Source organism: Aspergillus bombycis (genome assembly GCF_001792695.1).
Source record: "Aspergillus bombycis strain NRRL26010 chromosome Unknown contig00034, whole genome shotgun sequence".
Taxonomy (NCBI): Eukaryota; Fungi; Ascomycota; class Eurotiomycetes; order Eurotiales; family Aspergillaceae; genus Aspergillus; species Aspergillus bombycis.
In genome coordinates, this window is record NW_019170036.1 from 1,323 (window position 1) to 269,847 (window position 268,525).

The following is a 268,525-nucleotide window of genomic DNA, read 5'->3' on the forward strand; positions in this document are numbered from 1 at the left end:
GTGGGGACTTCTTCCGCGGGAGGCCACACGGTTCAGAGACAATGGAGGACAGTGTGTTTATTGTGACGCTGTTGAAGGAGCCCGCAGATATGGCGGTATGCTCCGGGTCGAGCACACGGACGTTCCAAGCACCGGCAGGTGCGCACGCGTGGTCGGTACCAATGGGCGTGGGTGTACAGTCATTCGAAGTTCGCCGAGAGGGAAACCTTATCGAAGCGCTCTCTGGAGTTAGTCTACGAGATGTGTCTGACCAATGTCCGTACGGCATTTATAATTTCAATGCCTACGTTGGCACACTACCTGCCGACTCGGAGATTGACAAGCTGCAGCCGGATGGGATGGCTCTGTTATCCCAGGGATTACGGACATCTTGTCAGTCTAATCCTTTGGGTAATGAAGGGTGTGGAAAACCCATAACTCCACCATCGAGGACATCCTCACCTGTACCAGACTCAGCCAGTTGCTGTACCATTCTGTAGTTATTTAGGGAGGACCATTATACAATCATACATAGTACTATCTGATAATGTAGATCTAAACTCGGCGTGGAAGAACTCAAACAAAATAAAGATCTGACTCTCGTACAATGTGGCCTAAACAATCTGGATACTGGGCGTAGGTAGGCAGGCGACAATCTGCCTCCGGAGTGAAGGAGAGCCAGGACCATCCGCCGGAGCTTAGGTGATCGTATGCGTTTAGTTATTTATAAGGGAATTCCGCCATTGTATTGTGGACAAGCCGTTTGCCCTGTAGGATCAGCACTTGCATCCCATGATAATTTGACAACATTCGGCCTAGCCGAGTGGATGGCAAGATGAAAGACTCTGACAAAACAGTCATAGTCGCATTCCATGGTGCAGATGCAGAGTCCTGTTGTAAGCATATGGACTGTGCAGAGTAGATACGTCAAGCTTCCAAAACGAAATGAGAACAGACAACACAAAGCAGAGAGAGCCTTCCACCCAAACTAGCACGTCACCGAAAGGTAACATGAGCTAAGAACACGCAGCTGGATTCCAACTCACAAACACCACTTTGCCTAATTCTTAAGGAGAGCTGCCCGGGGACTAGTATATCGAGAGCATAATGGATATAATCATTAGTGGCTCTCCATGGCACATTGATGTGTCACTTTGGATATCTAGAAGGACAGCAGCAGCGATTTCAGACCTGTCAGTCATATATTGATCATGACGATTCCCTGGCATAGGAAGAGCCGTTTCAAACTATTCTGTTTCAGTAAGTACACTATCACTGCTATTATAGGGCTATTGAAACGGTATAATGCAACCTACAACCTGATATAAATTCCAGTGCTGTAGCACCTTCACCAAACACATATAATCTAAAGAACTGTCCTACATGCGCCATGGCTAGGCCCGGTATCGAGGCCATGGTAGTGCGCTGGAGCCGTTGTGGTCATGCATGTCAGATTGAGCAGTATGGCTCGGCATCAGTGGCATAGTCTCCACTAGAGCTGTAAAGAATAATAATAATATGAACACCTAGCGGCCCTGCTTTCCACGAAGAATGCCAATGGAACCATGGGATTACAATATGCATCTGGCGTTCGATATCAATTGAAATGATACTGTCACGAATTTCAGAGGCAGGTCGGCTAACTGGATAGACTATATGCCTCCTTCCTGGAGCCGGTTTGTGACTATCTTACTTTTTGCATCGATGGGTCTAGACTCTCCTCCAGCCAAGCCCGAGGAATGCTGATCTAATGCGGCAACCGCTGACTCCTGGATGAAACTACAACTATGAAATTTGCAGACTACGTATATTGCTGCATATCGTGCATGGTCGGATTCAAAATTGCGTATGCCGAGAATGGTACATATATTCCTTGGCTAGACGAGAAGTCCGTCTCCGATTCTTGGATCTTCGAAGTTTCGTGAACGGGACCATACTTGAGGCTGTTTTCCGCTTGAGAGGCCGTTGTGGGAGACATTACGCTATTGGATACTTTGTCATTGCAATATGATCAGGTCACCAATCTCTCTGAAGGTTGCTTCGACATCAATATTCGCTTTTCTCATTATGATGCCTTCACTGCAGTAAGCTACAATAAGTGATGGTGGCGTCACGCTCGGACATACGTGTCTTGGTATGATGCCTCGAAGCAAACTACAAGCTCTATGCCGCACGATAGTGGTCATGAGTTGCCATACACGCCGTCGGTTTGCAAGGGTACCCTCTGACGACGTTGAATTCTGCAGGAGATCAACACACCGCATCATCACCTTGATAACTGCCCTGAAGTTCGCCGAACGAAGCGCCAAGTGTGGAGGAAATGTAAAAGATAACAAGGCTTCCACAGTTATAGGGTCCACTGCGGATGTTGCAGAATAGGGGTCCAGGCCGGGGCGGGCTGACAGCCCTGCTATATCCTTATTGATCCGTCGGTGATCACCGGACGAACACTGCCCGTAACTCCGAAAACTGAAGGTGATCGGCATTCCGAAGTGTCCTCTGTCCGCTGGTTGAGCCTGGGCCTCGCTGAATTTAATCTATTTTAGCGAACAAGGCTCCAGTAACGATAGGATCTCGACGGTGACACCCTTGCTTGTGGTGTTTGCCAAGGATAGTAGCGCGGACATCCTACAACTTGGCTGGTGTGTTGAAAGGTAGGGCAGGTGGAGAGGCGTGGGTCCTCCTGGATCAATGAGGTCTCTTCCATCCACTCCGCGGAGTCGTACAACGCCAAGAAATAAAGCTCTTGAGTTATGCATATCCAAGCTGGGTATATTATCCTGTATAACGACAGGCGGAGAGGATGCCAAGAACCGCCCTACCAGTGAGGTAGGTTGTGTGCAGTACGCCTAGCGGAGAGGATACGTTGATTTTGATCTGGCCTGAGGAGCTCTTGGCAGAGGCGACGAATGGCCCATTGTGTGATGTGAAGAATGTAAAGTGAGAGTGTCCTACATACAGGAGTTAATGGCGCTGCATTGAGCCAAGGCCGTTTGCAATGGCACTGCCTTGGTCCAATCCTGGGCACCTAGCACACCATCGGAACGGCCCGTTAACTTCAACTAAGGCAGTAAGTATATCGAATGTACAGCCCTAACTCGCGTTAGGCATGCCGATCATGCACCTAGTGCGTAGGAAGAGTGTTGGGAGCACTAGGTTCACACAGCTTGGTGCTGGATGACGGATATGTCCCTAATCACACGCGCTGGAGAATGATGATCACTTAGCACTAACTAATTAGAGCATTCCAAGCTTACGCCCGGTGGTGCCAAGGCCCTACCTTTCCTATGTGCCAAGAGCCTGGGATACGCCTAGTCAATGGCCAAGGTCCGTACTTTAAAACAAAACAGCTTAGATTAATATACCTGCTTGAATCATGTGCTACTTTTAGGTGCCGAGCAGTACAGATTCACACACAATCTTGTTTGCTCTGCGTTTATTTTCTGTCGTTTTATGTATTTGTGTATTCTTTTTTTCCTCCGACCTATTGCGCGATTCCGGTATGTTGCCGCCAAGATATGATGCCATGGCAGGGAATCAATTCCATAATCATCTCGACACATCCTCATTGTCACAGTCACATCTCGGTAGCCAAGGTACGAAGAGAGCAAGTCAAGCTTGGTCTACCAAGGGCTCATAAAAGTGCCGGGTAAGTCCCACGGCTGAATTGCGCTCCCTGTGTTTAAGGATTTATGATAGCGGAGAGTGATACAAAAGCAAATAAAGACTGGAAGATAGGCATCAGTACCGCTGCTTCCTGGACCGCAGTGTCCCTGAGAATCTACAATAGATCACGTGGTGGAGACGCGCAATACTATAAGCTTAAGCACATGGATAATGTACATGAACTAGGATTAGAGTATTAATATTACTAAGAGAAATTGGAAGGTATGGGGATCTCATATACCAAAACGGAATGTTCTTCGAATGCTCATGCCCACTAACGCCCGCCGCAGACAACACCGACGATTATCCGTAGGCACCAATATATATTGTTTCACAGAGCGATGCACCAATATAGGGACTTACAGAGACAAGGGTATTACCCTAGAATTGAGAGGCAGTGTAGAATTGTGCGTCACAAGGTAAAGGTGCTGACCGAATGTATAGTAAGAGTATACGAATCACGCTACACATTGACCACTGAAAGACGTTCACCATGGTTTCCATTACTAAATCGTTTCTTTCTCGTCCTCCTGGGCAGTTTTGTGTGAAATATTGCGGAATACAGGGCCAATATCCAAGAAGGAGCTTCTGTTGCCTTCGGCTATAAATTCGACATGTCGCATCTGTCTAAGAAGAGCTTTCAGAGGCCAGATCAAGAAGATAAACCTTTATCAAGAGGTTCAGATTGTCTTGATAGTTATTTTACTCAAAGCCCCAATCTCAAAGGTCTGCCTTGTTAGCATCATGCAGTCAACTCAAGTATGCGAGTTCCAGACAATCATCCAGAAAAACCCGGTACTTGCCTCAACGGGCTGCACTCCGCAGTTCTGCCAGGCCGGAAGGTTGATTCACTCAGATGAGCCAAGGGTGGGAGAGACTCGTCCTCTTGAAGTGGTGAAGCAGGAAGCCTTGGGTTTCTTGTGGCAACTATGGCAAGAGGGAGTTTACACAGAATCGCAGTACATGGTGAGACACGTCGAGATTCTCCAGTCCCTTGAAGAATCAGAGGTCATTGAGCCAATGCTGGTGGATGGTGTAAAGACTCTTGGAAAAACAGCGACGTGGACTCAGACTGCAGAGGAGCTCTTACATGGAATCCGACTTGCATGGAAAAACTCGCGGAAATGTATCATGAGGTCACATTATAAGGAGCTAGAGTACGTCATTGTTCAAGCATTTCTCTGGTCTGCCCTCTAACCGGTGTTCAACTAGCCTATGCGATCTTCGGCATGTTACGACAAGTGTTGGGATGGTCAAGGCCGTCATTGAGGAGGCAACTAAAGCATTTAACAAGGGACAGATTAGGCCAACAGGCGTGTTAGCATTCTTCCTATTCAATATACGCTTACTGACATACTTTAGTCTTCGCCTTTCCTCCACGCTCAACTAGCGGCACAGGCCCAATGTTCCTGAGCAAACAATTGCTCAACTTCGCTGGTGTACGCATCTATATAGATAACTTTCATAAACGTTGATCAGCTGATGCATAATACAGTACCTACAAGATGATGGTTCCATTCTGGGTGACCCTAGTAATGTGGAGCTAACACAAGACATCATCGAGCTTGGGTGGGCACCACCAGAGCCAAGAAGCCATTGGGACATTCTACCCATAGTTGCTATGGCAGATAATGACGCGCCTGCATGGGCGGATGTTCCAGATGAACTCCGTGATTTAGTAGACATCTGTCATCCTAGATTCGAGAATTTCCAGAAGCTTGGTCTAAAGTGGTATCAATTTCCTGCCCTCAGCAGGCTGGGATTTGATATTGGCGGAGTACAGTATACTGCGACACCGTTCATTGGTTGGTACGTTGCACACTTATGGGCGTGATCTGTATAGATCCTCTAACCTGCGGTCCAGGTATATGGATGCGGAGATTGGTGTCCGTAATCTTGCCGATTCATTTCGCTACAATGCTTTACCTGGCGTTGCCAAAGCCCTTGGCTTTGATATCGAGAATTATAAGAAGAATCCCGAATATGCCGAGATCGAGGCAATGGAAGACCTACCGGACTATGAACAGTTGGTTTGGATGGTACGGACCAACCTACTTCCTAGCCATTTCACATATAGATGCCATGCTAATTAACCACAGTCACGGGCACAGGCAGAGCTAAACTATGCCGTGCGATGGTCCTTTCTGCAGAAAGGGGTTTCCTGCATTGGGACTTTGGCTGCCTCCTCAGATTGGACACGATTTGACGACGAGCATGCTTCGAAGCACGGGTACAGGCTTAATTCTGACCCATATTGGATAGCACCTCCTCAAGGCTCCATAGTCCCAGTGTGGCACCGTGGTGGCGCTCCAAACTACCAGCCAAAACCGCTGATAGCGAGGCATCGATTCGATCCTGTAAAATCCTGGCGCCGCCGACGCGATGTTGTCAAGGCTCCTGTAACCCGACTTGTGAAAGTTGAGGGAGATTGGGTGCGTGGATTTCCACTCTTTTGCTGAAGGTCCACTTTGCTTACGAATCATATGTAGGTGGCTGAACCTGTCACGCCAGTACAACGCGCACTGTCTATCGCAAACGGCACCAACGGCCTTCGAAATGGGGTACCAGCCATCCCGAAGAGAATGGTGCATATTTATTACAGTAGCACAGGAACCAGTGCGCTAAAGCTAGCTGAAAAGCTTCAAAAACGGGTGAAGGAGCTTCCCGGTGGCTTCCAAGTGCACTTTGACATTCTCAATCTGTTGGACCTTCGCAAAATTCAACCCTCCGACCCCCTTCTAATGGTGGTCTCAACCACCGGTGACGGACGGTTCCCTGCGAATGGCGCTGAGTTTGAAGCTGCAATGAACGACAGGGCCCAAGAGTATAATGGCGCACTCGCAATCAAGTACTCTATTTTGGGAGTTGGAGACAGCGCCTACCCTACATTTAATGCAGCCTCTGTCAAACTCCACGAGTTCATGAAAGTGGTTGGCGGCATTCCGATCGCGAATGGGCTTACAAAAGGCAATACAGCGGTAGAAGCACTGCCCATGAAAGCTTTTAACCGGTGGTGGGCCTTGGTCAAGGATTCATTAACTGGGGAAGGCGGCAATCAAATTACAAATGAATCGACTGAGGATGAGTGTTTGGAACACTACAGGATGCTAGAAACATTCAAACCGGGTAGGCTGCTGAGTAAAGCCCCTGCTGAGTCAGGAGATGGAGGAATAGTCATGATAACCATGGATCTGGGCGATATGGACTACATCGAGATGAGCCACCTGAGACTTTTGCCCTACAATACGCCGAACCAAGTTGGCAGGGTGCTGACGGCTTTGGGAGTCAGCAACGCCAATCACCCCGTACCATTTGCCGATCCCACGATGCCGGTTTTGAGCTACGCAGACCTTTTCCGGAATTATGTGGACCTCGAAGGACAGTTTAAAGATCTTGCGTGGCTGTCTGAAGCCTTTCCCTCAGGTGACAGATGGGATACGGATGGGACAGTCCTTGAGGTCTTGGAGCGTCTTCCAGCCCTACAGCAGGTCCCAGATACACTCCGCATGAAGGTCTGCCTTGACATGCCGCTACTTCGTCCGCGCTCATTCTCCGTTGCCTCCTCTGCGAAGTATCTCGGGAAAGGCCTAGTAGAAATCATGATCAGGCTCCACAAGGGTGGGCGCTTCAGCGACAAATTCCTGTCTGCGATTACCCCGGGCGATTTGGTCGGGTACTCTCCGGTTCGTATCATCCCAGGAGAGGATCTCATTTCCTCCGAGAGACACCTTATCGCAATTTGCACCGGAACCGGGTTTGCTCCAATTCGAAGTTTACTACAACAGAAGATACACGTTCGTAAAGAGGCAGAATCACGTGGCATGGAGTTCCTGTTTCAATCGCCCCCTATTAGCATTTTTGTTGGTTTCAAGGCTCACGACGAAGCCTTGTTCGAAGAAACACTTTCTACTGCCCAGCAGTATGGTCTGATTGATATGCTCTTTCGGGTACCTAGCAATAGGCAGAAGAGACGAGTGCAACACTATGTCCAGGACAATAAAGAAGGCATTCTAGCCAAGATCAGGGAGGGTTCAATCTATGTTTGTGGAGCAAAGGCAATGGTTAATGATACGGCGGCGAAGTTGAGTGATATGATCGGTGGAGATGTGAGGCAGAATCTCGGCCGTCGTTATGTGGAGGAGATTTTTTAAACCATCTAGTTAGACAATCAGAAGCCATTTCTTTCGGCTTACCGTGTGCCTTTCAACTTCATTTACACTTGCAATGCTGGTATGTTATAATCGTGACTGATGGGTGGGTTAAGATATATAATGGTGGTGGAAATTGACGAAAACAATAACCTCACATGTATTCCCCTCCACGAGACGCAAAACAAAATCAAAACCAAAGTATTACTCCAATCTGATAAATCAATATATTGACCTTCACTCTATCATGGCGCTCTCGAATACAGAGCGGAACTCCGATTCCGGCTTTTCCATATCGACTTTGGCTGCTTGGTTCCGCAGCCGTTGCGATCTGCTTATTATCTCACCGCGCAATGACTGCCAATCGACACCAACAAGATGGCCGTCTTGTTTAACGATTCTTCCATTGACAATGACGGTGTCGATATTCTTCGATGATGCATGGAAGACCACAGTCCCGATAGGGTCCATAACAGGCACCGTGTCAATATCGTCACAACGGAAGATCACCAGGTCAGCCTTTTTACCGGGAACGATAGAACCGATTAAAGACTCCATCTGCATAACCTCTGCACCTCCCAGGGTCGCCATGCGTAATACATCCGCTGTTTTTCTGTCGACCTCTCTGTGTACTGTATGCGCATATTCACGAGCCCTTTGTGTCTGAAGCGCCAGCCTCATCTGTGCCATGAAATCATTACCTTGATTCGAGGTAATGTCAAGTCCAAGGCACGTCCGACAACCTAAATCACTCGCCTTCCAGACCACAGGATATCCCATGCCCATCTGCAGCTCTGTGTCGGGCGTCCCAACAATGCCAGCCCCAGAACTTCGCACCGCAGCTAGCTCGCTATCGGTCATCCAACCTCCGTGACTAAACACGAGGTCTGGCCCCATCAAATTTGCATCCGCAAATTGCTCAATGACTTCAGCCTTTGGTCCTCCAGGCGATAGTACCGAAGTATGCACAGTGCTAAGCCTAGCACCCAGCTCCCTCGCGATCTCCAACCCCCCGATATTCTGCTCTCGAGACTGCATCGGCGCCTCATCCAAAGCAATCCCAAAAGTGAGCAGCGAGCTATTCGGATCATTATTTGGGAAATGTTCCTGGCGTACACGGAGAGCATCTTGGAGTCGAGCGGCTTTGTCAAATGCGTCCGTTGCCATACTGGCGAGATCGCCAGGTACTGTAGGGTTCTGGTAGAACCCATAGCAAAATGTACCTCGGATGGCAGCATCTTTGAGGCCTCTCACAGCTGCGTCAGCATGTTCGGGGGAGTTCATTATGTGGGAGTGGTCAAGGACAGTTGTGACGCCGTTGTTTAGCAGGCTCAATGCAGCGGCATAATTAGCGCAGTAAACATCATCTGGTTCGTACAAACTCCCGTAAACAGCCCGTAAGTGACAGCAATAACCGAAAAGTGACCAGTCCACGGTGATCCCCCGCAGGAGATGCTGCCACATGTGATGGTGGCCGTCGACGAACCCTGGAGTAATGATGCAGTTTTCCGCGTCGATAGTGATGGCGTTCTCTTCTGTTGGTAGAGAAATGTCACGGCCGACAGCCTTAATCCACTCGTCTTCAAGGAGGACATCGCAGTTGTCTAGGACTTCTCTGCCGGATGCCTCCATAGAGATCACCGTTGCTCCTTTGATGAGGATATATGAGTCCGGCATATTGGATTATGATGGGCGAGAGGCAGAGCAGAGATCAAGAGGGACCGTTGGAATGGAAACACTCGCTAGGGATATTTCTTCGGAAGGTAGATCAAGGCAGCGGCGCCAGTAAATTTTAGGTGGTGCAAAAGATAGCACAACCTGTCTACGTAATTCCCCTCTTCTGGAACTTCGCCTTTTGCCAACCAGACGATATGATTCCAGGCTGTCAGCAAAGGAAGAGGAGTAAGGCGCATTTTCAGCACGAACATTGGTCCATTGGGAATACATGCAGACATTTAGGCCTCCCATCCGCCTGCAAGAGAAACCCTATCGGCTACGTCATCCTCGCGATTCCTGTACGGTCACGTGGCTTCAGCCTTGGGCACCGAAGACCGTTTGGCCATATGACGCGTAGGATTGATATTGATGATTTAAAGCCGTGGAATCCTCTGCACGTACCTATCAGGTATGGCCACACCGGTACTAGTGTCAATGGATATGGCCATCAAGATCCCTTGTTAGTGGGTAGGCCACTAGCACAATATTATTCGATGTTAATCAACGAAAGGGCTTTTGAATGCTGTTTTACGCCTTTCATGTTTTCTTGATTCGTGTACCAAAGGCATGGGTGAGTAAATGTAAGCTCTTCTTCCCCTACGGAAATGGTAGCACTATCTGGTATGACGAATAGCCCTCCACAAACATAAATGAGTGTAACTTAGTTGCGTCTACGATGCTGAGCGAAATAAGTATGAGTTTGAATTGATACCAATAGAACCAGTTATATGTCTAACGAACACGTCTCTTTGACTGAGACTCAGCCAGTGGTACTCGAGCAAGAAAGCAGACTGCTACTCATGTATCAACCCTTCTTCTCCGCCACGTAGCTCCTTAGAAATTCCTCCAGGTTTTCCTGCCCCAAGCCTAGCTTCTCATTCCATAATCCCTTGGTCACTGAGTATTGTGCCAACCTCCCCTTTCCATAGATGGCTCCGGCAAGCATAGATATCACTCCTAGCGGTTGCCCATCCTTCCACTTCGCTGCCCCTTCCTGCCATAACTTTTCAACATCTCCTTTGAACATGCTGAACTTCTCCCCCTTCACTTTTTCGAGGGCATGTAAAGTCTCATTTTGGGTGATGGTAAAGCTGTTCACATAGACATACTGGTTCTTTGTGAGCTCCGGCTTTTGCAAGCACTTTGCAATAGCCCTGCCCACCTGATCTAGAGTTGTGGCTTCGTAGCGGATATCACCACCATCATAGATCGTAACGGTGCACGTAGGCACGTTCCAGCCCCCGAAGCCCGGAATATTCAAGCCCCAGTCGAACATTGAACCGGAGCAAATTGCGGTCCAAGATATCTGGTCCTCCTTGGACTTGAGGTAGTCCAGTGTCTGGAGTTTATCCGCAAGGAAAGGGATTAACTCTGGCGCGGAGCGGTTTGAGGTGTCTACGCCGTATTCAGATGGCAGAAACACCTTAACTCCGGCTGCGATCGCTGCATCGACAAAGCTCTTCTGTATGGCCAGGGCATTTCCGGGGACAATGCTTGAAACTGTGCTAACAATTGCGTCGTGGCCTCTGAAAATTTCTTGCAGGGAGGCTTCCGAGTAATCGGTTTTGACGTGCTTCACGTCAGCTGGGAGGGTCGCCTTTGATGACTCTCGAGTGAGCCCAGTTACCTGAAAGCCCTCTGCCAGCAGTGCTTTTACAGTGGACTTGCCAACGTTGCCACTAGCCCCGATGACTAGCACGCTATTGATGGGTGATGAGGTCATGGTTGATTGGAGGTAATGCGCAGGTATGTTGCTTAGGGAAAACGAGAATGTTCTAATACATCTGTGATGAGAGGCTGCTGTTGGTCAGGTCGGCGTCCAAGTATGGACTTTATATAGTGTTAATCTCGGTCTTGATACCGATCCAGATGGTTCCTTATGGTATATGTCAGCAGCGAAATGTTTAGTAAAGAATGATTATTCACTATTGCGGGACAGAGTGAAGTGGCACTTCGAATGTAACTTGCATTGAGAGCCACGAAAGTCAAGTGTCTATTCCTGGCATTCTACTGGTGCCTATGACGGTACAGGTTGCAAGGGAACCACGCGAAGGGTGTAGCACACCACGGAAACTACCACTGCTTGATGTGGCCAGCTTTGTAATAGTAACCGTATCGGTGCCCAGCCCTAATCATCAGTAATCTGTTGCCGAGTCCTCGGTGAGTGGGCCGAAAACTCCATTACTGATCGGCCCCACAGGCGATCACCCTTTGTATACGGCCGGGATAACCACCTGTAGTAGTGAATCTATTTTCTAATCATCCATAATCATTCTATTTCAACCTCTTCACTGTGTCCACATTGGTCAATTTTGCCTGACGCTCAGCGATAGCTTTAGGACGTTACAGGTTAGTGTAAGGCAATACGACAAAGAAATACGTCAATAGCTAGCTGAGTTGTTCCAGGAAAAGGATCAGGATTCATCAGGCACATAGATGTCATCTGGGATATCAGTAATCATGATTCGTTACGGCGTATCTCTTCTCGCTTGTACATATATAAGTATGCCAAGAGTGAGTCCTCCTGAGGCAATGGTTGTATTCCTGTATCGAGAAACTTGCCAGCTACCTACCTGTCTCTCCCGCATTTGAATACATCGACTTACCATGCCTGCTACACTTCAAGTCGACGTGTACGTCGCACCAGCCATACCAATAGCCAACGGCCATCCCGACCCATCTAAAAGGTTGTTCTCTCCAATTTCTTGTACGCTTATTCAAGGCCCAACGTCAGCAGTCCTCATCGATACACCCGCAACGATCGACTTAGCCCAGGACCTCGCTAAGTGGGTCAAAGAAACTGCACCGGGAAAAACGCTTCGCTTCATCTACACGACCCATGCTCATGGAGACCACTTCCTGGGCAATCCTGTGCTCGTTCAACACTTTCCTGAGGCCCAATGTGTGGCGACGTCGACTGTTGTTAACGATATCGAGAAGCAATGGCCAGAGAGCCTAGCTATGTGGGGCAAGATGTTCCCCAACGGCCAGATTGCGGACGGCCAAGTCATTCCGAAACCCCTAAACGCCGATGGGGAGTTCGTAATTGATGGATATGCCTTTCGTGGTATCGACGTGACGCACTCAGACACCGAGGCTTCCTCGTTCTTGTATGTCCCGGCTCTCAAGCTGGTTGTTTGTGGAGATATTGTTTACGGTGACTGTTATCAGTTCTTCGGTGAAGCAAGTACTCAGGAGAAGAGAAAGCAATGGTTGGATGCATTGGATCAGATTGCCGCTTTAAAACCCGACATTGTTGTACCTGGCCATAAGAGGGAGTCACAGGCAAACGGACCATATCTCATTGAGGCCACGAAGGAATATATCTTGACGTTTGAAGAGGAGCTAAGCAAGGCTGAGAATGCAGAAGCCCTCGAGAAGGCTATAGTATCACGATATCCCCAGAGGATGAATCGCTTCTTGCTCGAGTGGAGCTGCAAGGGCTCTTTCGAAGAATATTCGAGGGCCAAGGGAATCGGTAGGTAAGGGTTGAAATACCTCTTGATCCTCGGAGTCGTCACATGTAAATATACATTCAGTTAGTTATTTCATTGGTTTGATGTGCTATGGCTGTGTCTAGTAGCTTGTAGTTATTCGCCATAGGTGCATGTCCCATGTACAACCAGGCTCACGCTTTTTAGGAATGCCCATGTAGATGGCCGTGGTAGCTAAAGGCACATCAGCCACAGGCCACCTCGCCATTGTAGCACATCAGCTATCCTACGTTGTATAGCTCATTCCGTTTGACGGTGTCTACAGTGTACGCCCGGGTAAACATCCATCTAACTTTCAAAGCCATGTTTCCGTAGGATTCACGCGAACATTACTTCACTGCATAAATCAATTTCAAAGTCTTCATGCTTCCATATGATTTTAACAGGGAGTAGGTCCATCGTTTGGAGGGTGTTCCATTTCCCAGTCTAGCCTCGGGCCGGGAATATCGTTAGCATTATGTCTGTGGGTATGAAGGGCACCGTCAGAGTCCGCCACAGTGTACCACTGTCTGACGCAAGGCCTTTGTCACAAGCAACGAGTGCAGTAAATAATTAAGCACATATTAGGGTCTTCCGAGGGGCCGTCCAAAGCACACATATATGCTGTTGCCTTCCTAGACTATATCAAACATGGCGGCGAACCAGGTTGTGTCTGTTGAATACATAACAAAGGTTGCCACAGTCACCCTTGACAAAGCACAGAAGCTCAATGCCCTAAGCCACGATGACTATTACCGCCTCGCCCTAGTGTTGAGAGAGATCGCCCAAAAGGATGAGCTCTTAGCCACACTCCTCATTGGAACGGGCCGCTTTTTCTCAACGTAAGTCGAGCTTGTCTCTATCTCCAGGAGCTAATCCATTTTATATACATGACAATAGGCTGACAGCATGATCGAGCAGAGGAGCTGATGTACGAGGCCAGTCTCCGGATGCCTAGCGGTGCCGATATCCCCCGACACTGCCTCCCAGCTCTTGTGGTCAACAACATCAATCTGGAATCTGGCAGATGCCTTCCACTCGCATCTAAGATCTTAGTGGCTGCGCTCAATGGGCCCGTCATCGGCCTCTCCGCAGCCCTGATCGCGCATCCCCACTTGATATTCGCTACACCTGAGACATACCTTCTTACCCCATTTTCGTCGCTGGGTATCGTTACAGAGGGCAGATCCAGCATTGCCTTTGCCAGTAGTATGGGGCTGAGCAAGGCCAAGGAGGCGCTGTTATTCAGCCGCTGGATCAGCATCGAGGAGTTGAAACAAACAGGCTTTGTCAATCAGGTGTTTGATACTCCAGGGGAGGGTGAAATAGCGGGTTCTGGAAGAGATCCACCATGATCTTGGTGACCATCTGAACATCTCGAGCGTGTTGGAGATAAAGAAGCTGCTCCGTGAGCCAGGCAATTGCGAGTGCAATGACCTAGTTCTAAGGGAATTCTTTGGGGGGTTGAGGCGATTTATAGAGGGTATTCCGCAGGTGGGAGTTTGAGAAATCTGCCTCTGGTGCGAAGAAGCACAATTTGTAGCCTCCGTTTGAGTTCAGTACTCATTTGGTTCGGCCTATTGTTCTTCCTATAGCCAAGAGGGTCGCGTCCGTCTCTTCTATTGCATTATTCCTGGCGTTGAACGTACGAAAGTTTTGCACACTCTAGCTATCTTAACTGAAATGTTGACTAGGTTAAGGTGGCTGAAATGCCGTAGGGTAGTACTTTGCTGTAATACTTGGGCTCTATTATACATTGGTTCTATGTCTTGCTACAGTTGCTCCCGGCGGTTTCGAACATTTCCTTGTAGATATGCTTTTTAATTAACTCCCTCAGTTATATACTTTGCCTCGAAGTAGCAATGAGTAGTCTCCCTACCCAAAGGAAATTGATCGCCAAGTAGAGAGACGCGTAATTCGCCCGCAAGACCTCTGCATCATAATCCATGCTGCAGGCTAGTGCACCTCATTCAAGGGGGGAGAGAACTATGTACATACGTACTGCAGTCTGCCCAGCGGTTAGGGCACGGATCCTCGGGATGATCAGTCATGATCAGTAAACCAATTCTTCCGCTTCCGATTGGACACATCCTGTAACCCGCCTTATAGTCTCTGGCCACGAGATTTTCTCTCAGTGAGTGGGCCCCTATGTAGTCATCGCTTAGAGTCACTTAACTAACTTGCTCATTAAAGGCTATGATCGTATATCTATGTTCTAACACGGTATACTTAGGCTAGCCTGGCCGTTTAATAACGGCACCAGGTATTCTGCGAATCCTACCGAGGCCTCGAACTTAATTATCTCTATAACCGAGGGATTGCGCCAGCATAGGCTCCCGCTTGGTGGTAGCTATATGGTACCTCGCCAGGGAGACATGGCCGAGCATGGTTGAGAATAAGGCGAATGGTAGGTCAACGAACTGCACTTTACACACTTGATATTAACCATGCCTTAATCCCTGCCAGGAAAACTAAGTACCGAAGCTTTGCGTGTGCTCTCTGATATTCGAACATAATGGCAACTACATTGGCGGAACATGTTTCCGTGGAAAAAGCCGGCGATAACTATGTCTCGACGTACCTGCCACAGCGAATGGGAAACTCAGCACCTATAGGGTATGGAGGGTACGCTATTTCCCTCGCAATTCACGCCGCATACAAAACCGCACCTGAGGGATTTCATGTGCACTCCGCATTCGGGCATTTCCTTCGAGCAACCAGTACAGAAGCGCACATCATTTGTACGCCAGTTCAACTCCGGAAAACAAAGAGTTTTGCCACATACCGCGTCGCAGTTGAGCAACGGATTGAGTCAACCGGTGAATCACGCCTATGTATGCAGCTTTTGGTAGATTTTCACAAAGACGAACCGGCCCTCCTCAGCTATTCAGCACCCTCAACTCAAGCATACACTCACTGGCAGCATTGCGTACCGTGGGACCAGATGTTGGTAAACGATCTGGCGACGGGAAAGATCACGACAGAGCAATCCAACATGTTCAACAAAATGTTTGGACTGTCCAGAAATCTTTACGAAGGTCGACCGTGTCCTGAAGGCATTACCTCCCAGAATCTGATGGGCTTGCTCAAGTCCGTCAAAAGTCATCAGGATGACCTACCTGTTACGGAGAAAACATCGGCGGATTGGCTTCGTGTGAAACATCCTCTCCGGACTGAGGGGGAACAGGTGGCGAGCTTGGGATTCATGATGGATGGACTATTGTCCTTTCTACCATTGGTGCATAACCACCTTTTCTTCGAGGACGTCGACGCCTGCTCTAGCCTTGACTTCGCACTGAGAATCTTCTCTCCATGTATCAAAATGGACCATTGGCACTTAAGGGAGACGATTAGCAGCCGGGCTGGACATGGTCGCACGTATAGTGAGAGCAGGCTATGGAATGAAGAGGGAAACTTGGTTGCTTGTATGAGTCAACAGTCAATTTTAAGAGTCCCCTCAACGAAAGCAAAGATATGAATTAGAGACTTGGGGCACTTTGAGTGTAACCGAGACAGATAGTTTTATAGAATTCTTGCCGGTTTATTGTTGCATAGAACACAATGCCTATCCAGCTGTCGGCGTATCATCGTTCGTCATAGGCAGCTCGCCACGCCCAGTCATATAGTTGTTCTTAACACACCCGCAGTCCTTTAAAAATAGCTTATTTCCAATATCCTTACCTCTTAAGAAGCTGCGAATCTCTTCACATTTTAGATACTAGGTAAATTAAATGTACTTAGAGGTGTTTCTGTCCCTAGCGAATTCATTAAGCGAACCGCCCCAAAGGGATAAACATGACCACCTCGCACCCTACTACATTATACACATTGCAATGCATCGTTACGTAGATTTCGAGATCAGTAATACAATATTGACCTTGAAGTACCGAGGGAGGTAATACCATGCCCGTCGGTGGGGTATATATTACAGGTTCAGGATCGCTTCAAATTCTCACAAATTCCTTTGCCACAGAATTCCCCTTTTCAATACCATCACGTATCTGTGACTATCAACTGCAAGAGCCGATATGCATAGCACTTTACAAGTGGACGTCTACGTGGCACCTGCAGTACCTGCTAGCACGGGGTCTCACGACCCATCTAAAACCTGGTGGTCACCAATATCCTGCACTCTTATCCATGGGCCAAGATCGGCAGTCCTGGTCGACACCCCTGTTACAGTATCTCAGGCAGAGGATCTGGGAAACTGGATCAGGAAGACGGCACCAGGAAAGAAGCTTAAATACATCTACACCACCCACGCACACGGCGACCATTTCTTGGGCAATCCAATCATTTTAAGGCACTTCCCCGGAGCAACTTGCATTACAACGAGGTCTGTAGCCGATGGGGTGAAACAGACATTGAATACAGCAGTGTCCAGATGGCAAGGGTGGTTTCCTGATGGCCAGATCCTAGCAGAGGGACAAGTTATACCACACATGTTACCCGAAACCGGTAAATTTGACCTTGACGGCCACAGCCTTTACGGGATCGATGTTGCCCATTCTGACACCCACGCGTCATCCTTCTTGCACGTACCGGATCTGCGCCTTGTGGTGGCGGGAGATATTGTCTACGGTGAATGTCACCAGTTCTTGGCAGAGGCTAGCACGGCAGAGAAGAGGAGGGACTGGCTCAATGCTCTTGAACAGATTTCTAGCTTGCAGCCGAGCATTGTGGTACCCGGGCATAAACGAGCTTCTCAGTTGGATGGCCCGTACTTGCTTGATTTGACCAAGGAATACATTTTAGCGTTCGAGGAAGAATTGGAACGCTTGACGGACGCGGGAACAGTGGAAGAGGCTATGAAAATTAGGTATCCGCAACGTTGGAATAACTTTCTTTTGGAGAGGAGCTGTGGAAGTTCTGTTTCTGCTTTGTGACTGATTCGATATTTGTGCAATGGCTATTCAATCGACGTCTAGTCTCTACCGCTGTCATAGCGATTTATAGCACTGGTGTCCTTATTACTAATTATTCCCCCCTACTCGATGACATCTTGCCTCGGGCATTTTTGTGTGTGTAGGAACCCACCTGATTAGATCCCAATTTAAACAGTGTGTGCAGCTACGGATCTGAAGGTGCGCGTCGATCCGATCCATGTAATACGGAGAAGCTGGCCTATATGTCCCTGTAGATGAGGCACGGGATGGAATACTAAAATTGACTTTTGTATCCTACTGCGAACAACAGTGAACGAAATATATATGTACTTCTCATTGTGGATCGAAGTCTTTCGATGAATACTGGCGATAGAGGCCAAACTTGACTCACCAACCCTGCTATACAATCAAACAGTGCTCCCCCGCACTGGATGTTTAAATTATGCGACATTATACTGTGCGCATAGGAAATATAGCATCAAGTGCTAGCCCTCTCATTGTACCGGGAGCGAAGGCAAGCTGGCTGTCGTCAATGGAGTATTTACTCTCTCTGCCAGGTTTCCCTAGAGATGGAATATTAAGCAGGAATTATTGCACAACAGAACCATTATTGACCTTCCGACAGCAGTTCATAACCTACGTGGGGTCGTAATCGGAATACGGGAAATACTTGATAAAAGGCCAATATGTGGATTCTACTCATTAAAAACCAGATTAAGTATTAGGATTACTGAGTTCTCCTAATCTATACCACATGATTGACATTTCGGCTCCATAGAGTATCCCGAAATAACTTTCCCATCGGTAATCATCAAGATTCGTATGCGCGGTAAAGCTTTGTCCGCGATAGTAGGTATACGTGGTGATCAAAGAAAATGGATTATTGATCAGTACCGAGGAATGAATATGCAGCAAAATGTGAAAACGGTCGGACAAAGCAGGGGTATTATCCAGTTCTATGGGAAGGGCCACGATATTTCTTGGGCCATGAGCACTATATATAAACAATGAATTTCCCTAGGGAAGCTAGGGAGTCTTCCCCACCATATTGTCTGCTTCAGAACAACTCTCTGACGAGGGTTCATGAAGTAGGTGCTGTGGTCTCAGCTTGGCTTTTGGGTCTTTATTCAACCTATCTTTGAATATTTTCCACGGCGGGGGTTACCTATGTCGGTATGAGCATAGCTATTTGCCTTGAAATCTCCGATGGCATGGGTGGAACAGCATCATGGAGATGTGTCAATGTGCCATGAACTGAGGCCAGTGAGGGGAGAAGTGTACCAGTGTCTACTGTGCAGCTTTCCCAAGCATGGATTCCTGGAATCTGTATTTGTAGTGTAAGTCCAAAAAGTCCAGCCTATATGCCCTGAACCAACCAAAGCCCCAGAAAATAGATTATTCATCGTAAGCGAGGTCCGATATCTTAGCCAGCAGCTAAAATTAACCAATAAGGTACGTATATGACCCACAAGTCTGCCGCAGCTGGATCCAATGGAATGCAGTAGAAGTGGCGCCGTTGGTGATAGCGGATAGAATCAGCCAAGGAATATGGCGATTAGAGCTTACCTACTCAAAGCCTTCCTTACTAATTAACGCCAGGGTCACTAACAGCTTATCCGCCCATGTCCTGTGAGCTTCCGCACCCGCCATCTTCCCTTTCGCGTCTTCGGTTTCATCGGATTATCTCTTTGTAACAGGTTGAACATGAGTCAATCAGAGGGATCAATGCCGCCTTCCTCAGGCATGGACAGTGACAATTCGCCACAAGGCTCCGGCCCTATCGACGATCTCGCCACATTGCTTTCAGCGTCTTCATATCGTATCCCTGAACAATTAACTTCATATACACCTGAGCACGACAGGCAACCAGCCTTGTACGGCGGCTATGGTGGATTCCTAGCGGGGGCTGTTCCAGGCTTCCAGTTGAGTGATGAATTGGCCATACCTGAGTTATCCAGGCCGACTGCTCAGAGAGCCGTGCAACGTGGGCGCCGAGAGTCGGTGACGACAGTGGTACTATCCCCCAGAAAGCGTGGTAGACCACGAAAGACGGAGATTCGTCCAACGGACGACGATCGGGAACAGGTTCGTATGTGGTTTAGGTTGAACTAACAACTCCTTTTGCATCCGTTCACTGATTGTGGTCTAACCACAGCGGCGCCGATTGCAAATCAGACAAGCGCAACGAGCCTATCGGTCACGAAAGGAAGAGGCGCTGTCAAATTCTGAAGCTCGGATCGCCCAGCTGGAGGGAGTTTTACAGAAGATGAGCTCATCGATTCTTTCATTTAGCGAACATGTAGCGCACACAGGGGCGCTCATATCCAACCGCGATCTTCAATCCCATTTGAAGGCCACTGTAGAGGTATGCAGATCTTGTACCGCGGTGCTCGATCAGACTGGTGATGAAGGGGCACCGTCTGGTATCTCCCCGCCAAGCGGAGATCAGTCGTTATTTGCGCTATCGAAAACAACCCATGGAGAGCAATCTTCACCGGCAACACTGAAGCCAGGAGCATATTCATCAGTGAGCATCTCTCTAGACCCGGGAGGAAGTCTCAGAGGATTCCCAATGCCCCTGAGCCCAGGTTCTCCGCTTCTATTTGACACGGCAACTGTCACAATCGTAGATATAACACAGTTCATCCAGCAGCTCCGGTTAGCTTGTGCATATCATGCGTACTATTCGCTGCGCGATACCTCCGTGAAGCTTCGCGATCTCCAAAGGAAGTTCCACTTCCTTCTTAGCATTTTAAATCGGGAGCGCCTCACTTCTTACTTTGAGGCCGCCGTGAGAGCTCCTGTCCATCCAGCGCAGCTGACGGAGTGGCAAGACATCCCATTCTTCAGCGTAGGCGGTGCCGGAACTCATTATCCACGAGCTTTGTCGCCGACTTCAATCGTCGGCCACCCTTCTCCAAGATTTGAAGGTCAGAGTCCAGTGCGACAGGACCCGTTGGCCGTATTCTCGTCCGATATCCAGCAAGAGATGACGGGCGTTTGGTTCAACATCCATGACCTTCAAGGATTTCTCCAGGAAAAGGAAGTGCATTTACTCACAGCCCCACCACCAGGTCCTCGACAGAGTCTGTCGAAACAGGCAGCCATTAAGGCATCGAGTCTAATCAGGAGTAAGACCATCCCCTTCGCTCATTTGCACCGAACTGACCTTCTTGTAGTACTGGTTAGCACTTGTATTTGTCTCGGTCGTTCACCTGGATGGCGAAGACTTGATGTTGAGAAGGCGCTTGGCATGGCAGCGTGGACGTAAAGAAGGACTGCCCTTTACGGATTTACACGGATTCACAAATAAGCTACCACAGAGACCACGAAATTGATAATGATTTCTTTCTTCTATATACTCTGAGACTCGGGACGTTGTTTCTACCGACCATAAGGAATTCCATCCGCACATACAGTGCTATACCTACTACCATAATTACCATCTTAAAAATTCTTAACAATATCAGCTGTGACGTCGCCCGCTACATACTGTAAACCGAAGGTTCGCATATAAATCCAACAGTAGGGCTATTAGTTGAGTCAGGTTTACACCAACTCTTCAAACGACCCCGTCGAACCCTAACGATGAATGTAAATTTCAAAAGAGCGACTTTTCAGTGGATGGGAGAGATGGACTGAGATATCTATGTGTTCTTAAATATATTGCCGTCCGAGGTTAGACTAACTGTCAACTTTGCGATTTGTTGAGTGGGTGCAGTGCCCAACTGCCTCAAGGGTTGTACTTAGTAGGCCTGTTCCACGGGTAATCTCGAATAGGAACATATATGGAAGGATGGCCAATTCTGTAATACTCAGACGTCACATTATGGCACATTTCAGTGCCGTCTCAGTCCGTTGTAAATTTATACATCATGCTTGTTGTCATCAATGCTCCTATACATCACTACCGCTTGATGGCGGCTTGCGCTCCCCCAACAAGTCCACAACGGATTGCTTCCCATCCTAATCACAGACGAAAATCATCTTGTCCCACACTCTCCACTCGTCCCCTGCCTTGGAAAGTAAGCACGTATTGGGCTTCAGTTGCTGCATCCCGGATTGGCCATCTCCACACCCATAACCGGCAAAGCACAAAAATACCGAACACCCAGGGTTCAGCCAATTCAAGACAGCTCCGCCTGATCCCGAGATTGTGAATACGTGGCGATTGGCACTCAGATCAAAGTCGAGTGCTTGGCCATTGGAGTCACATTGGTAACCGGGAAACACCACCGCCTCTCCAATGGTGAGGGCGCTAACTGTGCAGGAGTTGAAAGCAAGGCCTGCGAGGGTGGCAATCTTGGCGAGAGAGGGGAGCTTCATGTTGGCCTAATTGTGTTAATGAGCTGGATGAGTTCACGCCTCGAGTATCGCATTGGACATGAGAACTTACTGGGCGTACTGGAATTATCAAATGAAGTCAAGGTGGGGAAGGGCTAGAAATGTGATTGAAGTACAAAAATGTTGGGAGTAGAGCCTTCCTAGACATCTATATATATATATATAGTCAGAAGAAAGCTGCAGTGAGAGTCCAGAACACTATGCCATCTTGAATGACAACCTATGACAACTGAATTCTCTGGTCGGGTATCCAAACACCTTGTGGAATAGGCTACCTAACGAAACCTGTCTACCAAATAGGGAAGCCCTTCTATACTGAATATACTCTAGTGTGCTCTACTTTCGGTTAGGAAATACATGCCAAGTTATTTAGCGTCATGACACTACACTTCCCTAAGCTTGTATAAATCATTATCAATCTTTGGTAAGCCTTATGAAATGGAATTCTAAACGCTGACGGACTCTTGTGCAATTGCCTAATGCATAAAGGCGATTATTCCGCACCAACTTGTCGACAGTTCTTCCAAACAATTGCAATAGATGTGTGATATACAACAACCCTGGCTAAAATGGTCGACGCCGCTTGTTAGGCTCATTGCCGTTTGTAATCTTTCACAACAGCCCGTTCCATAAATCGACTAGTGGCTCTTGAGCACAAATGTAGTTTCGATTAACCGAGATAAACGACGAACCTGCGGAGGCGAAGTCTCTGTCATGCAGACTATATATTTACTGGTAACGAACTTGCATATGCGGGTCTTGTACTTGGCATATACTATTGAAGGCACTAGCTGCCCGCCTTCCAGCGCAAAATTAACAGTTATTAGATAACTTCAATAAACAGTACATTACATTCATCGTTCAATCGGCTTCCTAGCTTCTTTCGTCGCTTTCAGATATACCCTCCTGGATTCTATTTTTCTCATTGGCATTGCCCAGACGATTGTCATAAGGTCTCTGATAGCATGGATCGATACTGACTCTGGACCCTTGCGACTACCGAACTGAAGGGCCAGTAGGGGTATGGATATCACTCCTATTGTAGAGGAGACAAGGCGCCAACTAGCAGCTCGACACACGTAGTGGTTCCACCACATTCGTAAACATTTTCTAGAACCCTAAACCCAGATGTAGGTTGTTATTACTATATCGAAAATCCACTAAGTGACAAGATAGCATTATTTGTTTACGTTTAACATCGCAACAATAACACACAGACAATGGTTAATTGGCCCGATGGTCGCATGTAGTCTACACTAGAGCCATGGACTATTACTGAAGGCAGATGGCCTCAGACAATAAGATCGAACCCCATACTTAATTCATACCGAATGGCCGACCCTATCCGCTCCTTGAGCCCGGTCCATGCAGTACCCCCAATCATTAAGATCAAGCATAAGTTTCCTCCCTGACTACAGTTATTCCTTCTGCAGTAACATCCAGCCAGACCTGCCTGTCCACCGTCTGGGTGCTCCCATCTGCAAGGGTGAAATTGAGATGGCCCTCATTCTCGATCATCACATCCCGTTTCACTGCATGGGAACAACTTTTGCTTGTATCGGCCCAGAACCATCCGCCAGCATAGATATTGCCATATGTCCAACTTCCACCGTTGTAGCTCGTGGATGCATAATCATACCACATGCACTGGTTAATGATTTGCTCGGTAATGTCCTATTTAAGATTGTGAGCACAACTGAATTTAACATTCTCCACAGCAGAAGCAGAGTTACATACCCAGCATTGTTGCTCGGATTGCATCCCAGAGATCGTCCAGGATCCCCAGTAGGCATTGATGATGCCGCCACCCGCATCGCACCAACCGCCATCTGGTCCGGCGGTGATGGACTGCGACCACGCATTGGGGCACAGCCACGCCCGGATTGACCACATCATTTGGACTGCGGCATCGCTAAACCACTGTTGGTTTGGCGCCGTGCAGTCCGCGGCATTTGCCGTTAGCAGGAGGGTGGCAAGAGAGAGATATCTTGTTAACCTCATGACGGATGAATGTTTCACGGGGAGATAACGCGGTGATTTCTGGCAGATGTTACTCTGCTGGATCGTAATACGTTGGGAGGAAAGGGCATATGTCTCCATTTATATTCCGTCGAATGTATTCCATATAAATATGGTCTAGCCGCAACCAGCACGGCGGAGTATATTATGGAGTGCATGATTTATATGTCAGCATTGGCTAATATGCGCTGGGAACTTACTGCATAATTTACACATTAGTGCCTTCCAATTAGGAGACACCACAGGCGGAAATACGGTGTAGTATAAATCAGCTCCTAGGGTAAAGCTTCACGCGGACCATCTGGACGAGGCCTCGACCGAGATCCATCTAACTAATGTGAAGGGCTCTGTTCATGTGTGACCAAAAGTCTGATTGCAGTGCGGGGCATTGATTGTTGTCCATCTCTGGAGAGCCTATACCAATTCCCAAACGGGGCTTGGCTTCTTCCCCTAGTCGCCTTTAGCTCCCTCTAGTCTCAGCCTAAGATAAAAATTTCTTGTTCTTCATACCGGATCGGTTCTTGGCGCATTCTGCCAAATCTTTACCTAATGTCGCATAATCATTATCTTATGTTGATTATTGCGGTGTAATCACGACCCGTATTCCTCCACCTATCTCGACCTGTCCAGGAGTGATATTCAACTATGCCACCGATGTCACCTAGTCAACAAAGTATAGGCAGTCGTTCTATCGAGAATCCAAAACATTCACTAATATAGCAGACACGCTCGTAGACCAAAGGATATCCTATCAATAGGAAACCATAACCCTTTGACCTCTTCAACAGCGTCTTCTCAGTCACCTGGAAACGGCAATCGGTTGCCCCACAGACTTTTCTACATGGAAATGCTTCCTCAGCTGGGCTTATTGAGACATGTTATGTTCAACTCGCTATCCATAATCATGCCCTTGCTTACGTCAGGGTATAGCCGAGGCCATGTGCTGATGGCCTTCTAACCAAGACAGGCACAGGGTCCATGAGTACATAAAATGGCTACTCAAGTCTATTCTAGTCCGGCTTCTTGGCTTCTCTCGCGTGTTGTGTATATTGCTTGGAGTAGTGGCATGAAGAGCCCCAAGCAGTACCGACCATGCAGCCTGGCCGGCGGGCTGAGGTAGAGACAGGCGACTGACACCTATTGTTATTCGGCTACAGAACCCATGACAGATATTTGCAATGATTAAAGGGCCAACAGGTGGTTGCTTAATGACAAGACCCGTTACATATACAGGCCACTCACTCGACTTGTCTGAATGTCGGACGTCGCGTAATGAAAGGAAAAGGTCCGCCCGGTCAATAATGGTGCCAAATTATGTAAAGATAGAACCTACTCCAACGAGGGCTGCAGTCAATGAAAGCGACGTAGCAACGGCTGATGAAACATCGATTTGGGGAATCATGATGGCTAGCTAATACTACACCCAAGAGGAGAGTATACATTAAATACAATGGACCGGGCGGCCAATAAAGGAGAGGGAAAGTTGCGCCAGACCAAACGTAAGCCACAGGAATAGAGCTGCCTCCAAGCATACGTCCTCACTTAGTCATTATGTCGTGGACCTGTTATCGTAACCATGGAACCTGCCAAATAACTGTCCTCAGCTCAGCTTGCCTCACTTCAACTGCACGAATACTACTCAGTCATGTCTCACATCACTATTTCTCCTCGATCGCGATATTACTTCACGTAGTCACACCTGTCTATCCGTCTTACTCCCTATCTTAGACACTACCACCACCACCACAATTACCATCATGTCTCCATCAGAAGAGCCTCCTATCTCCTCCAAGTTTCTGCTCCGAAACAGAACTAACGAGTCTCCCTCACCCACATCTGCGCAAAAGCTGTTCAATTCCTTAAAAAAGGAGATAGTCGAAACAAACGGACCTTCCTACCTTGAACGGGAAGGTATTCCCCCTGATATTGGCTATATACTGGCTTTGAGCCTGTCTCAAGACGGCGAAGTCGAAAGCAAAAGTGTCATAATCTCGTACAATCCAACTACTGAGACATTGAACGTGAAGATGCCCTCACACACTCACGCCTCCATAATGCCATGGGCCGTAAATGAATTCACCATAGCCTCGATCTCCGGCTTTTGGTCAATTACAGAGCTTGACGAGGTGTCACTCACAGGAAGCCCCGGTAAGAAAATTGATATTCTCTATAACTGACCGATATTCATAAATAGTAAATAGGCATGCATAACTTCCCAGCACCGTGGCAAAACGTATACCTGGAGCCAGATTTGGTATTTGTGTACTCGGCGTCCGGTGCGCGCGACCTACCCACCGTTGTATTTGAAGTAGGCTACTGGCAATCCTGGCCAAGTCAAATACAAAATAAGAATCTGTGGCTGGAGGCGGCATCTAGCGTCAATGTTGTCGTCTTGATAAAGTGGAACCAGTGCAACAATAGTAGGGTAGCCGGATATCTGGAGCTTTTTCGCCGTGGCAGCCCCCCGACTCACATAGTGAGTATTAGTCAATACTAATCCCCTGGCTTGACTGTTGAGAAATCGGCTAATGGGTGCTGGATATTCTAGCAAATCTTTCCAACCCCTGCGCCTGGAACCGCCCCCCAGACGCTCCCATTCTATCGCCAAGACTTCTACCCTCCTGGTGCAGTGCTGCCCGCCGGCCGAAATGCCACTGACGTTTGGCACTGGAACATGGATAATTTCCGCATGAGGGCAACTAGCTCAATGGTAACTGAGGGCTTGCTGCCAGCGTAGTAGCAGTCGTTTTGTGTCTCCCCTCCTCTATTTGCTCCCTCAAGCCAAAGCCACCAATCTGCATTCACTCATTTTCTTCTATTCTCCAATACTTTTCCTGGCAGAATGGTTTACACGACCGTGTCTACGTACTTCAGCTCGCTCGCCGTGCTTAATCTACTTAGTCTACTTAATCTGCTGAAGTTTCCTAAATTTCTCGCTTGATCTGCCTAATATGCCTGGTCTGCTTATGGTAGCATGTCCCGCAGCTCCTTCTTCTTCCTCTCCTCCTCCTAAACAAAAACGCAGGCTCGAACTGGCCCACATTCACGAGCCACCACGATCGGTTACCCCGGTTTATCAAACCCAAACCCAGCCTAAATTGTCAAACCTGACGCTTCAGACCACCATCCTGAGAATCTGTCTACCATTTCCCCGATGATAAAAGTTTCTAAAGAATGTACCAATGTCTTTCTCGCATTCCGAAAGGCGACGACCGTTCCACCAACTATCATTCATTCTCCCTTCACAACGCCATCTTCCATAACATATGCACTGGCTCCTCACAAGCTTGCATTCATCGTACCCTAATAAACTGATCTTTAGGCTGCTTCAAAACACATACGGTCATACGGGTATTAACAAGTCGTACACCTTTCTCTGCCAGGACGTTTCGATGCTACACGCAAGGAAGGATCTGCACAGGTACGTCTTTCAACGCCTGGGATGTGGCGAAAGGTTATCTATAACACATAAAAGCCTACAGTCAACTACATTCAATCGAGACTCTGCTTACCCCTTTCACAACACTAGCATGCGCCTTATTACTAGCCTCTCCTAGAGTAATAGTTCTAATGCCCTCCCGATCTCACTGACGAAAGTTACTCGCACCGGCCGGCTTATCTCTGGTCGCAAGGACTGAGATACGCCCACTTGGGCTGCTGCGATATGGGATGCTTTTGTCTCTGAGTGGGGCCTGCTAGCCACAATCAATTCTGATCGTGATGGTAGATTTCCAAGCCATTTTTTCTGCTTCCTTTGTAGACTATAGATGGGGGGAACGAAGACGTTAATAACCTAGGTTCCTCCGCCTACAACGGTTATGGTGAGAGAGCTTAGTAAGATATCTATATTTCTACCAGCGGTTAGGATTAGATTTAAGAAGTAATCTGCGTTTAACCTATAAGACCAAGACCAAAGCAAGTCTATGTAACGGCGAACTAGGGCTAATCTGCCGACAGTATGAATTGGAACCCTACTTAAACCACTTACCTAGATAGGTTTAGTTGGTCGCTTATAGGTTAGCTGCGGTTATTGCGGCCAAAGCTTTATTAAACCTCAGTATCAAACCCAAACATCCCCCACCCGCTGCAGTTAAGTCAACCTTTCCCCATAACATCCCCTCTACAATACTGGTGATAGTGGGGGGGTAATGCGAGGCGGTTAAGTAAATCTATTCATCTGCTTAGCAGGAGAGAAGGGGCATGAGCAGCCCACCTGCTTAGAGGGGCTCATCTAGACTTGAATAAAACTGCAAGTCGAAATATGGACAACCATGTCGCGGCAAACGTATTCGGTACATTGGGAGCTGTGCTATGGTCACTTCAGGTCAAATACAATCCCGCGTTATGGATTGAGCCGGTGACTAATCTGTAAACTAGCTGCTGCCCCAAATCTGGAAGAATTGGCGACGGCATGACAGTGAGTCCTTGTCCGCGGCTTTCTTCCTGTCCTGGGCCATGGCCGGAGTTCCCCTCGGCGTCTACAATATTGCAGATAATTTCAATATTGCTCTCCAAGTTCAGCCAAATATTCTCATCTTCCTAAGTCTCTTCACTTGGTCTCAATGCAAGTACTACGGAGACAACTGGAGCCTAAAGAAAGCAGTGCCTGTTGCTATAGCCATTGGTGCAGTTCTTGGCGGTACTGAGGCCGGTCTCGTCTTTGCACTCCGCGTGGCCTACAAACGAGGTGAAAGGTGGCCATCAACATTGATGGCAATCCTTTCCGCCGTCCTTCTTGCGGCGGGAGTACTACGGCATTACGTCGATATGTTTAGAACGCGGTCAGATGCAGGCTTGTCTCTGAAATTTGCCCTCCTCGATGCGAGCGGAGATGTGGCCTCGATTTTGTCCGTGATCTTTCAGCCTTCTCCGAGTATTCTGGGACTAGTTATCTACGGTACGGAGTTCGTGATATGGCTGGGGCTGATGATCATTTTGTTATATTTTCGGGCTGCACAGCGAAGGAAAGCAAGAGACATTCGAGCGGATGGGCCATCCGATGGTGTGAGTAGCTAATCATTGATCACCGTATCATATCTGTATGTATAGCTCGCCAGAACAATGAGGATATAGACATTCATCCATTTCCCCTCTCATGTCTCCATGCATACCGACCCTCGTTCCCTCCCGAAGCTTCGTCTCGCAAGAGTATCAATATCTCAGGGTAATCGCTCAATCAACATTACCGGCATAGAAGGGGAGTATAGCAACTGTGGTAATGCCTTGATGAAAGGTTAATTCACCAACGCCAGGCATTCCAGGACGACCGATGTGTCCTCCATGTCAGGACGGAATACGTAATATGAAGAGACTCGGTGCTACTAGATTCTTCGGCAAATAATTGTTCTATGCAAGCTGAACCTGACATACTCGATGTTACGGAACCCCTTACAGGGTCCATTTTTAGAGTTTCGTGTATTGATAACACAATGAACATTGATAGTGAGGTTTTCAGGGGTTTCAATCTAAACAGACTGTTATTTACGAAGGTCCTCCTACACTAGTCTTGCCCTTGCCTTCGATGTCTGTATTGTAAATAACGCCTGTGAGAAGCTTTCGGAACAAGGCTAGACCCGTCAGCTGCGCCATGTCCTCTTCTTCATTCCGGAATGCGCGAGGGAGAAGAAAGCAAGAATGCGGGGCCCTATCGTCACTCTGGAATTCTCTCCAAGTAAATCTCCAGGCTCGATCCTCAACTAAGATCTTGTCAAAGTGATCTAAACAGATCGACAGAGATATGTCTATCTTTGTCCAAATATTGTAAGACGACGATGCACACCCTTTGCATTCCACTATCACAACTATGGCTCGCTAGTACCCTGGTAGAGCAAAGGACTATGTTATGAGAAGAAATCTATAAATTACATCAAGCTCTCTATAATACGCATTGCTCCCTTTGCTTCGTCTATCTTTGTCAATTAGAGAAGAAACCCGCCTATTTACCTCTTTGCAACTTGTTAACCGGACACCAATACTATTCTTCTTTAACCTCTTGAATCCACCGCTATGCAGCTCTCCTTCTCTTTCGCCGCTCTCATGGCCCTAGGCGGCCAAGCACTCGCCCAATCCGCAACTGGAAACTATCTCATCGAAGAAAGCGGCTATGCCCTGACGATAAATGAGACCCAGGCGATCTTTGCCTTAATCACCGGCGCAGATAATCAGATCTGGGGCTTCAACAGCGTCGGCCCCAGTACTGTCGTTATCCAAAATCAGGAGTCGGGAGATTACCTTAACTGTGATGAAAGCGGATCTCCCTGCAGCACTTCCGGCAGCCCTCAGGTTTTTGAGCCAATCAAGCGGGGCCAGGACTTATACCAGATTGCAGATGAGTCGGGTGACTTCTTTCTTGCTGAGTCGTCTGATAGGACGGTTCATTTGGTTGAGGAAGTGCAGCCTGATGAGAAGACCCTATTCACGCTGACACGGCCTCCTACTGAGTGTGAGTTATAGCCTATTCCTTTCGTATTTTATAGTCAGATTCTAATTCAATCAACCAGAATTTTGTCGTTTTGTCATCTCAAGGACCGCAGTCTGCCAGATAGGTGGTACGTCTGGTAATGAGACCTGAGGACAGCGTTAGTCAAGCCTGCCATTCTGTGCATATAGCCAACTTTCCTATTTAGATTAGTTATACCTGGACCTTGGTTAGACTGATAGAGGAACTTCGTACCCGTATATCTTCTTCTATCTTATCTACTTACCTTTATCGCCATTTTATTTTTATATCCTTAAGAAAAGGCGGCCTTTAGCGTAGGAGAAGGCCGAGGTCGAATCTCTTACTAATATCCCTAAGGGAAATTGAGGAGCGAATTAAATAGTAAAGCGGACAGATCTCATTTTGTCGGCTAGTCTATATCAGTATTAGCTCTGAACTATCTTTATGTCATGTATACACTAAGCTATACTCGGTAAGGGATGTACCACTTTAGGCAGGTTGCTAGCCCAGTTAGGAAGGTTGGCTGTACACAGATCAACCCCCTCATTTTTTCGCTCAAGTTGGCAACCGGCGCGAGAAAATTGTAATAACGAGTTAGCCGGTATGCCTCTTAGCTCGGTTATTGTGAGAACCGTGAGACACCTCTAAGCTTCCCCTTTAGGATAAGATAGAATAAATAATGCAAGATCTGCGGTCCTTTGGCAGTTCTTGGCAGTAGAAATATATTTATTGATCTACGAAGCAGATGAACCGGCTAATACATGAACCTGTTGAGCTTACAATTCTGGTATTTTGAGCGAGGGCAATATAGATAGTCGGTGGTAGAGAAACTTACATATAAACATGTTCGGAAGAACTAGACACTGTGACTTTCATGTTTAAGATTCTGAATATAGATATATCGTCTTCGAAGGCTAAGAGATTGTTACCAGGGGAGAAAGACTCACGCAGATCCCCCACCCCCAACAGCCCATTATTGGGAAGAAACAACGGGCCCATGAAATATTGTTCTGTACAACCGGTACATTTGACAGATTTTTCGGACTATAGCTAGTTAAGTTGGACCTCTTCTCACAAAACACCCCGGGCATCCATAGTTCGGCACCGACTGAACAACGTCAAGCAGAAATGTGATACCACACGCATTCCGATACCTATAGAGTTGGATACATAAAGTTCCTCGGTCAAGGACCTCCTGTGATTTGCCAGAGGTGGACCAAAATCTACCGTCTGGCAACCTCTGGGGCGGACTCAAATACTCTCTCGTGGTATCATGGGCCAACACCGAAGTACATCCGGCTGTTGTGTCAACTCCGGGCGGATGCCTACATGTCTTCACCACACGTTTGTCTAACTCACGATTAGACCTGGATATCAATATCAAATGCTATTCAATTAATTGACCCACTGCTTAACTGTCCTCGCTCTCGCGATTACCATCAGAGCCTCCACAAACATATGCTATTCGGAATAAAGTGTTCTCGGTTGCCATGGTTGGATGACTATCCTGCTGATGGAGCGGGGAGCTCTCAGATACGGATGGAAATTGCCTCTGGCCTTCAATATTCACGTGCAGATGACAGCAGACACGGCAGCATTGTCAGACAGATAATCTACTAAGCTGGGCTTGCACAGGACCAGAGGCAGTAGCACCCCTATCATGGTTAGTAGGTACCATGTCGTCTTTCTCGCCTGTACCTGCACGTCGGTCTCTAGTCCCAAGGCTAAGCCTCCTTGTACAACTTACTTTATCACTTAGATCATTGTCTCCATAGCTTGAGGCTTTCTCGCCCTAGGAGTCTCCAGCGGTCCTTTCTGTGACCCTTAGAGTATTCCATTTCTTAAAGAGTGTATCAAATGCAGGAGGCTGTGGACCAATTGCTCCGGAGTATTCTGCATTCATTTCCAAAATTTGTCACCTGTAAGGCCTTACCGAGAATGTCTGATGCACTGGCTTTGTATTGTGACTCAAAGGGCTATGGATAGTGTGACATACGGTTCCGAATGACCTCTGCTGCAGGTAAGTGGTGAATATAGTGCCAACTCCAGATGTCCCATTGCACCAATGACAAGCTGCGTGAAGTGAACAAGTGAATGAAATATAACAATATCTAAGGCCCTGAAAAGTTCAGTAGCGATAAATATCTGGAACTTCCACACCTCCCCTCTTTATGTCTCTTCTTCTCCCAGCCCCCCCTCACTTGTCAATCCTTTCCCTTGCCTTTTCCCCTCATATCTCTCGTTGTCAACATGCATATCCTCTCCTTCGTCGGGGCTCTGGCTCTTTCAGTTTGTGCTTTTAGTCATCCTACTGAGCACCAACTTCTATCTCCTCGTCGCGCCGGTTTTGACCTGGAAAAGTTTCGGTTGGCGCCCAACGCACAATATGTCGATTCCAATCAGCAGATCCCCGTCTCTACCACAAATGTCGGCCTAATCGAGCAAAGTTACGTCGAAAGCGCCATCCAGCTGGTCAGGGAAACATTCCCCAACACAACCTTCCGCCTCCGAGAGGATCACTATGTTGGGGACAATGGTGTGGCACACGTTCACTTTCGTCAGACAGTCCACGACCTAGATGTCGACAATGCGGATTTTAATGTTAATGTATGTGTCGATATCCTCGCCGTCAGTAGCCCTTTTATCAAGCTAACCAGGCGTAGGTCGGTAAAGATGGCAAGGTCTTCTCCTATGGAAACTCCTTCTATACCGGCCCAATTGCCAACATCACGCAGTTGACAAAACGTGACTTCACCGATCCCGTGGCTGCGTTGAGATTCGCATTGACCCATCTTCAACTCCCCATCAAGGCAGATGGTGTGTCTGCGGAAGCCACGAAGCATCCTCATAAGTATACCTTCCGAGGCACGGCTGGGGCCATCTCAGACCCGAAGGCACTTCTTGTCTACCTTGTGAAGCCTGACGGGACTCTGAACTTGGCATGGAGAGTAGAGACGGATGTAGAAGATAATTGGCTTTTGTCCTATGTGGATGCAAAAACCGCTGAGGAAATTCATGGTGTGGTTGACTATGTTTCCGAGGCCACCCTCCAAGTCTAGTGAGTATTGTGTGGTTTACAGCTATTGAGAACACTCCGAGCACTGACCCCAAGGACTCATCATAGTGGTTGGGGATTTAACGACCCTAGCGAGACAGACGGCCGTGTCAGTGTTGCTGACCCGTGGGTTCTGACGGCGTCGCCGTTGACTTGGTTCGGCGATGGACAGAAAAACTGGACTTCAACACGGGGGAATAATGGCATTGCCCAAGAGAACTTCGATGGTGGGCCGCCTTACATTGATAATTTGCGTCCCGACAGCGCTACCCTCAATTTCACTTATGCGTACCCGACAGGTGAATCTCCCAAGGACTATATTAATGCTTCAGTTACCCAGCTTTTTTACACAGCCAACGCATACCATGATCTCCTATACATCCTGGGCTTCACAGAAAAGGCAGGTAATTTCCAATGGGCCAACAGAGGCTTGGGAGGCAAGGAGAGGGACTATGTCATTCTGAACGCGCAGGATGGAGCGAGCAAGAACAATGCCGATTTTGCTACTCCACCGGACGGATACCCAGCCCGCATGCGTATGTATATGTTCACACACACCACACCACCTCGGGATGCAGTGTTTGAGTCTGGGATTGCTATTCATGAGTATACCCATGGCTGTAAGTCCACCCACTTATTCCCTCGCTTCCTAGAAGGTGTTCGCGTTAACCTGTGTACCACCCAGTGTCGATGCGACTTACCGGAGGCCCCGATAATTCTCGGTGCTTAAGCGCTTTCGAGTCATCCAGCATGGGGGAAGGCTGGGGTGATTTCATGGCGACTGCGATCCGTCTCAGGCCTAATGACACACGCGCGACGAATTATGGAATGGGGATGTGGGTTTACGATAATCCACAAGGTATCCGACAGTATCTTTATTCGACTTCGATGGAAACAAACCCACTCAACTATACGTCATTGAATCGAATGTATCAGGTCCATGCAGGTGGAACCGTCTGGGCCTCGATGCTGTACGAAGTGTTATGGAATTTGATTGATAAGCTCGGAAAGGACGACAGCCCGCGGCCAACATTTGACGAACGGGGTGTGCCCAAGGATGGTAAATACTTGACGATGAAGCTAGTAATCGATGGCATGGCTTTGTGAGTACATTCCCTCCGAAGCGAGATGGCATCACTGACCGTAGTCTGTTAGACAACCCTGCAACCCCAACTTTATTCAGGCCCGCGATGCCATCCTCGACGCGGACCAGGCTCTGACAGGGGGCCAAAATAAATGTGAGATATGGACTGGGTTCGCCAAGCGTGGTCTGGGGCAGAAAGCCGTGTATCAAAGTGGTAGGCGCGTGGCCAGCTATGAGATTCCCGGAGATGTGTGCAAGAAGATCTAGGTGCCTGATTTCCTTTAACCTGTTTCCTTCAACACCGTGAGAAGCATAGTTACATTTCAACTTTACATGCAGATGGGGTAGCATAATATTACTCACTATTGTGTTTTATACACTCTGCCCTACAGTGTTTGGGATTCATAGACATATCCAGCACTCGCCAGAACCTTTCAATTATAGGTGTCAAGCGACGCTATCCCCCATATACAAGTTACTTACCCCCATCCTTCTTCACAAAGATCAGCCCAACACGATCAACGTCCAGCCCTGAAGCCCCATCAAAGCCGACCAAAACCCCGTCCCCAATATCTTGCTTATGCTCCTCACCGCCATCGCCACCTGCTTTGAATTTCTCGCCATCCTCGGTAACAATAACAATTGAATCAACCCTCTTCCCTGAACTAACAGAACTCTCCTTCACCTTCCCTCCGGGCGGCACAACGAGTACCTGATGATCTCCTTTATCAGCACCATGAAGCTGACTCTGACTTCCGTCATCCCACGTCCACCGCAGCCCCCGCACAACAGTCTCATCCTCCACCTCTCCACTCCATGTCTCTATGACCCTAACGGGAATATACTTGAATTCTTCAAAGGGGGTCCCACCCTTCCCTCCAACGGGGGTATTCTTGATTACGCCTGGCGGGGGAGCGGCGTCAAGCTGTTCGAGAATCCATTGTTGGTTCTTAGTCCCGTGGTCCGAGTAGGCAAGGATCGGTGTTCCGTTCTTCGAATCCGAGTAGGAGAGGTCTAGGACTCGGGAGGTATCAGCTACGGAGCGGATTCTATAGTCCCGTTAGCTTGCTGATTTGAACTAGTTCACCATCTGGAAAGGATATACGTGTAGGCATGTTTCGTCTCCGCAGACTCAATCGTCCACCTCGCCCGCTTGTTGGTCGGCGATACGAGACTCCCAGTCGTGAGAACTACGCCTCCTGTTGGCTGCTCATCTAGAACCTTGTTTTAGTATGTGAGTATAAGATAAAAGCTGAGGACATACCGGCAGTAAGGTACGTTCCCGTTGCGTCGTTGAGAATGAAGAATTGATTATGGCCCGCAGAGGCAATTTGCCATTTTTGGTGCTTTGCATCATGGAAGTGCCTGATGTAGTCAGCTCAGGGTTGTCTACTGATGAACATTATTCAGGTTGGAGAGAGATATACATACCAGCCGACAGCTGGGGTACCGTCTTGTCGATGAGCACCTGAGAGGTCGACTACTGTGTCTGTCGCAACGTTGCGGATGATATAGAGACCTGAGGGGAATGTTATATCTGCGATAGTGGACTGAGGCTTGGATGGAGGGGCCTGTGAAGAACTAGAGCCCCAGAGGTACTTAAGCAGAGAGGTCATCTTAGTGATAGGAATACGGGGAAACTGGATAGACGGTTCAGAGAAGAAAAAGATTTGAAGGGTAGAATGTTGGAATCTTTTATCGAAATCGTAAACTCTGTCCGTGGGGTGTCATATTTATACTAGCCAGACATTATGTTTTCAGGCATGACGAAAGCACACCAACTTCTGTTACACAAGCACACCATTCAGCTGCTTTATTGCACCGCATCTAGCTAGGTTTATCTGCTCTCGTCTCGTTGCTTCGGCGGCCGAGGAATGGTTGTGAAATGCCGTCATGGACAAGCATCTGACACTCCGCTTCATTCCGGACGACTATCCCGAATGCACTTACGTCAAGTAACTTGGCCACCTGCTCATAAGGTTTCTTTATGTCGTGAGTATACCATATCCTTCATATCTAATGGGAAATATAGCATATCTGAAGTGAACTCGATTGGTATCTATGTTGGATAGGAGAATGAATATTTATTCGAATTGGCTTCATACAAGCCACCTGGTAGGATCTGACAGCAGAGTAAATCCTGCTATGACAGGACGTAGTTATCATCCCTTTGTTAAATGTGATTTCGTCGCTTTTCAAACGCAATGATCAACGTTACATCCGACGGCAGTTGTTGACGTTTGCGGCCCGGGAACCACATGTGCATGCCCTAAGTGTGGAGTCTGGGTGGAGTAGCATCAAGGCTAGACCACTGCTGTCATAATGATCGGTGCATTGCTTTCTAAATAAAGCCTGGTGGTGTAAAGGCATCCGCTGCATACTAATATCGTTTGGTTGAATGCTGCTGCCTCCAGGTTCCAGTACTCTGTGACTGGGGGCATTGGGCTTGAGATTAATATCCGACTTTGGACGAAGGATATACCCCTAGATGAGCCTCCTGTCCACTCTGGGACTGTGACGACTGGTCGGCCCTGGCGAAGGAATCGCACCATTGCACACAGCCGAGGGACCTTTTGGTACACCAGGTGATCGTTGTTATCATTGAAGTTTGACACCGTATGGCGCCGATGGTGCGGCCTTGCACGGCCCGACAGCAGTGTTGTTGTGAACAGGATTGTAAGTAATATACCAATGGTAGGTTACTTTGTTATTCATACCCAATACTTTACTGATATTAGAGTTGGTTATATAGCTTGGTATATTCTATGGTCGGATCCCGCGGGCTCCGCATGTAACGCTGGTTCTCTTGAGACTTTAGGTTACAGCCAGAGGCCTGGGATGCGATGATCAGGTATGAGTAACCACGCCTATCTTGCATTGATCTCTCGTCGCCGTGGGGCCCACAGACTATGTACTAAGAGACTTGCGGTGAGCTCAATATTTTATAGCCAGAGGATATGGCCGAAAGTATCTATAGCAGGGGGCACACCGAATCCGTTCTGCCCTGGCGAACCCATTCTGGATACGTATAATTGAAGCCCTATGCTGGAGAGGTATTGTGGCAGCTATGGAAAGGCAGGAAACGCTCATTGCTGACAATGCGTTATTTCAGGAGAAAGGTCTTGAAAGTCTCTCCATGAACTCCCGGTCGCATCATAGAACTTTCATAGGCAAATTTAAACTAACCTCGCTTGTTCGGTCTAACCATAGCACGAAAAAGGGAAAAGTCAAAAAGAGCCTGGCGCCTTGTGCAGCGCTTCCACGAACCGTGCCAAAAGCGTCTCACATCATACATCCTGGGAAGAGCAGTACTTGAGTATTACCCTGGCGAACCAGCCATATGAGACACGTAAGATTTCTCTCACGTACACCAAAGAGTATGACAGCCTTAGCTGTTTGCGAGAGCAATCTTAATGTCTGGTTCCCACATCACGATTGGATCTTCGGGCGTTACCGGTATCGCAAAACGCCATTGTGCTCATGCGAAAGCTTGCGACGATCTTGAAGCCATACGGTGGTAGGCGTATGGGGACATTGCGCCGTTTTCAATCGTCCTGATTGGCTGCTTCCACCTCTCAGATGTAGGTTCTCACTATTTGTTGATTGTGGATGCTCACCAAACAACCTTCCGTATAGAGTGCAAGCAAACGTCCACCTCAGCTACGCCATGCCACTACCTTTAAACAGTAAGCCGCCACCGAATAAACATCTACGTGTTTCTAGGCTTTCTGCAAACGTAAAAATAAAGTGTCTGGGGAGTTAAGCTAGCTGTCATTACGGTACATCCACGATCGACAGGTTTACTTACACCAGGCCGAATGGATAGCAATGCATGTTCTAGAAGATGCGAACCGTCATATCAGACATGTTTTCATTATCAGCATAAAGGACACTCTATCAAAGCTTGGCCCGACTTCAATCCCTCCCGAGTGACCTCCTGTTAAGCACAAGCAGCGAACAAACAACATTGTAACAATGCTAAAACACCATGCAGGACACTCAACACTATATAACCATGTTGATTAAGTACAGTATAATTTTAATATGGGCTTAATGAATGAGCAACAAACAACATAGATGATGCCAGCGAGTGTGATATATAGAATACAACGAGTGTATAAATAATGCGATATCCGAACCTGACCTCACCGTTCGCCAAGCCGTTTCTGCAGCGACCGGAGCTCAGCCTGAAGACCGATGATGTGTTCATATGCATGTTGCAGAATCAACGCTTTGCGACCGGGTCTTAGGCCCTTCGCCATCTTAGTATCGGTCGTTGTGGTCGTGGAGTCTTGTTTGGTGACGTCTTCTAGTTGTTTGAACCCTGCGTTCAGGTTGGCGCGATAACGCTTTTCCACCTGATTATGTGCCTTCTTTCGCAGCATGCAGATATTCGGATCGTCATCCTTGTTCTCGGAAGATGTAGACCGCCGGCGCTGTGATGTGTTGCTGTCTTGCGATGACCGCCGTTTTGGCATTGGCTTGGGTCTGATAGGTGTCGCCATGGAGGGCGACGGATGCGACTTGGGGCTGAGGGTTTCCCGCTTCAGCTTTCGGATCGGTCGCTGTGGAGTGTCCGAGCCCGGGTGTTGGTACGGAGTAGAAGTTGTTGGATCGTGGACACCGGTCTGTTCATGGTCTTGGTATACGGTGGCTTGGGGGTTGCTGAATGGCGCAGGTGTGTGATACCCAGTAGTACCCATGGCCTGCAGGTTGATTAGCACCATCGCACAATTCAGGGTGGCAAACCGCTCAGTCTCACGTTTGGGTAGCTTGAGGGACACCAGAAGTCTTTCGTCATGTCCAGGCCGTACGTCTCGGTCGATGAGACATCTGCAAACTGCAGCTGAGCGTTCTGGGGTGGTGGGACGGGGTCAGAGCTGGTGAAGCCCACCCCCAGCATAGACCAGCCAAGAAGGCGATCATATTCAGAGGGTGGCAACGATGAGAAATTCATTGGCCACTGCTCGCCCTGCTCTGGAGAGAGGTTGCGGTTGGCATAGTACACAGTCATGGTGAGATATTGCTCGATCTCCCCGGTGGTAACTTGCAAGTATATAAGAGGTATTAAATAGAGGTAGCGCGAAAATAATGATAATATTTCCGGTGCGTCTCGACTACTCAGATGGTGGCATGAGGCGGTCTAGTCGTGGTCGATTAAAAAGGTCGCTTTCTTCCGCCGCAGTATAATTAGCCCTGGGGGCGTCAGTGGCTGGAATGAACGTACTAGCGTTCAAAGAGCCAAGACAAAGTTCTAGTCCCTCGCTTGAAGCTCTCAGACGGAACTCAATTTGCGTCCCATGAGAATGAGAAAGTCTGGAGAGGGCTCGGGGTTTGGTTCTTGGCCCGGTTTAGCTTTGCGCCTGGAGGTCAGTTCCAGCCCCGGCCAAAGTCAAGCTGGTCGCCACTTCATGCTGACAAGATCACTGCCCCACTGATCGGTTATCATGTCCTGTGTGACTCAGGGGAGTTGAACATGACGTGGAGCTCCTCCCTTGGCTCGGTAGCTGGTGCCAGTCGACATATTGCTGCGAACCTCGCAGTCCCCTCCGCATCACGGGCAGCAAGCCATCCATCCTAAGGAAATCAGGATTCCAAGCGCTCATGAGCGTGGTATTGCATTGTAGTTGAACTTATGAAAGCCAATCCTGATGGTAGCTCATTACCCAAGCTAGAGAATCTATTGCCCGTTATGGACAGTCGTTATACAAAGTTACGGGCGACCTTGCCGATCATCAGGTGTTGATTTTGTTCGCAGGAAATACAAACTTTCCAGGCTTCCTACTCAGACACTTAACATATGAAGCAGTTCAGCCTAAGAAAGGGAAGAGGGATGTATAATCCAGAGACCGGGCTACTACTGCGAGCAGGTAGTTACACGATGACTATGCTAAGGATACACTGTCACTCTATCGTCTGTAGCATGTCTTTACGCATGCAGTGGAAGGAAAGGAAAAGCAGCTTCATCCCACGTAGTATGAGTACTGGTTTAAGATGTTTTCCCCAAAGTCATGAACCACCTGTATCCAACTTTTGAGTCCTCTTTGCTATTTTACGTAACCTTCGGTCTATATGTTCAAACAACAAAGGCATGCTTCTTACTAGTTAGAAGTATAACGCTAGAATGAAAAGAGTTTTATATATTATCCAAGCTCCTATCATGACATGTATACTGAGTAATTGGCTTCCTAGGCGGTTATTTTGTCCACCCACTGATCTCTCCATATCGAACGCTGTATACATTAGTGGCCATTCAAGACAGTTGCCCGGAATTGAAATCCTAGCCTCTGCCGTCAATGTTCCAGATAGCCCCATACACCAAAGCACCACTTTGGATTGCTGAACCTTGTCTGATGGTGACCTACATATCGGCCGGATCCGAAACTCAGGTAAAGGGTCTGTGATCTTATCCACCTCTCGTTAAACTTTGTATCACGAACCAACAGTGGAGAACATGGTATCCCATCGAAAAACGGGAGAGATCAAAGAGAGAGGCCCGCAGTTCGACCTAGCCATGTACTATATACCTTGGCAGTTTGTTCACAAAGCTGCAATACTGCTACCCCAGGGCAATGGCATCAAGTATTTTGATATATCCGGCGGAGTACATTGATCGCTAACGTTGCCAAGGCTCGAGCCCATCATTGTGAGGCCGTTCCCTACTTGTAAAGGTAAAGTCCTATGGCCATCCGACAATCAATATGTAGTGGTGTATTGGGGTACTGTTCCGTTTTACCTCTGCTACAGTGCATGTGAAAATTCACCGTTGAATGATGCACGACAGGGGAAGCTGGACATATCTCCTGTGCATGGAATATATAGTGACACTTTCAGTAACTAACACAGATTGAAAATTGAATATACCATAGGCATTCACTTTCGATGTACGCTTATGCCTAGCCATTGTACTTCTAAGGAATATAAAGGGGGATTAAGGGGGATTATGCTGTAGATGACAACTGCAGCTTAACCAATTAGTGCTGTAGATTTCGAGATTAGCTCCGAGTTGATGTACTACAACTACATAGTTGTCTACAACTGTGAAGTCAGTACATACGACCACAGGGTGTGGAGAACAGGGCTTCCCGTCCGCTCAGCCGTACTTAAGCCACACGCCGGGAGGTTAGTAGTTGGGTGGGTGACCACCAGCGAATCCCTCCTGTTGTATGTTTTCAGTTTTTTCATTTTGTAAAATTTACTTTCGCTGCTTGATGCTGTACATCCGTGGGTGTAGTAGCTCCAGGACTCAATCCATGGGTCTGTTATCCAAGCCTCGCCCATTCCGGGGGTCGCCCACCATTCCACTCAACCACCAAACTCACGTTTGCCATTCGTTTCTTTTGGTCTGTGTCACTGCAGGAATTTTCTTGACAACTGTTCACCTTCCTCCTCTACCTGTAACTTGTCGCAAGCGACACGGAATTTGCCATGGCGAAAATTTCCCTCTGGTTCGTTTGGGGAGCCAGTCAAATCCCGAACGCTCGTCAGTAGGATGACCTATATGTTCTGGGGCGCACAATACCTTCTGTTACGCGATTCTCGCAAGGCCTATGGAAACGTAATTGTCAAGAAGATACAATGGCTTTCTACCCTCCGGAGAGCCGGCGGGATATCGGACGAGAGACAACAGATTAAGGTGTTCACTCGGCGATGGACTCGAGTCATCGCTGCATTAACGTGACCCGGAGTCTAGCCCCGGGCCTATCGGGGTCTAGGTTCCAGTCGAACCTGCAGCTTACCCCAAGTTTATATGACAGGCCCATGGTGCCAAGTAGGGAGTACCAACATCCCACAGGGCTGGCATTTGGTTCCGAGCGCCGCCTCTGCGGGGTCACATGCCGTGGGGGAACCTAATACAGTATAGCCCGTGCCTGTGAAGTCATGCACCCTGCAAGTGTTTCAAGGCAATCAAGCAGGCAATTCGCCTGCTCTGACTCTAGTACATTGAATGACCTCAGTGCATGTCTCACTGTATTTTGGTACTCCATCGTCATTGCGTATTGCCTAGGGATTCATCCTTAAGATCCTAGATCTTGCGGCGCCCTTAGCGACCTTCAGAATATCTAAGATCTGCTTTGAGACCCAAGCAGTCCTCACGATTGTCCCATGTTCCAAATCTTAGGTTATTGAACCCGGGGGGTGCCAGAGGCCAATGCTGTACTGCCACACCTGCACTCACATCGACCCTTGGTCGTGTCTTGTCAGCTCGTCTCAAATAGAAACTGGCGTAAGATCTGAATTGGGTTTTGTAGAAGAGACATGAACAATGTAAGTGTGAGCCAAGAATTAATTCCAATAATAGCTGAAGCCAGATCACATTTTACACTGAGGAGGAGTGTGTGTAGACTTTCCTAGGTGCGACATTACCCAGGTGAAGAGATGTGTATTGCAGATACGCCATGACGATGTAGAATCTGACTGTACCACTCCTAGGACTAAGGATAAGCTACAAGGCTGACTATGCTCTTGTGTGGCAGACAGCCTGACCCACGTTAACAATTCAGCCTTAAAACTCAACCGATACAAAATGCAGATGGTACATGTGATTAATTCATATCTCTATTTTCAGGACGCTGAGATGATGCGCTCAGCGCCTGTGCTTGCTGCTTTATGTGTACCTTGGGTCTGGTTGTTGCTGAGACCTTCGGGGAAGAAATAAAAATATCTTTCCTGTTATACTTTCTCGCATAATTAACGTTGTTGTATAGTCAGTGGAGTTTTACACATACTCTTAATTCTTGGTATGTACGCCCGCTATTGGAGGCTAAAGCATGGCCCAACCGATGCATATTTTAAATATATGACTCAGCATCGTCCATGGGAAATACCAGTGGTCAGGCACGTAGATATGAACGTGAGATTTGAGGATCCCAATTTTCCCGATGGCAACAGACAATCTACTCCTTAAGCACGACACAACATATTGAAAATGGGTGCATCTGGAATCCAGGCTGTGTGGATATCCAGAAGACCAACATGAGGGAAATGGAAGAGCTTCAACCTGATCGGAGTACTATTGAAGCACTCCAGAGGCCAGGAGCTCCGAAGAGCCTGTATGCGTCCGTCCCGCTTGCTCCAATCATCTGCCATGTGATGCACTTGGGGAGTGGTTGACTTGCTTTGTATTATTCTCGCATTGACAAGGCCCCAAGCCAAGTAGAAAGATAAGTGAATAGCGAAACTTCAAGTCTGTTTCTTGCATCATTGACGATCTTAGCCAATTGAAGCCAGGAAAGGCCAGAATACGAGATTGCCAAGAGGCACTGGTGGAGCCCTGGCGGTCCCAGTACCGCCTTGCGAGGTTGTTTCCTAACTGATGGACTACTACTTGGCGAGATTTGCTTTAGACACAAATGATATATGCATTAGATTTGGAGTCGGGTATCAGTCAGCTACTTTCGTCCCCCCTGGTGCCAGTCCTCAGGGCTGCCACCTGGAACGGACGGGCCCGTGCCCAAACCATCATCCCGCCCCGGATAAGCAGGCGGGGGAACATCAGGAGTATCGATGGTAGAATAATTCCCCAACGGAGTTGTTGGCACCCTAGCCTTTTGTTGTTTCCTGCCGGAGCAGCAGCAGAAGTATATACCGATCGCGAATCCAATAACGGCAGCCGAAACTCCAATACCGATACCCACCTTCTCGCGCTTGTACAGATATCCCCTCGGAAGCCGTAAGGACGCAGTCGGGATTGGTACAACCGTCGATTCGGCAGCTCTAAAGCGGATTTGGATCGGGGTTGCCGTGATGGCGTATGCGGTTCGAGTGGTGGTATGTGTGGCGCCGCTCATGGTAAGAGGAATTCTTGTGTTCAGCGGGCGAGTACAGTGGCCTTGGCCGTTACAGGCGAAATTGCTATGGTATATGAGTACTGTGCAGGTGGGTTAAACGGATCCCATTTTGCAACTTACTCCGGGCAGCACATGGCTGTTGTCTCAATGCGTTGTTTGGATGTTGGCAATGTGCAAGTCTGGTATCCTGCCGGGCACATCCCAGGGCTGTAATAAACATCATCTCGCCAATTTGGGGGGCAACATTCGTTGCCTCCGGGTCCTTCACAGCCCATTTCGAGCCTGGGGTAGAGATCATAGAATGTCCTTGTGCGAACATCAGAACAGGAAGCTGGGGGAGTAAACCGTGTAGTGAGCGGGCCGACGTTTGTCGCCGTCGTATCCAGCCTTGTGGCATATTTGGATGCCGCTACGGGACCTGCTAACAGCGTAGACAATAGGAGAAGATTTTTTTTAAGTATCACCATGATGGGCACATTCAGCAAAGCACTGGAACAATGCCTTTGATAGACTTCGCCGGCATCGTCTCTGTCTTATATTATTTCACCCCCGTACACAAGCGGGGAGTACGCCGTGCCCGATTTCTCGGCTCCTCGTATTCAACCCGATGTGATGGGCCACTCGCGGCTCAACGAACAAGTAGCGGGTACTGATCTGCGCTGGGCAAATAACGATCGGAGGCATATATTGCGAAATATCGAGCATGATGGATTGTAGAATCTTGGCTTTGGGGCGCACAGTCATCGCCCCCTTGTAAATATTGTTACTGCGCCACATCAGCTTCGCCACGTCAGTAATCACCAGATAATATTATGAAGAGTCGTTGTTATGATCTCGTCTCTGGGAGCAGATCAGGTGGTGCCCTCGCAGGATCTTGACTCAACCGTAATTCGTTCGCTCTCTCCTATGAAACGACGAGGGTTCACCCAAGTACGCCCTAAAGGAACATGGTTCTACGCTCCCCAAGATGCCAGAGCACATCCGTTGGACAAATAAAAGTGATTTCACCCCTTCTTCCAAGATCACTGGGTAGTCATCTAGTACTCTACCGAGGAGAATCCGTGAGCTGGACGGAATCTGGTTTTATATCGAAAAGATGTCACATGACCCCGGCCCCCATGCATTTGGCCCACCCAACGACGATGAGTAATAGAATGACATGACAATCAATCCTCTGACGTGAGAAATGATATCTTGTCCTCGGTCATAATAGAGACACCCTTAACCCCGCTCTAAAACCGCTATTCTCCGATGTTGGCAGGGCCTTCCGGCTGGAGGCTCCTAATTGGCCTGGCATTCGGTTCTTTTGGCCGTAGCTCAGTTGGATAGCAGCTGCGATAACTTAGATCAATGAACTCATGAAGATGCACGACATTGGACCCACTAGGATCCGTTATCTCCGAATCTCTACCTTATTTAAAGGATCCTTATTCCCGTATATTTGTACCATCACCAACGCCCAACATTATATACTGATATTCTCCAACAAAAACCACATCCTCCCAGCAATGGCACCACTAGTCTGGTTCATCACCGGAGCCTCGTCAGGCTTTGGCCTATCCCTTTCGCTGTACGCATTAGCCGCCGGCCATCATGTCGTTGGAACCGTTCGCAACGCATCGAAGTCCGCAGCTGCCGTCCAGGCCTTTCAAGATAAAGGTGGAAAGATCGTGGAATTAGACGTCACCAAAGCCGATGCCATTCCTGGGGCAGTCAAGCAAGCCGAGGGCTTTTACGGCAGAATCGATGTATTAGTAAACAATGCGGGGTACTCGTTATTAGGCGCCGTGGAGGACCTGAAGTAAGTTGATATTCCGCTCGTTACAAGCCAACGCTGACTGATACTGCCCTACAGCGACAGAGAGAGCGCCCTCCAGATGGAGACTAACTTCTTCGGACCTCTCCGAGTAATCCGAGCCGTGCTGCCCGGTATGCGCAGCAACCGGAGTGGAACGATCGTAAACATTAGCAGCATCGCTGGTCAAGATGCTTTACCTTCTTGTGGATTGTATTCTGCCAGCAAGTTTGCGCTGGAAGGTCTATCGGAATCGTTGAGTCGTGAACTTGCGCCCTTCAATATCTCAGTTCTTGTGGTTGAACCCGGCGCTTTCCGTACCAATTTCCTGTCGGCGGTTCAACGGAACGAGAGCGGACTAAGCGAGCCCTATAAAGGGGGACCGGTGGATACTACGCTAGGCATTTTCGAGTCAGCACAAGGTAAACAAAAGGGAGATCCGGAGAAGGCGGTCGCTAGGATCTTTGAAGTCGTCACTGGAGAGGGGGCCGCTGGTGGGCTGAAGGGGAAGGTTCTGAGATTGCCACTGGGTCCGGATTGCGTGCAACGAATGCAGGCGAAACTGGACAAGGCCTCTGCTGACCTCAATGCTGCGCGGGAATTCGCACTGAATACCAATTATGATTAGACATCGGCATTGAAGCCTAGAGATGGGGAATAATAATAGAGTCCTGATAAACACCGCAGCATATATAAACACGACTTTTACAAGAATACGATGTCCGATGACAGAGGCATTTTCAGGGGTATGATCGCATTGGTGCACCTGACTGAGAGAGACAAGAAAATGTACCCTAAAGCAATCCTTAGGTATGTCAACCGAGCAAGAGCTGCCGATGCCACCGCCGTAATGACCATTCAAGCTCTGACAATAGCTGTATGCGTAATAGGCTCCAAGGTTTGGTATTGTCATTGGCCTACAAGAACCAACAGCAACTGGAGCCCAAAACCTACCTCTCATGTCATGCGTATATGCCCAGCCGCGATGTATACGAGTTGACAGTCTCAAGACTCAACGTATGCGGGCGTCAAATCAGACTACGTCTCTCAAAGCAGTGACCAACCTGTATAGCCAGCGCAGGATGAGTTAGCGGTACCTCCAGAGATTGTCTACAGTCACCTTCCTGGAATGTCAGATGCCTAAAGCGCCACTCGTCGCACTGATTATACCCCATCATGTTGACTATTCTCCTTTTTGTCCCAGGTCGGGAATGAACCATTTCCTTACCCACTTAGAGTCTAGGACATGCTCTATTGACAGACGAGCATTAAGTAAATACGTACAAAATACGAACTTGTGTTGTGGCATCATTCCGGAATAGAGAACTGCATGTCTTGTTGACGGGGAAATTACTCTAGCAGGCCCACCTTGCTGTGTGAGTTACAACTTGACATTATTCTAGTAGTAGAGGGTTTATATTCATACTAAAATTCCGACTAGCTAGCCTCATACTGTTGCAAGGTTGGCGTGGACTGGACTCAAGGTGTCCATTGAAGCAATTCCACCTGATAGCCGCCTATTCGAGGGACAAGTTAACTAGCAGTTATGTCGTACGAATGATCCGACCGGCTCTAGGAAGAGAGGACATAAGGAACAGGAAGCCTCACTATTGTTTCTTCATGGGAATGTACATGTAAATGCAGCATGAATCGTCTAGGATCACAATTTTTCCGTCGGTGTCTTCTAGACCGAGCAGACGGCAAAGCGGGGTTTCGCATACTAAAGCAACTCAACGCCGCGGTTAAGAGTCTTAAGACTGGATGAACAAGTGATACGTATATTGTGAAGCTCTGCACACACCCGCTCGGATTTTAAGAACTACACCTGTCGACCAAGCGGTATCACATTTCTCTATGCGCGTTTTAGACATTGCATATATAGGGCTAGCTGCCCTTCACCTCGTCCGCGCCTGTGAGACGGATGAAGATTGCAGTCTCAATGGTGTCTGTATTAACGGCGGCCATAGTCCCGAGAACAATGATCGACGGGGGGTCCTAGGTAAGACATGCAAATGTGACCCCGGCTGGTTCGGTGAAGACTGCGGCAGGCTGGATCTTGCTCCGGCTACCAGGTATACAGGTTACAACTACACCAATGTTACCGACCCGAGTTACTACGGCAAGTATGGCAACTCTTCCTGGGGAGGGCAGATTTTGCAGGATCCAATCGATCCTACCCTGTTCCATCTTTTTGCTTCTCAGTTCAGCTACGGCTGTGGACTCAGCGGCTGGAGACCACACTCTTTTATAATGAGGGCGGAGTCGCGCAATGGACCGCAGGGCCCATACCATTTCGCCGACACCGTGGCTCCGGCTTTTCGCCATAACCCTTATGTCTTCTTCAGTCCAGCGGATAATAAGTATCTCTTGTATACCATCGGTGTTGACGCCCCGAAGCCGGAGAAATGCCAAAGCATCTCTTACACAAAGTGGCCGAACAACATCTCCGTTTCCAGTTCCGATAGCATTCGAGGGCCTTGGGCGCCGTTTGAGATTATTCTTAACTCTGAAGAGCCACAGTCGACCAACCCTGCTCCGTGGCCACTTTGGTCACCTAAAGACCCAACCAGCCAGGTTATGATGGGAGTGGAGGGAAATGCAATTTTCGTCGCTGACAAATGGGACGGCGAATACCAGTTGCTGTACACGCAGAAATGGAACACGACCAGATATAGCCCTACATGGACTGAAGACCCGTTCTTCTGGCGCGACAAGCGGGGGAACTGGCATACCTTGACGCATTGGATGATCGACATTGTTGAACACGATGGGCAGAAATGGCCTCGTGTTGGTGCTCACATGTACGCGCGCAACCTGACTGGGCCTTGGTACTTTAAGTTGCAGGAGGCTTTCAACTCCACTGTCACGTATACCGATGGGTCAGTTGAGATTCTAAAGCGCCGTGAGAGACCAAAGATCTTTTTCAGTGACGACGGCGAGATGACACCGCTTTATTTGATCAACGGGGTCCAAAGCATGAATGAGAGCTCGCGCAGTTACACCTTGATTCAGCCCATTGGGACGAAGTGGAGGCAGTATGAGAGAGACCTAGCCTGCTATAGTGATTGTTAACATTAGTGTCTGAGGGAGAAATGTGATAATGGCCGGGTGCGCAACCATTCAGAGATGAGGTATATACACGGACGACAAAATGTTATAGGCACCAGGGTACCAATTAGAAGATGTACATGTTCACACTGAGAAACCTAACTTGTATGGTATTATTGGGGAGCTATTTACATATGATTGGTAAGGAGTGATAGCCTCGACAGGGCACATAAGTGCTCAATACCCCTCTCAATCCGACATAGAAGGCACTCGATAACCAGCAGATCGGAGATGTAATGAGGATATATAGATACAAAGCTAAATAAACACGTATCTCGACCATTCCAGTAGTTCTGCCGATGTAAATACGATGTCGTGTTCCACGGAGGGAATTGGGGACCGACCAAGGACTTTGCCGAACTTGAGTCGCAGAGGAGCGCCCAGAACCGTTGGAGGATTCGCCTGCTGATCAATCTTGGTGGTCCACACTTTGTGCGCCTGGTATACCGGGCCAGGCTGCACCCGAGTCCGCGGGATCTGCATGGGCACGTATTTTTCGATTTCTACCTTCTTCGGGTTCCTCGAGACCTCGATGATCAATACAGTCTGGACCTCACCCTTCGAGTTCGAGATCCACCATGACGCGTCGCACCGAAGGCGGGGCATCGATTCAGACACGCCCGCTTCAACGACCAGCAATGGCCAACCGCCGGGTCTTACCAAGTCGTTGATCCAAGTCGAGTCGCTCTCCTTCCTGCTGGCAGTTGGCCCGGTGTACATGGTAGCCCCCAGCGCTTGGAATTCAAGACCCCCTACCCCCATTTTAGCCACTTTGCGTGTAAGGCGGCTGCCTATAGTCCTGTGGGCTTTTTCTTGTTCCTTCGAGGGAACCTTCACAATCAGCGTTTCGATGTCAGGAAAGTAAGTGAATCGAACCGTGCTTCCGATATTATGACGGTTTTGCTCTATCAATCCAAATTCCCGCTGGACAACATGTTTTAGACAGATGTGTTGGCTCACGTCCCGCCGTGACAGGGCATCGGATGTCGACATAACGCGTGCTTTCAGGTCTCAGAAGTTACCGTAGGCACGGGAGGATAAACGCCGGTCATAGCAAGTTGAGACGACGAGGCTGCCATGATGTTCATCTGTTCTCTAGTGTTGTTGGCCGAAGCACGCGGAGGGGTTTCGTCACCGGTAAAGAGAGAGGGCATTGCGAATTCTCTTCATCATGACGTCAAAATGAGAACCAAAGTTTCTGAGATCCTGAGGTTTATCTTGAGGTTCACCTTTTGCTCGCCTACTCTTTCAAAGACTGGAGGAACCACTCTTAGCCAATGCGGGAGAGTGGTGAGAAAACTGCGATGGAGAGGCTGTCTGAGAGGACAGCAGAAGCGAGCTGTAAGGAACAGAAAGCAATATCTGCGGGTAGTGAATTGCACTTTGTATATATTCACATCACAATCATATTAACAAATTGGTTCTCATTCCTTGAATCTATTTATATTCTAACAGCCATTCCCGCCATACCTGCTCCTTCTCCGAATCTCTGATCCGTATCTGTAGAAAACATACGGAATGGGCACGAGAACAGCACTAATACAACCCAGGATAGTAAGAGTGTATGGTACCCCCAAGTTCTGATAAAACGGAACCGACACCTCAATCATGGCCCCAGAAACCAAATACCGCATCAACGTCAAACTCGACAATGCACTGGCCGCGTAGCCCTCATACGTGTCTATCAGATACTGATAGCAGGTGATAAAAATACATAGCATGCCAAATCCGGTCAGCACTGACGCTGCGAGCGGTGACCAGAACGGTACATCCGGTCGTGCGGTCCAAGCCATCCAGAACATTGAGATGGGAAGGGCTGGGGCCCCAATCATCGCCCAGTACAAACGGCTTTCGGGAGATGCTTTCCGCGCGGGGTTCATCTCTTTGCTGCGTGTGATATCCCGCGAACGTAATCTTGCGCTGAGTGGGATTAGGGGGACACAGAAGAGAAGGCCGATCGCTAGACCCAGGAAGCAGAGCGCTGTTTCGCCTTGCGTTAGGCCGTAGATACCCTTGTAGATGAATTCGTAGCCGGTGAAGAAGGTGAAGATGATGATGTATGCCACGGTCAGGTATAAGGAAAACAGGAGGATTGTGGGCTCTCGGATGAGCATTATCACTGGTCGATACATGGCTAACATCAACCTTGCGGCTAGGGATTCCTGCCTGAGCTCGATCTCTGCTCGGTATCGGTCATCTCCAGTCACGCAGCGAAGGTGTATAGCTTTCCACTTTAACAGGACCGGCGCGTAGGTTTCGGGCTGAAGTAAGATCACGGTAATAAGAATGATCCCTGCTCCGATTAAAGTCACCCATTCGGTCCATCGCCAGCTGAGGTTGGACTGTCCGATCCAGCCCCCGACCACGGGTCCTAGCACGGGGCCGGAGAAAGAGATGATGGCGTATATTGGAAACGCAAAGACTTGTTCCTCAGGTGTCCAGACATCGGCAATCGTACCGCCAGCGCAAGCGAGTGGTGTCGCAGCGAAGATCCCAGCCAACGTTCGACATACCAGCTGTCCAGCGAGGCTTTGAGCCGAGCCAGCTCCTACCAGAAGGAGCATGAACACAACCAAGGTAATGATATAGATGGGATTTCTGCCAACGGTTTCGGAGAATGGGCCGCTCATCACTGCCCCCGTTCCAAACCCGACCAGGAACAGTCCTAATAATCGCTTGTCAGTTTCGAACACAAGATAGGGGAACGTTGAAACTCACCGGTAGGCAAAGATGCCACCACCTCGCTTACACCAAACTCCTCTGCGTACTGTGGTATTATGCCCGAATCGATGGATGAAGACCACCCCACAATGACACCCATGAATGAAACCACGATAGTGACCATGAGTCGCTTACCGAAGCTCCAATCGCGTGGATTCATAGGATCGTGTTTCGGTTCGAACCCAACAATAATCGTTTTGGAAACCTCGGACAGATCATCTCCAGCTGCCTGGGTTGTAACACTCCCATTCAAGCGACCTGCGGCTGGGTCTATCGAGGCTTTTTCGTCGTCATTTGTTTCCTTGGGCTGGTCGGCGTGTTGTAGTATATCTCCAGTTGACCCCACGAATGTTTCATCGCCCGATAAGGAAGTCTTTGAATCGGTGCCATTTCTTGAGATGCGTCCTGCGCTTCTGAATGTCGGTTGTTGCTGTGATCCAAGACCCTTCTCGAGGTCAATTGCATGATTTTGTTCGGCCAGATTCGCAAATCGCCGATATTGAAGTATGGACTGCATCGTTCCAGTTTGGATATATAATAATTGAGAAGTCAGCCCTGTCCAGTCCACAATTCTGTTGCAGTGGAGGTCTTGTAATGTGAAGAAAGTCTTGTCAGTCTCCATCACCGCAGGTCCAACGCCATATAAATAAGAAATGCTGGGTATAGATTATCGGGCTGAAACAACCCGGTCGCTGCCATCCCGCCCTAGACAATGAATCTATACCATTGGTCGGCTGGCTCAACATCGGAACGTCTTTTGCCGGAAGGATTCGATGAGAGTATCGGATAGTCATATTCCGGAGCTTACCCAAAAGGGAATGGGATATGAAATATAGGATAAGATAAGAGGCCTTCAAGTTACATATGTGACAACGTGCTGGCTTACTCTTCGATCCAACCACCCCATCTCCCCACACATTTATATTGATGATGCTCGGCAGTTCCCCCTCAACAGTGGGGAAGCAGAAACGGCGAGCCGCAATTGCCTGTGAATATTGTCGCCAGAAGAAGGTCAGCATACTCGTGTCAAGGTTCTTGTGCTGAAGTAGCTGACGAGGATTATCCCGAAGCTGAGATGCAGTACCGGTCGCCCGAAATGTCAGCATTGTGATGCGCGCGGAAAGGAGTGTACATATATCGAGCAAGTGAAGCTGCCACGGTACAGTTGTGCGACACCCCATGCAATAGAAAAACTATCTGATTTATGATCTAGGCCATCCAAAGCCCGCATCACGCGTTTGGAAGAGGAGAACCGGCGACTTACTGATGCTATAGCGGGCCTGAAGCAACGGATTGATTTACAATATGGAGACAAACTACCATCGACCACTGCAGCTTGTCAGTCACAACACCGAGATCCGATATATCCCTCAACAGTAAGGACCGATGCAAGTGCCGGCCATGGGGCGGTCTGCTCGCCGACGGATAATTCGGGTTTGCGGATCAGGCAATGGGCTGCTACTTCTGACACTGTTGAGCGATCACATGGACCAACAAGCGCTGTCGCCGATGAGATAACATCGAATCACGCTATGAGAAAGCGAGGAGGGTCTCAGCCGCAAGAAGAACAGGATACTATCCAAAATCAATTAGTGGCGAACGCTGCCCGGTTGCGTACGTGATGGTATTCGTACAATGACGCAAATAGACTGATTTTGCAACACTAGGTCAGCTCGAAAAGTTCAACTTCAACACTAACAGCTACGACTTTGACGGTCTCAATCCCGAGTTAGCCATGCACCTGCTATCATTGTACTGGGATCGACAATTAGACGTAGGTGCAGTGGTGTATCGACCAGTGTTCATGCAGGATATGGCATGCAGTGGACCATACTTTTCGAAACTCCTTTTGAATGCAATATACTTTACAGCTTCGAAATATTCGCCCCGCCTAGAGGTGCGAGATGACAGGAGTGACCCACTGTCTGTTGGGCGCATGTTTCGACGAAGGATCACGCACTTGCTTAGCGACCATATTACTCGGAGCGAGATCACCACCATACAAGCATTGCTTCTACTGGCGTCTTCGTTGTTCAGTTGGTGTGACGAAAAGAGCCTGGCTTGGCTCTACTCAGGCATGGCTATCAATATGATAACGGACTTGGGCATCCAAATAGATAATCGAATTTACCGGAAGGGTCACAGCTTATCCCCTGAAGAGGCTGAAGTTCGGAGAAGAGTCTTTTGGGGTGCTTACGGTAGGCGCTCCCGATCTTGGGTCGCAGACTAAACGCTGACGAGGATAGTTCTTGACAAGTGTCAGTCGCTCTACCAAGGAAGGCCGATCCGGTTGCGAGAGGCGGATTCAGCAATTCCTTTAGGCTGCCTAGATGAATACGAGGAGTATGACCTATTCGATTCCGCATCGTACGGGAGCTCTATAGCATTGCCCCCTGCTCCAGCACATACTGTTTCGATTTTGAAAAGATATTGTTCTTTGTCTAGCATCATGTCCCGCATCTTGGACACGCTATATACGGAGTGCAGTACTTCCAGAGATCCAGTCATCCTCTTCGAATGTTCAACGTCTCTGAACCACAGATTACAGTCATGGTATGAGGAGCTGCCTTCAGGCCTCACTGTTGGGACGATGGGTTCTTCCACTACCACCACCGCATCCCCGCACATTCTTACGTTGACGTAAGTATTGAAGCATCTGTCTGTTATTTGCATGTATGGCGTTCCCTCACAGTTCATAGTGCATTATACCATACGTTGAAAATCCTGCTCCATCGTCCATTCGTGTCCGACGGCCATCTACGAAGCGCATCACCGTCAGTTGCAGGCATAGCCTTCGAGGCCTGTGCAACTGCTGCTAACGCGATACATGAAACACTGGGCATCTATGGGAGGTCGTTTTCGATACAACTAGCCCCGTACAGTATATCCTACGCTACGTACGTAAGCGCCACGATTCATGCTCGCATGGCTGCACATAGCCCTGCAGATTCTCATGCCCACAACTGTCTTCAAAATTGCCTCTCAATCTTGAGAGAGCATCAAAGGCTATATTTAGGACCAAAGCGTGCCTTAGGGGTTATATTAAACCTAATCAAAGTGATGAACATCGTTATCGATGATTCAACTGCCCCAGTCTCGAGTCCGAATGAAACAATTGCGCCTGTAACCTACCAAGGGGACGACATGCGACACGCAAGACATCATGCTGGCCACCACGCAAGACTCTTTCAGACCCAAAACCAGTCACTCAGCCTGGATCATGACGTACAAAATGCATTCCCAGCCTATGACATTGACTGGATCATTCAAAGTTTCGACGTTCCCCAGCCGGTCAACCTGCGACACCTCGAGGGGGAGCCGACGCAGAACGATCATTCTCGGCACGCTCCCTCTGCGGATTATCTAGATTTCTCCGTACCACTGGATCCACTGTTCGGTCTGGATAATTTTGATGAAGTTGTCTGACATCTGGGGGGAAAAAGAACTCGTGGTCGGTCCGCCAGCTCTTACGATTGTAGGGTGAGGATCTTCGTGCCGCTGTTGGTGTCAACGCCGGTGTTGTGGTGTAGTTAATTGAGCGGGTTTAGGTTAAGAAATATACAACGCTGACCGATCATACTCTCACACAGCGGGATATTCTCGTCCAATGATGATACATCTCTCGATGTGGTCACTCATGTAAAATCCCCAAGTTTACCCAATCGCGACCGTCGGCAGGGAACCTGAGCTTCTCGGTATACCGATCGCGCGTTCCCGATGGCTGTGCGTATTTGTATTTAATGTTTGCTTAACTGCAGCGAAGAGAAAGCAACAACCTCCAATACTGGACTTCCCTCCAAGCCCCATTTTCAACTCACAATGGTTGAGTCTAATATATTCACGCAGACTGGCTACATACACCTAGTCTAGACCGGTTTGTTGTGGCTAATTGAACTTCATTGCCCCACATGATTTTCCATCGGTCTACCTCCGGAGTACTAGGTGGGCCTGAGGTCGGTCGATCCCCCACAAAGTACAGCCCAAGATGGAGCAATCGTATAGGACATAAGATAAGATATCAGTTAAGGATTCGTGTTCTCAGTATGGAATATGGAGACTCGTTAGGGGTGTTAGTATACATTCCTGCAACTTGAAATGTTGCTCTCTCTACATCTCCACATGCATCTTCTGGTTATATATATCTCAGCGCATGGCAAAGGGGACACTTAGAATACGATAGAAACATCAACCAAAATGACTGGAATTCAAATCAGGTCCTTGTGAATTAATTACTTGTCTAAGGATACAAAGAGGGTTTTGTATAGACAAACCCATACAAAATCTGCCGACGTTCCACGATGGCTTCGCGAAACAAACGCTCTGGAAGGTAAAGAAACGGCTCAACATGTTACAGCATTACAAATAGGTGAATGTGTCCGGCACCCTAAAATTAGTAACAGAGAAAAGTCATTATTCGTACACAGTCATGGCCCTTGACTTGCTAAATATTCACGCCGTGCCGCCCTACCCAGAAGCAAAATATTATCCATGCCATCATAACCCGACCCAACAACGCCAGGACCCATACAGAAAGGTGAATTGAAGAAAAAAAGCGGAATCATGTCTTGACCGTATCGCCGATCGGGGGTCCCAGATAATACTCTGCGAAATCTTTCAAGCCCTGAACATTCTTGTAGCGAAGATCAAAGATCTTGGTCGAGCGTAAATTAAGATTGGAACCGTCGAAAGTGGCTTCGATTATGCGCGCATGTTGCGGTCCGACGATGGAGAAAAGAAGAACCTGATCGAGTCGCGCGATGAATTAGTTGTCAGTCGATGGGCGCGGAGGGAATAACGAACTTACCGGTGCAACCATATGTCTGATGAAACGGCGTTTTCTGAGTTGTCCAATCATCAAGCGTAGGATTAACAGCAATTCCCCTCGCAGGATTGCCTGATCAGTCGTATTCACGTTGTTGTATACGATTGCCTTTGTGTGGGGGTGATCCGGGCCGCTAAGGTCGGTCATATACAGCGCTCCAAACGCAGGTTCGTGGTACTGAAAGAGACTCTTGTAAGTGGTATAATCGCCAACACTGTGCACCTCAGTTAGCTGCAAGAGACCCAGACATCAAATGCCGGACAGTGGTGTACCATTTTGAAGACCATGGACCTGGCATTCTGCCACACGTTTCGTCCAACATCCAAGATGTCAGGTAGTCGCAGAAGCCCATCGCGCGATAGTAGGGGATCAGGAAAGGTTCGAGCTCTTCGTACGATGGATCGGCCTCATGGGGATAAGTCGGGTACTCCTTCTCAAGTAGCTCATCGTCGGGTTCATCAAGTAACCGAGACCGGGTGAAAAAGGACGGCCGTGAATCCGAGTTTCCAGTAAGTGTCATCGGTTGGACAGCAATGCTGAACTGGCGCAATTCAGAGAGATCGATTTGTTGAACTTGGAGTTGTTCAATGGTGCGTTCTAACTGCAACAATATTTTACGCCGTTCAAGGCGCACGGGATGTTCGGTCTCCATGTCTGTGGCTGGTCTGGAGTCCAAGTTCGACGACGGGAGTGAAGGAAGGAAGGCCGTTGTCGTTCTTAAGGTAATATTTGGTTGATCCGTTGCTGGGCGACGGCCAATTAAAAGGCCGGGCGGTTCGCGTGACACGCGCGGCCACAACGCTCAGGCATTCATCGCACGCCGTCCCGATTCCGAGCCCTAGGTGAAACAATGGTTTCTCGTCGCCCTGGCGGTCGCGTTGGCGCTTATACCTAGTGACTGGCTATGGCTCACTGAGTGTTAGCTGTAACCGCCAGCTCACGTAGCAGTAGTAGACCGTGCGTCCCGTGCGTCGAACGGCCCGCCGAAGCCCTTGTGTGATTGCTGGACTTCGCATACATGCATGGTCATGGCGCTCTTGGAGTGAATACTATGCTATTTTTAAAGTCATTCCTTCAAGGCAGACAGTTTGGTTTCTAAAATATTCCCATGAAAGATCGGAAAGTATCATTTCAGCGTCAAAGGTGAATGTGGTAACTGGCTTTAGCCGCAGACTGGCGCATGATATAAATCTTCGCATGCTGCACAGCGAAATTTTTCGTTCCCCTTAAAAAAGGGTTCCTCAACCTCTGTCATGGACGAGCTCAAGTTGCCCACGACTAACCGGGAGTGGCAGAATGCTGTAGGTCTACGCAATCTCACGGACAAGACAGTCCATGGAGCGGAGCTTGCTTCGGCCTCGCAAATGGGGTATGAGCAGTTCTTGCTTCTACGAGTCTTATGGAAGATGTATGAAACCAATCAACTGCAAATAAAATCGATGTTTGGAATGGCCGACTGGATTAGCCGTGCGGATGAGATGCTGGCTGGGCATCGCTCCTGGAGGACCTTCTGCGACGACTTCGCGCCAGCTGTGATACCAGAAGGTGACTTTTCCATCGCTCGACTGTACCAGCTCGAGGTGGAGAAGACCAAAAACCTAGCTACTGCTGAACAGTTGTCCACGCCGATAGTTCACCGCACTCGCACACGTCAATTAGAAACGCAGCTAGCCAATATCTACTTAGCGACGCCTTCGAAGAGGCCCAAGACCTTGTACGATACACCTGTCGTTCAAGGGACTCATGATGATGATGATGATGATCTAGCCCTCGAAGATGAGCTGACCCCTTTGGAATCTACCCCATTTGAGCAAATAAGTCCTGCCCCCAAGGAACTGGCGAATGTTCTGTATCCTCCTAGCAAGGATGAACAAATTGTGAATACCGCCCTAGTGGTTTTTCTGAATGCGCTCACAATGCGCTTCAACCTCTCATCGAGCTGGACGATGCATCGGATAGCCCTAACTGCGGGTTTCAAAGACGCTCAGTTCGAGGCAAGAACAGACGGGTATCTCGATGATTCGCATGGAAAGCCCAGCGTTCTGATTGAGGTAAAGCCTGTGTCACGATCCACCAAGCAAGCCGCTATTCAAATTCAAGAGTCTGCACAGATGGTCGCTTGGATCAAGAGCGATGATCACTGGGCTGAGAGACGGAAACTGTGGGTTTTGTTCACCCCGTGGATTGTGGTGGTGCTGATGCTGCAATAGTCGCTTTCATGTGTCCCAAGATAGACACGAGATTTATGTCACGGTTGCTGAATACAGCGACGAGTATCTGGCATACCTGAATAGCTCGCAGCCTGCGCCTAACGAATCTACCGACCAAGAATTAAGCGGAGAAGAGCTTCCCAAGCCACCCCTATCATTCCTAACAATGCACCAGTTCGGTCCTTTCGATACGTTGCTTGCTTCTCATATCCGTGAGATAGGGCCTATCCTTCTGGCCATTACTCTTCGAGCCGAAGCAGAAAGCTCACAGGCAGTGTGACAGTGTGATGTATGTATTGGGTGCAGTGATGTGGTCATATGTTGTTATAGCGTGTCATTGTTTGTGCCATTGGTCCTCGCCTTCTTTTATGTTCGTCCTGTGCGTTAATCATATTTTTATAGCCGTGATATTATGGGGTGCGATTAGTGTTTCAACTGGTAGACAGCGACCAGCCCCAATATCATGTTCAAAGGATACCCTTTAAAGCGGCATGTCTTGTAGGACTTGAAAAAAAGATGATCAAAGAGATAAAAAACACATTCCACGCAATTGTTTGGAACCGTTGTAGAAACTAACCATAGAGGGTTAGCGGAGTAAGCAACTTGCATTAGTGTTGAAGGCCGTTGAATGGTTGTCCAATGTTAGGTCCAGCCGAATACAAGAGAGTTTTAGGGTGGGACCATTCACAAAGTGGCGTCTCCATCCACTTGTTATTAGTATGCGACATTATTCGGGACGGTCAGCAACTTGCATTAATCACTTGATTTCCCTTACCAATCCACCTCGCGCATAGGTCAGCAGGAGTACCTTGACAATGAACAACCTTCCAGAAGCCAAAGGGGCTACAAAGTCCTCTATTATCCAACTAGAACATATGCCCCAGCAAGCCTGGGTGTGGGCCGACGGAGACGATTGGACGGGGATCATAGATCGCAAGGAACGGCGTCGACTGCAAAATCGACATAATCAGAGGGCATACCGTAAGCATTCGAGTTGTTTAGGACCACAGGGGAGAGAGGTATGATCATTAACCTGCATACTAGGTTTAAGGAGGAAGGGGAGAGTGATCGAACTACCAGAAGACACATCTTCTACGTCCTCCTCAACGGCAAGTTCAGACAGTGTACTACGAAGCCCATCCGATGGATCCCATGTGGAAACTACAGAGGAGCTCACATGTTCCCACGCCCCACCATATGCCCTGCAGTTCCGACAATGGTTCGAAGCTACAGCCCGGGACAGCTATCTCCGGGGGTCGCCCCAAACAGAGCACTTGATCAGTCTCAGTCGTCTGAACGTTCATAGAGCCATCATTCAGAATATATGTGCCATAGGGATGACCAACGACTGGACCAAGAGTGATGACTCCATCTCCATCTTCAATCTTGTTCAACCTGGGTTCCAAGAGGATAATATCCCGCCGAGTTTGCGCCCAACGCCGATTCAACGAAGTGTACCGCACCATCCCTGGCTGGACTTCTTCCCCTTCCCCCACATGCGAGATAACCTTATCACCGCTGGGGATATGCTAGATGACGACGACCTGTGTCACGATCTGATGGCGTTCTGGGATACTCGGAATACGGGCGCCACACTACTCGTGTGGGGAGAACCCTCGGACCCCAAGAACTGGGAGGTTACGGAGGGCTTTGCGAGAAAGTGGGGCTGGCTGCTCCGGGGGTGTTCGGAGCTGTTGGTTTCTAGCAATCTTTGGAGAACGAGGCGAGGCGAAAAGCCTCTTGTTTGGAGACAGGTCCTTCAGGTACAATAGAAGAACTACATTTGATATACGTCTCGAACGAATTAAGGAGTTCCAATAGGTTTGACATTGCATCGTAATCTAACATTTGCCAATCGTTCTTCTTGGATTCAGAGATTGGATCATTCATGCATACCGATAGTTTGGGGGTGCTATAGACCTGGTAGGGCTGGTAGGAGAATATGGCGGTGGCACACGAGGGACTTGACCTGTAACGGGAGGTGCTGGTGGAATGGCCTTCGTTGGAGCTTCTTACGACGGCAGCAACAGCAAAAGATTATGCTCAAAAGTACCGCAAGGACCAAGGCCCCGCCGATTCCAGCAGACAGTCCAATGATCAGAGAGCGATGGCGATCCACCCATGAGCTGGTATTCTCGCTATCAGACCGACACCGGCCGCTGCGACAAAACCCGCCCGAGCAGGGGGTACCATCTTGCACCTGCCGGTTCATGCCCATGCAAGTCCCAGAGCCATACCAATCAACTGAGCAACTGAGGGTGCACGAGTCGGTATTGCAGGCGGACACGCCCGTGCCATTGGTGTTCAGCAACTGCTGACATTGCATATCCCGGTTCGTACATTCTCCACTGGCGCAAAAGAGATCGGATGAGTTGCCGCACGTTTGCCCATCGGGTGCAAACCTGTCGGTAGGGCAAGCGCTGGAATTTCCAGTGCAGGTCTCCTGGATGTCGCAGCTTCCAGTACTGTCACGACACACCGTGGTGGATGATGCAAACTGGCAGTTGGTACAGCATGGTCCGGCTGCATCATCGCAGACGGCACCATCGCGGAACCGACATGTTGATCCGTCGCAACAGCTGTTATCGTCACAATTGTCACCGCAGTCGCAGTCCTCCCCATCCTCCACAATTCCATTTCCGCACTCCCCAGCCGTAAGGTCGGTATGTTGCTCGTATCGCTTAGAAGACAGCTTGTTCTCATGTATCGTGACCCGAGTAGCGAGCAGACATTCCCGACGGTACAGGGGGAAAACTCGGTCTGTGAGGACTGTGAATATGGATTCATGATGTACTGAGCGTCTGCGTCGCACGTGGACGAGGATAATGGGCAGCACTGGGTACTGGAAGAACAGGCGCTTGAATCGCAGTCGTGGACTGCGCCAAATGTATGGCCCGATTCGTGACTATAGAAAGCGTCAGTTATCATGGAAAAGGTTAATCTGGAACATATACATACGCGAATACCTGCCACTGGTTGGACGTCCGCGCTACAACGTTGGTATTTGACTGTGAGCTGCATAGTTGGCCTATCCATGAGATACCAACTTCTGATCCCGACGGACAGCCGGTCATGAGCGTCCAATAGGCGTTTTCTGTCTCGCTCAGTGAAGACCGCCAGGAAGAAAATTGTTGTAAGCGCCAATTCATGTCTCCCTCGGAGCATCCAACATTCCACGGTGCAGAATCCGAAGCACTCTCTGGACAATTTGCATCGCTGATCGTCAAGTTATGAAGAGCAAGTGAGATGTTGAAAGTACTTTCAAACAGTTCTGATGCGGTATTGACCATGTTGATAAGGCTTCGACGCAGACTTTCTGTGGATTCGAACGCTGCTGTATACGTACAGTCCGTTGCGATCCCGACTAATGCGACTCTTCTGCTGGTAGGACAGCCAGCGTGATTGCCGATACTATCGACCAGATCATCTCTACTGAGAGTTGACTGACGCCTTTCCAAACGAGAGGAGGTATCAGGGAACAGCCCTTCGGAGACATCGTCAACCGATATCATCCGAGGGGCCAAAGAATGGGGCATCAGCTGGTCAGCTGCGCAATGGGACGGCTCAGCTGAATCTTCTATATCACGGCGCAGGTCCGTCCTTGAAGAGTGATATGCCACCATGTACCCATCTTGAGCAGATGCACCAGTGTCCTCAACCGTGTCACCTAATACCCTTACGTCGTAGTATTGGGAAAAGGCACTAAATGTACCTTCAAACAGAGGATCATCCCCATCACGAACGATGTATATCCGCGCCCAACCAACCTTTTCCCAACGCCGACCTGTGATTTGAATCCACACCCCTCCTCTGAATACCCTTTGGTCTTCTTCAATAAATGGCTCAGTCCGTTTGACGACTCCTTCCGTGTCAAGATATTGAATTTGAGGGCGATGTGCGAGCAGGTAAGGGTTTCGCTCCAGCTTCAGCCTGATTTCATGATCCTGCTCTCGGATCCTGAATGTGAGATCGAACTCGGACTCGGTTTTGATTTGTTTTGACGACGTATGTATGACAACTGACTCCAGACGGGTCGCCTTTTGTGATGGCGAAGAACGTATCGAGTGACCTGGTCGTATCAGTATACTGGCTGGTAGAAGCCCTGCGCTTGGATGCTAATCACCTTGAACATGCGAGAAGAGGACCAATAGGGGTGCAAACAGCAGCAAGACTGGATATATTCTCATGATTAGGTATAGTGAGATGGAGTTGTGCTAGTGAACACAACTACGGTATACAACCTGTATATATTGATATATATACCTCACCGCGACCTGTTGCTCATAATGGATTTATAATCGGTATTCCATGAGATTGGGCCGATAGCGATACCAAGCTTCTACCGAGCACCACAGAATTGTAAATCAACCGTTCAGTAAGTCCATACTCGACCCACATAGTCCAGGCATCAGTATAAAGCCCTATGGGCATCTGCCATATGCCGAGCGAAATACATTATGCAAGCCAAGACAGACTCGTCATCCCCAGACCCGCTGTGCTGACAGCACCACCCCGACCCTTTCTCTTGTGCCCTAAAAAGCAGAACCGTGGAGAGCACAGCCTCGCCCCCGACTTGGCACCGCATCCTGCAGTGGCTACGGATCTCTCGGAGCGGGGAGAGCGTGCCAAGCGAGTGGAAGTGCTTTCCGAATGGTCCGTTGGTATTGGCTGATCTCATCGATATGGTGTTGCCTAATGATGGATTGAGAGTCCCGGTGGCTATGCCTGGCTTATCAAGTTTCATAGCTTTAAGGTTCATTATATGATGGGTTAGTGCTAACTTCTAAGATTTGTGGCTCCACATGAGCAGCGATAGAACCTTCGACACTGCGGAGAACAGCCGTGACATGTTGGTTTCCTTTTGATCCACGACGATTGATCACATTTGATCCTGGTTACTGATTACTGATTCTATGTAATCTTTCTTCTAAAGTGATTGCTCAAACTGCGCTGGGCATCGTAGCAGTCCCGCAACTGTGTGGAGAAGTTACGGTTATGGGCTCGATCCCTTACCCAACGTGGAAGGAATATGGAACGTACCAAGAACCGCAAAGCCACTGGACATCGGCTCGAGCCATATCCTATAGTCTTTGAGTACCGCAGATCTGCCGAGAGTTGGATGACTCGAGTGGCGGATTTATCCCATTATCTCCGAGTGACAGAACTTGGGTCGCTTAGGGCTTTTAGCTCCCGGCACTAATGCAACCTGATTACCATCTTGGCGTGGCTGTGTTGCTGCAGACTTTGGGTGGCCACTGGCTAGCCCTGGTTTGGCTTCATTTTTCATGTATCATGGTTATGGTAGAGGCTTCATTGACGTGGGTCTGCCCGTCGGTATTTTTAGACTTACCTACGACGTCGAATGTCTCGCATCGGGGAATATCTGAGGCATCAGGAACCGAACAGAGAACAAAGCTCTGCACCGGTGAGTGCCCAATGATCAACATTGAAACGATAGACTGATTCTCCCTTTTCATGGTCAGCTTCTTTTCTTAATTCGCCCTCCTGTTGGTTTCTATTCATACTCCCTTCCCCTCCGTTCCTTCGATTTTTCTCTTGCTATCCTTCTTTGTGCCTTTCCCTTCTTGCTTCAGAATCAAGAATGGACAATGAGTTGTTAACCGCAGAAAAATGAAACCTGCCCATGTTGGAATGTTATTAATCTAGTCTTGCAAGATGAGTACCGGCCTAATCTCCAATACGAGCTCACAACTGCGGCCCTCACAAAAACAATCCCAGCGACGGCGGTGCGGATTTCATTTGATCCTCCTGAATGTCCTGGATAAGCGCACTGCCCGCATAATCCTCTAAATCCAAATCCATATAGCCCTGAGCAGCCCATTTTCTTCCCGAGACGAAGATAGAGTGTCCATTGATACCCGTGTCGCTAAGAATCCGGAGGAGACACTCTCCTGCATCTTCCACCGTGGCCAATACTACCCCCAGACTGGAAACATGGGCAAATGTTTCCTCGGACAGAATATTTGTTTTCACATACCTACACATAGGTCAGTGGTCGAGACACACAAGTTCTACTAATGGCACCACTTACCATGGGGAGATGATATTGACCCGACTTCCATAATAGAATGCCGTCCTCCTGAGAGAATGCATGATACCCCGCATAGCCCATTTACTGGCACAGTACTGAGGCGCGCGAGGGCAGTCGAGGAAGGCTGCGCCAGACCCAATTAAAACCAAGCATGTATCCTCTTGATCTGCCGAGGGGGTCTGTCCGTTTTGCTTGATGAAGTAGTGAGACGCTAACTTGGCTGTGTATAATGTGCCTTGGATGTTGACATCGATGGTGCTCAGATCCGGCTTTTGTGGTTCTTGATCGTCGCCGGAGTAGAGGAAGACTTCATCTGGGCGATGGATACCCGCGTTGGCGACGACATAGTGGATCTTGCCTGTTGGCGAAAAGGAGACGGCTTCGCGGAAGAGACGCGCTTGGTCATCCCAACTGGAGGTGTTGCATTGGATGAATTTAGTGCTTTGGGGTGGTCAGCAGGTGCGCTCATGACAGTAACAATCCCTGGACAGGTCCTGACCCCTTTAGCTCTGCTTCTAATTTCTTTCCCTTGTCTTGATTCAGATCCGCGATACAGACGTTGACCCTAGGTAGTCGGTTAGACACTTGTTGTGATTAGGGTTTGAATCGCATACCCTTTAGCAACAAGGGCGCGAACATAACCTTCGCCGAGACCATTGGCACCTGTTTACGTTAATGATTTAGTACAGCTTGGCACACTAGGCTAATGGGACCATACCTCCAGTGACAATTGCCGTCTTTCCCTGCAGATTGTTGGTGTCGAAAGGCAAGCTGCAGTCGACAGGTCCGTTATGCGTATAGCCCTCCGGTTGAGACATAGTTCTTACTGCGAGCGGGAGGAAAGTAATGAAAATGGATTCTACTCCTGAGTGGCAAGGGGGAGGCCTCGAATTCTTATAGTTCACACGTTCTAGTGTGATTTATAGAAGCTGTGGTTTGTAGTACCGGGCATGATCTCATATCGGGCACTAAAACGGCCCTAATGCAAGTTGCTTATCTGAACCAACAATTCTAGTTTTCAATTAGACCAAGATCTTCGGCGTTCTCCACCCTACGATCCACCATACACCCAATGCAAAGTTCTCCCCGCAAGAAAGTGTGCACGCCACCTTGACAAGACAAATAAAATGCAAGATCCACATACAGGCAAGATATATATAACAGCCGGGATTGCCTGATGCTTACATTCTCAGCCCCCGGAGGGTCTGGCATTGGTGAAGCGGTCCGGCCGACGGAAGTAAATCAGTGTGGCGAATCAATTTGTGAAGCAAAGTATTGTTGGGACGTAAGGGAACACCAGCGAGGACAACACACAACACAAGTCTCTAAACAAATGGCAATAGGAGGCGAATTGATCTGAGCTGTTTGTCCAAGCCTCAGGACCTGGACAGACGGCATGCCAATACTTCATTCTATGATGTTTTGCATTAAGGCTATCCAGAGCGACTGGCTAAGAATACCCATTCGATAACTGAACAGGTGTTAATATGGACGCTACATGTGCATGTCTTCCCTTATCACTCTTTTGGACCGGCTATCCCTTCTTTTGTGCAGCACATCCCTAGCTCTGTTGCTCCTCCACTTATTGTACGCATCGTAGCTTGGGTATTCAACATCCTGCGCGGGCCAGTGAGCTTAGGTGTAATACGGATTCATACTCTAGAATCTTAATCACGCAGCCCGAAATGCTTCGCGGCATGGATCTCTGCCACCTAGAAGGAAGCTAATGCATAGTATGAGGAGTAAGTCTAATCCCCTACCACCCGATCGCACAGATAGACTATAAAGTACTCTCCGATGTAGTTCAGCCAGCATGTGAGGAATACCATGGACTGAGCACGCTGATGGCTGGCTTCGTGATGTCTCAGTCAGATCTTTGAGCGCCTCTGTCCCAGACCTATCATTGGTAGATTCTCCATCATCCCTAGTGAGATGTATTTCAGCATGCCAGCCATATTTACTATCCCTAGTAACAATACAATTGTTTACTACGCAGCTGTGACATGTATCTGGGGTATCAATGGATGGCTTATGATTTATCAAGAACTGTGGGGGCTATACAATGGCTGTGGAGCCAATGTTCACTGCCTGACTGGAGCTTGGTCATGTTCGCTCGCAGGCAGCGCTAGAAATCAGCTACCGCTAGTGGATAACCAATTTAGCACAAAGTACCTCTGCATGTCACTAGAAGTGTGCCCACGCTGATAATGACGTTCTATAAGCGGAACTGTAAGCGCATTCTGCTGGCCAAGTACACTTACACGAAGGTCAGTCTGATAACCACCAAGAATCTTGCAGCATATCTTTGAACTCTGGTGTTCTATGCCACCGGGCACCCAGTATATGCAAGCATGCACCACGGCTAGGCTATTGGAGGCTTCAGTATACACTTTGCTTATGGATAGCAAATGGCTTGCGGTGCTGCAAGAGCAATAACAAATGCAGGAAGCTTCATGTTTCCATGTTGATCGTGTCGTTATCCAGATCTGAAAGGGATAGTATAGACTGTACTTCTGGATCAAGAAGGATATTCTGGGGATGTGTGTACAATGTTTCACGTGTGAAAGACACAGCTCTTGATACCTTTGCCTACGCCTGTCTTGAAACGCAGTTAGCTGCTATTAGAAGCTGTTGTCCGAATCCATGGCAGGTATGCTGACTTCATAGATTGGGTGAAGCCAAGCGTAATAAGGTCATTCCTAAACTCATTGGGTGCCGAGCAATGGCACTGCTGGGCGTAGCTGAGCATCGTTATGGTCCGGCGGAGATGGGAGTAGGTGAGTCAGTAGTTAGTGAGATATTCCACTTGACTCAATCCTACAGACCACATACACGTGCCATAATGCTCATAGAAGATATCTGCTCTATAAATTGCAGCAGGCTATGTTCGATATTCATCATATCGGCCTTGCAGCGTCGGCAGCCCGAACTGCCAATGCCTGCCAGAGCTGATGTACAGATGCGTAGAGGTTGCTTAGATGCATTGAAGTCACAGGACTTCAGAGCACGACTACCCCAATGGTATCCTCGAATGCTATAAGTGGTTATTCAGACTATGTGTGCCCAATGTCTGCCGCTGCCATCTTACGCGTCCATCCTGTCCTCCCTTACATATTTCTACCTTCCCATGCGCTAAAGCTAAGGATAGATTGACCGAGACACTGCATCTGAGAGATAGATAGACCTTTTGTAGCGTGTATACTTTTGATGGTATAGGATGCGTTTCTATATAGTCCATACTGTACTGACCACCACATTGCCTATTATAATCTAGTCCACCACTGTACTAGCTATATTCATACCGAAGAATGCGTAGAACGTCGCACGGTGGCTCATCATTACTGCATCGGGCGCCCCTTACCGTCGAATTGCGATTATTGACCAGTCGCCTGATTAAGGATCAATGAGACGATCGCCAGTCCTTGCATTTCCCTAGGAAAGATGCCGCGATGAGGATAGTCGACATCGTGAATAGAGGGTCAGCGGAAATCGAGCTTAGACGGATCGCCACGACCGCGCAAAGCCAGCAGGCCCATGCTGAATTAATCAGGGCAATACGGTAGGGTACTATCATGGCGATCTTGATAATAGTGTCGACGCAACACATATGTAAGACAAGTCCTGTTGTAAGCGCTTAGCAGGTCTGTTATGGGAGTAGGGATAGTCCAGATGGTCGTCTCAACTGCAGAAGGATGCTGCACGCTCTGGAAGAAGAAGTCCAATACTGCTCGATAGCGTTGAACACACCCTAGATTATGAACCTGTTAACACAGATACGTGTGAAAGCAATATACATGACGAGCGAGTCGCGAAATCAAGATAGGCTTGTTGCGATGCTCTTGGAAGCTCTGCCAGAATATAAAGACACCTAAAGTATCCGACAGCGTATAGAATATTGTGCTTGGAGCCTCGTGCGCTTTCTTAATGTCATCTGTAATGAGTTTACTGAAAGAACTTTGGACGGGTTGCAATGCCATAGGGGCCAGAGGTAGGGACGGACGACAAAGCATACGAATGCAGGCCAGGGAAGGACTAAGATCAACTGCATCTGCCCAATCAATACTAAACACCTACATATGCGAGGAAACGGCGCTTACTAGACGTCGGGAAATCTGTCACCAGACTAGGAAGCTAGGAAGAAGGCAAACGTACCAGCGATCGCCGCACTGTACAAGCCCCGTCGCCATCCAGCACTGTCTGCAATACCTCCGCACAAAGTCGCAACTCGAAACTCAACTGCTTAGATTCCCCACTTAACCAGAAGAGTAAGATTGCGTGGCTTACGTGCAGGAAAGTGCTCAATAACCAACCTCATGGCAGAATAAAGACAAAGCGAGGCTTGTTCGGCCACTGACAACACACAAGAACCAGCTGAGATCCTGTCGCCGAGAAGCCACCAGCCATGCACTAAATGCTGTGGGGCAACCATCCGACTAGAAATATATCGGGGACAGTGGGAGAGCCGTAGAGACGCGTTAAGGGGGTCTGGACGAGAGACCCAGGAAAGAAGGAAACGGTAGGATTCCTAAATGGCATGAAGGAATAGAAAAACCTAACCCCCAGCACGACAGTTCACACCAGCATACAGCTCAACAAAAGGACAAACTAGGCGGCATCCATCTCGATTCCCACTAGTCTTCCACAGGCAAATCCTTCATTCAACCATCCACCCCTACGATCTCTCCCGAATATAAAACATGAAGCTGAAAGTCTCATAGGTTAACTTGAACCGCCTGACCAGCCCAAGCTAGACCAAGCTGCCCATCCAGATTATTGCAGAGAGACCTCTTAGTACTGCCATGAGGCTGCACATATCGTTGTTGCCCCTTTGTCTTTCATTTTCCCTTGTTGGTTGAGCGATGTCCTTTGTGATTCTCATGGCCCCATTATTCATCCCCTAGTATAGTTCTGTAATGGCTTAAAGGATAATATCTTATGCAAATGTTTATTGTCCTGAAACTCCCTTGACTCTCCAGAAAGATGACATACGTTTAGCTACAGATTTCGACCAACTTTCTGACCCCTTCGAAACAACTCAAAGAGGCTCTTGAAATTCCCAACACGATACCCCTCGAATTTATGTATACCAAGTTCACCAACTGCATGTCATTGGATATGAGTCAATTAAATGTATCCGCTACGAAGTGCATTCCACTTAATTATCTACCAATGATGATAATTGAAGTGCTCGGAATGTCGACTAGTTGCATGGCCTCGTTGCCGACTGGTTGACTGACCCACTGATTAGACTGCCGCTCAGGTCCGAGCCTCCGTAACATTCCATTCTAGCCAGCCACCAACTCAATTGATGTAGTAGATACAGACCCAAAATATGAGGATTGGATGCACAGGCACCTTAGAATACTCGTATCCTCTGCTGGTGCTAGTTCACAATCGTTATGTGCAGCGTCGAAGGCCATGAAGACCCTAAGCTTAACATGAGCAATGTGTTTTTAAGTTAACAATTTTGTCTGTCTCCCAATGGTTGAGTATCCGACAAGAGTACAGAGATATACAATCTAAGAGCATTGCTTGAAGGCATTGTCAGAATACACTGAGTTAGTGCAAGCCAAACTGACTGGCATAGTTGGCCTTCCATGCCATTCATCAGATATTTTCTCTGTATGAGAGTGGCTTTAGTGCAGTTGACCTGGCCTTGCTCATCCATTCAGAAGGCACAACGCTAGTACTACAGGCATACGAGCAAACTCTATGCACGGCAATTCACAAATGTAATTAGGGGGAAGGCAGATTATGCCGTCTAAGGCGAGGAGTCACATCTTTGCATTCAGCTGTAGGTGGCATTCTTTTGACAATCCCATCAGCTTGCAGCCCCGCCATGTGGGGCAGGCAACGTGTTGAGGTGGAATAGGCGAGAGGATCTCTCTTAGTGGCTGCGGGCCTACAGCTGAGGATGTTCTGAAAGAACGATGCCTCGAGCTCGCAACATAACTGCTCAATATCTGTGGAGCCCCAATGCTGATCGTGATGAAACTTTACCGCTATTTGCGTCGTGTTATGGGTGGTAAAGACAGTATGAAATTATCAAGCTGATAGTCGGCTGAGATGTTCACACTCATTGCATATATAAGTCTCCCAACATCAATCTTCCCCAACCAGAAAACCTTTCAATCAATCGATCTTCTATCCATATACAAAGGTAATATTAAACCACAGAATAGTTACTCTTAACCTTGAACATGGCAAGCCCCTTTACAAAGGAAGGGGTGGAAATTCTCCCGCCTCTTCCAGGTAATCTGTCTGCAGTCGATAATGGACAGTATGCTGTCAAATGCGAAGAGTTCAAAGAGGTAGAAGCGGAAGATGGCAACATCAAAGCCGCGATATGGTTTCGACTACCGGTAAGCTCTGCATATCTGACCATCTACATAGATCGATTCCCGGCTAACCTATTAACAGCCTATCACCGCTTCCATCCTTCGCCGTATTCAATTTCTCCAACTATTTGCGGAATCCGGAGATCAGGGAGTCGTCAGTGACAGAGATGCGGGAACCTGGACATGGTTCGAATTAGCTATTCTTGAGAATGAAAAGACGGCCGAGCCAATGGTCAAGAACAACGTGCAGTATGTTTGGAAAAGTCACCTCAATCCGATGGAGACGTGGACCTGCAAATGGGTACGTATTAAAAAGTTGAATATCATGAAGTCCTGTGCTAAAATGATACTCTTCTGTTTAGAATCGTGGTATGGTCTTCAACGAAACGCATAACCTACTGCGTTCACTCGAGGTTTGGACGCCCTGTTTCCTTGTAAATCTCTGCCTGATAATTGATCATTAGGTCGGAAATGTCATTGCCATCCGTATTTGCGCACGCTTTCGAAGATGGGCAATTCGAGCCCAAAGGGGATACTTGGCTCTTCAAATTAGCAAAGAACCAGGTTAGGACTCCAGAGGTACCATTTTTGCCGTTTCTTAGAGTCTTTTCTAATGGAACCAACTGGTGGATATAGCCATCTATGAGCCCCCTAAATTCGGGCAGTTTAAATATTTCCAAAATGCACTCCAGGAGCTGAACGACAAGAGCGACACTGATTATCCTCTTCCAACCCCTTCCATGCGTGCCGATGGTTTCGATGCTGCTAACCAGAAACCGCTACGTGTCCTATGCCTTGGTCAGTAGATTTCCTTCTCATGTTAATTATCTCTGGCATACTGACATATCAGAAAAGACGGAGGAGGCGTACGTGGATTATCGTCCCTACATATCTTGCGCAACGTGATGCAGCAGCTCGGAACTAAGGGAAAGCCAGCAAAACCATGTGAGGTATTTGATATGATTGCTGGCACCAGTACAGGGGGGTAAGTACATGTAGATATGTATTTCGAAGGTTTAATACTAATATATTGGGCCAGGCTATGTGCCATCATGCTAGGTCGACTAGGGATGTCAGTCGACGAGTGTATTGATGCATATAAGGATTTCATGAAGGAGGTATTCACAAACAGTTGGTGGGAAAAAGCGAAGAATTTGACCGACGCAACAAAGTACAATACTTCCAAATTGGAAAATGTTCTCAAAGGTGTTATCGAAAAGCGTACACAGAATGGCGACGAGCCACTACTAGACGAGGGCAACTTGTGTAAAGTGTATTACTCTGCGCTCTTACTGCTCCCTGAACTGAACGACATTGCTAACGCCTGTATTTAGCTTCGTCCTGTCCATTGACGAGAGGGCTGTCAACAATAAAAGCCCCGTATTTCTCCGCTCCTACACCAACACTCAACAGCCATCTCTGTTGCCAAATATCAAAATATGGCAAGCTGCTCGGGCAACATCTGCTGCACCGACGTACTTTCGACCCATGGAGGTTGGGGGACAAAAGCTGATCGATGGTGGTCTTGGCGCAAACAACCCAGTAGGATGGTGAGTTCGCCTGTCTTCCTATGACATTAAGCTCTCCAATGCTGATATACATTTGATCAGGCTATGGAATGAAGTCCAAAGTGTGTATGGCGCCGGTCGACCGATCTCGTGTTTTCTCAGTATTGGAACGGGCATTCCTAAAAACAGGGCCTTGGGTGGCATCTTTAAAATGCCAACCTCTTTGGCTGCAAACGCAACCAACTCTGAGATTATGCACATTCTCTTCCGGACTCTTCTTGATGCATATGCACCGGAAACCATGCGCACCAAATACTGGCGGCTCAATGTCGGCCATGAAATACTTGGTTGGCCAGATGATGCCAAAGGGACTAAACGCGAGGATCTGCCAGCACTAGACGACATTGAAGGTATCTATGGTTTTTTGAAGAAAACGGAAGAATATATCAAAGAGCAGGCAGACCTTATTCACAGGTGTGTGGAGAAATTGAAAGAGAGTCGAGGAGATATGCCATCGAGACCGAGGTGGCCTCCATCCGGAAGTACAGACTGATTAAAAGTCCAACATCATGGTTAGCGATCACGAAGCTCTCATTCTTTCCTCGCGTCAGTGGTCTTTGGGTTGAATACCTGTCTGAATGATATTTTATCTGCTATTAGCTGTGGACTCTCAATTTAGTGATACGCTATAGGTTCCCTTTTAGGTGGAGAAATAGTAGAAACTAGTAACAATCAAGGGTTGTTTTTTCAACGAGGACAACTTCTGCAATCAATCACGAGATGTATATTCATTACAGATAGACTATACATTTTGTATAGATCAGCAGCCGCACCAGGTACTTGTATAGAAAGTGAAGAATAATCTATAGGTTTGTCGAGCGCAGGGAGTAGTAGTTTTGTTAGTCGAGAACGCAATTCTTAGCATTAACCAAGACTCAAATAACCCATGTTCAAAACCGGCTCTAGGAACACGGACACTGCGAATACTCTGCCTCAAAAATTACTGCATTGAAGCAAGATATACTACATAGGATCTTAAACCGCATTCAAGGTGAGTATCACTCAACGTACATAGGCAATTAGGACTTAAATTTTGCATGGGAACAGCCTTCTGGTCGGCTCCTCTTCATACCTCTCATGATTCCTTTCTCGGTGTTTGTTAATGCAGATTTGAGCGACGTTATTCAGTAGGCTCTTACCAACAATGGATCTGGACGTCGACATTCTTTCCTTCCACCTAGTATTATATCTCCCGTCGCATGGTGATTACAGGGGAAAATCGCCGCCGAGTAATGACTTACAAATGACAGCTATGCCATTTTTTGTCGTTCTAGCACATGGCTCGACTATTATTGCTAATCCATCAGCTCCGAGAAACTATGTCCTTTCTCGAGCCTATACCTGATTAAGCTGGCCCTCTCCATCCGTATAAAACTTGCAACGGATCCTTCGGTCTCATGCTCCGAGAGCATTGTTAGATAATTAAGACTATATAGAACTATGGGGCGTGGTAGCCGTAGCTTAATAATTGCAAGTCGACCGCAAGCTAAATTTAGTCCGCCGTAGCCCCCCACCAAGCCCCTCAGAAATTTCACTTCTTGCTCATTCAGTATCTTCGAAACAGAGTAGCATCATGGACTGTCAGATGTTGCCTTTAGAGGTTTTCGAGACCATCCTCACATATCTGGATCTTGACTCCGTCAAAGCCCTTCGTCTAACAAACCGAGGGCTCGCGGGAAAGTGCATCGGACCCCGGTTCTTAGCCACCATTCAACAACCGATTTTCGAAGTATCGCTAGAGAATCTTCGTTCATTTCATGCCTTGGCCTGTAGCCCTTCTCTCAGCAAGAGGATCCATTCGCTGACCCTTCTGGCAACAAGCTTAGACTCTTCCGAGTTAGAGAAGAACGTGAAGTGTGGACAATACGCTGCGCGGAGTCTCAATGGGCCCTTTTTTGAATCTTCTACCATCGATTATTCCCCCGAAGAACTGTCAAAGGCCATCTCTGACCTTGGCTGGTTAAGAGAGCAGCAACAAGCAAGGGCCAATGAGTCATCAAGCGAGATGGTTAAGCTTCTTCAACTTGCGCTCGAGGGATTTAGCAAGTTGGATTCGATTCACTTAGATGCTGCGTTCATGCTCGGACGTACGAACAGAGAATCGGCCGATTATGGGGAGTGGCATCCACTCTGGATGCGAGCGTCGCACGTATTCTCCGTGCTTTTGACGGCAATAGTTCACAGTGGGGTTTCAGTCAAGAAACTCGACATATATCGCGATACTCCCAGATGCTGTATTCCATCCGGTCGCATCACCACCTATGCATCAACCTTCAGCCCGGGCCAGCTAGGGATACTAGGCAAGGGTCTAGAATCTCTAAAACTTAGCATGTCTGGGGAGATACATGACACTTTGGACATCGCCGGATCAGAAGACGAGGACGGCTGGGGGGGACTTTTATCCCGCGATGATCCTCGTGCAGTGCTAGCTGATGGCACCCCGGGAATTGTATCCCTACTCAAACCCGCGTCGGCTCTTCGAGAGCTGGACCTATCTTTCCGTAATACCCTAATAGATGGGAAGCTGGAAAGCTACGACCGGATCATAGCAAGTATTTCTCAGGAAACCCAGTTCCCGAGCCTTGAAACATGTGCACTTTCTGGTTTCATGGCAAAAGGCGAGTCGATTCTGCTATTACTCCAGAAACATGCCGATCTCCACTCTCTCACGTTGCATGAGTGTACTCTGACGACTGGGTCATGGACACCAATTATTTCGCATATCGACCAATCTATGCCAAGCCTACAGAGCCTCAGCCTCTCGAACCTGTATGGAAAGCATACGCAGAATCTGAAGTATGCACAAAATGCCGATTCCGTTGATTCAAACGGTAGAGATCAACAAGAAGAGGAGGGCGAGCAGGAGGTCGATGGAATTATGAATCTTCATCCCGTCTGGGACACCGATCAACAACCCCGTTCGAGGTACCTGCAGGAGCCTGGAGGGAAATGCGTGCACACCAGGAGCTTTACCCGTGAAGAATTGAAGAAAGGGCTTGTTTTTCGGCCGCTAAGAAGGGGATGGGGACGGGTTAAAGGCTCTTTTGAGCTTATGCAGTGGAGAAAGTCTCGGAGAGCACTTTATGGACCTCCGTAGTGCTCCAATCTTTTGTCATCAAGTATACTCAAGGCCGGCTGTTGTAGCCTCTGCATGTAGGAAAGGTACTCACTGACGGGAATTTGAGTTGTTAGGTCACACCTATAGGAAAGGCTCGGCCTACCCTGGTCACTATAGACGAAACGTGCAGAATATACAGGCCTATAATGTCAGACTAGCGATATTGCGATGTTGCAAGAGTCGAATACGGCAGAAAGGTGACCCCACGGCAACGAGACAATTGTAGCATAATACACTTCGCTTGAATACGATATGGAAAGCCATTTGCCTCAGGCTTTTGTCTAGATCTGATATGGTGTGTATCAGCATGGCAAGGGCCAGAACCAACACACGTAAGCCGAGACGCCACAAACTGGGCAGCGCAGTTATCACGCACAGCACTATGCCTTGACAAGTTAGACTAGTTCGAAGAGGCTGGCATCACCTCAGGCTATCCTCTCAGGCCCCGCCAAGAGGAATGTCCCGCATTATCATTACCAGTCCTTGTCTGACAGGGGTTGCTATCACCAAGATCCATCTCTGCCTAACAACAGCGAAATACGATAGGAAGAAGGATGCATGAGATCATACCCAGCTATGCCTATTCTCGCATCGAGCCCGATGAGTTTCGCGTCCTTAAGATTGTCGAGGTAGATCCTCAGATTAAGTTCAGTCTGCAGACATTCTCTATTTATGAGGCACCCGGGTATGAAGCACTGTCGTACGCATGGGGTACCTCGCCAGAGACGGAGGATGGTGTTTGTAACGGTGCGCGCTTCCGCATCTCTCGCACCCTAGGCCAGGCTCTACGCGGAATACACGCCTATTCTGGCGGGGGGTGGATATGGGTGGACGCCATCTGCATCAATCAAACCGACTCGGTGGAGAAGGCGCACCAGGTCGCAGGGATGGGAGAGCTTTACTCCTGCGCAGACCAAGTCTTAATCTGGCTAGGAGATGCTGCTGACGAAAGCGATCTGGCGTGTTCGCTATTGCCCGAACTTACGGAGAAGATCTGGGCACTGAAAGAGAGCGAAGGAGGATGGAGACCGCGAACCACGGACGACATTGTAGCGCAAGGACTTCCGCATCCTGATGATAAGCTCTGGCGCGCTGCACTGTTGCTCTACAGTCGACCCTGGTTTCAGCGACTCTGGATTGTTCAGGAGGTCGTTTTGGCGCCCCAATGTGTGTTTCTATGCGGTACGCAGCAGCTCGAATGGCATGTTGTAGTGAATTTTGCCATCGCCACGTCCAAATCCTTTTTCGTCAGCAATATCGCCGGCTTGCACGTTGACGCGATGGGCGAGGATCAGGTCGGCCGGTCGGCCAACGGGATCAAACTCATCCGGAGTTCACGCCGTTTGAAAGAGGGGTTGGAGGAGGCCGACAAGGAGACTGACGGGCTGCAAGCAACAATGGACATTATGCAAAGCCAGGGCGCCTCCGTGAAGGTAGACTATGTCTATGGAGTTCGCGACATGCTGCCGGACGCCCTGCGTGAGAAGGTGGTCGTAGATTACTCCGATGAGGCTAAGCAGAATTACGGCCTCGTTCACGCCAGGTTTTTCCGACAATGCTTAGAGCGGGTCAGGGATTGGCCTTCATTGCGCTTTCCTCCAACTACGACCCATGCAGATATTCCTTCATGGTGCCCGCCTTGGGGCAGCGGCTGGAATTACGGATATCTGCCCGTCGTGGGTTGTAAAGCCGGAAGACCGCCTGCGACATCTCTCCCATCGTCCTCTAATAGCCTATCCCTTACAGCCAACAACGGTGGTGAAGAGGTCCTCTGTATTGATGGCTTGTGTGTGGATACGGTCAAAGAGGTTGTTCCTCTCAGCACAGTCTTTGACGAGGGCTCCAACGTGTTTCATGGACGTCGAGTCTTGACGGCTCTGAAGGACTGTTCTGCTTACATTCCCGACGACACAGACACCCACCAACGCCTCCTTGGGGTTCTAATCGGTGAGTGTGGCTGGCTCGAGTCACCCCAGTTCTCTGGGCGCCAGAGGGCGATGTCTTAAACAGTTTCGTCGCATTCCTGGAGCTTGCTGCAAACGAAAAGCATGAAGGTGTGGCTAATCCAACCCCTCTCAATCTAAACACGGCGGAATACTTTCTCGACCAGCATCGGTTTTGGCGGGGCTATCTCAATCTCATAATGATTCGATGGCCAGGGAGAAGTTTCGTGCTTACCACAAACGGCCATATGGCGATGGTGCCATGTCACACTGAAGCCAAAGACACGGTGTGTGTCTTTCTGGGAGCGACTCTGCCGCAAGTTGTTTCTCGGCACGAGGATGGAGTGCACTGGAGATATATTGGGCCCAGTGTTGTCGATGGCATTATGCAAGGAGAGGTCTTTGACGCCACGGGGGAGTGGGTGAATAAGAAGGACACGATTTGTTTGAAATAGGATCCAACAATCGTCCAGTCCCGGTGACAGCTTTCACATTGTGGAATGCGCTCAGTTACGAAACCCTTCAGATTATTTATGCAAATTGCCCATTCCTTGGTAAAAGAAGAAGATTCAAGCAATGATCGCACCCTACCGATCCATATACCTTGCTTTCCACGGTCTATCAATGTCGCACGGATCTTTGTAAATAACAGACTTTGAGACGAGCGAAGAGGAACCATCCTTTTTTAGTTAGTCAATTTAGCTCGCCTCCTTTTTTACACGTGCCTTCGTGAATCTTCAATCTGGTGGGAGTAACCAATGATATATAATTGAGAAAACACGGCTTCGAAGCTTGTACGCAAATCCACAGAGACTATTAAGCTGCCTCTCACAATAGGTAAATTCGTTTCGTTTTCTGTTTTACTTTGCTTCTATAGAGCTTATTCACCTCTCAGTCAGTACGTGCGACTTACCTCAAATCATGCCCTCGTCCCATTCACCAAGGTTGATGCCAAATCTATTTTTATATACTGATCACGTGCATTTGTGCACACCAGGATGAGTCAGCGAGTGTGACGTTGTGCAACCTAATGCTAAGGCTCTCACCGTAGATGCCTTGCCTTCTTGTTTATTTAAAGCCCTCCTTTCCCCAGTAGTTAGGTTGGTGTTCCTCGGACAGCACCTGGACGACTTTCCTTACTTTTGTCGCACTGTTCTTCATCCTTTGTGACCCTATCCATGCCCACGTTTGCCTTGCCTCCCAACCATGACTGATCTGCATCAATCGGAGATCCAAATCTCCAACCTCCCGACCAGATCAGTCGTCCTCACTCCCCAGAGGGCAACGATCACTCGTGAGATCCGCACTACTATTCATGTAAGCTTTGGACCTTATATATATCCTCTCGCGATATACTAAGATATGTACCAGCCAGGCCAAAATGTCATCAAAATCCAAGGCCTAGACCCCAACGTGGACCTGGACTCTGTCCAAATTGACGGCTCCGGTCCTGCTACCATAACAGACATGCAAACAGATGTTGTGCCACGGCGGGAGGAATTCAACGACGTCTATCCTGACCTCACAGTCGACGAGGAAAGTGATATCGACCAGGATATGACGACCGACGAAGAGGGTATCGATATCGATGACTCAGAACTGCAGTCTATCCTTAAAGAAGAGCAGACCTTAAATACCTCTCTTGCCAAGGCACAGGATGATAAGTCTGCGTCGCTGTTTGTGCTGCAGTTCCTTGTGGGCTATGGGAAGAGTATTGACTCGACTAATTCTGATCCCGCTAAGCTGAATGATTTTCTGCAGATGTATCTTCAGCAGAGGAAGACCGAGGGGGAGCGCGCGAGGGACACGGAAGTTAAGATTGCCGATGGGGAGAAGGTTCTTGAGAGGGTTAAGCGAAAGAGGGAGCGGTTGGAATCAACCCATACTAAGGCCAAGGAGGCTGCGTTGAAGGAAGTTCGGCAAGCTCGCGAGAAGCGCGTAAGGGAGCGACATGAACGAAGGGCTAAACAGAGGCGGGATATCAATGAGAAACGGCAGTTCTGGACAGAACGTGTCGGTCAGGTCAAGGTCTACCTTGACGGGCATGTCTCTGCCACACCGGGGTCCAGTCGCCGGAGCTCGGTCACTGAGAATGTTACGTATGGTGGCCAGCCGATTGAAGTGACCATGAACTTGACGTATATCGTTCCTGGTCCGAACTGGGTGCCTCGGTACAACTTGAAGATCAATACCCCGGCTTCCACCGCATCGTTGATCTACAACGCGGACTTCCAGAACAACAGTTCAGAGACTTGGAAAGACGCTAAGATCACTCTTTCAACCTCTCATGCAGCCTTTTCAGGTCTTGATGAACCAATTCCCATTCTCCAACCCTGGCATGTCACAACCTGCTCGACTTCGGATGATAAATCAATCTCTTGGCAGGATGTTTTGCGAAGCCCAGCTGAGATAAACCACAACGTCATGGCAACCAAGATGAATTGGTCTTCCGGAGCTCTTGATGCCCAAGTACGCGCACGTGCGCAGATTATGGCCAACGCACGAAGTGTGCAAGAATCCGGGATGGCCCAGAACCAGCAGCAACAGCAACAGCAACAGCAACAGCAACAGCAAGCTCTGATGCAGCAGGCTATTGCACAGCAAGCCCCAATAGCCCGGGGGCATGGGGCACGCAGGGCATCGCATATCACACCGCGCGATTCTCTCCACTCATGGGTCCCCTCAGCCCGGAGAGCACTGGGATGGGGCACTAGCGAGGATAATGGGGATAATGGGGAAGCTGATGACAGAGACAGCGACACAGAAACCAACGCATCACCTAGTCTGGAGCGACAAGATTCGGTTGCACAAAACTATGGTCTGACCACAACCTATGAACTCTCTGGCCTCCGCACCCTTGCTCCCTCCACTAGTCATCGGCGCCATCTTATTGCTCAGTCGACCCTGCAGGCTTTGACCCTCACGCATGTGATTGTTCCCAAGATACGTGCCGCTGCATTTCTGCGTGCCAGAGTTAAAAATACCTCGTCGGTCAATATCCTGCGCGGGAAGACTGGTATATCCGTTGATGGGACCTTCTTGGGGTCATCCACCCTGCCGAGTTGTGCGCCGAATGATTTCTTCAATATTTCCCTGGGAGTTGACCCGAATGTTCTGGTGACATACGCCAAGCCGACTGTTCGAAAGCTTTCTTCCGGGTATATCAGTAAAGAAAAAGCTGCAGTATTTCATCGCAGTTGCTGGGTGAAGAATACAAAGAGTACAGCGATTGACATGATCGTTTCCGATCAGATTCCGCTCAAGGACAATGAACAGATGCGCATCCAGGTACTAGAGCCGAAAGGCTTGGAGAAAGAAGGCAGTGAGGTGGATATGGCGCTGGAAAGGGATAGGGGTAGAGGGAAGGCAGTGATGATGCGAAATGGTGAAGTCAAGTGGTTTGTTAGATTGGAACCTGGCAAGGATGTTAGGATGGTGTTAGAATATCACGCTAAGGTGCCCGATGGAAGTGCAGCGATTACGGCTACTTGAATTTGGCCTTTCTGGCTGATTGGCGGAAGATGCGGCGAAATTGTCTGTTGCTGTCGGATATGTATCTTACTAGCTCTAGTCTCATTACTTTGACTTGTATCAGATCATGTTAGATCTTAAGAGTGTTCAGTACACACCTACCTAAATCAGTCCATACGTACAAAGAGCAGGAACCGCCTGTGATATTGACAAATTGCATGATACCAAGCAGCCTTAATCCACTCCACCCAGATTCATTGCTGCACTAATACAAGCCAGATGGCTGAATGCCTGCGGAGTGTTACCGATCTGCTCTCCAGAGATGGCCACCTCTTCCGAGAACATGCCCAGGTGGTTCGCGAACGAGAGCATATTGTCAAAATTAGTGATCGCCAACTTTCGCAGCTGTCGGTAAAACGGGTCTTCGACGTTGTAAGACATTGCTTTAGAGGCCTAGTCTCGTTAGCCACTTCCACAAGCTGCAGGCCAGGGGTACTGACACGCATCATGGCTTCGACTAGCCAGAAGGTGACCATTACGAAAGCGCCCTCGCGCCCTCCGACACCTGACATCCCTCGCTTAGCAGTGCTGTTCATAAATATGAGTGAATTAGAACGAACATACCATCATCAACCTTGGTGTGATCGTAGCGAGAGACCATGTTGGCTATCGATAGTCCTCCCTTGGCCTGGGGTAACATGACCCTTTTCAGTGTGTTCAGGAACCTAGGGTCATTAGGCGCAATGAAGAAGACAAGCGGGGCAATCAGAACGGCTGCATCCAGTATATCTGGACTTTCGTAACTCATGCAGAAATATTTGTCTTTGAAGTTGTACCCCTTCGTCATGATCTCATCGTAGAGATCATCCCGGGCTCGTAGCCACTCGATCCGATCCGGACAGGGTAAATTCGAGCGCTTCTCTGCCAGTCGCAGAGCCCGGTCCAATGCAACCCAGAGCATTATCTTCGAATATACGAAGTTCTGCGGCTGCCCTCGTACCTCCCAGATTGATCTGTCTGTCTCATGGAGCACGTCCATCACGTGACTGGTCATCCGTCTTACCGCGAGCCATTGGTCATAGGAAATGGGACGCCCATGCTTATGGTACAGGTAGACGCTGTCCATGAGCTCTCCAAATATGTCTAGCTGGGTGTGGTTGGCAGCTCCATTCCCGATCCGTACCGGTTTACTACCCATGTATCCCTCCAGATGACCCAGCTCAGACTCGGGGATCTCATGCTCTCCGTGGATTGTAACCATGATCGGGAGAAATGCTCTGTTGGTCTGGCTTTCGGCATTTGCCGGTGGAAAGACCCGGTCAAAGATGAAATTGATATACGACTCTGCCTCCTTCGGGTATCCATTCTTGAGGAAAACATAGACGACAAACGCAGCATCACGCACCCAAGAGTACCGGTAGTCCCAGTTCCGTGCTCCGCCGATGCTCTCTGGGAGGGAAAAGGTCGGGGATGCAACAATAGCACCAGTTGGCTTGTATGTTAGCAGTTTTAGGATCAACAGGCTTCGTTCCACCTGCTCGCGATAGCGCCCTCGGAAGGTACACTGGTTGATCCACATAGCCCAAAACTCGGCAGTATCGTGCTCCAGCGTGTACAAGTAGGATTCCAGAAAGTTCGCGTCCGGAAGAGTCTTCTCTCTGTCGTGTAACACGAACGTCGCGGTCTGCCCTTCCATCACAGTCATCTTCATAAACACGCCCGGTCCTTTCATCCCCGGTCTGTCCTGTATCTCGAATACAATCTCGGGGGTCTTATCTGAGCCCCCATTAGATGGATCGGTGCTAGTGAGAATACTGAGCTGTAGGCTCTGCGTAGCACTCTCGAATAGATATTCATTAAGCTGACTGCCGGGATCACCACGAGTTACCCATCGACCGGTATGCTGCTCAAGCGCATAATTGAACGCGGGGAAGATTTCAACAGCCATATCCATCTGGCCACGAACGCATTCGACCTTCCTGACCACTCCAGAGCGACATTTCGCCCCCTCAGTACCACTGGCAGCCGTCTCACAGGAGCACCAGGTTGACGCGGAACCCCCCGGACGAGATGGCTTTTTGCTTGATACGGGAAAGTAATCTGATAGCGTGATCACGCCATCTTCGTGAATCCATCGCGTCTCTAAGACGTTTGTACAAGCTCTATATCGTTGTTTGCTCATGGGTTTGATATCTCCTGACGGGCGGATCGTGAAATGGCCACCCTTGTTGTTGTCTAAGACGCGACAGAAGACGGATGGGGAGTCGAACGCTGGCCAGCACATAAAGTCAAGACCACCATTCTTGCTCACGAGGGCACATGTGTGCATATCCCCGATGATGCCATAATCTTCAATGCTGCAGTAGTTTGGCGATGTGGCGGCCATTTCCGTGGTCGGGGATAGATCCAAAAATATATAATTGGTGAAAGATGTATGTAGCCTTGCCGATGTACGTAGTTCAGGTAGCCACAGCGGTTTTCTATACAAAGAAAGTATAGAGATTTCCGAATGTACATGTTTCAATTTCGGCCTCTCTTCCTGTTGAAGGTTATCATGTATGACATCATGCGGGCAGTCCATACGAGACTGTCCCGTGACTCTGAAGACATCACATAATCTGGCACGTGTTCTTATAATTATCGTACTAGTCAATTGAGGTGGACGAACGAAGCATGATGTTTCTTAGTATTTGTGCTTTTTGGTTTTGCTATGTCTTTGTTCAAAGGAGAGTGGCCCAGCTTTTAGATATGTATAGATTGTGCAGAGCTACCGCAATGAAAGTTGGCCAGCAAGTCATGGACACCACAGGATCCGATTGTATGTACGTAAAGTAAATTGTTGCGAAAAGGTTCAATATCAGGGTTCGAAAAGTCGCTCATCTCAATAAGAATCCACCTGTTAAGTAGCGCCCGGCAATACTACGTAGAACGGCGACCAATTACCAGCCCGCGATGCTCTGCAGCTACACAGTACTAGTAATGCATTAGATTCCGACAGGCCCGCTGCTGTGTTCTTCAGGCTTACACAGTACGCAGTACACAGGACTGGATCCACGTACAGAGATCATCAGTGGGTCTGCATATAGTAGGCCAATGAACGATTAAGTCGTGCGCTGAAGGGCGGGGTTCAAGTTCAGGTCCAGGGCAAGATCTCGAGGGTGGCAGCACTGTGTATATGGTCATCACTGGGCAGTATTATCATAATAGAGCATCTCGATCATCTCTTGGCGATCAATATGTTTTCTCTTATGCATGTACCTTAGTGTGCCCAACGTCCATTAGTGAAACGTACTAAGAGCATCGTCCACCTTCACGCCACTATGAGGACTAGCTAGAATATGGCATTCTGATCCCCAGGTCCCATATACCCAACAGAACTCCCGTATGTGATTTCCGACGGTGGTCACTCCATGATAATACAATAATCATCCCGAAAGGCACTGCTCAGTCCCCACAGAAGCAAAGTGAAAGCATGAGCCAGGACGTGAATCAGAAAATGGTCTCCTTAACGTATATCTAGATACCAAGTCCATTGCCTATAAACTACGCCTAAGTAGCATGGTAGGTTTAGACGGAATATCAGTTACTAGTGCCTATATAGAGGTTTTATTAAAGCTAGTGAATTGGGGCCACCTACTCTTCCTTAAACAAAGTTTTAACTACAAGCATTATAAGTCCGACATGGGAAAGAGTCTCGTGGTCATAACGAAGTATTATATATCCCAGATCTCTCGACTTCCATTATTAAATACCCGGGCTACATTCACATCAATCTTGGCAGTGACCTCTAATGATCTCAAGGTGTGCTATGCACCGAGGCTGTCAAATGCAAACTTGGACACAACAACGAAGACATGCTGCTAATTACACGCCAATACAAATTTATCACAGCCTTCGCTCCAGTATAGAAATTTTTGGTATTCCGCCTACTGAGAGCTCGTCTTCTCGGCCTCTCGGCGCCGATATGAGGGTGTTGAATAGTATCAAAATTCGGCCCATCGGTGCCGAACAGCCATGAAGATTTGCCCCAACCGAAGCCTCTTTGGTTTCCGCAGCTCAACGGCTCAGTTTCATGGGTATCCTTTATTATACGGTATTTAGTCAAAATCAACCTTCGAATAAACTTCAAGTGTACAGCTTTAGTTGTGGAAAATCTGACAAACTACCAATACCAAGACTTGCTCTACTCACCTCGACGATTGGCAATTGCCTCAGTATCAGAATGAACAATATCGCCCACAGTGCGCACCATAGTCCTGAGCCAGAGGTCACTGTAAGGGCCGAGAATGAGTTTCGTACTACATCCCGACACCCAACAGACTCCGAAACAATCCAAGTTGACCCTCAGCCGATCCCCGAAGGAGGATATGGTTGGGTGTGCGTGGTATGCACGTTTCTAATGAATGCTCACACGTGGGGAATCAACAGTGTGAGAAACATTACAGACAGTGAGGGTGGGACGTAAAGCTAAATACTAGTTCTAGGCATATGGAGTATTTCTATCCTACTATCTTTCTTCTGATATATTTCCCGGCACAACAGCACTCGAGTATGCGTTCATCGGTGGCCTCAGCATTTCCTGCGCTATGTTTATCGCTCCTCTCGCTGCGTACCTAGATAGAAGAATCTCCACCCAGTTCGTCCTCAACATCGGAACGGTTTTCGAAACCGCTTCCTTGGTTACAACGTCTTTTGTGGGAAAGAACTGGCAGCTCTTTCTCTCACAAGGTGTTTGCTTTGGAGTAGGAATGGGGTTTTGTTTCTGTGGGTCCGTGGGAATTGTCTCCCACTGGTTCAAGAAACAACGCAGTCTAGTAAATGGGATCACAGCAGCTGGGTCGGGGACCGGAGGCCTGATCTACTCACTTGCCGTTGGTCGTATGATACCAACGTTTGGCTTTCCATGGGCGATGCGGATCCTCGGTATCGTCTCTTTCGTTGTCAATCTGACATGCTCAAACCTCCTCCGGGTGCCTTCCTCTTCACGATCCAACGTACGACATAGCCCGATCTTCAACATGACGCTGCTTCGACAACAAGGCTATCTTGTATTTTTACTCTGGGCCTTCCTAAGTGCGCTAGGATACATAGCCCTGTTATTCAGCTTGTCAAGCTATTCGGTCGCGGCTGGCTTCACACAAAAGCAAGCTAGTCTCGCCAGTGCATTGCTCAATCTGGGTCAGGCAATAGGGCGTCCCTGTATCGGTCTTCTAAGCGACTATCTCGACCGTATTAGTGTCGCTTTCGGCGCTTCCACCCTGGCAGGTATACTATGCCTAGTTGTCTGGGTGTTTGTGGAATCTCTCGGGCTGCTATACTTCTTCGCCATTGCTATTGGACTATTCGCAGGTACATTATGGGCCGCTGCCGCGCCATTAGCCGCCGAGATCGTGGAGACTCAAGATCTTTCTACGGCCCTTAGCATTCTATGGTTTGTTCTTTGCCCTCCAACAGCGGTGGCGGAGGCAATTGCTGTGCAACTTCGCGACAGCGAGACCGTTGCTAGACCCTACCTTAGAGTCCAGTTATTCACTGGCATCATGTATTTAGGAGCAGGGGGTTGCCTGTTATTTTTGAGAGTCCTATTCTCCAAGTCCAAATACCGCGGTGGCACTGAGAAATGAGCGCGCCAGTCTGGGGTTCTCGTGTTGGGCCGAAATGAGTGGGATGGTAGCTAGAAGGGGCGCTGTGCAGCCCCGCGAGGGATACATAGGTCAAGGGAGAAATATTTAAGTGGCATTCTAAGCGCTTATCAACTGTTCAGTAGAAGCTACTCACAGCAACCTCTCATATGCTATTTACATGATGTTGTATGAACGACTTGGCTACGATATAGGCACGGCTCCACGGCGGACATTTTCGGCACCGAAAGTCCGAGATGGCAAATCAAAACTTCATTAGATCTATCTTCGGACTTCCCCCCTCAATATGCTTTGCGTATATTACTATTCGCCAGTGGCTTTCTCCTCTCTATGTCGCGTATATCATCTCGCAATTTGAAGCAATTGACAGGCTTTACGAAGTATGCCAAAAGTGCAGAAAAGCCGTTCCCCCCACCAGGATGCTCGATGGTCCAGCCCACGGCGCCTAACTTCAAGATCGTGTCTGTGTTGCTACCGGCGCAAGGTCCGATGTGATAGAGGCGTACCATGTACCAATTGTGCCAGGGCGGGCTGGACATGTGTCTACCCTAGCAGAGACACCGTTGACGGATCTCGCAGGGTGACGAGCCTGCAAGGCATTACGGACCGATTAGACCGACTGGAAGAAATGCTCCTAGACATACGCCAGGGTCAGGGCTGCCGACAAGATGCCCCAGACGACAATCGTCCGCGACCACCGGAGCCTCAGGCCAGAACCCCGACTGCACTCGACCCACAACCCTCCAAACCCTGGGAGCTGTTGCTAAGCGATGGCCAGCGTGTGCACTATGTGAACAATTCTAACCTTAAAGACCTTTTGCATGAGGAGGAACATATGAGGCCTCCTGCCACCGGTCATGCTACAGGCTCACTAGCTGAGCACGGAGTATCAGGCAACGCTGCCCATCGACTGGCAAATTCTCCGCTCGAGGCTTCATCGAGTCTCCCCCTTCTTCACCCAGAGCCACGCGACGCATTACAACTTTGGGCGATTTACGTGAAGAATGTCGATCCAGTATCCAAGATTCTACATGTACCGACCGCACAGTCAGCCATAATCGCCACCATATTAGATCCGAAAGGTTCGGGTACATCTATGTCGGCTTTGACATTTGCCATTTACTTTGCGGCACTTACAAGTTTGAATGAACAAGACGCTGCCGAGCTATCATGGGACAAATCGCAACTCCTCGAACGCTTCAAATCTGGCCTGGGCCACATCCTAGTCGGAGCTGAGTTGCTAAACCAGCCGGAACTGCCTGCATTGCAAGCGTTTGCCATCTTCCTGGTACGTGATGAGCTTTTATATCGCACAATTAGCCGATCACACTAACCCTCGATTATTGAAAGACTAGTCTACGTGTTCATGACACGGGGCGTGGTGTCTGGGTTCTTAATGGAATTGCAATTCGCTTAGCTCAGTCTATTGGCTTGCATCGAGACGGTACCTCCCTCAACTTAACCCCATTTGAGTCAGAGCTTCGTCTGCGCCTATGGTGGCACCTTTGTTTACTAGACGCTCGGTCGCCCGAGGACCATGGCTTTGAGCTGACCATTGACCTGCTTAATCATGGCCCAAGGCTGCCACTAAACGTCAACGATGACCAACTTTACCCGACCATGGAGGAGTTGCCGACAGAGTCCGAGGAATGGACCGACATGTCTTTCTGCATTGGTCAAATCAAAATCACTAGGCTTTTGCATCCAATACTGGGCACAAGATCAAAGGACACCCTAGGGGATATTGCCGCCAAGCGCAAGACTATTGATGACTATAAGAACTGGTTGAACAATACACTTTCTTCCAGTTCCCATCCACCAGATCACCTTTCCCACCTTGCATACCGCCATTACATCACAGCTTGCAAGAAGATGGAATTCATGCTCTTGATACGGGAGGAAATATACCAGGGAAGACAAGGGCAACCAGCGAGTGGTCATGACTACTCCACGAGGCCTTCCTTCAAAGCTGCCTGCAATGTCCTAGAAAGTAGTTATAGGCTTTTGGACGGTACAGGGCCCTTCAGCCAACACACGTGGCTATTTAAAACGTATACCCAGTGGTATGCTCTTGCTTACACTCTCCGATGCCTCTGTAAGAGCCACCGCACACCAGAAGCCGACCACGTCTGGGATCTGGTTAACGACATCCTGCATCGCGCGACTAATTTGGATCCTTCGTCGAGCTCTTGTACCACAATCGGTAATAGCAGCATCTGGAGATGTCTCTGTTCGCTCCGAGCTCAGGCTTTGTCTGCCCGACTAGCTCAACCGTCACATATGGATTCGGGCCCTTTAGCTCCTCCCCTTGGCTCACATGAAACCCGCACATCAATTGACAATGTTACCCACCTGAACCGCAATACCACGCAGCACGTTCAAAACTCTTCAACTTCAGCCAACGTCCTGCCTTCCAGTGACCCGGTTTACTGCTATGACTCGATAGAACATCCCTTTGAAAGCTTTCCTGATATCCAGCACGACCTGCTCCCTAGTTCATCTTCAATGGAAGTGCCTTGCCTTCCTGGATGGAATGCCATCATCAATGGTATCCTGGACGACGACTACTTCTAGCAGTGATGAGATGAATACGAGTCCTTATATGGACAACCATCAGGTAGAAAATCAGTCGATGACAGTCTTCATCCACAACTCACCGGTTACCGTGTCTTTCGATGTCCCATGCCTATCCACATACTTCCCAGATAGGCATTCATTTACAGTGAGTACTTACAGCTTTACTTTTTCTTTAATGGCATTTTAAGTTAACTTGGAATATAATAATTTTAATGTAGATAATAACCTTGTAATTACAGTAAACTAGATTTATCTAGATTTCTAGATAATTATTCATTTTTACAATAACGTTTTCAACGATACCAGAGCACTTTAGACTATGCTATACAATACCCCTGGAAGGGCTTCTTTAATATTGAGAACACTGGCAAGAATCGCAACACAAGTCGATACCTGCGTACTGGTATATGTTAGGGTAAGATTAAAGAAGCGGATGTCTTAACCAGGTGGATCACGACGTGACTCGCCAAATTAACAATAGTAGCTGTGGTAATGGGGCTAAAGGCATTCGTGAAGCCGTCCATCGCCTTTGCTCCACGACCTTTAAGCGGCCGGTGTGGTACGCGCTGACAGGGATAGCCTATGCTGAGCCATATGAACCACTCTACAGTAACATGTTCTTTTTTTTTTTTTCTGCCGCTCGAGTATAGACTCCGGGGCCCCAGGCATGGAGGATACATATCCCGGGCATTTATCGCGGAGGATCATCAGTGGTCGGGGTCGGCGTTATGAGACTCCTTTCCAAGCTGTGGAGAGAGCGATATAGTGTATCACACTCGGAGAAACGCTCGGTTCGTTCGGTTGAGAGAAGATATTGGCTAATATTGGAAAGGGGCGGTTAATATTGGTGGACCCAGCAGCAGAACCCACACAATAAGCTCTGTTTTGGCGCAAAATGGGGGAGGAATTGAATGTCGATCAGACGGGAGGCGGATGAACAAACTATCCGAGCAAACATTATAACATCACCTTAACGTTAGGAAGATGATTTGTCCCGTTCGCCACGGCTAGTAGTACTCAGTGGGTTAAGCGCTGATATTTCGCATGACCTACCCTGTCGGAATTGATTGAAGGCGATGGATCTATGCAAATTTATTATTCCACGAGTACAGTATACAATCCACTAAGTTCACAAGTATGGTCAAGCGCATCTTGAACGTCGTCACTAATGTCGGGCACTACGACGACCCGTCCCACCCGACCGGCTTGTGGTTGTCCGAGCTCACGCACGCCTGGCATGTCTTTGAGGAGCACGGATTCGAGCAGACCATCGTCAGCCCGGCGGGGGGCCTCTCTCCCCTGGAGCCGCGGTCACTGAAGTTCCCCAACTACGACAAGACCGCGAAAGCGTGGCGAGCCAATTCGGCACGCATGGCCCTACTGGAAAACACCGCCAGACCCGACCAGATCAACTCGGCCGACTTCGACGCGATCTACTTCACGGGAGGGCATGCGGTGATGTATGACTTCTTAGACAACGAAGGCCTGCAGCGGATCACGCGAGAGATTTACGAACGGGGTGGCATCGTCTCCTCGGTCTGCCATGGCTACTGCGGCTTGCTCAACGCCAAGCGTTCTGACGGTACGTACCTGGTCTCCGGGCACAAGATGACCGGGTTCTCCTGGCGGGAGGAAGTGCTGGCCTGTGTAGACAAGCTTGTTCCTTACAACGCTGAGGAAGAGCTGAAGAAGCGCGGCGCCGACTACAAGAAGGCCATACTGCCGTTTGTCTCCTTTACCGTCGTCGACGGCAACCTGGTGACTGGGCAGAACCCCGGGTCAGCTACTGAGACCGCGAGGAAGGTTGTCGAGGTCCTCAGCCAGTCATGAACGCCGTCGCTGACTGCCTGAAGTGGGTTTCTACCGACACCGATCCTGTAGCCGGGTCGCACAAATTCTGTTCGGTGTTAGACATCTCTAAAGATGGAAAGCAAAGGAAAGAGACATATTCGGAGCCAATCCGTCCCAAGTTTTTGTATACGCATTTTATTTAACAATACAAAGTTCAATACTGCAAGAGTGTTGAAGGATCTCATATACTATATATCATCATGCCTTACTCCGCATTGAGCCCCCAATAATTGCTACGTGAAGCAATATAGTCTCCTGCCAGGGACCTTATTATAGTCGTCGTATAGTTCCTGTCGTGCGACAACTCTGATATACACACTCCCAAGATACCACGATTTCAGCCAATTTGACATCAATGGAATGCCTTCAAGGGTGTGGGCATGTTCAAGACCATTTGCGCATCCTTGAGGACGTCCATCCGTACGATGGTCGAAACGCCCAATTCGTTGAGAAGTTTACTCAATGGACCTGCACTCCGAGAGAGCGTGATGTTTCCAGGGAGAAGAGCTTGTACCCCCAGGAGGGGGTTGGTCTGAACTGCCACCTCACACCATTTCCCGTCAATCTTGTTGATCGCGATGTTGGTCCCGATCGAGGATTGGGACGGGATTGTCCTCAGGGCAGGAAGGGGTATGTCGAGCGTCAAATCGGGTGTCCCATCGGTCGCTGTCAGGTTAGCCTTGATGCTGTGGTCGTCCATCTCCAGATTGATGTTGGCGAGCCATTTGGGCAATTGGTATCCGTATACACCTCGCACTCGAGCGATCTCAGTATCGACGGGTAGAGCCAACACGTGTCCGTAGTAGGTTCGGTTCCACATGGAGCTGAGCAGTTGGGTCGTACTGTAACTATTTTGACCCGGCTGCCGGACGATGATGGCGACGGAGACCTCGTTATAAGGGTCATTGTCGCAGACGAGGTACGAGTAAAACGTCAAGGCGACCAACCCGTAACCGGGCAACGCTGTGATGGGCTCCAATGGTGACGGGAGCTTCGACTGCAGGCGGTCGAGGGGCGCAAGAAAGACGAGCTGCACACTCCTGGTGCGATAATAGAAGTTGGGTGCGTATATCCGACCCACCCTCGAATCGACCAGCTTCTTTGGGGTCTTCCGGAAGAAGTCGATGTCAGGTCCGACGGCCGGATCGCGAGCTACCTCGTCCAGGTTTGGGTTCATGCGATAACGGTCGTAGTAACCGCCTTTAGGTACATCGACCTTCTGTTCGCCGAATTCAACCTGGGTGGTCAGACCCTTTGAGCGTCTACATAATCATAGAGGGATTAGTACCGCGTCAGAGTGAAGAGAGAGCCACATACTGTCCGGAGGCCTTTGGGAACGCCGCTGACGAGCGGCCTGCGGTCGAAGACATGAAGCTGGCTGTATGTTAGATCTAAAATGGTCCTTTTCGTTGGAATAGACGCAATCAGTATTGATAGCTCGACCCATTATTAAAGGTTCTAGAGTATATGTTGTATGTTCGTAATGATCTCCCCCGCGTGTCCACCGGAGTGATTATTGCTCCGCGCAGTGGCAAGTTATCAGATCCACGATCGCACTATGTGTGCCTCGGTCCACCACGCGTCACATTCAAATCTCGCTTTCTTCTGCCTTGTCTTTTTGACCCCTATATTGACATCAAGAGAGCTGGTGGCGCCATGAAACTCGCGGCCGAGGATCCGTAAGTATGAGTTCTCGCTAATGCTCACAAGTAAGGCTGGTCTTCCGTATAACATCAGCTTTGAGGTATACCATGGTCCATTCCTTCGCCTCGGTGGACAGGTCGAAGACATCTTTAGTCTGCTGGGCAATCAAATGGTATGAATCCGAAAAGATCCTGTAATTGATGGTTTACGTGAAGGTGAAGGCCTCAAAGGTCTCTCTGATCTCCTGTATTGAGCCCCTCGCTGCACGTCTTGTCCATCTTTGGTTTGTCTTTTTCCCTCACCTAGGGGCGAGGTAATTGTTGGCGCGTTAAGTCGAGTGTCGGGGTTCCTTGGAAAGCACTTCAGGTCTATTCCTTGCCAAACAGCGCTGCTTCTAGGTAGAATAGCCTGCAGATCACTCAAGATGCCTGTTATGAGCCAGGGATCCCCCATTAAACGTCGCATGTCCTATCTTACCTACCGCCGGCGCTCAGGGTTGGCGCTTCTTCAATAATAACTTTAAAATAAATCTCTAGAGTAGGGTATCCCTATCAGGCACATCCAACGGGACAGGAGAGAGAGGTATGTGGTTCAATTCTCCTGGACAGTCCTGTTGGGCAAACTGGCTTCTACCGGTTGAGGCTTAAACCAAGGGGTTTTTAAGGCAAGTCTTACCAGGTCTCTAGTAACTTATCTTGATTTCTCTCGAATTCTACTTGTGTACAATGTTGGGTGTTTGGAGATACAGCATCCCCCAGTTTCATACCGCCATTTCTATATTCTGCCTGAGGCTAATACCTTGTTCCAAGCCCAGATCTGGGTGCAAGAACGAGTTTCAGCATCACCACAACAACGCTAGTAGATGTACTGTTCTTCTGGGCGATACTAGCATAGTTTGAGTCGTGGCAATCAGCTATCGATGCTTATCTCGGTGAGTTCAGGTCACGTCTCTTACTTTCAATACTTATTAATCCTGCAGCTCACCATATATAATTAGTCTTCCCCACACGATATGTCGACTGCTACGTGTTCGTACACAGATGTAACCACAGCCATTTGTTTGACATCAGAAAGTCCGAAATACCATGCCTATATGGTCGCAAGGTAGTACACTAGCCTAGCTCAACTAAGCCAAACTCTCCGGTAATGTAACAGGAATCTGCAGGAAAATCTTCCGGCTACCATCGGGGCTCCGAGGCAACTTTCCTCCGCGAATATTGATCTGTAAAGCCTGATGAAGGAGTCTTGGCTCCTGTAGTCCCGAGTCCCTAGTCTGCCTCCATGCAACGAACTCCTCACGGCCCCCTGCTACGTGTTTATTCCTTTCTCGTTGCTCTTTCACTGTCGCAAAAGGCATGGGCTCTCGACTCGTTGGGGTTGTAGATGGCGGATAATCATGGCCGGTATACAGTTTGAACTCCGCAGGAAGTTCGAGCAGCTTTTGCATGGATTGATATAAAGCCTCAGCATCTCCGTTAGGAAAATCACAGCGAGCACTACCGACGTCCGGATTGAATATAGAGTCGCCTGCGAAGACGTTGCTACCAATGCGATAGCCCACATGGTCGGGGGTATGGCCCGGCAAATGTAGCACTTTCGCTGTAAGGTTGCCAATGGGGAATGTCTCATCGTCCTCTAGTAGATGGTCGAACGCATGCTCTAGCTCATCATCGTGGACACCATATCGCTCAGCGAAGGTGTCTTGAACTTGGCGAATCCTTCGTCCTATGCAGACAGGAACCTTGGTGCCATGTGCCTGTAGTCGTGATTGGAGGTAAGAAGCTGCGGTAAGGTGATCGGCATGGGCGTGCGTCTCGAGGAGGCGGACTATTTTGTAGTCGTGTGAACTGACCACATCTAGAAGGCTATCGGCGGAGGTTGTATCGATCGTTAGCTGCTCCTGGCTGTAGTCTAGTACCGGGTCGATAATGACTGCTTCGCGCGTTTCCGGACATGCCACAATATACTGCCAGGTGGATGTTCGTCTCTCGAAGATTGTGTGCACTGTGGGCTCCATAGTCGTGGCAAAGTTTTCGTAAAGTAATTTTCGATGTGTGTCTTCAGATTCGCAAGCTGCGCCGTATGACCATTAGAGGCGCCCATGATGCTCTTGGTCCATTAATATACGGCTACCTACGGAGGCCTTTGCCAGGCAAGCACTCGACCGAGAAGGATCAGTCGGGGTACACATACATTGTTACATGAACAAAATCAGCCCTATCCTACCTGACATATCTTTCTGCAGCTCTGAGTGGCGAGACGTATGCAAGTATGCCGGGGTAAGTCAATCGCCGATTGCTCGTCCAGGGTTCTATGGTTCCTCGAGCCCTAAAACGGTTGGATGTGGGTCGCCGCTCGGGGGATGCGCGGTCGCCGACTGAACTAATGGACTGAGAGGGACGGCGACTAAATATTATTCAGTCTGCAACACCGTTTTGCGTAGCCTTTTCGGCCGACTAACAATATACCCTGCGTTGGATGCGTGGATATAGGGTAATGAAGGCTGGTGTCTCGGCAGGGTTGCACGTCCCCGCAAATACAAATCCATTACCATATAGAAATCTTTTCACTCCCCGCTTGCCGTTTACCCCAAAGGATGAAATATAATAGGATTATAAGAATATCGCGTACGAGCTACCTTAGCATGGTAGAAAAGATTGCCCTCCCGAAGGCTCGATGGCCCAGGACACCACAGAGAGAGCGTCGCAAAGATGCTTAGCAAACGGAGGCCAAGCAGGGGCAGATCCCAAGATCTCAAAACATGAGACTGGCTTCCGTTATATCATTCGGAATTTTACTCCGGCGTAGGTGCCAGCTCAGCTACCATCATGCACATTTGCAAATGACAATAGCTGATTGAACTATAGATGGTTTTCAGCAAATATGGGAACTGGGATCGCGTCAATCCTGCTCAATACATTGCCGTACAATGGGAAATGGCTCTACTGGATATCGGTGGTCCTATTTGCTTTTAACGTGCTGCTATTTCTCGTCTTCCTACTTATAACAGCCCTTCGGTATCTGCTATACCCCGACATATTCCCGGTTATGGTCACCCATCCAGCACAGTCAATGTTTCTAGGGACCTTCCCCATGGGCCTTGCCACAATCATCAACATGTTCTGCTTTGTTTGCGTACCGGCATGGGGAGTCTGGGCGAGTTACTTCGCCTGGGGTTTGTGGATTACCGATGCCGTTGCCTCTGTGTTAACGTGCTTCGTGTTGCCGTTTATTATGTAAGAAAAGCTTCTACTGCGTTAAAGGTGCTTGAGACTTACAACGCTGACACCTTTAGGATGACACGTAAATCGGATATCGCCCTGTCTGCCATGGGCGCCGCATGGCTGCTCCCCGTTGTGTCATGCGTTGTGTGCGCAGCATCCGGCGCCATTGTCGCAGACGTATTGCCAGATCCCGACTACGCGCTCGGAACAATTGTCGTCAGCTATGTGCTATGGGGGGTCGGAGTACCTCTTGCACTGATGATAATAGTCATTTTTCTCATGCGGCTGTTGTTGCACAAGTTACCCCCAAAAGAGGTCCTAGTGAGCATGTTCCTACCTCTCGGACCTCTCGGACAAGGCAGCTATGGGTATGTGTACTTTGTGTCAACTTAAATAACACTTGAATACTTACAAGAGATGATAGAATCCAAAAGCTAGGCCAAGTATCCCAAAACATCTTCCCGAAAACCGACGTCCTGCGACCGGGAACTGGTGACGTATTCGAAATGCTTGGCTTTTTCATCGGACTCCTGCTATGGGCCTTCGGACTACTCTGGCTTTTCTTCGCCGTTGCATCTATCGTTCGTACCAGGAAGTTTCCGTTCAATCTAGGCTGGTGGGCATTCACTTTCCCTCTCGGTGTCTATGCCACCAGCACTTGCCAGCTAGGCCGAGAAATGCCATCGCGTTTCTTCCGGGTGCTTGGGACGGTATGTTAAGACCAAGAACCATTTTCTTTATTGGCTGCAGCTAACGTGACAGTAGATCTTCTCCATCTGTGTGGTGTTATTGTGGATATTGGTGACCTGTCTCACCGCTCAAGGCGTGTATAACAGAAGTCTGTTCAAAGCCCCCTGTTTGGCAGACTTGCGTGAAAAGCAGCGGAGGCTAAGAGAGCAGCAGAGTGAGGTGGAAGGGAAATAACTCTGTCAATTAGTATTAAAATGTTAGCGGAAATGATATAACATGTTGATCTTTTGGTGTATGGCTATAGAGTGCTTAACTCGCAGCACCCGCCAATTGCGCTTTTGACTTATAATAGTTTGATGAATTATAAACTGAGAGACCCTGTGTCACCCCTGGGAGATATGCTTGCTTTCTGCGCCATTATAGATAGGCGTTGGCCCCTCGCCTCCCCAATGAGTGGCTTCATTCAACTAAAACGGCTTGATAAACAGACGGGAAAGACTAGCCACTTTGACGGTTATACGGAATGAGACAGGACTTTTCTTACTCGTGTCGAAGGCCCATAATGCCCCCCACCTCTTCAACGAAAATTCAAGGCTATTTATGTTATCATATTTCAAAAGCGTTGAGACAGTTAGCCTTCGCTTTAGTGCTTAACAGTGTACTCGATTAGAAGCTCAGGGTGTCAGCAAGCCTAATGATCTGCTGTTCCGAACAAATCTCGTCGGATTCGGCAAAGCTAAGCGAAGCGAAATCCGATGGCTCACTGAAAACTGTTTGCTGTCAAGCTCTCCGTCCACTAGGACTGTAGATTATTCAACCTACTTCAGAATGATCATCAGAAACCATCCGTGTTAACATTTAGTACAAGGTGACAACCATTCTGCTGCTCGCCACAAGTCTACACTCATGTCCTTTAGTAATATTCGCGGGTTCATACATCTTGCACTGTGGCCAGTCCAATTTGCTACAGGCTACAGCCCTGAGATTCGGCCTTCCCTCTTCTATTGGTGCTTGAATAGATTGCTTGCATCGCTTTCTCCATCGGATATGTATCCTTTAGCAGATTGCTGAAGTCCTTGAGGGCTCCGGGCCCCTTTCTGCAAAGCTATATCTAGGCATGGTGCATTCGAAATCGGAACAGAGAAGAAAGCTCAAAGACGAACGGAAACAGAAGGGGAAAGAAACAAGAGACACAAACCCAGAAGGGTGCACGCTCAAGTCGGGCCATTGCTGTCCCAGGACCAGCTCTGGCCGGTTTCAGTGAACCGCCGTTGATGCCCGAAACTCTCTTCGCTTAACACAAGTCAAATCCATTGCCCCAAAGCAAGATAATACAAAGAGAGAGGGTTTAGATGTACGTGCACTGCATGAGGTGGATCCGGAATAATGGCCACATTCCAGACACTCTTAGACACGAGCTATGGCGGGGTAGCTGCCAGATGGTCACGTTGGAACGCCAGCCCTATACAACGTCCTCTACGAAGGCAGTCATTCTAGTATAGAAGGATATCAGTCGAGCGAACATTCTTACGAACTAAAAGGCAATCAACAAAGGCAGTTCATTCTCTTTTAACACTTCAAAGAATCATGCCGGGACTGTATAATGCCAGCCCCCCAGATTCATTGGCAATGCCGGCAGCCGTGCGAAATGGGTCGTTTGACGGCCGAACCGCAAACGCGAGTCCGATTGAATCTGTCGGCTTTTGCCACTTCCCATTCATGGTTTAAAAATAGATCTGATTAAATACTCCGAGCCGAGCTACGGTAAGTATTAATGTTTGAGGAAGTACAGGGACGGACAAACTGCAAGGTGAAATTACTCCACGGGGTCGGGATTAATGGATTCAATGGCCCTACGGCGCCAGGTCGACCACAAAGACCGAGTCATGTGGCTGGCCGGCGAGGGAATTATTACTCGGCCAAGGCGAGAACCCTCCGAGAATGGAAGAGGCGGGATTTGGTCGGCCTTAACTCATCTTGGGCTATAGGTATCACAAGGCAAAATCTATTGCTGGCGAATTATGTTGCCGATAATTGTCGTACATCAGCAAAGCCTCGCACAGGAGGAGACACAGTTGTGACCGCACACCCCTTCTACATCAAATTCTAAGAGTTGTGTAGCTTGGTCAATCCTATAAGAGCTTTCAGAAGGCATAAACCTGGTAAGCGATCCTGAAACATCGTCATGCTAGCTGTGGGTGGTTATCTACAATAGCAAAGTCGACAGGCACCGCATTTGAGAGAGGAATCCGATTCAGCTGGCGATACGAGCTTCGAAATCAGGTACATATTGTTCCGGGGAGAGATAGTCGTTGCCAAGGCTTCTAGAATGGTTATGGGCACTAAGAGAAAGTAGGAGACCATTTTTTTTACTAGTTCACTGATGATGCATCGAATCTTCACACCACCTGACCAGTCTAACGACGAAGGAAATTTTAGGTTTACATTGAAACTGCGTCAATGCTGCATCCGGCGTACGCTTATACTTTCTATACGAAGGACAAAGAAAACCGTCCCTCAACAGCTTCTTAGGGAGTTCTGGGGGATAACGAACCCAATAGGGCTAACAAAAACTTCCGCCACTGGTATAGTGAAGAATTCGAAGGTCTTTGTTCGCGGTTCATGGAGAACTGGGCGTAGGATAGGGATTCACAAAAGCGTCATCGGCCTAGAGAACAGGGCTAATCTTATTGGCGTTGTGATCTGTGGCTTGCACCATGGTGGCGACAGAGAAACCAAATTTCGTCGAACAAGACTTCTGAACTGGACTATCCTCATTTTCAGCACCGGTGAAATAACCACTATGGTGGTGGTACCGAGTGACACAGCTGGTGTGGATCGGTAGCGGTGGGCGATGAAACGGCATGACACCATATACGAGTTTTAGGTTCTGTCCATGCAGAAATAGAGACAGTGAATACGATTAGACTTGCGGTAAGGGCTTGCATCCTAAAATGCTACCGTCTCGCTGGCTGCCTAAATTCGGGTCCCTGGAAGTAACAAGTCCGTTGCACTTTTACAGTGAATTAGTAGTGTGCCGGTCGGCAGCAATTGGGTTAATTCCGATCTGTATGCAATGGCTAACAGGGACCAGTCGAGCCTGCACAGAAAATCGCCCGAGATTCTAGCACACTGGGGAGCTGCACATCACCCAGGAAGCGAAGATGGATTTGCCTTCATATTTGCCGGATGCGGAAGATGACAGGGCACGCGACTCGCTAAAAGGGATTTAGCTGGCATGCAAGCTAAGGCTCGGGCACTAAAAGACTAGTCGAGAGTAGCATTCAGACGTCCATAGATTGGCTTGTATTCGGTTCCATGGGGGGCTTGGCTTCAACCCTACCAATGGCGTTTGGCGGTGGCGTGAAGCAACAAAGGATAACCCGTATTTCACCAAAACAAACCATCAATGACGACCGGCGGGATTGAAATCCGCTATACTTTCTTCGTGGGGCTACAGCTATTGCCCAATGTGCGGGATTAACAGTGGTCCAGCGTAGATTGGACAAAGTGAGGTCTGGGGGAGGCATTTTCCTTCAAACCTTCGTCCATATTTGCGGAGACTGGGAGATTGGATCCTTGGAACCACCAGCAACCCCAGATCATCGACCCCAGATCGGTATCGAAGTATTTGTACTCGGCTGATTTCCTGCCCAGTGATCTAAAATATTCAATAACTCTATGATCTTCGTGTATGCCTTGACCCAGGGCCAGGAAGCAACGTTGACGTAATGTGCGTCGTGCCATTTTCCTCCTCCCTGCGCTATGCCAACTAACAATCGTTAATTCTTAGAATGGACGAGACCAAGTATGCTGCGCATGAGCGCCAGATAGACGTGATAGCCCAAGGACCTATGGAGTTTGTCACCCTCCCCCAATACTTTGGTCGTAGCTTCTCTACTGACCTCTCAACCTTAGCATTGAGAACCCATTGAAGAACGTTCCTCGAGACCAACTCCTTCGCGATGTGGAAGACTATGCGCAAGAGTATGACCTGAATGATATCCTTCCTCTCTTGAAGAAGGGCGCCCTGGTGGCCCAGAGACCGGATGAGTACGACGACATCCCAGAGTTGAGCCCTGAGGATCGCCAGTACTTGCGACAAGAGACGACCAATCGCTGGAAGCACCCATGGGCACTCTATTACACCATCATCCTTAATTCCATCGCTGCTGCTATTCAAGGATGGGATCAGACAGGTAAATACTAGCTGGTGTGATAGCTTTGGGGCATTTTACTGACTTTCTTTGTAGGCTCTAACGGCGCCAATCTTACCTTTGCACATCAGTTCGGCATCCCACAGGATCCCCCCGACTGCACATCTCCCGCTGAATGTAGTCGCAACCAGTGGATTGTCGGAGCCATTAACTCCGTACCTTACATGACGATCGCCATTTTGTGAGTAATCCCCTACCTGACTTCTATTCGGTTGGCAAGCTGACAATACCTCGCAGTGCTGGCTGGATTTCCGATCCTTTGAACCATTGGCTTGGTCGCAAGTGGGTCATCTTCATTGCTGCAGTGTTCAGCTTGGTCGCTCCCATCGCGTGTGCCCTGACCCAGTCGTGGGGTCAGCTCATGGCCTGTCGTGTACTACTTGGAATCGGAATGGGTCTGAAGGAAGTGACGGTTCCGGTCCTTTCAGCTGAAAACGCGCCTACGAATGTCCGTGGAGGTCTCGTCATGTCCTGGCAGATCTGTAAGTACTCTACGCTCCTGGGGAGGTATATTGAACAGTCTCTAACCTTTCTTCTACCCATTAGGGACTGCATTTGGTATCTTCTTGGGAACGTGCGCGAATCTGGCCGTCGTCAACACGGGCGCGATCGCATGGAGACTCCAGCTTGGTTCAGCTTTTATCCCCGCTGTTCCTCTGCTCCTTGGAGTATATTGGTGTCCAGAGTCCCCTCGTTGGCTCCTAACCAAGAATAAGGCCCGCAAGGCATATAACTCACTGCTGCGACTCCGGAACAGTCCTCTTCAAGCAGCCCGTGATCTCTACAAGATCCACTCTCAGATGAAAATGGAGAAGAAGCTTATTGAGACTTCTGCGGAATTCTCTAAGAACGATAACATGATTGTGCGTTTCATCGAACTATTCACCGTTCCACGAAACCGTCGCGCTACCCAGGCCTCTGGTATTGTTATGATCGGACAGCAGATGTGCGGCAGTGCGTATTTCCCACACACCCGCCTCCGAGTACTATCATACTAACAACCTCCGCAGTCAACATCATCGCGTTCTACTCCTCTTCTATCTTCGCCAAGGCCGGTGCTAGCAACATCGAGGCGCTCCTCGCATCTTTCGGCTTCGGCTTCGTCAACTTCCTCTTCGCCTGGCCCGCGGTCTGGACCATCGATACCTTCGGTCGTCGCTGGCTCCTGCTCGCCACCTTCCCCAACATGTGCTGGACCCTCTTAGCAGCAGGTTTCTGTTTCTGGATTCCAGAAGAGCAAAAGAGCGCTCATCTGGGCGCGATCGCACTGTTTATTTACCTCTTCAACGTCTTCTACTCCCCCGGTGAAGGTCCCGTGCCCTTCACCTACTCCGCCGAAGTATTCCCCGTGTCGCATCGAGAAATTGGTATGGCATGGGCAGTCGCAACGAACAACTTCTGGGCCGCTGTACTATCGCTCACATTCCCGTACATCCTGCGAGAGTTCAAGCCACAGGGTGCGTTCGGCTTCTACGCGGGTCTGAACATTGTCGCCTTAGTCCTGATCTTCCTCTTCCTGCCCGAGACCAAGCAGAGATCTCTCGAGGAGTTGGACCGTGTCTTCAGTGTGTCGACCCGCGCTCATGCCAAGTACCAGCTGACTGAGGCGCTACCGTGGTGGTTCAAGCGCTACGTGTTCCGTCAGAAGAATGCCGTCTGTCGAGATCTGTACGATGAGCATTTCGCGGTCAATGTTGTGCCGAGAAATTTCAAGTCTGGGAATGTTGTGCAGCTTGAGAGTGTGAATGTGTGAGATCGGGGGCTTAGATACAGATAGATTATTGTGTTACTGGTTGCTGGCTTTAGTTATGTGTTCTTCTGGACTCTCATTTTGCCTCTTGATTGTTATGCTGTCGACGATGAAGATGCGAGGCAGTGCTACCTTTCGGACTTACATGTTTTAAACGAGGAATGATATCTGATGAGTGACGGAACTGGTAGGTTCATGTTGTATCATACGGTTGATGTGCTTTTAGACCTGCGGGTTATTTTACATACAGTAGTTTCAAAGTATTCTCGCTATTTCGACCTTGGTCCTTAATCCGACGATAGATTGAGCATGCTTACTTCAAGCTCATTTAACACTACCATGTCATATATTTGAAAGCGAGCTTAAGGAATATAATACGGCCGGCCGCTCGCTCTCTCAATATTTAGTAGACATGTTCCGTAAGATGTCCTGTTTACAAGACAAAACTAGTGATAATACTCACCTAATATACGCCATGGCTCCGCCACACAGAAGGCACTGGGTCTCTCCAAGGTTTCTGCATGGAATTCTTTGAGATGTGTGAAATTCTCATGACATTCTGCTTGAACAGCTATACAATGAAGGATATGGAGGTGGATGTAGATTTTATGCAAAAAAGCTGCGGGACGCGGCCTGTCATAGGTCTATGGGTTAAGCTAGCCCTAACACAAAACCCAAGGTCGTCGTGCGCGGGAACTTGTCTCCCTTGGGTCACACGGTGAAATGTTGATGGGACCTTTCAGCTGATAGGGGACTCTTATATATATGATTGTTATCCGGCGGAGCTGCCTAGTCAGCAGGATGACCATAGGCTGGAAGAGTTTACTTTACGTTGACGCTGATAGGTCTCGTTAACCCAGTGCATCTAGTCATATCGAGCAGAATCAACGACAACTAGGAACACGGTAGCTTTGTATATTATATAACATTATTTCTAGTGTCTCATCGAATATGTAATAACTATAATACAACCAATATAAGATTTAGTGAGCAACTGTCCGCTTCGGTCTAATAACTTCAAACCCCTTCTGCTTCTGCTTCCTTTTCCACCTCCAAGGTCCCCTCTTCTTTTCTTCCTTGCCCTGGTTCGACGATTCACCCTGACTCTGCACCGTATTCTGAATAGCAGGCGCAGAAGTCGGCGGCCGACCATAATACTGATCCGCTTCACGATAAGTGTAATCCACATTTTCACTCGATTTAGATTCCAAATCAAGAGCCTCCAATTCCACCGATTCCATGCTGGATCCGCGGGATTCACTTTCGGATTGAGATGGCGACGAGGGAGAGACAACACTCCATGCTGAGCGGATGGAGGTGGTTTCTGATCTGGGGGCGCGGAAGAAAGACGAGTATTCATCTCTGGTTGGGAGATCGCCTAGGAAAGATGGTCGGCGGGGGGTGGAGGGTCGTTGGGTGTAGGGGACGGAGATTTCTAGGCTGGTTTAGTATATATGCAGTATTTGGTTCGTTGACATAAAGGACTCACCTGCTGGGTTTAGGGCGGGGAGACGTGCGAAGGACATGCGTCGTGTTGAGCGTCGGGACAGTTGGCCGATGCCAAAGACCTTCGTTTTTATTAGTATGTTCATTTTTGAGTTAGGCATGAATGTCTGGGGGAAGACGTACAGGAGCTTTGTCGGAGTGATGATCCAGGTCGGCTGGACGGGGATCAATAATGCCCATTTTCGACAAGACAAAGCGAACCAACTCGTAGACGCAATCGACGATGAATCCGGCGAACAGGACGGCGGCGTGTAGGGATATAATAAAGTACCCTACTAAGGCTTTGTTTCCCTCGCGCACACCAGCCCTAGGGAGGAACGCACAGCTCATCCCGATAATGACCAACCGGGCGGTTGCGAAGCAAGCATGTCGCCAGGCCCGTTGCTCCCGCCAGTTCCATAGCAGACAGGCCAAGATGAACATCTCACAGGATATGAGAACGAGTATCTGACCGAGTCCAGAGGACTGCAGGGCGCCGATAGCTAACCCCCTCAGGAACGGGACCATGTATAAAGCATCGGAAAGCCAGTCTTGGGACGAGTTTCTAGGGTAGGAGCCCTTGTTGAAGAATGTGTTTTGTCGGTCGTCCTTGGCCAGGTACCGAACTATAAATGCCAGCGATGCGGCCAAAGCTGCAACGAAGGACACGGCGAGAAATGTGCGATAAACGGGAAACCATGTGGCCAGGCGTGTTTGGTAGAGAGATAATGCAACGATAGGATGGAGAAAGTAGTTCAGGAGGATCCGTGCGACACTCCAGCCCGTGTGCTCGAGGTGAGCTAAGAACTCCCTTGGAAGATCTATCATGAGAGTTGAGCCGCGGGTTGGAAACAGCTGCCAGGCCCATTTGATTAACCACATGATTTGGGCTGTTACTACAACTCCGAGAATGAGTAGGGCGAGATTGACGACGGCATTGGTCCAGAGGTCACTCATCGTGGTTGCCCCAAGGTATTGAGCCATCTCTTCGAAGCCATAAGTTGCATTTACGGCATAAATATTATCCTGAACACCGGGGTAGATGAATTGATGTGTTACGGGCCAGTTTTTTAGAACGAGTGATGACCAGGCGAGCTCGCCTACTGATGCCCGAAAGAACCCAGGATAGGATAGCGTCAGACATCCAGTCAGAAAGATGAACTGAATGTACTGCAAGCAGTCCCCCATCCCCGGGAAATAAGACTCCGCTGGATCTCGTGACGCATTCGCGAGCTCGTACCGGAAAATCCTTCGTCCACGGATCCGACAGATCATGAGGGCGCCGTTTATGACCCCGGTAAGAATCATTACGAGTAGCGGGATCCCCTTCAAGACGCGTGATGCTGTCGAGCCAATGTACGGGGTGATATTGGCGGCGATACATGAAACATCCGTGTCATTGAGCCGAAGGCGAATGGTCGTGGCCAAGGTGTTCATGCGGTACGCATGGTCCAATGAGTACGACGCTCGGTACGTTGCATACGTTCGAGGATCCCACCTGGATCGTCAGTATTGGGCTTCCTGTTGGGGGGGTGCACTACTTACCTTGGGTAATCGATCGGAGAGAGCTCCGGGCAGACACCACTGGAATCCAACAAGCGATCATCAGTAACGACCGAACGACCAAGTACTTTTGCGTCAATCGACATCCGCGCCAATGCGCCGCCCAAGGCTGCACAATTATGAGACTCATAATTGCCCTGTAATGTTAAGGACAGTATCGTGGTGTTTGCATGTTTAGTGTCTAGATAGCCAGTGAAGGAAAGTGGCTCGAAGACAGGATCGACTGACGCAACGTCCGAGGAACTGCACTCTAAACGGCGAATGAACGCTGCATGTACACGTAAAAGCAGAAGGGATATCAACAAAACCCCGAAGTTATTCCTGTGCCACATTATGTCTTAGAGGGAGCACATGATAGTGGCTCACACGATGCAGATCCTTCGACACTCGCCTGAGGGTGGGCGGAAAGAGAAACATGTACTTCGTATGTATTACAGCATTTCAGCTCGGGGATGTTGGGGTCAAGTGGCTCAGCTAGATCTACAGCACTTTAACTCATAACAGGCAACTGTTGGAGACCAAAATTTTTCCAGAAAGACAAAAATAGGCTAGGGCTTCGGATCGGGGACTCCGGCGGCCTTGGCAGCGTCTGGCAAAGAGCTCTGATTGGCCTGGAGACGCTCGGCTATTGGTAAGCTTTCCCACCTTACGTGATCAGGCAATGCCACGGGGCGCTAGTCCGACTCTAAAACAAGCTACCGGGAAAACTATTGTCGTTGAGATGCCGTTGGCCCTTGAGCTCGAACCACGACAGCTTGTGCTATCCTTTGCAACTAATCAAGTGACAGGCGACGATGAGATAGGGTATCAATACAAGGGCTCATGGGTGCAGCAAGTGTTTGGAAAGCATGGGAACTCTGCGGCCCCTGGCTGTCAACTGGAGCGACCTTTAACCCGTAGTTGAGATTCAGGATACATTGCACCGCACACCCCACAGTCAGTACGATCAGGACCAACGCGACAGCGGCAAAAAACAGCATCATCTCCCTGCCCGCGGTTCTGCCACGCAGTGAGTTTCCGCAAAGCACGACGATCCGGCTAAGTAGATACGCAATTGATCCGAGGTAGCATGCCTGTGCATCGTCAGTAATTGGAACTCGGCCACAAGAATCGAAGCTCACGATAACAACCATCAAGGCCACCTTGAGCCCCGATTTTACACAATAGATGCCGGCGACCATCACCACTAATGCAGCGGGAATGAGCGCCATTGTCAGGGAGTATTCAGGCTCCATGAAATGAACATCAATCAGATCATACTGGATGATAAAGCCAGTGAGGAAAAAGAAATCGAATTTAATTAGGACCAGATAGATCTGGAAGAGGTCAGTCCAACCGCGAGAGAGCATGTCAGAGATGCTTACCTCGTAGGCTAGATACCGCAGCCGGAGCTCTGGGCTGCCATGAATGCATTTGTAAATTGCCCAAGCATAATCTGTGTGTAGCCGATAGGCAGCAGGTATGATAACGAGCGAAGTGGCGGCTAGAATAGCTTGAATGGTGACTTCCGCCGGTTGCATTGATGGCCAGATATCCCGAGACCAATCGACGAGGGGATTGCCCATCCCGTCGGCTGCCCCTTGCAGTGAATAGGTAACATCTCGCATTTTAATGTACTGCAGGACTGCATACACGACAATGCAGACGTTTGTGAGGCATATGGCAAGCAAGGAAATATTATTTTTATGGTGGATTGCATCGAGAGAAAGACCGACTTCGTAAATACATGCGAAAACCACAATACCCATGCCCACGGGTATCACGTATGACGGGGCGATTTGGATGATATTGGGTTGGACCCATGATTTCCACTGAACGAGGATGAATCTGTTACTCGTTAGAGGGATTAAGAATCAATGCCTGTGGACAATTATACTGACATTTCCAAGATGACAACCAGGAGCAGTTGCGTTAACAGAGTCCCACAAAACCACCACTCATTCTTAGTGGTGGGTCTGTACATCTTCTGACGGGCAAAAGAGTCTCTGGTCAGAGGGGGTAACACAATACCAACTTGGTGATCAGGGAAAGTACATGGGGGTGGATTTTTATACACAAGCAACCCTCCACTAGATCAGAAATTTTCCTCATCCAAGTGTCAGACAGCAGGGTGTGGACGGCACTAAATTAGTTGATCTGCAAAATAGTCCAGCGCATATGGAATGTCGGGTATCCATTGTGCAACTTTAACCTGGGTAGATACGCCGTATTCTAGCTGAACTAGACCGAAAATTATGTGGTCTGTAAGACCCTCCAGACGCTTGGGATTATCGTTCATTATTATTATCCACCTCAGACACGCCACGTTCCCTTACCCACTCCAGCAGATATAACCAACATTTCTGTACCTAGGGGCCAGCACATCTCCTATTTTGGTAAGTAGTATCCTATTTTGGTATTCACCTATGATTCCTATCTAGGCAATAGTATCAAAGCAGTAGCCTATTTAGGAAATAGGGCAAAAACACGCCATATTTCACCACTGGGGCTTCTGAGAGTAACCCATAGTTCATTGCGCGGTTGTGGAGTTCTTGAAGCCAAGTATATTAGTTTCTCCGAAGAATTTAGCTCACAATACGGTAGGTTACGGAGGACTGTGGTTGTCTATGTGCCAGACATTTGGTACCTTGGGAAGCTCACGTTAGCCTGTGAAAGATATATATATCAACTATCTGCTACTGCTGCGGTCAATTCGAAACTCAACCGACGTTAAATTACGATAAGTTCTAACTTCTATCCAGATGGATTACTCCGGACAAAAACCTCTATTTAGTTCCACCGGATCGCTTGATATAGGGGAGCCTAACCATGGGGTTTTAAGGCTGGTTTGATTTCAGGCGTTGCCTTGTCGTGAGCTCCGGGTCCACTTCGCCACGCGGCCAGCAGGAAAGGGAAGGGCATGTAAAAAAAAAGATGACCTATTGTAGCGTCGAGAATAGTTTGCACAACCTATACTGTAAAAATTTGACCAAGCATGTAAAAGAATCGGGCTTAACCGTCTCCCAGTCCCCTTATCCTCCTCTCTCAGTGTATTCTCGAGTACAATAAGCATGGCCGCCAATTCTGACCAAGACTATCAAGCATTTCTGATCAGGGATAGATGTCAGGGATAAAATCGGAAGGTTTCGCGAGTCATTGCAGTGAAGTGCTCTGAAAGTTCAAAGCACTATAAGGTGAGTCTAACCATGCCATGTTTATATACAGAGGTGGCTATCAAGTCCCCTACAGCTTCCTCACTAGAGGTTATCGAAAATCCAACGTAATTGATGCGACGCATCTTGTTCCTGGCTCCATTCTTTCCAATTTCCAGTGCTACGTATTTATGTATTACTCCGTAGGTAGATGAGGCATGGCTACATAGCGCAAAAGCTAAAAAGAAATTGGGACGAACCGGGATCGAACCGGCGACCTTCTGATTACCTAATGGTATTTACTGATCGAAGTAGACTTCAGTCAAACGCTCTCCCAACTGAGCTATCGTCCCAATTGATGAATAATTTCTAAGTATATAGAATCATGGTAGTTGGCAAAGCTGTGGTGTAAATTCTTTCATGGGAGATGTCACATGACCTAATCAGCTTGATCATGCCTAGCCAAAGTCGGACTAGCCCAATTCTCTACAGTTCTTAGTCAACGTGTCTAACGTCCTGGCTCATTCCCTAGGAGTTCAGACTCACCAGTAGGTACCCGAACAGATACTCACACTGGACCATTCAATCACGATGGAAAGTAAAGACTGAGCTTGGAGTGGAGATGTTGAGATGGATTCCTTACATATCATACTGGAGTATATCCGCTTGTGTTGCGCATGGATATGTTCTTAAGTCTATCACGGCATACTTAAATATATATTTATAACACGCCCAAGCGTAATCAACATATTATTTCTTTACAGCGTGAGAGTAAAGTATAACTGGAGGAACCTCAACATGCCCACACTAAGTAATTTCTGGTCTTTCTTGACAAGATATTATTGGGGAAGTGTGGTTGGTTGTATATACTTACCAGCAGTTCTTTGCACTAAGCCCTGCAGGCAAACATATCTCCGAATAGGGTAAGTGCCAGATGTGACCAATCTAATCGTAATCTATTAAGGTTCGGCGATCGATGACCATCGTGATTAAAGTACCGCCCATTGCCATTGCTGCATAAGGCGAACCAAGGAACGCGAGATCTGTTGCAGAATCTAATCGCAAGGCTAAATTAGAAAAACAGCCCCACAGGACCTTACGAAAACCAAGCGTTACAGATGCATAGATGAAAATTCTATGGGGGTATAATTGTGATGCATAATCTATAATACAATGCATTGGTCGACTGTACAATGGCCACGATCAAAAGCTCAAAACTCCAATGCTCCCAACTCTAAAACCCATCCACGCCGTGATGCAGGGAGTGTGGTGTCGATATCGTACCCGATGATGTATGAGCTCGGGTGGGCTCGCTATAGACACGGTGGGGTGTTTCCCTCAATCCGATACAACTGCAGTCCCGAAATAATGGCCATTTTCCAGGCTCGTAGATATAACCGAGAAGCGGGTGTTGTTTCAAGGGAGTATAAATGTAGCGAGAAAACCGACGGGAGGATGCATCGCCATGTTTTCTCACGGGAAGAACCGTCATGAATTGGACGGTGAAATTCTGGGAGTAGAGTCTCAAGTGATCGGCCAATTAGGAGATTAATATGAAAACGTAAACCACCGGGGTTTAAGTGGCGTTGTTGGCGCAGGTGAAGCTGCCGTGGGATTTATCGTTGTGGATAGCCACGCCGGACACCCAGAGACCCAGGCCACAGATCATGACACCGAAAATGAACAAGCACACGTTGCACAGAGTGAGGAAGATCTTCATCGGCGAGGCAAAATATTGGCCCTTATAGATGTAAAGCCAGAAGACACCGGGAAGACCGAAGGTGAACCAACTGACGAAGAGAGCGCTGACCAAGCTGAGCAGGTTGCTGAACACGGGGATGGCCTCGGCAATGATCCAGGCAATGACCCAGAAGACTACGGCCAGGCCAATCCAGACACCAATGCTCCGCCAATTCCGCTTGTGCATCAACTCGGTTCCACGAAGCATACGCACGTAGACGTTCTTGATGGCTACGTGGCCCAGGACCACACCGGCGATGACAATGGTCGGGATGGCGATACCGTAGGCGACTTTCCGCACCACTGGACCCGCGGAGCCCAGAGCGGGGGAGGCGACGTTCTGTCCAGCGTAGCGGTAGATGACGGCCGAAGCGACGGTGTACAGGATGATTTCAAAGCCCTGCAACATGCACAGGGACTTGGGGAAGTCATGTGGGTTCTTCATCTCCGCGATGAAACCAAAGAAGGCAGGATGGCCACCTGGACGCACATGTTAGCTTCGTGTTGTTGAATAAAGAACAGCCAAGAGAAGACTTACAGTACGCGAAAACAATGTTGGTCACTGCGGTAAAGCCGGTGACGAAATTCGTCTTGCGAGTGAGCTGCATCTCGTCATATCCGGGACGCTCGATGCCGACGCCGATCATAGTGATTACGACGGCGGTGAAGATACTCAAGAAGGCTATAATTCCATGGTCAACCGACGGGTCATATCATAACCAAGGGATAAGGGGTGTCTATACAGGTCACGGCAAGCCAGGAGACGTTCTTCATGGTCCGGGGCAAGGAGAAGATCAAGGAGAGAACCAAGCCGACGACACCGAACACGATGGAACATGTGCCGTGATCCGTCAAGGTGTTCATCATGACGGTGAAGGTCAACAGGTGACTGCCACAGGCGAACAGGAAGAACAGCAGCTGTCCGACTTCGATGACATAACGACCGATGGGACCCATGAGGATGAAACCGGCATCGGCCATGCTATGCACGTAGGGATATTTGTGTCGGAATTGTGCGATGGTATAGCCCGAGTAGGTGGTGACAATACCAAGGCCGACGATGAGGATGATTGCCCTAGCCCATGGGGGTCAGTAACGGTGGTGTCGGGTGAATTGACTGTGGCGCAATGCTTACGGGATAAGACCAATGGATGCGAGAGTGGCCGGTAGTGACAGGACACCGACGGAGACCGTTTCAGCGATCATGACTATGGCATGAGGGTTAGTATACTGATTCCAGCATTTCGCCATTCTGCGCGGGGAGTCGTACGGATTCCACATTGCCTATCATAGCAGTTTTGGTCAGCCAGGCTTCTAGAAGGATTCCCAGGGATGTCGATCACACATACCACCAATCCAAGGTCTTGTACTTGACCTCCGCCGTCTCTTCAGCACCGAAAGCGTCCATTTCGAGCCGAGGAGGCTCCTCCTTCAGGTTGTCCTCGAACGGAGGCTTCTCGGAGTCATCCTCCCTCCGATCCAAACCATGTTCAATATCTTTGACATCCGACGACGCCATGATGATCGCAATCCAAATGCACACACGGTGTTGAAGATGTGTGTGCGCGGGGGGGAAGGCGTGTTAAAGTAGTAAATAAATCGAAGAGGAAAGGGAGAAGGCGAGAGGCGAAACGTTATGGACGCGGGAGGAATGCGTTAGTTAATAGCGGGAGATGATTGGCAAATCGGAAGGCAAATTAAGAGTTTTCCGTCCGACCAGTCCGATGTCGGGGGCATAACCTGCATTAGAGCCGCTGCCGGCTCCACTTCGTCACCATTAGTGTGAGTCAGAGAAAACAGGCACGGAGAAAACGAGGAACGAGACAGACGGTTATTCATGAGAAGTCGAATCACCTACCGATTGCACACTAGTGTCGACGGGCTCCTAATCATGGACAGACGTTGTTGAATCCTGTCAATCCGTCGACCCCAGACACGGCACGTGTTCCCTTGAACGGATCGCCCAGGGTTTTAAGGTTTGTCAACGGATGCGGCGGTGGCGCAACTCTAATCGGTGACTTCGTGCGGATCAGGTTTTGACTGTTTGACTCGTTTGGGTCTGGGCACGTTTCTCTCCGTAGGCTCAAAACGGAATCTTCTACGTCGTTCCCGCTTTCGGTCTTAGCGCCTCCTCGGCTTCGCGTTGCCGACACGTGGTCTAGAGCTGGACCCTGACAAAACAATTAAGTTGAGACTGACAGACTGTCACTCAGATCGCCACCAAACAATGCTGGAGTACTGTTGATGGCTCTTTGCCTGTTCTGATCTACTGATGGGGATGGTCATGCTGTCATGGAGAGATGGACCCGGTCACAATTCCTCTCCACCAGATCGGAGCGGGACGGAAATGAATAATATCTATTATCTCATCTGGCAGCATACATAGGGTGACATCCGCAAGGACTTCCTCTCCAGGTATTAGACCTGTTCTACTAGTCCCGGAGTAGTGCTTGCAACTCCGTCGGGGTAACCGATGGAACCCACATGAAAATAACGAATTACCGCGCCCAGATCAGATCTCCCCAGCTGGGGTGGTCGTTGGAGGAAACTCCACCGGCGAACCCCTGGGCCTCCTTTGCGGCTGTGGTCCAGGGCCCGTCATTTCCCCGCGTCACCACGTATTCATAAAATAGAATGTCCCACATGGGGTTCTTGCTGGTGACTCCACGATTGGCCTCGGATATGTTCTGCCACGGGCCATTGACCAGCACTGCTTCACACCGGTACCACTGGGGGTCATAAAAGACGGTGTGGTTTAGATTATACGTCGCGGCGTACTCGGCCGCTCGGAGTAACAAGCCACCCCCGAGACTATAAAGATCGCTGCCTTGGCTTCGCCCAACACGAGCGCCATACGCCGTCCACCCGATGCCCGACATGGTGTGGCCTGATGCTGTCAGCATGCCTGCCTTATCGGTCGGTGTGAATCAGCAAAGTAAGGAGGTACTGCACCTTGATCACGCCCCGCTTCCACCGACTGCCCCGTCTTGGGATGATACATGGCCAATAACCCGGCGCAACGATCATGGATGAACGCATGAACGGCATAATTATACAATTGTACATCGTCCAGATACACCGCGAAGCTCATCAAGGCCTTAATGCTGGCCATTCCGTAGTTCGCCTGCCCAATGGCGACGGACTGTCGGGAGAACAGCCAGTACAGCTGATTGCTGAACCCATTGCCCCCCTGCCATCTACTACCGGACTCCGTCCAATTCCCTTCCCATCGCATGATCTCAGCTGCGTTGACAAACAGGTCCCCGTCCAGTCCAATCAGCAGCGACCGGTCAATACCGACAATATCCGTCAGATTCGACCCCCACGCGTCCAGGATGCTGGTGCTGCGGCCCCAATGCGTTTGGTCCCGGGTGATATACCACATCAGGGCGTTCTGCCATGCGGCTCGCGCGTCATGCGCAAACGAGGAGTAGTTACTGATTTTACCCCGGGAAATCACAGCGGCGGGTCCCTCCATCGTGTAATTGGCAAGAGAGTACTGGTCGGCGCGGAAGCGTTGGTACGCCGATGCCCAGGGGTCTTCGTTACGAAGCACATTGTCCCGCATGCGCTCGAGGTCCTCGTGTGTATGCCAAATCCCGGGATGGACAAAGTCTCCAGGGTTTCTTTTGAAATACTGTGCCGTGTCGATGGACTCGAATGGGGCCACGTTAGAGATGGCCGGGAATATGCCAGGGATATCGAGTACGGTGGCATGAGTCAAGCCAATGCTGATGGCAATAATTGCCGCGCATCCGGTTGTTATTCTATTCTAAGATTGGGCCCACATTAGGTAGAAGAACGAGAGCAATCGGGGATGGGGACATACTAGCAGCATCTTCCTGGACCCCCTGAATTGCTTGTCGCTATCGTTCCAACTGAACCGCAGCACCACGCTTTTTATTGCACCCCACCCGTTTAACCCCACCGGGAAGTTGATTATCATATTCGCTCTGCGCTGAGTGTTTCGCAGATGTTGTATCTCCGACATCTTCCCCATGGGATCCCGCAACCCGGAGCTGTGCCGGCACTTGCCCCGAGCTTGAGCCATTTTAATATCGATCTTATAGCTTACTCTCGAATTTATTACCTAATTTTTATAGTCCCAAAACAATGCACGTCCAAAGTGTTTCACCATTACCAATTGCGTTGTGTCAGACAGTTTGTGGCTTCTTGAACAGTATCATTCCAGCAATACTCCAAGCAAAGGAAGTCCTACCTAGATATGATCCACTTGATTAAACCCCCTCCAGAAATCTCTCTTCCAGGCATTAACCAGCCCCGTCACCGCCGGATTCCCAAACGGAGCCTGCTGCGTCGCAAAAAACCCGCAACACCCAGTCCCGACTAAGCCACCAGGCAATATTAGTCGCCCCGCCCCACGCCAGCACATTCGCGGGCTGCCCTATCTCAGGCACCGGTCCAGTACACAAGATGCCACCTAACCCATGATTCACAGCATCATCCGCCACAGGCCCAGCTACAGTCGCCCAGGCAGGCCGTAACTCTAGGAGCATCTGCGCACTGGCCGAACCAGGCACAAGCTGCGGCGTAAACATCTCCGAGATCGTTTCCGGTTTCAACAGCGTCGGAGCCTCCGAGATCAAATCTGCCAGCACGGCGAGAAAGTCTTTCGCCGTGGAGGAGAGGCCGCTACCCCCTTCTTGATCTTCGGGGTTATCAAAGGCCCAGCTATCGCAGGGCTCCAGTCGTCCGTCGCTGGTTTGGACGGCGCCGTGCATGATCCGTGCGTTATATTCGGGATGGGTTGAGATATTGAATCGCGGGAAGGGGGCTGAAACGCCTACGTTCTTCCAGATGTTCTCTATCATGTATTCTTCTAAGGACATCCCATCGTGTAGACGGCTGACAACCACCCCCGCCCAGTCGAGGCTACAGCCATATAACCAACCCCTCCCCGGTTCGAACACTAACGGATAGCTATATTTCTCCGTCACGCGGAGCGAAGGTTTAAGATGCTTTCTAGCCTGCGCTCTACGCCCCAGTAGTTGATTGGTAAACGGATATCCTAATCCGGAAGTATGCGCCAGAAGATGTCGCGCCGTGATGGCGGTTTTGTTTGGTTCGAAGGTGAAGTCCGATCCCGAGACGTCGGTGAGGATTTGGACGTCGGCGAACTCGGGAAGGATCTCGGTGAGAGGGGAATCGAGGGTGATGAGGCCTTTTTCGACGCATTGGAGGAGTGCGATGCTGGTGATGAGCTTTGTGGCGCTGGCGAGTTTGAGGACGGCAGATTCATGGAGGGGCGTGGCGTCTGCGGCGAGGGAGTTGTAGCCCGCTATTTTGTTGTAAATTTCGTTTCCTGGGGTTTATGTTAGGGGATCTGTGGATGGAAGTTATTTTCAGCATGCGATACCATTCTTATCTACGCATTTGCATATTACACCGTGTACCTTCGGATTTTCTTTGGCAGTATAGTCGGCGAGGAGGGCGTCGAAGTCGAACATTTTCTATAGCTTTGCAGAGTTATAGTGGTGAGGATAGATCTAGACTTGTAGGGTTTGTTGAAGCATGTGCGGTAGAGAATAGCAGAGAGAGTGCTTAGAGGTCATACGAAGCTGCGCCGGGGCGGCAAGTTCGCTGCTTAGTTTCCCGTAGTAAGCGGAGGGAGGAAGATGATTCGATAGCTTAAGCTGCCTCGCACTAAATTACACTATAATCTCACCATCAGTCTTTTGGCCAAAGACGTGCATCTCTCGTGGCTAGACTTTCGAAAAAAAAAACCAACCCACTTGTGCTTAGCATGAGCCAGTAAGCGCTATTACGGATAGGAAGCATCCAAGGATTCCACTCTGGGGGCCATACAAGAAACTGGAAAATAAGCAGGTGGACACACCCATTGCACGATACCGAGCGAAGCATTCAGTAGTCAACTATTTTCGTAATTTCTGTGGGTACTCCGTGACCCACACCTAAAAATATACTCCAGTTGCTACGGTCGTGAGAAGGTGGGATAAATTGACGTAGTAGAGACGACGCTTGTGCAAAGCCAGATGGAGGAGAAGAGGACGCGAATTTTGACATCAAGACGTAAAGCATTGAACCTGCTTACACAAGGAAGTGCATGCTTATAAAAAACTTAGCTCATATCTTCAAGCAATCCGTAGATGTTTCTTGCAGCACTTTGGTGTACCATCCAGCCTTTCCACTCTGGCATAGCCTCATTGCAGATATCCGATACTGGCGTTGAGAGCCCTGAAGTAAAGAAGACGGATTATATCCCTCAGTTAAACCCCCGTTCCTTTTCCTTTGGTCTTGAGAAGCAAAATAATTGACAATGTCTATCACAGCTTCGATTTCATTTGGTCGCTGAATTCCTTAACCGAGATATCACACTGAACCTCTTCACAGAGCCGTTTCCGACGCTTGGGATCCAGATTCTTCACAAACTCCAGACCACTGGCACGCTCGATGTGGGCAACATCGACCTCGAAGTCTGCCAGCTTCTTGGAGTTATCTATCGGGGCGTTTGGCAGGACGAACGCCCCAAGCGCAACTTCACCCGTGGAACTCTCATTCCCGTCTTCATCCTGGGGTTCTTCCTCTCCATAAATAATCTTGAAGAAATGCGTAGGAACGGCTACATTCGGTGCAAAGTTGTTATTCTCCCTCAGACTGATATCCTCTGCACCGGCAACCTCACTGGAGCCAATAACCTCATAGCTAACGCGCCATTTGCCGGAGTCATCCTTACGCGGCAAGTATAGAGGACCGGTCACGATCCGCACCGAGGGATACTTTGTGGTCAGATTACGGCAAAACTCCTCCAAGCGAAGCCAGTAGCCACTGTTGAACCCTTTGCCGACCTGCGGACACATGTTGGACATCTTGAAGGTATCGTCGAGGGCTTTTTGATCCCACCTCGCATCTTGAGCGGGGACTTGATGCCCGCGGTCATACCCGCTTTTGGAGTAATCGCTCACCTTGGCGCGAAAGATCTTAGGGATACTCCGATCTTCCCGAAAGTTGTCCTTGCGCGCTGAGATGGTTTGAGCGAGTGATTCTGGTGTTATGTGTTCTGCGACCCAGAGGGGATTCCGCGTACGACGGTCATATGCGCCGTAGAAAGGGAGCGCTTTCAATTCGTCGACTACTGGGCCGGGATGGCCGTATTTTAGTATGCCGGTTGGATCCACCTTGGGAAGAATGGACGATGTTATCGCAAGACCGGGAGAGGGAACTTGGACCGGAAGACCTTTGGTTCGTATACCGGGCAGCGGGGAGATACCTTGCGAATCGGGAGCTATGATTTCTAGTGTCGGCTCAGGTTGACGTGGTTGAACTGTTGATGTGTATAGAAGCGCTGCACCGGCACCTGCGGCAGCGCTGGCTGCTGCTATCGCTGCTTGTCTTACTCCAGACATGGCACAAGTTGGTCAACAGCCCTTGTTGCTTAGTGAAAACTTAGCTGAACATAGCCTGCAGTGGAAATGTGAAAGGAAAAGGGAGAAAACGAAAAAAGGTCAGAAGCACACAGGATGTGAGGAGAACAGAGAACAGAGAATAGGAGAACGGATGAAGAGTAGTTTATGTGAAAAGAGACACCGCTACTCTTTCTGCATGCGATGGTTCATAATGCACAAGCGGCTAGAGTGTTAGACATCGGTTACATCCCACAAAATATGATATCACATAAGAAGGTCCATCAGTGGTGCAACATTGTAGCTGGGTAGGATTAGGGCCACTCATGACGTCCAGAAGTCCGAATGCATCGAAATATTCGACCACATTAGGTAGTGCGACACACTTTGGGCGATGCAACTGACATGGACCAGTATGACACTTGAAACCAGTGGGTCCGACGAGCTAGTCCAATACCGATCGGCGCACTCTAGACGCAGCAGACAATTTGGACGGTTTTGGCAGCGGTCACAATTTCTTGTCAGCCAACACCTGGGATTCTTCTGTGGATCCCAAGAATGTTTATATAACATACTCACCCAGTCTTGACGCTGGGATTTTGTTCCCCTGCCAAGATTGGATTCCTCGCTCTACTCTGTCCCTGTGTTCAAATTACATAAATGCATCGGCTGTCCTCATGATAATGATATGATTGTCAATACTTGTCCTAGTACTGGACGACATGCTTCATTCACCAGTACTTATCTTGGCAACCACCTGATTTACCGTGGCGAGTACCACTACATCAATTTATACCATTGTAAAGGGAGGCCAGCGTTTCCAGGGGACAGGTAGGACAGCGGTGTCGAAGGCTGGGAAATGTCCACCCAAAGCTCAAAGCGGAACATAGGTTCGGCCCGGTAGGTAAGCTTGCGGTCCATGTCCACTGGTACCTAAAATACCAAATCAACGAGACGAAAAATGCAGCCGAGTATGTACGTGGAAAGGCATGCAGATCTCTAGGGTAGACCGACGAGACCGCCCTAGAGTTTCGCTGGGTCATTAAAGAATTGGCTATATTTCGCTTATCTACCAAGCCAACAAAGTGTCTTTGTGCGTACCAATATGGAAAACAGAACAGTGCGAATAATTAAATCGTGCTTGGTAATGTTCAGCCTCTAGCTAGCTAGGGTTCAGCCGAATTCACGTGCTCGCGACTGGAAGAATGTAAGCGCCGGCTTTGTCTTCCAGTTGATTGAATTCCAATCAGTGTTCAACATGCCAGGTTCGAAGCCGTACCCCGCTCCTTTGGTGATCGCACCTCAAAGGAGCGACCGGCATACCCATACACTTATTCTTCTCCATGGCCGTGGCAGCAACGGTGAGCGCTTTGGCCAGGTCTTCCTCGAATCAACCCACATCGCGCGACGTCTCCCAACAGTGAAGTTTGTCTTCCCCACCGCGAGGAAACGTCGCTCCACGGTGCTAAAAAGGATCCCCATCAACCAGTGGTTTGACAATTACTCATTGGAAGATCCAAATACCCGGACGGATTTACAGGTCGATGGACTTGAGGAAAGTATTTTCGTCCTGCGTGGGTTGATAGACGAAGAGGCGCGGCTGTTAAATGGCGAGTATAGTCGCGTCATCATCGGAGGGCTGAGTCAAGGCTGTGCGACGTCTGTCTTGTGTCTTCTTGGAGGCTTTCCTGAAGATGGTGAGATCAAACAGCTTGGTGGATTCATTGGAATGAGCGGTTGGCTGCCTTTTCAACGAGAGATTTCGAGGTTGTTGGGATCTAGTAAAGATGAATCTGTGACTGACGATGATGATCCTTTCTCTCATGACGATGAGGACGGCGAGGATGTCCCTGGGCATGTCCAGGCGATCAATCATATTCGAGATATTCTTGACCTGTCGGCTTTGTAACAGCCGTCCTGGTCCAACTTACAGACGCCTGTCTTTCTGGGCCATGGGTCGGCAGATCCTAAAGTGGCGGTAGACCTAGGACAGCAAATGGCATCTACTCTTTCCGAGGGGTTCGGGATGGATGTGACTTGGAAGGCGTATGGAGAGTTTGGACACTGGTATAAAGTACCGGACGAAATTGATGACGTTGTGTGCTTCTTGGAGGAAAAGGTTGGCGTTCCATGTATCAACACACCCTAAGCAATATGAGCATTTGGACTTGGCCCGGATGACAAAAGCGAGGCGTCATCACATTATATCAGTCAACTGGAAGCGTTGCCTGATTTGCTTTTAGTTGATATTGGGCCTATGTACCACAGCCCTCGTCATCTGGGGATAAGGCAACTATTCAACAGCGATAATCCAAGGGCGCGTTGTGGGAAACCCCTGAACCCATCCTGTGTTGGGATTGTAGATCACTACAAAATCACCATAGGATGGATACCTCGTTCTATAGGCTGGACGTACAATGAGAAGAACCTTACTGGGCCTACATGACAAGGAGGGTTTATGGCCTACGGGGCTTGAACTTGAATAGTAAACCAATATTCCCCCCTAAATCCATCAAATTATGGAGCACATACGAAGCACAACAGCTAGTGTACATACTACAACCATCAGTTACGAACCAAACAGAATTCCTCAGCGCACTTACCCGAAAATCCGGATTCTCCACATCCGTCATATCCAAGAAAGCGCCCGAGTGACCAATATCTTCAGGACTACCATTCTCAACGACAGCTGCTGCAGTGGCGTCTCTTTTCCCTTTATTCCGACGAACCAAGAGCCATCGTGTAACGAGCAGCGTGCCATTCATGATTCCATAGAGACAGAAATGGGCTATAAAGCCCTTGGTATAGCGTGGTGCGTCGGAGGATTGGAATATCTATTTGTTCTGTTTAGTTCACATGGATCTGATATGGTCAACAGGGACGTGTATACCTGTGGTGCGGTCGCATTGCCCGCGGCCCAGGCGATGAATGTCATGGCGAGTACAGTCGACTTCTTCGTTTGGCCGGCGACATTGCGGGAGATCAGCGAGAATAGAAGGTTTCCTTCGGCCCAGATGAACTGCGTGCAGTAAAATGCGATCAACAGGCCCACCCTTGTAGACTCGGTTGGCGCGATGGTGAAAATGATGGCGGTGCCGATTATGGGAGGGCTGGCAGGGTATATTAGTATATACTATCGGAATCAGGACTGTCCTTACATTGTCCACAGGTGCATGATGCAGATGGTTTGGTCCGTCCAGGATGACAGCGACGCCCCACCCACCATGACAGCACTGGTGACAGCACCCTGTGCGATATTGAGCAACTGTGTTTGCAGTGTCGTAAATCCGAAGCTTTTAATGATGATATTGGAGAAGACACCCAAACCACCCAGCACAAGTGTACTTGATACCTGCATGAGGACATAAAGCCAGATGATAGGATCCGTGAGTGCTTCCACCAGTTGATACCTCTTGAAGGTCTTATTTTGGATACCGGTTTCATTGGCCCGGACTCGTTCCACGAGCAAACGTTTGTCATCCTCAGTGAAGCATTTTGCTTTCATCGGACTGTCAGGGAGGTACCAGGCTAGGAATACAGCCCAGACGCAGGTCGCCACGCCGAGGACGAGGAAGAGTAGTTGCCAGGATCTGATGGCATGCCCTATGTAATGGCTGGTGCCCCAGGCCATAATGCCTCCTACCTATGTGATGTTAGAGTAGTGTAGGTGTAGGTGAGAGGATCAGTACCATCATCTGGACGCCCATCACTGCGACGGTTAGCTATGAGTAATGCTCGCAGGTAGGCTAGCACCTACTGCAATTCCATAGGCTTGTTAAAATTGGCTGTTCTTTGCGGGTATACCACATGGACGTCATCTGAATAAAGATTGGCTGAACGCAAGATTCAAAGCAGCTGGTAAGACGTTAGAGTGATAACATATTCCAAGACCGGTAGACAAACCCCAAGAGGAATCGAACGACCATTAATCCAGGAAAGTTCGTGGCCGCCGCACTGCACTGGAATATGTCAGTTGCTGCCATGGCGTGTACACATCAGGTTGAACATACTGCAATGACCACTCCCCAGAGAAACACACTATTCCAGTCAATCATTTTCCGAACATATCGAATGCAAACTCACTTCGCCGCAAGGTACTTGGCGACCGGTAGTTTCTGAGCCAAGAAGTTGGTCGGATATTCCCCAACAAGCACTCCAATATACAAGATTGTCCCGAGCCAGTTATATTTATTGCTATCCAAACCGGTATCTTCCTGGATGCCCATGATGGAACTGAACCCTAGAGTGCCCTTATCAAGCGCTTGGCAGAAGTACGTCTGTGCCACTATTAGTGATCGTAGCAGCCTATTCTCGGTCCCTGGAACATACCCCAACCATGCATACGAGGATCCGCTTATTGACCTTCCAGAAAAGCCGTCGATCGGTAGCTTTGTCGATCTCGACAGGAGGGCCAGACGCATAGGCTGCTGTTTCTGCATCGACCCCCGCCAAGTGTCCAGCTTTCTCGGGCGGGTCGACATGCTCATGCTCGGAGGAGATGCCTTTCCGGTCTGTTTGGATGTCGGCCATTGTGTGAGTGTCTTCAGGTTATTGTTGATAATGGAATGCAGTCGCGAAATACAGGATCTATGGATGCATTTGTATGTGGAAAGATGCATGTCATTAAGCTTTAAACTGGGGCCATCACGTCGCAGGCTCATTATTAACCCTCTGGAATAACTACCATATTGCCAGTCGCGGAGAAGGAATCTGGGGAAGCAGCGTGTCATCGGGCGAGGTCCGGTTATTGCTCCGAGACCCTCGCTGTTGAAGTTGCCGAGATCTAATCGGCGATGTCCCGGCCATTCCTCCGCTGCCGTGCCTTACAACGAGTATCTGACTGTTCTTTATAGACCAGACTATAACAATCCAGCATTCTATGAAACGTGGACATTGGCGTCTTGAACCTTGGTGCTGATACGTATTTCTCTTTGCGCCCAGAACATACACTCTGGACAGAATATCTCCACCAATCTACTATCTACGATCCGAATGAATATTACAATGCACGAAAAGACCACAATATCAGCGAAACGAGCGCTAGAAACATGGCAGAATGGAACAAATGTAACTGCCTACCCTTTGAGCAAACAATAAGAAGATACATTAACAAAAACAGTCCCCTAAAAAGCCTAAGACCAGCGAAGTCTCTGGCGAAACCACCCCCTCCCTGGTAGTCAAAGCCCTCTACTCTGAATCCGCAACAGCAAAACTCTGGAACGTGGCGAGTAAAGCACTGGGCAATGCGACGCCGCCGACACTCTACCCAGAGTACACAGGCGCAGATGGTGTAACCTATGTCTACCGGATTCTCGATTTCTGGACATCAGGCTTCTTCCCCGGGTCGCTATATCTCCTCCTTGAGCGGCAGACACTCTATCCAACTTTCTACGACGTACCGTGGCGAGTCAGTAGAAAAAGCCCGCTGCCTCATAAGCTGCAGCTCCAGTACCTCTGCCAATGGTGGACGGCCAATCTACACACCAACGCCGCAAAGCGAGATACTCACGATCTGGCTTCATGATCGCGCCGTGGGCCATGAAGGCCTGGTCTTTAAACCGCGACCCACAGGCCTACAACAGTTTGGCTTTAGCTGCGCATTCCCTGGCTAGTCGGTTCGACGAGCGCGTTCAGTCATTGCGCAGCTGGGATATTTGCCATACTAAACGATATTCCTTCACAGACCCCGAGAAGGATTTCCTGGTGATCATAGATAACATGTTGAACCTCGATTTGTTGTTCTGGGCTGCGAAGGAGACGGGAAATGCAGAGTTTCACGATATCGCGGTGGCGCATGCGCGGACCACAGCTAAACATCACATAAGATCGGATGACAGCACAGTCCATGTTGTTAATTATGACGCGCAGAGCGGTCTGCCCAAATCGAAGTTCACGCATCAGGGATATAACGATGGGAGCTGTTGGGCTCGTGGCCAGGCCTGGGGCATCCTGGGATTCGTGCAGACCTTCGAGTGGACGGGGGAGATGGAGTTTCTCACTACGGCACGAAGCTTGGCTGATTACTTTATCCGTCGTTTGCCCGACGACGGAGTACCGTATTGGGACTTTGACGCTCCTGTGAACTCATCTTGTCCAAAGGATACCTCGGCGGGCATGGTGGCGGGCTGTGGGCTGTTATTGATTTATAAGGCGTTGAGGGGCGTGGCTGAGGATGCTGCTGATTTCTATTTGAAGTCTGCAATAAGGATTTTGGTGGGGACGGTGAAAGGGTTCATGACTCCTGGCGATCTGAGGTTTGAACCTGAGGCGTTTGATACCGTGGTGCCGACATATCCTGATGATCTGCCTGAGCACGAAAGGAGGCAGTCAGGAGCGCTTCGGGTTACGGATTCCCGGACGAAAAATGGGAACGGGGCTTGCAAGAGAACGCCGGAGACCATCCTCGATGGGGCGACCATAAATAACTACGAGTTTGCTACTCGTCGCTGGGCAAACCATGGCCTTGTCTATGCCGATTATTATTTTATGCTGATGGGGAACATCCTCTTAGAGTTGGGGCTGGTTAGTGGGACAAGGCTTGCTATCCATGGGGAGCATTTATTATAATGGCGATTTGCTCTGACTAGAGCATATCTTGGTAGAGCATAAAAAGCTCACACAGATTCTCAGATAGAGGTATACGCGATAGACCATAGAATGTCGAAGGTTTCTCCCGTTGGAGCTCTATTTGAAAGCGAATAAGAGAAGTGAGAGCAGACTTTATCTTGTTAAGTACTGTGGCCAAGATGTGCGGAACCCTCGCCCATCACAGCAGTTCGACCCACTCCCACTGCACCATAGCGACTGATCCTCTGCCCAGGACTTAGCGTTGTTTGCGGATGCTCCGGTGACGCGCAATTCAATGCAATGGGTGCATCAGTGTATAGCGAGCTTGTCGCATTGTTCCAGATGGATACATGTGACGGTTGAGGGTTGAACTGATCTCGATCTGCCAGTGAAATACCAAATGGATCTACATCGGTGAAACTCTGGAGAGTCTGCTGGAATGATAAGGGGAGAGGAGGGAACGCCAAGCCAACCGAGGTATCAGAGTGATTATCGGGTATAGGCAGTGGGGGCTCCTGTTCCGCGTACGCATTGCTTGGTAGCACCGAGGAGGCTTCGAGTACTGTTGGTGTAGAGACCGTTTCTACATGCTTGGAAGGTGCTCTATCGTCAGTATTTTCCGAGTATGCTGTCTGTCGGATATCTAAGCTTGGTTTGGATAGCGCAGGGAAGTTGTCCCTTGCTTGAACCAATCGCTTAGCAAAGCCCGAGGCGAGGTTATCCTTTTGGCAACCGTGTACATCTTGCGGCCCTGCCCATCGGCGGGAGACTTCGAACAAACTGGCAATAAGTGAATCCAACGAGCTGGGTATTGGAGTACCGTAGTACTTGGAATGTGTGAGGAGCATTCTACCGGCAATAAAGAGGCAGAAGGAGAACTGGGGGTTGGTGAGGATGGGGGAGCAAAGAAGAAATTGCTGGCCAATCGTACTGATCTCTGAAGCAGCTTCGAGACAAGTTTCTGCCGATGAGGTTGAAGGAAGTTTGACTGGGCAGGACTGCCAGTGTAATGGTGGGTAGGCAATTCCTTGGTGGAGGAGTATTACAGCTGTGTTGTGTGTTGTATGTGCAAGAGTAAGGTTAGGGTCCATGATACCATCGGCATTAAGGACTGACGCGTCCCGCCATTTTGGGGGAAGAAAAAGCTTCCATCTGAATATTGGTCAGTCTTTGCTATAGATCGACGTATTTAGGAAAGAACACTGACTGGACCATACGGAGATCAAGCTCTTTGAACCGCATGAGCCAGAGCTGCGCTTTGTCCGCATCCCGGATGTCGAGGGCGTGGTGAAGAAAGAAATTGGTGACTAATGCCAGCGACTCGGTGGCTTCGATGCAGTAAGCGAATCCCCCGATACAATCTTGCTCCTTTGGATCGGCCGTCATCCGGCTTTCCGTCAGTAAGGGGCGATGTGGGCTAGCGGCTTTTGCATCCGAGATGCCAAAATATGGCGGCCTTGCTTCAGTCCCCTGCTCCCAAAGTGCTCCTTCGCAGGGTAGTCGCCGTTTAACATCTGCGCTGGTCAGACTGATATTCCAACCGGTGGATACGCTGCAGAAGCGATCCATAAGGAACACGGTCCAGAAGACGCGTCGTCTTTCTTCCGCTTCGCCCCAGGAGGTGGATGGTTTCAGAAATGCCATGCGCCGTATTAGAGTTTCGCCAGATTGAGAATGGCTCGAAAGATGCTCTTCTTCCACGCTCAGTTGAAGTTGCTCTACTGTGCGAGCCATACCTCCTACGATGGACCATGACGATGGGCCACGTCCACGACCAATCTACATGGACATTAGCAATTCTGCAAACGGCGAAGGAACGACCAGCTTACTGTATCAAAAGCAATGATCACTAGAGCCTGGAGGTTTTCGACCGAGAATGACTCCATGCTGCTCAAGATGACCTTCTGCCTACTTTTCTCTGCCAGTTCGGCCTTCTCTGTATCGCTTCCCAGGCGGCTATCGTTGGAGAACCGGCTACACAACGCAACAATAGCATGCAGGACATGAATGGCCTTCTGGCGTCCCTTGTAAGACTGAATCTGCTCACGAAATCTTCTCACATGCAGAATTGGAATCCAGTGGTGGATGTTCGCAAAGTAAAATTCGACAAGGTGGTGGACCAGGTCCGAGTTGAGGATGTCGAAGTCTGTCCCGCTCCTTAGCGACTGCTGAGGAGTGGACAACATGCCGACCTTTCGTCGCTTTGGCGACCGAAAATCACTATCCTCGTTCTGTTCTGCCTCCATGGAAGGCCCTGCCTTGTCCTTGGTCTCAGCAAGCTGTAGCATTGATTTTTTCATGGCTTCCCGCGCGTGGGCGAATTGTCTACTCGGCGTTTCCTCATTATGTAAATCCTCATCTGGAGCGCCAGGGAAGGCAGAGTTAGGATGAAGTGCCTCCCAGACCTGCTTCCACAGAACGCTTTGTCCGAGAAACATGTTCTCTAGTGTGTCAATCCGGCGATAGAGCTGATCAACAGCCCCTGCACGTAGCCCAGGCTTCAGCCGACGGTCATCGTAAACGCATGCGACATCAAAGCGCACGCATTGCGAACATGGTTGCTCGCGACTACATCGTGCCTTTTTCTTGCGGCAGGACTGGCAAGCGGGGATATCGTCTTCTGGCTTGGAGGCGTCCTGGTCTTGTTGTTGCGGTCGTTGGTCCTGTGTGGATCGGCCGTTTGCCTTAGAGCGCATTCTGACGAGGGTTTGGACTGGTAATACTAGTCATTTGTGATCCTGATGCCATATCAACTGCCGTGGTGACGGATTGGGTGCATCTCCCCCACGGGGCAGACAATTGCATGATTGCGGAGTTTGTTTTTTCCCCGCATGGAAGGAGAAAAGTAGCGCCGGAGGATATATCGGAGTCTCTCCGAAGCCTTCAACTGGTGGAGCTCAGGCGAGGATCATCGCATGGAGCCAATGAATCACTCTTGAACTGAATGCTGAGGGGTTCCCTTTTAGGTAATATTCCGGTTCGCCTACTTGGCACTTCTGCTGTTTACACTACTGGTTACCTTTTATCTTGCTAACATTTGGTGCAAAGAATGTGAGACACGTAATTGATTAAAGATACACGTTCTGATCATCACAACTCGCAGGACATGGGGGGTCTCTGTAGCTTAGGGCTGTGCGGGGGATTGGGACCTATCTGGTTGGATTGTGGAGGACTTGGCTCGCTTGTCTTCTATTGCTCGCTCGTAAAGTTCAGTCCCTCGACATATTCATTCGCAAACATGGGAACAAAATCCGCAGTATAATACCAGGATGGTTTACTCATATTGTCGTCGATCAACTTGTCGTTGATCTGTAGGTTGACAAACGTGACATTTGAGATATTCCGGTCTTTGTCATATCCCAAGAACAATGAAGGGTTTGCATGGGATCCATTGTATACCAGATCCTTAACGTAGACATTCCGAATGCCTCTACCCGGCGACGTGTTATACTTGGAGTTATACATCACCCGGAAATTGAGTAATTGCCCCAGGCGGAAATCCTCGACTCGTATGTCTTCAATATGAACGTTCTGAATCAAGTTGCTATCTCCGGGGTTGATCGCAATGCACCCCTGGTACCAAAGCTGCGGCTCTCGGTGATCGAGGATGTCAATATTGCGGATTGTGACCCCGTCCATGGTCTCAGGCTTGTCGGTATTGCCATGCGTGCCGATGTTTATCGGGTGGGCCCAATCCGCCCAGAGGGATGAGTTCTGCACGGTAATATTCTTCGAGTCGCCGTAGTAGTTCCAGCGATGCTGGTAAAGAGCGACATTATCGTCTGAGTTGCGTAGAAACACCCCATCGATGAGCACATCCTCGCTGCAGAAGAAGTCGATCCCATCGCCGTTCCCGGTGGAAGACATCGATCGGATTCCCAACATCGTGATATTCTTCGATGTACCCGTCGTGACCGAGAACCCTTTTGCTCCGAGGATGAGAATGTCCTTTACCAGGATATTGCTCGACCATTCGATAAGTATACCGCCCGATGACCTCGGATTGATCACGCCCCGACCCTGGATCCCACCGCTGGTCGCATTCTGAAAGGCTAGCCGAGAAGTAACAACTGCACCGGGAGCAAGATACACAGTCTTGCCGGATGGTACAACCAATGTTCCGTTCTTGGAGTCGGGGCCATTGTCAATGCCAGGTCCAAAGTAGACCACGTTCGGATCATTTTGGCTCGGAATGTCGGCCTCAATAGCATTAGTGAAAAGCTGTAAGGTGTCAAACACATCGTCATTCACTTGGACTACGACGTTGCGCGGCCGGTCCAATGTAAAAGAGATTGTATTTCCTTGCACAGTCGGCTTGATCTCATATGAATATGGTCTGATAACAGCAGATCTAACTGGCCCATGACGATAGGTGACGGAGAGCTCAACGGGTCCTTCAAAGTCGAACAAAGCAAAGGAAGTGTTATGCTCGATTCCTTTTCCAGATGTCGTATTGGCTTCGGACACGATGGCGTTGTAGGATGCAACGGTATGCAAGCCCCCGGTAGATTGTTGAACCTGAATGGTGTAGGCATGTGCCTGATCCAGCCCTTCCGGAAAGTTATATGTTTGTATGCTGCCATTCAGGGCCGGTAAAGCAGAGGCCCATTGTGGGATGAAGAGTGCAGCCAATAGAACCCGAAGCGCCATCATGTCGAACATGGTTTGCAAGAGGGTGAGATCGTGTACTGAATGCTTGGAATACAATTCGATAAAGTTGCTTTATAGGCTCCAGGTAGATCCGTAGCCGGTACAGCACCTGGAGTCGCCATAGTTTCCTGTCCGCCAAATCCCCCGATCGTACAATGGAGGCCATCCGACAATTGCTCCGTCATACTCTGGCATCGGGCGCATTTGAATACAAAACTGCAATCCAGCCAATATACCATATATTTATTTCCATTGGGAACCGGGCCAAAGTATCGGCGTATGTGAATGTAATCACCAGTCTACTGAATAACCACAGGAAACGGAGAGAGTTCCACCAGCGAAATTTTCCACGGATGTTCCAGTGCGCCCTATTGTGCAGAGCGAAGCAGGAATAAACCAAGAAGTGGGACAAGAGACGCACGTTGACTATTTCCTCTTCGAAAGAAATGATCGAATAAAAGACCTTGTATGTAAAGTCTCACCATAATGCTGCCAGTAGCGATGAAAGATCGGTTGATACACAACTGTTCTTGGGTGCTACGATGCCCGTACATCCCCATGGACAGTTTAATGGCAGGGCGTTATAGTTCTTGGACGATGCACACGTTAGCGTGTATATGGAATTAATAGAATAAAGGATGGTGGAGTAAGACAAGCGGAAAGAATGTGGTCCATTGCGCAATCAATATGCGTTCCTTATGTGTCTGGAGGGTGCACGGGCTCGAGAATTGTCCGCCGGCTAGTCTCAATGACAAGCTTAAATCCTAAATAAGCCCCGAGATTTTCCCGGTCGTAAAGTTAGGGACATACATCAGCCTTAGTATCACGTCTAATGCATACAAGCTCGCGTCAGAGACACGATCGTTCAGCGAAGTGGGGTGGTAGCGATGACGCAACTTAGGGCACGGATTGGGATTCGTCGCGCAAACTTAGCATGAAGCCGAGAACACTGTCCATTTGCCACCTCCCCCAGCGGGCGCGACAGCAATAAATTTGCTCTTGATCGTGTCGGTCGACATGATCGGCATTTACTGGGATGCTCGATTGAGTTGAGTATCAAGCTCCAGTTCGGAAGTGGGTGCCAGTTATCTCGATTTTGGGTTTACGCCGTTCCATTGGCATGCCACCGACGACCTCTTGACTACGAACGTCAGCCACGCGAATTCTTTGCCAATAAACTAAAAGTAAACGAGAGAAAGTAACTGATGATTGCACGACATTCGGTTGGTTCTCGAACTCGGCCCGGACCGACGCCGAAAATATTTCTCGATAAGCATGTCCAAGCATCCAATGGAAATGCTTCTCTTCACGTTTACCAACGGGAAAGCTGCGGGTTGGACCTTCTTCGATTCTGCTATTCTCCGTACCTCCTGGTGTTTTGCCCTATATGATACCATTTGGCTCTCGGTTATAGATATCTCGAGCCGGGCATCTTTAATCCGTGGGTGGGTTGGGTTCCCACCATCAGGTGGTATGAACGATAGGTGCACGCTGGAAATTGAACGCAATTGGGTACGTTAACATCTCACTTATTTTCTTTTCCTGACCTAGATGACTCTCTAAAATGTACTTTGCATTTGTTTTTCGCTGTCTGCTTTCTATCTTCTACACCTCGCGGCCCACGCGGGATTGTTCCGTTGGTGATATCATAGACTCTTGAAGTATCATTGGATTAGCTCCACTTGCAACGTAACAATTTCAAGCCCTTATAAGAAGTCTGTGTTCCGATACACTAGCGTTATGATGTGATCTCTCGTGTTCAATAGCGTGATAGACACCCTGCCATATTATGTGGGTCGGCTGTAATCCTTCCTCGTAGGAGCCTGTAGTCTTGAAAACCCCCTTGCGTTATATTTATTGACAGACTCTCGCTGTGATTCCCCGGAGTTTCCTGTGGAAGGCCTCGACCGCAATCAATAGGCAAAGTATTGGACTTGCCTTTCTTTCGCCATGCCTTCCGAGAGCCCTTCAGATATTAAAGCCCAAGGTGGCCAAGATGATGACCACAAGGGCGGCCCTACCGTCGAGACTCATACGACAGATTCAGAGTCAGGCAGAGGGGTAGATGAGATGCACAAGCCCGGGGAGATAAGCGAATTACCACCGGTAGAAGCATTCAAATGGAATGTCGACGGGGATCAATCACCGTGTGGGTAGCCCGCGGACAAATGGTAGCGGAGGGTCATGTATTAACTAACTGGGGGAATCTTGTAGTCCCTGAAGTGGCCGCATGTGTTTCTAACACGGATGATCCAACCATGCTCTGCAACAGTGAGTCGCTGCAATGATCTGCCGGTCGCATGTATTGACTTTATTGCAGCTGTTCGAGCATGGATTCTCATGACCATTTTTGTTATGTTATTTTCGGGCGTGAACCAATTCTTTGGCCTGCGATATGTATGTAGAGCACCCTTGAATCTCTAACATGCGTGCACTGGATCAAGCTTCGACGCTGACTGCATCAAGCCATCTCTCACGATCGGCTATGTTGTAGCCCAACTTCTCGTGTTTCCTATCGGTCGGGCATGGGAAAAGCTCCCCCGTTGGAGGGTACCTCTGGGAAGGCTGTCATTCGATATCAACCCGGGAAAGTTCACCGTCAAAGAGCATGCCTTTATTGTCATCGTCAGTCATCCTTTACGCATACACTTCCTGGACACGCTTGCTCACTTGGGAATGACTATGTAGTGTGTCAATATCAGCGCTTCTACGCCTTATGCGCAAGGGTCACTCATGGCAATCATTCACCCTCGGTTCTGGGGACGCGACTTTGGACCGGGCTTCTCTTTTCTGTACCTTCTGACGACCCAGATGATTGGGTAAGCGACTTGGCTGCAAGGAGGCTTTTCTCAAGTCTGGGATACTAATATTCCATTTTTCTCCAGTTTCGGTCTGGCCGGGCTTGCTCGCCGGTGGATTGTCTACCCAGCCGCTCTCATCTGGCCCACGTCTCTTTCCTCCACCGTTCTCTTTCGTGCTCTTCACGAGCGTGAAGATCGTTCTCCTGCCAATGGTTGGACCATCACGCGATACCGCTTTTTCGCTTATTTTACACTCTTCGGCTTCGTGCTGTTCTGGTTCCCTGACTATATCTGGACCAGTCTCAGCTCGTTTGCGTTTATCACCTGGATTGTGCCCCACAACCAGGTGGTCAACACATTGTTCGGAGTAAGACCTCTCAACAGTTCATGCTAGATTTGTTGTCAGAGCCTAACAGTCGTGGTGATACAGATGAACTCGGGCTTAGGGCTTCTGCCCATCAGCCTCGACTGGACCGAGATAAACTACGCCGGGTTTCCACTGACTACCCCGTTCTACATCACTTGCAATGCGTTCGCCACGATTGTCATTTTCTTTTTCTTCCTCTCGCCCATTCTGTACTATACCAATGTCTGGAATAGTGCTTAGTGAGTGCATCTGATTCTCATGGTTTTTGCCACACAATATCTGACTGGTTTCCTAGCATGCCACTCCTATCGTCGGGCACGTTTGACAACACCGGCCAGTCCTATAACATCACACGAGTGGTTGATGCTAACTTGAACTTCGTCGAGAGCAAATACCAAGCCTACTCACCAATGTACATTTCCATGGCGTACGCGCTGACTTACGGCCTCGGCTTTGCTGCAGTCACCGCCGTGATCGTGCACACGTATCTCTACAACGGTCGCGAAATCTGGGCCAAGCTCAAAAACGCCCGTGCTGGTGGCGAGGACATCCATCGTCGACTGATGCATACTTACAATGACGTGCCGGACTGGTGGTACGGAATCTTGACCGTTATTGTGCTCGGGCTGGGCGTTCTCACCGTCCGATACTGGGACACGGAGTTGCCCGTCTGGGGATTCCTTGTCGTCTGCTTTGGCATGGGCGTCGTCTTGATTCTGCCGGAGGGAATTCTACAAGGAACGACTAACCAGCGCGTGTTTCTGAATATCATCACGGAGCTAATCGCAGGCTATGCATATCCGGGAAGCGCGATCGCAAACACCATGGTCAAGTGCTACGGGTATAACTCGATTAAGCACGCCATGGACTTTGCTCAAGACCTCAAGATGGGACAGTATATGGTGCGTGGATATGTCGATACTCTCTCCCCTATCGCTTCACTAACGAACCTACAATACAGAAAATCCCACCGCGTCCGCTTTTCGCCGGCCAGATATATGCCTCTATTATCGCGACCATGACTCAAACTGGAGGTGAGCTTCGTTGTTCTCCCATGACAAGAGCTCAATCAGCTAACAGAAACGTGCAGTTCTACGCTGGATGCTTGGTCATATCTCTGGGCTCTGTGACCCTAAGAACCCCAATCGCTTTACCTGCAACGGCTCCAAGGTGATGTACAATGCATCCATCATTTGGGGAACAATTGGTCCACAAAGAATGTTCCAAAAGGGACAAGTATACAACGGCCTCATGTACTTTTTCCTGATCGGGGTATGTTCGCACTCGGTCGGTAATCCATTATATTTCTTGGGCTAACTCGTGCCAGCCGGTCGTCACTGTCATCGTGTACCTCCTCTATCGGCGATATCCCAACAGCTGGTTAAAGTACGTGAACGTACCAATCTTCTTCAACGCCGCTGGCAATATCCCGCCCGCTACTACAAGTACGTGAACCGGATTCGCCTTTTCAGGATTCAACAGACTAACAAACTCAGCGCAATACTCTCTCTGGTTCATCGTCGGCTTCATATTCAACTTCTGGATCCGCCGACGCGCGTTCCAGTGGTGGAAGCGATACAATTGTGAGTTCTTTTGCCCAATTCCGTTCATCAAGTCCATACTAATCATTGAGCACAGACCTCCTCCAGGCTGCCATGGACACAGGCACTGCCCTGGCTACGATCCTCATTTTCTTCGCACTAAGCTACACCGGCACCAAGCTTAGCTGGTGGGGCAATAATGTTGGATCGAATACGTATGATTCGCAGTCCGTTCCCTACCTAAAGGTCTCGGATGGGGGCCATTTTGGGCCGGGGCCCGGCGAGTTCAAGTAGAGGTGGTTCTCGTCTCCGGCTCTGGAATTTCGATCCCGTCAGTCGTTGCGGTTTGTGGACATATATGATCCAACGCTATACAAGAATACATTATCACGGAACGTAAAAACTGAACTGTGATTATCCTTTTCCCCTTGCCTTCATTCACTTTTTATTATAATGTTTTTTATCGTTTCGCCACAAGAACTTAATTGTTGTAACACATATGATTTGGGTGAAGGTGGCTATGCAGCGGATATATATCTCGGGCATTAATTTATACTGGATAGGCCTGATAACACTCATATAGCGCCATGGATATTGGCCACCATTACAGGGAAGTTGTCCAACAGAAATAATAAGCTCAATGTTGACAAACTGGTCTTCATATTCATTCTCGCAGAATCTGGACCTGTCGCTCGTGAAAGGATGTCGGAGGCCAACAGCGAAAAACAGAGTAAACATGCCAAACACCTACATCAGGAAATTGAGGCGGTCACGGACGCTGTAGTGCCCTACTGTGGATACGTCGTCGTTGTCGTCTGGCAGCAGCTTACGATCGTGGGGCCGAAACGTTGCGTACGAGTCCTTAATTATCCTGGCCCGGACGGGGAATATAAAACTATAGTAAGACTAGAGACCGATAGCTAGGCCACGTAGGCTGCCATATTTCTTGGACGTTCAGATATTATGAGAGACGGACCCAGCGTCCTGGGGTAGGGAACCTGCACCTCAAAGGTTCAACCGTGGAGCGGAAATTGTTGCTCATTCTCTCTCGGTCGCATCTTGCCGCTTGCCGCTGGTCGACAGGGTTCGTATTCCCCCTCAGTTCTAGAAATTAGACGGGTCGTTGGGGAGCCTCGACTCCCCGATTAGCATATCGTATTGGCTAGCCTTAGTGAAGGCCATCAAGAATTGTCAACACTATCGGATACTCTTCACCGAGCAACCCTCAAACACTGAGAAGCTTAGCGATCGGTCGTGTTAAATGATGTCGCACAATTTCAATATCGCCATCGTGGGGGCAGGGCCGGTGGGCTGTCTACTGGCTCGCCTGCTTCTTAACTGTCCAAGAGTGCGGGTGGTCATATATGAGGCTGATATATCACCTAATAGTCGAGGACAAGGCGGCACACTCGATTTGCACGCCGGCACAGGCATCGTGGCGTTGAAAAAAGCTGGTCTCTATGAGGATTTCCTTCGCCATGCTCGCTTCGACGGAGAAGCATTGCTTTTGTGTGACAAACGCCTGACCGGATACCTGCAATTTGCAAAAGGAGCGTCTGGTAATAGCCGTGGCAGTCCAGAGATCGACCGCGTGGTCCTTCGGCAGGTATTGCTTGATAGTCTGCCACCGGACACCATACGCTGGGGCCACAAACTTCTGGGTGTATCCAATGGGAATGTCCTGCATTTTGCCCAAGGAACCGAGCAGGGGTTCGATCTGGTGGTGGGAGCAGACGGCGCCTGGAGTCGGGTCCGCCGGTATTTAACGCCAGAACGTCCGTCATTTTGCGGTATCGAGGGTTATGCTTTCAGTATCCCTGATGCTGCCCAGGCCGCCCCAAAGGTTTCTGAACTCGTCAACCGAGGATCCCTCTACGCGTACTCCGACGGAAAAGCGCTGATGGGACAACAGCTCGGGGATGGTAGCATTCAGGTGTCCGTGTATACCACACAAAGCCAAGACGATGATGCGCTTTCCTCGGCGGATGATGAAAGTCGGCGCTATCAGATTGCCAGGCAATTTAGCGACTGGGCACCGGAGCTTCTTGAACTCTTGGCACCCACTAGTGAATACGAAATGGCTCGGCGTATCTACACGCTTCCGGTTGGGTTTCAATGGCCTGGCCATCCGGCTATCACTCTCGTGGGGGATGCAGCCCACCTCATGCCACCATTCGCTGGAGAAGGCGTGAATCTGGGGTTCGAGGACGCGATGAAGCTCTCGGATGCGATTCGGGGGTTCATCGATGGCAGATATAATAATACACTTGGAGAGACATTGCGTGTATATGAGAAAGACGCTTTTCAACGGGCGAGTAGAGGTCAGGAGCTGAGTGTTGGCGTGATGCAGGACATGTTCTTTACCCCTGGAGCACCGCGAACGGTGATCGAACGGTGGATGATCCGGCACATTCGCTATCGGATTCACCCATGGGCTTTCCCTATATTATACCCTATCATCGTGGTAAATCTTTATGCCTTTTATTTTGTGTTTAAACTTTTCCGCTAGTTCAGTGTGATCTTATGGCGCATGTGGTTATACTTCAAGTGGAATGTGCGGGTCGTGGGTCTGTCTTCTGGCTATTCTCATATACAGACAAGAACCTCCGGAGTAACCTGTTCAGCTAATATAATAACACTACGCAAGGATTGGAGAGTGGACTGCAGGAGCAACTGGTGTGGCGACTCCGGCGAGATGTTGCGTCTTGGACGCAGCCGATCAGCACTTGCGGGGCCAATGATGAAGCGAATGGACCAGTACGTAAGATTTAGATTTGCTTGGGAATGGAATCTTAACAGGGCTTTCTCGTTATCATTTGTTCCCCACGTCGCGTCCGGATAATCTTCGATAGCCTTCCTCCCGCTTGACCTTGCACGTGGCTCGAGAAGTTCAATCTCCAGACTCCTTTCGGAATATTTTCGGGGATGTTCGTGAGTGAAATCTCCAATGTTTGGCTTTGGTCTCATTGTATCCCTTGCGTGATAACGGGATGCGTCTAACATCATCTGCCGGGCTCATGTCGCCATCGCCGTCGTCCCACGGAGAGACAGTGAGGTCGTGCAACGCCAAGACAAGACCAGGATACAGCAAGGAGGGACTTAATGCGCCTCGTTCGTGTTCTAATCTAGTAACCGTCTAGTGTTGTAGGGCGACATGCAACTGATCGCAGGCCGAAACCACCATGCCAATCACATCATTGCCACCATAATGGCATTCTGTTAGGGTTACATCTGGATCCTCCGTTATTCTTTTGGAACTGGGGATGCACGTATGCATCTCCCCCGCTCATATGTGCCGTGTTGGTAATACTATATATTTCTACAGTGGCATTTCCGTGCCCATCTGGGGAAAGGACTTGAGTTCAGTAGGGTGACAATCTGCGATACTGAACCATGGGTTAGTGACAATACTCCTTTCGTTTCTCTTGTCCAAGTGAACTTTGAATTGACCAGCGATTAGCTCCTCAGGATCCCATAGAGTCGAACTCACTCAATGGGGACAGGAAAGCGGCGTTCAGTGTATCGGACGAAGAAAAGGCCTCTCCATCCGCGACCGAACCTGTCTACGATGGTGACCAGTATTTGGGCCAAGCGCCCACCGAGGAGGAATTAAATACTTTACGCAAGGTCCCTGGCCCGGTATCAGGGTCTGGATATTGGCTCTGCACCGTTGAGTTTGCAGAGCGCGCCTCCTACTATGGCTGCACCTGGGTCTTTCAGAATTTCATTCAATATCCTCTACCCCCAGGTGGGAATGGTGCGGGAGCGTCGGCGCCAGGGTCGGAGAAGCCAGCAGGAGCATTGGGCCAGGGATTGCAGATCTCGTCTGCACTGACGCTGTTGTTCAAGTTCCTTGCGTACTGTATTCCCATCTTTGGCGGCTGGCTAGCTGATACGAAACTGGGACGATATAAGACAATCTGTATCGGTGTCGCCATTTGCGGTGTTTCGCATATTATCATGGTGGTCGGTGCGATCCCGAGCATATTGCAGGCGGGCCATGGCATGGCTCCGTTCATTGTCAGTCTGATGATTCTCGCAATAGGAGCCGGTATGGATACAAATCCCCGTCTTTATGTTCACTAAAATCTGACAAGTACTATAGGTATATTCAAACCGAATATCTCCCCGACTGTCATGGAACAGGTCACCTTTAAGCATCCTTACATTAGAACGCTCAAGTCCGGAGAACGGGTCATTGTTCACCCCGAAACCACGATCCAGCGACTTACACTTACATTTTACGGTAGGCTTATATTAAATTCATACTTGATGTCAAAGGAGGGCTGACATTGTATCACCCTTACAGCTCTGATCAATGTGGGCGCTTTCTTTGGGCTGGCGACCAGCTACTCCGCGAAGCGTGTCGGGTATTGGCTGGCATTCCTCCTTCCCGGCATTATCTACTTCTTGATGCCAATTATCCTGGCCTTGGTATACAAGAAGACGATCAAAACGCCCCCACAAGGGAACATTCTCGGAGACACCTTGCGTGTCATCAAACTAGCTATCCAACAGAACGGGTTCCGGAAGTTCGGATCGGAGGCCTATTTCGACTCAGTCAAGCCATCGGAGCTTGCGCGCAAGGGCATTGCCTCATATAAGGGGAAGCCGATCAGCTGGAATGATGGGTTCGTGGACGACGTTCGACGCACGCTGGTGGCCTGCCAGATCTTCCTCTTCTATCCCCTCTACTACCTCAACAACGGAGGCATCGGAAGTATCACCAACTCCCAAGCGGGATCCATGACAACTAAAGGTGCACCGAACGACCTCGTCAGCAACTTCAATCCTCTAACTATTATCATTGCATCGCCAATTCTCAACTACGGTCTCTACCCCTTACTCCGTAAACATCGGATCGAATTTGGCCCCATCAAACGCATCACCCTCGGCTTCATCCTCGCAGCTCTAAGTTGTGTCGTCGGTGCCCTCCTCCAATGGCGCGTCTACGAAACCTCACCTTGCGGCTACTACGCGACAGAATGTGACATCGGCAACGGTGTCTCCACCCTCTCCGTCTGGGCTCAGATCCCAATGTACGTTCTTCAGGCCCTATCGGAGCTCTTCGCCGTCGTCAGCGGCTACGAGCTGTCCTTCTCCCGGTCACCGAAGAGTATGCGCGCGTTGGTCGTCGCTCTCTTCCTTTTCATGTCTGCTGTCTCGTCCGCAATTAGTCAGGCTGTTGTTCCGGCGTTGGCGGATCCGCATCTGATTTGGCCGTTTGTGGGCACTGCTGTCCCGGGAGTGCTTCTTGCGGGGGTGTTTTATTGGATGTATCGGGATCTGGATAAGGAGACGTTCCTGCGGGAGGATTCAGAGAGCCAGCAGGAGATCCTGTCGGAGAAGGACAAAAACTAGGACGGTGATTCTTGTGTTGAATCACGTAGCGTTCCGCCAGGGCTTCTTCTCATCATATTATAATAATATTCGGCCTCATTACGAGATGTGCACATTAAGAGTCAAGATCAGATGGGATTGCTGTATGTATCTCCCAGCTACTCTGACTGGGGCCAACGAGACAGTAAACTTAACTACATTACGCGACTACTACGTAGGTTTGATAGTCACCGACTTAAAAACTCTAGAACGGCAAACCGTATTATGCGTAATCCCTTGATCTTCTGGCCAAGACAGCTCGCCAGAGTGGCATTGATCTGTCAAGGAAACCGTCCCGGATGGAGCGGAAGACAGCACAGGGTCCATGCTGAAGGTCGGGGCAAGTGCAATCTCAATGACACTAGCACGACGGTGATTTAGACCCAATGCCAACTGCATCCGTCAATGCAACCACGTCAAGTTCCTCAGCCTTCCGTCCTCTTTGCCACTTGGTTGTGCAGTATCCCAGAAGCAATTTGCTTGGGGGGCCATGGCCAATGCCCCCGAGTAAGTCCTACCTCATTGTGAACAAGTCGAGGCATATCCGGCCATGCCGTGCGCGTACTTGGTGATGGGAGTTGATACTGAGATGCAACACTACAGCCTCTTTCAGCCTCGTCTCCACTCGCCGCTACTGCCGTAGTAGGCGACTGTGCCATGTAGAACATGTCGAAGGGTGGGTGTCAGTGGGTAGAATATGTCATCCCTAATCTAGAGCATGCAGACTTCCTGTGTGGCAAGCAAGATGACATTCGAGACGTGTCTAGCATAACACCTTAGTCTACGTTCGCAGCGAAACATACCCAAAGCGGAAAACCATTGCTAACATTCTGCAGGACTGGACCAGAGGCATGAGCACTATTACGCTGCGTTTATGCCAGTAGTATATGGAACTCTATTACCGGAAGACGTACTACAGATGGCACGGATATAGACAGCTGTCATCCAGACAGCCCAGCCCAGCCAGCCAACGTGAGTACCGTAGGAATGGAAGATGTGGCATGCGCCACTGCGTCAAAGGCTGCTATCACGAACTGCAACTCTTTGCCCAAAGCAGATCTCTCAGGGATTCCGCATCGGGAACAAGATATCATTTCCTCCAACGAAGACATGTCATATCGTTTGACTTTACCACAGCAACGTTCCGTGAATATCAGTTCTAGATCAACACCTTCACGATGATGGTGATGACTCGCTCTGGAAATCTTCCTGATTTCTGAAAACGTTCGACATCGAGAGCGAATGTAACTGCGAGTTCATGGTTACTGCTGTTGATCCGCGAGTCCAGATGCTACAGACAGGACAGAGAGCTCCTCATTCCGTCAGTTCTGCTCATCGAGCGCCAACGACACCGTTGTATGTCGTATTGCAAAGGTTGTCTCTAACGTCGATGACGATCGCATTGAGAGAGTGAATCTCCATCCCGTTGGGAAGTTGACGAGGATGCGCAAATATTTAAGGAGCAATTGTCACGGCCCAATTAGTTCTCTATCATCGCAATCGAAAGACTCTCAAGCATTATTTCTGCAAGTCAATTGTAATAAACCAACTACTCAAGTCCACTCTTCATCATGCCTTTCGCTCTCAACCAAAACGGCCCAAGATACGTGACCCAGTCCGCCCATCCCGGCAAGACGAGCGACCCGGACTTTAGCATCTGCGGTCCGCTCTTCGCCGCTGCCCAGAAGGGTGAGCTGGAGAAGATCAAGCAGATCCTCGATGCGGAGCCAAAGAAGATCGACGAACAATGCAAGAAACACGATCTGTACACCCCGGTGATCGTGGCCGCCGTCTCGGGCAAGCTCGAGGCCGTTCAGTTGCTGTGCCAGCGACATGCCAATGTCAATCTGCGTGACAGTAACAGCTACACCATCATCAAGCTGACCCTGGACAAAGGCCATAGAAACATCGCCGATTGGCTTGTTGAGGCCTACCCTGACATGATCATCACTGATCCGCGTCTGCCCAAGGGAGCGGAATGGCTGAAAGCTCAGTTCACCAAGATGTCCAACAATATCGAGGACAAGGCCAGCAAGCCTCCCCAATCGGTGCTGGATCAGCTGCTCTCCGGCAACATGAAGCCAGATACCGATCGCACCGTTTCGGAGGTCTATTGGGAGCATATCCTCCTTCGGTATATCGGTGACATCCCGTTGGATATTCAACGGAACTACTCCAAGAAACTCAAGATGGCGTTTTGCGGCACCTTTGATCGCACCTTGCAGGGCCATGAGGGTATCAAGGAGTCTGCTAGATTGCTGAATAGTGTCTTGCCTACCACCCAGTACAATATCACTGGCACCCATGTTGCCCCGAAGGGTCAGTGGGTGACGGAACGTTGGGAGTATCATGATTACGAGAACAACCTGCAGGTTCTGGACGGTATTGATACTTTCTTGATCAATGAGGAGAAGGGGAAGATTGAGGTCATGTTGATCAATTATAATGTGTATGAGTTGAAGTGGATTGATGACCCGGAACGCCCCAAGAAGGAGCATAACTGGACCCCAGTCTGATTTATCTGCTTCTGGATGATAGATGTATGAAATGGCGAACCGAAAGGGGAGGCATGAAGAGGCAAAAAAAAGAAAAAGAGGTTGAAAATGTGAAGTTTCGAAAAAATGAGAAAAAAGAGAGAAGAGAAAAAAAGAAGGATGGGGAAAGACGCAAAATTTGTGGTGATGCTTGTGAGGGGAGATCTTGGATGATTAATGTTTAATGCGGTGATGTTGTTGTCATATAAAACTAGAAAAGGAACAAAAAAATTGTTTTCTCTCGATTGGTTACTACTACATCCTGAAGGCTTTATCTCATCAAAAGAACCAGCCGATCAAGTAAATTAGCGATGTTGTAGACCACGAGAAGCAGGTCATACCTGCAGCGAATTCGTTATCGGGCAATGCATAGTATTATGTCTTGGTCCCCTCTACTCTCAAGTCAGGCTACATCACATAAAGAATACGAGCATGGAAATAGAAATGGACAATAATAGATTAATGATTGTTATTGATGCTCATGTAAGAATACATATCATAATCGCTTTTGCACCTCAATCTCACCGGTATCCTACATTGTGTGAAGCATAGGCCCTCGCTAACTTACAGCCTCGAATGATCCCCTGGCTTGCTGCCCGCACAGCATGAAGTATCGAAGGCGTTGCGAGACATGGTATCAACGCACACTGAAGAGGGAGGGACCCAAAGACCAGGATCTTGACGAAGAAGTTCGAAGCGCGGAGCATCACGCTAACAGGCTCGGCTGGCATGATGGGGAAGTCCTCAGTGCGTGGGAAATGAGTCAGGCCAAACTGGAGGTAGCAGACGATATCGGTGTTCTCGATAGACTCATTCCGCTTTGCCCAGTCAAGGATGGTCTCATTATGAGGGTGATTCTCCTGACCGGTTGACTGGCAGACGAAGTTTCCGGCAGGGAATAATTCATAGTCCTTGTACGGAAGCACCCAGAGAGGCTTCCGTGCGAATGCCGCGCGGTTGTGAACGATACCACCTGGTTTCGCTAATAGCGGAGCAGACGATGTGTTGATGATCTTGAATCCAACGGGCCTCTTCGAAGATGGGTTGATGGAGTTCGGATTGATGATATCCCAGGTTCGCTGCGTTTCGTAGCAGTACTCAGCAGCGCCTTCCAGGGATGTGCGCAGTGGTGTCTTCTTGCTGTAGAATGCGTTGCCGTAGAAGTTCTGTGGTGATCCCACTGGGTAGTCCGATGCAACGGCGTCGTTCTGAACAACGGAGTTGTTCTGGCCGTCCACCTCAGGATCAATACGCAGTGAGAAGATGTGCTGATGGTTATGCGCGGTGATTTGGGGAGCCACCTCGGTTCCATATGGGGCAGCCTGTTCGGTGGGGTGCAGGGGGTAGGTGTTCAACATGCCGGTGAGCTTCATTTCCAGCTTGTAGGTTCCGTCGAGAGAGAAGATATGGTAGAATCCATAGTCATAGTTGGCCGCCGTGATGATTTGCGAGATAATCAATTTGCGATCGCGGGCGGAGATCACTGTACCGTCTCGGAAATCGGTGTGTTTATACAGAAGGCCATTGTCCTCTTCATGAATGCAGATGGCATTCTTGACCACAGCTGCTTCACCACTTGCAAGGGCCATCACTCCGTCCAGGTAATGAATCGCGCCCTTGCAATCACAGCCAAGCTTCAATGAGTTGCTCATGAAGCCACTTCCGTATTCGCCCACATCAAAGGCATGCTTCTTGTGGTGTGGCTTCTCTGGGCAGCCGTAAGGTACCACCATCTCGACCACACTGATCCGGTTGAACAAGGTACGCTCGCGGTCTTCGTGGTGGTCGTGCGCGCGGACATCGGAGATGACGATGCCCTCTCGGTAGTTGAATCCAATGTGCATCTTGTAGCCGGCCCAGGACAGCTCATTGCCTTTCATCTGGAAAGAGACCCCTTGCGGTTGGGTGATATCTATCGGTTTCAGTCGGTCATGGTTGTACTTATCTCCAATAAACTGGGGCAGGTAGTTGTGCTCCGTAACCGGCATCGCTGTGCGTTCGCCGTTCACATAGCGGACATCCACGCTGAGGATCTCCTCTCGCTCGGTATCGGCCACAATCGAGAAGTCCAGAGGATGGGCATACTGGTTATCAAACTCAGAGTTACGGTAGTATGCCAATCCTTGCTGGAGACGGCGCTCAAAACCCCATCTCTCGTCCATACCGATCGCCCAGGCATCTATGTACACCTTGGACATATCGGTGATTCCGATATCTTTGCATGCTTGGATTACGCGAGAATCATTGCGGGCAAGTTCCTCCAACTTATCCAGGTCCTCGAGGGTGAGAGTTGGCATGACATCATTGACATCCTTCCACTCTTCTACTTTGGACGTGGTCAGATTAGCAACAGCCTCGGCGATCTTTCCGGACTGCCTGTCAATGACAATGGCATAGGCGCGACGGTCGGGACGTGGTCCATTCCTTTGTTTGAATGCGGTATACTCTTTCTTTTTGGGCTCACGAAGAGTGATGCAGTTAAATTTGAGTTGCTTCGGGCTGGCGTACTCGCGGAATAATGCCGCCGCCACGGGGATCTCTGCAATCGATAGCTGATCTGTGATACCGTTAACGCCTGTTTTCTTTCCTGGTGTGCAATGAGAAGCTTACCAAGTGGGTGAGGAGTCCCTTGGGGGGTCACCGCGGTAGCTGCGGCGCTGTCGTAGTCTCCTTCACGAAAGATGGTGTAACCTGGGATTGATGTTGTGTCTGGCGCCATGGTGTATGTGCTTTCGGTGAACAAGGTGGTAGTGATTGACTGCGATGGCCGTGCTAAAGTAGACCAGTGGAACAGCGGGCACAGGGCCTTTATATAGCTCCAAAACCACGGTAGACGTTCTACAATCGCCTGAAGCTTCCCTATACGGAAGTTCAAGGCCCGATAACTGAAGAATGGCAGGCCTAGTGACTAATACTGGTCTGGTGCCACCGGCGGGCTACCGAATTCCAGTCCATGCTCATTAAGCAACCTCTAGTGTTACGTTTAGATTTCTAGGTGCCTTGTGCGGCGACCAATCATGGTGGCGTTGTCAATCCACAAACCGGAAGCCGAATGATAGAACTTGAAAACCCGACCTCGTTCAACCCCGTAGCTGCTTGGGGCTAAACATGCCAATGACATGATAGAATGTATTTTGTGGGGCATGCATTCGTTTGTCGATCAATGGTCCTTAGGAGAAGCTGGAGGAGACCAGCGAAGTCGTGGCTCATCTGACTTCGCTCGCCTTATCTTTGCCAACTCTTCTCGGTTGTATCTCTACCCAAGATCTCAAACCACCGCGTTCTATACCTCGTTACTCGCTGAGCTCTACTTACCAGTTACCTGCACACAGAGTTCATGTTCCCACGGGGCCTGAATGCGCGGATGTGGAGATGCGGACGTACCGTACAAGAAGGGGACAATTTCCACACGACCCCCCCGCAATTCGGAACCGGACTGATCCACCATGATCGTGCCATGTGGACACTCTTTAAAGATTGAGTGAAAGCACCTCCGTTGTGCTACACCTGGTGTAGGAAGTCCAGCCGAACGAACCAACTTGGCGCGCCGGGTATCGAGGGCTCGGGTGGAGACCTGGGCGCAATTGGCCGCTATTGGTCGGGTTGCGGCAATCAAGCGAGATAGCTTGCCACTACTCCGGACTACGGCGTCTGTTCATGGCTGCCGTCGATGTACGTGGTCTGGAACTGATTTTGAATGATTAGATCATTTTGTCGACGCCTCAAGAGCAGGATTGGAAAGTATCCCGCGGAACCCGAGGATATGGTGTTGGGACTTTGGGGTCAATCTGATTCTCCTGGTGTACCAACGGCTGCATTCCATCGTAAATCAGTTAGTCAATATAGCTCTGTATCCTTCTTGAGGATCTCTGCAAGTAGGAACATTCTTTCATCTGATTATTATTCATATTTCTAATAGTGTTGTCATAGATATCACCAGAGTCGCCATAATGCAGAGAAAGACATATACGGAAGGCAACACAAAGAAAAAAAAGGTGTGTACGAATAAGTGAAAAAAAAAGCAGTGTGCAGCTTTGCCTGAAGAAAGTCCTGTCTTCCAGACCAGTAAAAGTATGTACTTGGCCAGTGTCACAACAGGGTTGGTATAGTAGGCGAAGTGGAACGCATCAGATCACATCCTAGTCCCAGATTGCTAACCTCCAAACTAATTCAGAGCGATTGGCAACAAACTCAAACCAATGTTATGATAGACTTGGTTGTGTGAATATCACGAGGCCCAAACTGGGACTGTGCTCCGATATGCCAACCAACTCTCTTCAATGTCTTAGGGTCATCACCAGCAGGGGTCACGATGAGAGAAAAGTACCAACCCTTGATCCCTATTCCGACGTATTCGGCAAGAACCAAGCTAAATAGCCTCATGGTCTTGATAAGATCGCGGGAAATATGGAGTTGGTTACTGATGGTGTCAAACATCAGATAAAATCCTTCATCCCCCCCGTCTATTGTCTGAAGACCAGTGCTCCCCTTCGCCACCAGGCCCTCGTAATCCACCAGAAAGAGAGGGAAAAGAGGCGCTTCGATCCTGATCCAGCCGCTCTTCACTCGTCCATAGGGGTTGTCGCCATCTACGTCGACGTTCAAATCCAGAACTGACGCTATGGGCCTGATCTCTCTATAGAGCTCATCCACCATGCCATCGACAGAAGCCCACGACCAGGACGGGGCCCGATACTCGTGTACTGCCCTGCACCTGCCTAGAGGTTGCCAAGTTAATCCTTCCACTAGAGAGTTTCCCCAAAGCCCAGCTACATAAGCGCTGCCCAGAACCTTGCCGTACTCTCTCGCGATGCCAGATATGGCGGGTAATTTGTCAGAAGGAAATGTTAAGCAGCGCCGACTATAGAGCGCCACCAGGCGGTACCAGCGGGCGCGCGTAATCTCGTGCGGTACTGGACCACATTTGCTCTGATTGGCGATCAACCTATATGGATATTCGTTTGTATAACCCGCTTCGGGTCTGTCAGTTAGCTCGATGCCATCTTCCGAGATAATATGTGTTGCACACACGAAATACACTTTGTCACTTGCAAATAACAAACTTCGCCGCGAGAATAGTCGTTCCTGAAAAGCCCATGCCCTTCTGGAGAGGGGCTCTTCGTTCAATTCCAGCGAGTTCCGTTTGACGAAGTCTGACGACGTTGGAAGCAGGCAGGCCTCAATATACCCTTGGCAGTTATTGCTCGCGTGAGGAAGACTTACGCTGGACCTGGTCTTTCTGGAAGGCACAAGTCCCTCCCTGCTGTTTGCCGCACTGGTTGCTGACAGGCATAGGTAGGCATTCCCATAGATTGACCCCATATTGGCAGATTCTCTCTCCCAGTCTTGGGAGTCATCTTGGTAAATGCAGAGGCGGTCGATCCACAGGTATTTAACGTGAAGAGCCCGTGTCATCACTATCGCATCTTGAAAGGTCTGGGGTAGGTCCTGCAGGAGTATCCCTTCCTTCTTGGACGCAGCGTTTAAGCGTGTTGTTGCGGAAGTCCTGTCTCCACCCCAGCAATAGCTAAGGGTTACATAATGCCCACGAGTCTCTTCACCCGGCTCGACAAGCTTCACTAGATCCCCAGAGCCTTCGAGCCCCACATCGATGAGCCTAGTCGGCAGGGGCCCTGGGGGCATAGCACACGACCTGTGTTGGTTGTTGCAGTCAGTGATCCAGCCAGCGAACCGATGACATGCTGCAGTATCCAGAGTATTCTTGGGCGGGCGTCCCCGAAACACGGTGGCAAGAGGATCGGCTAAGCCACATTAGTGAAACCATCATTTTCGCGTATTGAGCCAGAGTACACCTTCGTCACAGCAGAACACCATGACAGCTACTACCAGCACGTCGTACCCACTTCCCCGGGGTGCACTGCTGGGGGTGAGCACAACAAAGCCATCCCCGCCGTTAAAGCGCCTGGCAAACCATAGATCAAAGCGAGGATGACGTGCTACCAGTTCCGACGGCATATTTTGCGGTTCCTCCATTGCTAGGATCATCCGGTTCACCTGGTCCTCCAGAATATGGCAGAGCCCACATCCCGCGGCCGACGCCCTTCTCAAACTGTCTATATTCGGGTGGTGAGGGAAGCCTGGAGCATCCCGTGACGATCGGTGGTCGTTATAACCCAGCGCTATGATCGATTGACGGGGCCCGAGGGCGATGATGTTGTCTGGTCTGGGGAACGTGGGGAGGTCTTCTAGCGGGATGCCTTGACATAGCCCACATAGAGTCATTGTGTGTAGTTGAGACTATCAGGTCGGGGTGGTACAGAAAAGCAATATGCAAGCTCACAGTGAGAGGAATCAAAAGATCCGTCCTTTGCTATACGTGCCACTTGGTCGCTGTTGTCTAGTTAGCCGTTTGAAGTCCAATATTTTCTCTACTTATTAATCGACCCCGCACGGGTGCCACGTAGCTCAGGCTGAGGGGTAAGAAGGTATTTCTGTCAAATATATACATGGAGTGATTTATAACATTAAACAGGGCTCACAAGACATGAATCATTAAGCATATGCGCACGCTCAGTATATCCTAAACCTGGCTATTGACCTCCATTTCATGCGTGGCACTAGTCCCATATTTCCGAGTCACGACGAAGTTCTCAAAATAGTGCTCACCCCGGTCCAAAAGGCAGTTGACTTGACTGGGGTGGATGTAGTTGAGGACGGCCATAGCAAGAAACATCAGCAGAGCATCGAAGACGTAGATGAAGACTTCATGTTTCATGAGGAAGCCGTCGTAGCCATCCAGATACTCCACGACACGAACCACCGACCGCACCAAGATCAGAACACTGGTCACGTAGAGTGCAACCATGTGTCGACGCCAGATACGGCCTGCCTCGGGAGATGCGCCAATGTGTTTCTTTGCCATACGCAGCTCAAAGACGATAGCGGTGATCACGAAAAAGCCGAAGAAGATAATTTGCACGAATAAACCACCGATAATAACATGTTCTCCGGTGCTGGGATCATTTGCCGAGACCATAAGACCGGCACCTGTATGTCGTTAGTTTTTGATTCTAAACAGGGGAGGCGAGGTGCGGATATGACCCAGGGGGAGTGTCAACGTACCAGAGGCTTGCATCAAGAAGGACAGCACATCACCCGCCACGAATATCTTCGTCAGCCAGCGAAGGGGAATGACCGAGTATTGCTCTGCCTGAAGCATGGTAATGATGCGGCCCAGGGTCATGTAGATACTCGCGGCGAGAAAGGCTGGTGCGATCAGGATGAGGGCGCTCTGCATAATATAGGGGCCCTTGGTGTAGTTGGGAGCTTCGTTTGTTGACAGTACACGGCCGACATAGCCAATCGTTTCGACTGGGGACCATTTAGTAGAGCTCTATCAGGAACTTGAGGTCATAACTTACGGATTCCGCCAATGGCAAAGGGGATCATGAACCATGTCCGTGTGCGGAGTAGCTGATAGAGATGGAGCAGGGTGCTGATGGCGAATAATGCGACGAAGATGCCGCCAGCGGCACCGGATGGTGTATAGTAGTAGAATGTGAACTCCATTTTGAAAGGATTGTGTAGTATAGCACGAAAGATTCAAATCGGCATAGAGAGTCGTAGTCTTTGAGGCACACGCTCTGTCTGATAATATCCCAATACCCAGAATGGGGGAAGAGACACCTTAAATAGAACCCAGCATGCATCGGATCTTTGTTGCAATAAACACATGGGGACGAGAACATGGTGGCTACCCCTATCGTGCATTGCGCAAAGCAGATAACCTAGTGGGCTTGATTTTCTATACGCGGCCCACTTTGGCTTCGTTCTCGTATTCTTTGCCATTTGTAGCGGCGGAAGTTATGCGCCTGCCCCTTAAATTGCCACCAATGCCAGAAACACTCGCATTCGCTTTGTATGCTGTTCCCCCAGCCATCCAATATAGCATAATTGACATATATAGATCAACAAGTACAGTTCCATGCCTCACCGAAAATTCCCTGGGTGTGATACCGCCTGGCCTTCCGGCCGAGATATCCCCATGGCGCTTGGTTACTGGGCCTGAAATTGATGACCGTCCATAGTCAGCTATAGTAACAGCCACTATCTCTACTATTTGCACTTCCAACAATAGTATTAAGTTGATAGAGTCCTCTTGTCGGCAAATCTACACGTGGGTCTCCCGTTGCGGATTCCAAGCAACATGGGTCAAGAAAATTTCTATGGCTTGGCGAAGGTTAAATCGAGATCAAGAGGCAGTGCCACGGACGCCAAAGGATCCCGATCCTGTGATTGGATACCTGCCAAATATAAATGTATGGTGCTGGTGAAGAAAGGTGGAGAGGGCGCAAGCTTGTCGTACTTCGTATTAATCACCGGTTCAGGTAGCCTAGGGCTGGACTAACGTCTCCCACCGGTCAAAGACCCAGTTTTCTCGGCCATGGTTATGGCTCCATGAATACCCAAATTTAGAGTAAACAAAACGGATCAGGATCTTGAAACAATGTGGAAGCCTTGGTATTTTCAGTGTCTGCGCATATATTCTATTCAAAGTCCTACCTGAGGCGTCTATCCTAACTTGCCATTGAGCACCGCATCTGTCTTCTTCGACCTACGAATTGCCTATCGGGATTTTACCGCTCTTTTACTCTTACCAGAGCGACATCATGGGATACCAATTTTACCACTATGACCCATCGGGAGGTGCAGCAGTTAGCTTTGCTGCTGTCTTTGGTCTAACGACGGTTATACACATCTGGCAGATGATTCGGACCAAGACATGGTACTTGACGCCGTTTGTTATTGGTGGCATATGTACGTTTTGTTCGCCCGTACTCACCGGCTATACCTGACGAGAATGTACTGACACATGTCCCTCACTTCAGTTGAGGCCATCGGCTACCTATGCAGGTATATCAGTTCGACCGAAACACCGGACTGGACAATGAAACCATACGTCGGACAGAGTCTACTACTGCTCCTAGCGCCAGCCCTGTTTGCCGCGTCTGTGTACATGATCCTCGGACGCATTATTCGAATGCTGAATGCCGGTTCTATCTCCCTGATCCGCCCATCATGGTTGACCAAAATCTTCGTGACCGGCGATGTGTTATCCTTCTTGGTACAGAGTGGAGGTATGATGCTCGTGGTTATCAGCGATTAAAGAAAGCCACTGACCATAGGATATACAGGAGGAGGCATGTTGGCTCAAGCCAAGACGCAAGATTCAGTAAAGATGGGCGAGAACATGATCATCGGTGGCCTTTTCATCCAGATCATCTTCTTCGGATTCTTTATCGTCGTTTCGATAGTCTTTCACCGCCGCATGCTGTCCACGCCTATGCACCACATGGTGGTCACTGAAGTCCCATGGAATCAGTATATGAAAGTCCTCTACACCATCAGCATTCTGGTTATGATCCGATCGATATATCGTGTGGCGGAGTACGTCCAAGGGAGTAATGGATACCTGCAGAGCAAAGAGGCTTTCATCTACGTGTTTGATGCGGCATTAATGTTCGCCTGTTGCATCATTCTCAATTGGTGGCACCCTAGCAAGATCGTCTCTGCCGGCAAGAAAATCGATAATGGTGGTGATCTTGAGATGTTGAATAACACTCGGTATGATAACACTCAATATGGGCGTTACTGATTGGTTTCACTTCAACAGATTTCTCCGCTGGGATCAGATCCAGTAGCATCAAGATTTAGCAAATAATCTTAGGTCCTTCCTGTTGTATTATGACATACCTGTGGTAGATATTGTTATAGTTGGTGGAGGATTGAGGGCAAACTACTTTTGAAATAATTAATCTCGATGGTCAGCAAGGTATTCAAGTACCAAAGCCAATTAGTAGAATTCTGATCACAAATAATACAATATTGTCATATTGCCCTGTTCCTATAGCATATATATTATTCTTACAGACCTTATGCTTTCTGATTTCTAACGCATGGGTACGAGAGATACGCGGCCCGCACTGGGCTTCTACGTGATATGAAACACAGCCGATTTAGATGTACTTAACTAAGCATATGTAGATTGGAGGTCTTCGAAATAGTGTCAGGATGGCTCACTTTCGACCAAGTCTAGCAGGTACGGTCCGATGGGTTACGCCATCTCTTATGTTATTTATCCGAACCTATCCGGCCTCATTTCGCCCCGGTCCGTCGAATCCTGGACCGAGTCTGACCGGCACTACTGATCATTTCTCTCGGCCAGTGCCTATCAGCTGTAGGAGCTACTGCCAGACCATGCCTGATTCGTGATAATGAGGTTACATTGGTCATGTCGAGTCATTTAGCTTCTTATCAGTGTGAGGGGATTCAAGTTGGACTGTGTCCTTAAATCAGAGCTCGGAGTATGTTCGACATCCTTCTTTCCCTTGACCTTCCACCCTTTCCCCCTTATTGTCCAGACGATAACTCACACATGCGCGTCCAGCTGTCCACCGGACAAGCGCCCCGACGGATGCGTATCCGCGAGCTTCTTCCTGACCTCGACTTGGGAGCGTACCCCCCGGGACCGCTGAATTCCATCACCGACGTGCGCGGGGTACACGTCCACACCCAGGAGATATTTGGTGCCCATGGTGCTATCAACACTGGAGTGACCTGTATCGTTCCCCGCCCGAATTGGGCCACTCGTGCTTGCCACGCTGGGATCTTCCGCTTTAACGGCTCGGGGGAGCTAACGGGCGCGCATTCCATAGAAGAGGCGGGCCTTCTCTATTCGCCTATTGTTCTCACTGGGACATTTGGGATTGGAGCCGCCCATCAAGGAATATACCAATACGCCGTCAAGACCCTGGGGAGTAGCAAGGATGGCCAGCTGGAATGGCTGCTGTTGCCGGTGGTGGGCGAGACGTTCGACGGGTACTTACACGACTGCACGGCATTCGCCGTGACTCCCGAGCGCATTGTGCATGGCCTGGAGAATGTAGTGGCTGGGAAGCCAGTTCGAGAGGGTAATGTGGGTGGCGGCGTTGGCATGGTATGCCACGGGCTGAAAGGGGGCACTGGGTCCAGCAGTCGCCGGGTTCTCGGAGACTACACGGTCGCAGCGTTGGTCCAGGCCAACTATGGGCAGCTAAGGGATCTCCGTATTGCAGGGGTCCCGGTTGGGAAGATACTAGCCGAGGATGCTGCGAGCGACCCCTTAAGGCAGGAGATGTATGACAAGGTCGCGCAGGCGAAAGCCCACAAGGACGGTAGTATAATCGTTGTACTGGCGACAGATGCGCCTCTTCATCCCGCTCAGTTGCAACGCATTGCAAAGCGGGCAACTGTTGGTCTTGCTCGCGTTGGTGGCCAAGGACACAACCAATCCGGTGACATATTCATAGCTTTCTCTACGGGGAACGAGATACCTGTCAACCAGCACCAGCAATCCGCTCCAGTGACACGAGCGATAGACGTGGTAGACGATTCCGCTCTCAATAACTTGTTCGAAGCGACGGCCGATGCGGTAGAAGAGGCAATATACAATGCACTCTGTATGGCAGAGACCCTTACGGGATTCCAAGGGCATACAGTCGAGGCACTACCCCTTGCCCGTGTGAAGGAGATCATGGAACAGTACCAAAGGGCGTAGCATATCGAGCCAGCATCAAGCTAGGTATAAGCATCTACGATTTTTTGTGTCAAGATAGGTCGTATGTTTATGTTGCTGGGTGTTTCTTGACTGAGATCGCGCAAGCCATTTCTAAATGGAGTAGCTGGGAGAAAACAGGTCTAGATATTGCTTTTTATCTTTCGACCAATACATACAACATGGTTTGCACTGAATCACTGGAATAATATATCGTAGCCTAACAAAGAATTTCTCATCTGAACATGGGAGTAAAGAAATGCGATGTGCTGTCGTATCGTGTCATAAGGACTAAGCACGTGGTGCCTAGGTCTCAAGGCCTCCCTTCTCAACAGGGGGACTTGGAGCTGCCATCTGGAGGGAGTGATCCATGTTGCTTATGATATCGTCGGTCGCGGATACAGATAAACGAGAGGAAGCCGGCGAGACCGCTACATTAAATCAAACTCTAAGCGTTAGCGTTTTTCCTTATGTATGTACGTCAACACCACTTCGCAGAATCAGGACACATACCATAACACAAGAGCCAGTATAACTATAATAACACCCAATGCACGACTGCTGGTACTGTGGGAACCCGAAGTCCCCATGATGGATATGATGAACAGTGCGAACCAAAAGATGGTGTCAATGATGTTCAAGATCATGTTGGCTTTGCTACTCGCCCAGCGTTTGAATCGCGCGGCGTGAGCAGTGACGATCTGATATGTCATAAACACTGCCGATTTGACACACTGCACATATGCAACGTTTGTGGTCAGTTGAAGCCAACAGGGACAGTTGCTCCTCACAGTGTCCAGGCGTTGATCACTTACCACCGCGATACCCCATGTATTGGTCCGACTTGACGGCGTACCCTTATCAGCCACTCGTGCGATGACAAGGATAAATGTGAGCAAGAGCAAGGAACCGATGATGATATGCAATCGGAACTTGATTTTAGGGCTATTCTCGATTGAGAGATTCATTTTGATCGTGTCTTTCTTTGGGAAGCAACTCCGGCTCTGATCCTCCAGTGAATATGAGAAGAATGGCGAAAATTTAGGAGATTCAATAATACTGACGAATTATGGTTGTAATACTTTGTTCACTTTCGACCAGACACTCCCTTGATATATGTACTGTCTTGTTTACCGTGCCTATGTCGCACGTCGTACTCGTTTAGACGTCGCCAAGGCGACAAGCTGCGTAGTCTTCTGGAATATCTTCATTTTACATATACCGTACCGGAGAACCATTCATTCTGATACCGGGGTCCGCCATGGGGGACGCAAATAGGCATCATCCAAAGTTCAAACGCTCGGTCCGATTCCGCCTCCCAGCGCATTCCTCGCATTCGTATCATTAACCCTAACTGGCTATGCTGACCCACCGGCTCGAAATCGTCAGAGATTTCAACCACTCACAACACGGAGGTAGTAAAGTGTCATGGAGACCCACTACTTTGGATCTATGTATGGAAGAGAGAGGCTGGGGCTGGCGTTGCTAGGCAAAGTCGTTATGAACGTTAACATCAGTTTGGTTGAACATGCCGCTACTTTGTTCTTGGGAATACATATGGGACACTCTCTGGGTACTACTGTTGGATGAATACTCCCATTTCACATTAACCAAACTGCTCAATCACAGAATTTGGAACTTGAACGAATGCGTCAGCAGCTATCACCGATTTATGTAGTTCACAGGGTGCTGAACGTCAGTAAACGCAACCCTCAAAATGGGTAATATATTCTACAACAGATCGTGAAAATGAAGCTCAGGTAAACATCAATGCTATCCTTTTGGCTACAAGGCTATGTCGGGTGCACATGTTCCTGGATAAATATGTCCCCAATCATATACATTCCATTTCAACTCTAAGATTACGTTGATGATATGACTGCTGGAGACAAGCCAATACGTAATTGGAGTTGGTACTCGCAAAAGTAGTTAGGAAACAGGACAACACAGGATAGGGTCCTAAACAGATACAAAGGTGATAATTGGTTTCTATCTCATATGGTGACGGCTCGGTGCAGCCCACAATTCCCAGGCTCTAGGTACGGTCTCTAACGATTCGAGGTCACAAAATGTGTAATATGTATAGATTAAGAAGATGACAATGTTAACAAAACGATTAACTATACTTAAAGTTATAGTTATCGCCCCACCCATCGAAGGCCTACGGACTCGGCAGAGGGCATCTGCAACGTAAGGCCCACCATACTATTCTGTATCAAGGAAAGTGCATGAGATCTTGCCTGGTCCATAGTTTGATCAGGAGAAGGCACTAGCTCCACACGGTGGCGTTTAAAAAGGCAGAGAAGAACCGCGAAGACCTCTATCTGTGAGAACTTCTGTCCAGGACACAGCCGCGGTCCGACTCCCCAGGCAAAGAGGTACTGGAGCAATTCATTGGAAACCATTGGCGGGGAGGAATCGGACTCCTGCAATATCCACCGATCGGGTCTCCAGACCAGAGGGTCAGGGTCCCATTGCTTGGGATCAGTATGTAAGGCTATCGCATTCACATTTACAGACGTGTGTTTAGGGATTACGAACTCCCGCTCAGGTAGCACTAGGGTCTGGGCATTGGCACCTGTATTTCGCAATATATTCGGGACAGGGCCGTAGAGCCGAACAGTCTCGTACTGTATGTACCATTAGAAAGGTGGATAAACTGTACCACAAGGCAGGAAACTTACCAGGATTGCTCGGAGTCGTTGTGTTTGAGGCAGAATCTGGCTAGAGGAAGGATCTTTGTCTCCACTGGCTTGAATCTGTAACAAGTTGTCAATCTCTTCTAGTGCCCAGTCTTGCCAAGCTGGGAATATCGCCATGAGATGGATAATATAGACCAAAGCATTTGCAGTGGTCTCGTGGCCGGCGAACATGAAGAGAAAGAGGTTTCCCGTTACTTCATTGCTTGATAAACTGCGATGATCTGTCGGAGCAAGGAGTGACGAAAGGAGGTCTGCGTGCGCTGTCTGTTCTGATCGTGCCGTTCGGGCTTCCACAAACTCGGTCAATAACTCGCCCAAGGCGTTATAGCTCGTCTTAAATTTTTTTAGTTCCTCAAATCCTCGCCCTAAAGCCGTTGGGTTCGATATCCCGTTTAGAACCACATCTAGATGCCATTGGCAGGCGGCAACGTCACCGGCTAATATCCTAGTATCCTCTTTGTCGACTCCATCAATATTAAGACACGCTTTAAAAAGCACACCCAGGCTCAGCGCCAAAATATCGGACCGTGTACTGTTCACAGACTTGGTGTTGGTCCATTGCTTCAATACCCTTGTCGCATTCCTCGTCGATTCACCCCAAACTGCCTCGTGCAGTGTCTCGTTGAATGCACGCGCAGTCAATTTCCGATGACGCTGCCAATCGGCCCCTTCTACCTGAAGCCTGTCAGTCTGCTATGCCTATGCGTCGTCGTGGGAGCCGCAACGAAAACACGATGGGATCGCGAATTACATACCGTAGCTAGGTTTGTGCCGAAGACATTCATTTTTTCTTGATTCATTTAGCGAGTCGTCTACGTTCGTTTCGGGGAAGATCATACCTAGGAGGCTACTTGGTTTTGGAAAGTCTCTCCACCGGGTCAGCACCTGTTTTGCTGCGTCTGTATCTGCCACGTATAGCTCACATGTCGCCGGCGTAACCAAAATGAATAGCTTTCCATAGGTGGCATGAACAGAGAACTTGTCCTGGAATCTCGCGTTTCTGCGGAGCAGTCTAACAAACGGCAATTGGGTGATACAGGTTGGTAGAATACCGAGATCCAGGATATATCTCAGTAACTGCAATGCTATACCACTAGTCGAGATAGGACTCAGGATGATCGGCACATGCAGCTCCTTTGCTTGTATCCAGTTGCGATACCATGGCCAACCCACGCAGATGCACCAAGTAGCAACGACGAAGGTGATCGCTGACGCAAACGACATGTGGTGCAAAGAGATAGTGACACTGGACGTGAGGGGTGTTGGGGAGTGGGAAAGGCTCAATTCCAAGGCGCACAAGATAGGTGGACCGGGATCAGTTTCCGAATATCTTAGTATCGAAGCCCACTTCAGCCGCCGTGGAATATATATATGAGCTTAGCCCTAGCTAGCTTAGGGACTTGGCTGTGCACAGACCGAGCGAGCCACAAGTTGGATTCACAGTGCTTGCTTGGAAATAAAATCATCTTTCCCTGGTGCGACCTGGCCATTACGAACGGCCTTGTGTCCTGGGCGAGAGATAACGAGCCCCCTTGGAGGGTGGGTCTTGCATTCGTACTCGTATCGATTGCTCAAGAGAGTGAAAAACTGCGGTCGGATGTGGCGCGTTGGAGGGTGGCAGAATCCCGTACGGATGAAGCAGGCGGTGGGGAAGCGGAGCCCTCTGCATGTGGCGTTTTCTCGAAGCCCCAGAAACTTTGAGGCAAATGACTTCACCAGTAATCAAGGCGTGTCTATCATTGGGATGATGAGCCGCTCGTACCTTTGTAGGAGTCCGCGAAATGCCCATTCGTCGACCCCACCGCAAATCCAGGCATGGCTGCAAGGCCTGTAAGCGACGAAGAGTGAAGGTAAGCTACTATCCTTCCACACCGGTGCTTGGCACGATGTAGATAGACAGGAGCATTAGGTCTTCACCGTCAGGAATGCCAATGGTCGTGCTCACCATTAAATGTTACAAGGGCTCATCTCCTAATCTATCTCTTTAAGTGCGATGAAGTACGGCCGACCTGTTCTAATTGCAAACAACGGCAAGAAGACTGTGACTATGGCACAGATACCCCCTATATCTGGGCTACCGAGGAAAATGTCCCTCGGCGGCGAACGCGAAGCCGAGTGAAAACATCTTCCTATGGTGGGGATACTGTGTTACCATCAGCAGATACCTCTTTCGACCTGTTAGACAGGTTTGGAACAAATGGCACAACGGCCAACCCTAGTCCAGGCCTGGAGATGAATCAGCTGAAGCTCATAGTCCAGTGGCAAAAGGATACGTACCGATTCCTTTCGCGGAATGAAGAAACAAAGCATGTGTGGGGGGTACTGCTTGTTGAGGAAGCCTTAAATACGCCTTTCTTAATGCACGGCATCCTAGCTGTGTCCGCGTTGCACCTCTCCTTATCTGAAGTTGAACCACAGAAATCTTTCTGGCTAAGGTTAGCCACAGCACACAAAAGCCAAGCACTTCCACAATTTCTGGAAAAGCTCCATAATGTCGATGCAGCGAACGCAAAGGCAATGATGGGCCTCTCTGGGCTGGTAGTTGCATTTGCCTTCGGCTCTGCATTGACCGGAGTCTCTGACGCGGACCAGCCCTGTTTAGATAGCCTGCACAACGTATTTACCCTTTGTCGCGGTGTCCAGCAGATCATTAACGTTGCTTATACCCTACGACACACTAATTTTGCTCCTCTCTTCGATCCAACTCCACCACAAATTGCTTATCCCGATCGTGCCAAAGAATCGCTCGATCGCCTCGAACAGCTCAATATCGCGTATGGGACGGGCGGGGAACATGATACTGCTGCATACGCGCGTGCTATTCAAGAGTTAAGAGCACTGTCTGTCCACACGTTTGCTCAACCGACTTCCATGATGCTGGCTGTGGGGTGGGCTATTAGGGCGACCCCCGAGTATCTCCAATACGTGCAGCGACACGAACCTTTCGCACTCGTTGTTCATGCTCATTACTGCACCTTCCTCCATATAGCGCGAGAGAATTGCTTCCTTCAATATTGGGGAAGCTGCGTGCTTAGGGAAATCTATGATCTACTGGATTCCACGTGGAGACCTTATCTCACTTGGCCTATTAATGAAGTCTTTGGGGAGAATGTGGATTTGTGAGAATACAGTATAACTTCTTTTCCTGGGGTTTATATTCAGCCAGTGCGTCTTCCTGATAGCGTTATCATATATCTAAAGCATCTAATAAATTATTTCATTACTCGTCCGAATGATACAAGTGATTTCACCGCCAGGAGCTGATAGGACCCAGAGCGGTCAAATCCACAATTCTCGTCAAGAGTGTATCTTGATAGCCATGGAAGTGGAGAATGAAGCGAGTATCAAAAACTCAACCAACATGTTAAAATAGCTGATTCGCCATGTCAATGGAGACATTCAATAACAAAATCGACAAGGAAAAAAAATATCAGGCGACGAGAGCCCATGATATGGTCTCAAATCAGCATCAGCAGCCATAAACACTGAAGACACTGCCAATCAACCCCAAAGCCACATGTACCCATAGCACCAGCTCCTTCGATACCTTATTTAATCACTCCGCCGCCCAGGGCAGTCATACCCAGCTTCGCCCAGAATCCCCCCTCACCCTTGAGAGCCTCATCCATCTCGGCTTTGGATACGGGGTCTATGCCCTTCGCTCGCATTTTCGCCTGCTTTTCCAGCGGTATCTTGTGCACAGGATGGTCTTTTCCCACTTCATTGTTCATAGTCTCTTCGGAGGGCGTGATTCCCCATTTGGCGGCTGGATCAGCAAGCGGCTTTTCCTCCTTGGACTTTTTCTTAGAAGAGCCGAAGGCCATGCTGGTATACAGTAGAAGGCTTAATTGTTTAACAGAGGTATAGAACAGTCAACCGGATATAGCGTGTGATCAGTATATGGTAGGGGTTAACAGGGTATAGGCGGGTCTTGCTGAAACTAGGGTCAGGCATGGCTTATATACCTATCACGTCTCCCTGTGACATGACAGCGGCTACCAACAGTATTTCATGAGCGAGACATATCATTGGCGTGAAACGAGGAACATGTTAGCGGGACTCGATTGCCCGGCCGATGTGACATGGCCATTCATCGTTGCCATGGCTTTTCGGGTTACGTTCGGATACAGCCTTGGCAGACGATCAGCCAGCCAGATTAATTTGACAGAAGCACTGCCTTACTTCTTGACGTCATAAGGCGCTATCGGAATGAATGTATTTCGAACGGACTCTTGGCGAGCCGAGAGTGAGACTGGGATATGTATTGTGTTCTCGCACGGGAAATATTATGCTGAATGGGATCTACCGACTATAATTCTATTTTGAGAGCCACAATGGGAACATGGAACATTGTATGTCTGTTCAGATTCCTTGACTATATTCTATAATACTCTGTTCGTAATGCACAACTCGCTGGCTGTGAATGGCGTGACGCATTAATTCTTATTCAAAGGCTAGGTATATTGCTACGGCCTTCAGTCTCCAGGCTTATGGCTTGACCACAGCAGTCAATCCACTATCTAATCACAAGCGGTACTTTATGTTCTTTCGGAGAAGCCCGAGGACGGTTGAAATACCAAGGCTGCGCGAAACTAGTATCGTAGCAAGTTGTTGTCCATGCGCAGTGGCGGTACATGTTCTGGCCTGAATGGACTACCGGAAAGTGTTCTGGATAGCTGCCATTAAAACATCAGATAGTCGTGTTGGCGGACCAGATCCTTAGAACATGTCTTCGCAGAGTTAGCCTGGGGGTTAATAATAGAAGGTGGAATTAGCTTACAAATTCCATCCACGGAATGTTCCCTGATTTGTCTGCCTGTCGCTGTCTTTCACCCCAAACTCTGCTGAGTAGTTCATTCATGGCAGGGTGAGGAAATCCGGTTGACCTTTTGATCTCACGCATGCAGAACTCGACATATCGTTTTTGGTGAGGTATAGATGTTTCTGCACCGGCTATGAACAGAGGGAACAGTAACCTTTTGAACCACGTTGAGCCGGCCGAAATTCCAGCTGAGGCATCAAGGATTGCACGAACAGACGACTGGATGCGGCGATCCTCACAGGGAACAGCCCATGTATTTGGGAACCGGAGCACGCGAATGATACAGACATGACGGTAGGCCTCTGCCAGTTGTATCCACTCCGGATCCTCACCCGGAAATGCGGCGCTGTCGGGATCCCAGGCGCGAAAGAATTGTTCCGCATCGTTCAATAGATCCTGAAAATCATCCCGTGATAGCTTTCCATCCAGATATTGCTTTCCTGCCGTGAGAACACATCCTATCTCGTAAAACAGTTCCACTGGACATCCTACTAGAATCTCTAGGTTGAAATGTTCGGCTTCTACGATGCACCTACGGACATCGTCACTGTAAGCCAGCTTTTCCGCGCCGCTGAACCCTCGAAGTACGTCTAGCCTTTTCCAATGGTTAAAGCAGGTTCGATGCGATAGACTGAGGGCGAGACTCACCAAGCTAAGGCTGTTAGGAGAAATGTTGTTCGAGGAGATGTAACGACCTTGGGCTGCTGGGCGAGCTTGCCACATATATAGCCAGCGCCGGTAAGATGCACTCCATGAGACGACACCCCAGTCTCACAGATCTGTTATTATCGTAAGTCTCTGAAATATTCCTCTACGTCCAAGACTTTGGAAGGACGGTACAATCCTTACATCATAGAGAACGAGTAGAATCACAACCGCCAACAATAGGTCCTGTTCATCATCCGTAAGGCCATATATCTCTTCTTTCATTAAAAGCGAGCTGAGTGATTGCAATGCGGAGAGTTGATGCTCTATCATTCGGGCGACGCTGATATTCTCAGTCTCCCGCTTGCCAGAGGCGTTTATGTGGCACATGGTAAGGCCCAGCACAGCATGTAAGATTCCAGTGTCTTGATATGCAAGGGGAAGGATATAACCTCGAAATGGATTGTGCAAATCGTCGGTTTCGATTATTAGTGCTCTACATAAATTCTTATCAACTGCGTCCAATTAGAGTCAGAAACACATCTTCGGTCAATATTTCCGAGCCTCACAATAACAGAGAAGCTTTTCAGTCTCGGGCAGTGTTAAAATATCATCGATTGGCGCTGTGAGCAAGGTTTTAGTGGATCCTATCGCATCCTTGGTTGCTGTAGTTGCATTTGAGACCTTATCTGGCTTCCGCTGCGGTTGGTTCGGTCGACGTGTTCGTGTTTTGTGATTGCTCGCAGTTCTAGACTGTCCATTGGTGGTCGTCGTGTTGTTTGACGGTGTCTCTTGGCCTGGGTTTTCGTCGTCAGTAGTGACAGTATACTGCGCACGGAGTGTCTTACTACTTGGAGATGGCTCACTTGAGGACAGCATAGAACCATCCCGCTGCTCACGCTTTGAACTGAGTTGGTCTTGAAAGAAGAGAAACCGTGGAGGATAGCCCTCGCAGTGGAGACCTTTCACCCGACATCTGTTGCAAACCGGGCGAGCGCGGTCACATTTGCGACATTTCTTCCGGCAGGTACCGCAGGCAGGATCTAATTGTATGAATCATAGGCTTAGCAGCTGCTAAGTGGGTTAATGAAGTCGAATCTCACATACTAGTCCGTGATTTCATGACTGGAAACTGCAAGAATGCTGGGAAACGAAGGCTCTCCGTGCACGTCGGTACAAGGTAGGTGGAGAAACGAGGGATCAACGCTAATAAATACGCCCTGTCCACGTGAGGGATGGGCGACTTATGCTTGGGGAGAAATTGGCAACCCCTGCAATTATTATTTGGTTCAGCCCCGAAAATCGAAGACAAAAGTTAGCCTACGGTTGATGATGTTCAATGGACTATAGAACAATATTGGTTTCCCTTTTTCTTTTTTTGTCTTGTTCTTCTTCTTGCCCTCGAACTACATGAGATTCTATCATCATTTTGTCCTTTTATCCATAATGTTTGCCACCGCTATATGTGCCATATGTGGCCACGCTGCTATTGCCACAGCCTAGAAGAACAGCAGTCCACCCGTTCCACTAAGAACACTCCCCGTTACCCATCGCGATTCCTCGGAGCAGAGAAAGCTATTTAGCATGTCAGCCTGGAACGACTTCGTAGTAGAAAGATTAGTGACAATTCCCTACCTCACGAGAGGTACAATGTCCTCCACCTCTCCCATCCGTGCCTCAGCCGGTGTGTTTTCAATCATCGGTTGCAATGCTTGCTTGAACTCCGGAGAACTATTGTGAAATTGTTCCGTGGCAACCGGGCCTGGACTCACGCAGTTGACGGTGATTCCATGAGATTGACCAAGCTCAGTAGCCCAAACCCTGGCAAACGATTCTAGACCGGCCTTGTTGGCCGCATACACTGTGGTTTCCGCGACGCCCATGCGAGCTGCCGCCGATGTGATGAGCACTATTCTTCCGCCTCGGGGCATATGGGGTACGGCAGCTTGAGTAAGGAACACCGGAGCTATGCGATGACAAGGCCATTAAGGGGCCCAACTATCAGTACTCTGATTTGAGCTCGCCGTTATATGTTCTGATGTGCATACCTTTTAAATTCACGTTCACTAATGTTTCAAAAAATTCCTCTGAAATATCTTTGAGATAGCAGTCATCTCCATTGCCCGCGTTATGGACTAGTATATCAATCGTTTTGTTCGGACTTGCCTCCATAGCTGCGTCGATGAGCGTCTGTCGATCTGTCGCGGCGGTGATATCGGCCTGTACTAGAACCCCCTTTCCCCCTGACCCTGTCTCTTTGATCGCGCGAGATACTGAGGCTGCTGATGGAAATGATTTCTCGCTGGTATATGTTACAATAACCGCAGCACCTCTGCGGCCAAGTTCAAGCGCAATGCCTGCACCGATGCCCCTACGCCTTATTAGCCATGCCATATCTCCAACCCTTGATAAAAATAACGAACATACCGGGAAGAGCCTGTTACAATGGCTGTTTTGCCGATCAAATTCGAGGACAGGCTAGGCAACTGCCCACTGCTTTGGCCGTTCGAGTGCATGCTATCGACGTCAAAATATCAGAAAAAGTGAAATATTCAGAGTTACAATGGACGGCACGAAGCGACGTAGAATGATATTGCTGGGAAGTATAGCTACAGCGAAATAAGCGTCTTTTATTTTTCACGAGCTATCAGGTGGAGGTAAGAGGGGACGCCAAATCCCCTCTGTTCGTTCTATATCGCCCTTTGGTAGACTGGTTGGGCGCATTGCCGTATAGGGCAAGCAACCCAACCCAGTGTCAGTGGCGAAGCTTCATGGTTAAGGCTGAGAGTTGGGGTCTTATCGTTGTTTCTTCCCTTGGACCGTCCACCCCTCAGGTTGTGAAACGTGCATAGCCGTGGGCTTCCGCGCCCGAGAGACGTCATATTGTACCTATCTTGTGCACAGTGGGGCATTTTGATATTCTTTATACACCCTCGGTATTCCTGTGATCAACGCTCTGCCAAGAAATCGTTGCTGTGGAGAAAGACTCCAGGCAAGGGGGACGCGAAGACCTGCATATTGTACTCGGCATTCGTAATCCACATTCCCAAAACGGTTGACCTGGTTTTTATAGAGCAGAATTTACGTAGTCGGTCACGGTATCTACATATTAGAACTTGGAGGTACTCGAAATATAGAATAAGTGGCAAGCAAAGGCTTGATATAGATGTTCATTTCAGAATCCGCTAACTATTCACGAAACATAAGATTTCGCATCCCATAACACTAGACATGAGACGAAGATTTCCTAACATCACAGCGGGCCCCTTAAAAGTCGGTGGGTCTGGCGTCCTTCAAGAGCTCAGGTCGAAGATGGTATATCGGATCCATCTGCTCATAGTAACCACAGGCAGGATCGCTCATGTAATATCCGATGTACTCTTGAATGTCGCGGTCGTAGGTCCGTGCCACGTCTTGCGGCACGGCTAAGAATTGGTTCTCCTCCTGCCGCAAAAATCCACGTGTGATAAACGTAGCAAAAGCGAGGCGATACTCGTCTTCGGTGACATTTGAGCCTCCACCATGAAAGGCAGATGCCAACATAATGAAGCCATCGCCCTTCTCCATGTCGGCGAAAATGCATTGATCAACACGAGGTGGAGTATTGCGGTCAGTGCCCCTGTAGCTGGTCAGATAAACCGCCTCGAGCATGATGGAGACATCTCTTTCCAACGTACCAAAGGTGGCTCCGGGGAATGAACTGGGTACCCCCGTTCTCCTTCGTAATTCTGCAACCAGCGACAAATAATCCAACAGCCGACTCGCGGTCCATGTCACGAGCATCATCCCATTTATCGATCTCAGTATGGTAGCGATGGGCGATATAGTCATCTCGGTGCAATGGCTGCGCCTTACCGCCGGGGCCAATTCTCATCGCTGTGCAGGAATGTACGTAGGGCTTCGATACGGATTCTTTCTTCTCATCTCCCCACCAGAACCAGCTTCTTGTAGTCAGAAAGTGCTCACAGATGTTGCGAAAAAGGGGGTTCATCAATTGCGTCTTAGTGTAGGTAGGGCTTCGCGCAATCAGTGAGGGAGCCCGTTGAGTTTGTGCTTACACACGAGGTTAGCCCTATATATTTTCTGTCTATCTTGAAATATCTAATTTCATGCTTACCTGGGAAGAATGTGCCATCCCATTCCACGTCGTTATCCAGACGATCCTTTACCTCATGGAATGCCTTCTCGACATCTTCTTCGGGGATCAAATTCTTCACAAATACCCCGCCATCACGCTTCAGAAGGTACAGAATTTCCTCGAGCGGGGTATCCTTGGACACTTTCTGGACCTCGTCGCTGTACTTGGATGTATCAAATGAGTCGGACATAATGGATACTCTGCAATTGAGGCGATAACTTAGTTCTATCTGTACGAGTGGTAACTCGTGTTGCTTTAATTCAAGGAATCGCCAGGTGAATATCTTATATCTTAGAGAATACCCGGTGTCGTCACACGATGTCTTCCTATATATCTTACTTGTCCTCGTCTTCCAACATGCGTGGCAATTATTTGCGGGGGCTCGTGTGGGGAAAGCCTGGCGGTTGGAACTTATACCCAAAAGAGTAACATACCCAGCCCATTCGGTGGTTGGGAACGCACGGGCTATCACCTCGCAGTTGTCGGAGCCTTTCCCGACCTCGCCTTCCTGTTTGGCATTCTATCTTTTAGTCCCTTTCTTTCTTTTCTCTTTTTTTTTTTGGTTACACCTGTTGGAGTCTCTTCTTCTATTTCCTGCATTAAAATAGCAGAGGATGAGCTTATCGGCCATGGGCATTTAAGTTTGCGGGGGGATTATACTAGGGCTTTGTGATGATAACGACTGCCAAATGATGAAGGCCCCTCCCTTGCAGGCATAATGTTATCTACCTCGTCGCAATATCCCTTGATATGTTTAAGACCTTTGGAATGTAGTGTATATAAAATGCCGCAGATCCTGGGGCAAATGAAGTTTTTCAACATACACATTGCCTCGTTTCTACCAATATACACATTGTAGCGTTTCTTATTTCTCAGAAATTGTATATCCTCCCATGGCTTTCGTGCCAGAAAAGCCCATCAAGGGCGAGCGCCCCACGGCTGATAACCAGAGCATCATCCCCGGAACAGTCACTGATATTACGAAGGGTACAGATGACGACGATGCAATCCTTCGGGCAAACGGCCATCAGACGGCCATGCCTCGCCAGTTCAACTGGCTCTCTGCTCTTGGACTGGGTTTTTCAATCACCAACTCTTGGGTTGGCTATCTGGTATGATTGTCTCCTATTCCAGAAGATACCCCGCTGACAGTTGTGAGCTTGTTAGAGCTGCTTCGGCCAGAACCTCACATATGGTGGTGCTCAGACCTGTATATTCAGTCTGGTCGTAGCTTTCATAGTTCAGTTTATTGTGACCTTGGGACTCGCTGAGTTAGGGTCCGCCTTTCCCGTAAGAACAGCCGGTTCCTAGCACATACAGACTCGCAGACACGGACAACGAAACCACTGACATTATAGATGAACAGTCTAGCGGTGGGCAGTATCACTTCTGCTATATCTTGAGCCCCCAAAGCACGAGGAGATATAGTGCATATATTGTTGGCTGGCTGTCGGTATTGGCATGGTGGATTGTCACGTATGTACCATCCGAAATGAAACATTTTGCATATCACCATTCGCTCTACTGAATTGCTTCGTTTCTACAGCTGCTCCGGTATCTCCCTTGCTACTGTCGTTCTGAATGGTATTGTAAACTTCTGCTCGCCAGGATACATCGCCAATCAGTGGCAGACGTATCTCACCTATGTTGGTGTGTCAGCTGTTACGAGTAAGTGCCATGGATGGCCGAAACCTATTGACATGCTCTTTGAACAAAACTAACAGACTAATCGCAACCCCCATCTAGTCATCCCAGTATTTGCCGCATCTAACAGAATATCACTCGTAACCCAAATAGCGCTTTATCTATCGTTGTCCGGCTTCGTCATCTTTCTTATTGTTGGTGTTGTCATGCACCAGCACATGCAGCCGCAGTCCTTTTTACTGGCATCGGGGCAGGGAAACAGTGGGTGGAACGAAGGCACTGCCTGGCTACTAGCTATAAGCAATGCTATGTATGCGTTTGGTGGTGTAGATGGAGGTTAGTTTTGGTTACTTCAGGACTCTGTTGCTTGCTCAAGCACTATGCACTAACGTGGGGACAGTCATTCACATCTGTGAAGAAATACCCAAGCCGGGAAAGCGAGTTCCTCAAATAATGGCCATGACGATGATGATAGGACTGCTCACATGTCTCCCATTATTCATTGTCTTCATGTATTTTACCATTGACATGGAGGCAATCCGGGAGGCACCTCTCCCCAGTCTTGAGCTGATATACCAGATGTTAGTATAATACATGTCGTATCAAATAGCTAACACTAACACCGTGACGCAGAACTGGTAGCCGGAGTGTTACCCTGGGGTTATTTATCCTATTGTGGGTGGTTTATGCCTGTAAGCCGTTCGATAAAACGACTACGGTATATACATATCTAACAGGAAAATAGTTTCCCTCCCATCCCAATGGGTCAGTGGTGGTCGAGTTGCATGGGCTTTCGCTCGCGATGTACGTTCCAACATACCCTGCATGGTATATATACACGCTAATTATTGTTAAGAGAGGAACCCCCTTTTCAGAATACTTCTCAAAGGTCAACGACAGGTTTAACTTCCCTGTGCGCACGACGGTAGTTGCCTTCCTATTCAGCTGCCTATACGGCCTTCTTTATCTAGCCTCCACAACTGCATTTAACTCTATTATTACTTCGGCAGTACTGTTTTTGAACATCACTTATACTATACCCCAGGGTATCCTGCTCACCCAAGGCCGTACGTGTCTGCCAAAAAGATATTTGAAACTTGGCTGGGTTGGATACTTCTGCAACGCTTTCTCAGTCCTTTGGATTGTAGTGCTCGGTGTTCTGATCTGCATGCCGCCCAATCTACCTGTTACTCTGCAGTCCATGAACTATGTGTGTATAATCCTCCTCGGCGTCTTTACTCTTATAAACGTCCTTTGGCTGTTCGTCGGAAGGAGAAGCTTTGAAGGGCCGCACATTGATTGGAGTCTGGTACGCTCCATAGCCAATTGACGTTTGTCAATTGTCTGTTCCAGTTGCTTTACTATAGCACTCACTACTCATTGTTATTCCTAAGCTATCTTCGTTTATGAGCCACTTATGAGAGTGATTATTCATTGCTATCAATAACTTGATTATATCCTACAACCAGATCAGTGCCAAATAGAGTCCTCTTGGCTTTCTTGATTAACATTGCCATCAACAATTGCCCTTTAATAGACTAACAAGACCGTCAGCCACGTGGCAGTAATCGTTGAACCACGAGAACCTACCCAGTCGTTAAGCCACAGCTTGCATACACCTCCTTCTCAATCGCTTGAAAAAGCTTGACTGCTTCGAGATCTACAACCATGGTTAGAATCAATGGTGCTGAAAGTAAATCCCGTAGCTCACCCCCATATGGAAGAATTTGGGTCGCGAAGATCATAGCGATGCCATTGACGCGATCGGCAAACCAGTATAAATTTGCCAGGCCCTCCCAAGACGCTGAACCAGCTGCTCTCCCAGTTTCGCTTCTCTCATGGCTCAACATGAATGTAAGACCCCAACCATCGGTCGGATTCCCGGGTTTGGGTATAATCGGACAACTATTGGCGAGTGTGGGTTTTGCTGATTGGCAATAGTCATTGTGGTAGATCGGATACTGTGGGATCTGGTCGGTGAACATTTCTTTGCAAGGTACAAGATTAGTATTGGCCGTTTGAAAAACGTGTGGCGTCGTGAGGACCTACGTTCTATTGTTTCCGACTTCAATATCTGTTCGTTTGTCTTCGGACAGGTTCCCTTGTTGAGTAGCATAGCCAGAATTTCTGTTCACTTAGTTCCAACATTCACGAGATGAAGGAACGAATAACGTACTCGAGTACTCTCTCGGCGTCCCGAAGCACCCACAACCACCCATACAAAGTTTTTCCTGCGTTGCATACACCGGCTTAACAAGCGCATGTCGAAGAAGTTGATCAGTTACACTCAATGAACCGTCGGCTGCCCGCTGGTGCATGTAAGCAAGACGTTGCTTCATGTTTTGCGTCGGGTAGAATGCTAAATCCTTTACACCTAGCGGCGCAAATATACACGTCTGAAAGTACTCTTCAAGGGGGATTTTCGTGGCCCGTTCTATAATGACTCCGACCCAATCGATGCTCACACCGTACTGGAACCCCGTTCCAGGTTGGAATACTAGCGGTCGCAAAAGAACATCTTCTCTCTGTCCTGAAAAATCGTCGATACCGGTCGGCCTTGCCCAGTCGCTGAGCTTAACATCGTCGAAGGCATATCCGAAACCGGCTTCTCACAAGTTAGGAATTAAGTCAAGACAATGACCAATTGAACGCACCTGTGTGTGTCATAAGCATTCTAAGCGTAATTCGACGCTCTTGCGGCACCAGCGTGTAAAATCCACTGGAGTCTCTTGTCAATACTTTTAGTTCCTTCAATTCAGGAGCAAGGCGATCAAGCTGAACGGCATCGTCAAGTGCGAGCTTCTCTTGTTCCACGAGTTGCATGCATGCTATGCCAGTGAGAAGCTTCGTGCATGACGCTAACCAAAACACTGAATCCAATGTCATACGCGATTCACCATCAAGCTTCATGTTACCCGATGCGTGCGACAGGATTGGATTTCCATCTCTGGTCACTGCGATGCTAACCACCCCCGGGATTCTGGGATCTGGGCCACTTGTCGCTTCATCCATTCGAGCAATAGCCGCGCTCGTGTCTCGTGTGGACTGCTCAACTGACATAACTGTTGCTCTGGATCGGATATACTGGCCTCGATTGCGATGCGAATGTTAAGCGAGAAGGTTGGACTATAGATAAGGTGAAGGTCACAACCAAGCAGTTAAAAATTTGATTACTACTGCTCATGTAAATTTAATGTTTGCTCTTAACCACGAGTACCGGCTCCAAGAGGTATGCAGGTTCAACACTAGCCATTTTCATCCTGCTACAGCCAAGTACACCAGACCCAGCACCAATTGGCACACTTTCCATAAGTGGAAAGAATTGCGCTCTGGATCTCATGAGTTCCAGACCACCCCGATATCAACTAGCATGCACCATACGTATACTCGCATGATTACAACAAAAAGGCGGGGTTTGGGGACGACGAATGGCCAATACTAGGGTTAAGTGGGTCAGCTGCTGGGAGTATTACCTTATCGGGAAATCATGTCAGCTCGTTTCGGATTCTTAACTCGCATAAGGATCGCTCCACCGCGGCGATACCGAGATTATATCTCCGGGTGATAAGTCTGGAATATCATTCGAGGGCGTAAGAATATCCAGAGGAAGATACCTCCAAGCGGAGTTTGTGATCAATATTTTCCCGCGGGCCTCAGCAAGATAAATAGCCGTTCAACTCTCACCACGCCGATTGAGTTCTCCCACTCATCAGATCCCTTACTCTTTACATACCCCCTCAAGTACAACGAACTAGGTCTCGCAATGTTTCATCCTCTTGACCCTCTCTCTCCAGCAGAGCTGCGCAAAGCTTCCCAGACATTGCGAGCCTATCATGCCCCGACCCCCGTTCGGTTCAAGGTGATCGACCTTCTCGAACCGCCGAAAGCAAGCCAGCTTGCGTACCTGCAAGACCAAACTGCTCGAGTGCAACCACCTCCTCGCAAGGCTTACACATATTATCACAAACATGGCAGTACAACGCTACGCAAAGCAAGAATAAATCTAGGCAAAGGGATCGTGGAAGCGGATGAGGAGTACCCAGAGATACAAGGACCGGCCGATATTGACGAGATTGAGCGCATTATTAAGGTCTGTGCCGAGCATCCAGCAGTGCAGGCTGAAGTTGAAAGGCTCAAGCTTCCCAAGGGGTGCGTAAATGATTCTTGTTCGAATTTGACAACCATAGCTATTTAGCTGACTTTCACGGCAGGGCGACGATAGTCAATGACCCTTGGCTCTATGGAACAGACGATGCAAACGAGCGCCGACGCCTCTACCAATGCTACATGTACATTGCCCTGAATGACGACCCAGAAGCGAACCACTACTCCGTCCCGACCACGTTTGCCCCCATTTTTGATGCCCACACACTTGAGCTGCTGGAAATTGAGAGACTTCCAACTGGTGTCGGAGCCGAAGTAGAGTCCGACACTCTGCCATGGGAGCCCGTCAAGGCGGTGGAATATAGTGCAAGGCTTCTGGGAAATGACTACTTTAGAAAGGACGTGAAGCCCTTGCATGTGGTTCAGCCGGAGGGTCCATCATTCCGCATCGATGGTCGTCATGTTACCTGGCAGAAATGGTCTTTCCACATGGGTTGGAACGTTCGCGAGGGGCCAATCCTCAATAACGTCTTTTACGACGGTCGGTCTCTATTCCATCGTATTTCAATGAGCGAGATGACCGTCCCTTACGGTGACCCTCGCACCCCTTATCACCGCAAGCAAGCGTTCGACCTTGGAGACTCTGGATTCGGCATCACCTCTAACACATTAACGCTGGGCTGTGATTGCCTCGGCCTTATTGCTTACTTCGATGGTATCCGGACCTCTGGGTCAGGAGAGCCAGTAGTCATGAAGAACGTCATCTGCATGCATGAAGTAGACGACGGAGTCGGATGGAAGCACACGAACATTCGTAACGGGCAGGCCTCCATGGTTCGAAACCGCCAGTTGGTGATTCAGTGCACGGCCACTGTAATGAACTATGAATATATTCTTGCCTACATTCTTGATCAGGCAGGTAACATCCACATCGACGTTAAAGCAACCGGCATTGTTTCGACCATGCCTATCCGCCAGAAAACACTTTCGCCCTGGGGAACAGTCGTTGCGCCGGGTGTCCTTGCCGTTAACCACCAGCATCTCTTCTGCTTGCGTATCGACCCAGCCCTAGACGGAGTGAAGAACACAATTACCTACGACGACATCAAGCCGGTCATGAACAACCCGCAGCTCGACCCCTTCGGAGTAGCGTTCCGTGTTCACACCACGCCCATCAGCCAACCTGGCGGTTATGATCTCGATACAAGCCAGTCCCGAACTTATAAAATAATTAACCCATCTCAGATCAATCCTGTTTCGGGCAAGCCAGTCGGCTACAAGTTACACGCGCTGCCCAGTCAAATGCTCATGATGGGGCCGGAGACTTTCAACTACAAGCGCGGCCATTTCTCCTCGAAGCCCATCTGGGTGACATCCTACCGGGACGATGAATTCTGGGCGGCTGGTGAGTTTACCAACCAAAGCCGAGAGGACACTGGCTTGGGGGTATGGGCACGTCGTAATGAGAATGTCGAGAACGAAGATGTCGTTCTGTGGCACACTTTTGGAGTCACCCATGTTACTCGACCTGAAGGTAAGCTTTCCATTTCCAATTATGAAAATATCTGTTGGACGTTTACCTAATTACGATCGCGAATAGACTTCCCCGTTATGCCAGTTGAGAAGATGTCAGTATCTTTGAAGCCGACTAGCTTCTTTGAACTGAATCCCTCGAACGACGTTCCTCGCTCGAGCCAGAACATGAACCGATCGACCTTAGTTGAGCATTCGAGCACCGCACCGGGTTGCGGAAAGTGCAGTTTGTAATCGATCTTTGATTGTATGACCAAGTATAGGATACCAAACCAATTAGAATATTACGATTCCTACTAAGTCAGAATAAACTGCGGCCCAATCATTCCTTCTTCACCCCAACAGTCTGTGTATTGTATGTTATGGAGGACTATGTGCGCCTGTCCTCGTCAGTGGTGAGGGTAATATTCTGCATATATATAAGAGTGTGGATAGAAGTAAGCAGACCAGCAAAGAGTCATTCCAACCTACATAGATGGCTATTCAGCATTCTGACACAAATCAAGATCGTCACCAACACCTAATGCTTCGAAACCCTGCCTGAGAATGGATATACTCAAATTTACGATCTCCAAAAGCTACTGTTGAGGATGGCTAGGCATTAGTGTGATGTCGCCTGATATATCTGGCATCTAATGGGATCAATACATTCTTCCGGCCCCGAGATAACCCCAACACGGCGGTTGGTATTTGATTTGTCTATCACATCGAAATGTGTACTCTCAGCACCGATCAGGTTCAACATCTAAGATAAAGACTCATAGCTCTTCTGTATGTGGACCCAGGCGGTCTGGACCAATAAGCATGGCTGGCAGTGCCAAAAAGAAAGTCTCAAGTGCTTGTCAAAGATGTCGACGCCAGAAACTAAAAGTCAGCTTCCCCCTTATAACCGTCGAGTCAACATTGAGTAACTTGTCGGCATAGTGTGATGTATCTCGCCCATGCACGCTGTGCAGAAGGGCGGGTGTTGATTGTCAACCGGTGACTCCTGCCCGGTGGAGGGTTTATCAAGAAGATCAACCCCCGGAGTCGGAGCCCGCTACCAAACGGATCCGTATGGTTGAACCTGCGGAGTCTATATCATCATCGCGCAGTGGATCCCATCTTCAGTCTCGTGTTATTTGCTCGAGTACTGTAGGTCGGGAAGGTACACGAGGGACAAATGATCAGCGGCCAGCATCAGGTACCCATCAATCCTGGAATTCTAGCTCCACGATGGCTCTAGTGGATGGGGTATTCCCGTATTCCCTCTTGTTAGCTATGATAGTGGCTGACCCTCCCGTAGGCATTTCATCTCCACAACGCAGCTACGCCCGGATCGGCCGCAACCAATGCTATTCCTGGAGCCGGGCTTGGCGACCTTATCTCTGACGCGTCAGGGGGAGAAGAAACCCCGACGAGAAATCCCAATAATGTCCGCTCCTCACCAGCGCCAAGCCGCCTGCCTCCGATAATCAGATCATTGGCCTATTCCTCTCAATCAGCTGTAGCAGAGCTGGTATCACTTTTGCCTGACTACCAAGCAGCAGCTTTGCTTGTAGATACCTACTTTGACCGAGTACACTGGTTCATGCTCATTTTTCACCAAGATGACTTCCGGCGGCGGTGGCCGAAGCTTTACAGATCACCAAACTCGCAGACCTCGCGTTCTTCCCAAAACTTGGGATTCATTAGCACCTTTCTGATGGTTGTCGCTATTGGTCTCCAGTACATTGGGGACCATCGCCGGCATCTCTTAACCACGTACGGCATTGACCCAGATAAGCTCAAAGAACGAATTTTCTCTGCTGTGAGAACAAGGCTACTGGATATAGTTTCTGTAGGCTCCTTAGAGGTCGTACAGATGTGTGTGCTGCTCGGGACATACTATTTGTATCATGGTGCACCTCGACTGGCATGGCCAGTATGCGGCTGCGGGCTGCGCATCGCTCAGGCCTTAGGCCTTCATCGCAAAAGGTCATCAAGTCCCCAACAGTCATCTCCGAAGAGTACCACTGCTCGAAAGCAAAATGAAGCAAAAAAGCGAGCGTGGTGGGCCATCTATGAAATTGAAACGTTCTGTTCGATGGCATACGGTTACCCTCTGAGTATCAAAGACTCCGACTGCGATGTTGAGCCGCTGGACCCAACATTTAACTCACCGATTGGACAATCACCCTCTTCCTTTGAAGAGCCGCTCACGGGCGAGGCGAGTCTGCTGTCCTACAAATATTTCATGTCGAAATTATCTGTTATTACCAAGGATGCATTATCTGAATTGTATAACGTCCGTCTGGATTCTGCTGAAGGTTCACGGTTACATCACTCAACCTTGGACCCGTCCTATGTTATCGGCAGGGTTCGCACAATCGATATGAAGCTACGGAATTGGAATTCAGAGGTTCCCTCCAGGCTACGGTGGGATAACATAACTGCAGCGGATGTTAGCTACTCTTCACCACAGGCAGTTGATCGGGATATTGGTGCATCGGGACCTGTCTTCGAGAATCATATATATCAGCTTCAGGCACTAACTCTCAAACTTGCTTACGAAAATGCTAAGATCCTGGTTTATCGTCCGCTGCTGTCGTACAAGGTCGTTTCACAGTCCAACACTGAACCCAGGGACTACACGGCGTCAACTCCAAGGTCCATGAGCCCCTTTCGGTCTTCACTGCAGACCTGCCGAGCTGCCGCTATGAGCATGGCCGAAATTGCTTCGCACCCGATTGTTGATCTCATATCAGAAACCTATGCCGCGGCCTTTGTCAGCATCCACACATTCACGGCTGGTGTAACCCTAGGAATCCTCAGCAGTATCGACCCCTTGGGGCCGCAGTCTCGCGATACCAAGGTCGGGATGCATCGTCTCATGGGCATTCAGGAGAAACTCACGGATCGATCAGTCCTTGCCGCACAGGGTCTCGAGATCCTTCAGCGCCTAGCCAGGCTCGCGATGGAGAAGGAACTGAATGTGATGCTTGATGTGTCCAAGCCTATAGAACTCTCGGGGCCCAGAGATAATGAAGGTGACAATGCAGACAATGGATGGATCGAGCATCCTCATCCTAGTGAAATGCTCGACTCCGCACCAGATGCTCCTGTGTCTGCAGCATATACCCAGCGATCTGGCGACTTGACTTGTCCCGTCCCTAACCAACAATCAGAGACTCTAACGGCTAATTCTACGTACCCGTTCAACATGGTCAACGAGAACACCCTGCAATATATGGAAGATCCGACTTTATCCGAGGCCATCTATGATTTTGATCAAGGTATGAAGGAGAGTTGTTTTTTATAACTCCTGTCACTAATGCTTCGTTCGAATAGCCCTCTCTATATACGCCCCTCGATTATCAATGGATTCTGAAGAGTCATATAATGCGTCGCTTATCCGCCCCCCTACCGACGAAGGCTTTCCGATATTAGAGCAAACGTGGATTTGGGGCCTGGAAAATATTCCACCCTAATGGCCATATTACCATCTAATCAGATAGTCCAAGAAATTCAGACTAGCTTGAGCATATCCAATCGATGATACATTGTTTAGCAACGAAGTCACTTAAGTGACTAAAGTCTCAGCTCAGATCCCTTTGAAACAGGTGTTGGACATCGTTGGACTCAGTATCTGCATGGCTTACGTGTCTGCCTGATGTTAGGAAGCCTGAAATTCTGATCCGTCTGGTTCGTGTTGTTTACTTTATACAAGAAAGCTCAAGTGGTCATTTACATTTATCAGTGGACACAGACCTCAGTACCCGCCCGTGCTATCCTCAGCCATTGGCTTGAAGGAAACTCCCACCGGTTCGTTGCCAATTCCACGCTTTTTGGCTTCCTCCAAAATTGCCACGGTCGCCGTGGCACCAATTCGAGTTACACCCAAGCTCATGACATGCAGCAAATCATCCAATGTTCTCACACCCCCGGCTGCCTTGATCTGGACGTCCTTCCCCGACTTCTCCCTCATGAGCTTGAGGTCCTTGACCGTCGCTCCGCGATAGTTGTATGACCCATCCTTCTGCTTGACAAAGCCATACCCAGTGGAGGTCTTAACGAAGGCGACTTTCAATTCCGTGCAGATCTCACACAGCGTCGCAATGTGTTCAGACTGGAGATAATCATTCTCAAAGATAACCTTGAGAATGGCACCATGAGCGACAACCGCTTCGTTGATCTGACGGATCTCTTCCTTCACATAATCCCAATCGCCGCCCAGGACTTTGCCCACATTGACGACCATGTCGATCTCGTCACCACCTGCCTTAGCTGCTGCTGTCGCCTCAATCACTTTGATCTCCGTTGTACTATTGCCGTGAGGGAACCCGATCACCGGACAAACGAGGACGTCGCTACCGGCGAGCTCTTTCTTGGCCAGCGGGATGAGGTATGGTTTCACGCAGGCGGTTGCAACATTATTCGCACGGGCGATGCGCAGACCAGCAACAATGTCTTCATCGGTCATCGTTGGGTGCAGGAGGGAGTGGTCGATCATTTTTGCGAGTTGGAGGAGGGTGACGGCGATCGTGTTGGACGACATCTTGATAGACAATAGACTGATTGTTATCCAGTAGTAGCAAACAAACTGTAGAATGAGAATTTGAGACTGCTACGCTATCTATTCATGTAGCAGCTAAGGGGCCTACTTATATTGCAACGATGCATAGGGCTCCGCCGGAGATTTTTGCTCCTTCAGCCGGAAGGGTTACTGTATTTGGTAACTCAATCCACCGGAATCAATTACCCAGAGTCAAATGCGCTCGTCCGACATGCAGCACCGACTGCCACCAAAAATATATATAACAAAATAAATGTAAATATATTCAAATTACCCGAGCTTACCATAGTTTAACATTGGGCCGGCTTTCGCGCGTATTTCCTTATGCGAATCTTTTCGCTTCACATAGTTGTAAATCCTTGATGGCCACCAAATTTACGGCTGCGTTACGTGGGACTTGGGTCTGAAGAGCCTGAAGTATGGGCGATGTAAAGTGCATCTTAAGGTACGAAGCCTCCCTTTGTAAAGTCACCCTGTAGCTGTCAATAAAATACTATGTCTTCCAGGGCTGGAGTATGGGACATCTACTATATCTCTTCGATGTATGAACAATCGACCGATATCAACCCAGTCAATTTCCCAACAAACGCCATGTTGCCCTCCGCAAAGCAAATCGTCTACTTCTACCGTACAAATGCGAGCTCTCTCTAGTTACTCACAAGTTCCACTTCCTGGCCAGCTCAAGACCCTCCGCGAGCGCAACGACCCGAGTCTCAATGGCGAATCCCTCTTTCTCGAGCCCCTTGATATCGGAAAAGAGTGACTTGATAGGGAGCGTGAAGACCTCGATAAACTCTTCTTCCTCCAACTCTGGGCTGGGATTCTGATTCTCCGGCAAGGACAGGTCCACATTCACATAAGCGAGCTTGAAGTTGTTGTTGCAGAATCCGGGAGCTATCAAGCCGTCAATTTTTCTTCCTAGTGAAGCCTAGATGCAGCTCCCATAGCGAGATATGCCAGGTTAGATACTCACAGTTGAACAGAGTTCTACTTATCCTCTCCACCTCTCCCACAAAACCAGTTTCCTCCTTGAGCTCCCGCACCGCGCATTGCTCTGCGGTCTCTCCGGAGTCAATCAGGCCTCCGGGAATCTCGATGACCACCTTGTCCAGGGCGGGTCGGTACTGTTTTAGCATAACCAGTTCCGGGCCTGTTGGCTTGTTCAAGGTGGCTACGATACTGACTCCGTCGAAGTCACTGTCCGCCGGACGAGTCTGTGCGACTGAATCAGCTACTCCTCTCCATCAAGAGCTTAATAGCATCAAGGGTGGGCTTTACCTGCATCTCGGCGGACTCCCAGGTTCTCTGCACACCATTAGGATCGCGATATGTTGTCTTGACTAATCTCTTCCATTCGGCTTCTTTGGTGTCCTATGCCTGATTGTTAGATGGCACTCGCCACACTAGCCAGGATGCCATACGTACCAGGGTGCATCGTGAGAGAATCACCGGTTTTGTGTATTTAGAGTCCGGCATATTGCTTGCTGCTGCTAGTGCTGTCATGCACAAAGCTATTTTTGTTGGATTCGCGATGACCCCGCGAGGGGCGCTGGGAAAAAGTGGGGCCGTGGGGGAGACTCATCAAGTGCAGGCTATCAGTCAAAGAATCAACTGAGTGACTTTCACGACGCCGTGCTGGATATTTAATTTTACAAGATTGAATCTCTTCTCCGTTCATCACTAGCCAGTTATATACATACTGGCACATTTCGCATAACACTCATTCAATCTATGCTCTCGCGACCTTGATAGTGAACCAGAGCATAGTGTCCACAGGAAGTTATCCCAGTTATTTTCTTCGAATATCCCAAGGGGTATCATGGTATATCTCCCAGGTTGCCTTACATAACGAGGGCTATGATCTGCCAAGCTCCAGAGGGTAGTTTCTCCCTACGCCTAGGGCATCTGATGTTTTCTTGATATATAACCAACATCTCTCAGACCATGCAGAGTTCTCACCAGTACATAGTTCTATATGGAAAACACGCAACAACTCCACTACTCTTTCTGTTCCACTTTGTCCTGCTTTCGGCCCTCTGTTTCTATCTTCTGCTTCTCCACACGCTCGTCTGTGGAAGCGACCAGAAACGCGAGAAAAGTCAAGAAGCATACAATGCCACCAAGGAAAAGTCGAGCAAATTGCCACTGACTATACTGGTCCTGAATTCCACAAAAGACCATCGGCGGTCCAAAGGCCAGCCCGGCATAGCGCAAGGCGGCTATACAGTCAGCTGGTGCCGGTTTGCGTTGAGACGAGATATTGAGCTTACCAGCGCCCGTAGAGGATACACTTGCGCGTGCTGCCTGAATGAGAAAGAACATGGAGAGCACTACGGAGCAGACTAACACCCCTGAACTGATATTAGTATCCTCGCCTCCAGTCGTGGCAGAGATACATACAGGAACTAAATACCCCGGCGGTAGAGCTGTACCATTGTTCCCTGATATCCTCTTGGACGCTTCGGTAGAGAAAATGCCCAACGTCTTTTCCAAACACCCGTTCGAAGGTCCGGGTAGATGCATGGCGCAGGTCGTTTGGTCGACCTAATTGCCAGCGACTAGCTACTTCGTTGGCAAAGTCTGCGGTCACGTCATGCTTAGCGACGAGAATATCAGAGATATAGGCTCTCACTGCATTAGGCCCAGCAGAAGCTGGAGGAAAGGCCATCACCGCTGTATCTTATTTGATTATCGTGGAAAAGAACACGCATTTTGAGGCTGTTGGGGCCAAACCCCCAGAGTAAAAATCAGTGCCTGGGGGCCATCAGGCCATCAGGCAACAACGATAATCACCAGGCACCGGAACATGTGACCGGGATGTCTCCATGACGTCATCGACATATATAACCCTCATGGGAACTTCCCCACGAGTTTCTCAAACTTATACCCAGACACGTCCTCCATTGATCCTTCAGGCTATCAATTAATTGCACGACGTCAGAATCTAATTCTTACAACATGTCCGAGTCATTCGCTACCTTCCGCAATCGTCGCAGCGACGAATTGTCCCGTCTGGCTGACGAACACCTTCAGCACGACTTGCGACAGGAAGACCGCGATACCTTGAAGTCTGCAGCTTCGAAAGTGTCCCTTTGGACTGGCATTGGCTCCGCAGTAGGAATTGGGTTGGGTCTATATGTCGCCTTCAGACTGCGCAGCTCGCGCAAAGCTTTCTATGATGTTTTCCGCGCCCAGGAGAGACCTACACAAGTGGTGTTTGCCGATGGTCGGACAGGTCCGTGACCCTATAGGTAATGCTGGTCTTTGAGGCGATACTAATTGAAATGCGAACAGAGTCTATTCCGGATATCACCCCCTTACTAAAGCCAACCACATTTGGTGATTTCTCTACGTATTTCTTTGCTTCTGCTGGTGGACTGTTTTTGGGTGGAGAGCTAGGTAAGAGTTAACTCCAACCCTTCGCATTATTGGAGTAGTGCAGCATATAGGACTATTGACAGAGTGCCAACTCATTTCGTTGTTGTAGGCTTCTTGGGAGGAACAGCTAGTGGCACTCGCACCATCACTGCCGACCCGGAGCAGAAGAAGAGGATTGAGAACGCGTTCCGGCGATTCCGGGCCGACGTACTGCGCAAGGAAGCCGATGAATTGGATCGTGGAGCGAGTGTTGTGGATAAGATGTTTTGATTTGGGCGTTTGATGTATGGGTGGTGGTGTTGCATGGTTCGGCGTATACCTAATGTACCAATTTCCACTGGCTCGACACTTCTTATGGTATCATAGGGAAAGCATTCATGGCGTAATACCAAGACTTTCCCAGGCCTTCGAGTTTCCCAGTTATTACGGCATAAAAAATGCGTCATTGGAATCCGTAGACCCACTCGAACGCACAACTGCGAGTCAACCGGAAGAATTTCGGGTTGTTTCCGAGAGAGCCAACTTCCGAGAGTATAAGAATCATCACCCTAATGCACTTTCTGTAAAGGATTTTATGGAGTTCTTCCCTACTAATTTGCAGCGTGGGGTCAGTATGATTGCTCACGGAATGAATTAAGATGTTGTGGATAAGTGGTATGCGGATGGTTGGTCGATGTATGATACGTCGTCTGGGGAGAAGAAACCATCAAAGTAGGGGTTTTATACTGAAATCCGGGCGGTTTACGATAGGAGATTGGCTGTATTGCTTGCACAACCAGTCACATCCAGAACACAAGGCTCCAATAGATTATCAAAATCAAGAGTTGACTAGTAATCTTCCATCCGGAAGCATAGGCGACCCCAAGCCCGAATTGAGGGGCGGCTTTGGAAGGAAACCCACCGTGGAAAAACGAGTTTCCAACTTTGGTAGATATATCTTATATCTTTTTATTACCGTTTGAGGTACATAGTAGTAGAGCTCCAGCCACCGATGGCATGGTCTAGTATAATTTATTTGATCAGACGCGCAATTCAACGCCACATTCATCGCGAAGATTATATATAAAGGGTGAACATAACCTAGACAGATGGAGCGCCAACAACATAACCATATCAAATTAGTGAAAAAGAAAAGAAGGCGAAGAAACACCAGAGGAACTGATTTACGGAGCGCAGAGCTTCATATTCTGCTCAGAAAATATAACTGAAACAAAAAAAAAGAAAAAAACTAACAAGGAACATAGGATTTTACTGATGAGAGTCCAAGCCCAAAATCATTGTCTTTCTATTATCAATTACAAGAAATCTTTTCCAACAATTGGTCCCATAACTCAGTTGGTTAGAGTGCTGAGCTAATAACTCAGAAGTCGAGAGTTCGAGCCTCCCTGGGACCACTTCTTTTTGCTTTTGTTTTTGGTTGATTGGCGGCCAGTCGCCTGCCATCGCGTTTATTTACTCTAGGTACCGTGTGTTAACACTTCGTCCTCTTACTCTTCTGGCTGTAGCCAATATTAGACATCTTTACCATACTATGGATTATTTCACCCTATATATATGCCAGTTCTTCCTGAGGGGAATGCCCATCGCTTCCTAATCCACAACCCTCATTAACCGCTTCACACACTTTTGCGCAGTTCGATTGTTTCCTATTGACCTGGATACCCATGGAATATTAAACCTCTACCTACGGAGTATAAGCCTCCTTCTCGTCCCGCGTCAAATTGGCTGGTGGAGTTGATCCTTACCTTTCTGCGATGATACAGACGCAATCAAAGCGCCATCAGGATTTAGGGCTTACTCCCTGCCCGAAGTATTACGCTTGGTCGACACTACAGTAATATTAAGAAATTATAGTCTTACACTAAAATAGCTTGGCTTGTGAGGCCTGCTCAGCCCCCAAATCCGGCCCCCATTCCTATGCTCATCGATGATACTCATGAAGAACTATATCTCCTTCAAGCACCCTTCCCATGTGCCCGTCATTCTCTTGCACGATCTGCCTTTCTCACTGTGTCCTCGAATCAATCTCTTTTAGTATACAAAATGGCGAAGAGCGTTGGCGATAGCTTCAAAGACCGTCGGACCATCTATGCCCTGACTAATGAATCGACTATCTCCGATGATCGACTAGAGGAATTACTTACCGACGTTGTTCGGCACACCCCAAGTCCCTTTAACAGCCAGACATCGCGGCTGATCGTGCTCCTCAAGGATGAGCACCAGAAACTGTGGAATATTGCATATGAAGTCGCCAGCTCAACTGTTTCTCCAGAAGTGTTTGACAAGGTCTACAAGCCACGGATCGCCATGTTTCGCGGGGGATATGGGACTGTGAGTATTGCCGCTATTCTATCGGAATAATTTGTAGGATGTCAACTCACTTTGAATAGGTGCTGTTCTATGAAGATCCTGCACCGATACGGCCACTAGAAGAAAAGTGGCCGATGCTAATGGACAAATTTCCGCAATGTATGTCTTGACCGGAGCATATACACTCATCCTGATACATTTCTGGGGACTGATTTTTCCTAGGGTCTGAACATGCCAGTGCCATGCATCAATATGCGCGTGAGTCAAAGCCCAACAAGACCTTAAGTACATTGCTGATGAACAACCCCCTAGTCTGGACGCTCCTGGAAGCAGAAGGGCTTGGATGTAGTCTCCAACACTACAACCCAATGTTTGATGCCCACGTTGCCGAACAATGGAAGATTCCTGCGGATTGGAGTCTCAAGGCCCAGTTGGTCTTTGGGAAGCCGATTGGTGGTCCCCGCGAAAAGACTTTTGAGCCTGTGAACCAGAGACTATTTGTGCATGGAAAGTAAATATATATGAATAGATTGGGTCGCGTTTTTATAGTGCTATAACATTACCATCGTGGTCAGTAGGGGCAACGTAAAATAAAAAAAAAAATTCATGTCTCGTTCCCGAGTCGGAATAACGGGGACCTTTTAGTTATAAATTCCATCACAGCCCAACGCCAAATTCAACTAGACTACCGGGGTTTAGAGATACTTCAGCGATTGCTATCTAAACCTATAAAATAAATGATGGGAGCCCTCAATAGAAGTATGGCCTCTTGTCAGACTAGGCAATACATATCCTAACACCACGCAAGATTCTAAATAACTTTCCCCTAATTTGTAGTATAATTCCTTTTCGAAGTTTGGACATTATCCCTCCATCTTAGTGCTTGAGGGTTGTCTTCCTCCGATATTACAGTCCCTCCCGAAATAATGAGTATCTAGGTAGTTTGATGTGCAGTCAGCCTGAGGCGGAACCCCTCCGGGCCTCCGGCGCCAAGCGACGATCAACGGGGGTCATGCATAGGACCTACAGGGGACAAGGCCAATGACATGAAGAGCAAATACGTCGATCGTTCCTGCAATGTGGGCATTCTGTTTCGGATCCCATTCGCATAGCCTGACGGTTGCCTATAAGTTTCCTCGTCCTGCCCTCTTCCCTCAAATGCACTCCTACGCACTCCAGCAGGCTGTATCACGCGACTGATCCTAACCCTCATTAAACCCAATGTATGGACACCTTTGGCCACTGCAAGCCCTAGCCATCACCATTATGAAGCCAAGGTCTATATTTTCGTATTCAGGAGGCGGACTAGGAGCAATATGATGTTAGCTCACTTTCCGATCGCGCCATATAACAATTCAAGCTTCTATGCCGGTATCCTGAATGATGTTGAATTGACCTCATATAGATAATAGATGATACTTGCCACGGTCGCCTACTTGGAAATGCCCATCACCGCAAGGTCATCATCCGTTGCTGATAGTATGTTCGGCTTGATAGTTTTCGACGCGTTCCCATCATCCTTGCCCAGCCGAATACAAGCAACGCAGGCTTAACACGATCGAGACATCTTCCGGTTGGAGGCCAGTTATCAATCCAAGACGGAGTTGATAGATTGGCAAGGGGCATATCTGGTTCGCATATCTGTGATAAAGACTCAAGCGCTTTGGACGATTCCTTCTGAACCTCACGTTGCCAACAGTTGATGACAACGGGACAAGGCGAGCAATACCCCACATACTAGTGTCAGTGTGGATGTGAGAGAAGTGCAGAACAGCGGGAGGTCATACTACAGCGGTGCCGGGCAGCTTAGCAAGCTATGCATACCATTTTATTGCGCTAAAGCTTACTCCAACTCTACCTACAAGGAACGAAGGAAACCGGAGGACCACTTCAGCATCGAAAATCACGAGTAGACGAGCACGGACCAGCCAGAGTATGTACGGTGGAGCATCCCCTCTCATTACTTAGGCAACGGCAAACATTTCCACCATGCCTATCGCCATCCAAGCCGTTCCCGAAATGGGAGCCGCGGTATCTTCTCCAGCCCAAGAACACCATATTCTCCAGGTTCGAGGCCATTAGCTCGTCATTGCGCCCAAGTGCGAGCCATACAGCCATTGTTAACCAGCTCAAAGTCATTTATACGACGGTTGCAGAAGCATGTTGCAGAGGCTAGCCCGCTCGGATGCCTTAGCCATATTTTAATTTGTCGCAGAAGACACATTCTATTCCCGAGGCGATGAGGTAATGAGCCCATGGCGTGGGCCGAAAGAAACGATTGTTCTTGACGCTCTTGGGATACGAAAAGTCAGATAAGAATATCCGGAACTCCACTAATCATACCGCACATTCGAACGGCACCCGCACTGATGTCTCAGCCACACTTGCCGTTTCGCGCAAATGCTGGCTTCATGGAAACAAGTGAAGTCATTGATCATGTGGATAGTCTTCTTGAGCGCTCATCATAGACGTTGGTGCTTCACAACTACCATCTTGGACGACCTAGTAGGGGGGCGGCAAAGGGTGATCGGGAATTCCAGAGTCGAAGATCTTGTTTGCATGCTACATCTCGACTAGGGGCAATTTTTGCGCTAGGTAGAGGGACCGGCGAATGTCCAGCTCCATACTCCAAGACGTCTAATCTGTCAGTCTCTGTCGGCTCTTCGCGCTGGTCTCAACCTGGATTGGCGGCAGTGCGCCACACTCGCTTAGCGGCTGTTAACGAGCAAGCCATGGATCACAGTGAAGACCCTGACATCCCGAGGGTCGGTTCCATGTCCTATTTATACACCAATTTCTGAGACCATACAGGGTACGGCCGAATAGGAAGCCTGAGCTGCTCATACACAGCCAATGGCACTATCGACAGAACTGGCAGCTCGCAGATGTGCGGCGTTCGGGAAAATTCTCCTCGACGTCGGCAAAGAGCCGAAGTGGAGTTGCCACAGGGTCTAATGCTACGCTTGTGGATCCGAAAATCAATAGTCTCGACAACGGTTCTTCTATAGGGCCAAGGGAATTGAGGGCTTTCGGACCTCCGGTATTGCCGGTCAATGGGGTGACTGCTATAGAATTTTCTTTTGCTTTGGGGAAGTACGGGCGTGCTGTTATTACGTACAAGTCGTGTGGGAGCATATCGTGACCGACTTCTATAAAGACCAAGCGATCTACCTTTTCCTTCACGGGTGCTCTAGATCTATATGTCTTCCGTTCTAGCGCTACTATACCAATACCAAGTACTACGGTCGTTTCTTCTCAACCGATACTAGCTTTCGTTTAGCAGCCCTTTGCCCTCGCTTCTTCTTTCAGGTAGCTGATCTACTCGGTTCAAATCACCATGCGTTCTTCTATGCTCTTGCTGTCGACCCTAGCCGGCTCTGCCCTCGCTCTGCCGGGAGTTTTCCCTCGCGGTTTCAACTCCACCTCCCCCTCTCACAGCGCCACCCACTCTCATACCCTTCTTCCTACCGGTGGTGGCGGTGGAGAGAAGCCTACGGAGACAGGAAAAGGTGGTGAGTCTCAGACCACCACCGCTCCTGGAGGCTCTGGTTCTGTTCCCGGAACCACTGTGACCTCAACCATCACCGACACCATTACCAAGACGACCTTCAAGCCCTGCTCAACCCCAGTTCACACCGAAGGTGGCACCACCTACTATAGCTCCTGGGTGACCGCTTCCACCTACGAGACTACCACTTGCTACACCACCACCACTGTCTTGACTTCCACTCCTACCGCCGCCCCCTCTGCCCCTGCCGAGACCACTGTCGCCCCTGCTCCCAGTGGTGGTCATGGCTCCGAGACCTGCCCTCCTGCCTCCACTGTGACCGTGTATGTCACAGTGGGCAACGGTGGCTCTGATGCTACCACCACCGTTGCTCCCGGTGGCCAGGATGGACACCACTGCGAGCGTTGCGAGACCATTACCTATACCAACACTCAGGGCTACACCACCACTATTGTGATCCCTCCCATCTCCGAGCCCACCGGCACTGAGACTGAGAAGACTACAACCACCGAGGTGCCCTCTTCCACTACTACGGAGACCAACAAGCCCACCGGCACTGGATCTCACCCAACCCACACCAAGCCGACTGGAACCGGCAATGGACCTGCTCCCACTGAGACTAAGACCTGGCACGGTGGTGCCCACAGTGTTGTCCGCAACTAAGCCAAGGTATTTTACATTCCCCTTCAGACGATGATAAAGACGTGTTATGGTTTTGGTACCTCATATGAAACAAGAATGAGGTCTTTACGGTCCTTAATGATACCTTGCATATAGTGGTTTGATATGCAGTTATGTATTTAGTTATAGCCATTCCTTAATGTTTAGTCACTCCTTAATATTATAGACACCGGCAGAGAAGAGAATATAGATCATCAGTGTATGCCAGTCGGCGAGACTTGGTATGGGTGCCATGATACAGAAATATCCAAACAGGTAGCTCCAGCAGCTACTCCGTACGCACTGAAGCTATAGCAAGAATTAGTACTCTAGGGCTGAATCCTAGCTTACTAGAATTGGCCTAGCTTGCACTGAGCTGCATCGAGTTCGGATGACTTGAGTCTAGATGGCCTCCTGAGTCGCTGATCTACGAAACCATCCTGAACTGACAAAGCGAGGTCAGCCTCAACAATATGCACGGTATAGTGCAATCGTCAATTGCTGAAAGCGCTTCAAAAACGAAAGTAGTAGCCTTTTTTTTTCATTATTATCTTCATCCCTGTTTTGTTTGAATACTAAAATGCGAAGGAGAGCCGAGGCCAAGCTCCAGCGATACTGCGTACAATCCCACGGTCGGAGACAGTTCCTAATAACGCTTGACCTCAGTGCCAGCTCGATCGAGCATTGTATATATTCGGAACCGCCGGTTTTGAGTCATTGACAGTACGGATAAGATTCGCGTCGACGAAGCTTAGTTGTTGACGGTCGCGAAGAATGGCGATCCACTTGAAGATCGGGCAGGCATTATCTCGCTAGACGGCCGACGGCGCTGTTTAAATGCCTTAGTGCTATCTATCGAAGAGGTCGGTGCCACTTTTTCGTATCACGATGATCGTAATAGCCAGGCAAACCGGGTCTTGGATCGCACCATAAGATATTCTTGCCTCGCCGACTGTTACCTCGTCCGGCCATGCTTCACAACCCATGGCCATAATCTCTGGTTGCCAGGTTGAAAGTGGACTATAATACCATGCAAGATTCAGGGGAAAGCCGATCCTAATAGCCCGTTTCATTACACAGGGGTTCCTGGTCTTGCATTACGCGTCCCTTTCTTGTTTGAGCTAGGCAACAGTGCCTGGAAGTTGGCGATCCGCTGTGAAGAAGTTGGTTTTCGTAACACTTCGTAGACTGGGATACGACCAGATATCGAGCTCGAAATTGCAGATCGAGGTTCTTGAAACTCATGCGCAAGCCAGACAGAAGGGAAGGGAGGAGATTCGAATAGCATCGTTCGGTAGACAGCCTCGGAAGACACTCGGGGATATCTCGGCACAATCTCCCTTTCCCCAGAGTCGATAATCGATGATCTATTTATCTCGACTGGACCGGCGACGATTTTCGGCGACCGGAAAAGAAGTGCTGGCGTTTGCCGCGCATGCTGGCCCGCGCACCGAGGCAGCGGGGCTGAGCGGATTTGTCCAAGCACTGTGGACTAATCGTGAATCGGGTCTAGGAGTCCATATCTTTCTATATGGCCGTGTATCTGGGAATCGCACAGATCCACCGTCCCACTAGAATGTTTCTATTTCTAGCCTGGGATTGCGGCCACTGTTCCCGCGAGTTCTTTTTGTCGAACACTACTCAAGCCCGAAGAATCGCTGTTTTGGTTTAAAATCGGTCGGAACTCCTGCTGCAAGAGTTTTATTCCCATCCTTCTTTAGCGCAAAGTACTTCAGTGCTCTTGGATAGGCGGGTTCCACCGTCGCATACAATTCTCACAATATTCCTCCGTATGTGTTCCGCTCTTTCTAGCATCAGAAGCAGACGCCGAGCGTCCAAGCCGTGGAGACAGCGCTAAGGATTCCCAACCCTTTTAGAACGTAGACAGTAGACAGCAGACATTCAGTTATTCTCTCTCGGGAGAATGCACAGCCTACTCTCAGGCAACCCATGTTCGGCTCGCACAGACTGCTTGTGAAAAGACAAAAAATATACTAACGATCCTCGGCTCCCCTCATCAGACACCGAAACAACAGTTCAGGAGAGGGAGAAGGCTCGAAGAAGGTTGTGTTAGTAATAGTTAACACGAGAAATAGAGCCATAGCCACAGTTGCTTGTTCTTCCCCTCACGCAGGTCTGGGCTCGGAAGGATTCGATGTGGAGCAGTGGACCTATACGATGCTCTTCGGTTGGACTCATGGACTTCAGCCGCATTTTGGGACGGTGTTGTCCTCGCAGCGCAATCTGTATGGTACAGCATGGCACACTAGAAAACACAGAGCCTCGCGAAGGTGAGATGCCCAACATCACGGTCTTGCTCGGGCCATGCCACGTCGCACGGCTGACTGCAGGCACCACTGCCAAGGGCATGAGGGGAACAACCTCAGATACGAAGATGGTGTGCAATTTGGCAGCGCGGAATACTACGGAAAAGATCGTTGTGGTTTAGTTGCTCTGTCCCTCATGGTTTTCCTGGTTCGCTCTCTCTGGTGGTGGTTGTTTCTACCCACATGCGTCTGTCCAATGAGGCCACAAGCGGTGGAGTTATACACATGAGTAACCACTCAGGCGATCACCTCGGGTGATCATACTAGAGGAAGAGCTATATCTCTATGGGTGTGCAGTATGAGCCTATCTGAAGTGGTTATGGCGTCGTTCTGCATGGGTTAGCACAGGCATCTGGCATCTGTGAGTCCAAGACCGCTATGGACCGCAGTGGGGTTATTATGCGGAGCGGGAAATATGGAAAATACTAGTAGGTGGATAAGGAGAAGTGTGCTCGTAGTAGTACTATTCTATTGTGATGAGGCGTGTCCCCACTGTTGTCATATCGAGTGTCAGTTTTGCGAAATTTACCTATCGTAGCAAAATGGATACGGCCATCCATGCGTTGTGCTCCTTTTTCTATCAACTTCCAGGCCTACACCAGCAAGTTAACTGCCGTTTAATTAATATGGCCCACTGCCGATGGCTGCTGTGGCGGCCGAAGATCGCCCGGCCAAGTGTGGGGGAGACAATGCGATCGACGTTTCCTGACGCGAGGGGATTTTCGATAGTTAACTCGAAATGGGTAAAAGTCGGTGAAAGGCAATCGTCAAGGCAAATTGATGCACCCAATAACACGGGAGATCCTCGTCCCTCGATTTTTTACCTGTCCACTGCCCAACGGCAACCCCTGGGGATCGGACATTTATTGCTTTGTGTCCTTGCATCTGCCAGCAGACATGTCTCAGGGGGAAACATTCAGGGCTGCGGAAATCACGGGGAATTTTCCCAGGTTTCCAGCGAAACGCAGCCGATGACTACGTCATTTAGAGTACTAGACCAACACTCCCTTGCCCTTAACTCGCCCTAGTACACACTTTATCATGTGTTAGAATTTCACCTAGTAACTTCTTTCTATCTGGGTGGCGTTTTTAGCGTGTCCAAGCACGCCATCCCAGTGACTTGTCATAGTCCGGTCCTTGGAGTGAGATGTATTGCATCCCACACCAATCGCTCCAGCGAAAATAGCTCGGCATCAGTGCTGCTGCCCGATTATTCCTGTGCCTTGCGAGAGACATGACCCGCCTGCTCTGAGCAGCTGCGGGGCTTCTTCTGCAAGGGAAGTTGTTGAAGTTTAAGCTAAACCATTAGCATGAATCCTAATCTTGTCAGACGCCGGAAGTATACACTGGAGGAAAGCACAGCCTGACTCGGGGCTAACCGTCCGCATCTTTCACAATTGGCTGCTAGTTTAGATGAACAAAAAAGTCACTCGCGAGAAAACTTTAGTGCGATATGTAGTGCACGGCGCCTTGTGACCTGTACCGCCGAATACTGCAGAATGCTCTTGGTCGTGATGTCAGGGCCGGAAGGGGAATCCAGGGAGCAGAGAGGGTGCATACATAAACCCTCGAGAAGCCCGCGGAATCTGCTGCACGAATGAGCAGACGCAGTCCACTTCAATTGCCTTTCATCATGCTCTCACTCCTGGCTGCCTTGTCCTTGCCTCTGGCGTTGGTCAACGCCTACGCAAAGCCCGGTCCCTGCAGCGGCAACTGCTGGGCCCATGATCCTGGCCTCTGGCAACGAGAAGACGGCAAATACTTCTTGTTTTCTACTGGCAACGGTATCCATATCAGCTCTGCAGATGCCCTTCAAGGACCGTGGACCGAAGTGGGCTATGCCTTGCCCGATGGCTCGTCCATCGACCACGATGGCAACAAGAACCTCTGGGTAAGTCCTTCCCTCACTGTGTTGAGACCGATGACCAATCACTAACACTTCCACAGGCTCCCGATGTACACGTCCAAGACGGCACATACTACATGTATTATGCTGTCTCTACCCTGGGATCGCAAAACTCCGTCATCGGGGTTGCCAGCTCCAAAACAATGGAGCCTGGCAGCTGGACCGACCATGGTACCACTGGTCTGAGCTCTGACGGCTCTCAGGGGTACAACACTATCGACGCCAACTGGATCCAGATTGGAGACCAACAAATTCTTAACTTTGGGTCTTACTGGCAGGGTTTGTTCCAGATCGACCTGACTGGCCCATTGAAGATTGGCAACACAGCCCCGGGCCGGCTTGCCTACAATGCAACCGGCAATCATGCCATTGAGGCACCCTTCCTCTTCCACCAGAACGACTTCTACTACCTGTTCTTCTCCTCCGGCAAGGCTAATGGATACGACACCAATTTCCCTGCCCAAGGCGAGGAGTATCGGATCAATGTGTGCCGTTCCTCGACCGGCCGAGGTGATTTCGTAAGTGACTTCGGCTCTTTTATTTTCTCTTCCTCATCTTGATGTTGGTACTAATCTGGATCGCGATAGGTCGATCAAAATGGAGTGTCCTGCCTCGAAAGTGGGGGCACCACTGTGCTCGCAAGCCACGATAATATCTACGGCCCTGGCGGACAGTAAGTAACTTGGAGCTGCTTGGGAAAGCTTTGTCACTGACGTATTCTAGGGGTGTCTTGAACGATAAGCAGGGACCGGTCCTCTACTATCACTATGCGCCTCGGGATGGGAACCTGGCTGTCGAAAGTTATCAATTTGGATGGAATCGGCTGAACTGGGTCGATGGATGGCCCACCGTATAAAGGGGAAACCCATATGAACTTCTGCATATATATATATATATCTATATATCCTGACGCGCGATTGGCATACTGATACCATTTAATGTTATTATTTAATAATGTTTGCAGCTTACTTTCTATATCTTACTATCTCATCCTGAAACTTTTCAAGGCGCTGCCAAGACGTAGCGGACAGTCAGTCAGTCAGAAACAGCACACAGCGGCGGGTTTGTGGTAGCAACAACAAGTACTCCGTACACCGTGAACACCAAGACTCGAATTCACGGGTGGATCCCGATCCATGGGACTGCCTCGATGCTTCCAAGAATACGAAGTCTTACCCCACAGTTGCTATCATAGCGTAAATTAGGGTCGAGTGAATCGGCCGGACAAAGAACAAGAGGTTCCCCGCTTCTTCGGAGACAACGTGGCCAGAGAAACCCTCACCGCGACACGACAACATGTCTCTTCGCGTTCCCACCGCACAACTACGATGGCCGACTATGAAGACACGATTGAGGTCGACTGGGGGGTGGCAACTCCCGATCTGACGGACGATACCTCGTCGGAGGCCAGTACGTCCCTACGATCCACGGTGCTCGAATACGAATTCCGCCACGGTCGGCGCTATCATAGCACCCACGCGGGAAACTACCTTTTCCCCAACGACGAAGTCGAACAGGAGCGACTGGACATGGTGCACCATATTTACTACCGACTGTTGCACAATCGATTATTCTTAGCCCCGATCGACCTTACAGGAAAACGGATCCTCGATATTGGCACCGGGACCGGCGTGTGGGCCATGCACTTGGGCGATGAATACCCGGCAGCCGAAGCCATCGTCGGCAACGATATCAGCCCCATCCAGCCCCAGTGGGTGCCGCCGAACGTGAAATTCTACATTGACGACGTCGAGAAGGACTGGGTGGAGGGTCACCCATATGATCTCATCCACTGTCGCTACATGGCCGGTTCCATTAAGGACTGGCCGCGGTTGATTAAGCAATGCTTTGGGAATCTGAAACCGGGAGGGTATCTGGAGCTGCAGGAATCAATCAATACACTATATTCGGAGGATGACAGCTTGCCGCCCGAGTGCAACACGGTGAAGATGATGGATGCGCTCAAGGAGGGGTGTCTGCAGATTGGACAAACCATGGACCCGGCTCCCAATATGCATGCTTGGGTGGAAGACGCTGGCTTTACTATCGTCGACGAACGGAAGTTTAAGCTCCCGCTTGGGAACTGGCCAAGGGATAAGCGGTTAAAGGAATGTGGCAGCTTCAACCGCGTGAACTTTGTCGAGGGCGTGGACGCCTTTACAGCCTCCATCCTCCCGGATATTCTAGGCTGGCGGAAGGAGGAAGTGACGGTACTTAACGCTGCAGTTCGGAGGGAGGTCATGGCAAACAGCATGCATGCGCTCTTCGACTTCCTGGTCATTGTTGCCCAGAAGCCCATGTAGCGAGTCAGAGTATCGGTTTGCCTGAGTTTGTGGGGCCCATATTCCGGCAGAAGCAGTGCTGGCTTGGGCAGCCTAGCCCCGTGGTAGGGTTCTCCCAAAGCTCGACGGGAAGTTCATCGTTTGGAAAGATCATTTATGCTCCTCAAGTAGTAGATGTATCACTTCGCCTATGCACGCAGACTTGGTAGGGCAGTTCCGAATTGCCTCGCTTCCCGATGTTCAGCGACATTTTGTATGCTGAGCGAAAACTGCAGTTGGTTTGGCAAACCGTTTCGGAACATTTGGGCCCAGGGGCACAATTCTCGCTTCAAGGCAGTTTTCCCAGGAGGGAATGAGTTCATGGCGAGGCAGTTGGCGTGCACTGATGCTCAATGATGAGCGGTGGATACGAGGCCAGCCATGAATCCCTATGCCCAATTTGGCGTTATCGAGCGCTAGAACCTTGTCAAACGCGCTATTCCCGATTAGAATCTGGCACTGCCATCGGCAATTTTCGCGCGGTGGCCATTCAGCGTCCGCGCAGCCATCTCATGCTTTCCAGATCATTGCTTGCCAATGCTGCTCTCCACCCCCGGTTCAGTAGCCAAGTGATGATCGACGGACAGCTGGATTAAGATGCTTCAGTGGTACTTGCTTCCTACATAGCGAAGTGTCCAATTGTCCGTCCAACTAGTGTTGGGTCAGCCAGAATACGAGCTCCCAGCCTATGGGACTGAGCGCTCAACCAACAGAACAACCTAGACAGAGGATGCACAACAAAGTCCAAGGCTTTCCGCCCAGGTGCTTCGTCATGCTGCTCCTAGAGGCCAAGATGTCAACCCGCTGCCAAGTGGACCGCCACCCGCTGAGCCTTATTATCTGATAGTGAACGACTGGTGATAGCCACCGTGATGTCAATATACAGGTCATTACTTTAACTTTTGTGCTCATTGAATGCAGCGGCATGTATGAACATTTCCGGTCGCGTGGTTATTTTTGGGTATTCATGGCGATGGGGAAATCTTCCGACTACGAATATATAAGCCAACTAATGGGACCATGATTGCGCTTGGTTAACAGACAACAGATCAGTTTTCCTTTAACCAGGTGAAACAAGCATGTATCGTCCCTTCAACGTGCTCTGCGCTCTCCTCATAGGAGTTGCTCAGGGGACGCCTCTCATTCGGTCGCCAACGCATCATGCTCGTAACCAGCAAATCCAGTGGAGCCTCTGTGAGCCCAACGGAACCGACGCCACGGAGTGTGCTACGTTCCCTGTACCCCTAGACTACACCAATGAAGCCTCTAATGCTACACTGAACCTCCAGCTCACTCGGATTCGCGCCCCGAACAGCCCTTCACGAGGAAGCGTCTTCCTCAATTTTGGCGGCCCCGGTGACAATGGCAAACTAGGTCTAGCTACGTACGGGCCGATGCTACAGGCGTAAGTCTCTTGCATCACGTTTTGGGACTTTGAAGTGTAGGGCTCATGATATCTATATAGCGCTACCGGTGGCTACCACGATCTCGTCGTCATCACCCCAAGGTACGAGTGTTCGATCCCCGTAGCTGTCCTTCTCATCACCAAGCTAACCCGTTCTTGCACAGAGGAACGGGCAAAACCATTCTATTCTCCTGTTATGCCACCGATGAAGAAAGAGCCGCAGCCACAAAGTTATACCCGTCCCTCGCTGGCAACGCATCTGACGTCGCCTTGGGGTACAACAATGTGTCGTCCCGCGTCTTTGCCGACAACTGTTATGCATCCCAAAACAAGACCGGTCAATTTATGTCTTCAGCCTTTGCGGCGCGCGACTACATGCAGGTTATTGACGCACTGGGTGAAGACGGACTTCTACGATACTGGGGTGAGGCAACCCCTACTACTCGCGATGTCGTGTACTCAATATGCTGACCCTGAACTTCGATAGGCCTCTCGTACGGTACTGTGTTGGGCGCCACGATTGCCTCGATGTTTCCGGATAGGATAGGCAGAGTTGTTCTCGATGGAGTCGCTAATCCCCATGAATACCAGCTAAACCGGTGTGTTATCCCATCTTCCAAGCTTGGTGGAGACATCTACTCATACTTATCTCATGCAGCGATTTGCAGATGCTCGTCGACACGGACAAGGTGCTTACTGGGTTCGCCGAGGAATGTGTCGCTACACCCGATAAATGTCCGCTGGCCCGAGACCGCACTGCATCTGAGGTTGAGGAGGCTATCTACGAATTGATCGATCATGTGAAATTCAATCCTATACTCATCCCAGTTGCAGGCACGCCCAGCCTCCTCGACTACACTACCCTGAAAACTCAGGTTTTCAGTGTGCTTTATTCCCCAACCGGCTGGGACGACTTTTCGACTTTTCTTAATAACCTCATCACGGGCAAGTTAGAGGAGGCAGGAGAATATCTCACCAAAATCACATCTGCCCCCCCCAGCTTGGACGCTGAAGCCCAGTATGGAATTAAATGCAGTGACTCGTTCCGTACCGACAACACCGAGGAGGATGTGCTCTCGCTCATCAAGCAACGGCACGAGCTCAGCCGAATTGGAGGAGATGTCTCTGACTATGTTCTCACTCGATGTGCGGAATGGAAGATCCAGCCAAAGGAGCGATACACGGGTGATTTCCAGGCGACGACGAAGAACCCAATCCTGGTCATTGGCAACAGTGGTGATCCGGTCACACCTCTCGCAGCCGCACGCAATGTCAGCGCAGGGTTTGCTAATAGTGTTGTGCTTGAACATGGTGGTTATGGGGTAAGTTTCACTGATTTTTGATTCGTAGATGCTCAGCCACTCACTGTTTCTTCTTTTTCTAGCATGCAAGCTTCGCACAGGCATCCCTCTGTACGGCCAAGGCCGCTCGCGCCTATTTCATGGACGGCACACTGCCTGAACCAGGTACCAAGTGTGAGATCGACACGACACCTTTCTCTAGTGACAATGGATGGAAGAAGGTCCTCAAGGAGCTCGCGGCCGAGAGCAAATGAAGCCGAGGGCATGGGGCCTGACAGGGGCTTTCTAGAATAGATTATGATGACACGGTTCGCACTTAGCTTTTGTTCTTTTCTTGTGATATTCGTTCACTCGCTATTCGCGACGATCAATTCGTCTGCTGCTTCGCACTGTTTATAACGTATCAAGACCCTAGTATATAATTGAAGGACACCTAATTGCTGGATATTCCGCCAAAATGGTAGCCACCAAGTATCTGATCAAGCAGAGGCCCATCAATGCGGCTAAAGACACAGCCACAGTCACCTGAAACCCTAATGATGAATTAACGGATGAACTGAACTGAACTGACGCGACCAAAACAACCCAACAATGGCTGCTTCAAATGAGCAATACCCCCCTGACTTCTCCGACGACAGAGGTCTCGCCCTGATATCCGACATCGTAGACTGGCAAATCAATCATGGCTCATTGCTCAAGCACATTGATCCCGAGACTCATTTCCCTGACGATTCCTCCCACTGCTATCCCGTGGGGGTCACGGTCTTTCCTACATTATTCCCCCGAGAGCAATTCGATCGCGCCTGTGGATTACAAACTATTTACAATGAACTGTACTGCGGTATGGCTGAAGATGAACAATGGATTTTCGAGGCAATCCAGGGCCTGATTCCGGTTGACCCCCTCGCTGCAGCGCTCTGGGACATCCATGAGGAGGTGAAAAAAGTCGGATATGCGCAAAAGCTATCGGTCGGCATTTTCCGATCGGATTACATGCTGGACGGCCCTGGGGCAGAGTTTCCTCTCCGACCAGGAGAGAATCTTGATGGCTCTTTGAAGCAGGTCGAGCTGAACACGTTCTCGTGCGCAGGGGCAACCCATGCGAACAAAGCGGTGGAGATGCATCGCTACTTTGCACGCACCAATGCCTATGATACCGGAGATGGCCACCTGATCAACATTTCACTCGCTGCTCTGCCCCTGAACAACAATATCGCATCGCTCTCTGCATGTCTCGCCGCTGCTCACGATGCATATGGACCGAAAAAGAGTATCATGGCCACCGACACCGCCGTTCTATTCGTGGTGCAGCCCAACAATTTCAACATCGCCGACGAGCGTCCTCTCGAATACGCATTATGGGATCACGACCCACCCATTCCCGCATATCGAGTCAATTACCCCTTCGATCTCCTCCAATACACGACGTTAACCGAATCGCGAGAACTTCTCTTCCATCCACCATGGTTAGGGTCGAAGTGCGTCGAGATCTCCGTCGCCTATATGCGCGCCGGATACGAGGCACACGAGTACGATGCAACCGGCAGAGAAGCTCGTCTTCGAATCGAGCTTTCCATGGCGATCAAATGTCCGTCGCTATTGGCACACATTTGCACGTTCAAAAGAGTCCAATGTGCGCTCACAGCCCCTGGAGCGCTGGAGCACTTCATACCCGCCGCAAAAGCAGCGCTGATCCGATCAACGTTTGTCTCTATGTATCCGCTCGACGGTTCTGAGGCCGGAGCCCGCGCTCGTCGTCTTGCGACTGACCCGGAGCTCTCACGGAATTATATCTTGAAGCCATCCTTGGAAGGCGGAGGGCATAATATCTTCGGGGAGGACATTCCTGATTTCCTGGCTTCGATTCCCGAGTCTCAGTGGGGCGCGTATATTCTCATGAAGCGTATCCGGTCACCGTCCGTGTCGAATGTCTTGTTATCTGCTGCCGGGTTGGATTCGGGGGGAGTTATCTCGGAACTGGGCATATTCGGGACATGTCTTTGGCGGGAGGGCACGGAGGGTCGACGTTGTGAGATGCTGCAGAATTCGGTCGCTGGGTGGTCATTCAAGACTAAACATGAAGATGTGAATGAGATGAGTGTTGTGAAGGGATATGGGTGCTTTGATACGCCGCTGCTATTCTGATATTGCTTTAAGTCTGGTATCGCTGGATCACTACGGAATGATATCTACTTTGGTTTGAAATCGACGATAACGAATACACTTAGTATCCGAGCTGGCCAGCCATTCCAATTCGCCTCTTGATCTTAATTCACGCCTGCCATAGAGTATAGCCGCAAGCAGGGTCTAGCTTAGTGCCAAGAATGCGACGACTGATGGCAGTTAATTTTAAGTAAAACTCTGTAGTCGCACCAATGAATCCTTCTAACAGAATTTCCGACATGGCAGGATTCATGGTCGGGTACTCCCGACATGTATTCGTAGCTGTCGGAGATTCTCTTGCCACCGGACGTGGTTGGGAGGAAGGTCATACCAACAAGGACAGAGGGAATAACAGAAAAACAAGAAAGAGATCAAGAGATGATCACACCGGAGATTAAGAAAGAGATCAACAACGCCGTCCACCGAGGCTGATAAAACGGTTCCATGGCTCCGAAATTGCCGACACCGTTTGGCTGTACTAAACGTTGACGCGACACTCTGCGGAGAAAAATAGCTCGAGTGCCTACTGTTCTTTTCAAACCCTATAGAAGCATGAACATGTCGATGTTAATTAAAAGACTACCTCTTTTACCAGATTTAGGAAGGTATGTTGAGGGGGCGTACAGTTGGACTCGTCGTCTTAGTCTCTGCTCCAGTCTAAGGGGCACCTAGAGGAAGATCCCTATGGCCGATCACCTCCTGACTCAGAAAATCATGGACCTAGCGTTCCCCATCTATGCTGGAAGGGGAAATGTATGGGTCTTCGGCTGAAGCCACGAGGCGCCGATCGAAGCCCTAGTTTCACTTATCAGCCTAATCCGGTAATATATCGTCGCCACAACCGATGCTACGTCAACGCCAAATTTTCAAGCATGTTTTCCCACGGGTTCAAGTGTGGCTTGAATTTAACCTCTTAAACATTGTTTCAGTGGTGATTTCGACCTTCAGTAGGGACGATGTGTATAGACCTTAGCCACCATGGAGCATGCCAAAGATGAATACCGTCTCTCGTATGTCAGAATGGATGACCCACCGGAGCACCAAGCGCAGCGGCAACCGTTATCGGCTTCCGATCAGGCCGTCCTTGTGCAAGGGTCAGGGTCTCTGGGATCAAGTTGGATATGGGAGATTTTGAGCTGCGTGATTGCCGTGGCAGCGCTTGCTGGGATTATTGTGGTGCTGTACATATACGATGGGAAGTCCATGCCGGATTGGCCGTATGGAATCACCCTGAACGCCGTTATCTCTCTTCTAACCACCCTCATGAAGGCCGCCATGGCGTTCCCAATTACGGAGGCATTATCTCAACTCAAATGGTCGTGGTTCAGCCGAGGAAATAAGTTGAGTGACTTGGCAATGCTGGATGCTGCGAGTCGGGGGCCTTTCGGAGCCGCTCTGGTACTGCTTCGGTTTATACCTCGGTAGGTGTTGCAGCTTTCCACCACACCCGAATGCGGTCCAGCGCTGAGCGGATAAAAACAGATACTTGGTGACAGTTGGATGCTTAGTCCTCGTTGTCGCGGCGGCCATTGCCCCGTTCGTCCAACAAGTGATTGCAATCAATATGCGACCCGTTCACTCTTCCAACTCGTCTTCGATTCAAATCTGCAACACTAGCATGTACACCGATTACGGTGAGGGAGCAGGCCCAGGGCAGAACGAAGTGCTACTCTCTACGCTGGCATCTATCTACACGGGGATCTTCCAAGACCAGAGCGCAGGCAGTCCCTCCGTGATGACGACCTGCCCGACAGGGAATTGCACATTTGCTCCCTACCAATCTCTAGGCTTCTGCAGTCGCTGCGCCAACGTCACCGATCAGCTTACGTTGAACAAAACCTCCCTTGGATTCAGTACGATGGAGACTTATGATTATAAATTACCGAATGGGTTCAGCTTCAGCACGTCGCAGACGGCGATGTACCTCATGAATTCCACAAATGGTCTCCCGCTCCTCCAAATAGATACAAAAGGCCTGCCGCTCATCATGAATTTCACCGCTATCAGTGCCTCCGGCTACGGAGTACCACCCCAAGTCAGCGCAACTGAATGTGCGCTGTACTTCTGTATCGACACATACGAAGCAACCGTCAAGGACGGCAAGTTCAACGAGCGAATAACGTCTTCCGCTACTTTCTCGAACCTAACAACCAATGCTGGCCTGGAGAACTTTGCCCTCACTCCGGACATCTGCTACGTGAACGGGACACAACATGACGACAAAAGCGAGTGCACATATCCAGTCAATGCATTCAGTCGACTGGCGATGGCTAACTCCCTTACGCCCCTTCTGAACGGGACAGGACAATTATACATGTCCAATCGACCATACTGGTCCACCGATACCGCTAAAGCTCTCTATGGTGTACAAGGCAACTTGACCGATATCAGCACCGTCTTCACGTCGCTCGCGACGTCACTCACAACACATGCCCGGAACCAGGTCTGCAAAGCATCGGTCAGGGGCATGACCTGGACGGTGGAGTCTTTCGTCAGCGTTCGCTGGCCCTGGATGATTCTTCCAATTGCCCTCGTTGGCATGACGATTATTTTCTTGGTGGTGACCATGATCAAGACCCGAAACCAATACATTTGGAAATCATCGCCTCTGGCATTGTTGTTCTCAGATTTGGCTGTGGATGGGCAGCATTCCTTTGAGAGGAATCCCAGTCTCAGCGGTATGGAGGATGTATCGAAGAAAATGAAGGTTTGGCTGGAGATCACACAAGCAGGCGTGAAGCTCAAAGGTATTCCCCGTTAGGGATATGCTGTTAGCCCAAAATTTGTAATCCTAGCAATACAAACTTAATGTGTACCATTGCCTACTAGTATTTTCTCGGAAAGACTTCAACCCAGCTGTGCACGGTTACTGTCGACTATGTCCACTGTGATCCACACTCTAATCCATCGGGTCAGCATCATCGAAAGACACGTTGAGTCTCTGGCGAAGATATGTATTCTCCTGGCGCAGCCTCTCGATCTCGTGCTCATACTCCTCCAGCGCGTCTTCATTGGCTGACTCTAGTTCTTCGATGATCTTGAACACACGCCATAATCGAAGTACCACGATCAGAGACCCCAGTTCTTCCTCTATGCCATGGAGAGCAACGTCGACACCGAATGCGATAACAATCACAAGCGCGTCAAAGACGTGGAACTTGGACGAGAAGTAGCTAGTGATTCGGTCAGCCTTCAGGCCTGGGGTTATGGTGTGAACTTGGTAGCCTGCATAGCCATAGTATTTTCGAAATAGATGTGGACAGAAGAGCAACTGAAGATAAGACTTACCCCTTTCCAAAGCTGAATATAGTAACCATCAGTTCCAGCATGAAGAGACACGAAAAGACCAATCCGACGATCGCGAGTACCTCCTGAGTGACTCCCCACCCGGCTGCTACGTGGGAACCATGTTTCGTTAACTCGCAGACATGTAACTCGATGAGAAAATCGGCAAAGGTACAAGCGACATCGATGGACACCAGCAGCAGGACGAGATAATGACCCCGTCGCGACGATAAGAAGTCCCGCGCGGCTCGCCTCCACCGTGCGATGAGGGGCTCTTCTTGTTCGTCTTCTTCTCCTGGCAGATATCGCCGTCGCTGGCGGTGATATCTGGAACTATGCTGGCGGAGTAAAGGATCCGATGGAGACGCCATGGCTTTCGGCTCTATTTTTGTATGTCTACGAGGTTGTTCTGGAGGCTACAATGTATTTTTGCCTTCTCCTTGCTGGTCTGATCGGCATAAATTCGATTGTAGCTGATGTCAGCTTCCGCTTCATTCTTGGCATTCATTCGTGCTCCGAATTCGAATGCGAGGACTTCAGGACTCAAGATAGAATCGTGAATCAACCAGTAACAGTTAAAGAACGTCTGAAGCCCAAAAGGTTAAGTTTATTAGCTTCCTATATCATATACGTTTTCATTGGTTTTTCTAATTTATATGTCTTTTCTTATCTTTTGTTTATGAGCTGTTTAGAGTAAGAATAGAGGTTTGAGACTATATATAATTTGTAGCCCGAAACTTTTCAATTTATTGCCCTTATTGACGAGAAGTCATTCAGCATTAACTCTCTACAATGTCCACTGTAGTTTACCTTCTGAAATAGGTGGATGATTAAGTTTCTTTTATAGAGGAAGGAAGATATGCTAGAGAAGCCGGTTTTTAAACTGCCACTACTGTTGGACCAAAGAATTTACAAACCATTGAGCGCAAAACTCCTTGAATTCCTAACAGACCTATAGATCATGCTAGATGATCCTTGGTAATGCGAACCTTCACTGGCTTCCTATTGACAGCCAAGATAAAATCAGACCATTCGATACTTGTTTCATCTGTCTCGAAGAGCTAGCTCCATGTCAAAGCGGAGAAAGAAGATAGCTAAACATAGATGTATTTCCATATACGCAAGACTGTTCCTTCTGTTAGCAAACACTGATTTTCAATTTAATGAAAAAAAATTTGGACGGAGGGACTTTTTTGCTTGCAACACAACGACGGCGCCCTTTGCCAAAGGCCACATTCCAATTGTCTAGAACTTTGGCGGACTCCCCGAGCCAGCGATTAGGATTAAAAACTCGAGGTTCTGGGAAAAGAGAAGGATTATTATGGACACTCAATGTGCTCATTGATACGATTGTCTGTGTCTGGTCAGCTTGCTTTCATCGCAGCGGTGTTGTTTTTTGAAATAGATGAACGACTCACGCCTCCTGGGATAAACTGTGACTGGACATACATCCCTTCAGCAGGCATCCCTCGTGACAGGTTTCCTGGAATACCAGAGAAGACTCGCAAGGTCTCCTTTATGACTGCTGTCTAAGAATGCAGAATTGTCTCTTAATTAATAGTCCATATAATATGGAGAATGGTGAGGCTGTCTTACGAGGTATGGCAGGTTTTGATCTGGTGCCAGTCAAACTCGTCATTTATAGCTGCTGAAGTCCCTTGAAGTTCGTTACGTAGCCGGGATAGTATCTCAGGAGCGCTGAGAACATGATCTATAGCATAGGAGAGGATATACGCCGTTGTATGGCTCCCACCGATGGTGAATAATAATGCCTCATTAATCAACGCGTCGAATCCCATACCAGGATGATTCTTTTCTTCGTCAGGCAGTCCTCATTTCCCCATTCTTACATGATTATACTTTGTTTCAACAATGTTTTGTATTTTTAATCTCTTTTTTTCTCTTTTTCTTTTTCTTTTTCTTTTCTTTTCTTTTCTTGATTCTCCGCTTTCAATGCATAATATATGCCACGTAGTGTTGGTCGACGAGAAGGGGTTGACTAGACAATTTTACATAGTACGCCCGCTATAAATTATGCTGGTGTATAAGTACTCTAAAAGCTGTTCGAGGAAGCATCTGACTATAATTTTCCCTCATCTTTCCTACGCCTAAGACCAGGGTTATACTACCATGTCTGAGTTAGGTGGAGCTGTCTTCGTTTGTTTGCTTTTACTAGCAACTAATACTTGTGGGTAGACTTCTATTACACATCAGCAATACACCATAACACCTACCTAGCTATCAATGCAACAATCCATCCCGCCCCATACAGCAAAAATGTCTTCGTTATAGGGGCTTCAAGAGGTGTTGGTAGGGCAATATCAATCGCCTATGCCACGTCTGGAGTGGCAGCTATAGCCATCGCAGCCAGGTCCTGTCTAGACAATGTCGAGGAAGAGATCAAACGGACAGCCGAAGCCGCGGGATGCAGTGCTCCACGCGTCCCAAAGATCCTCTTGGACGTGACGGACGAAGCGTCTGTGGCTGCTGCGGCCCTTCCAGTCAAGGGAGCCCTCGGCCGCCTGGATGTCCTTATAAACAACGCAGGCCACTGTGAAGAGTGGGTCGGATTTGCCGACAGCAAGATACAGGATTGGTGGATGACCTGGGAAGTTAATGTACGCGGACCATACCTTCTACTCGCGCGTTGCTTCCAATGATGTTGGCAGAAGGCGAAAGAATCATTGTCAATACTGGGTCAGCTATTCATTTGATCTACGCAAAATAAAAAATAAAAAAATAAGACAAAATAAAATATTACTAATTTGATCAGTCGAGAACATTTAGTATCGGTTAGCGTATTCAGTAAGCGGCGTAACCAAGTACTCCTGAGTTCACGATTTCTATTTAGGCTGTGGCTGAAGTACGTCTGGGTGGGTGGGAAGCCCTGTTCTCCATGTCCTATGGTTGTACATACTGGTTATGATAGAATAAATAATATGCAGTAAAAGGAAATAACAGGTAAGATTATTTCTTAGCTGCTTAACTCTTTAAATCTATTCTAGCTCGAGGTATATATCTATCTATCTCCTAGTCGTCAGTCTAAGATAGGCCCGAAACATCTTCTTCGCATGAAGAGACTGGATAATTAAACGAACCATGATCTTCTTGCAAGCTTCTCCAAAATCACTTCACGTGTCAATTGTGGATCTAATAGTATAATCATAGAAGATCCATCTGGGAGTTGAACAAGTTGGAATACGAGGAATGACTCACCACCCCCACCTCCGCGTTGCAACGAGAGAATTATATATAGCACAAATTTTTCCTCGGATGATTGGCACTGACAAGCAATTGCAAGACTTTCTCGAGGTAGCTGAATGATTCACAATGGCCGAACAAACACAGCAGCCTGACTACCATCTCATTGGAACCCATACGAGATACTCCAGTACACAACATCACCCTTCCTACTCTAGCATAAACTAACGATGTGATACGGTAGGCTGGACCAGCCGCGTGGAAGCAGTTCTCGAGTACTTTAATATCCCTTACACTGCACAGATTATCCACCTGTCTGAGGTAGACGACATATCCTCGACATTTCTCGTGGGCAGCAAACTGACAGAAGCAGGTCAAACGGGTCTCCCACACGGGTTTCGTCCCATTGCTGGAATGTCGCTCACTTGGCCAAAATATCCGCCTCAATGACTCCCTAGCTATCTGCGAGTTCCTGGCCGAGTCGAACCCAGAGCTCAATCTGTGGCCGCGCGACCGACAGCTCAGGGCCTTGGCACGTAGCGCAGCAGCGGAGATGCACTCGGGGTTCTCGACACTGAGAAATACCTACGGCACGAACTTCATTGCCCGGTATACGGGGAATGTTCCCGTGTCCGAGCAGGCAAAGAAGGAGATCGAGCGGCTTCTCGTCATCTGGGACAATGCGAGACGAACAACCATGGCCCGTCTTGCTGAGTTGAACGAGAAGGATGAAGGATTCCTGTTTGGATCGTTTAGTATCGCGGATGCCTTCTTTTGGCCGACTCTTTGGGTGTGTATAGTCGCTATCTCTCTATTGGGGATGTCACTGTGATTGCTAATGGATGAATCGCGCAGCGCTTCCGTACCTACAACCTTCCCCTTGAGACGGCGAGTCCCCATGCATTGGCTTGGATGGAGACCATGTGGAATAGCCCCACGATGCAGAGGCTGGCGCATCACTATTATCGCCAAGCAGAACACCCGGAGACACGGATCGCCCATTATGATGATATCTTCCACGACCGGGATGATGTTCAATACGGTACCTTCTCGGAGGGTTGGACCTTCAGCGTCGCTGAGAAGAGATTTCACTGAGCTAGACGAGCGGCAGAACTGACAATAGGAACAAAACAGTATATTTGCATAGAACAGAAGTTAAAAACATATCGACGATTTATACAGAGTCCCGGGTATCGAGCATAAAGCAGGAGCTGACTGAAAGTTTGCAGACCTTCAAAAGCTGCAGGAAAGAAAACGCCCCACGAACGGAATCAAGATGTATGGCGGAACCCATATTTACAATCCGACAGACCCCATCTAGCAGCCCTTGCACTCCTTGACCCACAGGTTGAGGCCGTAGTACTCCGCATTGTGACCACCGTACCAGTAGACCTGCTTGGAGGGGGCGTCGCCGACGTCAACGGAGAACCAGGGGCGACCATTGTTGGTGAAGTAGCCCTGGGCGTTGACCCCGAAGCTGTTCATATTGCCGTTCTCGGGCACCGCACCAGAGTGGGGGATAGTGACGGAAACGGGGGTCACATCCTTCTCGACGATGTAGAGATTTTGGAAGGCAGTCGGGACACCGTCCTTGGAGGTGAAGGAGACCATGCCGTTGGCGGCGGAGCGCAGGATGAGGATTTCCTTGCCGTCGGTAGCGTCACCGCCGACATAGACATACTCTGTATCGAATCCATCAGTGATTGCTCCTGGACTATTGCACTTTCAATGCAAAGGGGACTTACGCCCATCGGTCAGAGCGGTTCTGCCGCCATCAGCGACCAGAGTAAAGGCCGCCGGGAGGGTAGCGTTAGAAGGGACCGCAGCGGCGCTGACAACCGAGAGGAGGGAGGCAAAAGCAGCAACGGAGAACTTCATTTTGAATGTGTTGGGAGGTAGAGACTTGGTTATGAACGAGGGTCCGCTCAGTGTAGCTTGTCGTTTAGGGAGATTTTGTTGATGCCGAGGAAACTGCGGATGGTAAACCCAGTGGCCTTTATACCCCGGTCGTTAACCTGTATCTTTTGACATTTAAGCTAATAGTTACTTCAATCTCGAAGTCTCCGAAAATATCCAGACAGTGGAGAAGCAGTGAGACATGGTTTGACCATGACAAGCCTTAATAGGGTGTCATCTAGAGTGAAGTGGGTCAGTAGCCCGCATTCTCTCAAAAGTCCAGGAATCAAGATGAGTACCATGTAAAACCTCGGGAAAACAACAGGGGCAGAAGGCCCAATGAAGAGGCAACTTCGCATCGATCGGATTCACACGGCTTCTCGACCTCCGAGCCCTGAGGCGGAAGTTTTCCCTACAACCGACATGACATCGACGATCATCAGCCGATTCGGTGTTTCTATTTTTATCTTCCTGAAGCCCTGCCACTTTTCGGCACTCGCTGAGGATTCGGCACGCCCGATAGGGACCACAGCTGGTACAGACAAGTTCCGACGCCGGGCCGTGATATCATGAATCCTCCTGTGGCCGTACCTACTCTGTATGAGGTCGGACAGTGAAATACGCATTTGATCATCGCGTCTGAACGTACCGAGAGGGTAGCTTCTGCAGATCCGTGTAGACCACTCCGTACAAATAGTCACGCGTATATCTATGTTTCAGTTATTCAGCCCCTAGGCCGTCTCCCCTACTCTCTCTCTCTTCGCTATTATGAGCCGCCTTTCTCATTAAGACCTCCATGTTGGCTATCGAAGGGCTGAATCACTACGTACCTCGGGGTTAGAGGGGCCAATAGCTTGGATTATCCCACACGCAGCCCAACTGCTGGGCTAACGAGAATTTAGAGCTTGTCCAAAGCTTCTACGCCATGTAATTGAGTAGAAATTGCTTGGGCCCCGCCAGGTGAGACCTTGAGACAGTGGGGCGTATTCGCTTCTCTATATTCCAACTTCTGTTTGCTCCACTGCCATAGTCCAAGAAAACATAGCATGTGCTTTGTTCAACAGACCAGGGATCGCAGGAAGCAGTGAACTGAGATAAGCGCCATAAACATGGCAGCGCCTTCACATGTGATGATTCTTCATGTCCCCGGAATTGTCCTATCCAAGGAGGGCTTCAACATAGTCTTCCAGTCCGACAAGATACCCTACTAGAGGATGTCCACGTGGCTTCTATCTAGCATTAAGAATTTGCAAGAAACCTGCTTGGCTAGTCCTTGTTAAGAATTCTTTCCGGCGGACACGAATCGTATGAGGCCGACTTACGACGGTTACGGCAAAAGGGGAGGGCAGACGAAACGGGTGGTACACGTCAGGTAACCTCCTGAAAGGACCGGTGGGATAGTCTTGAAAAAATGAAACAAGTTCTATGCTAGTATATATGTCCACTGCCATGATGGATGTCTTAGTCTTGGTGGCGGTGCCGAATTATGACGTGGCCACGGAGCCATACGACTCAACATTATCCCGTCGGGTCCAAAACGGCTCGTCCCCGGAAGAGGCGACGAACGACTTCAGACGCCAGTACAATATACCGAGCCCGATCACGAAGAAGGACACGGCTGGGGCAAGCCAGAACGGCAAGCTGGTATCGCCAGCCCCGCTGGAAGATACAAGGGGGGACAGTAGTAGGAAAACCTGGCAAGCAAGAAAGAGACATGGAACCCACGTCCAGACGCGGAACGGATAGTCTGCGGCTGGAACGTACTGTCGAATGATGAAGAGACCTACCACGACAGCCCCGTATACCATCACCAGCAAATACTGGTTCACATCCAGTAGAAAGGCATAGGCATCCCCTGCTCATATATTAGTACATGCACCATTCACCTCCTGATGTTGATCAACCTACCAAAGGGCAAGAGTAGGACGGCCACTACCGACGGTCCGAACATGAACACCGATGTCGCGGTGGCCGGGTTACCGGACTTGGATGACTTGGACAGAATGCCAGCTGCTGGAACGATTCCTTCCATGGCAAGCTCCCGGATCACCCGCGTGACGGCGAATGCTGTCGAAATCATACTGCCGAAGGTGGAGAGAGCGACCATGGCCGCGGTGACACGCGAGGCTGCGCTCCCGAAGATGCTGCCCAGTAGACGGGCGACCAGCTGCACACCGGCCCGGCTAATATCATCCGGTGTCGCAACAATAAAATAGGAGACATTGATGAGCAGATAGAGCATGCCAACTGAGCCGACGCCAAGCAGGCCAGCCACCTTGAGGGTCCTCCGGGGGTTCTTGACCTCCCCTAACACCATGCTTGCACTGTTCCACCCCAAGAAAGATTCTAGCACTTTGAACAGTGAGACCGTGTAGTCGTATACCGTGGTTGAGGAGCCAGCGAATGGTTGGCGAAAGTTGACACCGGTATCAACATTGCTTGGAAGGACACCCACGACAATGGCAAACGCGGTTGCAAGAATCAACAGGAAGGTCGCAAGCTTCAGCAAGGTTAACGAGTTGACAATTCGCACGCTCCATTCGCGAGATATCGAGAGGCATGCGGCGACCAAGGCCATCACGCCAACCGCGGTCAGTCGTTGCCCGGTCTCACCGGCAGCAATATTGAAAGCCAAGAGGGTGTTATCCGCGACCACGATACTCGCCAGGCCTATAGAGTGACTGAATCTTAGTATGTTCCTTTAGCACGCGCAAAAAGGGTTTGAGTAGGGGTATTGTACCCGGAAATCCGAATAGCACGTAGAAGGCGTAAAGCGTGCTGGCGAGACGGTAGGGCCGAGGATATGCCGTGTCAAAGTACACCTTCTCGCCACCGGTGCGCGGCATCAGACAGCCCAGTTCCAAGTAGATGTAAAATCCGCAAAAGGTCAGGATAATCCCCACCACCCATAATGAAAGTGCCGCGCCCACACTGCCGACGCTGAGAAAGATGGAAGACGGTACGGAGAAGATGGCGGCGCCGATCATGCGGTTGGTCCTGCGTCGCACTCAGTTCCCGAGATCATCAGCGGAATGGAAGTCACGGTGTATTCCCTACAGGAGTAGGGCCGTCGAGAAGAGGCCGAGGTGGCGCTTATTGTCAAGGTCTTTGTTGTCACTGTCCTCCAGCTCATCTGGTCTTACCCACAGGGGCTGGCGCTCACCAGCGCTCGCGCCACTCGTCCGCCGAGATCGCATTGCTGTGCAGTAAGCCCAAGGGGTAATGTAGAAACAGAACCAAAACGAGACGATAAGAAAGGTGAAGCGAAGAATATTATAGTTTTCCGTCTCGGGGGAAAGGGAAACGAGCGAGGATGTACGAGGAAGGGAAGGGGAGAAACGAAACTCTCCGGATTGCGTTTTCTGACCGTCTAGATTGGCCTGCCCTCCTCATCCACCCGGTGTACCTGGGCTTTTGCACTCTCTCGGAGGGGTCAGCTGGAGCTCCGATATCTAACGCTCCGTCAATTGGCTGTGCAGAAGAGACGATACCACATTATGGAGTCTGCCATGGCGACTAAGTGGATCCGAGGTACCAATCGGAGCTTTCAGGGGCTTTGCGACTGGGGAAGATAAAAAAAATCTGTCAACTGAATCTTATCTGATCGCTAATCATTGCGGGCGAGGGAAAAACGGTCGTGACCGAGGTGTGGTCTACGTACTGTAGTGACTTGGATATCATGTTCTCCCATAGAATGCTTGCAAGACCACTCTTCTGCGTGACTTGTAGTTGTGGATTTGGCTGACAAATGCTTGTCGCCGGGCATCACGCATGGACGCCCAGCTGTAGGGCAAGTACACGAAGGGCCGGTCCCTGGTCGAGTCCTGGATGACTTTGTCAAGCATCGTCGATCATGTAACGTCCGAGGGATAGATTCAGACAACTTCTGAGGTCGAGTGGGGCGACAGGGCACACATCTACGAACAGTTTGAGGCATTTGGTGCTCCGGAGATGCCGGTAACGAATACGAGAAGCGCCCCGTTAAACGACAGCTGACCTCCAATACCATTTCATGGTGGTGAAAGAGATATAAATCGTGCTTGTCGCCTCAGTTCCCCTTGCGAAGAGGCGGGTTGGCCTTCAACAGATCCAAACCCTTCCGTATCCCGGTGTTTCTCCTTCGAGCCGAGCTCAAGAGACAGAATACCATGACCGATACCCAAGTAGTTGCAGAGTGGTACAATCAAAATGCAGTTCTGGAGCACAATCGATTGAATGCTGGCCCCCTCGAGTTCTCGATTTCGCTGAGGGTAATTGACCAGTGTCTAGAGCAGCTACGACGGCGAACTGATCAACCCCTGAGGATTTTGGATTTAGGCGGGGGGACAGGCCGCTACGGTAAGTCGATGCTGTTCTTTACGCTCAATCGTCTCAAAGCCATCCAATGCATTTCTTGCCCGTTATGTGGGTGAAAGGGGGGAAGCTACCGTGAGACAGCCCGTGCTGACAAGATGCTGCTATCCAGCCGTTGAGCTGGCACGACAAGGCCATTCAGTCACGCTGACTGATATCTCCAGGTCGGAGCTTCAGTTGGCTAAGTCCTTTGCCGCAGAGTCTGGTGTGACCCTCGACGCGATTGTCGAAGCCGATGCACGAGCCATTCGGGTATATCCAAAGGAAAGAAATTTACAGACCGTCTTTACAGCGTCCACCTATGATTTGATTCTCTGCCAGGGCCCAATGTATCACCTCCTCGAGGAATCTGAACGTATACACGTCCTCTGTGCTTGCGCTTCCATGCTTCGCGCCAACGGAATTCTCGCGGTCGCATTCGTCACGCAATACGCGCATTTGAGAGATATCGCTCAACGCGATCCAGCTCGTCTCGCGACAGAATTCGATGATTTTTATCGTGAGTATCTTTCTTCAGGGAGGTACACACGGAATCCTGCTGTGCCTTCGTATCATACCAATGTGGAGGATGTAAGGCGATTGTTTCGGAAGGTTGATAGGCTATTGAGGAGTCAGGATAGGGTCGGGCTTGCTTTGTCCCGGATTGTACCTTGCGAAGGGTTTCTCGGGGGAGGATTGGCCGGGAAGCTGGGCGACCTACCCCCCGACGTATACGAGCGTTGGGTGGATGTCGTGATGCAGTTTGTTGAGGATGAAGCGTTATTGGGCAACGCAGATCACTGGTTGACTATTGCAGAGAGAAGGGACTAGGTTGCCTTGGAGGTAGCTTGGGAATAACTGTCCACAGTCTCTTCATGTCTGAAGGCAAGTCCTGCACCGCAGTGTCGCGCATCGCACCCTTCAAGGCGTATTATGCGTATGGGCCCAAGATATGTCAATGCAACCCATGTAGCTTCTTTGCCCTCTCTTCTCTAGTCTAAACAACATAGAGAGTAGGCAGGTCATCCATTCCAGCTTCAACCCTTGCCCCCCTATAACCCCCGAACCCTCTGTCACCCATCCTGCCCATGCGACGCAGCCTCGCCCGCCACAAACTCCCGCCAGCCCTGCGGCAAGCGCGGTTTGATCTGGTTAACAGAGAGCCGATTCTCTGTATCCGGATATGCTAGTTATGCAGTGTGGATGACTAAGGGCATAATCCCAGTTATGCAGCACGTGCCGACCAACCTCTCAGGGTATCATTGAAGATACTTTTGTGCTGAAGGTCTGTGATGAGAATGCTGTCACAGTCCGGCGCTACTGGCTATTTCCCTGCCATGTTTTCGCTGGGATTGGACAAGCAGATCTCTTCCCCAGAGAACGCGAAGATCCGAGCCAGGCCAATTGGCACGGTCCGTACTCCGTATACGGACCGTGCTTCTCCACTGCATGGTGGCCAATTCTCTTGGCTTTCTGTGGCTCCTCGATCGCGAACCTGAGATCCGAGCTGGGATCCATGGACGAATCCGGTACTTGCCCCTCACCGTGTTTCGGCCCACGGTCCGTGATGCACGGAAACATCACGATGAGTCGGCGCGAGCCACATCTTATAAAAGAGATTGACTCACACCGCAATTCTCTAACACCAACACACAATGACAGCTAAGAACGAACGCATTATCATTATCGGGGCGGGCATCTTTGGCCTGGGAACCGCCCTGAAGTTGAAGGAGGAAGGGTATCGCTTTGTGACCGTCCTCGACCGAGCGATGCCCCCTGTTCCCGATGGTTCCAGTAACGACATTTCCCGCGTGATTCGATTCGATTACGGCGACGAGGTATACGCTCGCATGGGCAAGGAGGCTTTCGACCTATGGAAAACACCCGAATACAAAGAAGCCTTCCATCAATCTGGATGTCTTTGGGTGACTCAGAACGAGACCCTCGGACAGCCTATCCAGCCCGCCGCCGAGGAGTACAGTCGCAAGACCAGAGAGATTCTGACCAAGATGGGCGAGCCCTGGCACTCTGTTCCCACAGTGGAAGATTGCAAGCGGGAGTTCCCCGAACTTACCGGCCCGCTGGGCAACCCGGGTTTCTACGCCTTTTTCAACAACTCGGGCGGATGGGCAGATGCAGGTCTCGCATCGGCCCGTGTGGCAGCTCGGTGTATCGCGGCGGGCGTATCATTCATCACTGGCCCCGATGGCCAAGTGACTGATTTTGAGAGGAGGGCGGACAACACCATCGAAGCGGTCCGCACGAGCAGTGGCAACCGGATCACAGGGGACAAGTTCATCGTCGCTACCGGTGCCTGGACCGCCAGTCTCGTTCCCTCCTGGAACACCATGGTCGCGGCCGCTCAGATCGTTGGATACATGCGGCTCACCCCCGAGGAGATGGTCCGGTTGAGGAACATGCCCGTCTACTTTAACCTCTCCACTGGATTCTTCTGCTTCCCTCCCCATGACGGAACAAACATCCTCAAAGTCGCCGTCCACAGCTACGGCTACACCCACTCGCAAGACGGCGTCTCTGCGCCCCCAGCTGCCCCGCCATCTACCCGTGCCAACTTCATCCCCGATGAGGCCGTCGAGCGCCTGAACCTCGGTATGAAGGACCTCTTCCCAGACCTAGAGCCCAAGGGCTGGGAGCGGGTCGCGCTATGCTGGTACAACGACACCCCGACCGGTGATTTCATCATGGATTATCACCCGGAACACAAGAACATGTTCATCGCCACGGGCGGTAGCGGACAGTAAGTACCCAGAGCCTAGAAGGCAAGTCCGATACCAGAACAACCGGTCTAACCCTGATCACAGTGCCTTTAAATTCTTGCCTGTAATCGGGAAGTACGTCGTTGGATGCTTCGAAAAGAAGCTCTCGCAAGACTTGTTGCAGAAATGGACGTTCCCCACCGAGTACAAAGAGCGTTTCCAGGGCGATGTATTCAAAGGGGACGGAAGTCGTGGAGGCCCTGAGAGGAGAGAGTTGACTCCGCAGGAACATGACAGATTTGCCAGCGCTTTGACCGCTGCGGCGACAAGGCAGAGCAAGATGTAAAGGGACGCCGAATTTCTTTTCCTGGAAACACATATACCCGCTGAACAGTAAACGGTTGTTTGTAATGTGAGACGAATTTTATTACTTTTTGACTTGAAGAGAGACTTTTTGGTTGAGAATGCGCACTGGCTACAACGACATTAGATCGTTAGATCTGTACGCTTTTACGTTCGCAAACAAGCATGTAAATATGTTCTTAAAACATTTTCTTTTCTTTATTTTTTCCGATCGTGCTGAGTTCATCATAAGTCATTCAAACGTCCGGTCATGATCATGATATCATACCCGAGTATGGTAGGTATCCATCGTTTACTTCCTCGAACCTCACAGTTGCTCCGCGACGTAATCCCCAAACATCATCCAGTCGGGCAGGTCGGCGATTGCCGCGTCGAATCCACTGGTACCAGGTCTTTCTGCAAAGGGCCACTCTGATATAGGATCGGTGGCTCCCGGCCCCGGAACCCGCCCGCTGAGAGTCTGTGTCCCTTGCTCAGCGCCTTGTCCATTTGCAACCAGGGACTGATCCGGGAAATTCGGACTGACGGTTTCCATCCGCTGATACGGTGACGGGACCAAGTCCCCGAGCTGGACTATCTCAGCAGGGGTGAACGACGAACTGAAGTCGAGAATATTCCACATCAGAGCTTCGTCCGCCTCCGACATTCTTGGGATGGTGGACGGTGTGGGCATGCGGGTTAACTCCCCGGAGAAAGTGTCCTGGCTATAGTAGAGCGACTTGTAGTTTTTCTGTCTCGCGGCCAGTTTATTCACCCGGTTCACCTGCAGCAGCACCGTTAGCAGACATCACACATCGGCTCGGGCCCAACATACCAAGACCCCCATGTTTTCCCAATGCGCCGACAAGTCTGTCATGTAGTCAACCAGTGTTCGGAAATCGCTGTTTCCCAGCTGGGCGATGTGGGGGTGTCTGCTGGCGGTATTCTCGAGCTGGATGGTGGCGGCGATTGCACAGAGATAGCCAATAAACGGGTCGTACAGCCGGAAGTCAACCTCCTCCATTTCTCCGATGAACCGCGCAATCCACCTCGAATGAATCAGAGAGCTCTCATACGACTTCTGCAGGAAGGTTGCGGGTATATTTCCGTCAATATGGCGGAGCTTAACCATGTTGACGAAGGGATGGTGCAGCAAACATTGAACGGAATGGAAGAGAAATTGAACACACAGCCAGCTGCACAGGTACGAGCGACAATGCGGCTCTTCACGAGCGCGTCGTCGGAAGTCAACACTTCGATAGCGATGTATATCTGCGAAATGAGTCTCGAACTGCATCCAGTCGGACTCCAGACCGGCCAGCGCCGATCCTGATCGCCAGGGGGGCAGCGCATCTTTATCGAAAGGTTCAAAGACATAATCAGTAGTTTTGCCCCAAATCGAGTACAGTCGAAGAAGACAGGCCAGAATGCCGTGATCAAGCTTCACTCCTTGCTTTTCGGGCCCGTCGTGTAATGTTCCACGAGCCAGCGATTCCTCGCCAGAGAGCGAGGCTGGCGTATCCGGTGCAGGAAAAAGAATGGTGAAATGTTTGTCTGAAAGACACAATGAATAGTCTCGAGATGCATTGTAACTGCGATCCAGCATGAAAAAGGCCCATGTAATGCGTCTTCTTTCTTCCGCTTCTGAATCTGTGAGGGACGACGTATACTTATCTTTGTTCAGGCCTGCGGATTGGATCGTCCGGAGGCCCAGTGCAACAGATGAATACCCTCGATGGGATTGGCCGTCGGCGAAGTCCACCTGAGCCATAAGAAATGTTCCCTGTAAAAATGAAAGACCCAATTTACCGCTCTGGTACTGATGTGACAAGATATCCCAGGCCTTGCTGGCATAGTGCTTTGTGGGAAGCACGCCGCTTCCAGTGGGTCCGGGCGAGCGGCGTGAGATCCGAGAAGTAAGAGCCACTAACGGGAATGCGATTTCTGGGGGCAATGACAGATCTCGGCTCAAGAGCCAGTCCTTGGAGAAAACACAATAAGGCTGGTCGTGAAAATAGGCGAGATAAATCTCCACTTCAGATTTGACAAGATCAGGTGGCAGCGAGGTCCTTCTCGGTGTTATTCCATCAGTTTAGCGTAGGAACGGAGAAAGCATATGGTACGTACCCCAGAGAATAACGACGTTCCGCATTTTGGAAACCAAAGGCTACTGGAGAATTGCCCATACTGCGGTGGCCATAGCCATGAGAAGGGAGTGAATTTCCGCTCGACACTCCAGTCAACGGATTGTTCCTCACCAAGCATTCCCTGGGAGAAAGCGTGGGGGAAAATTAGAAAAGGATTCACATTTAGGGGCATAATATTTAAAAACCAAATCGCGTGCGTACTGGAGAATGCTTGTCATCTTATCCAATCTGTCCTCAATGCGCTCGAATCGTTGCGAGCTCGACAGGTTGGGCTGGTCGATAGCGCAAGCAAGCGTCAACCCAACGGAACATACAGCGATTGGGAAGAATCAATCAAACCGTGGTGGTACCTACATCTCCGGCCTCTCCCGAACCGCGCTCCTGTCCATGAGCAGGAGAAGCTCTAGTGGTGCCAACACGACTCGGGGCAGCCTGCGGCCCGTATGAGCAGCGCTGGCCGAGCCTTTGGCAGAGCGAACATGTCGGCTTTTCGCCTGGGCAGCGCGCCTTTTTCCGACTGCAAGGTACCAGGCCGTCAGCATTCTATTTCCCGCCCTCGAAGCTTGTTTCCCCGTTTAACTATGATGAAATGGAGATGATTGTGCGTCCCTCCGCCCATTGACATTGTACCTACCGACAAGGACCACAGGCTTGCCGTGTACGTTTCAAGGAGACTTTGTGTATCGTATAATTATCATTCGGAGCACTCATAGTCTTCAATTCCGAGGAACAAGTTTCTGGCCGTGGTGGATGAGAATCATATCCGATCAAAATGACGATCGAGGTGGTTGGCACCATTCCCTTTTCGGCATAGTCTGTTGCCGGCCACGTGAGGTCATTATCACCTCAGGCATCAATTCTGCCTGGCATTGGTTAGTGGGTATGATGATACTAAAGATGAGCCATGCGGAAGGCGTGATTCTCTGCTACATTCTTACCCATAGTGTACTTGAGCTGATAGCCTTTCCAATACCACTTATGCTGAATGGCTACCTTGTACATCCATACATAGATACGCAGCGTCCGCCTCGGAACACTTCTCCAGGACCCACACTGCATCCAGAATGATAGTATCAGGTTTCATTATTTAGATATAATAGAGAAATACGCGTCTCCTATCGAGTCCAAGTCTTCTATTTCTCAGTGCAATCTTTTCAACATCTACGTCAGCTCATCCAAGTAGTAGGAAGCCAGAGCTAACCAACCCTACGGCCAAGACACTAAGCAACTTGTGAGCGAGTAACGGAACAACTATATTCCTGAAAATCTAGCGTATGGTGTATATATACCCGTCAAGCCCCGTTTCCATCTATTTAGCTTTTACCATCGCAGCCGATCTTCGGATCTTCACTAAACATATGGGCTCTAGCCTCTGAAACTCTTCGTAGAGCACTCTGCCGATCTGCAGCAGGGATTCCACTGGATGCCATACACTCGTCAAGAGTAGGAACCTAGAGATGAAGTTGATTAGTGGGATAGCGCTGATAACGCAGACTGAAATATCGTTACCTGCTTATTGAAGCATTCGACCATGCCTTTGGCTCTCCCATCACGGGGTTGATCTGTGTACTCAACAAGACACTGGCCAATCTGCTTCTCAAACACCCCAGCGCAAGGTTCCGCGGATGGTAGGGCCGCTTGAACATCGGACAGAGCATTACTCAACAACGACGATATACACTGAGTATAATCTTCACCACGCCTCTCAATTCCTTGCCGGGTAACTCTTCTGCTGGAGCCTGCGAAGGCCAGACTGGTCGTTGCGAGAAACCATAAAAGCTGAACCTTCATCTTGACGATCTATAAATGGTATGAGGACAAGAGAGACTTTTGAAGGAAGCAGATACAACGCACCTTGGTGAGCTTAATCTTGTTGGATGCCTTTTTGAACGTAAGTGAAGCGTAAGCAATCGCAGAGGCACCTAGGACAAGGAATATGAGTCTTTTTATAATCGAACAGGGAGGTTCTGTACTCGGAGTCGTTGACCACTTGACTGAAGAAGATAGCAGATCTGCAACATCTATTGAACTGACTATACAATAGTACCTCTGTGTACTTCAAAAAGGAGACATCACTTTCCCTTAACAATGGCGTACTCTATTGGCCAAAGACTTCGGGATCAACCACTATTGGAAAGCCTGGGTAAATAGTTTACTCCTTGGCGGTGGATCGGCCATTGATTGTTGGAAACATCGATCAGTTCGATTGAACTTTCGTTCTGGCTCCCATCGCTAATAATTGTGTTATGATTGACCTAAGAATTGCGTGGATAACCCGTACTGGATTTCTTTGATTTATTTTGGTGGCCAGCTGAACTGTAGTAGGGTATCATCAAGTCTGTACTTCGATTATTAGGGACTCCGATACAAGACCATACCGAAGCATGGCACCTTGGAAGTTCTCCAAGAGAGGCTTCACTCATCTTGCCATTAGCAAGTTAGGGAGTACAATGGAAGTGGCTGAGTCTGCAGATAACCCCTAAATAAGAACAGTAGTCATCATTCCCATGGTATGCTCCGATAGGTAAGATAATGAAAGTCAACCAATAACTACTTGGTCCAACGGTTTGTGAGCTAGCTGAGTCAACTATAATATCTGGATCCCAACCAGTTTATGTTGCTTTAATCCGATCGCTAAGTCGATGCAAGTGGAAAAAGGCTTGGTTCAAGGAAGAATTATACAAGTGTGCACCTCGAATTATGAGCGCTCACTAGATGGCTCGTAAGGTGATATACAGGGCTTGAGACATCCTTGAGAAGTATGTATGTATATCAATGCTACGTCTGAAAGTACAACAAGATGAAGTATTAGATAAAACGTATCTGTGCAGATGTTGATGGATCGTACTTCTTGTTCTGGTTCTCTCACTTCTTTAATTGTAGTAATAATAACAAATTAAGGGAGTTTGAGGAAGTAAAAGGTAGAAATTACGTTTTACTGCTGAAGAATAAACACCATGATATCGAAAGGGCAAAGATTAAATACGTGGCTGAGGATCAGCTGACTGTCACGGGGAATGGATGCCCTGATTAGGAATTGTCTTCCAGTCTCTGCTGGCATTACGAGCCAGTCAATTCGCCCCCTAGACTTCGAGCGGGCCCACATCTGCAGTCCCTTATCATGCGTTCTTATCAAGATGCGGCCGTGCACCGGACGCTGCGGGGGTGGAGATGGTTCAAGCCGGGCCGGCCATCGCTATAGAAGACCGTTCACGCAGTGGCGTCGAAGTATAGACAACAAAACCCTTCCAGATTGGTCAGATTATATCAAATGCCTCAAGGGGAACTTCAGGAAGAAAACGGCAATATTATGACGACGTTCGGGTCTCCGTGCTCAGCGCCGATATCCCTGTCTATGAGAAGGACGACTTTAGGGCCTCACGGCCTGAGGACCGCTACCTGAATCCCAATAGCCGCCTGTCCCTCTCTCCAAAGACTCCCGGTGAAAAAAAAAAGTGATGCACATTTTCTGATCTATCGGCCCCGTCTACCCGTTGAGCTATTCTCGCCGAAACTGTCGGTTATCATGGTAGAGCTGTCCCTCATAAGGAGGGCAATTTATACATCTGTAGAGTAGTTCCGGGGGTTCGTGTAAGAACCAACATCACCCGTGATAAGTTCCCAAGAATATAGTCACAAACTTGCGCCACCCATCACATATAGCTTAAGTCGAAGGAACAGCAAGAAATGTTGGTTTCGGGCGCGAAAGAGTAATTGAACCCGATGACTTACAATGGCATTTCTTTCCAAGCTTTGAGGCTGGGTGTGGAAGGACCAACTAACAGTCGGGAATGGAGGGACTCTTGGAAGTGTAACCCTTTTCTATCGCGGAATCGTAGTGTGCGGCAATCCGAGCTAGTAGATATTCGTAGAGCCGAACATACTGTCCCATACTGACAGTGCCAATAGTAAGTTATATCGTAAGTAACAAGGTAATGGACTTACCGTGGACAGATCATCGGCAGTTCACTGTTTCTCTATCCCTCTTTGCATATGTTTATATCCTTATTCTTTTCTTCGGGATATAGGAGACGGCCGTTGCCACAGGATGCAGCTCGTTTGTAAACATCAATTGTCTTCGTTGAGGGGAAATCTTCCGGCCTATGAAGTGCTGAAGACGATTTCGTATGGCATAGGCCGTGTGCAGATCAACGGCTTTCAAAACATCAACCTGGGCCAATGGCTGACATTCCAACAAGTATAAAACCTAGAAGGGTAACTAGCACCTTGGTTTAGGGTCTGTATGCAGCATCTATGAACCGCCATTAGCGCGCATACGGCACCGACGGGCCGAACCAGCACCAGTTTCCGCGTAGGGAACCAGTCGCTGCTTTGTTCCTAAGGTAATTCTTAGTATATTCCGTGTGGCCAAAGATGTACTCTGGGCATTGAACCGCTCATGTGACCGGACGTAATCCTGATCTGCCTGCGAAGGCACTAAGCTCTGAAGGGAAGTTGGAAAGAGAGCACCATCGTCTTTAACGCTCAAGTACATATATATCAACGGCAACAGCCATAAAGACGAAGTACTTTCTCGACACAGGGAAGTGTCCCTCAACGGGTGTTGACAGCAAAAAGTCAGGTGCGATTCAACAAGCCAATGTCATTCTTCTTCACTCAATGCCACACGTACTAAAGAATTCTATCATTCAATTTCAATGCCTCTCATTCATGGCTACATCCAGCTTTCAAGGGCTGGGGGTACAACAAATACATACATCCTAGCTCGACCGGCATATTCACAGAATGGCCAATTGTATGTACAAAGATAGTGCAAGCACTACGACATCAGTATAGCCCCATATCATGCGTTATGTCTTGTTACCATCACCTATATACCTGCAGATGAACCGGCGCGTCAAACTGTACGGTCTAGGTGCTCTTGAGTCGTTTTCCACTTTGACCTAAAAGGCTGGATGAGCTCAGCCCAGAACCCAATCGGGGGATCGTTGATTTTCGCGGCCTCTTCATATGCAGTAATATCGGGAGCATCTAAGGTGAGATCGAGTTCATCTGGGCGCAATAGCCGAGTGCGTTTGAACAATTTCCACCCGCCAAATGTGATGATTCCAAATAGAAGCATCGTATAGTGCGTGAAAAAGGTCGTCACATTCCAGGGGGTGAAACTGGTGTACCCATAACAGGTTACAATCATCGTCATCCACAGAAGGCCGATAATGGCGCACCAGGGCTGAAACCAGCCCTTGTAAGGAAGCTTAGAACGGTCGAAACCTTGCGCTTTGCATGCTCGATAGAACCAAATATACGTGACACACATGACAATATAATCGATAATGGCGGCTGCCGTCAACAGATTCATGAGCCAGGTCAAAACTTGCGACGAGCTGCTAGATAATGTTAAGAAGGAAAGAAAGGGGAACGCCATGACTACAGCGACACAGCGGATTGGCACCCCTCCTTTCGTACACTTGCTCAAGAATTTTGGCGCCTTACCATCAATACTGAGGCCGTACAGACTCCTCGTGGCGCAGTAAGTGTACGTGTTGCCGGCGGAAAAGATCGTCGTTATTAGGAGGGCACTGACAATATGTGGCAATACACTGACACCTAGATTATCCATTGCGATTACGTATGGCGATGCAGCAGCGGTTCCTGCACCCTCGGACTCACCGGAGTACACTGCGACCAAAGTGGGATCATTATAGGCGACTAGGATACCGCAGCAAAGAGCGCTTCCCACGAAGAAGACTCCGAAACGCCAGTAGGCGGTCTTGAACGCATTTTTGATGTAGATACGGGGATGCTTTGCTTCGGCAGCTACCATTGAGATGTACTCCGGACCGACACAAGTGTACGAGGCGGCCCATAGCGCGGCTAAGAAACCTTCGAATCGCCCTAGGTCGTCCGTATGGAGATATTCTGCGAACGGGCCAGGATGACGCCAATGACGGAATCCAAAGGCGTCGTGCTGCGGGTTACCTCCTACCATGGTGACAAAGGTAAAGGCGAACAGGATGAATATCAAGATGACTTTCCCACCGGAAAGCCAGAATTCGGATTCGCCATAGCCTTTGACCGCTAGGGCATTCAGACAACTATACACAAGTCTTAGCACGTAGTCGCAGGGGCCGGGTGAACCAGACCGCTTGGGTAAGGGATGATCGCGTGGATATGGCTCGGATGCATTTGGGAACCTCACGCGTATATTACAATACAAGCAACGCAGACAGCCGCTGGGGGGATATCGTTACGCCAGAAGGACAGCACCATATTAATCGCTGTGATTTCGAAGGGGACCATGATGGCTTCATAGAGGAAAAAGTTCCAGCCGACCATGAAGCCTAGCGCATCGTCGACCCATTTGCCGGCCATGTAGATGAAACCACCACTCACGGGCATGTATGTCGACATCTCCGCCATGGAGTTGTTGACCATAGCGAGCATGGCATTGTAGATCAGAAATGCTAGCAGCAGACCACCGGGGCCTGATTTACGGAGTGCGTCTCCGATGGTCACGAATATGGCAGTTCCAATGGATCCACCAATGGCGACCAGCTGTATCTGACGATTGCCGAGTCTACGTTGCAGTCCGGCGTGGACCTCATTGCCCAAAATAGTGCCGTGATGGATGTCTGCGGCATGTTCAGAAGATAGATCTGAGTGCTGAGATGGCGCTTTCTCGGATTTCTCGGGCATCGGTCCCGGGTCACCAGGATGGAGGGGATGGATGGTGTCCTCTAGGTGTGACATCGCTGGGGCTGGATGGTGCAAGGGGGCGGACAATCTTTCGGTGTATAGGACGAGCGACAGCTGCAGAACATGTACAGAATCCGGGGTAGTGTTTTAATATACACGGTATGCAGAACGCATTACAAGACTTCTAGCAAGATCTATGACATATCCAGCCCAGGGGCCAAGTCCAACAAGTGCCTATAGTAAAGCACAAACGGTATGCAGCATAAACAATGGCATTAGGGTTATCAGCAAAGTGAACATCTCTCCCTGATGGGGCATTTAGGGCACATCAGATAACTGGAATGTATGACCATTCTGGGTAAAGGAACCTTTCTGCCCGTTAGTGCCAAGCTAGGATCGACCCAATGGGAATCTCTCCGAATGATAAACACGGCATCAGGAACAGTTATGCCGTGTGGCGTCCCCCAAGCCTGGTTCTGGGCGCCAGTAATCCCCTTTTCATGACCGCCTGCAGAGTTATCTCGGCTCTCTGAGCCGTCGGCCGGTGCACGGCTGGTATACTCCGTCCCGATCCTGTGACCGGTACGAACCACTGGTCTGGGCCATCCCCACGGGGCAACCTTCGTAGAGGCTGGCTCCGGTGATAAGGGAAATAAAAACATGGCTGGATATAAAAAGCAAACCATATTTGAACACTTCATGAATCATTCCTGAGCAACCAACAGCATCTAGTCCTCACTTTATTACGCCCGATCGATCTAATTCCCAACCTCGAACCTCAGAAGAGCATCCCCAAAAAATGTCCTCGATCTGGAAGAACTACTTCGGTCAAGATGAGGTCGCCTCGTCAGGCGCTACCCCACCGAACGACGAGTCTTTGCCTGCCAACTGGTACACCTCTCCCGAGATGTGGGAGCTGGAGCGCCGTGCGATCTTTTCCCGCAAGTGGATGTTGATCACCCATAAGATGCGCCTCCCTAGCACCGGTGACTACTTGGTCTATAACATTGCCGGGTACCCGTTTATTCTAGTCCGCGACAAGGATGGAAATTTCAACGCATTCCACAACGTCTGTCGACACCGTGCTTTTCCTGTGGTGACTGAGCAGGAGGGCAAGGCCAGAATCTTCGCCTGCAAGTACCACGGCTGGTCGTATGGCCTCAATGGCAAACTCGCCAAGGCTCCTGGCTATCAGGATCTCGAGGGATTCGACAAGAACAAGAATGGCCTTTTCCAGATCCATGTCCACGTTGATAACAATGGATTCGTATGGGTCAACTTAGACGCCAAGGAAGAGCCCGAGATTACGTGGGAAAGTGATTTCAGCAAGATTGATTTGCAGGAACGGTTCAGGGGCATCAACTGGGACGAGTACAGCTTCGATCACACCTGGGACTTGGAGGGAGAGTACAACTGGAAGATCCTTGCCGGCAGCCTTAACGAGCGCTACCACCCAAATGCTTCCCACAACGTCGATACCGAGGATAGCAGCATCACCGACTACGCTAACTCCACCCCAGAGCAAATTGCCCGTGGCTTGAGGGTTGCCAGCACTTATTACTTCCCTAACGCTTCTATGACTGTTTCGTAAGTGCTTGCAAGTTTCGCTGCTCAATGATCAACCACATTGACCGTTAGATAGCCCGCACTTCTTCTTCATGCAGAGATTTGTGCCGACCTCCGCCACCAAAACCACGATGCGGTATGAAGTTTACCGCAACAAGAACACTAGCGACGAAGATTTCGAGTTGATTAGCCAAACATACAAGCGGATCATGTCCGAGGACAAGGACCTGTGCATGGCCGTCCAAAGCAATCTGGGTAATGATGTGGAGAAGGGATCCCTCCACCTTCAGACAGTTGTGCGCGAGCTTGTTTTGGAGCACTACAAGAAAGAGCAGGAAGCAGGTCGTGAGATCTGGCCAACTCGCCAAACACTCCCAACCACTGCCACTACCAGCGAGGAGGACATGACCTTCTGCAACAAGCTAGATGCCCAGGCCAAGGGGTCTACAGCGGTCGGCGGGTGCTGTGGTGGCACAGGCTGCCAACCTAATGAAACACTTGTCTTTTAGATTACACGTCTAGTTGTTCAGCGTCTCGCCGTTTTATTTTTATTTTTATCCCTTTTTTTTTATCGGTTGCAATGGGAATAGCGGATCATCATGTTTCAGGAGTATTCTGTTTCTCTTGACGTCATTGCTTACAGGAATCTCACGGTCCGAAGGGCGTTCGTTTTACTGCATTGGAGACTATGGTGCATAGTATCTAGACATTTATCAAGTTATCATTTTTGAAATTATTATTCACCACTATAGGTGTTATACACAGTTCCAACTGCACAGTGCTGAGCCAGATAAGACAATGTAGGCGGTTGACCAAAGACGGTCAAAGTTAGACAATCCGGATTGCGACTGTGCATTTCCCGGGGGATCTTCACTGTCCTTCCTTATCAGCATGTAATAGATAGGTAATTCTCTGATTAGATACGCATTGGAATGATAATGATGCTAAACCTAATGGTGGGGTTCTCAAAAGGTCAACACCTCGTTGGCTGGCATCATATGTGATCAACGCCTGTGGATGGGCGACCTTTTTTTTTTTCCTTATTCCCTTTCCGTAAAAAAGTCCACTACTAGGTAATCTCCAATTCACGGACCCCCTGTTAGGAATTCTATGGGAATGTTTGCCATGCCTGTTCTCCATGTTGTGGCGGGTAGTCACCAAAACAAAAATCAACAAAAATAAAAGCATGCACTATTGTTAGATGGCTCTTGTGGGGGCAAGCGGCTAGTATTGCTCGCAGGGAACTTTTAACCGTTTCAAGGCAAAGTTCCAAGAAGAAAAGCCTGGGTGGGAATCTAGATCCTGCAATTCTCAGACTGGATCCACGGATTGGCGTCGTTTTAGGGCCAACTCAGGGCGGGGTCACGAGGCTGTCATTTGCCCTTTCTATCGACAGCTGCAGCTTCACTCCATTGCGAGTCTTCGGCATCTTATCGGGAATCCTCCATCCCTCAGCTGCATTTGGTTGACTATTGTTATTTGTATTTATGATTATTATTTTATGTTAATTTTTTTGTTTTTTTCCCCCTTTCCCCTCCCTCCCTCCTTCCCTGCTACACACTGAATTCACCATGACTGGCCGTTGTGGGGGGTATTTATCATCGCCCCTTACATCACCGTAGAGCTATATCCTTTGATTGACTTTCTCTATTCTTATGGTCATTGTACCTCACTTCTTCCAACCATGTCTCTTGTCTTTTGTTTGCAGCGAGTATGATGCCACGGGAGAGCAATCGTGGGAGGTTGCGTTCACATGAGGCCTGCCTGAATTGCAGGTAAGTCGCTTCCCTATCCCCGCCCGTTCGTCGATTTGTTGTCTTGTAGACGCCAACGACAGGTGTCCACAGGAGGAAGAAAACTCGTTGTCCCGCAGAAAGGCCATCTTGTTCAAATTGCGTCCGCTTAAATCAGCCGTGTCTCTATACATCGGCCCGGAGGGCATCGCGGGGTGGACAATCTGTACGTAACAAACAACTCCCATCATCTACTGATTGAACATGGATTCACATATATCTTAGGAAGACCGGCTGGCATCCTTGGAAGAGAAGGTAAATCTCATCCTAAGTGGCTCCAGGTAGAGAGTATACTATAATCCGCTCCGTCAGAATGTTCTTCTGACCTTTCTTTCTAGACCGGTCAAGGCGGCCCGTCAAGATCAGAAACGCGAGGAGCTCGAAGATATACCAGAGGCACCCTACTCAAAGAACAGCAACCCATCCTCTGGTGAACCGGCTTTTGAGCGCTTCTCTCCCGGGTCGGGTTCTTTTTCTTTTGGATTCGGCAATAACGAGGACTCAAATCCCCATCCCTCTTCAGCGGGAGTCAGCAAAGCCTTGGAACTGTATTTCCATTACTGTCATCGACAGCCGATCTGGTGCTTCGATTATGAAGACCTCGAGGACAAGGGTAGTCTTTCGGACGAGCTTATCTATAGTGTCCTAGCTCTGACTGCGCGCTTTTCGCGTGAGCCGGGTCAGTCGCAGCGGTATGGAAATACCGCGCGAACGCTGATCATGCTCCGCGTGGCAAATGGCTCAGTGGACCTCGAAACCATCGAAAGTCTATGCCTGCTTTCATATTCGTCATTCATAGGTCTGGTTGATCATTCAGAAGCGACTGTGCTGAACAATGCGCATACTAACAGAATATAGACGGGGACGTGCACCTCGGTCGGTTCCATCTTGGCCTCGCTTTTCAGCTTTGCCGGTCGGCGATGATGGACGTAGACTCCGGGTATCCTCCTGAAAGTCCTTTGACTGAACGAAAGAAACGCTTGTTTTGGAGTCTCCAATCACTCGAACAGACATATGGCCAGCAAAATGGGTTTCTCAGCCTCCCGGCCGAGAACCTGCGTCCTTTTTGTGCTCCCCACGGCGGAGACCGGGGATTTTCAAAGGATTTCGAACCAAAGCCGCCCAAGTTACCCCGGGATGATATTGGGTGCTCCACGCCCGAGGATATAGGCATTTGGAGCTTGGCAGTTCATTTCGGATGGGTTTGGAGCAGGGTTCGCACCTATGTATCCGACTGCGCACAAAATCGACTCAAGGAGCCCTGGCGCCATGATTCAACATATACAATGATACTCTCGGATCTCACTGAGGTGGAGAATAAGCTCTCTCAATGCCACCGATACGACTCGGTCAAATTTTATGAGCGGAAGGCAGAGGAACTGCGTATGAACCGGGGGTACTGGACGCCATGGCTGAAAGCGCAGTTCACGTATCATTGTATCTTGGCTGTGCTAAACCACCCTTTCCTCTACATCGTAGCATCACAGTCGAATCCGAACCTCTCTATCCCCAACGCCTTTTGGAGACGCTCTTCCGAGCTGGTTGTGTTGCATGCGACCTGGCTTGTTCGTATGATTGATATGGTCTCCGAAAGGAAAATGCGCCTAATTGATCCCTTCTTTGGGCACGCCGCCGCGATTGCAGCGACCGTACATCTTTATTATTGTTCCGCAGCGGATCCGCGACTCAAACAGAAATCAAAAATCGACTTCGATAAATGTCGGACCTTTCTGAAAAGTTTCGTTCCTTTCTCTGCAGCCTGCAAAGCTTTAGTAGGTACCCTGCGTCGAGCGCTCCACATCCAGTGCTAACTAAATTCCAGGACCAAACTCTGGACAAGATGACCCGAATTGCATGCGGCTCAGAAAATGTCAACTACGACTGGATGCCGTCCAAGATCCACCTAAGTATCCCGTTGATGTGGGACCTACTCCAAATCAACTGTATACCAGAGCCGCAGGAGATGTCTGGTGGCTTATTACATCCCACGTTGATACCCGCCATTTCACGAGACGACGCGGGGGAAAGCTCCTGTACGCTGGAGGTCATCGTGGCCATGTCACCTGAAGTCACTGTCAATACGGCGGATGGCGGACAGGCTGCCCATATGCAACCGAGCGTGGCCAACGTGTCATCTATGCAATCCTCGCCAGACAGCCTCGCGTTCGCCGACAAGTTGGTCGCACCGGCTGACAGTCTCATGATGAATACGCCATGGCTCTGGACGGGCCAGTTTCCGGATATGGACAATATGGACTACCAGGAGCCCGAGTCCGGCATGGGGAATATCGACGGATTTTCTGCCTGGTGGGACATTGGGAATCTCTAGGTCCTTGTATGCGGTGGTCTGCGTTCTGCTTAGCTTTCTGCTGGTATCTTGATGAACTTGAACCGGGGTCGGCTCTATGACATGAGATGAGAATTGCATGTACTTTTATAGCGTTATTAGCATCTACGACTTAGAGGGCGCGGAGTTTACCTGGTTTGATCTAGCGAATGCACGCGGCAAATATGAAGTTTGAAAAATTGTTGATATCTGTCCACGATAAGTTATGCAAGGCGAATTATGTATCTTATGTAACCCCCGGCATAACCCACTTTGTGCCCATGATGACTGATTGAGGGGAATTCTGATTGGCCACCAGTCTTGTACCGTACCAAAAGACGTTAGCCCGGTCATGTTTATATCAAGCCTGGACTCTGATCCAACAACTGTCCCTTGTTGTAATCGCCATTCACAGGAGCTGCTTCAATAACATAGCCTCCACAGAGACTATTGTTATGATTATCTTGTGTCAAATATGCACTCACTGCGATGTGGAGGATACCACAGCTTGAACCACCTCGTAAACCAATACAGAGCAGAGCGTACATGTCTCCATAACTGCATTCTTGAGTTTCATCGCCTATCGCGTGTATCACTTGTCATGCATGCTGTCAGACTCATTATTAATATGTTCTTTATTATCTCTTTTCTGTACATGTCAACCATTGGCCGGATGAATCCATTCGATGCTTGTGGCTGAAACACAATGACTGTTACGCTCGAACCCGGTGCTTCGTCAGTGGGAGCAAAGGGGGGAAAGGGGCACCAAAAAAAGAGAAAAAAAAAACCCAAAAAAAATAAAGCCAGGGTCTTTCTTCAAAACTAGTATTAACTCCCCCCCGCCATATTTACTAGTGGACTGTGAAAGCAAGGGATACTCTGCACAGTGTTACGTGAAGAATGGGGGAAGTTGAACTAGAGACGAACGTCAGTCATTGGAGTTCTCAGTCCGGATTGGCAAAAGTGTTTTAAGACCCAATTATCCATCCCTTTGACGGTTAGTTATTTCATAGCTTTTGCCACATCAGTCATGAACTCTTCCCCACCAATTATCTTGTATGATATCACATCTGGTCCGCCAGTCAGATGTTTCGCTCCCAATCCGTGGAAGGCACGGTACGTTGTCAACCTGTTCACTTGACAACAAATTCGCCATGCAAGAGACTAACCAAAGTCATCGCTAAGATACTCGCTGAACTTCAAAGGCGTATCATACCGGACTGAATGGGTGGATCTTCCTGAGGTAGCATCAACGCGCAAAGCGCTCGGCGTACCACCGAGTCGGACATTCGGCGATGGCAATCCATTCTATACCCTGCCTGTAATCGAAGATGCTTCCACCGGCGAAAAAGTGGGAGACTCGTTCGACATCGCGCTCTACCTGGATAAAACATATCCTGGTGCACCGCGGCTATTCCCACGGTCGAGCGTGGGTCTACATGCCTCGTTCAACGCTCACGTGGATGCTCTTTTCTCACGCTTCGTGATTCTCTTCTTCCACGGCATGCCTTTGAATCCGAGGACGGCGGAGCTATCCCATGCGACCTTTGCGGCCAGAGCCGGGGTACAAAGCTGGGATGAGCTGACGGTCACGGGAGAGGCCAGACAGATTATTCTGGAAGGATTCAACTCAGCGCTTGCCGAGTTGGCCAAGATCTACAATTATACAGAGGGTCCGTTTCTAGAGGGCAATATCGTATCGTATGCTGATTTTATCGTCGGTGGTTGGCTGCAGTTTGCGAAAGCATCGCTTCCTGAATGGGATGACCTGCAGAAATGGCATGAGGCACGGTGGGGAAGACTTCATCTCGCATTGGAAAAGTACGCAAAAGTTGCATAAATGACATCTATGGTCGACGAGGTTGCTGTGCAGCTCGTCAGATACCCTCGGCGGCGTGAAAAGTGGTTTTACTTCACGGCAACGTTCTCTAGATACCCACAGAACACCGATATAGTGGTATCGACCCTTCCGTGTACTCTTGGCTACTGATCGAATTTGACTAATATTTTCTTTCTATGGCTTCTATTGTTCTTGTAGGCTGACTGCGGTAACGAAAGCATGGTTTTGCTCGAGTAGATTCCACAGTGATCCAACGTGCCTATTCAGGAAGGCCCATTGACACGCTAGACTGCATACAACGTAGCCCTTGCCGTAAAGGGTATGCTAAATACAAAAGCGGCAGACGCGCTCCAAAAGAGGTTTAGGGTATTTTTACTACATCCTATTTGTTTTTCAATAAATTGCCCTGCCTGTCAACTGTCGCATCGCCCTGTGAGATTCGTTACTACGTTTTTGCAAAAAACTTTGAGTACTATCCAACCATCAAAGGCGGCACCAGAGATTGGCGTCACGAAATATGAGAATAGCGAATCACGGTGCATAAACCACGTTACTATGATGGTCTACCCCATACCTGAATGTATATATATCTTTTCAGCAATCTTGCAAGAGGTATCAGGTATACCATATACCCCAAGCTTAAAGCGAAGTACTCCATAAGGCTCCGTTCTGACTATCTTTACATATTCAGAATATCGAGATTGAGTCGCCAATTACTATTATACTAACAGTAATCAATATCTTGAGGTCCTATCTTTGGAGCAAGACGAAGAGACGGCGTATATTTCTTCCGATTCCGGAGGGGATGACGCTACCACACCTAAATAAGCCTAGTGCGGATACCAGCCGTGGCGTCAAAACAATTGGTTTCCGATAACTATTTTTGGCCTTGTGTATGTCGCTTACAATATCCCCGTGATGCAATTTCGGGAGCCTTATTTGGTATTCAGGGGGTATTCTGTCCCTCCATCGTTGTCTTTGTTGGAAACTCCGAATCTGGCGTCGTTTCAGCTCTGTTATGGCTCTAATGATTCGAGGGAGCTACCAAGATAATCTCAGCTACGCAGTCAGCCGCTAGGTCCGTGAAAGCAGGATGGCTTGCTCTTTGGACATTACTATGCCGAATTCCATGAACAGCGGTCAACGACTGGCAGATATGGCACGGACAGATTTACCAGCCAAAGCATTTCTCATTCCAATCCACTAGTAATCCCTGCATGAGGGGCAACGTGATGAAACGAAATAAGCGGAACTGCACCCCGAAGATTGTGGGGAGAGCAGTTCTCGTTCTTTCAGTTTACTCCAGTCAAAACCGGGTCAATGCTTAGCCTAGTTCCTACAGTATTCCCATGCCGGATGCTGACGGAAAAGCAGCGTTCAATGAGCACCCCCTTTTAAACATAATTAGGGTTGCCGCCTACTGGTGATCTAGAATCTCCCCAAACGGGGAATTAGTGGGCCGTTAATGGTAAATTCTAGAACAAAGACCAAGCCACACCGACGTTTCCCCAGGAGCAGCTTGTAATTTGGTTTTCTCGTGCAGGTTGTGTGTTACCCCTATTCCAGTTCGTCTCACGGACTAGGAAAGAGACTCATGCTCATCATGCGCGGTGTTTAGACAAACAAAGCAAGGGACACGGCCGACATCGATTGCTGAGGCATCAAAACAAGGAGGAAGACCTTGATCAACTTCGAAATAGACGAAGGACTTGCTTCTTGGCATCGTGATAGCAAGAGATGATTTATGAATATGTCGGCGAGATTGAAGAGCTTCCGCCGGACTCTCGAATATGGTCGGGACGGCGATACCGCAAGTATCTCTACCAGGCAGCCCGAGCAGCAATATGGACCTGTAATGTCTATTATCCTGTCCGCTTACTTATGATTCTGCTGGAGGCTCAACAATCCTGGCAGATGTGGTTAATGTTGGCCGTCGAAGTTATATTTGGTCGTAAGTTCAAGCAAGCTATGCCTTACTTTAAATCGGATTATGGAGCTCTATAACGCTGACCGATGATCAGGCCTGTCTTATCAAGATCAGCGCCTCACCGTTGCAGCCGGTGGGGAACCTGAACGTGGGCCGCGAAAAAGGCTACGGCTCCGAGGCAGCCAAAACTTGCCACGAGTCGATGTCTTGATCCCCTGCTGCGGTGAGCCAGTTAGTGTGATCTTGGACACTGTTCGCGCTGCCTGCACTATGGACTACCCTGAGTCTCAGCTGAGAGTACTTTTACTTGACGATGGCGCCTCAACCCAGCTGTGTGATGCTATCTCGGAGTTGCACGCTAAATGGCCTTTTCTCTCCTACCACACACGTGGAAGGCAGTCAGGCAGAGTATTTGCTAAAGCCGGAAACCTGAACTATGCACTATTCACTGTTCAGAAGGATACTCCGCCAGAATTTTGTGCTATCCTGGATGCGGATTCTATTCCAAAGCCGGAGTTCCTCAGAGCAACACTTCCTCACTTGCTTCTCAACCCTCAGACAGCGTTGGTCACCACACGGCAATATTTTGACAACCTTCCTGCTGGGGATCCCCTCTCACAATCTCGCCTTCATTTTTACACCTGTCAGAACGCCGAACTAGACCGCTGTGGGCGTGCGATTGATGCAGGATCAGGGGCGGTGTTCCGGCGAAAGGCAATCATTGATGTGGGTGGGTATCCTACCTTTTCATTTTCGGAGGATTGGCAGCTTTCCCTGATTTTACGGGGCATGGGATATCGTACTGTGCAAGTACAAGAGCCGCTGCAATTCGGGCTTGTCCCCACATCCCTCGAAGGACATATTGCCCAGAGAAATAGATGGCACATTGGGCATTCCCAGCAACTGTTTGCATTACGGCCACCGACTAACAGCTCCATGCCACGGCACCTTCAGTGGAGCATTGCATGCGGTGGTTTGGCTATCACTCTAGGATTGGTAGGCCACGTCATTGGATATGGTGCTGTTCCCTGGCTTTTAATGTCCCGGTCACTCATCCCCGCTTCTTCGTCCTTCCTGATCCAGGCTCAGGTGATTCTGGGCTTGCTTCATGTCTCTACAATGTGGGCGTATGGGTGGCTCCAGACTGTCCATGCGGGAATCCGAGGTTCCCCGTTTTCACAATTGGAAAATAGTTGGTTAGCTGGCGGTAAGAAGTCCCGCTTCACCTACCCTTTCCTGTGACTGATATATTATGGCAACCGCGCGAGTAACCCAACTGATTATCTCGCTTTGTAGCACACCTATCTGCCGTCATACGATTCCATTTTATCTCAAACGCCCCCAAAGGATCATTTGTCACTGGAAGCAAAGAAAATTCCTGGAATCGCATCACGAAGTCTTCGTTTTTCAAAATGCTCTACCAAGACCTTTGGCAAAACGGCATTTTGCAAAGCTTCTGCCTGCTTCTCGCTACAATTGCCGCGATATTGTTGTCAACATGGACGACACTGACCACTACCGACAGTGAACGATTGACCACACGATTACTTACTACCGTTGCCTGGCCGCCACTGTTGCACATTTGCTATCTGACCATTACTAACCACTGGGTGCCTGTGGCGTACCTTTTAAGCCTCCCGTTTATCCGGCGCGGGCATCCTAGATGGCTGTACTGGTGAGCAAAGGATGATTTCAGATGTAGACCCTCTGTTGTCTAATAACGCCGACTGTGGCGCTAATTCTCGTTTTGTCTGACACTGTCGGACTCCATGGCATTGCCAGCCCTTGCACTAGGTTGCAGTAGAGTTGAGGAGGACTATCCCTGATGCTCAACATGTTGTGATGACACCCTATGTTGCTCATTTCACCAAAGCTGCTATGTGATGCTAACCCAGAGAGGCAGCATAAGCGTAATGGATGTCTAATATGTCTCTGGATTGATTGTGTCTGTTATATCTAGCCATTATTTGTTTTCTGATCTCGCTGTCCTGATTTTCACGCTCTCTAACCCACAGCGACCTGACAGAGTATAGACCAATGTATTTCCCTACATAGCGAATTTATGTAATACCTGTCCATCTTTATGTTTAATTTTGTTCTCATCGTTGACCCTAATTCATGAACTTTATGTTCATACCGAGAGCGTTCAGTCCCGGTCATGTGACAGCGCCTCGGGTTTGACATCGGAATTGAACTTTTCTCCCAACTTGTCTCTACTATTGTCTTCAAACCCGAAACTCATCCCCCTTCCTCGAACTGGCTCATTGATCGGGAGTCTTGGCAGTCAAGGGTAGCGCATCACTAGCGACAGAGGCTAGCAGAGGGAAGTATGCGCTCGAGTCTTTCGTGCGCGTTTTGCCGGTGAGTAGGACATCAACATCACCCTCGGTAAACTAAAGGTCAGCCCGGGGCTCACCAATAGATCCGACGGCGCAGAAAATCCAAAATTAAGTGTGTCAACACTGGTAGTCCGCCATGTCAGAAGTGTCAGAAATCGGAGATTCCCGGTTGCGTTCTCACCAGACCGAGACAGGTAGCCTCGAGGGGTTCCCGCAGGCGAGGCCAGTTACGCCGGAGGAACGAGAATCCAAAGGATGACTACGAGGAACAAACAAGGCTCCAGCCGGCCTCATCAGACCAAGGACATAATAGGCCACATTTAACACCGGAATCTTCCAGTGGCGAGGTGGACATTTCACAGATCGACGAACATCTTGGTAGTCTCCCGACTAGTGTGATCCTCAAGTCTTTGAACGTTTTTACGAACAAATTCCCCGAGCTGGGAATTCTTCATCTCCCAACACTCATGCAGGCGTTTCAGTCAGATTGCTCGAAGGAGACGAAGGTTCTGCTCGGCGTTACCCTTCTAGTAACGAAAACACAACTATCACTACTCAATCCAACTTGGGCGATGAGTTTGCTACCCAGTAAACATTATGAATACTACATTCGGCAGAGTCTCTCAGAGCTCATTCTCCAGCCACCTGACATACAAGTTGTTCAGGCACTCCTGATGATGGCACTCTATGAGTGGGGATGCCGAGATTTCCATAAGGCTTGGGTGTACTGCGGTACGTCTTGACCGAAGCGCCCGCATGGAATAATTACAAGGCTGATCGGATATGCTAGGTATCGCGATCCGAATCATGCAATCCATACAAAGTCGACGTATTGCCCCGTACCCTCTCGACACTGACTTCAGCCCGGGTGCAGCAAAAGATACAGTTGCTCCGGGGATAGAGAATAGAACGATTTGGGCCTGCTTTATCATGGATCGCATGATCAGCTCGGGTACTTACAACCCACCCATGCTTCCCATGTCGGAGATGGAGAAGTTGAAAGTCTCACGGCCTTTGAACACTGTCGAATTTGCCTTTGGAACCAACGTAAGCCTTCATCCGGGACACACGGGGCATAACCTCACCTGGTCTGAACGTTTGCCGTCGGGCCTTCTGGATATAACTCAATGCTACGAGATTTTAGTTTCTGGGTTTGATATCTGGGCACAGGTAATGACTTTTATCTTTAACGACGGACGTCGAGCACCGGGGATGTGTGCCCCAGAGAATTGCCCTTGGGTCTCAGGGTCTCCGTGGTCTAGAACTAAGGCCCAACTGGAAAGGTGGAGGGCTGGCCAACATGATCGCCTTCACTACCCCAGCAACAGTGTGGCGATCCACATGACATTGGGATATGGAGAGTCATTCACATATATTAATCTTCTCTATTATCTAAGGTTGGCCATCCTATTTTCTCGATTCGGCAGAGGAAGACTAATCCGTATTTGTCTATAGCACTCTTATGCTCCACCGTGAATACTTTCCCTTCATGCCCACCGCAGAGTCGGGCCCAAGAGGACCTGTGGACCACCCTCTGCTCGAAGCGGAAGCGCCTGTCGGCTGGTGGGAATCGAGCGCACTCGAGCTGTTCTCGGCAGCGGAATACATTGCAAGACTTCTACACGAAGCATCTGAATGTGGAGCCCATCTGATGACGCCGTTTGTGGGATTCTGTGCCTTTTCCGCGTCGTATATGAACCTCTACATCTACCGTTTCCCCCGCATGAACCTTGGTCGAAGTCCCCAGGCTGAACAACTGATGAATTTCTGTCTCTCTTACTTGGAGGAGTTTCGACACGTGTGGAAGCTCGGAGAGGCTTGGGTGCGTCTCTTTGCCATCGATATTCTATCTTTTGTATGGAGAAACTCTAATATTTCATTAGGTCTCTACTCTCAAACATGCCTCACTCTTATATGAGCGCGCTTCTGCTGACAGGGGAAGATACTTGGGAAAGTCCCGGCAGGACTTCGACCATCTCCACCAGTCGATACACGAATTTCGAGTCGTTGACCGATCGAATCAGCATATACAGGAGATTGAAGGAGCCGAGGGAGCAAGCCCAGGAGTGACTTATAGTCACCCCGCGCAACGGGTGGTCCCTAACTCTGAGTTGGACAATCTTAGCGCACCGCTCACTCATCTGCTTACGGAGGTTAGCACTTATTCCCATGAACAGGGCGCATGGTCGCAGTGGTGGCCTACATTGGAGGACATCGATCTTGCACTAGTATCAGGATGATATCTCTGCGGTTAAGTCGCAATATCATATTCTAACAAGCAGGTGTGTTGAGTACATTGCGCGCAGAACGATTGCGAATAAAAGACCAACTATGGACATAGCACCTGCATAGTATGCTGCTGGCCGATATGACTCGATGTTGTCCGCTTTTCCGGAAAGTGAATAAATCCCAGATGCAATTGGCGACCCCTATAGAGGATTAGTACGATGTCATGACATAAAGAAAGTGGAGGATGTCATCAGCTTACGAAAAAGAAGCCCACGAACCATCCTGCCCAGATGATCGGTAGTATCCCAAGCGTGTTCTTTCCACCAAACATCGCGCCTATAGTGCTGGGAACCAGACTGAAAAATGCTCCACACCCGAATCCATTTAGTACAATGAAGACGGATAGCACGCCCGTTGTACTAGAGAAAGGCCAGATGGCGAGAGCACTGATCCCGGCTAATGCAAGCGAGAGGATAAGACTGTTGATCGGACCCAAAACCGAATCTGACAAGAAGCCGGCCACTACCCGTCCCACGGTGGAGGCGACATTCCAAATGGCCAGCATGATGACTGCTATATGCTGAGAATGCGTAACCGATCGCGCGAAGATAGGGATAAAGTAAGGGGGAACAAAAAGGGGAAAACAAGCCAGCCCTGTGCCGACAAATAAGATAAGGAACTCCTTCTCACGGAAACGATACCTGGGCGGCTCAGAGTGTTAGAATCGTCCGATAGTTCCAATGTACTGTACAACGGGCAGTTCTCACCATTGCGGGCGGGGGACTGAGTTCTTCGCATGAGATGGCTGTCGGATAAGGCATGCAGCTGGAGTACAAACACCCCACAGCAGAAACGCCAGAACACGGAATATCCATTCCAGTGGCAGTTGCTTCACCATCATGTTGGTTGCAATACTCATGATGGCAGAGCCTAGACTTCCACCCCCGAAGACAATTCCCACGGCTAGCCCGCGGTGCTTCTCGAACCATTGCATTGGGGCAGTCGAACAAGTCTGGTTCAATTTGTGAGATAAAAGATGACCCAGTATTACTGACAGCGGCGAAAGCATAAATGATAGAAAGAAAGGGACCAGTCATGAAAAACATACCAGAATCGTCAGGCCTCCACCCACGCCAAAGATGATGCCGTGTGTCACAAACAATGCACCGACGTACTCGGTTACCCAGCTCGCGAGGAATTCCCCTAGACCCATAAGAACTGCTCCAACTAGAGCAGTTCGTTGATATCCCCACCTTCGGATCATGAGTCCTACCGGGATACTACTTGACACCATAAAGGATGTGGACAGAGAGCCGATGAACGTCAATGTCGTCAAGGAAGAGGAGGCTGATTCGAGTAGCTGAACTTGCAGAACCCCCCAGGAGTAAATGATGCCGAGATAGACAAACAGAGAGCAAGCTGCGGCTCCCACAACTATCCACCCTCTCCAACCGTCCATAACATCATCATGCGGGTGTGAGGACTCATTTTCAGCAGTGACAGGCAATGGCGCCTCTATTTTGGTGTGGGGCGCTGAAGGACCTTTCTCATGTTCCTCCATGACTGGCGACACATGTGTTATTCCAGAGTGCGTCTTGTCCTGTCCTGTACGCTCAAGCGATGCCAATATTGTTGGTAGCGAGTTTCTTCCTCAGGGGGACCTCCCGAATTTCAAGCATTTTGTGCGTCTAACGTGTTCTTATACAACCGAAAAAAGCCGATATTACCTGAAGGAATCCACAGTAGGATTATTAGTACAAGACTAGTTGTCGCGAGAACTTGTTTGAACCCGAGGGATGTCGATCAAGTCGCTTGCACAGTCCCCAAGTCGAAGGTTGAAATCCGATGTTCTGTTGGCAAACCCGATGCTGGTTCAAACCCGACGATCCGGAATTCACTCAATTCCACCCCACCCTATGAATACTAATTATCTTATTATTATTATTATACGCTGCACTTTAACACAAATTCCTCACCGATCTGGTCTTCTTGCTTCGGGCCGCGAACTCCACACGTCGTTCATAACTTGCTCTCAGAGGCAAGAAAAAGCTTCCACTGTTTATCGAGGCCGATAGCATACGGCGGATACAACCCTCCTGACTGCTACGAACTGTTTGATGAGATATTGTGTGCTATTTATTACAGTTGCCCGGAACGAAGAAAGAAAAAGTTGAGATTTAGAAAAGAGAAAAAAAGGCGTGGTAAGAACGATCCACACAAGTTCTCTCGAACAATAGCCGCGATATCGAGGAGATAGATCCGGACGGTGGCTCAGGGCGATCCGTCCCACAATACCCTACCAGATGTGTTTAATGCATTGGCTTTTAGACTATGAGAAGGATCGTTGATTCTGGTTTACCAGCCTGAAATTTTGCTGCGAAAGCCGAGCGGATTTCGGCTCTCGGTTTTGGAAGGAGGAAAGCCTGAGAATCCTATACGTCCCCGTATATATTAATCGTGACTCAGTCCATTGTACTGGGACTCATGATATGTCGAAGTGAATCTCTGACTCCCAGCCTTTCTTACGCTGCAAATAGCTGGCCTACTCGCAGAGTATCGAATACATTCCGAGACCATACTCTGAACTCACGTCGAACCATTCAACTTTACCAAGATGGCACCTTCTAGAGTGGACGATAGCGTCGATCCAAGACCAATTGGGCAAACCTTGCCAACTGTGAAACCAAATGGCGAAGGCCACCTGCTACACCGTTCCCTCATAGAACATCCTGTCATGGTAGAGAAGGCGAAAGGGCTGACACTGCATCTTTCCGATGGCCGGACTGTCCTCGATGCTTGTGCGGGTGCCGCAGTGGCCTTAATCGGTCACGGCCGAGAAGAGGTTCATCAAGCCATTGTGAAGCAGATGCAGAATGTCAGCTACATTCATACGCAGTCCTACACTACCTCGTCGGCAGAGAGGCTGGCCGACTTTCTTCTGAGCGGAAACCCCTACGGACTGGAGAAGGCATTTTTTGTCGGCAGTGGCAGCGAGGCGATCGAGTCGGCTTTAAAGTTGGCGCGACAATATCACTATGAGCAAAATGAGCCTGCACGACTCCACTTTGTCTCCCGGCAGCAGAGCTATCACGGCAATACCATTGCTGCCATGTCAATTTCGTCAAACCTTGCTCGCAAGGTTCCCTTTACGGGCTTTATGTACCCTCATACCTCTCACGTTTCCCCCGCGTACGCATACCGGCACCAGCAAGCGGGAGAGACAGAGGCCGAATTTGCGGCCCGACTGCTACGTGAACTTGAAGAGGAATTCCTCAGCATCGGTCCCGAGAAGATTATTGCCTTTGTAGCCGAGCCGATCGTTGGCGCGACCGCGGGTTGCGTCACAGCCCCTGCCGGCTACTTTACCGGCGTCCGGACCCTGTGCGATCGATATGGTATTCTACTGATACTTGATGAGATTATGTGTGGCGTGGGGCGTTCGGGGACCTTTTTCGCTTTTGAACAGGAGAAGGTCGTACCCGACATCATGACTATCGCTAAGGGACTAGGGGGCGGATATGCACCCATCGCAGGAGTCTTGGTCCACAAGAAGGTAATTGATGTGCTCCGCAGAGGGAGCAATGCGTTCAATCATGGACACACTTACCAGGCTCACCCTGTTTCTTGCGCTGCCGCATTGGCGGTTCAGCAGATTGTCCGTCGAGAGAATCTGGTTGAACGCTGCGCCGCCCTGGGACAGGTCCTAGAACAGCAATTGAGGACAGAATTGGCACACTGCCCATCAGTGGGCGATATTCGCGGACGAGGCCTCTTCTGGGCCGTGGAGTTCGTGCAGGACAGAGCAACCAAGGCGACATTTGATCCCACGGTTAAGTTCGGCTTGCGAGTCCAACAAGCTGCGTTCGACCGAGGATTGGCCGTCTATCCCGGTGCGGGGACGGTGGATGGCATGCGAGGCGATCACGTCCTCCTGGCGCCTCCTTTTACTGTTACTGAGGCAGAATTGCGGAAGATCTGCGAGATCTTGCGAGAGGCGGTAGAATCGCAGGAAAAGGAGTATATGAGTGGTTAACAGCTAGGCAAGGTGGGCGTTGGACACCTCTATGCATGTAGTATTTAACCCTTTATTTAGACTCAATACCCCAATTCAATATTCTATTATGCAAGATATCGCTCGATGTGATATGATACCACTCCAAAGCTAATCCCGAAAGAGGCAACAAATCCAGGGTTGTGTGCTTGGGCCCAGTATCTCTCCTCACCCCAAGGTTAAATTCCCTTCATCCGAACGGTTTGGAGGGCGACGGAGCAACAGAAGATTGCATAGCTGTCGACAAGCCTGCAAAACCTTCGTTATAACATAAATCAAGACGTTATATCCTCCCTTATCTCTTAGAAAGATCGGATTCCATCGTCCTGGTATGTTTGATAGTCGTCACAAACCCGCTCGTATTTGCTAAGATAATCGCAGCTCCTACAATGCCAAAAACTAAACCGATCGTGCTTTCAGCAAGCACTATTTCTAATCTAGCATCTGAGTCATTCGAAGACCCATCGCGAGGCGAGGTGTCGTGGCGCACGCTTTTCACGCAGCCAAAGACCCCAACAAACAACCTCTCTGCGGGGATCGCTGTCTGTCCAGGATACTCTGGATACCTATGCAGTCATCACCATGCTCAGGCCGAGATATACTACATCCTTCAGGGCCGAGGAGTCGTGACGATCGAGGGAATACACCACAAAGTTGAGAAAGGATGTGCAGTGTTCATCCCGGGTGATATGGAACACTCGGTTACGAATGCTGAGGAGGAAGAGCTCCAATGGCTCTATATCTTTCCAGAAACCAAATTTAGTGATGTTGTGTATCACTTTTCCGGAAGTGGGAGGCCGAAGCTATAGGTGGATTGACTATTCGATGGTGTAAATTGAATTCCTCCGTTGGCAGATATTTGTCTTTAAAAGAGGGTGCCCATATGTTCATCATCCTTTTTCTTTGGCTTCGGTACATACTGCATATATAGTTCGTATATACGGGGGGACTGCCCACTACCATTCCCAGGTTGTTTGATCATGGGCCGGGATATAGCTCAAGACCAGCCTGAAAGCTTTTATAAGACATTGTCAAGGAAATCGACATCCTTTATGATAATGTAGGCCTGGTAACAGTAGCACCGACATGTCTATTAGGCTCTCTGCTCTCAAAGATGTAGGTGGGTTAGGCGGTTTCGCATTGCGCTCGTCTTCACGCGGTATGTACAACCTTCATTTGTCGTGACTGGTGACTTTTTCCAACTGGGACTTAGGACAGGGAAATGCATGCATGATCTATAGAGGTGCTCCTGGTATTATTTTAGTAGTATACGCCTATGGTTAAACAGTCCGGCAAGCGTCCCGACCAATCAAGTGCGTCGCCACTGCTTCGAAGTCGCAGATCGTGGGATACGTCATCCTTACGCTTAACCCTAACGCCCCTTTTTTTGTGTACAACGTCTCCTGATTTATATCGAGCATGTCTTCGACATACCGTTAGATCGAGAGTGAACTTCCTACAGCATTGTATCATTCATATTCTATACCATGGATCACCCGCGCAAAAGTGCCCACCCGGCCGCGTCGACCAACTGTGTACCAACTCTTCGTTCGAACCCCGTCATCAAGCGTTCGAGTTCATCCGCAACAGCTGGGATGCACGATCAGACTGGCTCGGTGTCGACCGTTCAGGTGCAGGAGCCAAACAAACAGGCGCTTGCCTACAGTCTCCACATGAAGAATGCGCTCACAGAGCTCCTTAATGACGTCCGAGCCAAAGGAAACGACCAGGGGAGACACTGCCTCCAGAATATCCTGATGGAGAACGAGCGGGAAGTGAGGGAGAATAGACGAAAATCAATCAATACTCGAGGCGCGAAATGAGGACATATTCTACTACCGCAGAAAATCATCCCACGACTATCCCTGAGACAGAAGGCGTTGGAGGTCTCTAGGCCCTGTGCAAGCATGGGGGTCCACGACGGGCGTGACGTTGCTTCTAAGCGTTGTCTTGATGGGAGTTATATATGCGCTGTGACGTGACAATATGATAATCCCTTATATTGTGAAGAGACGAACCTGCCAACACAACGCCGAGGTATCCTAAGCCTGCATATGGTGTCAGAGAATCTCATGTCGGTGTTATGTGTGTTTGGCCACTTCAAGCTTTCATTATTATGGCATCTTTCACATCCAGTGTCATGGTAGATTCCGGGGATATCCCCTTGTGCCATCGTACGTGTGCTAGCACGTTTTAGCGACGCATGTGTATATCTTGTTCTGTCATTGCTATCCTGTGCACGGAAGGCATATTGGTAGTAACAGGCCTTATTTTCAAATCTATATGTTTCATTCTTGGTTCGATTAGTGCCAAAAGGCCGTATCAATAGACCATAAGGCAGCTGGTATATACGTCAAGGTGAACCTCAACTTAGTAACAAGCGACCAACCATGGAGCCAATCCGCGATCTCGTTGGCGTCTTAAAAAGGCACCATGCTTCAACTTTGAGGGTTCTGGGCCTGTCTTCGTTCGTGGATGGGCCAAGCTACATGCTAGACGTGCCAGATATCAAACAAGTGGTGGAGGTACTGCCTGGTATCGAGGAACTCCGCTTGAGTCAAGCGACCCTGAATCGAGTGAGTTACGTGTAGGTAAAACGCTGTTCTGAGCGACCATTAACTCGATATCCACCCCAGGAATTAATAGAGACCGCACTGTTACTGTCCCGATTACGTGTACTCCAGATTGACCTAGTCCATGACTATCCGGCTATGGAGAATATCTTTCTGGACCTCATCCTCTCTCCTTTGCGCAAGGGTTACACCAGGGGCCTTACCTATGTAACCTTCGACGATAGCACTGTGCGTGGACTACACCAACAACCGATGTGGCTTTCGGAAGACGTCTCTCGCGTTGAATATGTCAGAGGCACGGTACTTTTGAATGAAGAGATCTACGACTCGGTCAGAACATCCATCTAAAAGAAAGTTGAGATGTATGCAGGGGGTTCCTCTCGGCCATGCTTCGGCCTCCAGTACCCTATCGATAATAAGTCTTCTAACACGGGTCACATACAAGATCTTTGCAGTTTTCCAAATAGTAGAAACCTGCCTTACACGTATATTACAGCATGCTACTGCATGTTGCGAGCCATGTGGGAATGGCAAGACTTGAAATTAGTACGGGCTCTGTTCGAGAAATTTGCGATCGGTTTGCGCTGTAAACTCCACCAACAAGCTCCGTGCATTTACTGGCTTGATGATTTGATATTTGGAGAGCGGGGCACATAACATTAAATGTACAAACCGCTAGCTGTTCAAGGGAAATAACGATGAGGAAGCGCCTAAGGACTCCTTAGGTTGTAAGACGGACTCAGGGGCGACTTTCTTTTCTTACACAAATTGCCACACCAGTGTGCCCCAATCCTACCATATATATCCCATGTCCGAAAGGCACATCATAAGACATAACCAGAAGGTAGCAAAAATTAATTCTAATGGCCGATCATGACTCAAAACGGATTGCCAGGGAATTTGAAATATGAACTAGGCGTGAGGGGGTGGATTGTGTGAGTTTAGGGCTGCAGTGTCTGGTAAACCCTTATTGTCTCAGACGCCACAGCGGATGCTGCTTCGTTAGAAATCCGACACATACAAAACGACGAGTCCAGCCCTGCTACGCAGTACCTAAATCGGATTTCGATTGGGAGTGCTGGGGCGAAGCGTCGTCAGACAGCCACAGCCGGGATTACGTATCGAGTGTTATTTGTGGGCTGTGTCGAAGCGCCGGCTCCACTCTACGCGTCAGGCACCGACCAGTCGGTCCAGAACCATGTGGGAGACCCGCCCTATCCATGGTTGTTTCTAGATTGGTCTTTAATGTCGTCCAAGGGCAATCGTAGTATTGGTGTAGGCTTCTGCCTAAGCATCTAAACCCTAGGCTGCCTGGGCCAATGGAACACCTGCCCTGGACGTTCGAGACTGTGCTCCACAGTTCGCGTGGAAATGGCCATCCGTTTTCTGATATGACACACGCTGGGCCATGCGTCGAACGGAGTAGTGGCTTATGTTGATTATGGTGGTGGCCATCTTTTCCGGCTCCACCATGAGACATATATAGAGCTACACCCCCCAATCTGCAGCCGTTTGCACCTGCCCTGCATTCTCACATTGCACACACAATCCTTACCGTTCTTTCCATTCCTTTCTTTGATTGAACTTGACGTTGAGGTTGATCCTCCGACATTCATTCCTAAATCCACGTTTACCGGCCACTCATTAGAGCCAAATCTGACTACCCTCCTTATTTCTGCGACAGCCCTTGTCAACCCTCATTCACTACCCAGCATGATGCTCTCTAAAATCCTTCTTTCGGCGGTCTTTACCATGACTGCTTATGCACTTCCTCATCACTACCCGAGAGGTAGTCCAACCAGCATTATTCCGACCACCACTTCCGTCGCCGCCAGCTCTAGCGCCAGTGCCAGTGCCAGTGCCAGTGCCAGTGCCAGTGCCAGTGCCAGTGGAAGTGGAAGTGGAAGTGGAAGTGGCAGCGTCCAGATCGTGAATAATCTCGGCAGCACCGTATACCTCTGGTCCACCTCCGACAGCGCTAGTGAAGCGCAGACAATTTCCTCCGGGGGCACATATTCCGAGGCCTGGAAGACCGAGTCTACCGGCGGTATTTCCATCAAGATGGCAACCACCGACAGTGAGACCAGTGTCTTGCAATTCGAGTACACCGCGGATGGTGACACCCTGTACTGGGATCTCTCCTCTATCAACCTGGACTCCAGCTCGGAGTTCATCACTGCTGGCTTCTCCGCCACCCCGAATGATTCGAGTTGTTCGTCTGCATCCTGCTCAGCGGGAGACACCGACTGTGCCGATTCGTATCAGCAGCCCGATGATACCGACACCAACAGTTGCTCTGCTAGTGCTGGCATCACGGTCACCTTGGGTTAAGAGGAGGAGCGGGTGCTTGATTGGTGGTTGGACTAGCCGTTCTTCATCAGAGAAGGCACGACGAATTTTAGGCGGCGAGGCAGGCCTTGCACTTTCACGGCTACGACAGATATTGACATTATGATGACTCTCTTTGAACATAGAATAGATCTCAAAACTCCGGATTACAATACACTGATTTGGTGAAGTACGTGATTTCCACGTCAAACAATAAGCTCTCCTATATATACGAGTCGCTACACATAAGTCATCGGTGAGAGTGAAGCAGGAGTCATCGCTGACCATAGCCACTGTTATTCATACAAGTCCATACCTCTGATGCACCCTTTCTAGAATCTTGATTGCTATTACTATATACGCACATTTATCATCACATCATAAGCTCATCTCGTCAGATACATACTTCCCTTCAGATAGCTTCCGTAGTATTTCCTTCATTTGCTTCAGCGGCCTAGGCTTTGTGAGAAACATATTGACCCCACTGATCATGGTTTCATGCTGCATAGAGGCTGACAGAACAGCAGTTAGTATGATTATAGTGGCAGGTGGCACCTTTTTCGTGCGTTCAAAATATCGGGTGGTTGTCAAGCCGTCCATGACGGGCATGGATATCTCTGCCACTCAGTTAGTCTTATTTTGCTTTACTATTATGGGACAGGAAAAGTTGCGACCAACCCATCACTACAGCGTCATATCGATCGACCTTAATTCAGTTAGAGATACATCTGGCGTTCCCGGGCTCCCTCGCGACTGTGGGCGTACTTGCGAGGGCCCCCTTCCCAATCTCCCCCCTGAACTTTCACGGGAATGCATATTTATTAGAACGGCTAAGTGTTCTCCAATTAACACAGTGCGAGAGTGCGTAAAGTCACCTTCAATGTCGTTTGGATTGTGCTACCAACCGTTTTTAATGTTCTGTTTTGTGGCCGATGCTACTAATGGTAGATGGCACTTCCCCTGTTGGTCGATCAAGCCGAAGTAAAGGAAGACAATATATATCACCTAACAATATCTTCAAGCAGTATCGGGATCATGAGGAGGTTCGTGATGCATATTATATTGCCAAACAGCTCCTCGGCAGGTAGACCATTTTGCGGCTTGAATAGCGCAATTTTATATAGTGTCTGCTTGAAGCCACACATATTCTAGGCTCTTTCGGTGATGCTAGTCCTCGGTAACCCATGGAAGCGAAGCTGGATTTCTGGGATGGGTACATCCCCTACGTCGACATCTGATCTCTGCGATATTGAGTGGGGAGTCTGATTACGGAGGACTGCCAGAGTTCTCCTACCCACTGACGTTATCCAGACTGATTAGTCAGTGAGACTCACCGCCTTCAGTTGGAGTGTACATCAGGACAGTTTATGACTTGAATTGCTGAAATAGAACCGGGTATCTTCATCGGGTATGCAAGGAGAGGGCACGGCATCATCAGCTGACCCTTTACACCCTTTAGTTTCCGCCTGCTGATGCTTGCATGTTTCCCATCACATTCCTTCGGTTATCGCAATCGGGCCATACCTTTAGATTTAGTCTGCTGTCTGCTGCATCCATGAGCAATGCCAGTAGTGGATATATATTTGGATACAAGGTAGCAACATCGAAGACATTTCTTGACAGTTACGTTCACAGAATATTTCTGCGGCGACTAGTTCATATGTCGAGGAAGCTCGGTTACAACAACTAATAGCTTACATGGGTTTTCCTACCGCTTTGTTTAGCTGAATAACATGATTAATGGGCTCTGCTTTCTTGTGTCTTATCGGATTCCTTTACTAGATACGTGTTTTTCTACAGTTAGAAAACGCTTGCTTCAGGATCGCTCTCACGTGGTCTTCAATTGCAGACGGGAGACTACTTCCATGAACTTAGGTTGCTATAGTGCATATTGGGCGCGAACGGAGAGCTTGTGTACATACCCCAGTAGTCACTTTTGGTGCTGGATGCATGAGGGATAAACCAAATCGAATGATCGTCAGTAGAACTTCCGGAATGAGATCCTGAAACTTAAATGCTGACCTTCGCCCCACCGAGTTCGTCCAATTGAAGAGTCTAAACTTTAATGCTGACATCCGGACCATACTTGGCATGGATCAGGATGGAGGAAAGTATGAGATGTAAGTGAACCCATTGCCATCGTGGGCTATATTAAGGTCCGCATTTCCCTCGCTCTTCCGGTGGAGGAAGTTTAGACAATCCACAATTTCCTGGCTCTTCATCTTTTCTCTCAATCAACAATGGGCTTGTTTTCGTCATCAGAACCTCCCTTGACCGAGGCAAATCTTAGTGACCAAAGTGGCAAGGTATGCGAAGGACATCTTAAATAACGTCCATATACTAACATAGCGTACAAATTAGACCTTCCTGGTGACTGGCGCTACCTCAGGATATGGCATGCATCTAGCATCCATTCTCTATCAACATGGCGGTAAAGTATATCTTGCGGCCCGCAACGCCTCCAGAGGGCAAAGCGTAATCAACGATATTACGAAACGTTATCCCGAATCTAGAGGGCAACTCGTCTTTTTACAGCTCGACCTCGGTGATTTATCGACAATCAAAAAGTCAGCTGAGGAATTCTTGACGAAGGAATCTAAGCTCCACGTTCTCTGGAATAATGCTGGCGTTATGATCCCTCCACAGGGATCCACAACCGCTCAGGGCTATGAACTTCAGCTCGGCACGAATGTCGTCGGGCCATTTCTTTTTACGAAGCTGCTCTATCCAGCTCTTGTCAGAGCTGCGGCGGATTCTCCTCCGAACTCAGTGCGCGTAGTATGGTTATCCTCTTCGGCGGTCAGGATGGCCCCTACCCCGGCGATTGACTTTTCGAATATGGACTACCACAAGGATGAGGGAGCTTGGACAAAATATGGAAGAAGCAAAGCCGCCAATATCCTGCTAGCCGTGGAGTTTGCGCGGCGCTCTGAGAAGGACGGTGTCGGCAGTTACGTGGGTCTTCAGAGCAATATTATTCCACAAACCCCTGCTGATTTCAAGTAGACTCTTGATCCGGGCACTGCAATGACAGACCTACAGAGGACAATGCCTTGTTGGCAAGTCGCTGCCGTTGTACGTTCAACCTACACATCAACAATATTAGTGCTAATGTTCTTATAGAAACTAGTCGCCCAACCACCGGAAGTGGGTGCTTATACCGAGCTCTATGCCGGTCTTCAGCCTGAGATCGAGTCCGTGAAGTCTGGAAAATGGAGTATGTCCCAAGCCCCGACGGATTCCCCACGCAATCTTGAACAGGTCTAACATGTGCTGTAGTTGTCCCTCCGGGAAAGGTGGTAGCAGGTCGCAAAGACCTCTTTGACCCGGAGTTGTGTGAGAAATTCTGGCAGTGGAATGAGGAGCAGGTCCGTTCATACTTGTGATGGGTTGTCTCTGAAGCAGTATTTAATTTTGTTGGCCCTATAATTTATTTCAATGAACATTTCGGTAGATCACTGTGCAAGGGGTGCGAGTGGAAGATGATAAACCTTGTTACTAAGGCACCTATTCTTAACGCCGATTAGCTCCGGCTTATTTCCACAAGACGCGTGACGTCTGCTCTCGTACTTGAACACCACCTGGTAAGGTCTAGACGGTAGTAACACCAACAAGACCCTCAGTACCTGCCCCTAATGTCGGAAGATCCAAAGTATCCATATCCATGGATGCGAGAGCGCCGACGAGAGCAAAATGCACGGGCTAAGCGGCGAAGTCGTAAGTCCTAGTATCCGTTACCAGCGACGGGTCAATTAACCGACGAGGCAAAGGTCAGCGACAAAAGGCGCGACAAGTAGCAGGCCTCGAAGTTGTGAAACAGAGTGAGGGTCGGCTTCAATTAGCGGTTTCAGCAGTCCCTGAACCCCTCTATCATGTTAGCAATCACCCTGCAATGTGAGAATTTGGAATAAGATCGCATGATGCACGCCTGAAGCTCACATCATTCAGCTCGCCTTGCTGTATGCAACATCATCGCAGTGCTAAGCCACACCTTTTATATCGAGAGCTGTTAGGCTATTTCGCTAGCGTTTCTGATCTAGAGAACGTCGCGAAAATTCTGGACGCGGAACAACTCGGGGTTGCGTCCATCCTCAAATATGGTATTATTGCGATGGGCGGAGCCCTCGATAATCATTTGTTTGATCTAGCAAATCAAACATGCTTTTGCTGCTGGCTCGAGTTGATTAAATCTGACCTCAAAGTGTCTTTCAACTTTGGACTGGCCTTGTACTCCGGGGTTCGTCGTCTATCGCAAATGAAAGGACCTTCTCGGTGGAGTATCGACGCTGTAGGCATTAATACAGCAAGAATGTTGTTGCAGATCGAACCGCAATCCAGCGATCTGAGAACAATCAAACTCACGAGCTTCTCAAGCACTTCTGCCTTTCTCGAAAATGCCAGGCAGTTAGGGTTATCTTTGGGCGATTTTGTAGATGATGGTTCGGAATCGCCCTTTTGTTCCCGGTACCAGCCCATTTCCTACCATACCTTGGCTGCAGATCTCCAACCCACCCCGGAGCAACTAAAGATCCCCCATCATCCCTATCTGGACATTGTGCCATTTCCCTCCTTTCGTGCCAAAGCATTGAGAGCAATCTCATCCGGGACCCCAGCGTTCAACGAGGATGAGCTGTGTTTTGATCTGGCGCATGATAGCATGCGGTGTTGGGGTTCGACGGCGACTTCTTTACATGGCCGTGGAAACGGGACCCCTTGGGATGCGCGCAGCTGGGAGGTCTCCCCCTGGTTCTTGAAGAAATGGGGTTTCCTTGTTGGAAACGAGGATGACGCTATATATCAAAACAGTCTCTGGTGGTGGTCCCAGAGGTAGTATCATGTTGGCCGACGTTGCTGTATGGCCAGGGTCGCTTCTCAGTATCTATCAGCGGTGAAATGGGTAAAAGAACGTTCTCTACTTGAGATGAGGTAGAAAGTATCTCCCATCTTCCCACTCAAATAATTGTTTATTTGTTTCTGCATGTTTCGGCGTTGTTCATATATATCATGAGTCCTCAATTCGTATTCCAACTTCTGACAATTTTCGCCTGTATTTCCATTTCCAGACAAACGCCATAATCTCACTCACTGATGGAGAAGTTTGGTCGCCGACTTTAGCCTGTATCCTTCTATCGCCGTTGAGTCGTCTTATTGAGCTCTCATGCTGGACCTCGGCTTCTAGAACGCGGAGGGAGCAATCAGTATGACTACCACTCTAGTAGCCTATACAGTGAGAGTAATATCACGCAAATAATGCGTAGAGAGCCACCTTGCCATGATGGCTGTCCCGGGACACTGTTCTTATTCGAGAATGTCTCCGAAAGATTCCTCACTTCTTCATCGGTGAGATCCCGGTAGCATACCGTGACCTGCCACTGGCTCTTTCCACAGTGGCTCCCGGCACTACAGCAGCGACCGTTGTCACAGCATTGGCCACCTTTAGGGTGGCATTCTCCAGCACAGCAGACCGTGTTCGGTGGGCAAGGCTGTCTAGGGCAGCATGTGTAACCGGGCCGCAGGCAGAAACCATATTGACAACAGAGAGTGCCGGTCGGACAGCAGCCTCCGATATCTGTAGGCAGCGATCAGAACGAAAAAACAAATGCCCAACCTTTTGGAACGCAGTCTGAGTAGGTGCGCTTTCACATACTCTCACAGTACCCTAAGCCAGCACCGCACTCCACCCTTTCACCCTGTGTCGATCTCCGAATCAATGGTGTTACAGCTGGTAGAGCCCCAGCCTCGAAGTGTTCTGCGGATACATTGCGCAGAAGGTCATTCGTGTCGGTAGCAAACAGGTTATCCTCTCGTAGACCCAGGACAGGTGTGGGTGCAAGGAGCAAAATGAAATAGTACAGCATGAGGTCCCGGTCTGTCATCGCGACTATGGCGCACGTCAAACTTAACTACGGAGTCTTTGTCACTTCGGAAGAGAACGGCAATAAGTATTGACTAAAGGACTGTGGTGGGCCGTAAGCCGACAGTCCCTGCGCCACGCAAAGCCAAGACCGTGGCTACAAAGAATACCACAAGAGAAGGCTGAATAAGATCAAAGAAACCTGTTTTAGTTGAGACAGTGGAACAGCCAATGATCGTAGTGTATCACCTACCGTGGTTATAACGCATGGTGATATGAAGGGTAAAGGAACATTCCCACTGGTGGTCAGTGTCCTAGGGCTCCGTTGACGTGACGTGGACAACACAACACGAGAGAAAACTATAGGCCAGCCTCCTATTAAAAACAACTTTCCCTCTAGCACAAATCCCTGTAACACTGAGCATCTAGTATACTAGAGTTACTGTTCTGCTATGGATTGTTTATTGAGACTGATAGTATCAAACCAGGTTGGATGCTGATACAAATAGCAGCGGATAGTGTATTAAATATACGAATCAGCCAAAGCTCTTAAGGGATCTGAAGAGCCCTCAGGGTTGGCAGTCGGATTTTACCAGCCTTGTTCTCACATGGTACAAAGAGACAACAGGCTGAAGGTAATATATCCATGCTAGATATTCTGTTATGCGAACACAGCTGAATCATGACCATCTATCCCAAAAGCATCAACCCCATAACACAATCCGACCTCTGCAGACGACCGTCCCAGACCCCATTCCCTTGTTCAGACCAGGATACCATGATCCTGTATCCCCACACCATTCAGAGAAATGCCGTATTGGCTCTAGATGTAATATGAGTAACGCATTCGAGTAACAATGGATGTAGCTTCGCCTACCTCTATTATAGCTCCTGGATAGTCTACAGTCATGTGCAGACCGCATAGTCATGGAGGGCAGGTTTCCCGTTTGCAAAGCGGACATCAGCAAGCGAGCTCGCCGATGGTTGGCAACATTCCATAAACGCGGTCTTGCCCGCCTGGTTCTTGAAATGTTGACACACAGGCTGGCCGTTTTTTGCCGTCGTCAGGGCCCCACTATGTTTCATACAACAGAGCTCCGTCTTGCCGTTAACATTTGGGTTGCGTGGGTCCTGGCAGTGACAAACGGATTTGGGAGGAGGAGTAGGCGGTCTCTGCTGAATGAAGGGGGGAGGTGTATCGACTGCGACTGCAGAAGCAGAGATCACACAAGTCGAGATCAACAGAGTCGTCAGAAACCGCATTTTGAATAAGACAAGAGAGCGTCAGGAGCACTAATGGTGGATTTTCAAGGTAAATACCACCCTTTGAGAAGAACACGCTTGAGAAAGGAATTGGCAAGAGTGACGAGCGGTCTTCCTGGCTTTTTATCTTCGCTATGGTGGGCGCTTCTTGAAGCTCACTAAACCTGAACCGTTGCTACGGGTTAAGGCAAAACAGCCATCACAGCCATCACAGCCATCAGGGCAAAGCGTGAAAGTGTTAGAGGTATAAAATTTGCGACAAAGACCATGTGGATCCAGGTCCGACTCTTAATTTCCACCAAAACCCTGGCAAAAAGGTTGGCTTGGTGGATATATAGTATGCTTCCTTGACGTCTCAGGAGTCCGAGCAGGCCAGGCTTGAACGGCTCAAGCATCTGTGAGTGTATAACACGTAGCAACCACGGGTAGAGCTGAGAAGTCCTTAAATTCATAGTCAAAGTTGTGCTTCTTTCCCAAATTACCACCTGGTACGACTATCCAAGCTTTGGGGGGGAGCATCAGAGATGTCGCAACTAGCGGCTGTAACCTTTGCGGTGGCATGGAAATCGGAGATTCTGCATCCATTGGCTCATTAGCTTTCTCCACCATTCTCAGACACCCTTTGTGCTCCTTACAGTGATATCAAGCAAGCTTTCCGCGTGGTAGGATTGTATAGTTCGCGCTACAACCCCGGCCGAACGCCCTGCACAGAAACCGGGCACTCGGGCGTTGGATGCAATCGGTGCATCGGGTGCATTCAACAAACCGGGCGCATCCATCTGTGCATCTTTGATAAAGAACACAAAGCAACTAATGAATTGACTTTGACTGGAAACGAGCTGCTCGTCGCGCAAACCCTTCGTGACAAAGGCAGTGCGGATTCCAGCGCTGATCATCCGGGAAATGACAGTCCTTAATACTGATCTTGCTGGTCTACTACGACTCCCAATGCGGGAGGGGTGTTGTTCTTAGTTATTAATAGAATCAACCGTGGCCATTGCCTTTGTTATGTAGGTTAGTGGAAAGTCAAAAGAATGGTTGTCGATGCTGTGTTGTCAAGACGATACCGCGACCACACTGCTGTTTAGGATAGCAGTGTTGAATGAGAAGTCTTGTATTCGTTTTTTTTTTTTTAAAGAAAAAAAAAGGAAATTCCCATCTTTAGGATAACGTAGAATGGTAAATATGGTCAATCTATTACTCCCGGAAACAATTAATGAAGTGTGCGCAGGGTACGGAGGGAGATATATATACTCTCACACTCTCGGCCGAAGCATATCGATACATTAGTAACCACCATATAGACAACGTGAACTTCAAAAATTCCACAAAAAATGACTAAAAACGGGATCGACTGCGAATCCATGTGTCAGTCATCGTACCAATTGACGACGACTACTCCGTACGTCCGGGGGATGGTTCGGGTCGCTCCCGATAACCTTGGCGAACGGGACTCGGCAGGCTACCGATCATTGACCTCGACACTGCCGACAGGATTAATGCGCGGTTGTGGAGCAGGAGTGGAGTTCTCCAACGAGAGGCAGGTCCACTTTTGGAGTCTTTCATCTGAATATCGCTAGACTGGAATCCCTGGGTAGGTTAGGGGTTAGACCCGAGGGCTCCATATCCTAGACTAAACAGATCAGTTCGAGATACTAGTAGCGACCGATCAAATTCAAATAGATTAATAAATTACCGTAGGCTATATGGGGAAGGCAGTTATGTGCGTTAAACACCTTTTAATCGACTGTTAACCAATCTACTCTGTACTATCCAGAGTGGGTTCGCCGAGCCGACTGAGTTGTCACAGGATCCTGGGCATCGCAGAAACACCTAAAATTGGCAGCTCGGTTGAGCCAAGGTTCACATGGATATCTGCTCGGTCGTTTGGAGAGACTCAGCTGTATCCCTCCGCACTGAGTGAATCCATTGGTCTTCACTCCTACTGCCGCATGCCATATAGCATACTGGGTTTCGTGGGAATTGGTGGATAAAAGGAATGTTCTTTAGCACACAGGTGCAACAATTGAGTAAAATGGTGTCAACGTAACCGGGAATTAATCGAACACCTTCATCTTCAGATGGTACGTTTGCTAACTAACGTCTCTCTTGCACTCATTGAGCGTAGTAGACCCTGACGGTGCCAATTCAATGTGGGGACATCTGCAACCGACCGGAGATTCAGTATCCTCCGCGCAACGGTAGTGAGCAGCCGCCAAGCTTGCGCCGGCGGTAAAAAACCTCATACCACTGAGGATATTCACCGTGTGACTAGCTGCGATGAGTGGATCCCAATGCTATACAGCCGGGGAGGCTTCTGATTGTAGGAAACTGGCTAGTTGGGGACGACGGAGGCCGAAAAGCGAGTACACCGCGTGCTATTAGGGTCTTGGAAAGGATATACTCCACAGCTATGGTCCAATATTCAAGTCATCATGCAACGTGTCGAGAATCAATCACCCTTGGGGGCCAAATCTAGGTATGATGAACTATACTGAGATTAAGCGGAATGTATCCAACAGCATGAATACGGAGGTCTGCTCAAATTGCTCGAAGAAAGCTATATAAGTGACCACCCCCCGCGAATACAGACAGAATCATCAAGCAATCATTCCTCTACGAAGCCAACCTCCTCGTATTCCTTTCCCGGTATCTCTTTCTCAATCAGTCATAATGGTTAAGATTCTGTGCCTCGCTGCCTTGGGCCTTGCTGCCCTCTCTCAGGCTACTACCCTGGTACATCCTCTGTCCTTCATCGGTTCCCAACTGTTTGTCTAATCCTCAATAGCATGTCAACAAGGGTTACATTACCATTGATGACGCCGCTGTCCGCAGCTCCGTTTCCGTCAGCCCCCCTGTTACCATTTACGCTGGGTTCGACGGTAGCTCCACCAAGCAATACGTTACCCCTGGCTGCTCTCTGGACGCTTCTTGGCCCAGCAACTATGGTGATGTCTACTTTGGTGCGGACAACTGCCTCTACGACTCCAATGGTATGTTTGTCTTAACAGTCTTGTCCTGAGTCCATGTATGAATCGTGACTGATGGCTCCGTTCAATAGGCCAAAACATCAATGGCCAGTGCTGCAAGAACCCTGGTAAATTGCCCAAGGTCAGGAACCCTTACTACGGCTAGGGCGGACTGTGTAATTGACGAGGCGGGGGAGGATGGAGATTGATGGGGCTGCCTATGTACTCTACTGGTGAATTTCATGTCAGATGTAGGGCAAATATATTATACTTTATCAATCTTGATAAAACGACATGGTCGTTCATGTTTGCTGCGGGATCTTGCTTCGGCTTCAGGTTCTGAGACCTCGTGGAGAAGGGCCCTGAGACATACATGGAGAGGTTGCGCGAACGAACCAATGGATGTCTCAGGGATGGTAGAAAGACCCGAAGGGCATTTAACTTTCACTACTAAGTAACCTTCAAAGTTCGCAAGGCCATAAATTAGAGTACTAGAGCCCCCCCCCCCCCAAATTGTCCTAGTATTCATTGCACCGGTCAAGATGAACTTGGACATCGTTCCCACCTGTGTCAGGATGTCCGTTTTTCGAATAAAGGCAAGAAGCCTACATTGATAGTATAGCTCTATAATCTCATTCCTTCTCTACAGTGCGAAATTCAAGCGCATTGGACGCCGGTATCACGGGTTGAGGTCGACCCCAATTATCCGCCGGGTCAGTTTTACCTTCCCCCAACGATGCGGCGGCATATCGACAGTCGTGTTGGTATGTTCCTCCACTCCTCCGTAGTCCCATCAGTCGACTGTACCATCCTTGAACAGATAATGTCATGTCTCTCCTATTTGCCAACTATAAATATCTTCTGGAATTGTCTATGATAGGCTTCAGTATTCTCCTGGCTTTATAGTAACAAAACCCTCGTCCTCTGCTACATTGATTGTGATATCAGAATTACCCAGAAAAAAAACCCCGCAATATCTACAGAGACTATTCTGAAACTCCCACAATTTCTCTAGACAATAGAAGCGAAACAGCTCCCAGATAATATAGTTACAGAATATTATTGGCCGGTCTGTGGGATTCCTATAGTAGCAAAAATATAACAATATACAGTTCTCTCTCTCGGGGACAATAGTATTCGGACCGAAGAGCTCTATACTCAGAACAGAGACGCCCTGTCTACATGAGAAAATATAAGTCTTATAAAGTATTGAGTATAGATATATCAAGATCTGAAAATTATCTATACAGTGTAGGATAAAATAATCTATACACGGTCTGATAGTAGTAACAGTAGAGTAGAGTATCGGTAAATAAAGTCCGGAGACTCTATATACTTATATATAAATATAACACTTATATCTCCCAGTATAGTTAAACCTGTTTGTCCCAGATTAGCTGCCAGATAAGACCCCATATAGTCACTTGGGACTCCCCAGTCCCATAGAGGAATCCTCGTGCCAGATTAGATATATTTCACCAAACCCCAGCTACTCCCCGTGCCTGCGTGGAAGGCTATAATAATAGATAATAGAACCGCCTAGCTTTAGCTCTTGAACATCAAATAAGAATTTATATATGTAATAGCTAGCAGATCTAGAATTGTATCTGGTACAGATATCCTTTCTATGTTGCTGTCTGAGATATACTATATAAATATAAATCTATCTTGACAATAGCCCTCATTCAGGGAATACCACACAAAGAAAACCGGTCCTGGACTATCGCCCTGCATTGATTGATAAAGAGTATACTGTAACAGCAGACCAAGTTCAATCTCGAGCTGGAGATATAATACTTTGGGACTAGGGCTTGATAGTATACGTCTGGTCTCGACAGACAGTCCGGCTCGAATAGCAAGGAAGGGGGACTGGTAACAGAGACAGAAAGAGGGAGAGGGAGGAAGTGTTCGGTACATACTGTCTATCATTGGACGAAAATTGTTGTAGGAGGCAGTTTGCTGGTCCATCTTTCGGACGATTGGGAAATGAACGAGAAAGAATGAGTCCGGTTTTAAGGAATCGTGGTCAGTACAGACAAGATATCACCTTATAGAACACTGACAACACTATAAATGATACTAACTTCAACTGAACTATCATAGAGGGTCGAAGGAGTCCGGGTACAGTACATAATATCCGTGCTCCAGATTATTTGGCGCTCTAAACATGATAAATATGTTCAAGGCCCAACCAATATAAAAGCTCCAACACAAGTTAATATTTAGTATATTGAATCAGGAAAGTTAGTGAATATGACGTTACTAATATCAGATACTCCCCGACATAAGCCTTGCCAAGATAGAGGACAGAGATCCCTGGTTCATCAAAGGCTAGTGTCTCTTGTCCACCAGGGCTATTATGGCCCAATGCAAGTATGGAGGAGTACCAGACAAACGCTTTCACTGCTATCTACTAGAGAGAACTGGGTTTTTGATGCTACCTTCTGTAGCATACACCCTCTCTCGCCATGAATACCTCGGAAACTGCGCATAGACCTTCAATCGGGAGCTGCTGCATCATCAATCGGTTATATATGAAACTGTAGCTTTCCATACTTAATGAGCGATACTACTCTTCGACCGGATCAGTTCGGTTAGAGATGAATTGGCCACACATTCGACCCCCAGTTCCCTGCCGCGCTTGATTATCCAACCATTAATGAATTCGATTTCTGTTGGTCTCCCTTGACGGATATCCTCCCGCATACTGCTGGAGTTTGCCGCTGTCTTTCTGATCGTGTCCATCACGACGGCCTCCAAGGACGTGGGGGAGAAGCATGAGGGATCATGAGTAGAATGGTTCTGGATTTCTGGCAGCCGACCAAACACCGTTGATATCTCTTGTAGGAGGCGCTTTATTAATGGTCTGACCTGCGCCATCTCTGCGATAACGCCGTTTCGAACATCTAGCAGCGCTGTGAGAGGATTGAGGACGCAATTCGCTGCCAGCTTGAAGAGTTGATCTCGCAAAAGGCATGTCCAGTCTAATTCCTCGCAATTAAGAGCTGCTGATCGGAGCAAAGTATCGATAAGAAAACGGTTTCTCGTCCGGGATCGGTCTGAGCCATCTGCGTCCATAAAGCCGAGGGAAACACAGCCATTGCGACCAGCCAACACAGCTTGGAAGGCCGCTTTCAGGTAGACGCCGTGCCGAACGATCCCGAACATATACGTTGGGCGGGTAGCTGGGTCGGGGAATAGCTGCTCATTCAATTCTTCCACTTGGCCCATGCCATTCTGGAAGAGGCAGATAACAGAATCTCGCCCGAGCCTTTCTTTGACAGGTTTGATAGCGTCTACTGTCATCGACGATTTGACTGTGACAATAAGGTAACGAATGCGCGATAGGCGTGTGGAATCGCACCCTAACACCTCAACATTGAAGCCAGATTGTTCGTCTACGTCTCCGTCATCCCCGACCTGCAGGTTTATTTTCTGTCCCGTGGAGACGAATTCATGGCGCAGAGACTCTCGATGAAGCAGGAGTGTAATGGGGGTTTTCTCGGGTCCAGAACGAAGAGAATGGGCGACAAAACACCCGATACTTCCAAGCCCTAAGATGTAGACGGGGGTATCGTTCGCCATTTTAGAACAGACTTATCCAATCGAGCATGCATGCGGAAACTCAGAGGCATTGATTCATGTCTCCGGTCCGTAGGAACTCGTCTGGACAGCCGAGGAAATCCCCACCATGAGTAATCGATTTATTGCGGGGCCGAAGCCTGGCATCGGACAATCCCCGACTTGGAGCCTTCTCAACCCCAGGGTTGCTAGCTGCTTTCATTCGCATGCTCGAGATCCATGAAATCTATCGGCCATACTCGTCAAGGAGTGAAGGTTTTCCATTTACATTAACTGATTGTGGTACTAGTATGAACAAGTGTGGGTCCAGTTCCATTCTAATCAAGATAGCCTGTTCGACACATTCTTGTTCAACAGTGGTTCCTTTTAGTATAGACGTGCATAATACTCGCTGTTTCAACTAGGATGTCTAAGCCTGAATAACGATGTAAGGTCGATGGTGATATACACGATCGGATGTCTACAGTTCATCGTGACTCTTCTGCTTGTCCCGAACTGCTCCCAAGCCTGGCACCGTGAAGATGATTCGACGATAGGCCACCAAGTCACCGTCAGAAACCTGTACAATGAGGTGCAAGTGCTTGTCGCTTTCCGGGTGTGTGTTACGGCCTTCTCGTCGTATCACCTCGCTCGGGGGGATTGTGACAGTGATTCGAGGGGCATTCGTCGAACTCAGTGAAAGCTCAGCAACATCCCTCCGGGGATTGTTGTTATTGGAAGAAGGCTCCAAGTACTGCCACCACTTGAAGGTCAGGTTGTCTCCGTCGGGATCGCAGGAGTCTGTTGCGTCCAGCACGACCTCCTGGCCTGGCTCCACCGGGATCTGGACGACTCGACGAGTCCTGTCCCCGTCGATCGCGACAACCGGCGCGTGGTTCGCATCAGAGAACCTGGATGCGATCGTCCACTTCATGCGAGCCGCAAAGTCTCGCTGGAACGCCTCGCGCCATCTCCAGACGGTGACATGGGATCCCATCATCGTTCGCCCCGAGTCGTCCACGATAGTGTCAACACTGTCGGCAAAATGACCTTCTCCAAAGGTAACAGGCCCATACCGACCACCCCATGATCCCCACTCCGGGTGTTCCGGGTCGGTCAGGCCATTCGGGAGAATGTGCAGCAAGGAAGGGGTGTCGCCCTCGAGGATGAAGTCCGCATCCGGATATTTGGCACCTAAGGGGCCAACGGCCTGTATGTTCTGTTGGACCCACTCGGATGAGATGACCTCCTGATTGGCATTGTTAGGGAAATGGTAGTAGTTGTCACCCGAAATGCCGCCCCATCCAGCCACGGCATAGCGATTGAAGTGGTGCACACTGGCAATGTAGAACAGGTTCGGCCAGTTGCGCCGCATCCAGGTCCCCGTGTTATCCTGGTCGGAAATGGAATACACACGCAATTTGGCCACGAAGCGATCGAGATCCGCGGGCGATCGGGTGGCATTGACGTGCCATAAGGCCTGCGCCAGAACTGACGCACCACCCCATACCAGGACCCAGAGAGGCTCTTCGGACTTGTCGACCGCATTGATCAACAGTGTTGAGCCACTGCTGTCCTTCCCCTCGCCAACGCCATCCATACCGTACACGGGCAGCCCGGACGCGATTAGACTGTGGATATCGCTCGCGTCGGGCCATCCCGATGCATGGTGGCGGAGATACGGCACTGATAATTCAAAGGCATCCACGATGTCGTGCATGAGGTCTGGTCGGGTCGTATCGTTCAGCCAGATACTGGTCGTCGCCACCAGACCTTCCAAGCGTAGTTCATTGGAGTACACCATCAGGCGGACCAAGGACTGCGCATCGTCCGGCTCGTTGTCGATGTCGCTGAGTACCAAAACCCGCGGCTTGTCGACAGTCGAGCCTGTGCATTGCGATTGCCACGACAGTTGAATACACAGGCCCGCCACGAGTAACAAGGAAGACACCTTATGCAACCATGCCATGGCTTCCTGTGAGCGATGAGGAGCAGTAGTATGGTTTTGGTGTCTCGGATGTGAGGCGCTGCGCTTAGGATTTATCAGGGACGGCGGTGGTGGTTGGAATTGCCCTCTTGGAACGTACGGTTGAGACTTCCTGGGTGCTTCGAACTTCCTTATTGGATGCGGCGCCTGGATTTGCTAAGTGCTACTAGTTTATATACTAAATCAGTTTAGCGTGGGTGGCCCGTTTATCACGTCAATCGACATGCGATGCAGATGGTCAAGGCTCCGAGTAGAATACGAGAAACATCACATTGCAACTCACACCGTGTTATTGATCTCTGTATAGAATGGAGACACTAGTGGTGTATATCGCCAGCTTTTCCTAGTAACTACTCATCGCCCAGAAACAGCCCCAAGTGATCCCCAGCACTAAACTTAGACATAAATATCTCTGTCTCAGTCTGCGATGCCCCAACCATCCCAACACCCTCTATTTGACCATCGCAAAGAAAGCGAGAAAGATGTTCCACCCGAATCCCACACACGAGGCGACAAGGACGCGGGACTCCACAGGAACCCAAAGGAAATTGCACAGAGAACAAGCAGGCCAGACCTTCCAAGCGTTGACGATCAGGGGCCAGATCTTCCGGTTGACTTCGGCTACCAGGGGAGACGCACTCCTGAATCGGGTGAAATTGGTGCAAACCAAAAAGATCGTATTCATTAAGAAGAGTCCGATTGTCTGATCCAGAAGAACCTTGTAGACAATGTTCCGCCACTGGATGGTCTTCTTAGGCGCAGTGGTCTTGTCTGCGGCCGAGTACGACGGAAATACATCTTCTAAGAACTCCTGCCAATGGCAGTTCACTTGGGCCTGGATGAGGCCGAAGATAGCGAATTCAACGACAGGCTGCCAGTCCAGCGGCTGGGCTGTGGGGTTGGTTGAGTAGCGGAAGAGCTGCGCGGTGAGGTTCGCGGCGGACTTGAGGATAGCAGACTGCACGATAGTCTTGGTATGACGCGCCATAGTGAATATCGTCCATAGATTGGTAACTAGTAATGAATGAGAGTAATCTCAAGAAACGCCTTGGGAAGAGCGGTGGAGGTTAAAGTGAACAATGACGCTGCGACGGAAAGTTAAGTACATGGACGCAGCCTCCCACACGGGCTACGATTCCTCCATATGCATGCAGGTACCCCGGAATAGTCGGCTTCATCCGACATCATCTCAGGGACTTCGTGGGGGCACATCCAGTGGTTCAAACTTCCCAATTCGTGGAGGTCTGGGGATTATGCGGGGAAAGGAATGGCCCTATAGAGTCGTATATCATGCTCCATTAGCCTTGATTGCCCCATCTCTCACCCCGTCTTCGTCCCACTTTCAATAAGTACGCTATGCTCTCACATATGTTGGAACAGCTGAAGGCCCAGCCGCTGTATCAAGACCTCAACTGGCGGCTTGCCCTCGTCGGCGGGGTGTCATCTCTGGGGGCCCTAGGCTTTGGATTCGATAACGGGTGGTGGGGAGGCGCACTGGGTCTTTCTCAGTTCCAGAAGAAATATGGAGAATATGATGATGCCCTGGGGCATTTCGTGATTCCATCCCAAAAGACGTCGGTCGGCACAGGGACGGGCTCGGCCGGGATCATTCTTGGCTGCATCATGGCCCCAATGGTCGCATCCAAGCTGGGCCGCCGTAATTCGTTCTTGGTCCTGTCGCTGCTGATGCTAATCGGCATCACCCTCGAGGCATCCGCGGTGACATCGTTCTGGCAACTTGTCGTTGGCCGAATCATTGTCTACTCGGGGATTGGTTTGGCATCTAACTGCGTACCACTGTACTTGTCGGAGTGCTCACCACCACGCATTAGAGGTATGTTCGTAAGGGATATCATAGTGACAGTAGGGTCTGACGTATCTATAGGTGCCTTTCTTGGACTGTATAGCTTCTTCAACTCCCTGGGTGTTTTCCTGGCTTCCCTTGTGGTCTACCTATCGCGGTCCAGGACGGATAAATGGCAGTATTTGTAGGACGCATCCCTGCTAGTTTTGAATTGGTACGACGTGAGAGCTAACTTCGATAGGGTTGTCATACTTTGTCAGTTGCTAGTGCCTATTGGATATATCGCATTCTATGCATTTATCCCCGAGTCGCCTCGCTACCTCATTTACCGTGGTCGTTTTGAAGAGGCTGAACAAGTCCTGAGATCGCTATCGAATTACCCAGACACGATTGCGTACGAGGTAGAACTTCTTAAGGCCCAGGCCGAGGAGCAACAAGAGCTGCACAAGGCAACGTCCATCTGGGACTGCTTCAGAGGCTCCAACCGGAGACGTACGATAATTGCTATCGGGGTCCAGGTGCTGCAGCAGGCCCAGGGCGTTTCCTTCATTCAGAACTTTATCGTCACCTTCCTGGAGCAACTGAAATTCCCTGACCCCTTACGTACCAACCTGATGGTGACCGGCTGCAGTTTTGCTGTCCACATCATCACCTTCTTCAGCTTCGACAAGATCGGTCGGCGGTACTCGTTATGCATCGGGGCAATCCTCCTGGGTGGCACAATGTTTGGAACCGGGATCGCAATTGCCACCGGAGATACAAGTTACGGGACGTCGCCTGCAGCAACAGCATCCATTGCACTCCTGATCCTTTGGTACTGCATGTATGGTTTCACCTGGGGCCCCGGCTGTTGGGTTGTGGCGGGTGAAGTAGGGACGGGCCAGTTGCGCGAGCGCACGCTCTTCCTCGCCTCGATGGGTAGCTTCCTAACATCGGTCCCGATCAATTTTGTTAATCCATATGTGCAAGCGCGGCTAGGAGGGTCGGTAACATTCATCTATGGTGGCTTTTCTGTGGTTGCGTTAATCTGGGTATTTTTGACGGTGCCCGAGACCCGGGGCCGCTCCCTTGAAGAACTGGACGATATGTTCCAGGCTGAGGTCCCAACGCGGCAGTTTAAGAAGTATCAATGCAGCGGAATCGGGGCACATATCACGGGTGCTCAAAATGCGCAAAGCAAAGACGTCAAGGAGGTGGAAGAGGAATGGGTAGAGAGTGGGAGAGGTACAGGTGCCTAGTAGCCCTGACTATCGATGGTCAGGTGCTAAAGCCATACACACAGTCTACCAGGAACCCTTTTGCAATACAGGACTACTACATCGGGCTCGTTCCTTGCGCTGCAGTGCCAGACTATTGCTCGCTTTGTCTTGTGTGGGAGAAGAATGGAACCGAGCCTGTGAACGTACTTGTGAGCAACATCATGGAGGTTAGTTACATAGGATACATCGCCAGTTCCAGTCATTTCATAAGCAGTTACCAGGCCATGAACACGGGTTCTTTCCTTTAGCTAATCTATTAGAGTCGATGAGATCATGGAGCTTGTAATCACCCCTTACTAACTCTACATGAGGTCGTCCACCCATACTAACTCTTCCCTCTGCAAGGGATGCTCTTTGTATGCCCCGTAAAGCCGAAGGAGCGTTTCTTTAGTTAAGCAGGGCTAGTAAAGGACATCATCAAGAGCCTCGTGAAAGCTCCAGATGCATAGAGCAGAGATAGAGGATGGTAGCAGCCGTATGTGGGGGTTGTTATCACATTAGTAAATCCATACCCCGCATTGATAAAGACTGTGGAATGTGGAACAGCTTCCGTATAGCCGAGGTGAGTGTCGTCCAGATTCCTGTGCGTATCCACCGACTATTCATTCAAGAAGGTATCGGTACTGCTACTTATTGTACATAATCCTTCCCAGTACTTTGTCTAGTCCATAGGGTGATATTCATTGTATTTATCCATAGTAGCAAAATCCTAATCCATGGGAATATTGCCTAGCATTACTCCTCTCCATTCTGCTTTCGCCAAAAGACCCGGTAGTGGCGCCCCTGGCCGAGCTGTGAGATCTCTCTCACCTCTTCCGGGGTCAGCTGAAATGTAAGAACATGAAGGAACTCCTGCAGTCGAGATTCCTTGCTACTCGTGGTGACTGCCACATCTCCGCGGTCGATGGACCATCTGAGTAGAATTTCTCCTTCCGTGACCTTGTACTTTGCAGCGAGTTCCGCCACCTTTGCATCCACTGGCCCTCCTGGCGCACGCAAAATGGGAGTCAGGGGACTGTAGCTCGCTGTCTTGACCCCCCTTGCCTGTTGGAAGCGGAGCAGCTCTTCTTGCTGCAAATAGGGGTGGTGCTCGATTTGGTTGATGACGGGTGCAATCTTCGCAGTTTTAAGTGTGGTCTCCAGATGTGACTGGTGGTAATTCGATACACCGATCGCTTTGGCCTTTCCAGCTTGCTGGACCTTCTCCATGGCTGCCCATGCTTGTTGCAGCTCCTCGTCACTTTTTGCGAAGAACGGTGAATGGATCAGGTATCTGTTGCGTTACGTTAGGCATACAATACATTTGATTGACATCTTGCCATCCATGCACTCACAAGTCCACGTAATCGAGTTGAAGTTTGCGCAAACTCTGGTCGATGGCATTTGGGATATCCGCAATGTTTGTAATCACCTTCGTTGTGACGAAGAGTTCTTCGCGTGGAATTCCGCTCTCCTTAATTGCTACACCCAGCTCGGCTTCGGTGCCGTAGACCTCGGCGCCATCCAAATGACGGTATCCCAGTCGGATTGCGGTCTTGATCGCTTCCACTAATTCGCGGTTGACCGAATCGTCGCCATGTTTGTACCAGGCTGTACCGGTGCCGTAGGCGAGCTGTCGGCATCGGTTAGTTTACAAGAAGCCCCATCTGCGAGAGATCTTACCACCGGTATAGAGACGTTGTCATTAAGCTTTACACGTGGTGTTTCGGGGATCGAAATGCTCGCCATTTTGAGAACAAATACAGGAGATGGAAAAGTGGGCAAAGTGTGGGCTCTCGAAGTGGGTGGGCCCGTTATTAAGAAGTCGAGGAGCGCCGTAATTCCGCATACAATCACGTCTTCAGCAATTCGTCATTCAGCAGTGGGATGTGGAGCTGATCCCCCACTCTTCACACGACCAATCCGCATGCTAATATTCGCGCTCTGATCCTGTCATGGCCCACTTAGGTATGGCTGTGGATAATCATCGAGGTTGTAGAAACCAGGGTTTCCATGGCCACGTGGTGCCCTAGATCAATTGACAAGGAAGTGAGAAAGAAGCGGGTTGATTTACGACCCACATTCAACTGGTGTATCTTCCAGAGAGATATTATCGTTGAGATGCATAGTCAAAATGAAGTATGGATTCCGAGTCTCCCGGGTCGGTTAATTTTATTATCGTTTTGGTCTGCTTGTGGAAGGTACTCGCAACTGGCTACGACATGTATATATCCTATGATGAAGCAAGAACGGTAGTAAGGAAAAGGCGATTGAGATATTGAGTTTTAGAAAGTCGTGAGAAGTCTACTTTTATATTTCTATAATACTCTTGCATTGCGAGATACATATATTGCTTCTTGGTGGCCAAATTATCATTGGGAGGAACTGAAGTTGTTTTGAAGGCATTGCAATGGAGTATTTATTTTATAGATCCGCCTAAATAGACAGGGGATGGTCTCAACTAATGGTGTTCAACTTGTCATGATACTAGTTGAGTATCTTGATAATGTAGCAGGGCCCCGAACAAAGAACTGAGAATAGTGAAGATGTCTAATATAAGACCAGTTACCTAGATCATTGAACAAATTCTACCTATCCCCGCAAATCTTGACTTAGACCTTGAATGAACCACGTTGCCATACCCCCGCGCTCAAATCTACTGGCGATGACCGTGGGCCCGACGATGGCGAAGGGAACGGGTGTTGCGGCGTACCTTGGCAGCAGAAATAGTCAGAGTGTCGGAAATACCAGCTGTGCACACGGTGCCAGCGGCCATGTTTTGCGATGCATCCCACTGTCCGTTCACGCAGCGCTGGAAGGCTGTGCCACCGTTGCAGTACCAGGCACCCTCGTCACTGCAAGAA

At 49.3% G+C, this 268,525-nt stretch overlaps 107 protein-coding genes across 107 annotated transcripts in view; 58 read left to right on the top strand and 49 right to left on the bottom strand.

Annotated features, from left to right (window-relative positions):
- The window catches only part of ABOM_004839 (glycoside hydrolase family 71 protein), a gene marked incomplete at both ends in the record, with an annotated part of 1,648 nt that extends 1,169 nt beyond the window's left edge, over positions 1-479 (top strand). Inside the window, one exon of the mRNA XM_022531968.1 lies at positions 1-479. This exon is cut by the window's left edge and continues 179 nt beyond it. Coding sequence (XP_022389948.1) covers positions 1-479 — 479 coding nt within the window.
- A 3,910-nt stretch (positions 480-4,389) lies between these two features.
- Positions 4,390-7,796, top strand: ABOM_004840 (putative nitric oxide synthase; the record flags this gene model as incomplete). Its single annotated transcript, XM_022531969.1, has 7 exons — positions 4,390-4,802; positions 4,858-4,962; positions 5,036-5,084; positions 5,141-5,454; positions 5,510-5,684; positions 5,745-6,077; positions 6,135-7,796. The coding sequence occupies 7 exons, from the start codon at positions 4,390-4,392 to the stop codon at positions 7,794-7,796; spliced, it is 3,051 nt and encodes a 1,016-aa protein (XP_022389894.1).
- A 234-nt stretch (positions 7,797-8,030) lies between these two features.
- On the bottom strand, positions 8,031-9,470 carry ABOM_004841 (putative guanine deaminase; the record flags this gene model as incomplete). Its single annotated transcript, XM_022531970.1, has 1 exon — positions 8,031-9,470. The coding sequence occupies one exon, from the start codon at positions 9,468-9,470 to the stop codon at positions 8,031-8,033; it is 1,440 nt and encodes a 479-aa protein (XP_022389893.1).
- An 844-nt stretch (positions 9,471-10,314) lies between these two features.
- On the bottom strand, positions 10,315-11,232 carry ABOM_004842 (aromatic alcohol reductase; the record flags this gene model as incomplete). The annotated part of the gene is made up of 1 exon (XM_022531971.1): positions 10,315-11,232. The coding sequence occupies one exon, from the start codon at positions 11,230-11,232 to the stop codon at positions 10,315-10,317; it is 918 nt and encodes a 305-aa protein (XP_022389892.1).
- An 884-nt stretch (positions 11,233-12,116) lies between these two features.
- On the top strand, positions 12,117-12,995 carry ABOM_004843 (MBL fold metallo-hydrolase; the record flags this gene model as incomplete). The annotated part of the gene is made up of 1 exon (XM_022531972.1): positions 12,117-12,995. The coding sequence occupies one exon, from the start codon at positions 12,117-12,119 to the stop codon at positions 12,993-12,995; it is 879 nt and encodes a 292-aa protein (XP_022389891.1).
- Positions 12,996-13,633: 638 nt separating this feature from the next.
- Positions 13,634-14,337, top strand: ABOM_004844 (enoyl-CoA hydratase/isomerase family protein; the record flags this gene model as incomplete). Its single annotated transcript, XM_022531973.1, has 2 exons — positions 13,634-13,824; positions 13,926-14,337. 2 exons carry the CDS (start codon positions 13,634-13,636, stop codon positions 14,335-14,337), a joined length of 603 nt encoding a protein of 200 aa, XP_022389890.1.
- Positions 14,338-15,497: 1,160 nt separating this feature from the next.
- On the top strand, positions 15,498-16,460 carry ABOM_004845 (thioesterase family protein; the record flags this gene model as incomplete). The annotated part of the gene is made up of 1 exon (XM_022531974.1): positions 15,498-16,460. One exon carries the CDS (start codon positions 15,498-15,500, stop codon positions 16,458-16,460), a length of 963 nt encoding a protein of 320 aa, XP_022389889.1.
- A 550-nt stretch (positions 16,461-17,010) lies between these two features.
- ABOM_004846 (MBL fold metallo-hydrolase) lies at positions 17,011-17,868 on the top strand (the record flags this gene model as incomplete). The annotated part of the gene is made up of 1 exon (XM_022531975.1): positions 17,011-17,868. The coding sequence occupies one exon, from the start codon at positions 17,011-17,013 to the stop codon at positions 17,866-17,868; it is 858 nt and encodes a 285-aa protein (XP_022389947.1).
- Positions 17,869-21,834: 3,966 nt separating this feature from the next.
- On the bottom strand, positions 21,835-22,194 carry ABOM_004847 (uncharacterized protein; the record flags this gene model as incomplete). Its single annotated transcript, XM_022531976.1, has 1 exon — positions 21,835-22,194. One exon carries the CDS (start codon positions 22,192-22,194, stop codon positions 21,835-21,837), a length of 360 nt encoding a protein of 119 aa, XP_022389888.1.
- A 1,407-nt stretch (positions 22,195-23,601) lies between these two features.
- ABOM_004848 (uncharacterized protein) lies at positions 23,602-24,213 on the bottom strand (the record flags this gene model as incomplete). The annotated part of the gene is made up of 2 exons (XM_022531977.1): positions 23,602-23,886; positions 23,950-24,213. 2 exons carry the CDS (start codon positions 24,211-24,213, stop codon positions 23,602-23,604), a joined length of 549 nt encoding a protein of 182 aa, XP_022389896.1.
- A 1,775-nt stretch (positions 24,214-25,988) lies between these two features.
- On the top strand, positions 25,989-29,247 carry ABOM_004849 (PQ-loop repeat-containing protein; the record flags this gene model as incomplete). Its single annotated transcript, XM_022531978.1, has 4 exons — positions 25,989-26,379; positions 26,433-26,707; positions 26,780-26,941; positions 28,609-29,247. 4 exons carry the CDS (start codon positions 25,989-25,991, stop codon positions 29,245-29,247), a joined length of 1,467 nt encoding a protein of 488 aa, XP_022389895.1.
- Positions 29,248-30,237: 990 nt separating this feature from the next.
- On the top strand, positions 30,238-30,684 carry ABOM_004850 (uncharacterized protein; the record flags this gene model as incomplete). The annotated part of the gene is made up of 1 exon (XM_022531979.1): positions 30,238-30,684. One exon carries the CDS (start codon positions 30,238-30,240, stop codon positions 30,682-30,684), a length of 447 nt encoding a protein of 148 aa, XP_022389953.1.
- A 2,236-nt stretch (positions 30,685-32,920) lies between these two features.
- Positions 32,921-35,076, top strand: ABOM_004851 (extracellular metalloproteinase; the record flags this gene model as incomplete). The annotated part of the gene is made up of 5 exons (XM_022531980.1): positions 32,921-33,277; positions 33,334-33,728; positions 33,795-34,345; positions 34,411-34,828; positions 34,881-35,076. The coding sequence occupies 5 exons, from the start codon at positions 32,921-32,923 to the stop codon at positions 35,074-35,076; spliced, it is 1,917 nt and encodes a 638-aa protein (XP_022389954.1).
- Positions 35,077-35,284: 208 nt separating this feature from the next.
- On the bottom strand, positions 35,285-36,425 carry ABOM_004852 (uncharacterized protein; the record flags this gene model as incomplete). The annotated part of the gene is made up of 4 exons (XM_022531981.1): positions 35,285-35,858; positions 35,915-36,023; positions 36,074-36,174; positions 36,241-36,425. 4 exons carry the CDS (start codon positions 36,423-36,425, stop codon positions 35,285-35,287), a joined length of 969 nt encoding a protein of 322 aa, XP_022389955.1.
- Positions 36,426-38,954: 2,529 nt separating this feature from the next.
- On the bottom strand, positions 38,955-39,823 carry ABOM_004853 (uncharacterized protein; the record flags this gene model as incomplete). The annotated part of the gene is made up of 2 exons (XM_022531982.1): positions 38,955-39,515; positions 39,572-39,823. 2 exons carry the CDS (start codon positions 39,821-39,823, stop codon positions 38,955-38,957), a joined length of 813 nt encoding a protein of 270 aa, XP_022389956.1.
- A 4,378-nt stretch (positions 39,824-44,201) lies between these two features.
- ABOM_004854 (uncharacterized protein) lies at positions 44,202-44,997 on the bottom strand (the record flags this gene model as incomplete). The annotated part of the gene is made up of 2 exons (XM_022531983.1): positions 44,202-44,641; positions 44,721-44,997. The coding sequence occupies 2 exons, from the start codon at positions 44,995-44,997 to the stop codon at positions 44,202-44,204; spliced, it is 717 nt and encodes a 238-aa protein (XP_022389949.1).
- Positions 44,998-46,108: 1,111 nt separating this feature from the next.
- On the top strand, positions 46,109-47,023 carry ABOM_004855 (SDR family oxidoreductase; the record flags this gene model as incomplete). Its single annotated transcript, XM_022531984.1, has 2 exons — positions 46,109-46,401; positions 46,456-47,023. 2 exons carry the CDS (start codon positions 46,109-46,111, stop codon positions 47,021-47,023), a joined length of 861 nt encoding a protein of 286 aa, XP_022389950.1.
- A 1,226-nt stretch (positions 47,024-48,249) lies between these two features.
- On the top strand, positions 48,250-49,467 carry ABOM_004856 (uncharacterized protein; the record flags this gene model as incomplete). The annotated part of the gene is made up of 1 exon (XM_022531985.1): positions 48,250-49,467. The coding sequence occupies one exon, from the start codon at positions 48,250-48,252 to the stop codon at positions 49,465-49,467; it is 1,218 nt and encodes a 405-aa protein (XP_022389951.1).
- Positions 49,468-49,761: 294 nt separating this feature from the next.
- ABOM_004857 (uncharacterized protein) lies at positions 49,762-50,657 on the bottom strand (the record flags this gene model as incomplete). The annotated part of the gene is made up of 2 exons (XM_022531986.1): positions 49,762-50,427; positions 50,526-50,657. The coding sequence occupies 2 exons, from the start codon at positions 50,655-50,657 to the stop codon at positions 49,762-49,764; spliced, it is 798 nt and encodes a 265-aa protein (XP_022389952.1).
- A 294-nt stretch (positions 50,658-50,951) lies between these two features.
- Positions 50,952-52,741, bottom strand: ABOM_004858 (MFS transporter; the record flags this gene model as incomplete). Its single annotated transcript, XM_022531987.1, has 2 exons — positions 50,952-52,168; positions 52,222-52,741. The coding sequence occupies 2 exons, from the start codon at positions 52,739-52,741 to the stop codon at positions 50,952-50,954; spliced, it is 1,737 nt and encodes a 578-aa protein (XP_022389957.1).
- Positions 52,742-53,154: 413 nt separating this feature from the next.
- Positions 53,155-55,754, top strand: ABOM_004859 (uncharacterized protein; the record flags this gene model as incomplete). Its single annotated transcript, XM_022531988.1, has 7 exons — positions 53,155-53,235; positions 53,295-53,383; positions 53,438-53,838; positions 53,892-54,422; positions 54,471-54,864; positions 54,924-55,644; positions 55,704-55,754. The coding sequence occupies 7 exons, from the start codon at positions 53,155-53,157 to the stop codon at positions 55,752-55,754; spliced, it is 2,268 nt and encodes a 755-aa protein (XP_022389958.1).
- A 1,028-nt stretch (positions 55,755-56,782) lies between these two features.
- On the bottom strand, positions 56,783-57,698 carry ABOM_004860 (uncharacterized protein; the record flags this gene model as incomplete). The annotated part of the gene is made up of 3 exons (XM_022531989.1): positions 56,783-56,965; positions 57,029-57,260; positions 57,319-57,698. 3 exons carry the CDS (start codon positions 57,696-57,698, stop codon positions 56,783-56,785), a joined length of 795 nt encoding a protein of 264 aa, XP_022389900.1.
- Positions 57,699-58,299: 601 nt separating this feature from the next.
- Positions 58,300-59,536, top strand: ABOM_004861 (uncharacterized protein; the record flags this gene model as incomplete). Its single annotated transcript, XM_022531990.1, has 2 exons — positions 58,300-59,207; positions 59,257-59,536. The coding sequence occupies 2 exons, from the start codon at positions 58,300-58,302 to the stop codon at positions 59,534-59,536; spliced, it is 1,188 nt and encodes a 395-aa protein (XP_022389899.1).
- Positions 59,537-60,071: 535 nt separating this feature from the next.
- Positions 60,072-61,028, top strand: ABOM_004862 (bZIP transcription factor; the record flags this gene model as incomplete). Its single annotated transcript, XM_022531991.1, has 2 exons — positions 60,072-60,237; positions 60,301-61,028. 2 exons carry the CDS (start codon positions 60,072-60,074, stop codon positions 61,026-61,028), a joined length of 894 nt encoding a protein of 297 aa, XP_022389902.1.
- A 140-nt stretch (positions 61,029-61,168) lies between these two features.
- admA (ADAM family of metalloprotease ADM-A) lies at positions 61,169-63,443 on the bottom strand (the record flags this gene model as incomplete). Its single annotated transcript, XM_022531992.1, has 3 exons — positions 61,169-62,161; positions 62,223-63,325; positions 63,380-63,443. 3 exons carry the CDS (start codon positions 63,441-63,443, stop codon positions 61,169-61,171), a joined length of 2,160 nt encoding a protein of 719 aa, XP_022389901.1.
- Positions 63,444-64,977: 1,534 nt separating this feature from the next.
- Positions 64,978-66,126, bottom strand: ABOM_004864 (putative short chain dehydrogenase/reductase; the record flags this gene model as incomplete). Its single annotated transcript, XM_022531993.1, has 5 exons — positions 64,978-65,254; positions 65,309-65,749; positions 65,808-65,873; positions 65,923-65,971; positions 66,027-66,126. 5 exons carry the CDS (start codon positions 66,124-66,126, stop codon positions 64,978-64,980), a joined length of 933 nt encoding a protein of 310 aa, XP_022389904.1.
- Positions 66,127-71,326: 5,200 nt separating this feature from the next.
- On the top strand, positions 71,327-73,707 carry ABOM_004865 (uncharacterized protein; the record flags this gene model as incomplete). Its single annotated transcript, XM_022531994.1, has 10 exons — positions 71,327-71,342; positions 71,561-71,670; positions 71,729-71,947; positions 72,009-72,059; positions 72,111-72,210; positions 72,283-72,444; positions 72,502-72,631; positions 72,686-72,919; positions 72,981-73,196; positions 73,257-73,707. 10 exons carry the CDS (start codon positions 71,327-71,329, stop codon positions 73,705-73,707), a joined length of 1,689 nt encoding a protein of 562 aa, XP_022389903.1.
- A 1,080-nt stretch (positions 73,708-74,787) lies between these two features.
- On the top strand, positions 74,788-76,311 carry ABOM_004866 (uncharacterized protein; the record flags this gene model as incomplete). The annotated part of the gene is made up of 1 exon (XM_022531995.1): positions 74,788-76,311. One exon carries the CDS (start codon positions 74,788-74,790, stop codon positions 76,309-76,311), a length of 1,524 nt encoding a protein of 507 aa, XP_022389906.1.
- A 575-nt stretch (positions 76,312-76,886) lies between these two features.
- ABOM_004867 (HET domain-containing protein) lies at positions 76,887-78,730 on the top strand (the record flags this gene model as incomplete). The annotated part of the gene is made up of 2 exons (XM_022531996.1): positions 76,887-78,279; positions 78,309-78,730. 2 exons carry the CDS (start codon positions 76,887-76,889, stop codon positions 78,728-78,730), a joined length of 1,815 nt encoding a protein of 604 aa, XP_022389905.1.
- A 751-nt stretch (positions 78,731-79,481) lies between these two features.
- Positions 79,482-81,767, top strand: ABOM_004868 (uncharacterized protein; the record flags this gene model as incomplete). Its single annotated transcript, XM_022531997.1, has 2 exons — positions 79,482-79,592; positions 79,647-81,767. The coding sequence occupies 2 exons, from the start codon at positions 79,482-79,484 to the stop codon at positions 81,765-81,767; spliced, it is 2,232 nt and encodes a 743-aa protein (XP_022389898.1).
- A 213-nt stretch (positions 81,768-81,980) lies between these two features.
- On the bottom strand, positions 81,981-84,132 carry ABOM_004869 (glycoside hydrolase family 15 protein; the record flags this gene model as incomplete). Its single annotated transcript, XM_022531998.1, has 3 exons — positions 81,981-82,199; positions 82,247-82,311; positions 82,371-84,132. The coding sequence occupies 3 exons, from the start codon at positions 84,130-84,132 to the stop codon at positions 81,981-81,983; spliced, it is 2,046 nt and encodes a 681-aa protein (XP_022389897.1).
- Positions 84,133-85,968: 1,836 nt separating this feature from the next.
- Positions 85,969-87,370, top strand: ABOM_004870 (monocarboxylate transporter; the record flags this gene model as incomplete). The annotated part of the gene is made up of 2 exons (XM_022531999.1): positions 85,969-86,130; positions 86,231-87,370. 2 exons carry the CDS (start codon positions 85,969-85,971, stop codon positions 87,368-87,370), a joined length of 1,302 nt encoding a protein of 433 aa, XP_022389850.1.
- Positions 87,371-87,718: 348 nt separating this feature from the next.
- ABOM_004871 (fungal specific transcription factor domain-containing protein) lies at positions 87,719-89,962 on the top strand (the record flags this gene model as incomplete). The annotated part of the gene is made up of 3 exons (XM_022532000.1): positions 87,719-87,849; positions 87,914-88,676; positions 88,739-89,962. 3 exons carry the CDS (start codon positions 87,719-87,721, stop codon positions 89,960-89,962), a joined length of 2,118 nt encoding a protein of 705 aa, XP_022389851.1.
- A 1,140-nt stretch (positions 89,963-91,102) lies between these two features.
- On the top strand, positions 91,103-91,795 carry ABOM_004872 (type 1 glutamine amidotransferase domain-containing protein; the record flags this gene model as incomplete). The annotated part of the gene is made up of 1 exon (XM_022532001.1): positions 91,103-91,795. The coding sequence occupies one exon, from the start codon at positions 91,103-91,105 to the stop codon at positions 91,793-91,795; it is 693 nt and encodes a 230-aa protein (XP_022389848.1).
- Positions 91,796-92,168: 373 nt separating this feature from the next.
- On the bottom strand, positions 92,169-93,186 carry ABOM_004873 (uncharacterized protein; the record flags this gene model as incomplete). The annotated part of the gene is made up of 2 exons (XM_022532002.1): positions 92,169-93,078; positions 93,134-93,186. The coding sequence occupies 2 exons, from the start codon at positions 93,184-93,186 to the stop codon at positions 92,169-92,171; spliced, it is 963 nt and encodes a 320-aa protein (XP_022389849.1).
- Positions 93,187-94,586: 1,400 nt separating this feature from the next.
- On the bottom strand, positions 94,587-95,477 carry ABOM_004874 (MBL fold metallo-hydrolase; the record flags this gene model as incomplete). The annotated part of the gene is made up of 1 exon (XM_022532003.1): positions 94,587-95,477. The coding sequence occupies one exon, from the start codon at positions 95,475-95,477 to the stop codon at positions 94,587-94,589; it is 891 nt and encodes a 296-aa protein (XP_022389846.1).
- A 659-nt stretch (positions 95,478-96,136) lies between these two features.
- ABOM_004875 (TDT family transporter) lies at positions 96,137-97,608 on the top strand (the record flags this gene model as incomplete). The annotated part of the gene is made up of 5 exons (XM_022532004.1): positions 96,137-96,264; positions 96,328-96,696; positions 96,756-97,052; positions 97,109-97,394; positions 97,450-97,608. 5 exons carry the CDS (start codon positions 96,137-96,139, stop codon positions 97,606-97,608), a joined length of 1,239 nt encoding a protein of 412 aa, XP_022389847.1.
- A 3,447-nt stretch (positions 97,609-101,055) lies between these two features.
- On the top strand, positions 101,056-103,344 carry ABOM_004876 (putative MFS sugar transporter; the record flags this gene model as incomplete). Its single annotated transcript, XM_022532005.1, has 7 exons — positions 101,056-101,066; positions 101,168-101,233; positions 101,293-101,573; positions 101,628-101,772; positions 101,829-102,073; positions 102,138-102,545; positions 102,602-103,344. The coding sequence occupies 7 exons, from the start codon at positions 101,056-101,058 to the stop codon at positions 103,342-103,344; spliced, it is 1,899 nt and encodes a 632-aa protein (XP_022389844.1).
- Positions 103,345-104,324: 980 nt separating this feature from the next.
- ABOM_004877 (uncharacterized protein) lies at positions 104,325-108,352 on the bottom strand (the record flags this gene model as incomplete). The annotated part of the gene is made up of 8 exons (XM_022532006.1): positions 104,325-104,776; positions 104,831-104,909; positions 104,971-106,324; positions 106,372-106,498; positions 107,204-107,462; positions 107,511-107,705; positions 107,754-108,216; positions 108,270-108,352. 8 exons carry the CDS (start codon positions 108,350-108,352, stop codon positions 104,325-104,327), a joined length of 3,012 nt encoding a protein of 1,003 aa, XP_022389845.1.
- Positions 108,353-111,096: 2,744 nt separating this feature from the next.
- On the bottom strand, positions 111,097-112,779 carry ABOM_004878 (amino acid transporter; the record flags this gene model as incomplete). The annotated part of the gene is made up of 6 exons (XM_022532007.1): positions 111,097-111,740; positions 111,799-111,942; positions 112,004-112,335; positions 112,396-112,468; positions 112,531-112,544; positions 112,610-112,779. The coding sequence occupies 6 exons, from the start codon at positions 112,777-112,779 to the stop codon at positions 111,097-111,099; spliced, it is 1,377 nt and encodes a 458-aa protein (XP_022389842.1).
- Positions 112,780-113,758: 979 nt separating this feature from the next.
- ABOM_004879 (uncharacterized protein) lies at positions 113,759-115,098 on the bottom strand (the record flags this gene model as incomplete). Its single annotated transcript, XM_022532008.1, has 3 exons — positions 113,759-114,147; positions 114,213-115,032; positions 115,090-115,098. The coding sequence occupies 3 exons, from the start codon at positions 115,096-115,098 to the stop codon at positions 113,759-113,761; spliced, it is 1,218 nt and encodes a 405-aa protein (XP_022389843.1).
- A 433-nt stretch (positions 115,099-115,531) lies between these two features.
- On the bottom strand, positions 115,532-116,728 carry ABOM_004880 (serine hydrolase domain-containing protein; the record flags this gene model as incomplete). Its single annotated transcript, XM_022532009.1, has 2 exons — positions 115,532-116,583; positions 116,638-116,728. 2 exons carry the CDS (start codon positions 116,726-116,728, stop codon positions 115,532-115,534), a joined length of 1,143 nt encoding a protein of 380 aa, XP_022389911.1.
- An 837-nt stretch (positions 116,729-117,565) lies between these two features.
- On the bottom strand, positions 117,566-118,645 carry ABOM_004881 (DNA/RNA non-specific endonuclease; the record flags this gene model as incomplete). Its single annotated transcript, XM_022532010.1, has 1 exon — positions 117,566-118,645. The coding sequence occupies one exon, from the start codon at positions 118,643-118,645 to the stop codon at positions 117,566-117,568; it is 1,080 nt and encodes a 359-aa protein (XP_022389910.1).
- Positions 118,646-119,900: 1,255 nt separating this feature from the next.
- On the top strand, positions 119,901-120,551 carry ABOM_004882 (phospholipase/carboxylesterase; the record flags this gene model as incomplete). The annotated part of the gene is made up of 1 exon (XM_022532011.1): positions 119,901-120,551. One exon carries the CDS (start codon positions 119,901-119,903, stop codon positions 120,549-120,551), a length of 651 nt encoding a protein of 216 aa, XP_022389909.1.
- A 635-nt stretch (positions 120,552-121,186) lies between these two features.
- ABOM_004883 (putative MFS transporter) lies at positions 121,187-123,172 on the bottom strand (the record flags this gene model as incomplete). The annotated part of the gene is made up of 10 exons (XM_022532012.1): positions 121,187-121,198; positions 121,246-121,476; positions 121,533-121,752; positions 121,801-122,285; positions 122,332-122,351; positions 122,400-122,497; positions 122,546-122,601; positions 122,653-122,680; positions 122,726-122,919; positions 122,972-123,172. 10 exons carry the CDS (start codon positions 123,170-123,172, stop codon positions 121,187-121,189), a joined length of 1,545 nt encoding a protein of 514 aa, XP_022389908.1.
- A 474-nt stretch (positions 123,173-123,646) lies between these two features.
- ABOM_004884 (glycoside hydrolase family 88 protein) lies at positions 123,647-125,209 on the top strand (the record flags this gene model as incomplete). The annotated part of the gene is made up of 3 exons (XM_022532013.1): positions 123,647-123,709; positions 123,762-124,053; positions 124,086-125,209. 3 exons carry the CDS (start codon positions 123,647-123,649, stop codon positions 125,207-125,209), a joined length of 1,479 nt encoding a protein of 492 aa, XP_022389915.1.
- A 161-nt stretch (positions 125,210-125,370) lies between these two features.
- ABOM_004885 (putative C6 transcription factor) lies at positions 125,371-127,905 on the bottom strand (the record flags this gene model as incomplete). Its single annotated transcript, XM_022532014.1, has 3 exons — positions 125,371-126,361; positions 126,417-126,988; positions 127,039-127,905. 3 exons carry the CDS (start codon positions 127,903-127,905, stop codon positions 125,371-125,373), a joined length of 2,430 nt encoding a protein of 809 aa, XP_022389914.1.
- Positions 127,906-128,398: 493 nt separating this feature from the next.
- Positions 128,399-129,871, bottom strand: ABOM_004886 (putative endo-polygalacturonase; the record flags this gene model as incomplete). The annotated part of the gene is made up of 1 exon (XM_022532015.1): positions 128,399-129,871. One exon carries the CDS (start codon positions 129,869-129,871, stop codon positions 128,399-128,401), a length of 1,473 nt encoding a protein of 490 aa, XP_022389913.1.
- Positions 129,872-131,809: 1,938 nt separating this feature from the next.
- Positions 131,810-134,862, top strand: ABOM_004887 (putative oligopeptide transporter; the record flags this gene model as incomplete). The annotated part of the gene is made up of 13 exons (XM_022532016.1): positions 131,810-132,008; positions 132,074-132,130; positions 132,180-132,256; positions 132,326-132,484; positions 132,548-132,678; positions 132,745-133,027; positions 133,091-133,266; positions 133,323-133,929; positions 133,989-134,061; positions 134,118-134,299; positions 134,355-134,472; positions 134,524-134,610; positions 134,666-134,862. 13 exons carry the CDS (start codon positions 131,810-131,812, stop codon positions 134,860-134,862), a joined length of 2,346 nt encoding a protein of 781 aa, XP_022389912.1.
- A 970-nt stretch (positions 134,863-135,832) lies between these two features.
- ABOM_004888 (FAD-dependent monooxygenase/MFS transporter) lies at positions 135,833-139,929 on the top strand (the record flags this gene model as incomplete). The annotated part of the gene is made up of 4 exons (XM_022532017.1): positions 135,833-137,032; positions 138,022-138,619; positions 138,674-138,814; positions 138,878-139,929. 4 exons carry the CDS (start codon positions 135,833-135,835, stop codon positions 139,927-139,929), a joined length of 2,991 nt encoding a protein of 996 aa, XP_022389917.1.
- A 1,589-nt stretch (positions 139,930-141,518) lies between these two features.
- ABOM_004889 (ankyrin repeat domain-containing protein) lies at positions 141,519-142,463 on the top strand (the record flags this gene model as incomplete). Its single annotated transcript, XM_022532018.1, has 1 exon — positions 141,519-142,463. One exon carries the CDS (start codon positions 141,519-141,521, stop codon positions 142,461-142,463), a length of 945 nt encoding a protein of 314 aa, XP_022389916.1.
- Positions 142,464-143,002: 539 nt separating this feature from the next.
- Positions 143,003-145,200, bottom strand: ABOM_004890 (peroxisomal copper amine oxidase; the record flags this gene model as incomplete). Its single annotated transcript, XM_022532019.1, has 2 exons — positions 143,003-145,038; positions 145,092-145,200. The coding sequence occupies 2 exons, from the start codon at positions 145,198-145,200 to the stop codon at positions 143,003-143,005; spliced, it is 2,145 nt and encodes a 714-aa protein (XP_022389852.1).
- Positions 145,201-146,672: 1,472 nt separating this feature from the next.
- ABOM_004891 (HET domain-containing protein) lies at positions 146,673-148,724 on the bottom strand (the record flags this gene model as incomplete). The annotated part of the gene is made up of 2 exons (XM_022532020.1): positions 146,673-148,243; positions 148,295-148,724. 2 exons carry the CDS (start codon positions 148,722-148,724, stop codon positions 146,673-146,675), a joined length of 2,001 nt encoding a protein of 666 aa, XP_022389853.1.
- Positions 148,725-149,022: 298 nt separating this feature from the next.
- On the bottom strand, positions 149,023-150,011 carry ABOM_004892 (RTA1 domain-containing protein; the record flags this gene model as incomplete). The annotated part of the gene is made up of 3 exons (XM_022532021.1): positions 149,023-149,489; positions 149,565-149,813; positions 149,864-150,011. 3 exons carry the CDS (start codon positions 150,009-150,011, stop codon positions 149,023-149,025), a joined length of 864 nt encoding a protein of 287 aa, XP_022389854.1.
- A 1,091-nt stretch (positions 150,012-151,102) lies between these two features.
- ABOM_004893 (RTA1 domain-containing protein) lies at positions 151,103-152,097 on the top strand (the record flags this gene model as incomplete). Its single annotated transcript, XM_022532022.1, has 3 exons — positions 151,103-151,259; positions 151,331-151,579; positions 151,637-152,097. Coding segments are annotated over 3 exons (867 nt in total), but the record flags the coding sequence as incomplete, so codon positions are not given.
- Positions 152,098-152,877: 780 nt separating this feature from the next.
- On the top strand, positions 152,878-154,038 carry ABOM_004894 (P1 family peptidase; the record flags this gene model as incomplete). Its single annotated transcript, XM_022532023.1, has 1 exon — positions 152,878-154,038. One exon carries the CDS (start codon positions 152,878-152,880, stop codon positions 154,036-154,038), a length of 1,161 nt encoding a protein of 386 aa, XP_022389856.1.
- Positions 154,039-154,363: 325 nt separating this feature from the next.
- On the bottom strand, positions 154,364-155,003 carry ABOM_004895 (uncharacterized protein; the record flags this gene model as incomplete). Its single annotated transcript, XM_022532024.1, has 3 exons — positions 154,364-154,466; positions 154,549-154,769; positions 154,851-155,003. The coding sequence occupies 3 exons, from the start codon at positions 155,001-155,003 to the stop codon at positions 154,364-154,366; spliced, it is 477 nt and encodes a 158-aa protein (XP_022389857.1).
- Positions 155,004-156,173: 1,170 nt separating this feature from the next.
- Positions 156,174-157,961, bottom strand: ABOM_004896 (cytochrome P450 monooxygenase; the record flags this gene model as incomplete). Its single annotated transcript, XM_022532025.1, has 4 exons — positions 156,174-156,665; positions 156,720-157,412; positions 157,493-157,527; positions 157,577-157,961. 4 exons carry the CDS (start codon positions 157,959-157,961, stop codon positions 156,174-156,176), a joined length of 1,605 nt encoding a protein of 534 aa, XP_022389858.1.
- A 409-nt stretch (positions 157,962-158,370) lies between these two features.
- Positions 158,371-159,860, top strand: ABOM_004897 (Zn(II)2Cys6 transcription factor; the record flags this gene model as incomplete). Its single annotated transcript, XM_022532026.1, has 2 exons — positions 158,371-158,567; positions 158,699-159,860. 2 exons carry the CDS (start codon positions 158,371-158,373, stop codon positions 159,858-159,860), a joined length of 1,359 nt encoding a protein of 452 aa, XP_022389859.1.
- A 307-nt stretch (positions 159,861-160,167) lies between these two features.
- ABOM_004898 (uncharacterized protein) lies at positions 160,168-160,561 on the bottom strand (the record flags this gene model as incomplete). The annotated part of the gene is made up of 2 exons (XM_022532027.1): positions 160,168-160,194; positions 160,298-160,561. 2 exons carry the CDS (start codon positions 160,559-160,561, stop codon positions 160,168-160,170), a joined length of 291 nt encoding a protein of 96 aa, XP_022389860.1.
- Positions 160,562-161,419: 858 nt separating this feature from the next.
- Positions 161,420-163,327, bottom strand: ABOM_004899 (Zn(II)2Cys6 transcription factor; the record flags this gene model as incomplete). The annotated part of the gene is made up of 6 exons (XM_022532028.1): positions 161,420-161,467; positions 161,518-162,154; positions 162,208-162,338; positions 162,409-162,719; positions 162,774-163,247; positions 163,312-163,327. The coding sequence occupies 6 exons, from the start codon at positions 163,325-163,327 to the stop codon at positions 161,420-161,422; spliced, it is 1,617 nt and encodes a 538-aa protein (XP_022389861.1).
- Positions 163,328-163,703: 376 nt separating this feature from the next.
- Positions 163,704-164,720, bottom strand: ABOM_004900 (SDR family NAD(P)-dependent oxidoreductase; the record flags this gene model as incomplete). Its single annotated transcript, XM_022532029.1, has 4 exons — positions 163,704-163,779; positions 163,840-164,170; positions 164,253-164,575; positions 164,632-164,720. The coding sequence occupies 4 exons, from the start codon at positions 164,718-164,720 to the stop codon at positions 163,704-163,706; spliced, it is 819 nt and encodes a 272-aa protein (XP_022389929.1).
- Positions 164,721-165,471: 751 nt separating this feature from the next.
- Positions 165,472-166,532, bottom strand: ABOM_004901 (phytanoyl-CoA dioxygenase family protein; the record flags this gene model as incomplete). The annotated part of the gene is made up of 3 exons (XM_022532030.1): positions 165,472-165,823; positions 165,882-166,257; positions 166,322-166,532. 3 exons carry the CDS (start codon positions 166,530-166,532, stop codon positions 165,472-165,474), a joined length of 939 nt encoding a protein of 312 aa, XP_022389930.1.
- Positions 166,533-167,235: 703 nt separating this feature from the next.
- On the top strand, positions 167,236-169,316 carry ABOM_004902 (uncharacterized protein; the record flags this gene model as incomplete). Its single annotated transcript, XM_022532031.1, has 9 exons — positions 167,236-167,454; positions 167,510-167,632; positions 167,709-167,818; positions 167,889-168,010; positions 168,089-168,322; positions 168,387-168,567; positions 168,620-168,678; positions 168,732-168,790; positions 168,843-169,316. The coding sequence occupies 9 exons, from the start codon at positions 167,236-167,238 to the stop codon at positions 169,314-169,316; spliced, it is 1,581 nt and encodes a 526-aa protein (XP_022389927.1).
- A 186-nt stretch (positions 169,317-169,502) lies between these two features.
- ABOM_004903 (serine hydrolase domain-containing protein) lies at positions 169,503-171,046 on the bottom strand (the record flags this gene model as incomplete). Its single annotated transcript, XM_022532032.1, has 6 exons — positions 169,503-169,524; positions 169,577-169,646; positions 169,698-169,973; positions 170,036-170,113; positions 170,163-170,591; positions 170,641-171,046. 6 exons carry the CDS (start codon positions 171,044-171,046, stop codon positions 169,503-169,505), a joined length of 1,281 nt encoding a protein of 426 aa, XP_022389928.1.
- A 511-nt stretch (positions 171,047-171,557) lies between these two features.
- Positions 171,558-173,857, top strand: ABOM_004904 (uncharacterized protein; the record flags this gene model as incomplete). The annotated part of the gene is made up of 4 exons (XM_022532033.1): positions 171,558-171,576; positions 171,700-172,135; positions 172,198-173,624; positions 173,691-173,857. Coding segments are annotated over 4 exons (2,049 nt in total), but the record flags the coding sequence as incomplete, so codon positions are not given.
- Positions 173,858-174,838: 981 nt separating this feature from the next.
- ABOM_004905 (transcription factor domain-containing protein) lies at positions 174,839-177,072 on the top strand (the record flags this gene model as incomplete). The annotated part of the gene is made up of 3 exons (XM_022532034.1): positions 174,839-174,856; positions 174,909-176,877; positions 176,933-177,072. The coding sequence occupies 3 exons, from the start codon at positions 174,839-174,841 to the stop codon at positions 177,070-177,072; spliced, it is 2,127 nt and encodes a 708-aa protein (XP_022389934.1).
- A 281-nt stretch (positions 177,073-177,353) lies between these two features.
- Positions 177,354-178,139, bottom strand: ABOM_004906 (2-deoxyribose-5-phosphate aldolase; the record flags this gene model as incomplete). Its single annotated transcript, XM_022532035.1, has 1 exon — positions 177,354-178,139. One exon carries the CDS (start codon positions 178,137-178,139, stop codon positions 177,354-177,356), a length of 786 nt encoding a protein of 261 aa, XP_022389931.1.
- A 673-nt stretch (positions 178,140-178,812) lies between these two features.
- On the bottom strand, positions 178,813-179,660 carry ABOM_004907 (UDP/ADP-sugar pyrophosphatase; the record flags this gene model as incomplete). Its single annotated transcript, XM_022532036.1, has 4 exons — positions 178,813-179,051; positions 179,131-179,371; positions 179,436-179,528; positions 179,583-179,660. The coding sequence occupies 4 exons, from the start codon at positions 179,658-179,660 to the stop codon at positions 178,813-178,815; spliced, it is 651 nt and encodes a 216-aa protein (XP_022389932.1).
- A 495-nt stretch (positions 179,661-180,155) lies between these two features.
- Positions 180,156-180,825, bottom strand: ABOM_004908 (uncharacterized protein; the record flags this gene model as incomplete). The annotated part of the gene is made up of 3 exons (XM_022532037.1): positions 180,156-180,376; positions 180,428-180,508; positions 180,558-180,825. 3 exons carry the CDS (start codon positions 180,823-180,825, stop codon positions 180,156-180,158), a joined length of 570 nt encoding a protein of 189 aa, XP_022389935.1.
- A 290-nt stretch (positions 180,826-181,115) lies between these two features.
- ABOM_004909 (uncharacterized protein) lies at positions 181,116-181,805 on the top strand (the record flags this gene model as incomplete). Its single annotated transcript, XM_022532038.1, has 3 exons — positions 181,116-181,392; positions 181,452-181,556; positions 181,645-181,805. The coding sequence occupies 3 exons, from the start codon at positions 181,116-181,118 to the stop codon at positions 181,803-181,805; spliced, it is 543 nt and encodes a 180-aa protein (XP_022389936.1).
- A 1,647-nt stretch (positions 181,806-183,452) lies between these two features.
- On the top strand, positions 183,453-184,360 carry ABOM_004910 (fatty acid repression mutant protein; the record flags this gene model as incomplete). Its single annotated transcript, XM_022532039.1, has 4 exons — positions 183,453-183,507; positions 183,571-183,866; positions 183,926-184,004; positions 184,068-184,360. The coding sequence occupies 4 exons, from the start codon at positions 183,453-183,455 to the stop codon at positions 184,358-184,360; spliced, it is 723 nt and encodes a 240-aa protein (XP_022389879.1).
- Positions 184,361-187,182: 2,822 nt separating this feature from the next.
- On the top strand, positions 187,183-188,016 carry ABOM_004911 (extracellular proline-rich protein; the record flags this gene model as incomplete). The annotated part of the gene is made up of 1 exon (XM_022532040.1): positions 187,183-188,016. One exon carries the CDS (start codon positions 187,183-187,185, stop codon positions 188,014-188,016), a length of 834 nt encoding a protein of 277 aa, XP_022389878.1.
- Positions 188,017-191,973: 3,957 nt separating this feature from the next.
- Positions 191,974-193,102, top strand: ABOM_004912 (arabinan endo-1,5-alpha-L-arabinosidase; the record flags this gene model as incomplete). The annotated part of the gene is made up of 4 exons (XM_022532041.1): positions 191,974-192,231; positions 192,288-192,764; positions 192,834-192,919; positions 192,970-193,102. 4 exons carry the CDS (start codon positions 191,974-191,976, stop codon positions 193,100-193,102), a joined length of 954 nt encoding a protein of 317 aa, XP_022389881.1.
- A 472-nt stretch (positions 193,103-193,574) lies between these two features.
- On the top strand, positions 193,575-194,549 carry ABOM_004913 (class I SAM-dependent methyltransferase; the record flags this gene model as incomplete). Its single annotated transcript, XM_022532042.1, has 1 exon — positions 193,575-194,549. One exon carries the CDS (start codon positions 193,575-193,577, stop codon positions 194,547-194,549), a length of 975 nt encoding a protein of 324 aa, XP_022389880.1.
- Positions 194,550-195,646: 1,097 nt separating this feature from the next.
- ABOM_004914 (proteinase) lies at positions 195,647-197,527 on the top strand (the record flags this gene model as incomplete). Its single annotated transcript, XM_022532043.1, has 6 exons — positions 195,647-195,972; positions 196,033-196,074; positions 196,137-196,396; positions 196,460-196,571; positions 196,631-197,294; positions 197,357-197,527. 6 exons carry the CDS (start codon positions 195,647-195,649, stop codon positions 197,525-197,527), a joined length of 1,575 nt encoding a protein of 524 aa, XP_022389875.1.
- Positions 197,528-197,864: 337 nt separating this feature from the next.
- Positions 197,865-199,418, top strand: ABOM_004915 (glutathione synthetase; the record flags this gene model as incomplete). The annotated part of the gene is made up of 1 exon (XM_022532044.1): positions 197,865-199,418. The coding sequence occupies one exon, from the start codon at positions 197,865-197,867 to the stop codon at positions 199,416-199,418; it is 1,554 nt and encodes a 517-aa protein (XP_022389874.1).
- Positions 199,419-200,414: 996 nt separating this feature from the next.
- Positions 200,415-202,197, top strand: ABOM_004916 (DUF3176 domain-containing protein; the record flags this gene model as incomplete). The annotated part of the gene is made up of 2 exons (XM_022532045.1): positions 200,415-200,857; positions 200,919-202,197. 2 exons carry the CDS (start codon positions 200,415-200,417, stop codon positions 202,195-202,197), a joined length of 1,722 nt encoding a protein of 573 aa, XP_022389877.1.
- Positions 202,198-202,335: 138 nt separating this feature from the next.
- Positions 202,336-203,092, bottom strand: ABOM_004917 (uncharacterized protein; the record flags this gene model as incomplete). Its single annotated transcript, XM_022532046.1, has 2 exons — positions 202,336-202,609; positions 202,725-203,092. The coding sequence occupies 2 exons, from the start codon at positions 203,090-203,092 to the stop codon at positions 202,336-202,338; spliced, it is 642 nt and encodes a 213-aa protein (XP_022389876.1).
- A 1,759-nt stretch (positions 203,093-204,851) lies between these two features.
- Positions 204,852-205,381, top strand: ABOM_004918 (SDR family NAD(P)-dependent oxidoreductase; the record flags this gene model as incomplete). Its single annotated transcript, XM_022532047.1, has 2 exons — positions 204,852-204,864; positions 204,918-205,381. The coding sequence occupies 2 exons, from the start codon at positions 204,852-204,854 to the stop codon at positions 205,379-205,381; spliced, it is 477 nt and encodes a 158-aa protein (XP_022389873.1).
- A 670-nt stretch (positions 205,382-206,051) lies between these two features.
- ABOM_004919 (glutathione S transferase) lies at positions 206,052-207,017 on the top strand (the record flags this gene model as incomplete). The annotated part of the gene is made up of 4 exons (XM_022532048.1): positions 206,052-206,112; positions 206,167-206,243; positions 206,296-206,712; positions 206,778-207,017. 4 exons carry the CDS (start codon positions 206,052-206,054, stop codon positions 207,015-207,017), a joined length of 795 nt encoding a protein of 264 aa, XP_022389872.1.
- A 222-nt stretch (positions 207,018-207,239) lies between these two features.
- On the bottom strand, positions 207,240-207,800 carry ABOM_004920 (uncharacterized protein; the record flags this gene model as incomplete). The annotated part of the gene is made up of 2 exons (XM_022532049.1): positions 207,240-207,604; positions 207,668-207,800. 2 exons carry the CDS (start codon positions 207,798-207,800, stop codon positions 207,240-207,242), a joined length of 498 nt encoding a protein of 165 aa, XP_022389919.1.
- Positions 207,801-209,302: 1,502 nt separating this feature from the next.
- Positions 209,303-211,015, bottom strand: ABOM_004921 (amino acids transporter; the record flags this gene model as incomplete). Its single annotated transcript, XM_022532050.1, has 4 exons — positions 209,303-209,673; positions 209,727-210,488; positions 210,559-210,815; positions 210,876-211,015. The coding sequence occupies 4 exons, from the start codon at positions 211,013-211,015 to the stop codon at positions 209,303-209,305; spliced, it is 1,530 nt and encodes a 509-aa protein (XP_022389920.1).
- A 951-nt stretch (positions 211,016-211,966) lies between these two features.
- ABOM_004922 (class I SAM-dependent methyltransferase) lies at positions 211,967-212,981 on the top strand (the record flags this gene model as incomplete). The annotated part of the gene is made up of 2 exons (XM_022532051.1): positions 211,967-212,156; positions 212,284-212,981. 2 exons carry the CDS (start codon positions 211,967-211,969, stop codon positions 212,979-212,981), a joined length of 888 nt encoding a protein of 295 aa, XP_022389921.1.
- An 824-nt stretch (positions 212,982-213,805) lies between these two features.
- ABOM_004923 (NAD(P)/FAD-dependent oxidoreductase) lies at positions 213,806-215,213 on the top strand (the record flags this gene model as incomplete). Its single annotated transcript, XM_022532052.1, has 2 exons — positions 213,806-214,908; positions 214,973-215,213. The coding sequence occupies 2 exons, from the start codon at positions 213,806-213,808 to the stop codon at positions 215,211-215,213; spliced, it is 1,344 nt and encodes a 447-aa protein (XP_022389922.1).
- A 324-nt stretch (positions 215,214-215,537) lies between these two features.
- ABOM_004924 (fungal specific transcription factor domain-containing protein) lies at positions 215,538-217,395 on the bottom strand (the record flags this gene model as incomplete). Its single annotated transcript, XM_022532053.1, has 3 exons — positions 215,538-215,993; positions 216,045-217,278; positions 217,337-217,395. The coding sequence occupies 3 exons, from the start codon at positions 217,393-217,395 to the stop codon at positions 215,538-215,540; spliced, it is 1,749 nt and encodes a 582-aa protein (XP_022389923.1).
- A 4,819-nt stretch (positions 217,396-222,214) lies between these two features.
- On the bottom strand, positions 222,215-224,067 carry ABOM_004925 (amino acid transporter; the record flags this gene model as incomplete). The annotated part of the gene is made up of 2 exons (XM_022532054.1): positions 222,215-223,412; positions 223,517-224,067. 2 exons carry the CDS (start codon positions 224,065-224,067, stop codon positions 222,215-222,217), a joined length of 1,749 nt encoding a protein of 582 aa, XP_022389924.1.
- Positions 224,068-224,812: 745 nt separating this feature from the next.
- Positions 224,813-229,701, top strand: ABOM_004926 (putative C6 transcription factor; the record flags this gene model as incomplete). The annotated part of the gene is made up of 5 exons (XM_022532055.1): positions 224,813-225,600; positions 225,656-226,039; positions 227,711-228,171; positions 228,231-229,144; positions 229,195-229,701. 5 exons carry the CDS (start codon positions 224,813-224,815, stop codon positions 229,699-229,701), a joined length of 3,054 nt encoding a protein of 1,017 aa, XP_022389925.1.
- Positions 229,702-230,728: 1,027 nt separating this feature from the next.
- ABOM_004927 (glutathione S-transferase family protein) lies at positions 230,729-231,538 on the top strand (the record flags this gene model as incomplete). The annotated part of the gene is made up of 2 exons (XM_022532056.1): positions 230,729-230,814; positions 230,884-231,538. The coding sequence occupies 2 exons, from the start codon at positions 230,729-230,731 to the stop codon at positions 231,536-231,538; spliced, it is 741 nt and encodes a 246-aa protein (XP_022389926.1).
- A 1,731-nt stretch (positions 231,539-233,269) lies between these two features.
- Positions 233,270-234,707, top strand: ABOM_004928 (glycosyltransferase family 2 protein; the record flags this gene model as incomplete). Its single annotated transcript, XM_022532057.1, has 2 exons — positions 233,270-233,489; positions 233,560-234,707. Coding segments are annotated over 2 exons (1,368 nt in total), but the record flags the coding sequence as incomplete, so codon positions are not given.
- A 2,027-nt stretch (positions 234,708-236,734) lies between these two features.
- Positions 236,735-238,044, top strand: ABOM_004929 (uncharacterized protein; the record flags this gene model as incomplete). The annotated part of the gene is made up of 4 exons (XM_022532058.1): positions 236,735-236,851; positions 236,949-236,974; positions 237,260-237,626; positions 237,688-238,044. 4 exons carry the CDS (start codon positions 236,735-236,737, stop codon positions 238,042-238,044), a joined length of 867 nt encoding a protein of 288 aa, XP_022389907.1.
- Positions 238,045-238,068: 24 nt separating this feature from the next.
- Positions 238,069-239,594, bottom strand: ABOM_004930 (monocarboxylate transporter; the record flags this gene model as incomplete). The annotated part of the gene is made up of 4 exons (XM_022532059.1): positions 238,069-238,233; positions 238,293-238,734; positions 238,801-239,045; positions 239,142-239,594. 4 exons carry the CDS (start codon positions 239,592-239,594, stop codon positions 238,069-238,071), a joined length of 1,305 nt encoding a protein of 434 aa, XP_022389867.1.
- Positions 239,595-240,647: 1,053 nt separating this feature from the next.
- ABOM_004931 (aminotransferase) lies at positions 240,648-242,066 on the top strand (the record flags this gene model as incomplete). Its single annotated transcript, XM_022532060.1, has 1 exon — positions 240,648-242,066. The coding sequence occupies one exon, from the start codon at positions 240,648-240,650 to the stop codon at positions 242,064-242,066; it is 1,419 nt and encodes a 472-aa protein (XP_022389866.1).
- A 407-nt stretch (positions 242,067-242,473) lies between these two features.
- Positions 242,474-242,893, top strand: ABOM_004932 (cupin domain-containing protein; the record flags this gene model as incomplete). The annotated part of the gene is made up of 1 exon (XM_022532061.1): positions 242,474-242,893. The coding sequence occupies one exon, from the start codon at positions 242,474-242,476 to the stop codon at positions 242,891-242,893; it is 420 nt and encodes a 139-aa protein (XP_022389865.1).
- Positions 242,894-243,571: 678 nt separating this feature from the next.
- ABOM_004933 (uncharacterized protein) lies at positions 243,572-243,907 on the top strand (the record flags this gene model as incomplete). Its single annotated transcript, XM_022532062.1, has 1 exon — positions 243,572-243,907. One exon carries the CDS (start codon positions 243,572-243,574, stop codon positions 243,905-243,907), a length of 336 nt encoding a protein of 111 aa, XP_022389864.1.
- A 2,502-nt stretch (positions 243,908-246,409) lies between these two features.
- Positions 246,410-246,988, top strand: ABOM_004934 (GPI anchored cell wall protein; the record flags this gene model as incomplete). Its single annotated transcript, XM_022532063.1, has 1 exon — positions 246,410-246,988. One exon carries the CDS (start codon positions 246,410-246,412, stop codon positions 246,986-246,988), a length of 579 nt encoding a protein of 192 aa, XP_022389871.1.
- Positions 246,989-249,225: 2,237 nt separating this feature from the next.
- ABOM_004935 (putative short-chain dehydrogenase) lies at positions 249,226-250,371 on the top strand (the record flags this gene model as incomplete). The annotated part of the gene is made up of 5 exons (XM_022532064.1): positions 249,226-249,291; positions 249,347-249,940; positions 249,992-250,060; positions 250,109-250,202; positions 250,265-250,371. 5 exons carry the CDS (start codon positions 249,226-249,228, stop codon positions 250,369-250,371), a joined length of 930 nt encoding a protein of 309 aa, XP_022389870.1.
- A 249-nt stretch (positions 250,372-250,620) lies between these two features.
- On the top strand, positions 250,621-251,816 carry ABOM_004936 (bZIP transcription factor; the record flags this gene model as incomplete). Its single annotated transcript, XM_022532065.1, has 3 exons — positions 250,621-250,702; positions 250,756-250,879; positions 250,934-251,816. The coding sequence occupies 3 exons, from the start codon at positions 250,621-250,623 to the stop codon at positions 251,814-251,816; spliced, it is 1,089 nt and encodes a 362-aa protein (XP_022389869.1).
- A 495-nt stretch (positions 251,817-252,311) lies between these two features.
- Positions 252,312-252,861, bottom strand: ABOM_004937 (uncharacterized protein; the record flags this gene model as incomplete). The annotated part of the gene is made up of 2 exons (XM_022532066.1): positions 252,312-252,554; positions 252,706-252,861. 2 exons carry the CDS (start codon positions 252,859-252,861, stop codon positions 252,312-252,314), a joined length of 399 nt encoding a protein of 132 aa, XP_022389868.1.
- An 884-nt stretch (positions 252,862-253,745) lies between these two features.
- ABOM_004938 (uncharacterized protein) lies at positions 253,746-254,102 on the bottom strand (the record flags this gene model as incomplete). The annotated part of the gene is made up of 1 exon (XM_022532067.1): positions 253,746-254,102. One exon carries the CDS (start codon positions 254,100-254,102, stop codon positions 253,746-253,748), a length of 357 nt encoding a protein of 118 aa, XP_022389863.1.
- A 2,673-nt stretch (positions 254,103-256,775) lies between these two features.
- ABOM_004939 (uncharacterized protein) lies at positions 256,776-257,237 on the top strand (the record flags this gene model as incomplete). The annotated part of the gene is made up of 3 exons (XM_022532068.1): positions 256,776-256,838; positions 256,891-257,095; positions 257,164-257,237. 3 exons carry the CDS (start codon positions 256,776-256,778, stop codon positions 257,235-257,237), a joined length of 342 nt encoding a protein of 113 aa, XP_022389862.1.
- A 2,390-nt stretch (positions 257,238-259,627) lies between these two features.
- Positions 259,628-260,656, bottom strand: ABOM_004940 (ketopantoate reductase family protein; the record flags this gene model as incomplete). The annotated part of the gene is made up of 1 exon (XM_022532069.1): positions 259,628-260,656. One exon carries the CDS (start codon positions 260,654-260,656, stop codon positions 259,628-259,630), a length of 1,029 nt encoding a protein of 342 aa, XP_022389945.1.
- A 457-nt stretch (positions 260,657-261,113) lies between these two features.
- Positions 261,114-262,601, bottom strand: ABOM_004941 (cellulose-binding protein; the record flags this gene model as incomplete). The annotated part of the gene is made up of 1 exon (XM_022532070.1): positions 261,114-262,601. The coding sequence occupies one exon, from the start codon at positions 262,599-262,601 to the stop codon at positions 261,114-261,116; it is 1,488 nt and encodes a 495-aa protein (XP_022389946.1).
- Positions 262,602-263,070: 469 nt separating this feature from the next.
- Positions 263,071-263,607, bottom strand: ABOM_004942 (Mpv17/PMP22 family protein; the record flags this gene model as incomplete). Its single annotated transcript, XM_022532071.1, has 1 exon — positions 263,071-263,607. The coding sequence occupies one exon, from the start codon at positions 263,605-263,607 to the stop codon at positions 263,071-263,073; it is 537 nt and encodes a 178-aa protein (XP_022389943.1).
- Positions 263,608-263,975: 368 nt separating this feature from the next.
- On the top strand, positions 263,976-265,661 carry ABOM_004943 (putative high-affinity glucose transporter; the record flags this gene model as incomplete). Its single annotated transcript, XM_022532072.1, has 3 exons — positions 263,976-264,453; positions 264,505-264,607; positions 264,665-265,661. The coding sequence occupies 3 exons, from the start codon at positions 263,976-263,978 to the stop codon at positions 265,659-265,661; spliced, it is 1,578 nt and encodes a 525-aa protein (XP_022389944.1).
- A 756-nt stretch (positions 265,662-266,417) lies between these two features.
- ABOM_004944 (aldo/keto reductase) lies at positions 266,418-267,410 on the bottom strand (the record flags this gene model as incomplete). Its single annotated transcript, XM_022532073.1, has 3 exons — positions 266,418-266,955; positions 267,017-267,294; positions 267,345-267,410. 3 exons carry the CDS (start codon positions 267,408-267,410, stop codon positions 266,418-266,420), a joined length of 882 nt encoding a protein of 293 aa, XP_022389941.1.
- A 907-nt stretch (positions 267,411-268,317) lies between these two features.
- The window catches only part of ABOM_004945 (lytic polysaccharide monooxygenase auxiliary activity family 9 protein), a gene marked incomplete at both ends in the record, with an annotated part of 1,182 nt that continues 974 nt past the window's right edge, over positions 268,318-268,525 (bottom strand). Inside the window, one exon of the mRNA XM_022532074.1 lies at positions 268,318-268,525. This exon is cut by the window's right edge and continues 974 nt beyond it. Coding sequence (XP_022389942.1) covers positions 268,318-268,525 — 208 coding nt within the window.